Genomic DNA, 243,793 nt, shown 5'->3' with positions numbered 1-243,793 from the left:
TTACCATAAGAATGCAGGATCCAGGGGGATCACGGGAAGATGGCAGCGTGAGTAGTTCAGAGGAAATCTCCTCCCCAAAACATATATATTTATGAAAATACAATAAATACAACTATTTCTAAAAGAGACACCAGTGGATGCAGTACAACAGCCAGGATACATCTACATTTGTGAGAACTCAACATCACACGAAGGGGGTAAGATACAAGCCGTGGCCAGGCGGGACCGGAACACTCCCCCACCCCAAAACCCGGCAGGATGAAAGGACTCAGAACGGGTAGGGACTGAAAGCCCAGGACTGCTAAACAAACAGTTCTAAAAATCCACACCTGGAACGCAGACACAAGGTGCACGGGGTGCTGGATGTTAGAGAACGGAAAAGCAAAACCTGTGGGAAGTTCCCCGCAACTGGCATCCCTGAGACAAAAGAAAAGCGAGTGCTTTCTGCAAGTCTTAAAGAGAAAGGGACCCCATAGCTGGACAAAGTTGTCCTGGCAAAATTAGCCAGCAGCTGGGAATCCTGGGGAAACTTAGATGCCCTAAAGCCTGGGGAGGCAGTGCAGCTCTGAAGCCCCTCATGGAACTAAGCAGCCTGCCAGTCATTCCTCCAGCTGGGAAGGACCCCGACACACTGGCCCAGTAGCGGGAGAGTGGCAGCGCGTGCCAGGGACGGCGGCACCAGAAATGACAGGGAGTAGAACCGTGCGCCAAGGACACCAGGAGAGGCTTGTGCAAGCCTGCAGCAGGGCAACCGAACAGCCTAGACGAGGCTCATGCGCACAGGCGGCAGAGGAGACAGAAGAGCCCAGTAGAGGCCCATGTGCACCTGCAACAGAGCCAGAGGGAGCAGGTGCGCTCCCAGCAGCTGCCCGGCCAGACCCAAAGGCATCTGCTGGCACACAGATGCCTGGCAGGGGTGCCGCTGACACAGAGGAGTGCACCTGGTGTGCCTGCCACTCCCCGCAGGGCTCTGTGCTCCTATGACGGAGACCGCGCCAACAGAATCTTAGGGGACTAACTAAGTGGCTGCTTCAGGAGTGCAGGTAACCGCAACAGGCGGCAGAGAAGGGCAAGGCATCCAGCAAGCAGTAAAGGACTTTCTTCTCCCAGCTGACACATCTGCAAACTGCCTACAGCCACCACTATCACCATGAAAAGGCAAAAAATTTAGTCCAGTCCAAGATAGTTCAGACAACACCTGAGAAAGGATCTGCAGAGGCAGACCTAACCAGTCTCCCTGAAAAATAATTCAAAATAAAAATCATAAACATGCTGACAGAGGTGTAGAGAAATATACAAGACCTAAGGGATGAAGTCCGGAGGGAGATTACAGACATCCAGAGGGAGATTACCAAAGTGAATCAAACTCTGGAAGGATTTATAAGCAGAATGGATGAGACACAAGAGGCCATTGATGGAATAGAAACCAGAGAAGAGGAATGCATAGAAGCTGATGCAGAGAGAGATAAAAGGATCTCCAGGAATGAAACAACATTAAGAAAACTGTGTGACCAATCCAAAAGGAACAATATCCGCATTATAGGGGTACGAGAGGAAGAAGAGATAGAAAAAGGGATAGAAAGTGTCTTTGAAGAAATAATTGCTGAGAACTTCCCGAAACGGGTGAGGAAATAGTTGCTCAGACTACGGAGGCACACAGAACTCCCGAGAGACGGGACCCAAAGAGGACAACACCAAGAAGCATAATAATTAAAATGGCAAAGATCAAGGAGAAGGACAGAGTATTAAAGGCAGCCAGAGAGAGTAAAAAGGTCACCTACAAAGGAAAACCCATCACGCTATTATCAGACTTCTCAACAGAAACCTTACAGGCCAGAAGAGAATGGCATGATATATTTAATACAATGAAACAGAAGGGCCTTGAACCAAGGGTACTGTATCCAGCATGATTATCATTTAAGTATGATGGAGGGATTAAACAATTCCCAAAAAAGCAAAAGTTGAGGGAAATTTCCTCCCACAAACCACCTCTACAGGGTATCTTAGAGGGACTGCTCTAGATGGGAGCAATCCAAAAAAGAGCACAGAACAAAACACCCAACATATGAGGAATGGAGGAGGACGAAAAAGAACAGAAACAAATAAACATCAGACTGTATTTATAACAGCTCAGTAAGCGAGTTAATTCAGACAGTAAGGTAGTAAACAAGCTATCCTTGAACCTTTGGTAACCACGAATTTAAAGCCTGCAATGGCAATAAGTACATATCTTTCAACAATCACCCTAAATGTAAATGGACTGAATGCACCAATCAAAAGGCACAGAGTAATAGAATGGATAAAAAAGCAAGACCCATCTATATGCTGCTTACAAGAGACTCACCTCAAACCCAAAGACATGCACATATTAAAAGTCAAGGGATGGAGAAAGATATATCATGCAAACAACAGAGCAAAAAAAGGAGGTGTAGCAATACTAGTACCAGACAAAGTAGACTTCAAAACAACGAAAGTAACAAGAGAAAAGGGGGACATTACATAATGATAAAGGGCTCAGTCCAACAAGAGGATATAACCATTATAAACATATATGCACCCAATACAGGAGCACAAAAATGTGTAAAACAAATACTGACCGAATTAAAGGAGGAAATAGAATGCAATGCATTCATTCTGGGAGACTTTAACACACCACTCACTCCAAAGGACAGATCCACCAGACAGAAAATATGTAAGGCCACAGAGGCACTGAACAACACACTAGAACACTAGAACACATAGAACAATAGACATCTATAGAACTCTACATACAAAAGCAACAGGATACACATTCTTCTCAAGTGCACATGGAATATTCTCCAGAATAGACCACATACTAGGCCACAAAAAAGCCTCAGTAAATTCCAAAAGATTGAAATCCTACAAACCAACTTCTCAGACCACAAAGGCATAAAACTAGAAATAAATTGCACAAATAAACAAAAAGGCTCACAAATACATGAAACCTTAAAAAAATGCTCCTAAATAATCAATGGAACAACCAAATTAAAATGGAGATCCAGCAATATATGGAAACATATGACAACAATAACACAAAGCCCCAACTTCTGTGGGATGCAGCAAAAGCCATCTTAAGAGGAAAGTATATAGCAATCCAGTCATTTTTAAAGAAGGAAGAACAATCCCAAATGAATAGTCTAATGTCACAATTATTGATATTGGAAAAAGAAGAACAAATGAGGCCTATGGTCAGCAGACGGAGGGAATTAATAAAGATCAGAGAAGAAATAAATAAAATTGAGAAGAATAAAACAATAGAAAAAATCAATGAAACCAAGACCTGGTTCTTCGAGAAAATAAACAAAATAGATAATCCTCTAGCCAGACTTATTAAGAGGAAAAGAGAGTCAACACACAACAACAGAATCAGAAATTAGAAAGGAAAAATCACGACGGACCCCACAGAAATACAAAGAATTATTAGAGACTACTATGAAAACCTTTATGCTAACAAGCTGGGAAACCTAGGAGAAATAGACAACTTCCAAGAAAAATAAAACCTTCCAAGGCTGACCGAGAAAGAAACAGAAAATCTAAACAGACCAACTACCAGCAACGAAATAGAGTTGGTAATCAAAAAACTACCCAAGAACAAAACCCCCATGCCAGATGGATTTACTTCAGAATTTTATCAGACATATAGAGAAGACATAACAACCATTCTCCTTAACGTTTTCCAAAAAATAGAAGAGGAGGGAATACTCACAAACTCTTTCTATGAAGCCAAAATCACCCTAATACCAAAACCAGGCAAAGACCCCACCAAAAAAGAAAACTACAGACCAATATCCCTGATGAACGTAGATGCAAAAATACTCAACAAAGTATTAGCAAACTGAATTGAAAAATATATCAAAAGGATCATACACCACGATCAGGTGGGATTCATCCCAGGGATGCAAGGATGGTACAACATTCGAAAATCCATCAACATCATTCACCGCATCAACAAAAAGAAGGACAAAAACCACATGATCATCTCCATAGATGCTGAAAAAGCATTCGACAAAATTCAACATCCATTCATGATAAAAACTATCAACAAAATGTGTATAGAGGGCAAGTATCTCAACATAATAAAGGCCATATATGATAAACCCACAGCTAACATCATACTGAACAGCAAGAGGCTGAAAGCTTTTACTCTGAGATCGGGAAAAAGACAGGGATTTCCCCCCCCCCACCCTCAACTGTTCTTCAATGTGGTACTGGAGGTACTAGCCACGGCAAGCAGACAAAACAAAGAAATACAAGGAATCCAGATTGGTAAAGAAGAAGTCAAACTGTCACTATTTGCAGATGACATGATATTGTACATAAAAAACCCTAAAGAGTCCACTGCAAAACTACTGTAACTAATATCAGAATTCAGCAAAGTTGCAGGATACAAAATTAACACACAGAAATCTGTAGCTTTCCTATACACTAACAATGAACTAATAGAAAGAGAAAACAGGAAAACAATTACATTCACAAAAGAATCAAAAAGTATAAAATACCTAGGGATAAACCTAACCAAGGAATTGAAAGACCTATACCCTGAAAACTAAAAGACACTCTTAAGAGAAGTTAAAGAGGTCAATAACAAATGGAAACTCATCCCATGCTCCTGGCTGGGAAGAATTAATATCATCAAAATGGCCATCCTGCCTAAAGCAATATACAGATTCAAAGCAATCCCTATCAAATCACCAACAGCATTCTTCAATGAATTGGAACAAATAGTACAGAAATTCATATGGAGGGGGCAGAGCGAAGATGGCAGCATGAGTAGGACAGTGGGATTCTCCTTGCAAAAACATATGTATTTTTGAAAATACAACAAATACAACTATCCCTAAAAGAGAGACTAGAAGACACAGGACAACAACCAGACTACATCCACACCTGGGAGAACCCAGCGCCTGGTGAAAGGGGTAAGATACAAGCCACAGCCCAGCGGGACTTGAGGCCCCTTACCCCAGCTCCCAGCGGGAGGAGAGGAGTAGGAGCCGGGAGGGAGAGAGAGCCCAGGACTGCTAAACACCCAGCCCTAGCCATCCGCACCAGAGCGCAGACACACAGTGCATATGTGGGGTGCTGGAAACTAGGGAAGCAGGACAGTAAGACCTGTGAGCGGGTCCTGCAGCCAGCGCCACTGGGACAAAGAAAAGTGAGTGCTTTTTGAATGTCTTACAGGGACAGGGACCCCACAACTGGATGGAAGCATCCCGGGTCACAGTCCAGCAGCTGGAAATTCCAGGGAACTCCAGGTGCACTAACCCCCTGGGCAACAGCTCTGAGACCCCTCACTGAGGTAAACAGCCAAACAGCCCACTGTCCATTACCCCTCCTGGGCCCTGCCATAGCAGAGCAGCAGCCTGAGTCTGGCCACACCCACAGCAAGGGAGCTTCCTCCACACCGGGCGGGAAAGATACAGAGACACAGTCTACACACAATTGCCCAACAAAAGCCACTAGGTGTCACAGTTGTCCCAGTAAAGAAAGGCCAGGAGCAAGTGGAAAAAGTCTAGGCTCTCCAAGCTGGCAGACGTGTCAATAGCATACCACTGCACCTATCAAAATGAAAAGGCAAAAAAATTTGATCCAGACAAGACTAACCCAGACATCTTCGACATCTTCTACATCTTGGGATGAACCTGAGAAAGAACCTGGGGAGATAGATTTAAACAGTCTTCCTGAAAAAGGATTCAAAACAAAAGTCATAACCATGCTGATGGACTTGCAGAGAAATATGCAACAACTAAGGAGGGAGAATAGAGAAATAAAACAATCTCTGGAAGGATTTCAAATCAGAATGGATGAGATGCAAGAGACTACTAATGGACTAGAAAACAGAGAACAGGAACGCAGAGAAGCTGATGCAGAGAGAGATAAAAGGATGTCCAAGAATGAAAGAATATTAAGAGAACTGTGTGACAAATCCAAAAGGAACAATATCCATATTATAGGGGTACCAGAAGAAGAAGAGAGAGAAAAAGGGATAGAAAGTGTCTTTGAAGATATAATTGCTGAAAACTTCCCCAAACTAGGGGAGGAAATGGCATCTCAGACCACAGAGGTACAGAGAACTCCCATGACAAGGGATCCAAGGAGGGCAACAACAAGACACATAATAATTAAAATGGCAAAGATCAAAGACAAGGACAGAGTATTAAAGGCAGCCAGAGAGAAAAAAAAGGTCACCTACAAAGGAAAACCCATCAGGCTATCATCAGACTTCTCAACAGAAACCTTACAGGCCAGAAGAGAAAGGCATGATAAACTTCATGCAATGAAACAGAAGGGCCTTGAACCAAGAATACTGTATCCAGCATGATTATCATTTAAATATGAAAGAGGGATTAAATAATTCCCAGACAAGCAAAAGTTGAGGGAATTTGCCTCCCACAAACCTCCTCCACAGGGCATCTTACAGGGACTGCTGTAGATGGGAGCACTAATAAAAAGAGCACAGAACAACACACCCAAAATACGACGAATGGAGGAGGAGGAATAAGAAGGGAGAGAAATAAAGAATCATCAGACCGTGTTTATAATAGCTCAATAAGTGAGTTAAGCTACACAGTAAGATAGTAAAGAAGCTAACCTTGAACCTTTGGTAACCACAAACTTAAAGCCTGCAATGGTAATAAGTACATACTTTTCAATAATCACCCTAAATGTAAATGGCCTGAATGCACCAATCAAAAGACATAGAGTAATAGAATGGATAAAAAGCAAGACCTATCCATACGCTGCTTACAAGAGACTCACCTCAAACCCAAAGACACGCACAGACTTAAAGTCAAGGGATGCAGAAAGATATTTCATGCAAACAACAGAGAGAAAAAAGCAGGTGTTGCAATACTAGTATCAGACAAAATAGACTTCTAAATAAAGAAAGTAACAAAAGACAAAGAAGGACATTACATAATGATAAAGGGCTCAGTCCAACAAGAGGATATAACCATTATAAACATATATGCACCCAATACAGGAGCGACAAAATATGTGAAACAAATACTAACGGAATTATCGGAGGAAATAGAATGCAATGCATTCATTTTGGGAGACTTCAACACACCACTCACTCCAAAGGACAGATCCACCAGACAGAAAATAAGTAAGGACACAGAGGCACTGAACAACACACTAAAACAGATGGACCTAATAGACATCTACAGAACTCTACATCCAAAAGCAGCAGGATACACATTCTTCTCAAGTGCACATGGAATATTCTCCAGAATAGACCACATACTAGGCCACAAAAAGAGCCTCAGTAAATTCCAAAAGATTGAAATCCTACAAACCAACGTTTCAGGCCACAAAGGCATAAAACTAGAAATAAATTGTACAAAGAAAGCAAGAAAGCTCACAAACACATGGAGGCTTAACAACATGCTCCTAAATAATCAGTGAATCAATGACCAAATTAAAATGGAGATCCAGGAATATATGGAAACAAATGACAACAACAATACAAAGCCCCAACTTCTGTGGGATACAGCAAAAGCAGTCTTAAGAGGAAAGTATATAGCAGTCCAGGCATATTTAAAGAAGGAAGAACAATCCCAAATGAATGGTCTAATGTCACAATTATAGAAACTGGAAAAAAAAGAACAAATGAGGCCTAAGGTCAGCCGAAGGAGGGACATAATAAAGATCAGAGAAGAAATAAATAAAATTGAGAAGAATAAAACAATAGAAAAAATCAATGAAACCAAGACCTGGTTCTTCGAGACAATAAACAAAATAGATAAGCCTCTAGCCAGACTTATTTGGAGGAAAAGAGAGTCAACACACATGAACAGAATAAGAAATGAGAAAGGAAAAATTCACGACGGACCCCACAGAAATACAAAGAATTATTAGAGAATACTATGAAAACCTATATGCTAACAAGCTGGAAAACCTAGGAGAAATGGAAAACTTTCTAGAAAAATACAACCTTCCACGACTGACCCAAAAAGAAACAGAAAATCTAAACAGACCAATTACCAGCAACGAAATTGAAGCGGTAATCAAAAAACTACCAAAGAACAAAACCCCCGGGCGAGATGGATTTACCTCGGAATTTTATCAGACATACAGGGAAGACATAATACCCATTCTCCTTAAAGTTTTCCAAGAAATAGAAGAGGAGGGGATACTCCCAAACTCATTCTATGAAGCTAACATCACCCTAATACCAAAACCAGGCAAAGACACCACCAAAAAAGAAAACTACAGACCAATATCCCTGATGAACGTAGATGCAAAAATACTCAATAAAATACTAGCAAACCAAATTCAAAAATATATCAAAACGATCATACACCATGACCAAGTGGGATTCACCCCAGGTATGCAGGGATGGTACAACATTCAAAAATCCATCAACATCATCCACCACATCAAAAAAAAGAAGGACAAAAACCACATGATCATCTCCATAGATGCTGAGAAAGCATTCGACAAAATTCAACATCCATTCATGATAAAAACTCTCAACAAAATGGATATAGAGGGCAAGTACCTCAACATAATAAAGGCCATATATGATAAACCCACAGCCAACATCATACTGGACAACAAGAAGGTGAAAGCTTTTCCTCCGTGATCGGGAACAAGACAGGGATGACCACTCTCCCCACTGTTATTCAACATAGCACTGGAGGCCCTAGCCACGGCAATTGACAAAACAAAGAAATACAAGGAATCCAGATTGGTAAAGAAGAAGTTAAACTGTCACTATAATGCAGATGACATGATATTGTACATAAAAAACCCTAAAGACTCCACTCCGAAACTACTAGAGCTAATATCAGAATTCAGCAACGTTGCAGGATACAAAATTAACACACAGAAATCTGTGGCTTTCCTATACACTAACAATAAACTAATAGGAAGAGAAATCAGGAAGACAATTCCATTCAAAATAGCATCAAAAACAACAAAATACCTAGGAATAAACCTAACCAAGGAAGTTAAATACCTACACTCTGAAAACTATAAGACACTCTTAAGAGAAAATAAAGAGGTCAGTAACAAATGGAAACTCATCCCATGCTCCTGGCTAGGAAGAATTAATATTATCAAAATGGTCATCCTGCCCAAACCAATATACAGATTCGATGCAATCCCTATCAAATTACCAACAGCATTCTTCAATGAACTGGAACAAACAATTCAAAAATTCATACGGAAACACCAAAGACCCCGAATAGCTAAAGCAATCCTGAGAAGCAAGAATAAAGTGGGGGGGATCCCACTCCCCAACTTCACGCTCTACTACAAAGCCATTGTAATCAAGACAATTTGGTACTGGCACAAGAACAGACCCACCGACCAGTGGAACACAACAGAGACCCCAGATATTAATCCAAACATATATGGTCTTCTAATATTCGATAAAGGGTCCATGGACATACAATGGGGAAATGACAGTCTCTTCAACAGATGGTGCTGGCAAAACTGGACAGCTACATGTAAGAGAATGAAACTGGATCACTGTCTAACCCCATACACAAAAGTAAACTCCAAATGGATCAAAGACTTGAATGTAAGTCATGAAACCATAAAACTCTAAGAAAAAAACATAGGCAAAAATCTCTTAGATATAAACATGAGTGACCGCTTCTTGAACATATCTCCCCGGGCAAGGGAAACAAAAGCAAAATGAACAAATGGGTCTATATTAAGTGGAAAAGCTTCTGTATAGCAAAGGACACCATCAATAGAACAAAAAGGTATCCTACAGTATGGTAGAATATATTCATAAATGACAGATCCGACAAAGGGTTGACATCCAAAATATATAAAGAGCTCACGCACCTCAACAAACAAAAAGCAAATAATCCAATTATAAAATGGGCAGAGGAACTGAATAGACAGTTCTCTAAAGAAGAAATTCAGATGGCAAACAAACACATGAAAAGATGCTCCACATGGCTTGTCATGAGAGAAATGCAAATTAAAACCTAAATGAGATATAATCTCACACCAGTAAGGACGGCTACCATCCAAAAGACAAACAACAACAAATATTGGAGAGGTTGTGGAGAAAGGGGCACCCTCCTACACTGCTGGTGGGAGTGTAAATTAGTTCAACCATTGTGGAAAGCAGTATGAAGGTTTCTCAGAATGCTCAAAATAGAAATACTATTTAACCCAGGAATTCCACTTCTAGGAATTTACCCTAAGAATGCAGCACTCCAGTTTGAAAAAGACAGATGCACCCCTATGTTTATCACTGCACTATTTACAATAGCCAAGATATGGAAGCAACCTAAGTGTCCATCAGTAGATGAATGGATAAAGAATATGTGGTACATATATACAATGGAATATTACTCAGCCATAAGAAAAAAACAGATCCTACCATTCGCAACAACATGGATGGAGCTAGAGGGTATTATGCTCAGTGAAATAAGCCAGGTGGAGAAAGACAAGTACCAAATGATTTCACTCACACGTGGAGTATATGAACAAGAGAAAACTGAAGGAACAAAACAGCAGCAGAAGCACAGAACCCAAGAATGGACTAACAGATACCAAAGGGAAAGGGACTGGGGACGACAGGTGAGAAGGGAGGGATAAGGGCGGGATAAAAGAAAGGGGGCATTACGATTAACATGTATAGTGTGTGTGGAGGCATGGGGAGGGCTGTGCAACACAGAGAAGACAAGTAGTGATTTTGTAGCATCTTACTTTGTTGACGGACAGTGACTGTGAACGGGTATGTGGGGCGGGACTTGGTGATGGAGGGAGCCTAGGCCTAGTGTACATAATGTCCTTCATGTAATTGTAGAGTAATGATACCAAAATAAAATTTTAAAAAATTCATGTGGAACCGTCAAAGACCCTGAATAGTGAAAGCAATTCTGAGAATGAAGAATAAAGTGGGGGGGATCTCGCTCCCCAACTTCAAGCTCTACTACAAAGCCTCAGTAATCAAGACAATTTGGTACTGGCACAAGAACAGAGCCACAGACCAGTGGAACAGAATAGAGACTCCAGACATTAACCCAAACATACATGGCCAATTAATATACGATAAAGGAGCCATGGACATACAATGGGGAAATGACAGTCTCTTCAATAGATGGTGCTGGCAAAACTGGACAGCTACATGTAAGAGAATGAAACTGGACCACTGTCTAACCCCATACAGAAAAGTAAACTCCAGATGGATCAGAGACCTGAATGTAAGTCATGGAACCATAAAACTCTTAGAGAAAAATATAGGCAAAAATCTCATGGACATAAACATGAGTGACTTCTTCATGAACATATGTCCCCTGGCAAGGGAAACAAACCAAAAATGAACAAGTGGGACTATATCAAGCTAAAAAACTTCTGTACAGCAAAGGACACCATCAATAGAACAAAAAGTTATCCTACAGTGTGGGAGAACATATTCATAAATGAGAGATCCGATAAAGGATTGACATCTAAAATATACAAAGAGCTCACGTGTCCCAACAAACAAAAAGCAAATAATCCCATTAAAAATGGGCATTGGAGCTGAATAGACAGTTCTCTAAAGAAATCCAGATGGCCAACAGGCACATGAAAAGATGCTCCACATTGCTAAACATCAGAGAAATGCAAATTAAAACCACAATGAGATATCACCTCACACCAGTAAGGATTGTCATCATCGAAAAGACAAACAACAACAAATGTTGGCGAGGTTGTGGAGAAAGTGGAACCCTCATACACTGTTGGTGGGAATGTAAATTAGTTCAACCATTGTGGAAAGCAGTATGAAGGTTCCTCAGAATGCTCAAAATAGAAATACCATTTGACCCAGGAATTCCACTTCTAGGAATTTACCCTAAGAATGCAGCACTCCAGTTTGGAAAAGACAGATGCACCCGTATGTTTATCGCTGCACTATTTACAATAGCCAAGATATGGAAGCAACCTAAATGTCCATCAGCAGATGAATGGATAAGGAAGATGTGGTACATATACACAATGGAATATTACTCAGCCATAAGAAAAAAACAGATCCTACCATTCGCAACAACATGGATGGAGCTAGAGGGTATTATGCTCAGTGAAATAATCCAGGTGGATAAAGACAAGTACCAAATGATTTTACTCATATGTGGAGTGTAAGAACAAAGGAAAACTGAAGGAACAAAACAGCAGCAGAATCACAGAACCCACGAATGGACTAATAGTTACCAAAGGGAAAGGGACTGGGGAAGATTGGAGGGAAGGGAAAGATAAGGGCGGGGGAAAAAGAAAGAGGGCATTACAATTAGCATGTGTAGTTCGTGGGGGGCACGGGAGGGCTGTGGAACACAGAGAAGACAAGTAGTGATTTTACAGCATCTTACTACGCAGATGGACAGTGACTGTGAAGGGGTATGTCGGGGGGACTTGGTGAATGGGGGAGCCTAGTAAACATAATGTTCTTTATGTAACTGTAGATTAATGATACCAAAATAAATAAATTAATTAATTAAGAAAAAAGAATGCAGGATCCCATATTCAAAGAGACACATGCCCCCCTATGTTTATCACAGTATTATTTACAATAGCCAAGAAATGGAAGCAACGTAAGTGTCCATCAGTAAATGAATGGATATAGAAGGAGTGGTACATATACACAATGGGATAGTATTCAGCCATAAAAAAACAAATCTTACTATTTGCAACAACATGGATGGAGCTAGAGGGTATTATGCCCAGTGAATTAAGTGAGGTGGAGAAAGACAACTACCGCATTATTTTAGTCATTTGTGGAGTGTAACAACGAAGCAAAACTGAAGGAACAAAACAGCAGCATACTCCCAGACTCCAAGTAAGGTGTAGTGTTTAACAAAGTGGAGGGGTCAGGGAGGGTGGGAGAAGGAGATTGAGGGGTGTTATGATTGGCACACATGGTATAGAGGAATCATGGGGAAAACGGTAGCACAGTGAAAACAAATAGTGACTCTGTGGCATCTTACTAAACTGATGGACAGTGACTTCCATAGGGTATTGGGGGGGTCTTGATAATATGGGTGAATGTACTAACCACAATCTTTTTCATGTGAAACCTTCATAAGAGTGTATATCAATGATCCCTAAATTAAAGAAGTGTAGTATTCAACTTCTTTTTGCAAATATTTTCCAATGTGCATTTTTACATGTTGATCCTTTTATCTACAGTGTTCTTGTTAATTCAGCGAACTTTTATATACCTGCAAAGTGTCCCTGAAATCTTCTTGGACAGTAGGAAGCCGTTTCTGAGGCACTGTCTTAGCTTTATTTTTTCACTTACCAACAGGTATCTGTGTGTTTACTGGAGCTTGTGTTCCGCCTGTTGACTTGCAAGCTTGTCTCCCGCAGTGGCTGGCAATTTCTCACAGCAGAGACCCTTTTTCCATCATTATATCCCCAGGGCCTAAGCCACCAATTACTTAGGAAACTGGTGTGCACACATACATTTTCTTTTTTAGAACAGTGGGACCCTTTAAGAAAACGAAATGGTAAGAGGATTCCTAGGGAATATTCTAGAATGTCTGAGAAAACCAGCGCCATCTTGAAGCATGTGTGGGGCGTTCCATTCATTCATCCTTTTCTCCCACACCACCCTCAGGAAACTCCTGTAACGTGTGCATGGAAATCATTGAACTGTGTCTGAACTGCACTCAATTGAAACAGTTGGGTCAAAAAGGAGTTCACTGGCAGCTGGGAAATTGACAGAAGCTTTACGGAGGAAGGACGACAGAGAGACCAACCAAGGGACTGAGGATAGAACGCGGGAGGAAGGGGACACTGGAGGGAGCAAGGTTCAACTCCCTAAGCCTGTGTCCTCACTTGGGGATAATAACAGCCTCCCTTACAGGGTGAAGACTCGGCGACACTGTGAGACCGTAGTCCGCTGGTGGTGCTCAAAGAACAGGAGCCTCTGTGAGTACGCCGCCTCCACCCTGACCGAAGCCCGTCCCCACCACCACCTATTTATTTTGCAGTTTGCAGAGTTCACTTCTTCTCATAGGAGGAGAAGGCTGGGGAGGAGGAGTGTGTGTGTGTGTCTGTGTGTGGTGGGGGATGATTAACTCCCATCTCGCCCGGGGGAGGGAAAAGGCTGGGAAGGGTCTCGCCCTAGTCAAAATGGAACCAAGAGACCGCCTCGCCTAAGATGGCGGCTTATAGTCCTCGGCTTCAATTGGGTAGCTAGAGAGCACGAGCGGGTCCAAAGAGTAGCCGAGTCTCGGCCCCCTTTTCTCAAGGTGGTGCTCCGCCTCTGCTGGCGTCACGCGGGTGCCAGCGGCCTCCGTCCCCCGCCTCTGCCGCGGTTGCTTCGCGCGCCCGGCCCTCATAAGATGGCGGTCGGGTCGCCTCGCCGCGGCGGAGCCGCCACACTCAACATGGGAGCTGTTTACGCCGTATCTCTCCTCCCGTCTCCTCCTCAACTTCCTCGTTGTTTTGAATAAACTTTATTGACTATACGAATTGCATAACACCGCCACCGGGCTTTCCCTGGCTACTTTGCGGGTCGTTTCTCTCCGACCCGGCCGCCGGTGCATCTCCTTTCTCGTTGGTTTGCTCGTGGCCATCTCCTGCCGGCCCAGGGACGCCGCCGCTTGCCGGTTCGCCGGGCGGCTGCCAGACTAGGCCCGAGCCGTGGGCTCCTGGAGGCCCGAAGGGCCAGACGCAGGCCAGAGCTGTAGAGAAAACTGCCTTGAAGGAAAGCAGGGCGTCCAGGGCCGTGTGACCCAGCGGGTGATTCCAGGGTAAGGCGAGCAAAGTTCGCAGCGTCGCCCAGTCGATCCCAGAATTCGGTGCGCGACGCCGGTGGGGCCGGAACTGCTGGCTGAGCCTCCGGTGCGCGAGGCGCCGAGCCTCCCCGGAGCAAGCCTGGCCGCCGTTGCTTCGGTGGCACTGAACTCCGCGGGCGTGAGGAATCCCTGCAGCTTTGCGGATGAGGAGGTCCTTGTAGGGTTCGGGACCGAAGACGTTCTTGTCACGTTTGGGGTCTGAGGAGGTTCCTGTCAGTTTGGGAGGCGTGAAGAGATTCTCGTAAGTTTCGGGGGCTGCAAGGAAACCCCTGTCAGTTTTGGGAGACAGAGAGTCCCAGTCACAATTAGGACGCTGTGAGGAAATGCCTGCCAGTTTCTGAGCGGTGGGGGAAAAGAATCCTCCTTCAGTTGCACGAGCGTGAGGGCGTTCTGGTCAGCTTCAGGGGATTCAGGGAGATCCTTTTTAGTTTCAGGGGTGCAACAGAACCCTGTTGTCTTTGAAGTAGAGGACCATATGATCAATTTTGAAATTGAGATTGATTTCAGTTGTTGGGGTGATGAGACTCCTGACTGATCGGGGCTGGAATGATTTTGAGACTGTGGATCATTTAAACTCTCAGAACAGGACCCCAGAACTGTGATTTGAGTTGGGCGCCTAGTTCTTGACCGCCTTGTTCCTGAGGCATCGTAATTTTCGAGTAATTTGTGCCGACTTCCAAGGTCTCCCTCAGCTCTCCCTTGTTGTCCCTATTTTGGGAGGGAGGAGGGACTTTTCCCGAGGTACCCCCAGCCTCCTCCTTTGGGCTGTGGTTTGCGTCATAATAAAGACATCTCAGGGAAGCAAGGTTACAAGCCAGGAGAGAGTGCAATGAGGAATGAAGGAAGCTCCCTGAAAAGGCGTCAGATACTTCCCTGCAACCCGGAAAGAAGTTATCAGTGACTCTGGGGGCCGAAGGAGGTAGGGAGAAAAAAAAAAGCCTTCCGACGGCAGAGCGCCTTTCTTTATTTGTTCAAGGAATTCTGGAGGCCTGTGGGCTTTCTCCGATTGCCCCCTACAGCCATACCAGCTGTGTTGCATCCCTGCAGCCCTAACTGCCATTTGTGAACTAAGGGTTGGTATTATGGGGGAACTGATTCACTCTGTAAAAAGTGTTGTTTGTACCCAGCCATCGTCCAGAGAGGACGCGCCTGCTGCCGCCTTCAGCTCCCTCCCCTGAGACGCTTACGAACCTGGCCTGCCAGAGTGCTCCAAGGCCAGGCGAAGATGGCCTCGGTGCCCGTGTATTGCCTCTGCCGGCTTCCTTACGATGTGACCCGCTTCATGATTGAGTGTGACATGTGCCAGGACTGGTTTCACGGCAGGTAAGGAGGGCAGGCCAGGCTGGACAGCGTGCAGTGGCCAGGTGCTTGCTGCCTACCTACTTTCTCAGCTCTGTCTTAGGTTCCTGCTCAGAAACTTTCCCCTCATCTCCCCAAGAATTAGCTCCAACTTAACTCCCAGACCCAGGTTCTTCCGTCCTTTCTTGCTGCACTAGGGCCTAGCTGATACTGGCCTCTCTTTTCTCTTTATTTTATGTCCCATATGTATTTCTTCTTTGCACCCCGTTTGATTATTTTTTTAAGAAAGTATTCCCTAGACACAAAGAAAGTATCATTTTTATATTCCGGTAACTTTGTTTTGCCTCACGATGGCTTTGGAGGAGACAGTACCGCATTTTTTTTGTGTGTGTGTGATACTTGAGTTCAACAAACATGGGTTTGAGTTGTGGCTTTGCAACTTACTATCAGTGTTGTTGGGCAAGTTGCTTTGCCTCTCTGAGCCTCATTTTCTTCACTTATAAATTGTATCTAATACATCCTTCCTGATTACTTAAAGCATTTTGCATGCACTCAGTAAATGAAGGCAGAAATGCAATTATTTCATTTCTACCGTATTTATCTGAAGAACCATTCAACTAAATTCAATTAAGCAGAAGAGATATTGGGTACAACTGCAGGAGTGAAACCAGTAATGAGTTCTCTCCAGTTTGCCATGTGTGCACAGAAACACCTGTCACCCAGGATTCCAGAGAGGTTAGTGGGTGAAGTAAAACAATAATATTATCCCATTATTGGTACGTAAATCCCACTATGGAAATAAAACTGTAAGAGAGATTTGTACACTGGAGTACAACAAAATGGATTTATGGCACCCTCTTCCTGTTGCGTGTTAGATTTTAGAATTTTCTGTTGCCACTAGTCCCTTCCAAAGGAGCAGTTCCTATTATCACACCTAAGACCAAACTGAAGGTGCTGGTGCTGCTAAAATTCTGCTCTTAGCAGGGACTGCCCCATGCAGGATATCCAAATTCATATTCAGCAGATCTTTATTGAGTATTTATTGTGTGCCAGGTACATAGTTCTGCTTACAGCTTCATGTTATTTTATTTAAGAGGGGACCTAGAGGATCGGGCCTTTACGTTTTCCCTGGAAATAAATGAGGATTAAGATGTCTTTCAGGATTTCTGGTATATTTGCTAGTGCTGATCAAGTCACTCCTCTGCTTAAAATTCTTTCAGTAGATCCCCTACAGAATAAAATTCAGTCTCCTTTGTGTGACAGACAAGACCTTTTGTGATCTACTTGTTCAGTCTCGTTTCCCGCCACTCCTCCTCCCTTGTTCTTTATGTCCCAGCAAGACTGAACTACTTAAAGTTCTGGGAGAATTTTATACTCTTTTATGCCTCTTTGTCTTTGTGCATGCTAGTCCCACAAATGTCTCCTTTTTACAACTCACAGAATACCTCCTCTGTAAAAGGCCTCCTTCCTCTGGGTTCCCATTGCACTTTATGTACATCCTTATTGAAAGTAAATATTTCATTATATCATAGTTAGAAATACATCTGTGTCACTCATTAGCCAGAGCTACAGAGGGCAGAGGTGTCATCTTTTCATTTTTGGTATCCCTAGAGCCTAGTTCATTGCTAAATATGTAATAGATGCTGAGCATGTTTTTTTTAAATTTTGGTATCATTAATCTACAAAAACATGAAGAACATTATGTTTACTAGGCTTCTCCCTTCACCAAGTCCCCCCCATGTACCCCTTCACAGTCGCTGTCCATCTGCGTAGTAAGATGCTGTAAAATCACTATTTGTCTTCTCTGTGTTGCACAGCCCTCCCCGTGCTCCCCACACACTATACATGTTAATTGTAATGCCCTCTTTCTTTTTCCCCACCCTTATCCCTCCCTTCCCACCCATCCTCCCCAGTCCCTTTCCCTTTGGTAACTATTAGTCCATTCGTGGGTTCTGTGATTCTGCTGCTGCTTTGTTCCTTCAGTTTTCCTTTGTTTTTATACTCCACATATGAGTGAAATCATTTGGTACTTGTCTTTCTCCGCCTGGCTTATTTCACTGAGCATAATACCCTCTAGCTCCATCCATGTTGTTGCGAATGGTAGGATCTGTTTTTTTCTTATGGCTGAGTAATATTCCATTGTATATATGTACCACATATTCTTTATCCATTCATCTACTGATGGACACTTAGGTTGCTTCCATATCTTGGCTATTGTAAATAGTGCAGTGATAAACATAGGGGTGCATCTGTCTTTTTCAAACTGGAGTGCTGCATTCTTAGGGTAAATTCCTAGAAGTGGAATTCCTGGGTCAAATGGTATTTCTATTTTGAGCATTCTGAGGAACCTTCATACTGCTTTCTACAATGGTTGAACTAATTTACATTCCCACCAGCAGTGTAGGGGGTTCCCCTTTCTCCACAACCTCGCCAACATTTGTTGTTGTTTGTCTTTTCGATGATGGCGATCCTTACTGGTGTGAGGTAATACCTCACGGAGGTTTTAATTTGCATTTCTCTGATGATTAGCTATGTGGAGCATCTTTTCATGTGCCTGTTGGCCATCTGAATTTCTTCTTTAGAGAACTGTCTATTCAGCTCCTCTGCCCATTTTTTAATTGGATTATTTGATTTTTGTTTGTTGAGGTGTGTGAGCTCTTTATATATTTCGGATGTCAATCCTTTATCGGATTTGTGATTTATGAATATATTCTCCCATACTGTAGGATTCCTTTTTGTTCTATTGATTGTGTCCTTTGCTGTACAGAAGCTTTTTAGCTTGATATAGTCCCACTTGTGCATTTTTGCCTTTGTTTCCCTTGCCCGGGGAGATATGTTCATGAAGAAGTCACTCATGTTTATGTCCATGAGATTTTTGCCTATGTTTATTTCTAAGAGTTTTATGGTTTCGTGATTTAGATTCAGGTCTTTGATCCATTTCAAATTTACTTCTGTGTATGGGGTTAGACAGTGATCCAGTTTCATTCTCTTACATGTAGCTATCGAGTTTTGCCAGCACCATCTGTTGAAGAGACTGTCATTTCCCCATTGTATGTCCATGGCCCCTTTATCATATATTAATTGGCCATATATGTTTGGGTTAATGTCTGGAGTCTCTATTCTGTTCCACTGGTCTGTGGCTCTGTTCTTGTGCCAGTACCAAATTGTCTTGATTACTGTGCTTTGTAATAGAGCTTGAAGTTGGGGAGCGAGATCCCCCCCACTTTATTCTTCCTTCTCAGGATTGCTTCGGTTCTTCGGGGTCTTTGGCGGTTCCATATGAATTTTTGAACTATTTGTTCCAGATCATTGAAGAATGCTGTTGATAATTTGATAGGGATTGCATCGAATCTGTATATTGCTTTGGGCGGGATGGCCATTTTGACGATATTAATTCTTCCTAGCCAGGAGCATGGAATGAGTTTCCATTTGTTAGTGACCTCTATAATTTCCCTTAAGAGTGTCCTGTAGTTTTCAGGGTATAGGTCTTTCACTTCCTTGTTTAGGTTTATTCCTAGGTATTTTATTCTTTTTGATGCTATTACGAATGGAATTGTTTTCCTGATTTCTCTTTGTATTAGTTCATTGTTAGTGTATAGGAATGCTCCAGATCTCTGTGTGTTAATTTTGTATCCTGCAACTTTGCTGAATTCGGATATTAATTCTAGCAGTTTTGCAGTGGAGTCTTTAGGGTTTTTTATGTACAATATCATGTCATCTGCAGAGAGTGACAGTTTGACTTCTTTACCAATCTGGATTTCATGTATTTCTTTGTTTTGTCTGATTGCCATGGCTAGGACCTCCAGTACTATGTTAAATAGCAGTGGGGAGAGTGGGCATTCCTGTCTTGTTCCTGATCTCAGAGGAAAAGTCTATAGCCTCTCCTGTTCAGTATGATGTTAGCTGTGGGTTTATCATATATGGCCTTTATTATGTTGAGGTACTTGCCCTCTATGCCCATTTTGTTGAGAGTTTTTATCATGAATGGGTGTTGAATTTTGTCAAATGCTTTTTCAGCATCTATGGAGATGATCATGTGGTTTTTGTCCTTTTTGTTGATGTGGATGATGTTGATGGATTTTCAAATGTTGTACCATCCTTGCATCCCTGGGATGAATCCCACTTGGTCATGGTGTGTGATCCTCTTGATGTATTTTTGCATTCGGTTTGCTAATGTTTTGTTTGGTATTTTTGCATCTATGTTCATCAGGGATATTGGTCTGTAGTTTTATTTTTGGTGGGGTCTTTGCCTGGTTTTCGTATTAGGGTGATGTTGGCTTCATAGAATGAGTTTGGGAGTATTCCCTCCTCTTCTATTATTTGGAAAACTTTAAGGAGAATGGGTATTATGTCTTCTCTGTATGTCTGATAAAATTCCGAGGAAAATCCATCTCTCCCGGGGGTTTTGTTCTTCGGTGGTTTTTTGATTACTGATTCAATTTCGTTGCTGGTAATTGGTCTGTTTAAATTTTCTATTTCTTTCTGGGTCAGTCTTGAAAGGTTGTATTTTTCTGGGAAGTTGTCCATTTCTCCTAGGTTTTCCAGCTTGTTAGCATATAGGTTTTCATAGTAGTCTCTAATAATTCTTTGTATTTCTGTGGGGTCCGCGTGATTTTTCCTTTCTCGTTTCTGATTCTGTTGATGTGTGTTGACTCTCTTTTTCTCTTAATAATTCTGGCTAGAGGCTTATTTATTTTGTTTATTTTCTCGAAGAACCAGCTCTTGGTTTCACTGATTTTTTTCTATTGTTTTATTCTTCTCAATTCTATTTATTTCTTCTCTGATCTTTATTATGTCCCTCCATCTGCTGACCTTAGGCCTCATTTGTTCTTCTTTTTCCAATGTCGATAATTGTGACATTAGAGTGTTCATTTGGGATTGTTCTTCCTTCTTTAAATATGCCTGGATTGCTATATACTTTCCTTTTAAGACGGCTTTTGCTGCATCCCACAGAAGTTGGGGCTTTGTGTTGTTGTTGTCATTTGTTTCCATATATTGCTATATCTCCATTTTAATTTGGTTGTTGAACCATTGATTATTTAGGAGCATTTTGTTAAGCCTCCATGTGTTTGTAAGCCTTTTTGCTTTCCGTGTACAATTTATTTCTAGTTTTATACCTTTGTGGTCTGAAAAGTTGGTTTGTAGGATTTCAATCTTTTGGAATTTACTGAGGCTCTTTTTGTGGCCTAGTATGTGGTCTATTCTGGAGAATGTTCCATGTGCACTTGAGAAGAGTGTGTATCCTGTTGCTTTTGAATGTAGAGTTCTATAGATGTCTATTAGGTCCATGTGTTCTAGTGTGTTGTTCAGTGCCTCTGTGTTCTTACTCATTTTCTGTCTGGTAGATCTGTCCTTTGGAGTGATTGGTGTGTTAATGTCTCCCAAAATAAATGCATTGCATTCTATTTCCTCCTTTAATTCTGTTAGTATTTGTTTCACATATATTGGTGCTCCTGTATTGGGTGCATATATGTTTATAATGGTTATATCCTCTTGTTGGACTGATCCCTTTATCATTATGTAATGTCCTTCTATATCTCTTGTTACTTTCTTTATTTTGAAATCTATTTTGTCTGATACTAGTATTGCAACACCTGCTTTTTTCTCTGTGTTGTTTGCATGAAATATCTTTCTCCATCCCTTGACTTTTAATCTGTGCATGTCTTTGGGTTTGACGTGAGTCTCTTGTATGCAGCATATTGGTGGGTCTTGCTTTTTTATCCATTCTATTACTCTATGTCTTTTGATTGGTGCATTCTGTCCATGTACATTTAGGGTGGTTATTGAAAGACATGTACTTATTGCCATTGCTGGCTTTAGATTTGTGGTAATAAAGGTTCAAGGTTAGCTTGTTTACTACCTTACTGTCTGACTTAACTCGCTTATTGAGGTGTTATAAACACAATCTGATGATTTTTTCTTTCCCTTCTTATTCCTCCTCCTCCATTCTTCATATGTTGGGTGTTTTGTTCTGTGCTCTTTTTTGGATTGCTCCCATCTAGAGCAGTCCCTCTAAAATACCCTGTAGAGGTGGTTTGTGGGGGGAAAATTCCCTCAACTTTTGCTTGTCTGGGAATTGTTTAATCCCTCCTTCATGTTTAAATGATAATCGTGTGGATACAGTATCCTTGTTTCAAGGCCCTTCTGTTTCATTGCATTAAATATATCATGCCATTCTCTTCTGGCCGGTAAGGTTTCTGTTGAGAAGTCTGATGATAGCCTGATGGGTTTTCCTTTGTAGGTGACCTTTTTTTTCTCTCTGGATGCCTTTAGCACTCTGTGCTTGTCCTTGTTCTTTGCCATTTTAATTATTATGTGTCCTGGTGTTGACCTCTTTTGATCCCGTCTGTCGGGAGTTCTGTGTATTTCTCCGTGATTTGTTCGATTATTTCCTCCCCCAGTTTTGGGAAGTTTTCAGCAATTATTTCTTCAAATACACTTTCTATCCCTTTTTCTCTCTCTTCTTCTTCTGGTACCCCTATAATATGGATATTGTTCCTTTTGGATTGGTCACACAGTTCTCTTAATATTGTTTCATTCCTGGAGATCCTTGTATCTCTCTCTGCTTCAGCTTCTATGTGTTCCTGTTCTCTGGTTTCTACTCCATCAGTGGTCTCTTGCATCTTATCCATTCTGCTTATAAATCCTTCCAGAATTTGTTTCACGTCTGTAATCTCCCTCCGGACATCTGTAGTCTCCCTCCGTACTTTATCCCATAGCTCTTGCATATTTCTCTGCATCTCTGTCTGCATGTTTATGATTTTTATTTTGAATTCTTTTTCAGGGAGACTGGTTTGGTCTTTCTCTGCCGATCCTCTGTCAGGTGTTGTCTTAACTATCTTGGACTGGACTAAAATTTTTTGCCTTTTCATGGTGATAGCGGTGGCTGTAGGCATGTTGTGGGTGTGTCAGCTGGGAGAAGGAAGTCCTTTCCTGCTTGCTGGATGCCTTGCCGTTCTCCGCTGCCTGTGCCAGTTCCTCACACTCGTGGAGCAACCACTGGTTTAGTCCTCTAAGCTGCTGTGGGCGGGGTCTCCGTCAGTGCAGCACGGAGCCCTGCGGGGAATTGCAGGCATGCCAGTTGTGCTACTCTGTGTTAGCGGCGCCCCTGCCGGGCAGCTGTTTACCAGCAGTGGCCTTTGGGTCTGGTCCAGGCTGTAGTGCGTTGGGCTGGGATTCCCGTTGGCTGCTGGGGGCACGCCTGCTCCCTCTGGCTCCACTGAAGGCACGTGCAGGTCTCTCCCATGCGGGCCTCTACGGGGCTCCTCTGGCTCCACTGCCGCCCGTGCACGTGAGCCGCGCCAGGGCTGTTCTGTCGTGCCGCTGCAGGCTTGCACAAGCCTCTCCTGGTCCCCTCCTGCGCCATTGGTGCACGCAATCTGCTCATGGTCCCTTCCGGCGCCGCTGTCCCCAGCACGCGCTGCCACTCTCCCAGTACTGGGCCAGTGTGTCTGCGTCCGCGCCTGTTGGAGGAACAACTGGCAGGCTGCTTAGTGCCGTGACAGGCTTCAGTGCTGCACTGCCTCCCCAGTGTTTAGGACACCTAAGTTTCCCCGGAATTCCCAGCTGCTGGATAAGTGTGCCGGGACAACTTTGTCCAGCTATAGGGTCCCTGTCTCTTTAAGACTTGCAGAAGGCACTCGCTTTTCTTTTGTCTCAGAGGCGCTGGTTGCGGGGACCTGCCCACAGGTTTTGCTTTTCCATTTCTCTAATATCCAGCACCCCATACACCTTGTGTCCACGTTCCAGGTGCGGATTTCTAGAGCTGGTTGTTTAGCTGTCCTGGGCTTTCACTCCCTCCCCATTCCGACTCCTTTCTTCCCGCCAGGTTCTGTGGTGGGGGAGTGTTTGGGTCCCTCCTGGCCACGGCTTGTATCTTACCCCCTTTGTGTGATGTTGAGTTCTCACAGGTGTAGATGTATCCTGGCTGTTGTACTGCATCCACTGGTGTCTCTTTTAGGAATAGTTGTATTTATTGTATTTTCGTAAATATATATGTTTTGGGGAGGAGATTTCCTCTGAAATACTCATGCCGCCATCTTCCCATGATCCCCTGAGAATGTTTTTGAATGAGCAAATGAATGGGTCTTGAAAAAAGCTCTTGCTTGTGTAACTTGCTTTGGAGTGTTTGGGAAGTATATAGGTTCAGACCTGGAAAGTGAACTCCTGTCATGGGTACAGTGACCCTAACTCCACAATGTAGAAACAGAAAATAGAAACAAATGCTTATTGAGTGCATACTACATGCTAGGCCCCATTATGGGACTTTGTATAAATTATCTCAATCCACACCCAACCTTGAAAGTTAGATATTTCTTTTTTAAATAATTTTTTCCTGATTATATAGGTGGGACATGCTCATTTTAGAAAATACAGAAAAATAAAGGAAATAAAAGTCACCAATGAGTGTACTGTTGAGCACAATCCACTGTTAAATTTTTTGTTGCACTATCTCCCATCTTAGAATATGACTTAGAATATAAACATGTGTTTTTACAACATGGGAAAATAAATACCATTTTGTGTACTGACTTTTATTCCTACTTAACATTATAATGTTTTTTGCCAGGTTGTTATATACTCATATAAGCCTCATTTCTTATATCCCACCATGTATGTATCATCAGTTACTTGGCCATTTCCTGTGTGGTTAGATACTTATGTTATTTCTATTTTTTATATTATAAATAATACTGTGATATGAGGGAAACTTTCGGGGTTTTGGAAATGTTTTGCATTTTGATATGGTTGTTGGCTAAAACAAAAACATTGTGGTGAACATGTTTATACAGTAGAGACTTGACATTTATAAGGAACACCACTGAGGCCTTTAAGAATTCTAAATTTACAAATATGGAAATGGATTTATGGGCCAGGCCCCTCCTTAATGACATTTCTGTGATGAGTCTTGTGTTCTTGTGCATCCCCTGACATAAGTTAACTGCCTTAATTTTTTTTTCTATGGAAGAGACCAAGTTTTTGTTTCTTCTCATGCTTCTCTCTATGGCCTGCCAGAGCGTAAGGAAGCCGGCTGAGGATCAGTTCCTTGGTGGGTGGCTGCTCTTGCTTACCCAGTGCACTCTGTCTCTCTGCCTGTAACACTCACACAAACCACATTCACAGAGTGCTCCATTTAAATTTGTACTTCAGCACAATTCAAAGTTACAAAATATGTGGACTTTTCATGATTGCTCACAATAGTTAAGCCCATAAATGCCTATAGGTGATACAAATCTTTGATGACTTCCATAGTCTAAACTTCTTAAAATCCAGTTAGGGATTACTAATGCCAAGTTACTCTAAACTCTAGAGAAAATGGCACTACCTTCAAATCTGGGTTCAAATTCTGGCTCTGTTACTTTTTTTTAATCATTAATCTACAATTACATGAAGATCATTATGTTTACTAGGCTCTGCCCTACCCCAAGTCCCCCCCACAAACCCCATTACAGTCACTGTCCATCAGCATAGTAAGATGTTGTAGAATCAATACTTGTCTTCTCTGTGTTGCACAGCCCCCCACTTTCCCCCACCCCCCACATTATACATGCTAATCATAATACCCCCTTTCTTCTTCCCCACCCGTATCCCTCCCTACCCTCCCATTCTCCCCAGTCTCTTTCCCTTTGGTAACTGTTAGTCCATTCTTGGGTTCTGTGATTCTGCTGCTGTTTTGTTCCTTCAGTTTTTCCTTTGTTATTATACTCCACAGATGAGTGAAATCATTTGGTATTTGTCTTTCTCCGCTTGGCTTATTTCACTGAGCAAAATACCCTCTAGCTCCATCCATGTTGTAAATTGTAGGATTTGTTTTCATCTTATGGCTGAATAATATTCCATTGTGTAAATGTACTACTTCTTCTTTATCCATTCATATACTGATGGACACTTAGGTTGCTTCCATTTCTTGGCTATTGTAAATAGTGCTGCGATAAATATAGGGGTGCATCTGTCTTTTTCAAACTGGAGTGCTGCATTCTTAGGGTAAATTCCTAGAAGTGGGATTCCTGGGTCAAATGGTAAGTCCACTTTGAGTATTTTGAGGAACCTCCATACTGCTTTCCACAATGGCTGAACTAATTTACATTCCCACCAGCAGTGTAGGAGGGTTCCCCTTTCTCCACAACCTCGCCACATTTGTTATTGTTTGTCTTTTGGATGCTAGCCATCCTTACTGGTGTGAGGTGATACCTCATTGTGGTTTTAATTTGCATTTCTCTGATAACTAGTGATGTGGAGCATCTTTTCATGTGTCTGTTGGCCATCTGAATTTCTTCTTTGGAGAACTGTCTGTTCAGCTCCTCTGCCTATTTTTTAATTGGATTATTTGCTTTTTGTTTGTTGAGGTGCGTGAGCTCTTTATATATTTTGGATGTCAACCCTTTATCGGATCTGTCATTTACGAATATATTCTCCCATACTGTAGGGTACCTTTTAGTTCTATTGATGGTGTCCTTTGCTGTACAGAAGCTTTTCAGCTTGATACAGTCCCACTTGTTCATTTTTGCTATTGTTTTCCTTGCCTGGGGAGATATGTTCATGAAGAAGTCGCTAATGTTTATGTCCATGAGATTTTTGCCTATGCTTTTTCTAAGACTTTTATGATTTCATGACTTACATTCAGGTCTTTGATCCATTTTGAATTTACTTTTGTCTATGGGGTTAGACAGTGATCCAGTTTCATTCTCTTACATGTAGCTGTCCAGTTTTGCCAGCACCATCTGCTGAAGAGACTTTCATTTCACCATTGTATGTCCATGGCTCCTTCATCAAATATTAATTGACCATATATGTTTGGGTTAATGTCTGGAGTCTCTAATCTGTTCCACTGGTCTGTGCCTCTGTTCTTGTGACAGTACCAAATTGTCTTGATTACTGAGGCTTTGTAGTAGAGCTTGAAGTTTGGGAGTGAGATCCCCCCCACTTTATTTTTCTTTCTTAGGATTGCTTTGGCTATTCGGGGTCTTTGGTGTTTCCATATGAATTTTTGAACTATTTGTTCCAGTTCGTTGAAGAATGTTGTTGGTTATTTGATAGGGATTGCATCAAGTCTGTGTATCACTTTGGGCAGGATGGCCATTTTTACTATATTAATTCGTCCTAGCCATGGCTCTGTTACTTTTTAGCGAAAGATTTCTTCTCTGCAGTTTCAGTTTACCCAAGAGTAGTTGTGATGATAATTGAAATAAAATGGTAATGGACTTTGTTTATTGATCCAGTTATTATCCTAAGTCCTTTGCCTAATTATCTTTTTTTAAATTGAAGTATAGTTGAAAGACAGTGTTATATTGGTTTTTAAATACAGCATCATGATTCGACAAGTTACGTACATTATTAGATGCTCACCCCAGCTAGTGTAGTTACTGTTAACATAAAAAGATGTTACAGATTTATTAACTCTATGCTATACTTTCACCCTGTGACTAATTTATATTATGATTGAGTTTTTTTGCCTCTTTATTCCCTTTGTCTATTTCACCCACCTACCGGAACCCCTCCCCGTGGTAACCACCAGTCACTTCTCAGTGTCTATGAGTCTTGACTGTTTTGTTCATTTTGTTTTTTAGATTCCACATGTAAGTGAATTGTATGGTATTTGTCTTTCTCTGCCTGGCTGTCCACCTGTGTTGTTGCAAATGGCAAGATTTATTTCTTTTTATGGCTGAATAATATCCAATTGCATATATGTACCACATCTTCTTTATCCATTTGTCTATTGATGGATGCTTCGGTTACTTACATATCTTGGCTATTGTAAATAATGTAGCAGTAAACATAGGAATATATATATCTTTTCAAATCAGGGATTTTGTTTTCTTCAGGTAAATGACTAGATGTGTAATGGCATTTCTATTTTAGCTTTTTGAGGACTCTCTATACTGCTTTCCATAGTGGCTGTACCAGTTTACATTCCCACCAACAGTGTAGGAGGGTTCCCTTTTCTCCACATCCTCTCCATCACCAATTAATCTTTGTTTGGAGTTAAATTATGAATTCAATTTACTTAGTAGCTATAGGCTATTGAAATTGTTTTATATTGGGTATGTTGTGGTAGTTTGTGCTTTCCAATGAATTGATCCATTTCATCTAAGTGGTCAATTTTAAGTGTGTATAGAGTTGTTCATAGCATTACCTTATTATCCTTTTGATATCTGCAGATTAGCTCTGTGGTGATATCTCATTTTTTTTTTACTTTTTTTCTCACTGCAGTTTTGTTTTTCTTTTTCAGACCTGCTAGTGGTATGTCAGTTTCATTGGTCTTTTGGAAGAACAAGCTTTTTGTTTCATTGGCTTTATTGTCTTTCTGTTTTAAATTTCATTTATCTCTGCAGTTTATTCTTTCCTTCCTTCCACTTGCTTTGGGTTTATTTTGCTCCTCTTTACCTAATTTCTTGAGGTGGGAGCTTAGGTTATTGATTTGAGATTTTTCCTGTCTTCTAATGTAAGCATTTAGTGCTATCTTTTTCCTTCTTAGTACTGATTTAGCTGTGTTGCACAGGTTTTGATGTTTTCCTTTTCATAAACTTAAGTGTAATTTTTAATTTCCTTAGATACTTCCTGTTTGACCTGTAAATCATATAGAAGTGTGTTCTTTAGTTTTCAATTGTTTGTAGATTTTCCTGTTACAATTCTGTTACTCATTTCTGGTTTGGTTCCATAGTGGCCAGAGAATATGCTCTGTCTGAATTTAATTCCTTTAAATGTATTGAGGTTTGTTTTACGGCCCTGGATAAAAATGTTCCATGGTCACTTGAAAAGAATGTTTATCCTGATGGTGTTGCTGAATTCTTCTCTTTCCTTGCTGATTTTCTATCTAGTTCAGTCTGCTGTTGAGAAGGAGGTGTTGAAGTATTCAGCTTTAACTGTCGATTTGTCTATTTCTCTTTTCAGTTCTATTATTTGTTGTGTCACATTTTGCAGCTTTCTTGTTTGATGTATATTCATTTAGGATTGCTATGTGTTGGTGGATTTACCCTTTTACTATTATGTAATGTCATTCTCTGTTTCTAGTAATTTTCTTTGCATGGAAGTCTATTTTATATGATATTAATGTAGTCTCTCATTTCTTTTGACTAAATTAAAGGTTGCATGGTATATCTTTTTCTATCCTTTTAGTTTTAACTTTTTTCATTATATGTGAAGCAAGTTTCTTGTGGACTACCTATAGTTTGGTATTATTTTTATCCTCTATGCCAATCACTTTTACTTAGACCTGTTATACTAAAGGTAATTATTGACATGTTAAGGCTTGAGCCTGTCGTTTTTGTTTTCTGTTTTCTCCCTTTGTTGTTTTGTTTTCTTTCTCCTCCCTTACTGTGGTTACTTATACCTTTTCTAGAATTCCATTTCGATTTATCTTAGTGTTTTTGAGTGCATCTCTTTATTTAATTTTTTCAGTGCTTGCTCTAGGTAGTCACATAGTATATGTACATAACTTACAGCAATCAACTGGTATTGACATTTTGCCAGTTTGAGTGAAGAGTACAAACTTACTTCTCTTCAAATTCCTTTACCTTCCCCATTTATAATATAATTTATCTTATATATTTCCTCTATGTACATTGAGAACAACATCAAACAGTGTTATAACTTTTGCTTCAACTGCCAAACATGATTTAGAAAACTCAAGAAGAGAAGGAAAGTATATTATATTTACCCATATTTTTACTCTTCCCTTATTCTCTCTTACTTCCTGACCTTCTCAAAGATTCCTTCTTTTATCATTTCCTTTCTGTCTAGAGAGTTTCATTTAGCAATTCTTTTAGATAAGTCTGCTGGCAGCAAATACTCTTAGTTTTCCTTTATATTATAATATATTGATTTCCCTTGAATTCCTGAAGGGTCTTTTCATTTGATTATCAGATTCTGGGTTTTCATTTCTTTTCTTTCAGCACTTGAAAACTATTGTGCTGTTTCTTTTTGGCCTCCATGGTTTCTAATGAGAGATCTCCTGTCATTTGAATTTTTCTCCTTTAGGTAATGTATCATTTTTCTCATTGCTTTCAAGATTTTTCCAATGTCTTTTGTGTTCAGGAGTTTGATTATACTATTTCTCAGTGTGGATTTCTTTGGGTTTGTCTTTTGTTTTAGTCTTATGGGTCACTGAAGTTCTGTTCATTTCTGTTTTCTTTTTCTTTTTCAATCTGTTTTCTTTTTTTCTTTCAGTTTTCTTGAGATGTAATTGATGTAAAGCACCATATAAGTTTAAGGTATACAGTATAATGACATATATATTGCAAAAATGATTACCACGGTAAATTTAGTTAATATCCATCACCTCATACAGATACAGAAAAAAAAGAAAAGAAAAAGTAAAAAAGGTTTTTTTTCGTCTGTGATGAAAACTTTTAGGATTCACTCTCTTAGAAACAGTCAAATATACCATTCAGCATGGTTACCTATAGGCATCATGTTGTACATTACATCCCTAGTACTTGTAACTGGAAGTTTGTACCTTTTGACCACCTTCACCCAACCCCTCCTACCTCTGGTAACCACAAATCACTTCCTCTATGATTTTGGTTTTTTTTTAATATATGTAAGTGAGATCATACAGTATTTGTCTTTCTCTCTGACTTCACTTAGCATAACGCCCGCCAGGTCTATCCATGTTGGCACAAACAGCAGGATTTTCTTTTTTTATGGCCACGGATAGTATTGCATTGTGTTTGTGTGTGTATGTGTGTCCCTCTCTCCCTCTCCCCCCTTTTCTCTTTTTCTCTCCCTCCCCTCCCTTCCTCTCTCTCCATATTATATATAAATATATTCTTACCTCTTTTTATCTTTCTCTGTATATATATTTCTTCATCCATTCATCTTTTGATGGATATTTAGGTTGTTTCCATTTCCACTGGTTATTGTAATTAATGCTGCAATAATGTCATGGCAGATAAATCTTCAACGTAGTGACTTTGTTTCCCTTGGATATATACCCAGAAGTGAAATTGCTGGATCATATGGCAGTTTTATTTTTAATTTTTTGAGGAGCCTCCATACTTTTTTCCATAGTGGCTGTACTAATTTACAATCCCATCAAGAGTGTACAAGGGTCCCTTGCATGGACATTTTAATAATATTAATTCTTTCAATTCATGAACACTAGATATCCTTCCATTTATTTGTGGCTTCTTCAGTTTCTTTCACTGATACCTTGTAGTCAGTGTAGAAATCTTTCACCTTCTTGGTTATTTTTATTTCTAAGTATGTTAAGTTTTTGATGCTGTTATAATTGGAATTGTTTTATTTCTTTTTCAGGTGATTTTTTGTTAGTGTTATCGAAATGCTATTGATTTTTTTTGGTATCCTTAATCTACAATTACATGGGGAACATTATGTTTACTAGACTCCCCCCTTCACCAAGTCCCCCCCACAAACCCCACTACAGTAACTGTCCATCAGCATAGTAAGATGCTGTAGAATCACTACTTGTCTTCTCTGTGTTGCACAGCCCTCCCTGTGCCTCTCCCCAGACGATGCATGCTAATCGTAATGCCCCCTTTCTTCTTCCCCACCCTTATCCCTCCCTTCCCACTGATCCTCCCCAGTCCTTTTCCCTTTGGTAACTGTTAGTCCATTCTTGGGTTCTGTGATTCTGCTGCTGTTTTGTTCCTTCAGTTTTTTCTTTGTTCTTATACTCCATATATGAGTGAAATCATTTGGTACTTGTCTTTCTCCGCCTGGCTTATTTCACTGAGCATAATACCCTCTAGCTCCATCCATGTTGTTGCGAATGGTAGGATCTGTTTTTTTCTTATGGCTGAGTAATATTCCATTGTATATATGTACCACATATTCTTTATCCATTCATCTACTGATGGACACTTAGGTTGCTTCCATATCTTGGCTATTGTAAATAGTGCAGTGATAAACATAGGGGTGCATCTGTCTTTTTCAAACTGGAGTGCTGCATTCTTAGGGTAAATTCCTAGAAGTGGAATTCCTGGGTCAAATGGTATTTCTATTTTGAGCATTCTGAGGAACCTTCATACTGCTTTCTACAATGGTTGAACTAATTTACATTCCCACCAGCAGTGTAGGGGGTTCCCCTTTCTCCACAACCTCGCCAACATTTGTTGTTGTTTGTTTTTCGATGATGGCGATCCTTACTGGTGTGAGGTAATACCTCACGGAGGTTTTAATTTGCATTTCTCTGATGATTAGCTATGTGGAGCATCTTTTCATGTGCCTGTTGGCCATCTGAATTTCTTCTTTAGAGAACTGTCTATTCAGCTCCTCTGCCCATTTTTTAATTGGATTATTTGCTTTATGTTTGTTGGGGTATGTGAGCTCTTTATATGTTTTGGATGTCAACCCTTTATCGGATCTGTCATTTAAGAATATATTCTCCCATACTGTAGGATGCCTTTTTGTTCTGTTGATGGTGTCCTTTGCTGTACAAAAGCTTTTCAGCTTGATATAGTCCCACTTGTTCATTTTTGCTTTTGTTTTCCTTGCCTGGGGAGATATGTTCATGAAGAAGTCACTCATGTTTATGTCCAAGAGATTTTTGCCTATGTTTTTTTCTAAGACTTTTATGGTTTCATGACTTAACATTCAGGTCTTTGATCCATTTCGAATTTACTTTTGTGTATGGGTTAGACAGTGATCCAGTTTCATTCTCTTACATGTAGCTGTCGAGTTTTGCCAACACCAGCTGTTGAAGAGGCTGTCGTTTCCTCATTGTATGTCCATGGCTTCTTGATTGTATATTGATTGAGCATATATGTTTGGAAATGCTATTGATTTTTGTATGTTAATTTTGTATCTTGCAACTTTACTGTATTCATTGATTAGATTTAAAAGGTTTTGTTAGTGTCTTTAGGATTTTCTTTATATAAAATTATGTCCTCTGCAAAAAGGGTTTTACTTCTTCCTTTCCAACTCTGTTGCCTTTTGTTTCTCTTTCTTGCCTGATTGCTCTGCCTAGGACTTCCAGTACTATGTTGAATAGGAGTGGTGAGAGTGGAAGTCCTTATCTTGTTCATGATCTTAGAAGAAAAGTTTTCAACCTTTTACCATTGAGTATGATGTTAGGTGTGGGCTTATCATATGTGGCCATGATTATGTTGAGGTACATTTCTGTACCCCAGTTTTTGAGTTTTTATCATGAATGGGTTTTGCATTTTGCTAGATGCTTTTTCTGCATCTTTTGAAATGATCATATGATTATTTTCTTTCTGCATCTTTTGAAATTATCATATGATTATTTTCTTTCATTCTATTAATGTGAGGTATCACCTTTATTGATTTGCTTGTGTTGGACTATCCTTACATTCCACAGATAAATCCCACTTGACTGTGGTAAATCTTCCTTTTAATGTGCTGCTGAATTTGGTTTGCTAGTATTTTATTGAGAATTTTTTCATCTATATTTATCAGGGATATTGGCCTCTAGTGTTCTTTTCTTTTAGTATTTTGTTGTGTCCTTATCTGATTTTGGTATCAGGGTGGCCTCATAAAAAGAGTTTGGGAGTATTCCCTCCTCTGATTTTTTTTGAAGAGCTTGGGAAGAGTGGGTGTTAATTCTTCATTAAATATTTGGTAAAATTTACTAAAGAAGCCTGGAATTTTCTGCACTGGGAGGTTTTAAATTACTGATTCAATCTCTTTGCGCATAATTGGTCCGTTCAGATTTTCTATTTCTTCCTGACTCAATTTTGGTAGGTTGTATGTTTCTAAGAATTTATCCATTTTTTTTCTAGGTTGTCCAGTTCATTGGCATATAGTTGTTCATAGTTTAACCTATTTTCTTTCTGTTGTTCAGACTGGGTCATTTGTACTGTTCTGCCTTCAAGTTCACTGTATTTTTTCCTCTTGTCTCCATTCTGCTTTTCAGCCCATCTAATGAGTTTTCATTTAAGTTATTGTAGTGTTCAATTCTAGAAGTGCCATATTTGTTCTTTTATATCTTGTTTTTCTTTGTGGAGACTCTTTTTTGGCTTATACTTTCTATTTATTCATTTTAGGCATGTTTATAATTGTTCATTGAAGCATTTTATTCTCCTTTAAAATCCTTGTCAGATAATTTCAACATCTGTGTCATCTCAGTGTTGAGATAATTGATTTTCTTTCCTCATTCAAGCTCTGATTTCCTTGTTCTTGATATAATGAGTGGTTGTTTTCATTATATCCTAGATATTTCAGGTATTATGTTATGAGATTCTGGACATTATTATTATTATTTTTTTTTTTTGAGAGGGCATCTCTCATATTTATTGATCAAATGATTGTTAACAACAATAAAATTCTGTATAGGGGAGTCAATGTTCAATGCACAATCATTAATCCACCCCCAGCCTAATTCTCGTCAGTCTCCAATCTTCTGAAGCATAATGAACAAGTTCTTACATGGTGAACAAATTCTGACATAGTGAGTAAGTTCTTACATGGTGAACAGTACAAGGGCAGTCATCACAAAAACTTTCGGTTTTGATCACTCATTATGAACTATAAACAATCAGGTCAAATATGAATATCCGTTTGATTTTTATACTTGATTTATATGTGAATCCCACATTTCTCCCTTTATTATTATTATTATTATTTTTTAACAAAATGCTGAAGTGGTAGGTAGATGCAACATAAAGGTAGAAAACATAATTTAATGTTGTAAGAGAGCAAATGTAGGTGATCAGGTGTGTGCCTGTAGACTATGTGTTAATCCAAGCTAGACAAGGGCAATAATACATCCACGGATGCAGAAGATTTCTCTCAGAACAGTGGGGGTGAGGTTCTAAGCCTCACCTCTGTTGATCCCAATTTCTCACCTGATGGCCCCCCTGTGACTGTGCCTGTCTTAGGTTGTTCCTCCCTTGAGGAATCTTACCCGTCTCTGGCTAACCAGTCATCTTCCGGGGCCATACAGGGAAATGTAAAGTTGGTAAGTGAGAGAGAAGCAATATTGTTTGAAAAGGTTAGCTTTTTACTTCTTTGCAGATTTATGCCCTGTGGCTCTATGCCCAGCATTTGTCTTGAGGTATCTTTACCACTTGGAAGAATTATGATACTCGGTAATTTTCGATATGAGGCACGAATTCTACTAAAGGGTTGTAATTAGGAAGGAAGAAGAAAAGCTATAGAGGTAGCAGATGGAAGAAAACATGGGAAGATTGATTATTTCTTTGACGTATATTCTTGTAGAGTAACATAAGCATGTATAGGTTTTAAACTACTAATTAAATTGCGCACACACATTAACATAATAGGAATACAGTTACATAACCAAAGCAGATCTATAATTACCAGCCATCTCCAGTGAAGCCAAGAAAACCAGTTAGGCACCCTAGGCATTTGTGAAATCTATGATATAATGTATATTGTCCAACTGTGCTTGAAGAGTCTGAGAGAAATCAGACAAATTAAAACAACCCATTCCTGGGAACTGTTCACATCCCATATGTTTTTTTAACAGTAGATAGTCTGTAGTTGTAAGATTTTGCAGCACTACAACTTGCACTTCTCCTAATTCTTGGTTGAGTTCCAACAGTATAGATCCAGTCAAATTTGTTGTTTTACTGTATGCACAGGCCAGCTTAGATATCTCCTTCTTCATTCCAATGGCAAGTCCAGGAACCGGTGGGATGAATGCAGCTACAACTGCAGCATCGCCTGGATCTTTGTTGAGGTTTTTTGATGATCATCTGCTGGTATGTCTCTTCCAGAGGTGCTGATGTTGGAAGTTCTTCTTCATATCGTATCTTAGTTCATTTTCTGGGTAGCCAAATTAGGCTTTGATCCTCTGTATAAACACAAACAGACCCTTTGCCCACACTTTGATATGCCCTTTATACCATTGTGTAGAACTCATTGGAGGTCACCACACAGGAACTGCTTTTTTTTTTCCTTTTTTTTTAAGAGAGAGGAATATTATCAGAAAAGTGTACATCCATTGCCGATCATCTGACACCCTTTAAGTGTTCAAAATTAAGGATATTTAAAGCATGCATTAATCGTTGATTTACAGTTAGTTTTATCCTATCAGGGAGTAATCCCCCTTCTCTTTCTTTCTTTTTTTTGTTATCTTTAATCTACACTAACATGAAGAATATTATGTTTACTAGGCTCTCCCCTATACCAGGTCCCCCCAATAAACCCCTTTACAGTCAGTGTCCATCAGCATAGCAAAATGTTGTAGAATCACTACTTGTTTTCTCTGTCTTGTACAGCCCTCCCCTTTCTCCCAACCCCCGCATGCACGCTAATCTTAATACCCCTCTTCTTCTTCCCCCACCCTTATCCCTCCCTACCCACCCATCCTCCCCAGTCCCTTTCCCTTTGGTACCTGTTAGTCCATTCTTGGGTTCTCTGTTTCTGCTGCTGTTTTGTTCCTTCAGTTTTTCCTTTGTTCTTATACTCCATAGATGAGTGAAATCATTTGGTATTTCTCTTTCTCCACTTGGCTTATTTCACTGAGCATAAAACCCTCCAGGTCCATCCATGTTGCTTCAAATGGTAGGATTTGCCCTCTTCTTATGGCTGAGTAGTATTCCATTGTGTATATGTACCACATCTTCTTTATCCATTCATCTACCGATGGACATTTAGGTTGCTTCCAATTCTTGGCTATTGTAAATAGTGCTGCGATAAACATAGGGGTGCATCTGTCTTTCTCAAACTTGATTGCTTCGTTCTTAGGGTAAATTCCTAGGAGTGGAATTCCTGAGTCAAATGGTAAGTCTGTTTTGAGCACTTTGATGAACCTCCATACTGCCTTCCACAATGGTTGAACTAATTTACTTTTCCCACCAGCAGTGTAGGAGGGTTCCCCTTTCTCCACAACCTCGCCAACATTTGTTGTTGTTTGTCTTTTGGATGGTAGCCATCCTTACTGGTGTGAGATGATACCTCATTGTAGTTTTAATTTGCATTTCTCTGATAATTAGTGATGTGGAGCATTTTTTCATGTGTCTGTTGGCCATCCGTATTTCTTTTTTGGAGAACTGTCTGTTCAGTTCCTCTGCCCATTTTATAATTGGATTATTTGATTTTTGTTTGTTGAGGCGTGTGAGCTCTTTATATATTTTGGACGTCAAGCCTTTATCGGATCTGTCATTTACAAATATATTCTCTCATACTGTAGGGTTCCTTTTTGTTCTATTGATGGTTTCTTTTGCTGTACAGAAGCTTTTCAGCTTAATATAGTCCCACTTGTTCATTTTTGCTATTGTTTTCCTTGCCCGGGGAGATATTTTGAAGAAGAGGTCACTCATGTTTATGTCTAAGAGGTTTTTGCCTATGTTTTTTTTCAAGAGTTTTATGGTTTCATGACTTACATTCAGGTCTTTGATCCATCTTGAATTTACTTTTGCATATGGAGTAGACAATGGTCCAGTTTCATTCTCCTACTTGTAGCTGTCCAGTTTTGCCAGCACCATCTGTTGAAAATACTGTCATTTCGCCATTGTATGTCCATGGCTCCTTTATCAAATATTAATTCACCATATATGTTTGGGTTAATGTCTGGAGTCTCTAGTCTGTTCCACTGGTCTGTGGCTCTGTTCTTGTGGCAGTACCAAATTGTCTTGATTACTATTGCTTTATAGTAGAGCTTGAAGTTGGGGAGTGAGATCCCCCCTACTTTATTCTTCCTTCTCAGGATTGCTTTGGCTATTCGGGGTCTTTGGTGTTTCCATATGAATTTTTGAATTATTTGTTCCAGTTCATTGAAGAATGTTGCTGGTAATTTGGTAGGGATTGCATCAAATCTGTATATTGCTTTGGGCAGGATGACCATTTTTATGATATTGATTCTTCCTAGCCACGAGCATAGTGTGATTTTCCATTTGTTAGTGTCCCCTTTAATTTCTCTTAAGAGTGGCTTGTAGTTTTCAGAGTATAGGTCATTCACTTCTTTGGTTACATTTATTCCTAGGTATTTTATTGTTTTTGATGCAATTGTGAATGAAATTGTTTTCCTGATTTCTCTTTCTATTGGTTCATTGTTAGTGTATAGGAAAGCTACAGATTTCTGTGTGTTAATTTTGTATCCTGCAACTTTGCTGTATTCTGATAACAGTTCTAGTAGTTTTGGGGTGGAGTCTTTAGGGATTTTTATGTACAATATCATGTCATCTGCAAATAGTGACAGTTTAACTTCTTCTTTACCAATCTGGATTCCTTGTATTTCTTTGTTTTGTCTGATTGCCATGGCTAGAACCTCCAGTACTATGTTAAATAGCAGTGGGGAGAGTGAGCATCCCTGTGTAGTTCCCGATCTCAGAGGAAAAGCTTTCAGCTTCTCACTGTTTAGTATAATGTTGGCTGTGGGTTTATGATATATGGCCTTTATTATATTGAGGGACTTGCCTTCTATTCCCATTTTGCTGAGAGATTTTATCATGAATGGATGTTGAATTTTGTCAAATGCTTTTTCAGCATCTATGGAGATGATCATGTGGTTTTTGTCTTTCTTTTTGTTGATGTGGTGGATGATGTTGATGGATTTTCGAATGTTGTACCATCCGTGCATCCCTGGGATGAATCCCACTTGGTCATGGTGTATGATCCTTTTGACATACTTTTGAATTCGGTTTGCTAATATTTTATTGCATATTTTTGCATCTACATTCATCAGGGATATTGGTCTGTAATTTTCTTTTTTGGTGGGGTCTTTGCCTGGTTTTGGTATTAGGGTGATGTTGGCTTCATAGAATGAGTTTGGGGGTATTCCCTCCTCTTCTATTTTTTGGAAAACTTTAAGGAGAATGGGTATTATGTCTTCTCTGTGTGTCTGATGAAATTCCGAGGTAAATCCATCTGGCCCGGGTGCTTTGTTCTTGGGTAGTTTTTTATTACCGTTTCAATTTCTTTGCTCGTAATTGGTTTGTTTAACTTTTGTGTTTCTTCCTTGGTCAGTCTTGGAAGGATGTATTTTTCTAGGAAGTTGTCCATTTCTTCTAGGTTTTCCAGCTTGTTGGCATATAGGTTTTCATAGTAGTCTTTAATAATTCTTTGTATTTCTATGGGGTCCATCGTGATTTTTCCTTTCTCGTTTCTGATTCTGTTGATGTGTGTTGACTCTCTTTTTCTCTTAATAAGTCTGGTTAGAGCCTTATCTATTTTGTTTATTTTCTCAAAGAACCAGGTCTTGGTTTTATTGATTTTTGCTATTGTTTTATTCTTCTCAATTTTGTTTATTTCTTCTCTGATCTTTATTATGTACCTTCTTCTGCTGACTTTAGGCCTCATTTGTTCTTCTTTTTCCAATTTCGATAATTGTGATGTTAGACTATTCATTTGGGTTTGTTCTTCCTTCTTCAAGTGTGCCTGGATCGCTATATACTTTCCTCTTCGGACTGCTTTTACTGTGTCCCACAGAAGTTGGGGCTTTGTGTTGTTGTTGTCATTTGTTTCTATATATTCCTTGATCTCTATTTTAATTTGTTCGTTGATCCATTGATTATTTAGGAGCATGTTGTTAAGCCTCCATGTGTTTGTGAGCCTTTTTGTTTTCTTTGTAGAATTTATTTCTACTTTTATACCTTTGTGGTCTGAAAAATTGGTTGGTAGAATTTCAATATTTTGGATTTTGCTGAGGCTCTTTTTGTGGGCTAGTATGTGGTCTGTTCTGGAGAATGTTCCATGTGCACTTGATAAGAATGTATATCCTGTTGCTTTTGGATGTAGAGTTCTATAGATGTTTATTAAGTTCATCTGCTCTACTGTGTTGTTCAGTGCTTCCGTGTTCTTACTTATTTTCCGCCCGGTGGATCTGTCTTTTGGGGTGAGTGGTTTGTTGAAGTCTCCTAAAATGAATGCATTGCAGTCTATTTCCCCCTTTAGTTCTGTTAGTATTTGTTTCACATATGCTGGTGCTCCTGTGTTGGGTGCGTATATATTTATTATGGTTATATCCTCTTGTTGGACTGAGCCCTTTATCATTATGTAGTGTCCTTCTTTATTTCTTGTTACTTTCTTTGTTTTGAAGTCTATTTTGTCTGATATTAGTACTGCAGGCCCTGCTTTCTACTCGCTGTTGTTTGCCTGAAATATGTTTTTCCATCCCTTGACTTCGTGTCTGTACATGTCTTTGGGTTTGAGGTGAGTTTCTTGTAAGCAGCATATAGATGGGTCTTGCTTTTTTATTCATTCTATTACTCTGTGTCTTTTGATTCGTGTATTCAGTTCATTTACATTTACGGTGACTATTGACAGATATGTACTTATTGCCATTGCAGGCCTTAAATTCGTGGTTACCAATGGTTCAAGGTTAGCCTCTTTAGTATCTTACTGCCTAACTTAGCTCGCTTATTGAGCTGTTATATACACTGTCTGGGGATTCTTTTCTTCTCTCCCTTCTTATTCCTACTCCTCCATTCTTCATATGTTGGGTGCTTTGTTCTGTGCTCTTTCTAGGAGTGCTCCCATCTAGAGCAGTCCCTGTAAGATGCCCTATAGAGGCGGTTTGTGTGAAGCAAATTCCCTCAGCTTTTGCTTGTCTGGGAATTGTTTAATCCCTTCATCATATTTAAATGATAGTCGTGCTGGATACAGTATCCTTGGTTCAAGGCCCTTCTGTTTTATTGCATCAAATATATCATGCCATTCTCTTCTGGCTTGTAGGGTTTCTGTCGAGAAGTCTGATGTTAGCCTGATGGGTTTTCCTTTATAGGTGACCTTTTCCTCTCTAGCTGCCTTTAAAACTCTTTCCTTGTCCTTGATCTTTGCCATTTTAATTATTATGTGTCTTGGTGTTGTCCTCCTTGGATCCTTTCTTTTGGGGTTCTGTGTATTTCCGTGGTCTGTTCGATTATTTCCTCCCGCAGTTTGGGGAAGTTTTCAGCAATTATTTCTTCCAAGATACTTTCCGTCCCTTTCCCTCTCTCTTCTTCTTCTGGTACCCCTATAATACGGATATTGTTCCTTTTGGATTGGTCACACAGTTCTCTTAATATTGTTTCATTCCTGGAGAGCCTTTTATCTCTCTCTTTGTCAGCTTCTATGTGTTCCTGTTCTCTGGTTTCAATTCCATCAAGGGCCTCTTGCATCTTATCCATTCTGCTTATAAACCCTTCCAGAGTTTGTTTCATTTCCGTGATCTCCTTTCTGGCATCTGTGATCTCCCTCTGGACTTCATCCCATTTCTCTTGCGTGTTTCTCTGCATCTCTGTCAGCATGTTTATGATTTTTATTTTGAATTATTTGTCAGGAAGACTGGTTAGTTCTGTCTCCTTCTCTGGTGTCTCTGTGATCTTGGTTTTCCTGTAATTTTGTCTTTTCATGGTGATAGGAGTAGTTTGCAGAGCTGCGACTAGTGACGGCTGGAAGAACTTCCCTTCTTGTTGGTTTGTGGCCTTCCTCTCCTGGGAGAACAGTGACCTCTAGTGGCTTTTGCTGGGTAGCTGCGCTCAGACTGGGCTTCTGCTTCCTGCTGGGATGCTATGGAGTTTATCTGGGCTGTTGCTGTGGGTGTGGCCTGGCTCGGGCCGCTAATCCAAAGTGGTGAAGTTGCTTTGGAGGGGAAGTGGCTGGGAGGCTATTTGTCTCCCTAAGGGGCCTCCTTGCTCCCTGCAGCCCATGGGATTAGAGTGCCCAGAGATCCCGGGATTCCCTACCTCTGGACTAAGTGTCCTGCCCTGCCCCTTTAAAACTTCCAAAAGCACCCGCCAAAACAAAACAATGACCACACACAAAAAAAAACAAAAGAAAAAAAGAAAAAAGGGTGGTCGCTCGCGTTTCTTTTGTTCTCTGGCGCCGGTCTCCGATACCCGCTCACCGGTCTTGCTGCCCTGTTTCCCTAGTATTGGGGTCCATGTCCCTTTAAGACTTCCAAAAAGCACTCATCACAACAAAACAACAACAACAACAACAAAATAGATGGCCACTCGCTTTTCTTTTGTCCTCTGGCGCCGGCCTCCGGTACCCGCTCACTGTTCTTGCTGCCCTGTTTCCCTAGTATCCAGGGCCCTGCGCATGCACTGTGTCTGCGCTCTGGTCCGGATGGCTGGGGCTGGGTGTTCAGAAGTCCTGGGCCCCTTCTCCCTCCCGCTCAGACCTCTCTCCTCCCGCCGGGAGCTGGGGGGAGGGGCGCTCGGGACCCTCCCGGCCGGGGCTTGTATCTTACCCCCTTTGCAAGGCGCTGGGTTCTTGCAGGTGTGGATGTGGTCTGGATGTTGTCCTGTGTCCTCTGGTCTCTATTTTAGGAAGAGTTGTCTTTGTTATATTTTCATAGATATATGTGGTTTTGGGAGGAGATTTCCGCTGCTCTACTCACGCCGCCATCCTGGCTCCGCCCTCCTGGATATTATTTTATTTTCTCTTTTGGCAGACCTCTTCAGGCACTGCACTTCAGTGGTGGGGGAAAGGATATACCACTTAATTACTGCAAGGAGGGTGTGGAAGTCCGATCCCCACTTGGTCTCTGTAGAAACCCACTATCTCAGGTTCTACTATTCCCCAGTCAGGCTGTCTGTTCTCCATCTTCCAGAGTTATTTCACATTTTTTTTTGGCTTGTGATTGCCCAGATTTTTAGCTGTACTTAGTAGGAGGAATAGGGAAAAGTATGTCTCCTCCATGTTGCTCCAGAACCAGGAGTAACCAATTAATCTCTATAATAGCTTTTTGGAGCTATTATTTTCTCCCATGGGGTTAAATTACTTAACCAAAACTACACAACCAGTTAGTTGCTTGACCATGAGTCATACCTGGGTCTCTTGGGCCCTTGCTATAAGATATGATGCTATAGATAGTATAAAGCACTTTTCAGGTCAAGCTATTTTCCAGACGTGGGAAACAGAGAAAATTAGGCTTATAAACTCACACATACCCCACATTTATGTTTGAAGTGAAGTCAGGTTAAAGTGAATACCACTTTTTTTGAAGCAGGACTAGGGTAATCCACAGTTTTAGTAGTGTGTGACAAAGAGAAGACAAGCCCCAACATTCATATTCAGGATTTACTAGGTATAATATATGAGCTCCAGAATCCCTGCCCTGGAGAAGGTCTTATAGGATGTGGAGTTAGAAGGAGCAAAAGGAGGACCTGCTTGTCAGAGCTCATAGGATGTCTCTTGAAGTGGCATAATTTTTTAGTAAATTCTTATTTCTAAATAATTACAGTTTCAAAAACTGTTGCAAAAAAATGTATGAGGAGGGCCTATGTACCCTTACCCAGTTTCCCCCATGGTGACATATTAAGTAACTACTATAGTACAATATCAAAACAGAAAACTGACATTAGTGTAATCCACCAGTCTTATTCCAATTTCACCGGTTTTGCATGCACTCATTTCTAAGTGTGTCTATCTATTTAGTTCTATATAATTTTTCACATTTGTAGATTTGTATAACCACCACAATCAAAATGCAGAACTATTCCTTCACCACTGCGGTAACCACCACTGGAAGGAGTTTGGGATGGCAAACATGTATTAAAGGGTAGGAGGTCAGTGTTTCCAAGAGGAGTGTCATGAAAATTCAGGATACAATGGAAGGTCTGATAGGCATGATGTCCAGGACTGAGTTATGGGAGCTAAGTGAAAATTTCCTTTGGAAATGGGGGTATAACAGTAAAAGCATGGCTTGGGAGTCAGGGGAACCTGGCTTGGAATCCTAGCTCTTCCATTTACCAGCTCTGTTGCTTTGGGCAGGTCATTTCACCTCTGTAAGCCTTTGCTGTCTTAGCTTTAAAAGAGAGGGAATCCATATTTCATATGGTTGTTGTGAGGATTAGTGAGAGAATGTCTATAAAGCATTTAGCACAGTCTCTCTTGCACATAGTAGATACTCAATTCTGGCTATCACCTAGAACATTCATGCAATAAATATTAATATTTACTGTTAACCAAAGAGTGAGCTAAGAACTGTGGGAAATGGAGATGAAGAAGACATAGGCTGTGACTTCTAGATTATCTCAGATGAGGAAATAGGATTCATCATTTATTTACTCATTTATGCACTCACTTATTCAGTACTTGTGTGCTGTGTGCCAAGCGTTGCTATAGACACTGGAAAGATGGGATACAGCAGTGAACATGAGACAGTAAACAGGTAAATACATAGTGTGTCAAGTGGTATAGAGATAAAGAAGGATGAACAGGAGAGGGAGTGCCACTTCCAGGGCTTGAGTCATGGTTATTTTATATATACAGTACTTAGGAATGGGTAACATGAGCAGAGGCCTGAAGGAGAGTGAGGGAGGGAACCATGCTGGTAAGTAGGGGTAGAGTGTTCCAGGTAGAGGAAATGAAGGACCTGAGTGGGGAGCACACCTGGCATGTTACCATTCCATTCACAGCAGAGAGGCAATATTATTGGACAAATGAGTGAGGGGAGAGTAGTAGAAGCTGATGATAGGAACTGGGGATGCCGATCATGTAGGGCAGTGATTCTCCAAGTGTAGTCTCTGGACTAGCAGGATCAGCATTACCTGGGAACTGGCTAGGCAAGATCTTGTCTCCCACTCCAAATCTACCAAATCAGAAACTCTTGAGGTGGTGCCCCAAAATCTATGGCTTAGCAAGCCTTCCAGGTGATTCTGATGCATGCTAAAGTTTGAGAACCACAGGTATAGAGCCCTGTGGGCCATTGTAAGAACTTGGTTTTCACTCTACGTGGGATGGGAGCCACCAGAGGGTTTTGAGCAAAGGAGAGTGGTGATCCGGTTTAGGCCTTGGCTGTTGTGAGGACAGATTGAAGGTGAGGAGCAAGGGTGGAAGTGAGGAGAGTTTTGGGGGGTTGCTGTGAATCATTATTCCTTAAAGTGTGATCCCTGGACCAAAAAGCATTAGTATTACCTAGGAGCTTGTTAGAAATGCACATTTATGGGCCCCACCCCAGACCTACTGGATCAGGATCTCTAGGAATGAGGCCCAGAAATCTGTGTCTTAACAAGTCCACGAGGTGTTTTTTATGTTCCCTGAATTTGAGAAACACTGGTCTAATTAGGCAGTGCTGGCTTGGACCAGAGTCAGTGGTGATGACAAGTGGTTGATTTTGAATATATATTGATTTAGCATTTGCTGACAGATTGGATTGCGGTTGTGAAAGAAAGGACTCAAGGATGACTCCATTTTGAGGGCTTTTGGTATGCAGGGGAACAGTAATGGCGCAGTGACTGAAGGGGTCCAAGAGGATTTGCTGTTTTGTTGGGTTTTTTGGAGATAGAGATTACACTTTGATTGTGTGCATGTCAGTGTATATGCAGTGATTCTGTTAGTGCAGGTGGAATTTAGATGCTTGTTATTGGCAACCTTATGTGCCAGGGACTGGGTAGATCAAAATGAAACTTCCCTAGTACACTGAAACTTGCTCAGTGTCCTTTGTATTTCTCCAAGTCCTGTGTGCCTAGAGGTAGGGGGGCCACTGATGGGAATGGTGGGTGCTTTGGCTTCTAAGGATGGTCCATTCCTATTTTTTATAGAGTGTGCTCAGCCTGGTCAAGGTTGCTGCAGAAGACCAAAAATTGACTTGTTTTTTTTCTGATATTTCTTGAATAATGAAGAAAGGTAAAGTATACTCTCTTTCCTGTTTATTTATGAATGAAGATATTGTCTTCCAAGGACACAGGTAGTGACAGGATCTGCTCTTTGCACACCCTCAGAGAGCAGAGGTTGAGCAGATAAAAAGCCAGACAGGATCCTGAGCTACCTTGTCACCTCTCAAGTTTCTCTCTCTCTCAGGCCCCCATTTAGTCCCATATCCCTGGAAGAACTGAGTGTCCACTTTTGTGTTCTCTTAGCACCTGACTCTACTAACAACCCCACATGATATTCTAGTTACATATTGTAGTGGTATCACCCAGGTCTAGATTTTTATCCTGCTCTGCCACTTAATAGTAGTAGTTTTGTAATGGCCAGCAAATTACTTAATCACTCAGATTTCTTACTGTTAAATTAGAATAATATTAATGATGACGATAGCTAATACTTATCATATGCCAGGTACTCGGAGTTCTTTACCTATTTGAGCTCATCTAATCCTCATAACAACTCTATGAGGTGAGGGGGACTATTAATACTCTCATTTAATAGATGTAGAAACTGAGGCACAGCAAGGTTAAGTAACTTGCCAAGGTTCACACAGCTAGTAAGTGGCAGAGGGGAGAGAGTCAAATCCAGGCAGTTTGGCTCCCAAGTCTGTACTTTGAATTTCTGTGTTATGGTGTCTCTGAATACTGTACAGAATGCCCTGATTTGTTGTGGAGGTTACATATGATAATATATGTATAATTCATAGCTCAGTTTTCTCAATTCCTTTTCTGTTGGCTTCACATTCACCCATTCACTCACTATCCACTTACCCTGCTTTATTAACTTGATGGCACTTACGAAACTTTGGGCACCATCTGTCTCCCTCTCGAGACTGTCTGCTCCATGAGGGCAGTGTGACTGTTCTCAATCAATATTTACTGAATTGATGGACTTACTTAGCAAATATTGAGGGCCTACCATGTGCCAGGCTCTGTATAATTCATCTTAATCTTGAGACCTAATGCAAGTGTCCTTTTCACTAAATCAGCAAAGTAGCATTCAGGACCCATGGTCACAGGTGATAGTTACTGAGATGGTGCAGCCAGAAGCCTGATTTTCATCTTTCTGCCTTCCTGATGTGAGGAGTCACCTAGCTAAATGAATGTTTGTTGAATTGGGTCGAATAATAAAGTAAGACTGGGAGATGGATTAGGTGAGGCCTAATGGTGAACAAGATAGATGCTGTCAAAAAAAAAAAAAAGATAGATGCTGTCTACTAAATGTAGTAGGGGCAGATATGTTGAATGTAGTGGGGGTAGATAGCAAGTAAATGGGCAGTTGCAAGTCTGTGTTGTGAGTGCTGAAATAGGGATGGTGTGTCGTGGGTGGGGGGTGCCTGAGCAGCAGGGAAGAGGAAGAACCAAGGATGTAGTAGGCCCAGGGAGCCATGTGTGCTGAGACCACGAGACTGGAAAGAACATCGCACTCAAGAGTCCAGCTGGCTCTTTAGAGCAGGGCTAGCTTCATGGGCATGTGACCACTATAGTCACACAACCTCATATCTGGAAGGAGGCCCCATGCTTGAGGTTTAATGCCCTGTGGTGGTTTTGACATTCTTAATTTTATCTTTGAATTTCTGTTTTTTTTTTTTTTATTGAAGGGTAGTTGACAACAGTATTACATTACATTAGTTTCAGGTGTACAACACAGTGATTCAACATTTATATACATGATAATTCTAGGTACCAGCTATCACCATACCAAGTTGTTACAATATTTCGACTATATTCCTTATGCTATACATTACATCCCGGTTACTTATTTATTTTACAATTGGAAGTGTGTTTATATATATATATATATATATATATATATATATATATATTTGTGAGGGCATCTCTCATATTTATTGATCAAATAGTTGTTAACAACAATAAATTTCTGTATAGGGGGGTCAATACTCAATGCACAATCATTAATCCACCCCAAGCCTAATTTTCGTCAGTCTCCAATCTTCTGATGCATAACAAACAAATTCTTACATGGAGTACAAATTCTTACATAGTGAATAAGTTACATGGTGAACAGTGCAAGGGCAGTCATCACAGAAGCTTTCGGTTTTGTTCATGCATTATGAACTATACACAGTCAGTTCAAATATGAATATTCATTTGATTTTTAAACTTGATTTATATGTGGATACCACATTTCTCTATTATTATTATTTTTAATAAAATGCTGAAGTGGTAGGTAGATACCAGATAAAGGTAGAAAACAGAGTTTAGTGTTGTAAGAGAGCAAATGTAGATGATCAGGTGTGTGCCTGTAGACTATGTGTTAATCCGAGCTAGACGAGGGCAGTAAACATCCATGTATGTAGAAGATTTCTCTCAGAACATGAGGGGGGAGGTTCTAAGCCTCACCTCTGCTGCTCCCTATTTTCTCACCAGATGGCCCCCTGCGACTGTGCCTGTCTTAGGTTGTTCCTTCCTTGAGGAATCTTACCCGTCTCTGGCTAACCAGTCATCTTCCGGGGCCATACAGGGAAATGTTAAGTTGGTAAGTGAGAGAGAAGCCTTATTGTTTGAAAAGGTTAGCTTTTTACTTCTTTGCATATTTATGCCCTGTGGCTTCTATGCCCAGCATTTGTCTTGAGGTGTCTTTACCACTTGGAAGAATTATGATACTCGGTAAATTCGACATGTGGCACGAGTTCTATTTAAAGGTTGTGATTAGGTAGGAAGAAGAAAAGCTATAGAAGTAGCAGGCAGAAGAAAACCTGGGAAGATTGATTATTTCTTTGACATATCTTCTTGTAGAGTAACTTCAGCATGTATAGGTTTTAAACTACTAATTAAATTGTGCACACACATTAACATAATAGGAATATAGTTACCTAACCAAAGCATACCTGTAATTACCAGCCATCTGCAGTGAAACCAAGAAAACCAGTTAGGCACCTTAGGCATTTGTGAAAACTTATCTATGATATGGTGGATATTGTCCGACTGAACTTAAACAGTCTGAGAGAATTCAGATAAACTAGAACACCCCATTCCTGGGGACTGTTCATATCCCATATGTTCTTTTAACAATAAATAGTCTGTGGTTGTAAGATTTTGGAGTGCTACAATTTGCACTTCTCCTAATTCTTAGTTTAGTTCCAACAGTATAGATCCAGTCAAATTTGTTGTTTTACTGTATGCACAGGCCAGCTTAGATATCTCCTTCTTCATTCCCATGGCAAGTCCAGGAACTGGTGGGATGAGTGCATCTACAGCTGTAGCAGTGCGTGGATCTTTGTTGGAGTTTTTTTTTTTTGCTGATCATCTTCTGTCATGAGTCTTCCCGACAGTGCTGATGTTGGAAGTTCTTTTTCATATCGTATCTTAGTTCATTTTTGGGGTAGCCAAATTAGGCTTTGATCCTCTGTATAAACACAAAGAGACCCTTTGCCTACACTTTTATATGCCCTTTATATCATTGTGTAGAACTCATTAGAGGTCACCACATAGGAACTGCTTTTTTTTTTTTTAATCATTAATCTACACTTACATGACAAATACTTTGTTTACTAGGCTCTCCCCTATACCAGGTCCCCCCTATATACTCCTTTACAGTCACTGTCCATCAGCGTAGCAAACTGTTGTAGAATCACTACTTGTCTTCTCTGTGTTGTACAGCCCTCCCCTTTCTCCCACCCCGCTATGGATGCTAATCTTAATACCCCTCTTTTTCTGCCTCCCCTTATCCCTCCCTACCCACCCATCCTCCCCAGTCCCTTTCCCTTTGGTACCTGTTAGTCCATTCTTGAGTTCTGTGATTCTGTTGCTGTTTTGTTCCTTCAGTTTTTCCTTTGTTCTTATATTCCACAGATGAGTGAAATCATTTGGTATTTCTCTTTCTCTGCTTGGCTTGTTTCACTGAGCATAATACCCTCCAGCTCCATCCATGTTGCTGCAAATGGTTGGATTTGCCCTTTTCTTATGGCTGAGTAGTATTCCATTGTGTATATGTACCACATCTTCTTTATCCATTCATCTATCGATGGACATTTAGGTTGCTTCCAATTCTTGGCTATTGTAAATAGTGTTGCGATAAACATAGGGGTGCACTGATCTTTCTCATACTTGATTGCTGCATTCTTAGGGTAAATTCCTAGGAGTGCAATTCCTGGGTCAAATGGTATGTCTGTTTTGAGCATTTTGATGTACCTCCATACTGCTTTCCACAATGGTTGAACAAGTTTACATTCCCACCAGCAGTGTAGGAGGGTTCCCCTTTCTCCACAGCCTCGCCAACATTTGTTGTTGTTTGTCTTTTGGATGGCAGCCATCCTTACTGGTGTGAGGTGGTACCTCATTGTAGTTTTAATTTGCATTTCTCTGATAATTAGCGATGTGGAGCATCTTTTCATGTGTCTGTTGGCCATCTGTATTTCTTTTTTGGAGAACCGTCTGTTCAGTTCCTTTGCCCATTTTTTAATTGGGTTATTTGTTTTTTGTTTGTTGAGGCATGTGAGCTCTTTATATATTCTGGACGTCAAGCCTTTATCGGATGTGTCATTTTCAAATATATTCTCCCATACTGTAGGGTTCCTTTTTGTTCTATTGATGGTGTCTTTTGCTGTACAGAAGCTTTTCAGCTTAATATAGTCCCACTTGTTCATTTTTGCTGTTGTTTTCCTTGCCCGGGGAGATATGTTCAAGAAGAGGTCACTCATGTTTATGTCTAAGATGTTTTTGCCTATGTTTTTCATGACTTACATTCAGGTCTTTGATCCATTTTGAGTTTACTTTTGTATATGGGGTTAGACAGTGGTCCAGTTTCATTCTCCTACATGTAGCTGTCCAGTTTTATCAGCACCATCTGTTGAAGAGACTGTCATTTCGCCATTGTATGTCCATGGCTCCTTTATCAAATATTAATTGACCATATATGTCTGGGTTAATGTCTGGATTGTCTAGTCTGTTCCATTGGTGAATTTCTGTTTTGTATGCCAAGTCCAGTGGGGCAATGGAGAGTGTCCTGAGGCTTTAGTGGTCCTACCTCCCACTGACTCGCTACCTCCCCACACAGGTTCTCGGCTGGCTGCCTGGGGCACTGTGTGTGGGTGCAGGACAGTCAGGATCAGGTGTATGCACCCTGTGTCCTGAGTTACAGGTTGTGTCCCCTGGGTGCCTGTGAGGCCCAAGTGAGTATTAGAGTAAAGAGCATATAAGCCCCAAGACACGTTAAGAGAGAGACCATGAAAGAAAGGAAAAAACTTTTTTTCCCTCCTGTTATGTGAACAGGGGGCCTCTGGTTGACATTTGCACCAGGCCTCACAAAGTATATTCCCAACCCTGTGTGTGAGGGGCAAGAAGTGAGACCAGAGAGTCAAGGCCTTTCAGGCCTTGGTAAATTTGTGCTTTACCTTAAGAAAAATAGGAAGTCTTTGAGAGGTTTTGAGCAAGGGCTGATAGGATCAAATTTGTGTTTTTAAAACAATCACTTTGGCTGTACTGTGAAGGGCCAGCTGGGTCAGGACATGGTAGAGACCAGAGCCTAGTTAGGAAAGCAAGGTGGCCTAGATTAGGGCACTGAGGGTGACAGAAGGGCATATGTGATAGCTTATCAGGAGATAGAACTGATAGGACATGGTGATGACTCGCATGGTAATAACACCATACAAAGGACTTCAAATATACCAGTCACTATTCCAGAACACTTTATATAAATTAATTAATTTAATTTTGATAACTTTGTGATGGATGTACAGTTTTTATTCCTACCTTAGAGATAAGGAAACTGAGAGATAAATGGATTAATAACTTGCCCAAGAACCCATAGCTAGTAAGTGGCAGGCATAGCCAATATGGCCCTAAAGTCTAAGTTCTTGGCATTTGAATGCCTACTCAAGGTGTAGTGGAGGGAGAAGGTGAGAGGCAAGTCATCAGTGTCTGCCAGGTTTCTGGCATAAACTCCTGGTGAGGTTATGGTGCCAATTGCTATGAAGGGAAGCAGGTTTAGGGAGCCGGCAGGGGGAAAGATTGAATGTGGACATGTTAAATTTGAAGTATGTAATGGTCTATCCAGTGGAAATACCCAGGAGGCATCTCAAGGGAGGGGCGGAAACTCAGCAGAGAGATCTGGCTTGCAGTTATGAGTGCGTAGAGGGCACATGGAGCCCTGGGAGTGCAGGAGATCACCAAGGGAAAGTGAGGAGAGAAGAGTGCCCAGACAATAGGGCCTGGGAAACATAAACATTAAAGGAATGGGAAAGAGAAAAAGAGTGCACTGGGAAACAGAATAAGCTGCCTTTGAGACATAGGATCACATCACATCCCTACTTGTAGTCCTCCTGTGGATTTCACTCAGCTCTTCATTCAGGAAAGGCTAGCATCCTTTACAATGGCCTATAAGACCCTACTACATGAGCCAATTACCTTTCTGACCTATTATCATCCCCCTTGCTCTCTCTATTCTAGAATACTGTTCTCCTCTCTGTTACTTTAATAATCTAGGCATACTCCTTCCACAGGGCTTTTGTACTTGCTGTTCTCTATAAATGGGGTGCTTTTCCCCCATATTCATATGGCTTGCTCCCTTACTCCCATCAGGGCTTTATTCAAGTCATTTTGTCAGTGAGTTCTTCCCTGGCTTCCCTAACTAAAGTTTCAATATTATTGCTATTCCCCTAACCCCCTAACGTGTGTGTGTAGTTATATACACATACACATATGTATTCCCCTACCTGCTTTATTTTTTCTACTTAGCTCTTCTCACTAATATAAAATGTATTTCACTGATTACACTGATGTATATTGTTTCTTGTCTCTTTCCCCCACTAGAATGTCAGCTTCACAAGGGAAGGATTTTTGTATGTTTCATTCTGTGTCTTTGTCTCCCTAGCACCTAGTCAGGCCTGGCAGATGCTCACTAAATGTTAGCTAAAGGAATGGACACCAGGCAAATGGAGTGTTATGGAAAGCAACGGTAGAGAGCTTGTCAAGCAGAGAGAGCATAGGGTCAGCACTGTGGTAATGCTGCAAAGAGGTCAAGTGAGATAAAGGAGAGAAGAACTTACTGCATGTATCAATAAGGTCAGGACATTGATGAGATCTGTTTTAAGAAGGTGGGGACTAAAATCAAACCACAGCAATAGATGAGAAAGTGTACATAGAAAATCTAAAAAAATTTTTATAGGTTTGGTTCTGATAGAACTTCTCTGAATACTACCAGGTAGGTAAAATAGGGAGACTTTTCACTGTTTATACTTCTGTACCTTTTAAGTTTTCTACCATGTATAACAGATACCTATTCAAATAAAAGTCATTATGAAGCTGTATAGGTTTAAACAGAAGATATTTGTCTTTAAAGTGGCAGACGGGCAAACAGGAAGGAGGGTAGGTCTTACCTTTTCTTATTTGTAAAGATTGGTAAGCTTGTTTAAATGCTATTGTAAAGGAAAAGGCAAAGGGAGAGGTTGAAGATACTGCAGAAAGAAGGGATAATTGATTAAGAAGGTTAAAAACAATGATGTGATTTTAGAAAGAAGGAATGATAGTTCTTTTATTGTAACAGGAGGGAAGGATGGGTGTGCAGAAGGCCATTCATTTGATGTCACAAGTTGAGGTAGTTCCCATCTGATTGCATCATTTTGTCTAAGTAAGGGGTATGCTCATTTGCTAAGAGTGAAGAGGGAGGTAGTGGGTTAGAGATTTGAATAGCCACTGGGTAATGGAAGAGAGAACTAAGTAGGAAAATATAGGAGGATTATCAGGCAGTGTTATCTGATATATTTTTAATAGACTTTATTTTTAGAGCAATTTTAGGTTCACAAATTGATTGGAAGGTACAGAGATTTCCCATATGCCTCTTCCTCCTACATGTATAGCCTCCTCTATTATCAACGTCCCCCACCAGAGTGGTGCATTTGTTACCATTGACAAACCTACATTGACACATCATCACCCAAAGTCCATAGTTTACATCAAGATTTACTCTTGTTGTTGTACTCTGTGGATCTGGACAAATGTATGATGACATGTAGCCACCATTATAGCATTTTAGTATCAGACAGAATAGTATCACTGCCCTAAAAATCCTCTGTGCTCTACCTGTTCATCTTTCTCTTCTCCCATAACCCCTGGCAACCACTGATCTTTTTATGTCCCCATAATTCTGCCTTTTCTAGAATTTCGTATAGTTGGAATCACATACAGCCTTTTCAAATTGGCTTCTTTCACTTTGTAATATGCATTTAAGTTTCCTCTGTGTCTTTTCATGGCTTGATACCCCATTTCTTTTTAGCACTGAATAATATTCCATTGTCTATATCTACTACAGTTTATTTGTCCATTGTTATTATGTCTTACTGAAGGACACCTTAATTGCTTCCAAATATTGGCAGTTATGAATAAAGCTGCCATAAACATCCATGTGTAGGTTTTTGTGTGGACCTAGTTTTCATTTCTTTTAAGTAAATGCCAGGAAGCTTGATTGCTGGATCATATGGTAAGAGTTTAGTTTTGTAAGAAACCGTCAAACTGTCTTCAAAGTGGCTGTACCGTTTTGCATTTCCACCTGCAAAGAATGCGAGCTCCTGTTGCTCCACTTCCTTACCAGCATTTGATGTTGTCAGTGTTCTGGATTTTCTGGTAGGTATATAGTGATACCTCGTTTTAATTTGTATTTCCTAAAGAGATATGATGTGGTGCACCTTTTCATGTGCTTATTTGCCATCTGTATATCTTCTTTCATGAGGTGTCCGATCTTTTGCCTGTTTTTCAGTTGCGTTGTCTGTTTTCTTATTGTTGAGTTTTAAAGAGCTCTTTGTACATTTTGGATAATAGTCCTTTATCAGATACATCTTTTGCAAATATTTACTCCCAGTCTTCAGCTTGTCTTTTCCTTCTCTTGGCAGTGTCTTTCACAGAACAGATTTTTAATTTCAATGAAGTCCAGTTTATCAATTCTTTCTTCCATGGATTGTGCTTTTGGTGTTGCATTTAAAAAGTCATTGCCAAACTCAAAATTAGGAGTGTTATAGCCTTGCATTTTACACTTAGGTCTGTAATCCATTTTGAGCTCATTTTTGTGAAGGGTATAATATTTGTGTCTAGATTAATTTGTTTGTATCTGTGTGTCCAGTTATCCCAGTACCACTCGTTGAAAAGGCTGTCTCTGCTCTATTGTATTATTTTTATTCCTTTGTCAAAGATCAGTGGACTGTATTTATATGTGTCTGTTTTTGGGCTCTCTGTTCTGTTTCACTGATACGTATGTGTTTTCTTTCGTCAATATCACACTCTTGATTACTTTATAGTAAGTCTTGAAGTTGGGTGGCAACTTTGTCCTCCAACTTTATTTTTATTCAGTATTGTAGAGATGATCTCAAAGTCTTACTGGAGAGTGAGGGGGACATCTACCCCAGCCTATCCTTCAGTGATAAGGGTATGGGAAAATGTACAGCTTCTATCAGACAGGACTCTAGCACAGTGCTTCTTAGACTTTCTGTAGCAAAAGACCAGGGAGTTTGTTTGTTTAAATTTCTGATCGATAATGGACCAGTCCTTTTGTAAAATAGAAAATAAATTACCAGAAAAATGTTACGGACAGAGAAGTTATACAAACTGTAAGCACTGTTTTTGTTTATTTTGGTATCATTAATCTATAGTTACGTGAGGAACATTATGTTTACTAGACTCTCCCCATCACCAAGTCCCCCCAATGTACCCCATTACAGTCACTGTCCATCAGTATAGTAAGATGCTGTAGAATCACTACTTGTCTTCTCTGTGTTGTACAGCCCTCCCCGTGTCACTGCCCACATTATACATGCTAATCGTAAGGCCTCCTTTCTTCTAACCCCCCTCCCTCCCTTCCCACCCATCCTCCCCAGTCTCTTCTTTCCCTTTGGTAACTGTTAGTCCATTCTTGGGTTCTGTGATTCTGCTGCTGTTTTGTTCCTTCAGTTTTTCCTTTGTTCTTACATTCCACATATGAGTGAAATCATTTGGTACTTGTCTCTCTCCCCCTGGCTTATTTCACTGAGCATAATACCCTCTAGCTCCATCCATGTTGTTGCAAATGGTAGGATTTGTTTTCTTCTTATGGCTGAATAATATTCCATTGTGTATATGTACCACATCTTCTTTATCCATTCATCTACTGATGGACACTTAGGTTACTTCCATTTCTTGGCTATTGTGAATAGTGCTGCGATAAACACAGGGGTGTATCTGTCTTTTTCAAACTGGGCTCCTGCATTCTTAGGGTAAATTCCTAGAAGTGGAATTCCTGGGTGAAATGGTATTTCTATTTTGAGTTTTTTGAGGAATCTCCGTACTGCTTTCTACAATGGTTGAACTAATTTACATTCCCACCAGCAGTGTAGGAGGGTCCCCCTTTCTCCACATCCTTGCCAGTATTTGTTGTTGTTTGTCTTTTGGATGGTGGCGATCCTTACTGGTGTGAGGTGATATCTCATTGTGGTTTTAATTTGCATTTCTCTGAGGACTAGTGATGTGGAGCATCTTTTCATGTGTCTTTTGGCCATCTGAATTTCTTCTTTGAAGAACTGTCTGTTCAGTTCCTCTGCCCATTTTCTAACTGGATTATTTGCTTTTTGTTTGTTGAGGTGTGTGAACTCTTTATATATTTTGGATGTCAACCCTTTATTGGATCTGTCATTTATGAATATATTCTCCCATACTGTAGGATGCCTTTTTGTTCTAGTGGTGGTGTCCTTTGCTGTACAGAAGCTTTTCAGTTTGATGTTGTCGCACTTGTTCGTTTTTGCTTTTGTTTCCCTTGCCGGGGGACATATGTTCATGAAGAAGTCAGTCATGTTTATGTCCAGGAGATTTTTGCCTATGGTTTTTTCTAAGAGTTTTATGGTTTCATGTCTTACATTCAGGTCTTTGATCCATTTGGAGTTTACTTTTGTGTATGGGGTTAGACAGTGATCCAGTTTCATTCTCTTACATGTAGCTGTCCAGTTTTGCCAGCACTATCTGTTGAAGAGACTTTCATTTCCCCATTGTATGTCCATGGCTCCTTTATCAAATATTAATTTGCCATATATGTTTGGGTTAATGTCTGGAGTCTCTATTCTGTTCCACTGGTCTGTGGCTCTGTTCTTGTGCCAGTACCAAATTATCTTGATTACTGTGTCTTTGTAGTACACCTTGAAGTTGGGAAGCGAGATCCCCCCTGCTGTATTCTTCCTTCTCAGAATTGCTTTGGCTATTCGGCGTCTTTTGTGGTTCCATATGAATTTTTGAACTATTTGTTCCAGTTCTTTGAAGAATGCTGTTGGTATTTTGATAGGGATTGTATTTAATCTGTAGATTGCTTTGGGGAGGATGGCCATTTTGACTATATTAATTCATCCTAGCCAAGAGCATGGGATGAGTTTCCATTTTTTGTATCTTCTTTAATTTCCTTAAGAGTGTCCTGTAGTTTTCAGGGTTTAAGTCTTTTACTTCCTTGGTTAGGATTATTCCTAGGTATTTTATTCTTTTTGATGCCATTGTGAATGGAATTGTTTTCCTGATTTCTCTTTCTGTTAGTTCATTGTTAATGTAAAGGAAAGCAACAGATTTCTGTGTATTAATTTTGTATCCTGCATGTTTGCCGAGTTCCGATATTAGTTCTAGTAGTTTTGGAGTGGAATCTTTAGTGTTTTTTATGTATAATATCATGTCATCTTCAAATAGTGACAGTTTAACTTCTTCTTCACCCATCTGGATTCCTTGTATTTCTTTGTTTTGTCTTATTTCTGTGGCTAGGACCTCCAGTACTATGTTGAATACAGTGGGGAGAGTGGGCATCCCTGTCTTGTTCCCGATGTCAGAGGAAAAGCTATCAGCTTCTCGCTGTTCAGTATGATGTTGGCTGTGGGTTTTTCATATATGGCCTTTATTGTGTTGAGGTACTTGCCCTGTATACCCATTTTTTTAGAGTTTTTATCATGAATGGATGTTGAATTTTGTCGAATGCTTTTTCAGCATCTGTGGTGATGATCATGTGGTTTTTCTCCTTTTTGTTTATGTGATGGATGATGTGGATGGATTTTTGAATGTTGTACCATCCTTGCATCCCTGAGATGAATCCCACTTGATCATGGTGTATGATCCTTTTGATGTATTTTTGAATTCTGTTTGCTAATATTTTGTTGAGTATTTTTGCATCTATGTTCATCAGGGATATTGGTCTGTAATTTTCTTTTTTGGTGGGGTATTTGGTTTTGGTATTAGGGTGATGCTGGCTTCATAGAATGAGTTTGGAAGTATTCCCTCCTCTTCTATTTTTTGGAAAACTTTAAGAAGAATGGGTATTATGTCTTCTCTGTATATCTGATAAAATTCCGAGGTAAATCAATCTGGTCCCAGGGTTTTGTTCTTGGGTAGTTTTTTGATTACTGATTCAATTTTGTTGCTGTTAATTGGTCTGTTTAGACTTTCTGTTTCTTTCTGGGTCAGTCTTGGAAGGTTGTATTTTTCTAGGAAATTGTCCTTTCCTTCTAGGTTTTCCTGCTTGTTAGTATATAGGTTTTCATAGTGTTCTCTAATATTTGTTTGTATTTCTGTGGTGTCTGTCGTGATTTTTCCTTTCTCGTTTCTGTTTCTGTTGATGTGTGTTGATTCTCTTTCTCTTTTAATACGTCTGGCTAGAGGCTTATCTATTTTTTTTCATTTTCTCAAAGAACCAGGTTTTGGTTTCATTGATTTTTTTTCTGTTGTTTTATTCTCAATTTTATTTATTTCTTCTCTAATCTTTATTATGTCCCTCCTTCTGCAGACTTTAGGCTTCCTTTGTTCTTCTTTTTCCAATCTCGATAATTTTGACTTTAGACTATTCATTTGGGATTGTTCTTCCTTCTTTAAATATGCCTGGATTGCTGTATACTTTCCTGTTAAGACTGTTTTTGCTGCGTCCCACTGAAGTTGGGGCTTTGTGTTGTTGTTGTTATTTTTTTTCCTTTTATTGCTTGATCTCTATTTTAATGTGGTCATTGATCCATTGATTATTTAGGAGTATGTTGTTAAGCTTCCATGTTAAGCCTCCATTTAGGAGCTTGTGTTAAGTAGTGTGTTGATGTCTCCTGAAATGAATGCATTGCATTCTATTTCCTCCTTTAATTCTGTTAGTATTTGTTTCACATATGGTGGTGCTCCTATTCTGGGTGCATTTATATTTATAATGGTTATATCCTTTTGTTGGATGGACCCCTTTATCATTATGTGAGCCTTTTTGTTTTCTTTCAACAATTTATTTGTAGTTTTATACATTTGTGGTCTGAAAAGTTGCTTGGTTGAATTTTAATCTTTTTGAATTTACTGAGGCTGTTTTTGTGGTCCAGTTTGTGGTCTTTTCTGCAGAATGTTCCATGTGCACTTGAGAAGAATGTGTAGCCTGCTGCTTTTGGACGTAGAGTTTTGTAGATGTCTATTAGGTCCACCTGTTCTAGTGTGTTGTTCAGTGCCTCTGTGTCCTTACTTATTTTCTGCCTGGTGGATCTATCCTTTGGAGTGAGTGGTGTGTTGAAGTCTCCTAAAATGAATGCATTGCATTCTATTTTCTCCTTTAATTCTGTTAGTATTTGTTTCACATATGCTGGTGCTCCTGTATTGGGTGCATATATATTTATAGTGGTTATATCCTCTTTGTTGGACTGACCCCTTTATCATTATGTAATATCCTTCTTTATGTCTTGTTACTTTCTTTATTTTGAAGTGTATTTTGTCTGATACTAGTACTGCAACACCTGCTTTTTTCTCCCTGTTGTTTGCATGAAATATCTTTTTCCATCCCTTGACTTTTAGTGTGTGCTTGTCTTTGGGTTTGAGGTGAGTCTCTTGTAAGCAGCATATAGTTGGGTCTTGCTTTTTTATACAGTCTTTTGTTCTGTGTCTTTTCATTGGTGCATTCAGTCCATTTACATTTAGGGTGATTATTGAAAGGTAAGTACCTATTGCCATTGCAGGCTTTAGATTTGTGGTTACCAAAGCTTCATGGTTATCTTCTTTACTATCTTACTGTCTAACTTAACTCGCTTATTGAGCTCTTATAAGCACTGTCTGATGTTTATTTATTTCTCTCCCTTCTTATTCCTCCTCCTCCATTGTTTATATGTTATGTGTTTTATTCTGTGCTCTTTTGTGTTTCCTTTGATTCATTTTGTGCGTAGTTGATTTTATTTTTTACCTCTTTTTAGTATTTAGTTGGTCTGCTTTCTATCCTGTGATTTTATTTTCTCTGGTGATATCTATTCAGCCTGAGGAGTTCTTTGCTTTAGAGCAGTCCCTCTAAAATACCCTGTAGAGGTGGTTTGTGGGAGGCAAATTCCCTCAACTTTTACTTGTCTGGGTATTGTTTAATCCCTCCTTCATATTTAAATGATAATTGTGCTGGATACAGCATTCTTGGTTCAAGGCCCTTCTGTTTCATTGCATTGAATATATCATGCCATTCTCTTCTGGCCTGTAAGGTTTCTGTTGAAAAGTCTGATGATAGCTTGATGGGTTTTCCTTTGTAGGTGACCTTTTTTCTCTGTCTAGCTGCCATTTAAACTCTGTCCTTGTCCTTGATCTTTGCCATTTTGATTATTATGTGTCTTGGTGTTGTCCTCCTTTGGTCCCTTTTTTTGTGAGTTCTGTGTACTTTTGTGGTCTGAGAGACTATTTGCTCCCCCAGTTTGGGGAAGTTTTCAGCAGTTATTTCTTCATATATACTCTCTGTCCCTTTTTCTTTCTGTTCTTCTTCTGGTACCCCTGTAATGCGGGTATTGTTCCTTTTGAATTGGTCACCCAGTTCTCTTAATATTGTTTCATTTCTGGAGATCCTTTTATCTCTCTCTGCGTCAGCTTCTGTATGTTCCTTTTCTCTGGTTTCTATTCCATTAATGGCCTCTTGTATCTCATCCATTCTGTTTTTAAGTTCTTCCAGGGATTCTTTGATGTCTGTAGTCTCCATCCCTACTTTGTCGGTTAGTGCTTGCATTTTTCTCTGCAGCTGCATCAGCATGGTTATGACCTTTATTTTGAATTCTTTTTCAGGAAGATTGGTTAGGTCTACATCCCCAGGTTCCTTCTCAGGGGAAGGTATCTGTGTGATTCTGATCTGGATCAAATTCTTCTGCCTTTTCATGATGATAGAGGTAGTTGTAGGGAGTTGGCATGTGTATCTGCTGGGAGAATGTCCCTTCTTTCTAGTTTGTGGCTTTCCTCTCCTGGGAGAACGGCTACCCCTAGTGGCTTTTTCTGGGCAGCTGCATGCAGACGGTGCCTCTGATTCTTGCCTGTCCACCGTGGAGGAAGCTCTGCCTTGTTGCTGTGGGTGTGGCTGCTTTCATGCTGCTGCTCAGCTATGGTGCGGCTGTGACCGAGGGGGAACGGGCAGGAGGCTGTTTATCTCTGTGAGGGTCCTCTGAGCTGCCCTGTCACTCAGGGGGTTAGGGATCCTGGAGTTCCCTGGGGTTCCCAGCTCCTGGGCTTAGTATGCTGGGATTCTTCCGTCCAGTTGTAAGGCCCCTGTCCCTTTAATTATTTCAAAAAGAACTCGCTTTTCTTTTGTCCCAGGGGCGCCGGCTGTGGAGACCTGCTCGCAGGTTTTCCTTTCCTGTTTCCCTAGTATCCAGCACACCATGCACTGTGTGTCTACGCTCCCGGTGAGGATGGCTAGGGCTGGGTATTTAGCAGTCCTGGGCTCCCTCTCCCTCCCTGCTCCCACTCCTCTCTTCCCGCCCGGGTGCTGGGGTGAGAGGCACCCATGGGTCCCGCTGGGCCACAGCTTGTATCTTACCCCCTTTGTGAGGCACTGGGTTCTCGCAGGTGTAGATGTTGTCTGGCTTTTGTACTATATCTTCTGGTCTCTCTTTTAGAAATAGTTGTATTTGTTGTATTTTCAAAAATATATATGGTTTTGGGAGGAGATTTCCTCTGCTCTTCTCATGCCGCCATCTTGGCTTCTCCCTTTAAGACTTTTAAAGTGCCTGCTTTTCTATTGTCCCAGGGGATCTGGCTTTGAGGACCCGCTTGCAGTCTCCATCTTGGATTTTACTTTTCCATTTCTCTAATATTCAGTACACCATGACATTTGTGTCTGTGCTCCTGGTGCAGATTACTAGGGCTGGTTATTTAGCAGTCTTGTGCTTCCACTCCATCCCCAGTCTGATTATTTTTCTTCCACCAGTGAGTTTGGGTGGGGGGAGTGCTCGGGTCCCGCTGGGCCGCAGCTTGTATCTTACCCTTTCGTGAGATGCTGAGTTCTCGCAGATGTAGATGTAGCCTGGCTGTTGTAGTGTATCTTCTGGTCTCTCTTTTCGAAGTAGTTGTATTTGCTGTATTTCCAAAAATATATATGGTTTTGGGAGGAGATTTCTGCCGCCCTACTCATGCTGCCATCTTGAGTGCCTCTCTCTCTTTTTACATTTTTAATGTGGTTGTTAGAACATCTTAAATTAAATTTTGCACTCAAATTACATTTCTGTTTGGCAGTATTGCTTTGGAATCTCTTATAGCATTGACCATTCTGAGTCTTAATGAAGCTTTACTGTCTATACATTTTTAGCTGTTTCATGATTGTTTCAGAGCAGTGTGGTCCAATAGAACTTTTTGCATTGATGAAAATGTTTGGTAATCTCCCCAATATGGTCTCCTCTAGCCACGTGTGGCTACTGAGCACTTGAAATGTAGCTAGTGTGATGAAAGAACTACATTTAAAATTGTACTTAATTTGAATTTATTTAAATGTAAATTTAAATGTTAAGTATGTGACCTGGACAGCACAGTTCTGGATCTCATGAAAAATTAAATTTCAATAAACTTTGGCTGGTTTTCTCTTTTTTAGTTGTGTTGGTGTTGAAGAGGAGAAAGCTGCTGACATTGACCTGTACCACTGTCCCAACTGTGAGGTGTTACATGGGCCCTCCATTAGTAAGTAGACCTTGCAGTTTCCAAGATAATGTAGTCCAGAGGAGAGAGAAAACAAAAGAAGGGTGGAAGGGAGATTGCCTTTACCTGCTTCAGATTCATCTCCCTTGGGAAATAGCAGAAGCCTGTGTAGGCTTGCAGGCCAGAAGCTGCCCCAGTGAGAGGGCAAAAGTGTAGAGTTTCATCCCTCTCTCTTCCTAGGGATTCCCCAGAGAAAGCACCTGTCCTCACCAGGGACTCTCCTGAGTCTTTGAAGACCTCACTGACTCCAAATGCTCCATGGGGTTGTTAGATTGGAAGAGAAGCAGGATATGCCAAGGTCTTTGCTGTTGGAACCATAGCTCATGGCCATCTGACTGATGCTCTCATCTTTTTCTGGCTTAGTGAAAAAACGCCGTGTATCTTCAAAAGGGCATGATTCACACAAAGGGAAGCCAGTGAAGACTGGAAGCCCAACATTCATTCGAGAGCTTCGGAGTAGGACCTTTGACAGGTGAGGACCCTTACCCTGAGATCAGGTGATCACCAGGATTCTGGGAGGTGGGACCCATGTCTTTCCACCTTTCCCACTGGCTGTCCCATTAGGTGCCTACCCCATTTGGGGGTGTCTTCAGGGCTCTGTGAGTCCCCTCTGATGAGGGATCTTCTGGTATAGATAGTTTGTGGGAAGCATTGCTAGAGTTTCATTTGATGTGCATAGTACATTTAGATCCATTTGTAGAAACTTTTGGTAGATAGGTAGGCAGTTTTCTCCTGTCAGGGGAGGATGTTATGTATCTAAGTAATGCTACAACTAGAAGGAGTCTTAAAGATCAAAACGATTAATTCTCTCATTGTAGAGAAGAGGAAACAGTTTTTTGAATTTTGTTTGTTAAGGTATCATTGATATATAATCTTATGAAGATTTCACATGAGCAACGTTGTGGTTATTACATTCACCCATATTACCATGTCACCCTCACCCATCTCATTGCAGTCACTGTATGTCAGCGCAGTAAGATGCTATAGAGTCACTACTTGTCTTCTCTGCGCTATACTGCCTGCCCCATGACTGCCCTACATTATGTGTGCTAATCACAATGCCCCTTAATTCCCTTCTCCCTCCCTCCCTACCTGCCCCTCTACCCACTTCCCATTGGTAACCATTACTCCCTTCCTCGAGCCTGTGAGTCTGCTGCAGTTTTGCTCCCTCAGTTTTACTTCATTATACTCCACAAATGAGTGATATCATTTGGTACTTGTCTTTCTCGGCCTGGCTTATTTCACTGAGCATAATACCCTCCAGCTCCATCCATGTTGTTGCAAATGGTAGGATTTGTTACTTTCTTATGACTGAGTAGTATTCCATTGTGTATATGTACTACATCTTTTTTATCCATTCATGTACTGATGGACACTTAGGTTGCTTCCATATCTTCGCTATTGTAAATAACACTGCAGTAAGCATAGGGGTTTGCAGTCACTGTCTATCAACATACCAAGATGTTACCCAGTCATTAATTGTACCCTGTGCTACATATATATTTTTGAATCTGAGATTGGGTTTTCTTTGGGTAAATTCCTAGGAGTGGAATTCCTGGGTCAAATGGTATTTCTATTTTTAGCATTTTGAAGACCATCCATACTGCTTTCCACAAAGGTTGAATTCATTTACATTCCCACCAATAGTATAGGAGGGTTGCCCTTTCTCTGCATCCTCGCCAGCATTTGTTTTCCTGGTCTTTTGGATGTTAGCCATCCTAACTGGTGTGAAGTGATAACTCATTGTGGTTTTAATTTGAATTTCTCTGATAATTACTGATGTGGAGTATCTTTTCATGCTGTTGGCCATCTGAATTTCTTCTTTGGAGAAGTGTCTGTTCGGGTCCTCCGCCCATTTTTTAATATGGTTGTTTGCTTTTTGGGTGTTGAGGCGTGTAAGTTTTTTGTATATTTTGGATGTTAAACCCTTGTGGGATAAGTTGTTTATGAATCTATTCTCCCATATTATAGGATGCCTTTTTGTTCTACTGATGGTGTTCTTTTCTGTACAGAAGCTATTTAGTTTGATATGGTCCCATTTGTTCATTTTTGCTTTTGTTTCCCTTGCCCAAAGATATGTGTTGAGGAAAAAATTGCTCATACTTATACTTTAAAAAAGGAGATTTTTGCCTGTGTTGTCTTCTAAGAGTTTTGTGGTTTCATGACTTACATTCAGCTCTTTGATCCATTTCAAGTTGACTTTTGTGAATGGAGTAAGACAGTAATCCAGTTTCATTCTCTTACATGTAGCTGTCCTGTTTTTGCCAACACCAGTTGTTGAAGAGGCTGTCATTTCTCCATTGTATATCCATGTCTTCTTTATCATGTGTTACTTGACCATATATGGTTGGGTTTATATCAGGGCTCTCTAGTCTGTTCCATTGGTCTATGCATCTGTTCTTATGCCAGTACCAAATTGTTTTGATTACTGTGGCTTTGTAGTAGAGCTTGAAGTTGGGAAGTGAAATTACCCCTGCTTTATTCTTCCTTCTCAGGATTGCTTAGGTAATTTGGGGTCTTTCGTGCTTCCATATGAGTTTTAAAATGATTTTCTCTAGTTCATTGAAGAATGCTGTTGGTATTTTGATAGGAATTGCACTGAATCTGTAGATCACTTTAGGCAGGATGGCCATTTTGACAATATTAATTTTTCCTGTCCATGAGCATGGGACGTACTTCCATTTATTGGTATCTTCAATTTTTCTCGTGAGTGTCATGTAGTTTTCAGGGTATAGGTCTTTCACCTCCTTGGTTAGGTTTATTCCTAGGTATTAATACAATTTTGAATGGAGTTGTTTTCCTGATTTCTCTTTCTGCTAGTGCATCATTAATATATAGGAATGCAACAGATTTCTGTGTATTAATTTTGTATCCTGCAACTTTGCTGAATTATTAGTACTAGTAGTTTTTTTGGTTGATTCCTTAGGGTACAATATCACGTCATCTGCAAACAGTGATAGTTTAACTTCTTCCTTATTAATCTGTGTGCCTTTTATTCTTTGTGTTGTGTGATTCCCATTGCTAGGACCTCCAGAGCTATGTTGAATAGAAGTGGGGAGAGTGGGCATTGTTGTCTTCTTCCCGATCTTAGAGGAAAAGCTTTTAGCTTTTTGCTTTGAAGTATGATGTTGGCTCTGGGTTTGTCGTATATGGCGTTTATTATGTTGAGGTTGTTACCCTCTATACCCATTTTGTTGAGAGTTTTTATTGTAAATGGATGCTGAATTTTGTCGAATGCTTTTTCAGCATGTATGGAGATGATCATGTGGTTTTTGTCCTTTTTGTTGATGTGGTGGATGATGTTGATGGATTTTTGAATATTGTACCATCCTTGCATCCCTGAAATAAATCCTACTTGATCATGATGGATGATCTTTTTGATGTATTTTTGAATTCGGTTTGCTAATATTTTGTTGAGTATTTTTGCATCTATGTTCGTCAGGGATATTGGTCTGTAAATTTCTTTTTTGGGGTGTCTTTGCCTATTTTTGGTATTAGAGTGATGCTGGCCTCATACAATGAGTTTGGGAGTATTCCCTCCTTGTCTACTTTTTGGAAAACTTAAGGAGTATTAGGTCTTATATAAATTTTTGATAAAATTCAGTGGTGAGGCCATCTGGTCCAGGGATATTGTTCTTCAGTGCTTTTTTGATTAACAGTTTAATTTCATTTCTGGCAGTTGGTCTGTTCAGATTTTCTGTTTCTTTCTGGGTCATTCTTGGAAAGTTGTATTTTCCGGAAAGTTGTCCATTTCTTCTACATTATCCAGTTTGTTAACATATAATTTTTCATAGTATTCTCTAATATTTCTTTGTATTCCTGTGGTGTCCATACTGAATTTTCCTTTCTCATTTCTGCTTCTGTTTAAGGAACTGTCTTTAAAATTAAAATTTTTGAATGGTCATGTAGTTCTTTTACAAATAAGAAAAAGATTGGTTTCTTTTTAAAAAATTAAAGTGGGCTTATTAAAAATAAATTGCTTGGAATTACCATTTAACCCAGGAATTCCACTTCTAGGAATTTACCCTAAGAATGCAGCAGCCCATTTTGAAAAAGACATATTCACCGCTATGTTTATCGCAGCACTATTTACAATAGCCAAGAAATGGAAGCAACCTAAGTGTCCATCAGTAGATGAATGGATAAAGAAGGTGTGGTACCTATACACAATGGAATGTTTTTCAGCCATAAGAAGAAAACAAATCCTACCATTTGCAACAACATGGATGGAGCTAGAGGGTATTATGCTCAGTGAAATAAGCCAGGCAGAGAAAGACAAGTATCAAATGATTTCACTTACCTGTGGAGTATAAGAACAAAGCAAAAACTGAAAGAACAAAGCAGCAGCAGACTTACAGAACCCAAGAATGGACTAATAGTTACCAAGGGAAGAGACTGAGGAGGGTGGGTGGGAAGGGAGGGATAAGGGGGAAAATGGGGCATTATGATTAGCAGGCATAATCTAGGAGGGGGACATGGGAAAGGCAGTATATACAGAGAAGATAAGTAATGATTCTATAGCATCTTACTACACTGATGGACAGTGACTGTAAGGGGGTATGTGGGGGGGACTTGATAATAGGGAGAGTGTAGTAACCATAATGTTGTTCAAGTAATTGTACATTATTGATATCAAAATAAAAATAAAAATTTTTAATGTAAATAAAAATAAATTGCTTGAGTTGGGCAAAAATAATGAGAAAATATAGAAAAATTAATGAATAAAGCAGTCTTTTGCTTAGTTTTTAATTCATTTGACCATGCTCAGCTATCGTGGAATTAAAGTTTTCTTTAGAATTGTGTTTCTTCAACGTAATATTTTTGTTGTATTTGTTAATTTAAAAGCTTTAAGTCTCCTTTCTATCCCAGATCCTTCAGGTCCCTTCCTCAAGGCAAGCAACTTTTTGTGCATTTTTTAAGGAATAGTTTTTGCTTATATAGACATATATGTGTGTGTCTTCCCTTCCTTAAAAAAAAAAACAAATAGATACACTCTATAATTTTATGCATCTTGCTTTTTTTAAAGTCTAAATTATTTATCTTGGAAATCAGACTATAACAGCACATATATATGTTCTTTACTTTTCTCATGGATGTTTAGTGTTCCATTGTATAGATACATACTTTTTAATCAATCCTCTATTGATGAACATTTAAATTGATCTTAAAGAAAGAAGTCCTATGTATATACTTCCTATTGTAGACTCATTTCCAATCTAAAGACATACACAAGTAAAAGTGAAGGGATGGAAGAAGATATTTCATGCAAACAACAGGTAGAACAAAGCTGGAGTAGCAGTGCTTATATCAGACAAAATAGATTTCAGAACAAAGAAAGTAACAAGAGACAAAGAAGAACAATACATAATGATAAAGGCATCAGTCCAATAAGAGACTATAACCATTATCCACTATCTATGCACCCAAGGTAGGTGCACCTAAATGTGTAATACAAATGCTAACTAAACTAAAGGGGGAAATAGATTACAACACATTCATTGTAGTAGACGTTAACACACCACTCACATGAGAAGACAGATCAACCAGACAGAAAACAAATAAGGAAACAGAGACACTGAACCATACATTCGATCAGATTAACTTAGCAGACATCTACAGAGCACTGCACCCAAAAGTAGCAGGATACACATTTTACTCAAGTATACATGGAATGTTCTCCAGAATACATCACATACTAGGCCACAAAAAAGCCTCAACAAATTAAAAAATATTGAAATTGTACCAAGCGACTTCTCAGATCACAATGGTATGAAACTAGTAATAAATTATACAAAGAAAACAAAAAAGCCTACAAACATGTGGAGGCTAAACAACATGCTTCTAAATAATCAGTTGATCAATGAACAAGTTAAAACAAATCAAGCAATAACATAGAGAGAAATGAAAATAAAAAATGCAATAGTCCAGTATCTGTGGGATGCTGAAAAGGCTGTTTTAAGAGGGAGGTACATAGTTGTACCTCAGGAAACAAGAACAATTCCAAATAAACAGTCTAAACTCATAGTTAAAAGAACTACAGAAACTCAAAGGTAGTGGAAGGAGGGGCATAGTAAAGAGCATAAATAAATAATATAGAGAAGAATGAAACAGTGGGAAAAGTTAGTGAATCTAAGAGCTGGTTCTTTGAGAAAATAAGCAAAATAGATAACATAACCCCCTAGCCAGACTTACCAAGAAAAGTGTACACACATAAACAAAATAAAAAATGAAGGAATACTCACAACAGATACCACAGTAATACAAATAATTATTTGAGGATACTATGAAAAATTATATGCCAATTAATTGGACAACCTAAAAGAAATGGACAAATTCTGAGAAAAATAAAACCTTCCAAGACTGACTCAGGAAAAAACAGAAATTCTGAACAGACCAATCAACCATATTCAAATTGAATTGATAATCAAAAATACCAGTAAACAGAAGTACAGGACTAGATGGCTTCATAGCTGAATTCTATCCAACATTTAAAGAATAGCTAATACCATCCTTAAAGTATTCCAAAAAGTAGAAGAGGGAATGCTTCCAAACTGATTCTATGAGGCCAGCATCACTCTAACACCAAAACCAGGGAAAGACTCTACAGAGAAAGAAACTTACAGATCAATATTCCTGATGAACATAGATGTAAAAATCCTCAGCAGAGTATTACCAAACAGAATTCAGAAATATCTCAGAAGGATCATCCATCATGACCAAGTGGGATTTATCATCCATCATGACCAAGTGGGATGCAAGGATGGTATAATATTTGTAAATCAATCAAAATATACCACATTAACAAAAAGAATGATGAAAACCACAAGATCATCTTGATGCTGGGAAAGCATTTGACAGTATTCAACGTCCATTCATGATAAAAACACTCAACTAAATGGGCATAGAGGGCACATACCTCAACGTAATAAAGGCCATATATGACAGGCCCACAAGTAACATACTTAATGGTGAAAAGCTGAAAACTCTTCCTCTAAGATCCAAAACAAGACAAGGATGCCCACTTTCACCACTTTTATTCAACATAGTATGGGAGGTCCTAGCCACAGCAATCAGACAAAACAAAAAGATAAAAGACATCCAAATTGGTAAGGAAGAAGTTAAACTGTCACTGTTTGTAGATGACTTGATATTATACATAGAAAACTCTAAAGACTCCACCAAAACACTATTAGAACTAATAAATGGATTCAGCAAATTTGCAGGATACAAAATTAATACACAGAAATCTGTTGTGTCTTATATATTAACAACGAACTAGCAGAAAGAAAAATCAGGAAAACAATTCCATTTACAATTGCCTCAAAAATAATAAAATACCAAGGAATAAACCTAACCAAGGAAATGAAAGAACTATACTCTGAAAACTACAAGACACTGATAAGAAATTAAAGAAGACACAAATAAGTGGAAATCTATCCCATGCTCTTGGATAGGAAGAATTAATATTGTCAAAATGACCATCCTGCCCAAAGCAATTTACAGAGTCAATGCAATCCTTACCAAAGCTTCAACAGCATTTTTCACTGAACTAGAAGAAATAGTTCTAAAATTCATATGGAACCACAAAGTACCCCAAATAGCCAAAGCAATCCTAAGAAAGAAGAACAAAGATGGGGGGATTATATTCCTTGGCTTGAAGGTCTACTACAAAGCCACAGTAATCAAAACAATTTGGTACTGACACAAGAACAGACCCATGGATCAGTGGAATAGAATAGAGAGCCCAGATATAAATCCACGCATATATGGTTAACTAATATATGATAAAGGAGCCATGAATATATACTGGGGAAAAGACAGCTTCTTTAATTAACAACTGGTGTTGGAAAAACTGGATGGCTATATGCCAGAGAATGAAACTGCATTACTGCCTATCTCCATACACATACATAAACTTGAAATGGATCAAAGAGCTGAATGTAAGTCATGAAACCATAAAACTCTTAGAAGAAAACACAGGCAAAAATCTCTTTTTTTAAACGTGTAAGTATGAGCAACTTTTTCCTGGACACATTTCCTTGGGCAAGGGAAACAAAATAAAAAATGAAAAAGTCAGACTACATCAAACTAAAACCTTCTGTAGAACAAAGAACACCATATGCAGAACCAAAAAGCACCCTACAATATGGGAGAATATATTTGTAAATGACTCATTTGATAAGGAGTTAACATCCAAGGTATATAAAGAGCTCATATGCCTCAATACCCTAAAAAAAATAACCCCATTAAGAAATGGGTGGAGGACCTGAATAGACATTTCTCCAAAGAAGAGATATAGTTGGCCAACAGGCACATGAAAAGATGCTCCACGTGCCTAATCATCAGGGATATCACAAAAGAGATATCACCCCACACAAATTAGAACTGCCCCTATCCAGAAGACAAGAAAAAACAAGTTTTGGTGAGGATGTGGGGACATGGGAACCCTCATACACTGTTGGTGGGAATGTAAATTGGTGCAGCCACTGTGGAATGCAGTATGGAGGTTTCCCAAAAAACTAAAAATACACCATTTGACCCAGTAATTCCATTTCTAGGAATTTACCTGAAGAAAACAAAATCCCTGATCTGAAAAGTTGTATGCACCCCTATGTTTATTGCTGCATTATTTACAATAGTGAATTTATGGAACCAACCTAAGTGTCCCGTCAGTAGATGAAGGTATAATGAAGATGTACATATATACAATGGAATAATATTCAGCCATAAAACAAAAAGAAATCCTGCCATTTGCAACAACATTGATGGATCTAGAGGGTAGTATCCTCAGTGAAATAAGCTAGGTTTAGAAATACGAATACTATAGGATTTCACTTATTTGTGGAATATAAGTACAAAGCTAAATAGAATGAATAAAACATCAGTAGACTCAAAGACACTGAGAAGGGGCTCATGGTTACCATGTGGGGTGGGTATTGGGTTTGGGGGGATGGTGAGGAGGAAAAAGGGGCGCAAAAATTCTCAATCATATTGTAGGTTAGTCACAGCGATGGTAGTACTGCATGGAGAATATAACCAATGATTGTGTAACATCTTCCTATGTGACTGACAGTTGCTGTATTAGTGGGGGGTGAGGATTTAATAATATGGGTAATTGTTGAACCACTGTGCTGTATACTTGAAACTAAAAAAGACTATATCAATAAAAATGAGTGAATAAGAAAACAACTTGAAGGGAACTTAGCAAAGAGATAAGTACATCTGTACATTCAATAAATTAAATACCTTGACATTCTTCAATAAATAGATAGATCCAAGTATTTTGCTATTAGAAAAAAGTGCTGTAGTGAGTGTCTTTGTACTTAAGTTTCTGGATATGTAGGGGGAGAATATGTGTAAATTTACTACCTTAAAGTAAAATTGCTAGATTAAAGAGTATGTACTTTAAAAATATTTATAAATATTGCTAAATTATTTCCACAGTGGCTATACCATTTCACGCTCCCAGTAGGCAATGTATGAGGGTGCCTTTTTCACTATATCCTGGCTAACACTGTTTATAATCGTACTTACTGCCTTTCTGATAAGATAAAGAAATGAAATGTTATTTACACTTGAATTTCTTTAATTATGAAGCACGTATGTATATGTTTATGTATTTATAAGTCATCTTTATATCTTTCTTAACCAAGTGCTTAATGTTGTATTGGGTTACTGCCTGTTTCTTACTGATTTGTAATTGTTTTCCTTGCAGAAAATTTTACATTTTATGTAGTTAAACTTACTTATTACTATTTTTAATGACTACTGGGCCTTGTTTCTTCCATGTTTTTCCTACTACTATATGGCTTTATTTTTTTCATTGTTATCTTTGATCCATTTAGAATTATGTAGACAATGAAATGTACATTAAGTTTAGTATTTTTCCAAATGCTTGTCCTAACACACCTTGTCAAATAGTCCATCTTTTCTCCAGCATGATTTTCTTCTAGAAAAAACTCCTGTTTTCAAGTTAACTGTGTCAAGAAAATGATTGTAAAAATTGTGTTTTTAATCAGTCTTTTCTCTTTATTTTTCAATATTTTAGATAGGGTGATGCTGCGCTGGGTTAGAGTAAATCAGCTAAACTTTTCTTCCTGGGTAGGGTATTGACTAATTTCTTTCTCTCTCATCCAGAGAAGAGGAGCCTATTGATAGGATATCCTGGGTTCAGCTCCCCACCTCTGCCAGTGAACTGGCTTCTGGAGAGATCATTTCTTCCTAGGCACATGAGGTTTATGCAACTGGTTTCTAGTCTACTTTAGGTCCCCTCAGGAAGGTTCCACCCCTTGGGTGAGTGGCAACATCCAGTGAAGTCTTCAGTGGCAGGACCTTTGGAGCTCATGCTTTCTCTCATGTGCCCACAGCTCAGATGAAGTGATTCTGAAGCCCACTGGAAGTCAGTTGACCGTGGAATTCTTGGAAGAGAATAGCTTCAGTGTGCCCATCCTCGTCTTGAAGAAGGATGGCTTGGGGATGACTCTGCCCTCAGCATCATTCACTGTGAGGGATGTGGAACACTATGTTGGTAAGTACCACAGACCCTCTTAACTGTGACATTGTTCACTCCCATCAAGACCTGTCACCCTTCCCCTCCTATCTACCTTTTGCATTTCCTTTCTAGGCATTTTGAGAGTCTGAGGTGAAGTGCCTTGCCCAGAGTTGTTCTTTGGCAAAGTTAGAACCCAACTTCTGCTGTTCTCTTCCTTTTCCTACTAATAGACTAAAAAACCCCAGGCTGAACCTCATTTTTTACCTGGAGGATTCCGGGGATAGTAGTGGTCTCTCTGTCCTCTGTTGAGAAGAAAAGCCTTTGTCTTTTGCCCTCACTAAGGTCTGTTGTCTTCTGGGCATAAGTTTTAGAGGATAGGAAGAGAAGAAGAAAAGAAACAGGGTGGATTGTACTGTGAGTGAGGCTGTGGGTCAGGCAGTTCCGTCTCCCTAGCAGGCCTGGACCCTGCACGTAAATCTAAGGACAGTCTGAGGGATTCCTACCCCATTTCCCAAACATGCACATACAATGTTGAGGAAAGAAGTGTTGAGTGTAAGGCCATTCTAGGGACTGGTGAGGAGAGAAGAGAGAGTCTTCTCTGGTCTCTGAAACCACTTGTTGCAGAGCCCATTTCTTTACTCCAGGTTCTGACAAAGAGATTGATGTGATTGATGTGACTCGTCAGGCTGACTGCAAGATGAAGCTCGGTGATTTTGTGAAATATTATTACAGTGGGAAGAGGGAGAAAGTCCTCAATGTCATTAGTTTGGAATTCTCCGATACCAGGTAGGAGGAGTAAGAAGCCTGACAAAAAGTGCCTGGCACTTGTGATATGCTGAGTATGTCTTGGTGTTCCTTTCCCTTCTTCCTCCTGGTAGTTTCTTCCTTTGGGATGGGGAGTTGGTTTTGGTTTATACTTTTTAGGGTAACTACTCACATTATAACAACTGAATCATATTTCTCCTCTACAGTTTCTGTCATTGGATAGCTTATACAGTATCTAATCTAGTTAATTTTTGTCTCTTTCAAGACCTAGGACAGCTTTCTTAGACCTTTTTCTGATACTTAGATTGTGACATGGTCCCTGTTTAACTCACAGGATAGGTCCTCTGTCCCTGGAAACAGATTTACTAACATTACCCCCAAGTAGTTTCTCTAATGATAAGGTTTCTTAGAGTTAAAAAAAAAAAGAAAAAATGCTTAGAACTTTTTAAATGATTCTGTCTAGCCTCACTCACTCAGTAGATAACATGTAATCTTCACTGTACTCAGAACTGTGGGAGATCCCAAAAAGTCATAACATATCTCTTTGCACTTAGGCTTACTGTCTGATTATTTACTTTTTTAACTTTTAGTTTTGACGTAATTATAGATTCACAGGAAGTCGCAAAAAAAGTATGTACAGGGAGGTCTTGTGTATCTTTCAGCCAGTTTTCCTCAAAGGCAGCATCTTACGTAACTATAGTATAATCTTAAAACTCTTACTTTTGGTTTTAACATGCAAAGTTAAACAACCCAAGGGTGTTTAAGAAAACTGTTTGTTTATACATACCTCACTTCATTTCGAAAGACTGAAGTAGCTCATAGAGATGCAGAGAGGAAAAAAAAATTTGAACAAAGGGAAAATTAAGGTGATGAAATAGGATGCATCTTGTGGGTAATCTGCACACAAAACACATATATGAATGTCTGGATAGTTGCTGGAGGAGAACTGTAGAGTTTTCACTGAATTTCCTGAAGATCAGAACAAAGAATTGAGTGTAATATTATAAGACTTGTGGTTTTACATAGGCTAAAAACAGCCATATGTTTAGGAGAAACACTTCTTTACCTGGAACTGAGCTTTGAGAGGTTTTTCTAATGGTTCCTCATAAAGAAGACACTATGAGGTAGGGATAGTACAATAACTAATAAACCAAGTGCCAAGTAAGTGGGCCTGGGTCAGAGGAGTATGAGCACATAGTGGAGGAAATGATCACCTTTGACTGGGGAAGGCTGTGGGGCTGGGACTTGAGACTTCTAGTGCTGAGGGGAGTGAGGATGCTGACCAGACTTATGGAAATGTATCCAGTGTTCCCTTGGGGATTTTGTAGAGAGAATTTGTTTGTCTTGTCTGACTTTCACGGGGATGGGGGCATTTTATTTAGGCTTCAACATTCAATTCCCAATCAGCTGACATCTGCTCTCCACCCCTTCCCTGCTAGGCTTTCTAACCTTGTGGAGACACCCAAGATTGTTCGGAAGCTTTCATGGGTGGAGAACTTGTGGCCGGAGGAGTGTATTTTTGAGAGGCCCAATGTGCAGAAGTACTGCCTTATGAGTGTGCGGGATAGCTATACTGACTTTCACATTGACTTTGGCGGCACCTCAGTCTGGTACCATGTGCTCAAGGTAGGAATGGATATGGCTTCTGGAGGCAGCCCAGCCTTGAGCCTCCCTGTTTGTTTTAGGTTGGCAGCACAAAACAGACTGCTGTGGCCTACCTGCCTTCCAGATTCTATTTTGGTGAGATTTCCATGTAACTGTTCTGTCAGGGTTAGGCACTTAGTAGATATGCCACATAAACTGTCTCTACTTTACAGTTTTGATGCTCAAATATTTTTTTTAAATAACCGCAGATGCCTACCTTTTTTTTTTTTACTGTTACCTTCTTAATTGAGCCAGTCTGTACACCTACCATAAATATGGAAATGCCCATATTTACTACAGAAATTCCTGATAACAGGATAAATTTCCCCTCCTCTCCAACCTTACTGGGGTATAATTTTTTTACCTTAAAACAACACAAATTTATTATTATTATTATTATTTAATTTTTTATTAAGGTATGATTGATATACACTCTTGTGAAGGTTTCACATGAAAAAACAATGTGGTTACTACATTTACCCATATTATCAAGTCCCCACCCATACCCCAATGCAGTCATTGTCCATCAGTGTAGTAAGATGCCACAGATCCACTATGTGTCTTCTCTGTGCTACACTGTCTTCCCCGTGATCCCCCACACCATGTGTACTAAACATAATACCTCTCAATCCCCTTATCCCTCCCTCCCCACCTGCCCTCCCACACCCCTCCCCTTTGGTAACCACTAGTTGAGGTATAATTTATATAAAATAAAATTAATCTATTTTAGGTGTATAGCTTGATGAGTTTTGACACTTGTATATAGTCACATAACTGCCACCACCAGTAAGGTAGAAGATATGTGAGTTTTTTTAAATTAAAGTATTGTTGATATACAATCTTATGTTGGTTTCAAATGTACAACACAGTGGTTCAACAGTTACCCACATTGTCAAATCCATGTGAGTTTTTTAGTGTCAGCCTTCCTGTAGATAGTTTTCCTTTTGTTAGTTGTTATAATTTTAGAATTAACATATTGATCATCTGTGATTATAAAAGGTTTTTGAGGCCTGGAAAACAAATTTCTTAAGTAATTTTGATTGTTTTCTACCACTTTTCATACTATTTAGTGTTCTTAACAGAAATGCCAAGGGAAGAGCTAAAAATTTGGGTATGGCTTTTGTCCAGATGACCACAAAACCTTAATCTAGTTGTTTTCATTGGTTTATCAGGAATAAATTAGGGTGTGTAAATGAAAGTGCTATCATGCAAATGTTAAATTTAATTTTACTTCTAAATAATTTTTCTAGAAAAATTGCAAAAATAATAGGAAGAATTCCTGTGTACCCTTCATTCATATTCTACAAATGTTACCATTTTATTATATTCTCTCTGTGATGCAAACATAGTAAAATGGTTTATACATTTTTTTCTGTAACATTTAAGAGTAATTGGAGACATGGTGTCCCTTTTTCTTGTAATAATTCAGTGTGTATTTCTTAAAAGCAAGGGTGTTCCCTTATATAACACCAGTATGGTTATCCAAATCAGGAAATTGATATTGATACAATATTATATCTAGTCTATAGATCTGGTTCATATTTCTTCAGTTATACAATAGAATTTCTGGTAGTGTTGCTTTGAAATTTATTATCATGAAGTTTGGTTAAACTAATAAAGCTGTGGGTTGGGGATATTTTTGTGCTGGTGGGTTTTTGCTTCTTTTCTGCCAGATTATCTGTATGGTGATTATCCAGGTAAATATAATTAGGAAATAAAATTTTCTTCTAACAGATAATCACCTAAAATATAATCTTCCAGAAGTCCTTGGGCAATTGATTAACTTTTAAACTTTTATTAGCTTTGATTGCAGGTGTGAGAAGGAATATTCTCTGTAAATGACATTTAAAGACACATTCAATTTTCTTTTCTTCAGTAATGTGGACTTAAATTCTCCTATGGCTGGTTGTATTGATCTATGAATCTATGGAGGCCATTTTTCATTTGGTATTACATCTAAAATAGGAGACTTTGGTGTACATTTGTTCTAACTTGAACAGTTTTGTTTGAAATGCCCTTTCCAAATTGTTTCTGTCAATCTTTTTAAAGCCAAAAAGTGCACAGTGCAGAAGGACCTTTTGAAGTTTTCCAGATCCACGTAAAAAAAAATGTAGGATGGATTTGGGAAAGAATTCTGGCATATTATGTGGTCTTGGAGCATGGGAAAGAGAATATCCTTTTGGAGACCCCCTGGAGGTCTTTTCTGGAAATGCTTGTTATTTTTGGTATTTAAACCTCTGTTTCAGGGTGAGAAGATCTTCTACTTGATTCGTCCAACAAATGCCAACCTGACTCTCTTTGAGTGCTGGAGCAGCTCCTCTAACCAGAATGAGATGTTCTTTGGGGACCAGGTGGACAAGTGCTACAAGTGTTCTGTGAAGCAAGGACAGACACTTTTCATTCCTACAGGTCTTCCCTGGGCCCCTCTGCGAGGGTTTAAGGAGGGTGGGCAGAAGAAGAGGGCGTGTGGCACCAGAATCAACCCCTTCCCTTAATGTGTAGATTTGATTATGTGAGATGTCACTCTAATATCACATGAAGGCTCAGAACTGGTTCTCAAAGAAATTTTCATGGTGGCCAGTTGGCAGGCAGCATGGTCACCTTTGGGGGTGGGGGCAGCTACAGGTGGGAAGATTCAGGAGGAGGTTGAAGGACTCCTTTGCACTGAGCTGATGTTAACTCTGTAAGAGTACAGGTCTCTGAGCACCATGATTCTAGGAATAGTGACTGGGAGACTAGCTTTGAAGTCTGTAAATCAGAATGACCTGGGATGGGGGTTGGGCTTTTTTCCCTAAACAATTCATGCCCAGGCTTCACTCCTAGAATTATGTATTCATAGGTCTGGGTGGGATCTGAGAGGCTGTACTTTGAAAAAGTCCTTCCAGTCATCTCAACTTGGGGAATGTTGACATCTTTACTATGTTTAGTCTTCCATAAACACAGTATGTCTCTCCATTTATTTAGATTTTCTTTGATTTCTTAATTCTTTGACTTCATAATTAGTTTTTAAGTGGAATTCTCTAGTGCAGTCATATGGACCTGGAGATTTCTTTTTTATGAAGTTTTTAATTAACATTCCATTTCCTTAAACTCAATTAGGCTATTCAAAGTATTTCATAGTGGGTGAATTGTGATAGCTTGTACTTTTTAAGGAATTGGTTCATTTTATTTGTCAAATTTATGTGTGTATAGTTGTTCATAGTTCTTTCTTATTCTCCTTTTGATGTCTTCCATATCTCTAGTGATACCATCTGTTTCATTTCTGATTTTAGTTGTGTCTTCCTTTTTATTCTGTGTTAGTCTTGATGGAGTTTTGTTAACATTATTGAACTTTTGAAAGAACCACTTTTTGTTCCATCATTTTTCTCTGCTGTCTTTGTTTTCAGTTTCATTGATTTCTGCTTTTACCTTTGTTTTTCCTTCCTTCTGCTTGATTTGGGTTTATTTTGCTCTCTTTTTTTCCAGTCTCAGGAAAGGAGCTTGGGTTACTGATTTCAGACTTTATCTCTTTTCTAATATGTGTTTAGTGTTGTAAATTTCCTTCTCAGCACTGACTTAGCTGTGTCTCATATTTTGATATGTTGTATTTTCATTTTCATTTAGTTAAATTAAAAAAAATTGAGGTATAATTCATATACCAAGAAACTTACCATGTTAAAAGGAGCTCAGTTAAAAAAAATATTCACACGGTTGTGCACAGTGCAGAAGGACCTTTTGAAGGACCTTCTAATACCAGAAAATTTTTGTCACTTCAAATAGAAACCCTACACCCATTAGTAGTCACTCTCCATCTTCCCTCCCCCAACGTGTCACTTTTGTACTTTTTATTATATATGGATTTGCCTATTCTGAATCTTTCATATAAATGGAATCATGCAATATGTGGTCTTTTGTGTCTGACTTCTTTCATTCAGCATATTTTCAAGGTTTATCCATGTTATAGCATTTATCAATAGTTCATGGCTGAATAATATTCCATTGTGTGATTATACCACATTTTGTTTATCCATTCATTATTTTATAGACATGTAGGTTCTTTTTACTTTTTGGCTATTATGAATAATACTGCACAAGTTACTGTGTTAACATATATTTTCAGTTCTCTTGCACATATACCTAGGAGAGGAATTGCTGAGTTATATTCTGTGTTTAACTTCTTGAGTAATTGCCAAACTCTTTTATAAAGCAACATTTTACTGTATCACTAGCAATTCATTAGGGTCTCAATTTTTCTACATCCTCCCCAACACTGGTTCTTGTCTGTCTTTATGATTATAGCCATCCTGTGCATATGAAGTGGTATCTCATTGAGATTTTAATTTGTGTTTCCCTAATAACTGTTGATGTTGAGCATCTTTTCCATGTGCTTGTTGGGTAGTTGTGTATCTCTTGGAGAAATGTCTATCCAAAACATTTGCCCATTTTTTATTAGATAATTTGTCTCTTTATTATTGAGTTGTAAGAATTGTTTATGTATTTTGGATATTAGATCTTTATCAGGTACATGATTTGCCAAATTCTGGGGGTTGTCTTTTCACTTTCTTTATCATATACTATAAAGTGCAAAAGTCCAGTTTTGTTTGTTTGTTTACTTGTGTTTTCATTGTCATATCTAAGAGGTCATTGCCTAATTCAAGGTTATGAAGATTTGCACCTATGTTTTCTTCTAAGTGTTTTATAGTTTTAGCTCTTACACTTAGGTCTTTCATCTATTTCAAGTTAATTTTTGTATATGGTGAGTTGAGGGTACAGTTTCATTCTTTTGCATGTAGATGTTTTTCCAGAAACATTTGAAAGGACTAGTCATTCCCCATTCAATTGTCTTGACACCTTTGTCAAAAATCAATTGGTCATAGATGTATTGGTTTATTTCTGCACTTTGAGATCTGTTCTGTTGCTCTGTATCTCTATCCTTATGACAGTACTACACTGTCTCAATTACTGTATATTTGTAGCAAGTCTTGAAATTGGGGTATGTCAGACCTCCAATTCTGTTTTTCTTTTTTAAAATTATTATGCCTATCCTGGTCCTTTGAATTTATATGTGAATTTTTAGCTCCAGGTTCTGTGTAGGTTTTTTAGTAGATGCTCTAGTTTTATATATGTAAACTAGATAAACTATATATATCTTATCACTGCCTACTGGTATTGGCATTTTAATTGACATTTTACCAGTTTCAGGGAAGGGTTGAAACCTTACCTTTTCATATCCCTTTACTCTTCCCATTTATAATATATTTGTCTTAAATATTTCCTCTGCATTCATTGAAAACCACATCACATAGTCTTTTAAGTTTTGTTTCAACTGTCAAATATAATTTATAATACCTAACAGAAAGAAAGTCTGTTGTATTTACCCATATTTTTATTCTTTTGTTGTTCTGTCTTCCTTCCTTGTGTTTGAAGATTCCTTTTTAAAATCATTTCCTCTCTGTTTAACGTTTCACAGCAGGACTGCTGACAACAGATTCTCTTTATTTTCCTCCATCTGATACTGTACTGATTTCCCTTTTGTCTCTGAAGAAGATTTTTTTGCTGGGTATAGAATTCTGAGTTGATAGTTATTTCCTTTCAGCACTTGAAGGATGTTGTACTGCTTCCTTTTGGCCTCCATAGTTTCTGGTGATATTTTGGCTTCCATTCAAATTGTTTTTCCCCTATATGTCATTTCAGTGTTTTCTTTTTTCTTTAGTTTTCAGCTATTTGTCTGTAATATGTCTAGGCATGGGTATTTTGGGTTTATACTGCATCTGTTCACTGAGCTTCTTGATTGTGTAAGTTTATGTCTTCTGCCATATTAGTGTTAATATTAACTATTATTTCCTTGAAAACTTTTTCAGTCCCACTCTTTAACTTCTCTTCTTTTGGGTCTCTGATTATACGAATGTTACACAATTTTCTGTACTTCCACTGGTCCCTACCTGTGACAATTTTTCTCTTAGTCTGTTTCCTCTCGTTCATATTAGGTACTTTCTATTGTTCTGTCTTCAAGTTCTCTGATTCTTTTCTCCATTGTATCCATTCTTCTACTGAGTCCATCTGTTTCATTATTTTTGGTACAGTATTTTTCAGTAATAAAATTTCTATTTTCTTATTTATATCTTCTCTATTTCTTTTTTCATTTCAAGCATGTTTGTAATTGTTCATTAAAGCATTTCTTCCTCTTGTTTGTTTTAATATTTGTATCTTTAAATGAACTTTTTCTATTTAAATTGTATAATTTATTGACTTAAAATTGTTCATAATATCCCTTTATAACTTGTTAAACAACTGTAGAATATGTAGAGATGTCTTTTCTTCTGTCCCTGCTTTGGGTAATTTGTGTTTTCCCTCCTTTTTTAATTAAAATATCATTGATATACAATCTTATGTTGGTTTCAAATACACACTATAGTGACTCAACATTCACCTGTATTATCAAGTCCTCAGCCCGTCCATTGCAGTCACTGTCTATCAATATACCAAGATGTTACCAAGTCATTAATTGTACCCTCTGTGCTGTACTACCATCCCCATGACCTACCTGTTTTGTGATTGCAAACTACTATTCCCGTTAATCCCATTCTGCTTCCCTGCCCCAACCTCCTCAATCCCTCTGTCCACATCCCCTCCCCTTTGGTAACCAGTAGTCTCTTCTTGGTTTCAATGAGACTACTGTTTTTGTTCTTCTGTTTTACTTTGTTTTTATACTACACAAATGGGAGAAATCATTTGCTTTTGTCTTTCTGCACATGGCTTATTTCACTGAGCATAATACCTTCTAGATCCATCCATGTTGTTGCAAATGGCAGGATTTCTTTTCTGTTTATGGCTGAATACTATTCCATTGTGTATATGTGCCACTTCTTCTTTATCCATTCATCCATTGATGGGCACTTAGGTTGCTTCCATATCTTGACTGTTGTAAATAGTGCTATGATAAACAGAGCGGTGCATATGTCTTTTTAAAATTTAATTTAATTTAATTTTTTACTTTGGTATCATTAATCTACAATTACATGAGGAACATTATGTTTACTAGACTCCTCCCATCACTAAGGCCCCCCACAAACCACATTACAGTCACTGTCTATCAGCGTAGGAAGATGCTGTAGAATCACTACATGTCTTCTCTGTGTTGCACAGCCCTCTCCGTGCCCCCCCACATTCTACATGCTAATCATGGTGACCCCTTTCCCCCCATAATCCCTCCCTTCCCACCCGTCCTCCCCAGTCCCTTTCCCTTTGGTAACTGTTAGTCCATACTTGGGTTCTTTGATTCTGCTGCTGTTTTGTTCCTTCAGTTTTTCTTTGTTCATATACTGCCCATATGGGTGAAATCATTTGGTACTTGTCTTTCTCAGCCTGGCTTATTACACTCAGTATAATACCCTCTTGCTCCATCCATGTTGGATTTATTTTCTACTTATGGCTGAATAATATTCCATTGTGTATATGTACCACATCTTCTTTATCCATTCATCTACTGAAGGACACTTAGGTTGCTTCCATTTCTTGGCTATTGTAAATAGTGCTGCGATAAACATAGGGGTGCATATATCTTTTTCAAACTGGGCTGCTGCATTCTTAGGGTAAATTCCTAGAAGTGGAATTCCTGGGTGAAATGGTATTTCTATTTTGAGCTTTTTGAGGAACCTCCATACTGCTTTCCACAATGGTTGAACTAGTTTACATTCCCACCAACAGTGTAGGAGGGTTCCCCTTTCTCCACAATCTCACCAACATTTGTTGTTGTTTGTCTTTTGGATGGTAGCAATCCTTACTGGTGTGAGGTGATATCTCATTGTGATTTTAATTTGCATTTCCCTGATAATTAGTGATGTGGAGCATCTTTTCATGTGTCTGTTGGCCATCTGAATTTCTTCTTTGGAGAACTGTCTGTTCAGCTACTCTGCCCATTTTTTAATTGGATTATTTGCTTTTTGTTTGTTGAGGTGTGTGAGCTCTTTATATATTTTGGATGTCAACTCTTTATCGGATCTGTCATTTCTGAATATATTCTCCCATACTGTAAGATGATTTTTTGTTCTATTGTGGTGTCCTTTGCTCTACAGAAGCTTTTCAGCTTGATATAGTCCCACTTGTTCATTTTTGCTTTTGTTTCCTTTGCCTGGGGAGATATGTTCATGAAGAGGTTGCTCATGTTTATGTCCAAGAGATTTTTGCCTATGTTTTTTTCTAAGACTTTTATGGTTTCATGACTTACATTCAGGTGTTTGATCCATTTTGAATTTACTTTTGTGTATGGGGTTAGACAGTGATCCAGTTTCATTCTCTTACATGTAGCTGCCCAGTTTTGCCAACACTAGCTGTTGTAGATGCTGTCATTTCTCTATTGTATGTCTATGGCTCCTTTATCATATATTAATTGACCATATATGTTTGGGTTAATATCTGGACTCTCTATCCTGTTCCACTGGTCTGTGGCTCTGTACTTATGCCAGTACCAAATTTTCTTGACTACTGTGGCTTCATAGTAGAGCTTGAATTTGGAAAGCAAGATCCCTCTGCTTTATTCTTCCTTCTCAGGATTGCTTTGGCTGTTCGGGGTCTTTGGTGGTACCATATGAATTTTAGAACAATTTTTCCAGTTCGTTGAGGAATCCTGTTGGTATTTTGATAGGGATTGCATTGAATCTGTAGATTGCTTTAGGCAGGATGGTCATTTTGACAATATGAATTCTTCCTAGCCAAGAGCATGGGATGAGTTTCCATGTGTTAGTGTCCTCTTTAATTTCTCTCATGAGTGCCTTGTAGTTTTCAGGGCATAGGACTTTCACTTCCTTGGTTAGGTTTATTCCTAAGTATTTTATTCTTTTTGATGCAATTGTGAATGGAATTGTTTTCCTGATTTCTCTTTCTGCTAGTTCATCGTTAGTGTATAGGAAAGCAACAAATTTCTGTGTATTAATTTTGTATCCTGCAACTTTGCCGAATTCAGTTATTAGTTCTAATAGTTTTGGAGTGGAGTCTTTAGGGATTTTTATGTACAATATCATGTCTTCTGTAACTAGTAACAGTTTAACTTCTTCTTTACTGCTCTGGATTCCTTGTATTTCATTGTTTTGTCTAATTGTCATGTGTAGGACCTCCAGTACTATGTTAAATAACAGTGGGGAGAGTGGGCATCCCTGTGTTGTTCCCAATCTTAGAGGAAAAGCTCTCAGCTTCTCTCTGTTCAGTATGTTGTTGGTTGTGGGTTTTTCATATATAGCCTTTATTATGTTGAGGTACTTGCCCTCTATACCCATTTTGTTGAAAGTTTTTATTATGAATGGATGTTGAATTTAGTCGAATGCTTTTTCAGCGTCTGTGGAGACAATCATGTGTTTTTCGCCCTTTTTGTTGTTGATGTTCTTTTTCTCTTCGTAAGTCTCACTAGGTGTTTATCTGTTTTGTTTATTTTCTCAAATAAACACTTGATTTCATTAATTTTTTTCTATTGTTTTATTCTTCTCAATTTTATTTATTACTTATGTGATCTTTATTATGTCCCTCCTGCTACTGACTTTGGGCATCATTTGTTCTTCTTTTTCCAGTTTCAGTAATTGTGAATTTAGACTATTTATTTGGGATTGTTCTTCCCTCTTTAAAAAGGCCTGTAGTGCTGTGGTTTCCTCTTAGAACTGCCTTCACTGCGTCCCACCAAAGTTAGGGCATTATGCTTTTGTTTTCATTTGTCTCCATACATAGCTTGATCTGTGTTTTAATTTAGTCATTGATCCATTGATTATTTAGAAGCATGTTAATTCTCCATGTGTTTGTGAGCCTTTTTGTGTTCTTTGTACAATTTATTTCTAGTTTCTTATGTTTGTGTTCTGAGGAGTTGGTTGTTACAATTTCAATCTTTTTGAATTTGCTAAGGCTGTTTTTGTGGCCTAGTATGTGATCTATTCTTGATAATGTTCCGTGTGCACCTGAGAAGAATGTGTAACCTGCTGATTTTGGGTGGAGTGTTCTGTAGATCTCTGTTAGGACCACCTGTTCTAATGTGTTATTTAATGCCTCTGTCTCCTTACTTATTTTCTGTCTGGTTGGTCTGTCCTTTGGAGTAAGTAGAATGTTGAAGTCTCCTAAAATGAATGCATTGCATTCTATTTCCTCCTTGAATTTTGTTAGTATTTGTTTCACATATGTAGGTGCTCCTGTGTTGGGTGCACAGATATTTACAAAGGTTATGTCCTCTTGTTGGACTGACTCCTTTAACGTTATGTAATGTCCTTCTTTGTCTCTTGTGACTTTCTTTTTTTTTAAGTCTATTTTGTCTGATAGAAGTTCTGCAACGGCTCCTTTTTTCTCTATCAGTTGCATGAAATATCTTTTACAATGTCTTTTGGTTTGTCGTGAGTCTCTTCTAGTCAGCATATAAATGGGTCTTGTTTTTATTTATTAATTGATTTATTTATTATTTTGGTATCATTAATCTACAATTACAGAAAGAACATTATGTTTACTAGGTTCCCCCCTTCACCAAGTCCCCCCCACATACCCCTTCACAGTCACTGTCCATCTGTGTAGTAAGATGCTGTAAAATCACTACTTGTCTGTGTTGCGCAGATCTCCCCGTGTCACCCATGCATTATACATGCTAATCGTAATGCCCTCTTTCTTTTTCCCCGCCCTTATTCCTCCCTTCCCACCCATTGTCCCCAGTCCCTTTCCCTTTGGTAACTATTAGTCCATTCTTGGGTTCTGTGATTCTGCTGCTGTTTTGTTCCTTCAGTTTTCCTTTGTTCTTATACTCCACATATGAGTGAAATACTTTGGTTACTTGTCCTTCTCCGCCTGGCTTATTTCACTGAGCATAATACCCTCTAGCTCCATCCATGTTGTTGCGATGGTAGGACCTGTTTTTTTCTTATGGCTGTGTAATATTCCATTGTGTATATGTACCACCTCTTTATCCATTCATCTACTGATGGACATTTAGGTTGCTTCCATATCTTGGCTATTGTAAACAGTGCAGCGATAAACATAGGGGTGCATCTGTCTTTCACAAACTGGAGTGCTGCATTCTTAGGGTAAATTCCTAGAAGTGGAATTCCTGGGTCAAATCGTATTTCTATTTTGAGCATTCTGAGGAACCTCCATACTGCTTTCCACAATGGTTGAACTAGTTTCCATTCCCACCAGCAGTGCAGGAGGGTTCCCCTTTCTCCACAACCTCGCCAACATTGTTTGTCTTTTCGATGATAGTGGTCCTTACTGGTGTGAGGTGATATCTCATTGTGGTTTTAATTTGCATTTCTCTGATGATTATCTATGTGGAGCATCTTTTCATGTGCCTGTTGGCCAGCTGGATTTCTTCTTTAGAGAACTGTCTGTTCAGCTCCTCTGCCCATTTTTTAATTGGATTATTTGATTTTTGTTTGTTGAGGTGTGTGAGCCCTTCATATATTTTGGATGTCAATCCTTTATCGGATCTGTCACTTATGAATATGTTCTCCCATACTGTAGGATGCCTTTTTGTTCTGTTGATGGTGTCCTTTGCTGTACAGAAGCTTTTAAGCTTGATATAGTTCCACTTGTTCATTTTTGCCTTTGTTTCCCTTGTCCGGGGAGATATGTTCATGAAGAAGTCACTCATGTTTATGTCCATGAGATTTTTGCCTGTTTTTTTCTAAGAGTTTTATGGTTTTATTACTTACATTCAGGTATTTGATCCATTTGGAGTTCACTTTTGTGTATAGGGTTAGACAGTGATCCAGTTTCATTCTCTTACATGTAGCTGTCCAGTTTTGCCAGCACCATCTGTTGAAGAGACTGTCATTTCCCCATTGTATGTCCGTGGCTCCTTTATCAAATATTAATTGGCAATATATGTTTGGGTTAATGTCTGGAGTCTCTATTCTCTTCCACTGGTCTGTGGCTCTTTTCTTGTGGCAGTACCAAATTGTCTTGATTACTGTGGCTTTGTAATAGAGCTTGAAGTTGGGGAGTGAGATCCCTCTCACTTTATTCTATCTTCTCAGGATTGCTTTATCTATTCGTGGTCTTTGGTGTTTCCATAAGAATTTTTGAAGTATTTGTTCCAGTTCATTCAAGAATGCTATTGGTAATTTGATAGGGATTGCATCGAATCTGTATATTGCTTTGGGAAGGGTGGCCTTTTTGACGATATTAATTCTTCCTAGCCAGGAGGATGGGATGAGTTTCCATTTGTTAGTGACCTCTTTAATTTCTCTTAAGAGTGTCTTATAGTTTTCAGGGTATAGGTCTTTCACTTCTTTGGTTAGGTTTATTCCTAGGTATTTTATTCTTTTTGATGCAATTGTGAATGGAATTGTTTTCCTGATTTCTCTTTCTATTGGTTCATTGTTAGTGTATAGGAAAGCTACAGCTTTCTGTGTGTTCATTTTGTATCCTGTAAGTTTGCTGAATTCCGATATTAGTTCTAGTAGTTTTGCAGTGGAGTCTTTAGGGTTTTTTATGTACAATATCATGTCATCTGCAAATAGTGACAGTTTGACTTCTTCTTTACCAATCTGGATTCCTTCTATTTCTTTGTTTTATCTGATTGCCATGGCTAGGACCTCCAGTACCATGTTGAATAACAGTGTGGAGAGTGAGTATCACTGTCTTGTTTCCGATCTCAGAGGAAAAGCTGTCAGCCTCTCGCTGTTCAGTATGATGTTCGCTGTGGGTTTATCATATATCGCCTTTATTATGTTGAGGTACTTGCCCTCTATGCCCATTTTGTTGAGAGTTTTTATCATAAATGGATGTTGAATTTTGTCGAAGGCTTTTTTCAGCATCTGTGGAGATGATCATGTGGTTTTTTTCCTTTTTGTTGATGTGGTGGATGATGTTGATGGATTTTCGAATGTTGTACCACCCTTGCATCCCTGGGATGAATCCCACTTGGTCATGGTGTATGATCCTCTTGATGTATTTTTGAATTCGGTTTGGTAATATTTTGTTGAGTATTTTTCCATCCACGTTCATCAGGGATATTGGTCTGTAGTTTTCTTTTTTGGTGGGGTCCTTACCTGGTTTTGGTATTAGGGTTATGTTGGCTTCATAGAATGAGTTTGGGAGTATTCCCTCCTCTTCTACTTTTTGGAAAACGTTTAGGAGAATAGGTGTTATGTCTTCTGTGTATGTTTGTTAAAATTCCGAGGTAAATCCATCTGGCCTGGGGGTTTTGTTCTTGGGTAATTTTTTGATTACAGATTCAATTTTGTTGCTGGTAATTGGTCTGTTTAGATTTTCTATTTCTTTCTGGTTCAGTCTTGGATGGTTGTATTTTTCTAAGAAGTTGTCCATTTCTCCTAGGTTTTCCAGCTTGTTAGCATATAGGTTTTCATAGTATTCTCTAATAATTCTTTGTATTTCTGTGGGGTCCGTCGTGATTTTTCCTTTCTCCTTTCTGATTCTGTTGATGTGTGTTGCCTCTCTTTTTCTCTTAGTAAGTCTGGCTAGAGGCTTATCTATTTTGTTTTTTTTCTCGAAGAACCAGCTCTTGGTTTCATTGATTTTTTTCTATTTTATTCTTCTCAATTTTATTTATTTCTTCTTTGTTCTTTATTATGTCCCTCTGTCTGCTGACCTTAGGCCTCATTTGTTCTTCTTTTCCCAGTTTCGATAACTGTGACATTAGACTATTCATTTGGGATTGTTATTCCTTCTTTAAATATGCCTGGATTGCTATATACTTTCTTTTTTAGCTTAAGACTGCTTTCGCTGCGTCCCACAGAAGTTGCGGCTTTGTGTTATTGTTGTCATTTGTTTCCATATATTGATGCATCTCCATTTTAATTTGGTAATTGATCCATTGATTATTTAGGAGCATGTTGTTAAGCCTCCATATGTTTGTGAGCATTTTTGCTTTCTTTGTACAATTTATTTCTTGTTTTATACCTTTGAGGTCTGAAAATTTGGTTGGTAGGATTTCAATCTTTTGGAATTTACTGAGGTTCTTTTTGTGGCCTAGTATGTGGTCTATTCTGGAGAATGTTCCATGTGCACTTGAGAAGAATGTGTATCCTGTTGCTTTTGGATGTAGAGTTCTATAGATGTCTATTAGGTCCATCTCTTCTAGCGTGTTGTTTACTGCCTCTTTGTCCTTACTTATTTTCTGTCTGGTGGATCTGTCCTTTGGGGTGAGTGGTGTGTTAAAGTCTCCCAAAATGAATGCATTGCATTATATTTCCTCGTTTAATTCTGTTAGTATTTGTTTCACATATGTTGGTGCTCCTGTATTGGGTGCATATATGTTTAGAATGGTTATATCCTCTTGTTGGACTGAGCCCTTTATCATAATGTAATGTCCTTCTTTATCTATAGTTACTTTCTTTATTTTGAGGTCTATTTTGTCTGATACTCGTCTTGCAACACCTGCTTTTTTCTCTCTGTTGTTTGCATGAAATATCTTTCTCCAACCCTTGACTTTTAATCTGTGCATGTCTTTGGGTTTGAGGTGAGTCTCTTGTAAGCGGCATATAGAAGGTTCTTGCTTTTTTATCCATTCTATTACTCTGTGTCTTTTGATTGGTGCATTCAGTCCATTTACATTTAGGGTGATTACTGAAATATATGTACTTATTGCCATTGCAGGCTTTAGATTTGTGGTTATCAAAGGTTCAAGGTTAGCTTGTTTACTACCTTACTGTTTGACCTCACTCATTTACCGGGCTGTTATAAATATAGTTTGATGATTATTTCTTTCCCTTCTTTTTCCTTCTCCTCCATTCTTCATATGTTGGGTGTTTTGTTCTTTGCTCTTTTTAGGAGTGCTCCCATCTAGAGCAGTCCCTCTACGATACCCTGTAGAGGTGGTTTATGGGAGGCAAATTCCCTCAACTTTTGCTTGTCTGGGAATTGTTTAATCCCTCCTTCATATTTAACTGATAATCGTGCTGGATACAGTATCCTTGGTTCAAGGCCCTTCTGTTTCATTGCATTAAATATATCATGCCATTCTCTTCTGGCCTGTAAGGTTTCTGTTGAGAGGTCTGATGATAGCCTGATGGGTTTTCCTTTGTAGGTGACCTTTTTTCTATCTCTGGCTGCCTTTAATACTCTGTCCTTGTCCTTGATCTTTGCCATTTTAATTATTATGTGTCTTGGTGTTGACCTCTTTGCGTCCCATCTCTTGGGAGGTCTGTGTGCCTCCGTAGTCTGAGCAACTATTTCCTCCCCCAGTTTGGGGATGTTCTCATCAATTATTTTTTCAAAGACACTTTGTGTCCCTTTTTCTATCTCTTCTTCCTCTAGTACCCCTATAATGCGGATATTGTTCCTTTTGGTTTGGTCACACAGTTCTCTTAATATTGTTTCATTCCTGGAGATCATTTTATCTCTCTCTGCATCAGCTTCTATGCGTTCCTGTTCTCTGATTTCTATTCCATCGATGGCCTCTTGCATCTTATCCATTCTGCTTATAAATCCTTCCAGGGTTTTTTTCACTTCTGTAATCTCTCTCCAGACATCTGTGATCTCCCTCCGGATGTCTGTAATCTCCCTCCGGACTTCATCCCTTTGCTCTTGCATATTTCTCAGCAGCTCTTTCAGCATTTTATTTTGAATTCTTTTTCAGGGAGACTGGTTAGGTCTGCCTCTGCAGATCCTTTCTCAGGTGTAAGTATCGTGGTCTGGACCAGATTTTTTTACCTTTTCATGGTGATTGCAGTGGCTATAGGCAGGTTGCTGGTGTGTCAGCTGTGAGAAGAAAGTCCTTTACTGCTTACTGGATGCCTTGCCCTTCTCTGCTGCCTGTGACGGCTACCTGCACTCCTGGAGCAGCCACCCACCGGTTTAATCTCCTGAGCTGCTTTTTTGCGGGGTGTCCGTCGGAGCAGCGCGGAGCCCTGTAGTGAGTGGCAGGTACGCCAGGTGCGCTCCTCCGTGCTAGCGGCGACCCTGCCAGGCAGCTGTGTGGCATCAACGGCCTTTGGGTCTGGCCCGGGTGGCTGTATGTTGGGTTGGGATTCCAGTCGGGTTCTGGGAGCGCGCGTGCTCCCTCTGGTTCCACTGCTGGTGCGCACGGGGCTTTTCCGCCTAGGCTTCTACTGGGCTCTGGCTTCACTGTCGCCGGTGCATGCGAGCCGTGCCTGGGCTATTCGGTCTTGCTGCTGTGAGCTAGCCCTGCGGCGCATGGATCTGCTCTCGGTTCCTTCTAGCGCTTCTGCCCCCCGGCATGCACTCCCACTCTCATGCTACTGGGCTGGTGTGTCATGGTCCGCGCCAGTTGGAGGAACAACTGGCAGTCTGCCTAGTCCTGTGAGGGGCTTCAGAGATGCACTGCCTCCATTTAGGGCGCCTAAGTTTCCCCGGTATTTCCAGCTGCCGGGACACCTTCGTCCAGCTATGGGGTCCCTGTCTGTTTAAGACTTGCAAAATGCACTCGCTTTTCTTTTGTCTCAGGGGCGTCGGTTGCGGGGACCTGCCAACAGGTTTTGCTTTTCCGTTTCTCTAATATCCAGCACCCCGTGCACCTTGTGTCTGCATTCCGGGTGCGGATTTCTGGAGCTGGTTGTTTAGCAGTCCTGGGCTTTCACTCCCTCCCTGTTCTGACTCCTTTATTCCCACCGGGTTTTGGGGTGGGGGAGCGTTCGGGTCCCACCTGGCCACGGCTTGTATCTTACCCCCTTCGTGTGATGCTGAGTTCTCGCAGATGTAGATGTATCCTGGCTGTTGTACTGCATCCACTGTTGTCTCTTTTAGGAATAGTTGTATTTATTGTATTTTCATTAATATATATGTTTTGGGGAGGAGATTTCCTCTGAACTACTCACACCGCCATCTTCCCATGATCCTGGTTCTTGTTTTTTTATCCATTCAGTGACTCTATGTCTTTTGATTGGTGCATTCAGATTATTTCCATTTAGGGTGATTATTGATAGGTATGGACTTATTACCATTGCAGGCTTTATATATGTGGTAGTAAACGTTCAAGAGAAATTTCTTTACTATCTAACAGTCTTAGTATGCTATTATAAACACAGTCTTTAGATTATCTAACATAACTCACTTAGTATGCTATTATTTAATATAACTCGGTTAGTATGCTATTACAAACACAAGCCAAAGTTTTTTTTTTTGCATTTTTCTTCCTCTTCCATACTTTATTTTTTAGGTATCATATTCAGTACTCTTTATCTATCTCTTGACTGACTTTGGGGATAGTTTATTTGATTGTGCATCTGCTTATTAATTTGTCTGCTTTCTTTACTGTGGTTTTATTTCCTCTGGTGACAGCTATTTAGCCTTAGAAACACTTCCTTCTAAAGCAGTCCCTCCAGAATACACTGTACAGATGGTTTGTGGGAAGTAAACTCTCTCAGCTTTTGCTTATCTGGACATTGTTTAGTCCCTCCTTCAAATTTAAATGATCATCTTCCTGGGTATGGTATTCTTGCTTCAAGGCCCTTCTGCTTCATTGCATTAAATATATCATGCCACTCCCTTTTATTTTTTTATTAATGTAATGTTGATATACACTCTTACGAAAGTTTCACATGAAAAAGCAATGTGTTTACTTCATTTGCCCATATTATCAAGTCCCCACTCATACCTCAATGTAGTCACTGTCCATCAGTGTAGTAAGATGCCACAGATTCACTATTTGTCTTCTCTGTGCTACACTGTTTTCCCCATGATCCCCCACACCATCTGTACTAAACATAATACCCCTCAATCCCCTCCTCCCTGCCTCCCCACCCACCCTTCCACACCCCTCCCCTTTGGTAACCACTAGTTACTTCTTGGAGTCTCTGAGTCTGCTCTTATTTTGTTCCTTCAGTTTTGCTTCATTTTTATACTCCACAAATGAGGGAAATCATTTGGCACTTGCCTTTCTCCGCCTGGCTTATTTCACTGAGCATATGTTCTTCAACTCCGTCCATGTTGTTGCAAATGGTACGATTTGTTTCTTATGCATGCCAATCCCTTTTGGTCTATAAGGTTTCTGTTGAGAAGTCTGATTTGAGCCTGATGGGTTTTCCTTTGTATGTGATCTTTTTTCTCTCTCTGGCTGCTCTAATACTCTTTCATTATTCTTGATCTTTGCCATTTTAATTATTATATGTCTTGGTGTTGTTTTCCTTTGGTCCCTTGTGTTGGGAGATCTGTGCACCTCCATGGCCTGAGAGACTATCTCCTTCCCCAGATTGGGAAGGTTTTCAGCAATTACCTCCTCAAAAATAATTTCTATCCCTTTTTCTCTCTCTTCTCCTGGTACTCCTATAATGCGAATATTGTTGTGTTTTGATGGGTCACACAGTTTTCTCAGTGTTCTTTCATTACTACAGATCCATTTTTATCTCTGTGCCTCAGCTTGTTTGTATTTCTCTTTTGTATTTTCTGTTTCATTTACCATCTCCTGTACTTTAGCTAATTTGCTTTTCAACCCCTCCATATTGTTTCTTTTCAGATACTGCATTCTTCAATGTTTGTATCTCGTTGAATTCCTCCGTGAGTTCTTGAATATTTCTTTGTATCTCTGTGAGTATGTTTATGATTTTTATTTTTAAATCTGTTTCAGGAAGATTGATGAGTTTGTTTTCACTTGTTCTTCTTTCTGGTGTTTGTGTGATTTTGGTTTTAACCAGTTACCTTTGACATTTCATATTTGTAGAAGGCGCCCTTTAGTGCTAAGAAGGTGTACTCTCTGGAGCTGCTCAGCCCCTGGATCGATGGCAGAGGTCACAGGCAAGCAGCACCAGTGTCTCTTGGGAGGAATGAGGTCTTTTCTGATTCTTGGCTGCAGTGCCTGTCTCCACTGCCAGGTCCTGGGCTGAGCACACACTTATATCTGCCATATGCAGTGCTGCCCTCTGACTGGCCTGGCGCAGTGGCAGGTGCAGCCCGGTTTGGGAGCTGGTGCTGCCCGGGAGGAAGGCACACCAGGCTGTATATCGCTGGGGGGCAGGCCTCTGAGCTGCCTAGCTAGCCAGGCAGATGGAACACCTGAAGCTCCTGAAAGTTCCCATCCTTCTGGGTAGAGTGTGCCTGGACCATTTAGTCCACCTGTCCTCTTTCTCCTGAGCAGCAAGCTCTGTGCAATCCTTTCCCCTTTAGCAGCCCTCTTGCTGTTAGGAACTCTCTCATACTGCCTGCCTTTCTTTTGTCCCAGAGCAGCCAGTTGTGTACACCTGTTTTCCACAAGTTTCTGGAATCTCAGCCTCTCTAAGTGTTCTGCCTTTCTTAGTTTTCCAACCCCACTAATCTGCAGAGCACCATGTAATGTAGGTTCATGCTCCCAGAGCATATCTCCAGGGCTGTGTGTTCAGTAGTCCTAGGCCTCCACCCCGTCTCCACTCCATTTTTCTTCCTTCCTGTGGTGAGCTGGAGAGGGGAAAGCTTGGATGCTGTCCTTCTTTGTCTCTTGTTACTTTTTTTGTTTTGAAATCTGTTTTGTCTGATATAAGTACTACTACTCCTGCTTTCTCCCTAATATTTGTGTGAACTATCTTTTTCCATCCCTTTACTTTTAGTGTGTTTATGTCCTTGGGTTTGAGATGAGTCTCTTGTAGGCAGCATATAGATGGGTGTTTTTTTAATCCATTTTGCCACCGTTAAAGCGTGTTTATGATGACTCCTTAAAATTTATGTTATGTAATTCTAACATCTTTATCTAACATTATATTGTGTAATTCTGGATTTTCTCTTTTGTTGCCCAGATGTGTTTGTCTGTTCTTATATCAATGTCATATTCATTAGATTACATTAGTTTTGTAGAATGTTTAATATGTTAGGCAAGTGACCACCACTTTCCCCCCGTCCCATGCCTGTGTGCTTTTCTTGTTTATTGTATTATATTCCCAAGCATTTATTCACCCATCTTTGAATTCTTGGCCAGGTTTTGGATAATGCCTTCTTTTTGAAGTATTGTTGATATACAATCTTATTTGATTTCAAATATACAACACAGTGGTTCAACAGTTACCTATATTATTAAATCCTCACCCCCTCTAATGCAGTTACTATCTATCAGGGTAGTAAGGTGTTACTGAATCATTGACTACATACTCCATGCTGTACTACCAACCCCATTACCAACTTATGTTGTGATTGTGATTGTGAGTTATTGTGTCCCTTTATCTCCCTCCCTATCTCCCCAGCCCACCCCATCCCCTCTCCCTTCATAACCACTAGTTTCTCAGTGTCTACGAGTCTACTGCTCTTTTGTTCCTTCTGTTTTGCTTTGTTTTTATATTCCACAAATAAGTGAAATCATACTTTGTCTCCACCTGGCTTATTTCACTGAGCATAAAGATTCATCCATGTCTTTGCAAATGGCAGGATTTCTTTTCTTTTTATGGCAGAATACTATTCCATTGTGTGTATGTACCAGCTCTTTGTACATTCATCTATTGATGAACACTTAGGTTGCTTATATATCTTGGCTATTACAAATAGTGCGGCAGTAAACATAAGGGTGCATATATCTTTTTGAAACAGGGATTTTATTTTCTTCAGGTAAGTTCCTAGGAGTGGAATTACTGGGTCAAATGATATTTCTATTTTTAGTTTTTTGAGGAAACTCCATACTGCTTTCCACAGCATTTGCACCAATTTACATTCCCACCAGCAGTGTAGGAGGGTTCCTCTTTTTGTACAACCTCTCTAGAATTTTTTATTTCTTTTCTTTTGGATCGCGGCCATTCTAACATGTGTAGTGATATGTCACTGTGGTTTTAATGTGCATTTCCCTGATGCTTAGCAGTGTGGAACATTGTTTCTTGTGCCTGCTGGCCATCTGTATTTCTTCTTTGGAGAAATGTCTGCTCCGTCCTCTACCCATTTTTTAATCAGGTTATTTGTTTCTTGGGTGTTAAGGCATAGACGTTCTTTATGTATTTTAGATGTTCGCCCCTTATCAGATGAGTCGTTTACGAATATATTCTCCCATACTGTAGGATGCCTTTTTGTTCAGTTGATGATGTCCCATAATGCATTTTCTACACTGGGTATTTAGTAACTGTTTGGGGAATTGGATTTGCCTATCAGAAATTTGAGTTGGGTTAATTTGCATCTTGGCAGAATTTCCCCCAAACTGGGTGCAATCTACTTAGTTCCACAACCATTGCATGTGTGCCATCTGCTTCAGCATTTGGCTATTTCAATGTAATGTTCTAAAAGTCACAACAGAGGTATTCACTACAAGTTTTGGGAGCACGTAGAAGTGCACTTAGTCTGGCCAGAGGTTTGTGAAAGTCTTCTCAGAAGAGCAACAACTGAGGGTATGTGAGCAGTGACTGACCAAGGAAAGAAAGGCAAGAAAGACCTCTTAGATACAGGAAAAGGCAGGAAGCATAGCAAGGCCATGTGAAGCAGTTTATGGATACTGGAGCCTAAAGATCAAGGGCAGGGAGCAGATGAAGCTGAAAAGGTAGAGAGGCTGAACTTAAACCAGAGGTGACTGGAGACCATTAAAGGTTTTTTTTTTGTTTGTTTGTTTAATTTCTAATGAACTATTCCAGATGTAGCAAAAGATACAAAGAATAATGAAATTAGTATATAATAATAATGTGTTCATAGTCAACTAAAAATAGAAAACATTACAGATGTATTTGAAACCTCCTGTATAGTTCTAAATTACATTCCCATTCTTCCCTCTCAGAGCTACCTCTTGTGCTGAACTGGTGATTATCATCTTCATGCATTTTTATCCCTTTATTATATAGATAATGACTTACTGAGCAATATATAGTACTGTTTTACATGTTCTTGAATGTTATATAAATGGAATCATATTACATGTATTCTCAACTTACGTTCTTCTCTGAACATTTGCATTGTGAGATCTCTATTGATACATGTAGCTGTTGTTCATTTTACTTACTTTCCATTGTTGTATGTGAGTATATGGCAGTTTATCCATTCTTGCATGGATGTACATTTCATTGAAGAGTTTCCAGCAGTGGATTACATAGGCAGATTTCTATTTTATATATATCACTTTGGGTTGGAATGTGGAGGATAGACTTAAGAGGTTGAGATTGGTATAGAGCAGTGGTTTGCAAACACTTTGGACTCAGGACCTCTTTATACTCTTAAATATTATTGAGGACCCAAAAGAGCTTTTGTTTATGTGGCTTATATTTATCAGTTTTTACCATGTTAGAAATTAAAACTGGAAAAATTTAAAAATATTTATGATTAATTTATTGATAAATAACAATAATAAACCCATTACATGTTAGCATAAGTAACAATTTTCATGAGAAATAACATTTCAAGCCAAAAAATCTTAGTGAGAAGAGTGATATTTACATTTTGCAAATCTTTTTAATGTCTGAGTTAATAGAAAAAACTGGATCCACAATTCTGCTTTTGCATATTGTGCTATGTCCTGTACTCTCTGGAAAAGTACACTGTTCATGTGTGAGAGAGTGAGAGTGAAAAAGGCAAGTAATATCTTAGTGTTGTCATGAGCGTTGTTTTGACCTTGCATATGCTCTGAGTGAGTCTCAGGGAGTCTCAGGCTTCCCTGGACTATAACTTGAGAACCACTGTGGTAGAGGTGTCAGTTTGTGTAGCCTAGGTGAGAAGTAATGAGGGGTCTGAGACAAGGCATTGCTAGGATGCATGGAGTATATATGCATATGAGAGAGATTCAAGAAGAAAAAATCTGGAGGTCCCAGAAGGTGGTGTAGCTTTGAATGCAAGGAGAATAATTGCATTCCAACTAGGTACTTGCTTCGCAACCAACCTGTGATGTGAATATTTAGCTAGAATTTGAACTCAGGTCTGTCCAACACAAAGCTCTTTGTTTTACCTAGGGCAGAGTTTAAAAGGGTAATCTTGCTAAGGAGGTGCTTCTTGGAGATAGGAGAGAGAAGGGGTGATGCAACAGGGAGATCCTGAAGTGAAGAGCAGGGAAGTAGAAGGAGTTCATTAACCCCATAGGTTGGTCCATTTCAGGGTTATAATGATGGCAGACTTGGCCAGGCTGGGTGTTGGGAGAATGGAGGAACCTAAAATGTTCTGAGTCATTGCCAGGCTGGTTGCCCTAAGGAGTTGCATTTGAGCTGAGTGGGCAGGGGAGATGTCCAGAGGAAGAAAGGCCCTCTTCCAGCCATGATTTTGCATTGTTACACTGCAGGATGGATCCATGCTGTGCTCACCCCCGTGGACTGCCTTGCCTTTGGAGGGAACTTTTTACACAGCCTTAACATCGAAATGCAGCTCAAGTGAGTCCTGAAGTTGAGGTGATCCTGGGTAGGCCATTTCCATCTGCTAGAGTCCTTGGGTTCTCCCCTGTAGTGAGGTGTGTGCCATAGAAGGAGGAGAGATGATCATAAAAGAATGGATACTGGTTCCTCATGATTTTCAGTGTGAGGATGAATACCTCTTCCTCACTTAGTAGTTACGGGACTTTGGGAAGGTCACATAACCTTTGAGTCCAAGTCCTAACCCATAAAGTAGGGTCCTACTGGGTAGTTGTGGGAACTGGAGATACTAGATATAAAACATCCAGAACAATACCTGATACATAGTAGGGGCTCAGTAAATAGGATCCTTGTAGTCACTGTTGTTGTGCCTACTTCCTCCAGAGCCTATGAGATTGAGAAGCGGCTGAGCACAGCAGACCTCTTCAAGTTCCCCAACTTTGAGACCATCTGTTGGTATGTGGGAAAGCACATCCTGGATATCTTTCGAGGTATGGAGCCAACTGTTTCTTTTGCCCTGCTCCCCTGAGTGTGTGTGCCTGCATGCATGTAACCATCACCTCAATCAAGATCTAGTACTACTCCATCACCACAAAGATCTCTCTAGTGCTACCCCTTTATAGGTTCATCTACTTTTTCCTCCTGCACTATCCATAACATCTGGAAACTACTAATTTGTTTTCCATCTCCATAATTTTGTCATTTCAAGAGTTCTATAAAATGCAATCATGCAGTATATGATCTTTTAAGATTGGCTTTTTTACTAAGCATAATATAGTTTAGATCATGGATTTTAACTTTTTTATTTAGCAAAGATGGCTGTGAAAATTGGATCATAGTGAAATTATCCATATTTCCTGCCAATTAAAGTTAAAAACTCAATCTGGATAGTCCCAGAGTTACCAGGAAGTGCCTCCCATAGGGACAAGGCCCAGTCCTGACCATCCTCACATCATTGTGCTGGTTCCTGGGTATCAGCCCAGGTGGAAGCTAACTTGCTGAGTGTCCTCCTTCCAGTCAACTCTGAAGTAGAACAGCTCCCTTGTTCAGACCTGAGATTTTTCAAGGTGAGTTGGCCAGGTGAAATAAGTATTTCAGAGTTACAAGGAACTCCAGAGGCCATTGAGTACAGTCTTCTACCCAATACCTCAAGCCTTTATTCTACCACCTAGGCAGGCTGTCACTTAAGTGTTTAGTCATCCAGACTCTTTTTGAACACTTATTACCTGTCTGAACAGCTCAGTTCAGTAGAAAATTCTTTATTAAGCCTAAATCTGTTTTTTTGGTCGTAACTTCCTGGAGTAATTCAGAACAAGGGTATTAATGGTCCTTCTGATCTATGTAGGTGGCAGTCATGGTCCTCCTGAGTGTTCACACTTTGAAATTCAAGAGGCAAAGTAGTGTGGTGGAAAGGAGCACAGCCCTCAGATTTATATGGACGTGGTTTCAGCCTTGGCTTTGGCACTTACTAGGTGTGTGCCTTTGGTTAAGTCTCTTTTCCTCTCTGAGCCTCAGTTTTCCTGAACAAAAATGGAGATGATGATACCTGGCTTACAGGGTGGGTATAAGGATTAAATGAGATAGTTGAGGTCAAATGCCTGGCATATAGTAGGTACTTGTTAAATGACCACTGTTACAAAAACTCAGATCTGGAGTTATGTTAAGAACCTTGAGGATTTTCTCTGATTTCCTGAAAAATTAACAAGTCCTTCATTTCTCTGCATGGCTTTGTTGACACTCTGTCTTCCTCTTTCCCCTTTTAGGTTTGCGAGAGAACAGGAGACACCCTGCCTCCTACCTGGTCCATGGTGGCAAAGCCCTGAACTTGGCCTTTAGAGCCTGGACAAGGAAAGAAGTAAATAAAAAACTTACTTCTTGACCTCCTCTAGAATTCTGTCCTCCATAGGGATTGGCTTTAGGGAGATACTTTGGGGACATGGAGGAGACCAGGGAGGCTTGTGGGCTCATGAGGTTAGAGTAGAGGACTTGGGCTGGGACTCCTTGGATTATACTTTTAAGCCTTTCTTTCTGATCATAAAAAGTAATACATGCTTACTCTAGAGCATTAGAAAAGTACAGAGGAGTATAAAGAAAGAAAAATATCCCCTGGAATTTTAACATTCAGAGGAAATTAGCATTAACATTTGAGAACTAACATTAACTTTTCTTCTTGTCTTTTCTATATGCATTTTAAAAATATAATTGCTATCACCATGTACATACAATTTTCCTGCATTACCGTAGTTCTCCATAAACATTTACTAGTTACATGATATTCTTTTTCAGAGATGTGCCATCTTTACGTAACCACTTGTTTATTGTTGCTTCCTTTCTATTTATTTGATGGGTAGTTCCGGAGAATCATGCAGTGACTCTCTGTTTGCATGAGTCTTTGTCCCTCATCTGATTGTTTCCTCAGGATAGATTCCTAGAAGAGCAATTAGTGAATTGAAAAAACATAAGGCTCTTGATGTATACTGCCAAAATGGCCTTTTAGAAATATACCAATATTCATCTATCCAATTGAACGCTAAACAGCTATAAAAGAGATTAAGAAAGCTCTCTGTTGTACTGGTTTGGAAAGATATCCAGAATTTTTCAAGTAAAGGTGTAGAACCATGTGTATAATGTGCTACCTTAGGTGTAAAAAGGGAGAAAATAAGAATTATATTTGTATGTGCTTGTATTTGCTTGAAGACACAATCTGGAGGGATGCAGAAGAAACCAATTAAAGTGGTTACCTGCAGGGGTGGGCTAATGGGGCAGATGACAGGGATATACAGATAATGGAATTTTCCAGTATATATCTTTTTGTATTGTTTGATTTTTGATCTGTGTGAATGGATTGATCACTTAAAATGTTGTATTTTTTTTCCAAAACCAATTTTAAGAAATGCAAAAATTAGAAGAAGAAATAACATATTTTCTTATACTTTTGATATGCTGCAGACTCCTTCCGCTGCATACAGTGGCCTAAGGAGACCTTTCAGCTCCTGCAGATTCAACTGGCACAATCTCCCCATTTTCTGTTGCCAGCCTTCCCCTCAGATATCCTTGGACTTCATGTTTTGGGCCTTCTTTTGCTCCCTGGACTCACCACCACCTGAGCCTTGCCTGCTTTTCTTTCTCCACACCTCAGGTGTGGCTACCTCAGGTTTTACCTCTGATCCCACACCACCCCACCCCCATCTATGAAGTAAACTTCAAAGTGATTCTGTTTCAGGAACACCAAGAGCAAGGGAAGTGAGTGGGCCCTAAGCACTCATGCACTGGGCCATTAGGGCCCCAGGGACCAAGGGATATCTGCAAACAGGATGACCAAGGGGGAGCTGTAGGAGAGTAGGATACAGATCTGAGTAGTCCATGCTCATGGAAAAAGTCTTTTGTGAAATGCAGATGACTTCTGTGGGAGGCACTTGTTCCCTCACCTTTCCAGAGCCCCTGGGCTGAGAGAAGGGTACAATTAATATTAAGGTTATCCAGCTGATTCACATGAGTTCTTGGCCCCATCCCTGCCCAGCCACCAAAATAAATTTCAAGTGGACTGAAAAAATTAAAGGAAAAAAAAGAACCAAACCATGGGAAACAAGAAGGAAATGATGAGCACTTTTTATATCATCCTCTGGATGCAGAAGTGAAGTGAAAACTGGTGGAAGAAATCGCAAAGGAAAAGCTTGAGAGATCTGTCTGCTCAAAGATGTATATCTTGAGAACTCAGAAGGATTACACAAAATTAAGGCAGAGACAGCCAACAGGTCTCTTCCTAGGTTACTGTTGTAAGCTAGCTGTGAGCCTTCTGCACTGCGTTCTGTCCTTACACATAGAGAGGCCAGGTTGTCCCCAGGGATCTCCCTAAAGTCCTTGACTTTTTGAGGGATGTGGCCCAAGCCCATAACTGAGTTCTTCACTCCTCTCAACACTGTCCTTTATCAGATATATGTTTTGCAAATATTTTCTCACAGTCTGTGGTTTGTCTTAACTTTTTCCAAGAGAAGTTTTTGTTTTTAATAAAATCCAATATATCAGTTTTTTCTCTTATGGTTCATACTTTTTGTGTCCTGAGAAATCTTTGCCTAACCCAGGGTCACAAAGATTTTCCCCTCTGTTTTCTTCTAAAGGGTTTATAGTTTTAGATTTTACATTTAGATCCATTTTGAGCTTGTGTGTGTCTATGTATATAGTACAAGTATAGATTGAAGTTCTTTTTTTTTTTTTTTGCATATGGATATCCAGTTAGTCCAGTACTATTTGCTAGAGTCTATCTTTTTGCATTGAATTGCCTTGGTACCTTTGTTGAAAATCAGTTGTCTGTTTATACATGGGCCTATTTCTCATGCCTTTTTTTTAACAGGCTCTGCCAGACCATGAGGATGAGATCCCAGAGACAGTGCAGACTGTACAGCTCATTAAAGATCTGGCTAGGGAGATCCGCCTGGTGGAAGTAAGAAGCAAGGGAGCAGGGGAGGCATTTGGGAAGGACTCAAGTGGAAGGTCAGGCTTCTGCAATTGGCATGAGAGCTCAGGGGAAGGGTTGGGAAGACTCCACCAAAGACCTTATTCATTCATTCATTCATTTATTCACTCATTCAGATAATTATTATGTACCTCAAGTGTGCATTGGCTAGGTGCTTAGAATGCATAAATAATACAATGCCTGCCCACAAAGAATTCACAGTCTAGTAGAGGACTTTAGACATAGTCTACTTGTTCTGAGCCTCAGTTTTCTTCTCTAAGGTGGGGATAATCATACCTACTCAGGGGTTGTTAAAAGATTAAGTTAATTCAGGTTGAGCAATTACAGTGTTTGGCACACAGTAGGTGCTCAATAAATTCTGATGGTGGGTCATGGTGGTGGTGGGTGGTGGAGGTCATAGTAGTAGTTGTTTTTTGTTGTTATTAATATTTTGACTCAGTCTCTGCATTCTACAAAATGACAGTTCTTCTGTGTTGAAGATGATTACAAAGCCATGTTTCAACAGGTGGCATATACCACGAGGCAGTAAGGTGTAGTGGTAAGAGACTCAGAGAAACTTGGATTCTGGTTCTTGCTCTGTCACTTACAAGCCTTTCAGAGCCTCAGTATCCTTATCCGTAAAGTGGGGACAGCACCACCATCTCAGAGTTTTGTGGGGATTAAGAGCTAATGTATGTAGAGCCCCTCGCACAGTGCCTGGCAGAGTAAGTACTCAATAAATGTGAGCCTTTGTTATTAACAGACTTTGCAGCAAAGAGAGAATTCAGTGTGGGCTGGTGAAGTAGCAGAGGCACCAGAGAAGAATTGGACTTGAGGAAGTTTAGACTTTGCTTTAGCTCAGAAGCTATAAAGTTAATTTTAGTGCCCAGGGTATAGGCACTAAATTCATGCTGAAGGGTGGTCAAAGAGTGAGCTACGGGGAAGTTGGGCTTCTAGCCTCACTGTTGGCAGTATTTTTCCCTGCCTACATGGTAGCTTACATTGTCTGTCTACCTCCTACCCTATTTTCCTCTGCTCCTATTTGTCAGAATCCTTCAGGGTTTAGTTAAAAGGCTTACTTTCCAGCTCTTCCCACCTAAACCAGTTCTGTATACACAGAACTTTGGAATAGTTGAAAGAGGACTGAGAGATGGATCATATCTGGCCCCATTGGCTTTCAAATGTCTTAAAGCAGTGGAATTCTTTTTTTCAAATGAGATCTTACATGGAAGCCAATATATACAACCAATCAAAGCATAGTTGCTGTGACTAAGATGAAGGTGGGAGGCTTAGAGCTCTGCTTGTTCCTCTTGTTTGCCCTCCACCTCCCTCCTGTCCCCTGGGATCCTCTCAGGAAACTCAAAGGAGCCACAGATCATCTTGGAAAATTACCTTTCTAATCTCATTCTTTAATTTAACAGCTGAGCAAACAGCCCCAGAGTGGTTAGATTACTTACTTGAGGTCACAGATTAGGTTGCAGAATTAGGACCATATCCTATCTTCTCTCAGATCCTACAGTGCTTTAGAGTTGGAACCACACAGTTTAGCACTCAGTTTTTCTGTCTCATATCATCTGCTCTTGGAGTCTTTTCTCTCTGGTTTTGACAGTAGTGCTGGGCTTTTCCTCTGCTCGTCTTCTCTGTACTCATCAATGGCTAGATAAAGAAATGCCACCCAGTAAATTCTTGATAACTCATTGTGCAAAAAACTAGGGTGTGCATATGTGGAGCATCTGTAAGCAACTTCCCTGGAAGTCTGCCCGTGCCCTGAACAAACCTCTGCTCTTAGCACAGAGAGAACCCTTGAGTAAGCTCTAATCCCCTCGTGTACTAACGCTCTTGTAGGATATCTTCCAACAGAACGTTGGGAAGACGAGCAGTATCTTTGGGCTGCAGAGGATCTTCCCAGCCGGCTCCATTCCCTTAACCAGGCCAGCCCATTCCACTTCAGTGTCCATGTCCAGGCTGTCACTGCCTTCCAAAAATGGTTCAAAGAAGAAAGGCATGAAGCCCAAGGATCTCTTCAAGAAGGCAGAGCGAAAGGGCAAGGAGAGTTCAGCCTTGGGGCCTGCTTGCCAGTTGAGCTATAATCTCATGGACACGTATAATCATCAGGCACTGAAGACAGGCTCTTCCCAGAAAGCAAAGGTGGGTGCTGGGCCATGGGTTCAGCCCAACACTTTTGGGTCCCTTGGAGGAGCAGGATATCAGAAGGATAGTCTGTCCTCCCACCTCCCTTATGTCCCCTGGTGTTTGGCTACCAGTCCCACTCATTTAACAGACATTTATTGAGGCCTTGTCTATGCTGGGCACTGTGATAGGTGCTGTTGATATAACCCTCAAGAGGCTGACAGGCTAGTGAGAAAAATAGGCATAAAAACAAATAAGTGCAGTGAAGTGTTGTGGGTGCCACAATCAAGGGTTTGTGTGGGACCTTGAGACACAGAGGGGAGATGATTCTATCTGGGTAGGGGTGATGGTCAGGAGCTATTTTCAGAAAATATGACACTTGAACTGAATCTTGAAATGCTGGGATGGGAATGACATGGTATATGAATCTCAGGTTGGAATCTTGAACAATCCTTGAGAAAAGTTCCTCTCCAGAGCTCCACCTTGCTTCAAGATGTGGTGCCTTCCATGGGCATGTGAAAATGCTCCCTCCTTTTTTTGGGAACATGTTCTACAAGATTGTTAGGTTTCCCCTGAGCCAGCCATACACTCTCAACCTTCTGTTCTGTGAATATTTGGGGTGGGGGTGGGGGACAGTATAGTAGAAGGCCTTGGTTCTGGTGGTTTTGACAGTGAACTCAACCAGTGAAACCAGAGGGCTATCCTGATTTACATGGGAGTCCCAGACAGGTGACAACTGAGCCTCCTCCTTCCCGCAGTTCAATGTCACTGGTACCTGCTTGAATGACACTGATGATGAGTCGCCAGACTTGGATCTTGATGGGAATGAGGGCCCGCTGGCACTGTTGATGTCTAATGGCAGGTAAGGTCAGAAGAAGAAGCACAGTGATACTGGGACAATCTGTGGCATCATGCCACCAAAATGGTACTGAATTGGGACCTGGGGCTGGGACATGGTTTGGGGAGGAACTGTACTTGGGGAAATAACCAGATATTATCAGGTATCAGAGAATCCTGGTAGTGTTGTGGGGTGGTATGGAGAGAGAGGTTTGGAATCTAATTGGCAATTCTGAGAAAAATCTTGTGTAAGTTCTAGAAATTTCAGCAAGTCAGTGGGTCAGAACTGCTGGAAGGGATAAATAGTAGTATATCATGCTGGTTAAAGCTTTAGATTTATAAACCTTTTGTGACTTGGTGTATAGGAATTTATACACCAAGTGTATAAATATGCAGAAATAGCACAGGTGTGTAAAGAGATATGGTCAGTGCTCACTGCACCATTCCAATAGTAATTGGAAATGTTCTTTAAGGGTTGAATAAATAAAGTGTGGTACATCTGTAGAATACCATGTAGCTGTTAAAAAGAATGAGTTTAGTATCTGTTTCATAGAAAGATGTCCAACATACATTCCCAAATGAAAAAAATCAGGTTACAATGTTACACATAGGAATAGTCCTATTTTAATTTTTTAAATCATTAGACCTGTATAGTTTATTCTAGTATCAAGTGGGACAAGTCCCCACTCTTTGTTCTTAATTTTAAAAAATTTCTTTGTTATTTTTGTACATTTTCTCTTTCAGATAAATATTAAAACCACCTTTGTCACTTCCCATTTAAAATGTGATTTTGAGTGGGTGGTGATATTTTAATTTTTTAAAAACGGGTGTGCAAACGTATGTGTATGCATGCTTCTTTTTTGGTATCATTAATCTACAATTACATGAGGAACATTATGTTTACTAGACTCCCCGCATCACCAAGTCCCCCCCATATAACCAATTAAAGTCACTGTCCATCAGTGTAGGAAGATGCTGTAGAATCACTACTTGTCTTCTGTGTTGTACTGCCTTCCTTGTGCACCACTCCCACATTATACATGCTAATCATAATGCCCCCTTTCTTTTCATGTCCCCTTAACCATCCCTTCCCACCCATCCTACCCAGTCCCTATCCCTTCGGTAACTGTTAGTCCATTCTTAGGTTCTGTGAGTGTGCTGCTGTTTTGCTCCTTCAGTTTTTGCTTTGTTCTTATACTCCACAGATGAGTGAAATCATTTGATACTTATCTTTCTCCGCCTGGCTTATTTCACTGAGCATAATACCCTCTAGCACCATCCATGTTGTTGCAAATGGAAGGATTTGTTTTCTTCTTATGGCTGAATAATGTTCCATTGTGTATATGTACCACTTCTTTATCCATTCATCTACTGATGGACACTTAGGTTGCTTCCATTTCTTGGCTATTGTAAATATTACTGCGATAAACATAGGGGTGTATCTGTCTTTTTCAAACTGGGCTGCTGCCTTAATAGGGTAAATTCTTGGGAGTGGAATTTCTGGGTCAAATGGTATTTCTATTTTGAGCATTTTGAGAAACATCCATAATACTTTCCACAAAGGTTGAACTAATTTACATTCCCACCAGCAGTGTAGGAGGGTTCCCCTTTCTTTACAACCTCGCCAACGTTGTTGTTTGTCTCTTGGATGGTGGCAATCCTTACTGGTGTGAGGTAATATCTCATTGTGGTTTTAATTTGCATTTCTCTGATAACTAGAGATGTAGAGCTTCTTTTCATGTGTCTGTTGGCCATCTGAATTTCTTCTTTGGAGAACTGTCTATTCAGCTCCTCTGCCCATTTTTTTTATTAGTTTTATTTTGGTATCATTAATCTACAATTACATGAAGGACATTATGTTTACTAGGCTTCCGCCTTCACCAAGTCCCCCCCACATACCCGTTCCTCTGCCATTTTTTAATTGGATTATTTGCTTTTTGTTTGTTAAGGTACATGGGCTCTTTATATATTTTGGATGGCAACCCATTGTTGGATCTGTCACTTATGAATATATTTTCCCATACTGTAGGATGCCTTTTTGTTCTGTTGATGGTGTCCTTTGCTGTACAGAAGCTTTTCAGCTTGATATAGTCCCACTTACTCATTTTTGCTTTTGTTTCCCTTGCCCGGGGAGATATGTTCATGAAGAAATCACTCATGTTTATGTCTAAGAGATTTTTACCTATGTTTTTTTCTAAGAGTTTTATGGTTTCATGACTTACATTCAGGTCTTTGATCCATTTCGAATTTACTTTTGTGTATGGGTTTGCACAGTGATCCAGCTTCATTCTCTTACAGTTTTTGCCATCACCATCTATTGAAGAGACTGTCATTTCCCCATTGTATGTCCATGGCTCCTTTATCAAATATTAATTGACTATATATGTTTGGGTTAATGTTTGGAGTCTCTATTCTGTTCCAATGGTCTGTGGGTCTGTTCTTGTGCCAGTACCAAATTGTCTTGATTACTCTGGCTTTGTTGTAGAGCTTGAAGTTGGGGAGCGAGATCCACCCACTTTATTCTTCCTTCTCAGGATTGCTTTGGCTATCTGGGGTCTTTGGTGGTTCCATATGAATATTTGAACTATTTTTTCCAGTTCGTTAAAGAATGCTATTGGTAATTTGATAGGGATTGCATTAAATCTGTAGATTGCTTTGGGCAGGATGAGCATTTTGACAATATTAATTCTTCCTAGCCAAGAGCATAGGATGAGTTTCCATTTGTTAGTGACCTCTTTAATTTCTCTTAAGAGTGTCTTATAGTTTTCAGGGTATAGGTCTTTCACTTCCTTGGTTAGGGTTCTTCCTAGATATTTTATTCTTTTTGATGCTATTGTGAATGGAATTGTCTTCCTGATTTCTCTTTCTATTAGTTTACTGTTAGTGTATAGGAAAGCCACAGATTTCTGTGTGTTAATTTTGTATCCTGCAACTTTGCTGAATTCCGATATTAGCTCCAGTAGTTTCAGAGTGGAGTCTTTAGGGTTTTTTATGTACAATATCATGTCATCTGCAAATAGTGACAGTTTAACTTCTTCTTTACCAGTCTGGATTCCTTGTATTTCTTTGTTTTGTCTAATTGCCGTGGCTAGGACCTCCAGTACTATGTTGAATAACAGTGGGGAGAGTGGGCATCCCTGTTTTGTTCCCGATCTCAGAGGAAAAGCTTTCAGCTTCTCACTGTTCAGTATGATGTTGGCTGTGGGTCTATCATATATGGCCTTTATTATGTTGAGGTACTTGCCCTCTATACCCATTTTGTTGAGAGTTTTTATCATGAATGGATGTTGAATTTTGTTGAATGCTTTTTCAGCATCTATGGAAATGGTCGTGTGGTTTTTGTCTTTCTTTTTGTTGAAGTGGTGGATGATGTTGATGGGTTTTCGAATGTTGTACCACCATCCTTGCATCCCTGGGATGAATCCCACTTGGTCATGGTGTATGATCCTTTTGATGTATTTTTTAGCTTTGTGTGCTAATATTTTGTTGAGTATTTTTGCATCTACGTTAGTCAGTGCTATTGGTCTGTAATTTTCCTTTTTGGTGGGGTCTTTGCCTGGTTTTGGTATTAGGGTGATGTTGGCTTCATAGAATGAGTTTGGGAGTATTCCCTCCTCTTCTAATTTTTGGAAAACTTTAAGAAGAATGAGTATTATGTCTTCTCTGTATATCTGATAAAATTCTGAGGTAAATCCATCTCGTCCAGGGGTTTTGTTCTTGGGTAGTTTTTTGATTACCGATTCAATTTCTTTGCTGGTAATTGGTTTGTTTAGATTTTCTGTTTCTTCCTTGGTCAGTCTTGGAGGGTTGTATTTTTCTAGGAAGTTGTCCATTTCTTCTAGGTATTCCAGCTTGTTAGCATATAGGTTTTCATAGAATTCTCTAATAATTCGTTGTATTTCTGTGGGGTCTGTCGTGATTTTTCCTTTCTCGTTTGTGATTCTGTTGATGTGTGTTGATTCTCTTTTTCTCTTAGTAAGTCTGGCTAGAGGCTCATCTATTTTGTTTATTTTCTCGAAGAACGAGCTGTCGGTTTCATTGATTTTTTCTGTTGTTTTATTTGTCTCAATTTTATTTACTTCTTCTCTGATCTTCATTATGTCCCGCGTTCTGCTGACTTTAGGCTTCATTTGTTCTTCTTTTTCCAATTTCGATAATTGTGACATTAGGGCTATTCATTTTGGATTGTTCTTCCTTGTTTCAATATGCCTGGATTGCTATATACTTTCCTCTTAAGACTGCTTTCACTGCGTCCCACAGAAGTTGCGGCTTTGTGTTGTTGTTGTCATTTGTTTCCATATATTGCTTGATCTCTATTTTAATCTGGTCATTGACCTATTGATTATTTAGGAGCATGTTGTTAAGCTCCCATGTGTTTGTGAGCCCTTTTGCTTTCTTTCTATAATTCATTTCTAGTTTTATACCTTTGTGGTCATAAAAGTTGGTTGGTAGATTTTCAATCTTTTTGAATTTACTGAGGCTCTTTTTCTGGCCCAGTATGTGGTGTATTCTTGAGAATGTTCCATGTGCACTTGAGAAGAATGTGTATCCTGTTGCTTTTGGATGTGGAGTTCTATAGATGTCTATTAGGTCCATCTGTTCTAGTGTGTTGTTCAGTGCCTCTGTGTCCTTACTTATTTTCTGTCTGGTGGATCTGTCTTTTGGAGTGAGTGGTGTGTTGAAGTGTCATAAAATGAATGCATTGCATTCTATTTCCTCCTTTAGTTCTGTTAGTATTTGTTTCAAATATGCCGGTGCTCCTGTGTTGGGGGCATAGACATTTATAATGGTTATATCCTCTTGTTCGACTGACCCCCTTATCATTATGTAATGTCGTTCTTTATCTCTTGTTACGTTCTTTGTTTTCAAGTCTATTTTGTCTCATGCTAGTATTGCAACACCTGCTTTTCTCTCTCTGTTGTTTGCATGAAATATGTTTCTCCATCCCTTGACTTTTAATCTGTGCATGTCTTTGGGTTTGAGGTGAGTCTCTTGTAGGCAACATATGATGGGTCTTGCTTTTTTATCCATTCTTTTACTTTGTGTCTTTTTATTGGTACATTTAGTCCATTTCCATTTAGGGTGATTATTGAAAGATATGTACTTATTGCCATTGCAGGCTTTAGATTCGTGTTTACCGAAGGTTCAAGGTTAGTTTCTTTAATATCATCCTGTCTAACGTAACTCACTTATTGAGCTATTATAAACACTGTCTGATGATTCTTTATTTCTCTCCCTTCTTATTCCTCCTCCTCCATTCTTTGTTTGTTGGTTGTTTTATTTTGTGCTCTTTTGTGTTTTCTTTGGCTGCTATTGTGGGTAGTTGATTTTTTTTTGAGAGGGAATCTCTCATATTTATTGATCAAATGGTTGTTAACAACAATAAAATTCTGTATAGGGGACTCAATGCACAGTCATTAATCAACCCCAAGCCTTTATCTCAACAGTCTCCAATCTTCTGAAGCATAACAAACAAGTTCTTACATGGTGAACAAGGTCTTACATAGTGAATAAGTTCTTACATGGTTAACAGTGCAAGGACAGTCATATCACAGAAACTTTTGGTTTTGAGCACACATCATGAACTATCAACAATCAAGTGAGGTATGATTATTCATTTGATTTTTATACTTGATTTATGTGTGGATCCTATATTTCTCCCTTATTTTTTTGAATAAAATGCTGAAGTGGTAGGAAGATGCAAGATAAAGGTAGAAAACATACTTTAGTGCTGTAAGAGGGCAAATGTAGATGATCAGGTCTGTGCTTATAGACTAAGTATTAATCCAAGCTAGACAAGGGCAACAAAACATCCACGGATTCAGAAGATTTCTCTCAAAAGACGTGGGGTGAGGATCTAAGCCTCCCCTCTGTTGGTCCCCAATTTCACTCCTGATGGCCCCCCTGCAACTGTGCCTGTCTTAGGTTGTTCCTCCCTTGAGGAATCTTACCCATCTCTCGCTAACCAGTCATCTTCCGGGGCCATACAGGGAAATGTAAAGTTGGTAAGTGAGAGAGAAGCAATATTGTTTGAAAAGGTTAGCTTTTTACTTCTTTGCAGATTTATGCCCTGTGGCTTCTATGCCCAGCATTTGTCTTGAGGTATCTTTACCACTTGGAAGAATTACGATAGTCGGTAATTTTTGATATAAGACAGTAATTCTTCTAAAGGGTTGTAATTAGGAAAGAAGAAGTAAAGCTATAGAAGTAGCAGATGGAAGAAAACATGGGAAGATTATTTCTTTGACATATCTTCTTGTAGAGTAACATAAGCATGTATAGGTTTTAAACTACTAATTAAATTGCGCACATACATTAACATAATAGGAATACAGCTACATAACAAAAGCAGACCTACAATTACCAGCCATATGCAGTGAAACTAAGAAAACCAGTTAGGTACCCTAGGCATTTGTGAAAACTTATCAATGATATGAAGGATATTGTCTAACTGAATTTGAATAGTTTGAGAAAAATCAGACAAATTAAAACAACACATTCCTGGGAACTGTTCACATCCCATGTGTTCTTTTAACAGTAGATAGTCTATAGTTGCAAGATTTTGGAGCGCTGCAACTTGCACTTCTCCTAATTCTTGGTTGAGTTCGGAAAGTATAGATCCAGTCAAATTTGTTGTTTTACTGTATGCACAGGCCAGCTTAGACATCTCCTTCTTCATTCCAATGGCAGGGCCAGGAACCGGTGGGATGACTGCAGCTACAACTGCAGCAGCGCCAGGATCTTTGTTGAAGTGTTTTGATGTTCATCTTCTGGAATGACTCTTCCAGAGGATGTTGGTGTTGGAAGTTCTTCTTCATATCGTATCTTAATTTGTTTTCTGTGTAGCCAAATTAGGCTTTGATCCTCTGTATAAACACAAACAAACCCTTTGCCCACACTTTGATATGACCTTTATACCATTGTGAGGAACCTGTTGGAGATCCCAACACAGGAACTGCTATTTTTTTTAACAGAAAGGAATATTATCAGAAAAATGTACTTCCATAGCTGATCATCTGACACACTTTGAAAGATCAAAATTAAAGATATATAAAGCATGCATTAATCGTTGATTTGCAGTTAGTTTTATCCTATCAGGGAGTAATCCCCATTTTCTTTCTCTTTTTTTTTTTGTTATCATTAATCTACAATTGCATGAAGAATATTATGTTTACTAGGCTCTCCCCTATACCAAGTCCCCCCCACAAACCCCATTACAGTCACTGTCCATCAGCATAGCAAAATGTTGTAGAATTTGTCTTCTCTCTGTTGCCGATCCCTCCCCTTTCTCCCACCCCCCACATTATGCATGCTAATCATAATACCCCCTTTCTTCTTTCCCCCCCTTATCCCTCCCTACCCACCCATCCTCCCCAGTCCCTTTCCCTTTGGTACCTGTTAGTCCATTCTTGGGTTCTGTGATTCTGCTGCTGTTTTGTTCCTTCAGTTTTTCCTTTGTTCTTATACTCCACAGATAAGTGAAATGATTTGGTATTTCTCTTTCTCCGCTTGGCTTATTTCACTGAGCATTATACCCTCTAACTCCATCCATGTTGTTGCAAATGGTAGGATTTGTTTTCTTCTTATGGCTGAATAATGTTCCATTGTGTATATGTACCCCATCTTCTTGATCCATTCATCTACTGATGGACACTTAGGTTGCTCCCAATTCTTGGCTATTGTAAATAGTGGTGTGATAAAAGTAGGGGTGCATCTGTCTTTTTCAAACTGGAGTGCTGCATTCTTAGGGTAAATTCCTAGGAGTGGAATTCCTGGATCAAATGGTAAGTATATTTTGAGCATTTTGAGGAACCTCCATCCTGCTTTCCACAATGGTTGAACTAATTTACATTCCCACCAGCAGTGTAGGAGGCTTCCCCTTTCTCCACAACCTCGCCAGCATTTGTTGTTGTTTGTCTTTAGGATGATGGCGATCCTTACTGGTGTGAGGTGATATCTCATTGTGGTTTTAATTTGTATTTCTGTGATGATTAGCAATGTGGAGCATCTTTTCATGTGCCTGTTGGCCATCTGGATTTCTTCTTTAGAGAACTGTCTATTCAGCTCCTCTGCCCATTTTTTAATTGGATTATTTCCTTTTTGTTTGTTGAGGTATGTGTCCTCTCTATATATTTTGAATGTCAAGCTTTTATCAGATCTCTCATTTATGAATACATTCTCCCATACTGCAGGATATCTTTTTGTTCTATTTATGGTGTACTTTGCTGTACAGAAGCTTTTCAGCTTGATATAGTCCCACTTGTTCATTTTTGCCTTTGTTTCCCTTGCCTGGGGAGAAATGTTCATGAAGAAGTTGCTTATGCTTATGTCCAAGAGATTTTTGCCTATGTTTTTTTCTAAGAGTTTTATGCTTTTATGACTTACATTCAGGTCTTTGTTCCATTATGAATTTACTTTTGTCTGTGGGGTTAGACAGTGATCCAGTTTCATTCTCTTAACATGTAGCTGTCCAGTTTTGCCAGCACCATCTGTTGAATAGACTGTCATTTCCCCATTGTATGTCCATGGCTCATTTATCAAATATTAGTTGGCAATATATGTTTGGGTTAATGTCTGGAGTCTCTAATCTGTTCCACTGGTCTGTGGCTCTGTTCTTGTGTCAGTACCAAACTGTCTTGATTACTATGGCTTTATAGTAGAGCTTGAAGTTGGGGAGTGAGATCCAGCCACTTTATTCTTCCTTTTCAGCATTGCTTTGGCTATTCAGGGTCTTTGGTGTTTCCATATGAATTTTTGAATTATTTGTTCCAGTTCATTGAAGAATGTTGCTGGTAGTTTCATAGGGATTGCATCAAATCCGTATATTGCTTTGGGCAGGATGGCCATTTTGACGATATTAATTCTTCCTATCCAAGAGCATGGGATGAGTTTCCATTTGTTAGTGTCCCCTTTAATTTCTCTTAAGAGTGTCTTGTAGTTTTCAGGGTATAGGTCTTTCACTTACTTGGTTAAGTTTCTTCCTAGGTATGTTACTCTTTTTGATGCAATTGTGAATGGAGTTGTTTTCCTGATTTCTCTTTGTATTGGCTCATCGTCAGTGTGTAGCAAAGCCACCGATTTCTGTGTGTTAATTTTGTATCCTACAACTTTGCTGTATTCCGATATCAGTTCTAGTAGTTTTGGAGTGGAGTCTTTAGGGTTTTTTATGTACAATATCATGTCACCTGCAAATAGTGACAGTTTAACTTCTTCTTTACCAATCTGGATTCCTTGTATTAGTTTGTTTTGTCTAATTGCTGTGGCTAGGACTTTCAGTACTATGTTGAATAACAGTGGGGAGAGTGGGCATCCCTGTCTTGTTTCTGATCTCAGAGGAAATGCTTTCAGCTTCTCGCTGTTCAGTATGATGTTGGCTGTGGGTCTATCATATATGGCCTTTATTATGTTGAGGTACTTGCCCTCTATACCCATTTTGTTGAGAGTTTTTATCATGAATTGATGTTGAATTTTGTCGAAGGCTTTTTCAGAATCTATGGAGTTGATCATGTGGTTTTTGTCCTTTTTGTTGATGTGGTGGATGATGTTGATGGATTTTTGAATGTTGTACCATCCTTGCATCCCTGGGACGAATCCCACATAGTGTATGATCCTCTTGATGTATTTTTGAATTCGGTTTGCTAATATTTTGTTGAGTGTTTTTGCATCTACGTTCATCAGGGATATTGGTCTGTAGTTTTCTTTTTTGGTGGGGTGTTTGCCTTGTTTTGTTGTTAGGGTGATGTTGGCTTCATAGAATGAGTTTGGGAGTATTCCCTCCTCTTCTATTTTTTGGAAAACTTTAAGGAGAATAGATATTATGTCTTCTCTGTATGTCTGATAAATTCCGAGGTAAATCCATCTGGTCCAGGGGTTTTGTTTTTGGGTAGTGTTTTGATTACCGATTCAATTTCTTTGCTCGTAATTGGTTTGTTTAACTGTTGTGTTTCTTCCTTTGTCAGTCTTGGAAGGTTGTATTTTTCTCGGAAGTTGTCCATTTATTCTAGGTTTTCCCACTTGTTAGCATATAGGTTTTAATTATATTCTCTAATAATTCTTTGTATTTCTGTGGGGTCCATCGTGATTTTTCCTTTCTCGTTTCTGATTCTGTTGATGTGTGTTGACTCTCTTTTTCTCTTAATAAGTCTAGCTAGAGCCTTATCTATTTTGTTTATTTTCTCAAAGAACCAGCTCTTGGTTTCATTGATTTTTTTTCTATTGTTTTATTCTTCTCAATTTTGTTTATTTCTCGTCTAATCTTTATTATGTCCCTCCTTCTGGTGACTTTAGGCCTCATCTGTTCTTCTTTTTCCAGTTTCGATAAGTGTGATGTTTGACTATTCATTTGGGATTGTTCTTTCTTCTTTAAGTGTGCCTGGATTGCTATATACCTTCCTCTTAAGACTGATTTCGCTGCATTCCACAGAAGTTGGGGCTTTGTGTTGTTGTTGTCATTTGTTTCTATATATTCCTTGATCTCTATTTTAATTTGTTCGTTGATGCATTGATTATTTAGGAGCATGTTGTTAAGCTTCCATGTGTTTATGAGCCGTTTTGTTTTCTTTGTAGAATTTATTTCTAGTTTTATACCTTTGTTTTCTGAAAAGTTGGTTTGTAGAATTTCAAGCTTTTTTGATTTACTGAGGCTCTTTTTTTGAGCTAGTATGTGGTCTATTCTGGAGAATGTTCCATGTGAACTTGAGAAGAATGTGTATCCTGTTTCTTTTTCATGTAGAATTCTATAGATGTCTGTTAGGGCCATGTGTTCTAGTGTGTTTTTCAGTGCCTCCGTGTCCTTACTTATTTTCTGCCCAGTGGATCTATCCTTTGGGGTAAGTGGTGTGTTGAAGTCTCCTGAAATGAATGCATTGCATTCTATTTCCTCTTTTAGTTGTGTTAGTATTTGTTTCACATATGCTGGTGCTCCTGTGTTGCGTGCATATATATTTATAATGGTTATATCCTCTTGTTGGACTGAGCCCTGTATCATTATGTAATGTCCTTCTTTATCTCTTTTTACTTTCTTTGTTTTGAAGTCTATTTTGTCTAATACTAATACTGCAACCCCTGCTTTCTTCTCTCTGTTGTTTGCCTGAAATATGTTTTTCTGTCCCTTGACTTTTAGTCTGTACATGTCTTTGGGTTTGAGGTGAGTTTCTTTTAAGCAGCATATAGATGGGTCTTGCTTTTTTTTTATCCATTCTGTTACTCTGTGTCTTTTGATTGGTGCATTCAGTCCATTTACATTTCGGGTGACTATTGAAAGATATGTACTTATTGCCACTGCAGGCTTTAGACTCGTGGTTACCAAAGGTTCAACGTTAGCTTCTTTAGTATCTTACTGCCTAACTTAGCTCGCTTATTGCGCTGTTATATACACTGTCTGGAGATTCTTTTCTTCTCTCCCTTCTTATTACTCCTCCTCCATTCTTTATATGTTGGTTGTTTTATTTTGTGGTCTTTCGTGTTTCCTTTAACTGCTCTTAGTGGGTAGTTGATTTTATTTTTTGCCTTTATTTAGTATTTGGTTCGTCTGCTTTCTTTGCTGTGATTTAATTTCTCTGGTGACATCTGTTTAGTCTTAGGAGTGCTCCGGTCTAGAACAGTCCCTCTAAAATATCCTGTAGAGGTGGTTTGTAGGAAGCAAATTTCCTCAACTTTTGCTTGTCTGGGGAGTGTTTAAAACCTCCTTCATATTTAAATGATAATCGTGCTGGATACAGTATCCTTGCTTCAAGGCCCTTCTGTTTCATTGCATTAAATATATCATGCCATTCTCTTCTGGCCTTTAAGGTTTCTGTTGAGCAGTCTGATGATAACCTGATGGGTTTTCCTTTATATGTGTCCTTTTTCTCTCTAGCTGCCTTTAAAACTCTTTCCTTGTCCTTTATCTTTGCCCTTTTAATTATTATGTGTCTTGGTATTGTCTTGGTATTGTCCTCCTTTCTGTTGGGAATTCTGTGTATTTCCGTGGTCTGTTCGATTATTTCTTCCCGCAGTTTGGGAAAGTTTTCAGCAATTATTTTTTCAAAGACACTTAATACCCTTATTTCTCTTTCTTCTTCTTCTCGTACCCCTATAATGTGGATATTGTTCCTTTTGGATTGGTAACACAGTTCTCTTAATATTGTTTCATACCTGGAGATCCTTTTATCTCTCTCTGTGTCAGTTTCTGTGCGTTCCTGTTCTCTGGTTTCTATTCCATCAATGTCCTCTTGCATCTTATGCAGTGTCTTTGTAAATCCTTCCAGAGTTTGTTTCACTTTTGTAATCTCCTTCCTGGTATCTGTAATCTCCCTCCAGACTTCATCCCTTAGCTCTTGTATATTTCTCTGCATCTCCCTCAGCATGTTGATGATTTTTATTTTGAATTATTTTTCAGGAAGACTGGTTAGGTCTGTCTCCTTCTCTGGTGTTGACTCTGTGATCTTGGTGTGCCTGTAATTTTACCTTTCCATGGTGATAGAGATAGTTTGCAGAGCTGGCACGAGTGGCGGCTGGAATAACTTTCCTTCTTGTTGGTTTGCGGCCTTCCTCTCCTGGGAGAACAGCGACCTCTAGTGGCTTGTGCTGGGCAGCTGCACGCAGAAAGGGCTTCTGATTCCTCCCTGGCTGCTGTGGAGTTTATCGCCACAGTTCCTGTGGGCGTGGCCTGCCTCGGGCTGCTGGTCCAATATGGTGGAGCTGTGTTGGAGGGGGAACGGCCGGGAGGCTATTTATCTCCTTGAGAGGCCTTTGTGCTCCATGCTGCCCAGGGGTTTAGAGTGCCCAGAGATCCCCAGATTCCCTGCTGCTAGACTAAGTGTCCCAGGACGCTTCCGTCCAGCCGTGTGGTCCCTGTCCCTTTAAGACTTCCAGAAAGCACTCGCTTTTCTTTGTCCCAGGTGCAACGTCTGCAGGTTCCCAGTCACAGGTCTTACTGTCCTTTTTCCCTAGTTTCTAGCACCTCATGCATGCACTGTGTCTGCGCTCTGGTGCAGTTGGCTGTGGCTGGTTATTTAGCAGTCCTGGGCTCCCTCTCCCTCCCCACTCCATTTCCTCTCCTCCCACTGGGAGCTGGGGTGTGGGGCGTTCGGGTCCCGCCAGTCCAGGGCTTGTATCTTACCCCTTTCACGAGGCACTGGGTTCTCACAGGTGTGGATGTAGTGTGGCTGTTGTCCTGTGTCTTCTGGTCTCTCTTTTAGGAAGAGTTGTATTTGTTGTATTTTCAAAAATATATGTGGTTTTGGGAGGAGATTTCTGCTGCTCTACTCACGCTGCCATCTTGGCTCTGCCCCCTCTGTGGATAGTTTATTTTATTTTTTGCCTTTAGTTAATATTTGTTTGATCTGCTTTCTTTGCTGTGATTTTATTTTCTCTGGTGACATCTGTTTAGTCTTAGGAGTGCTCCCATCTAGAGAAGTCCTTCTAACTTACCCTGTTGAGGTGGTTTGTGTGAGCCAAATTCCCTCAACTTTTGCTTGTCTGGGAATTGTTTATTCCCTCCTTCATATTTAAATGATAATCGTGCTGAATATAGTATTCTTGGTTCAAGGCCCTTCTGTTCCATTGCATTAAATATATCATGTCATTCTCTTCTGGCCTGTAAGGTTTCTGTTGAGATGTCTGATGATAGCCTGATGGGTTTTCCTTTGTACGTGACATTTTTTCTCTCTCTGGCTGCCTTTAATACTTTATCCTTTTCCTTGATCTTTGCCATTTTAATTATTATGTGTCTTGGTGTTGTCCTCTTTGGGTCCCTTCTGTTGGGAGTTCTGTGTGCTTCCGTACTCTGAGCAACTATTTCCTCCCCCAGTTTGGGGAAGTTCTCAGCAATTATTTCTTCAAAGATACTTTCTATCCCTTTTTCTCTCTCTTTTTTTTCTTGTACCCCTAAAATGCGGATATTGTTCCTTTTGGATTGGTTACACAATTCTCTTAATATTGTTTCATTCCTGGAGATCCTTTTATGTTTCTCTGCTTCAGCTTTTATGCATTCTTGTTCTCTGGTTTCTATTCCATCAATGGCCTCTTACATCTTTTCCATTCTGCTTATGTGTCCTTCCCGAGATTTTTTTATTTCTGTAATCTCCCTCCGGACGTCATCCCTTAGCTCTTGTATATTTCTCTGCAGCTCTGTCAGCATGGTTATGATTTTTATTTTGAATTCGTTTTCGGGAAGACTGGTTAGGTCTATCACCTTCTCAGGGTTTGTGATTTTGGTCTGTATCAAATTCTTCTGCCTTTTCATGGCGATAGAGATAGTTTGCGGAGCTAGCGCATGTGATTGCTGGGAGAACATCCCTTCTTGTTGGTTTGTGGCCTTCCTCTCCTGGGAGAACAGCGACCTCTAGCAGCTTGTGCTGGGCAGCTTCACACAGCCGGGGCTTTTGATTCTTGCCCAGCCACTGTGGAGTTTAGCTCTGTGGTTGCTGTGTGCATGGCCTACCTCGGTCTGCTTCTCCGATATGGCCGAGCTACATCAGTGGGTAAACGGCCGGGAAGGCTCTTTATCTCTGTGAGGGGCCTCTGAGGTGTGCTGCTGCCCAGGTGGTTAGGGTGCCCGTAGTTCCCCGGGATTCCCAGCTGCTTGGCTAAGTTTCCCAGGATGCTTCTGTCCGGCTGTGGGATCCCTGTCCGTTTAAGACTTTCAGAAAGCACTTACTTTTCTTTTTCCTTGGGTCGCTGGCTGCAGGGACCTGCTCACAGGTCTTACTGTCCTGTTTCCCTAGTTTCCAGCACCCCACGCATGCTAATGTCTGCACTCTGGTGCAGATGGCTAGGGCTGGGTGTTTAGCAGTCCTGGGCTCCCTCTCCCCAGTCTGACTCCTCTCCTTCTCCTGGGAGCTGAGGTGAGGGTCCCTTGGTCCCGCCAGGCTGCGGCTTCTATCTTACCCCCTTCACGAGACGCTGGGTTCTCGCTGGTGTGGAAGTAGTCTGTCTCTTGTCCTGTGTCTTCTGGTCTCTCTTTTAGGAAGAGTTGTATTTGTTGTATTTTCAAAAATATATGTGGTTTTGGGAGGAGATATCTGCTGCTCTACTCATGCTGCTATCTTGGCTTCCCTCTTTCACTTGTTCATTTTTGCTTCAGTTTCCCTTCTGCAGGGAGATATGTTCATGAAGAAGTTTCTCATCTTTATGTCCAAGAGATATTTACGCATGTTTTTTTCTAAGAGTTTTATGGTTTCATGACTTACATCCAGGTCTTTGATCCATTTTGAATTTACTTTTGTATATGGGATTAGGCAGTGATCCAGTTTTATTCTCTTACATGTATCTTTCCAGTTTTGCCAACACCAGCTGTTGAAGATGCTGTCATTTCCCTATTGTCTGTCCATGGCTCCTTTATCATATATTAATGGACCGTATATGTTTGGGTTAATATCTGGACTCTCTGTTCTGTTCCACTTGTCTGTGGGTCTGTTCTTGTGTTAGTACCAAATTTTCTTAATTACTGTGGCTTTGTAGTAGAGCTTGAAGTTGGGATGCGACATCCCCCCTGCTTTATTCTTTCTTCTCAGGATTGCTTTGGCTATTCGGGGTCTTTTATGGTTCCATAGGAATTTTGAATCCATTTGTTCCAGTTCAGTGATGAATGCTCTTGGTGTTTTGATAGGTGTTGCATTGAATCTGTAAATACTTTAGGTGGGATGGCTATTTTGACAATATTAATTCTTCCTAGCCAAGAGCATGGGATGAGTTTCCATTTGTTAGTGTCCTCTTTAATTTCTCTCATGAGTGCCTTGTAGTTTTCAGGGTATTGAGTTTCACTTCCTTGGTTAGGTTTATTCCTAAGTATTTTATTTTTTTTGATGCAATTGTGAATGGAATTATTTTCCTGATTTCTCTTTCTGTTAGTTCATTGTTAGTGTATAGGAAAGCCACAAATTTCTGTGTGTTAATTTTGTATCCTCCAACTTTGCTGAATTCCAATATTAGATTTTGTTGTTTTGGATTGGATTCTTTATGGTTTTGATGTATAATATCATGTCATCCTCAAACTGGGACTCTTCAGCTTCTTCCTTTCCAATCGGGATACCTTTTATTTCTTTGTGTTGTTTGATTCCCATGGCTAGGACCTCCAGTACTATGTTGAATACAAGTTGGGAAAATAGGCGTCCTTGTCTTATTCCCAATCTTAAAGGAAAAGTTTTCAGCTTCTCGCTGTTAAGTCTGATGTTGGGTGTGGGTTTTTCATAAATGGCCTTTATTATGTTGAGGTACTTGCCCTGTATACCCATTTCGTTGAGAGTTTTTATCATGAATGGATGTTGAATTTTTGTTGAATGGTTTTTCAGCGCCTATGGAGATGATCATGTGGTTTCTGTCCTTCTTTTTGTTGATGTAGTGGATAATGTTGATGGGTTTTCGAATGTTGTACCATCCTTGCATCCCTGGAATAAATCCTACTTTATCATGATGGATGATCTTTTTGATGTATTTTTGAATTCAATTTGCTAATGATTTGTTGAGTATTTTTGCATCTTTGTTCATCAGGGATATGGGTCTGTAATTTCCTTTTTTTGTTATGTCTTTACCTGGTTTTGGTATTAGAGTTATGCTTGCCTTATAGTATGAGTTTGGAAGTATTCTGTCTTCTTCTACTCTTTGGAAAACTTTAAGGACTATGGGTATTCGGTATGCACTAAATGTTTGGTAAAATTCAGTGGTGAAGACATCTGGTTCTGGAGTTTTTTTCTTTGGTAGTTTTTTGACTTCCAGTTCGATTTTGTCACTGGTAATTGGTCTGTTCAAATTTTGTGTTTCTTTCTGGGTCAGCCTTGGAAGGTTGTATTTTTCTAGAAAGTTGTCCATTTCTTCTGGGTTATCCAGTTTGTTAGAATATAATTTTTCATAGTATCCTCTGATAATTCTTTGTATTTCTGTGGTGTCCATAGTGATTTTCCCTTTCTTATTTCTAATTCTGTTTATGTGTGTAGAGTGTCTTTTTTTCTTCATATGTCTGGCTAGGGGTTTATCTCTTTTGTTTATTTTCTCGAAGAACCAGCTCTTGCTTTCATTGATTCTTTCTGTTGTTTTATTCTTTTCAATTTTATTTATTTCTCCTATAATCTTTATTATGTTCCTCCTTCTGCTGACTTTCTGCCTTATTTGTTCTTCTTTTTCTCATTTCATTAATTGTGAGTACTGCTTATATGTGGTTGTTCTTCTTTCTTGAGGTAGGCCTCTATTGCAATATAGTTTCCTCTTAGCATGTCCGTGACTGCATCCCACAGATTTTGCGGTGTTGCGTTATTGTTGTCATTTGTCTCCATATATTGCTTGATCTCTGTTTTTATTTGGTCATTGGTCCATTGGTCATTTAGGAGCATATTGTTAAGCCTCCATGTGTTTGTGGGAATTTTCATTTTCTTTGTGTAGTTTATTTCTAGTTTCATACCTTTGTGGTCTGAGAAACTGGTTGGTAGAATTTCCATCTTTTTAAAATTACTGAGGCTCTTTTTCTGGCCTTGTATATGATCTATTCTTGAAAATGTTCTATGTGCACTTGTGTAGAATGTGTATTCTGCTGCTTTAGGGGGTAGAGTTCTGTACATATCTGTTAGGTCCATCTGTTCTAATGTGTTGTTTAGTGCCTCTGTGTCCTTAGTTATTTTCTGTCTGGTTGATCTGTCCTTTGGAGTGAGTGGAGTGTTGAAGTCTCCTAGAATGAATGCATTGCATTCTGTTTTGCCTTTTAATTTAGTTAGTATTTGTTTCACGTATGAAGGTGTTCCTGTGTTGGGAGCACAGATATTTATAATGGTTATATCTTCTTGTTGGATTCACCCCTTTATCATTATGTAATATCCTTCTTTGTCTCTTGTGACTTTCTTTGTTTTGATGTCTGGTTTGTCTGATACAAGTACTGGAAGTCTTGCTTTTTTCTTTCTATTAGTTGCATGAAATATCTTTTTTCCATCCCTTCTGTTTTAGTTTGTGTGTGTCTTTGTGTTTAAAGTGAGTCTCTTGTAGGCAGCATATAGTTGGGTCTTGTTTTTTTATCAATTCAGTGACTCTATGTCTTTTGATTGATAGTTTCTGTCCATTTACATTTAGGGTGTTTATGGATAGGTATGTACTTACTGCTATTGCAGACTTTAGATTCATGGTTACCAAAGGTTCTAGGTTAACTTCCTTACTATGTAAGAGTCTAACTTAACTCACTTAATATGCTATTACAAACACAGTCTGTAGGTTCTTTTCTTTTTATTCTCCTTTTTCTTCCTCCTCCATTCTTTATTTATTAGGTATCATATTCTGTGCTCTTTGCCTATCCCTTGATTGCCTTTGGGGATAGTTTATTTAATTTTACATTTGCTTAGTAATTAGCTGCTTTACTTTCTTTACTGTGGTTTTATTCTGTCTGGTGACAGCTATTGAACCTTAGGAACACTTCCATCTATAGCAGTCCCTCTAAAATAGACTGTAGAGATGGTTTGTTGGAGCTAAATTCTCTTAGCTTTTGCTTCTCTGGAAATTGTTTAATCCCTCCTTCAAATTTAAATGATAATCTTGGCAGATAATGTAATGTTGGTTGTAGGCCCTTCTGCTTCATTGCATTAAATTCATCATGTCACTCCCTTCTGGCCTGTAATGTTTCTGCTGAGAAGTCTGATGATAGCCTGATGGGTTTTCCTTTGTATGTGATCTTATTTCTGTCTCTGGCTGCTTTTAACAGTCTGTCCTTATCCTTGATCTTTTCCGTTTTAATTACTATGTGTCTTGGTGTTGTCTTCCTTGGTTCCCTGGTGTTGGGAGGTCTGTGGATCTCCATGGCCTGAGAGACTATCTCCTTCCCCAGATTGGGGACATTTTCAGCAATCACCTCCTCAAAGTCACTTTCTATCCCCTTTTCTGTCTCTTCTTCTTCTGGTTCCCCTATAATGCGAATATTTTTCTGTTTGTACTGGTCACACAGTTCTCTCGATATTCTTTCTTTGTTAGAGATCCTTTTTTCTCTCTGTGCCTCAGCTTCTTTGTATTCCTCTTCTCTAGTTTCTATTTCATTCATTGTCTCCTCCACTGTATCTAATCTGCTTTTTGTACCCTCCATTGTGCTCTTCAATGATTGGATCTCCAACCGGAATTCATTCCTGAGTTGTTGAATATGTTTCCGTACCTCCATGAGCATGTTAGTAATTTTTATTTTCAGCTCCCTTTCAGGAAGAGGCATGAGGTCCATGTCAGGTTTCTCCAGAGTTATATTAATTTCACTCTGAACCAGGTTCCTTTGGTGTTTCATATTTGTATATGGCGCCCTCTTGTGTCCAGAAGCTCTACTCTCTGGAACTGCTCAGCCCCTGAAGCAATGTCAGGGGTGCCAGGGGAGTGGTATTGGTGCCTGGGGGGAGGAAAGAGGTGTTTCCTGCTTCCTGGCTGCTATGCCTGTCTCCACTGCCTGAACTAGTGTGCCAAGCACACAGGTATAAGCCTCTATGCTTTGCGTTTGTAGTTGCTGTAGACAGATCTTTCCTCTGGCTTGCCTAATGCCAGGGTAGGGTTTGCTGGTTTGTGAGTCAGGTGGGGCTGACATGGAGAAAGATGCAATAGGCTGCCTATCATGGAGGGGGTCCTTGGAGCTGTGCAGCCAGCCAGGGAGCTTGAGCACCTGGAAATCGTGAAAGCTCCCAACCTGCTGGGCAGAGTGCACCTGGACAATTTTGTCTACCTGTCCTTTCTCCTGAGCAGTTAGCTCTGTGCAATCCTTCCCCCTTTAGCAGCCTTCTTCCTAAGGGCTTCCTTGTTCGTAAGTCTCTCAGACTGCCTGCCTTTCTTTTGTCCCAGAGCAGTCAGATATGGATCCATGCTTTCTACAAGTGGCTGGAATGTCAGTCTCTCCAGGACTTCTGCCTGTCTTAGCTTTCCAAACCCGAGAGTATCATGAAAGCACCATGAAATGTAGGTTTGTGCTCCCAGAGCAGATGTCCGGAGTTAGGTATTCAGCAGTCCAAGGCCTCCACTTCCTCCCCGCTCCATTTCTCTTCCTCACACTCCATTTCTCTTCCTCCCACTCCATTTCTCTTCCTCCTGTACCTTCCTTGGTACGTTCCCCTGTTACGTGAGGTCTGCTCTTTTCTCCAAGTGTATGCTGTCTAGCGCAGTCCTCTTTCCTGTTGCTCTTCCAGGATTAGTTGTATTATATTTTTGTAGTATATGCGATTTTAGGAGGAAGCCTCTGTCTCACCTCTCACGCCGCCATCTTTAATCCTCTCTTCCTTTATTTTTAATATAGCTTTTTTCCCAAGGTTCAAATTTTAATTTATACAATTTAAAATTCAAAAAGTGTGAAAGAATACACAGTGAAAAAGTTTTGCTCTCATTCCTCCCTGCTCCCCAGTTCCCCTGTCCATGAACAACCAATGTCAACAATTTCCTTCCAGAGATACTCATACATGTTCACACAAATAAATACATTTGTATTGTATTTTATACTTGTCACACCAAACTTATAACATTATTTATCTCTGGAAAGTAGGATAAGGAAGGCAGGGGAGGAAGTTTTCACTTCATTTGCATTTGAATTGTAAAAGGGGCTTGTATTGCTTTTCTTAAAAGAACATTTTCTAAAAGAATGAAAAGCTGTTTGCATCAAAAAAGCATGGGCTTGGGAATCAGACAATCCTGAGTTTGAATCCAGCTCTGACATGTATTTGTTGTGTGACCTTGACAGGTTAATTAACCTATCTGTACCTCAGTGTCCTCATTATATGTGTTCTATAGATGAAACTTACATTAGGGTCTTTGAAGGACTAAATGAGATCATGTATGTAAAATGCTTTTTGGAGGCCTGATACATAGTAAGTGCTTAATAATTGGTAGCTCTTAAAAATAAAATGATCAAGTTGAAGATGAAAGATGATGGTGATGGTGGTAGTAATGATGATGTGGTTATGTCCAGAAGCTAAGTAGGTCATCAGGAACCCTGAAGCACCTCGGGAGGCAGAGGAAGACAGTAAGAGTTATCATCTGTATGCTCAGAACAACAGACAGCAGCAGTTAAGAGCCAAGTACAGAATATGAACAGTATAGGAACAAAAGCAACAAAGATGTTCTAACAGCCTTTTTCTAGGAAAAGGTGGTATTCAGATCCCAAAGGTGAGTGAGCATCTGGCTGGGAAGGGAAAAAGTAGTGTGATTCAGGAAAAGGAGTAGGGCGGATTCTGAAAGTAGCAGAGCTATCCTTTGGACTTGAGAACCTAGTTACTAAAGAGTAAGATTAAAGAGACTCTTGAGCATTGCCTTTGTCCAGAACCCATGTTCAGACTCCTGGGGAAGAGCAAATTGAGAGTTCTAAGTGTCCGGTCTGTAGTGGCTATTGAAGACACAATGGGACTATTTTCTCCTTCTCCACCAGTCTTTTTTGTGCTGTGTCTGTTACCTCCTGCAGCTTCCAGAAGCTGCTTTTAAGTGAACCTAGAGAATCAAGGTACAGAAATATTTACAGACAATATGATACTGTGTCTGAGCTTTCAAAATAATCCAGTGTTTTGTGGGGACTGAGGTGTAGATGAAACAAGATTGGCTATGTTTTGATAATTGCTGAAACTTAGCTGGATGAAAAGTACATGGGAGTTTGTTACACTTTTATATATTTGTATATGTTTGGCATTTTTCATAATTAGATGTTAATAAAAAGATCAGGATATATGGCTACCATTCATTGAGTTCCTGCTCTGTGTCAGACTATCATAACTGTTGATGTATATTATTTTATTTAGTCCTCACAACAACCCTGGAGGTAAGTGTTGTTATCCCCATTTTACTAATGTGGAAACTGAGGCCCGTAGAACTTAATTATATGATTAGCTACCATTGGGCACTTGCCACGTGTCAGTCTCTGCATTAGTTCATTTATTTCCCCCCCAACCCTATGAAGAAGAAAACAGGTCAGTTTAGTGACAGCCAGTTCAGTGTAAACCAGTTCACCAAATGACTCTGCTGAATGTATCAAGTATACTGATTTACCAAAAACTTCTTTGTTTTTAACTATAAGGTCATTTCAGCAGTTTAGACTGCTTAATGTTGTTTACCATCTATAACAGGATTATTTAAGCCATTTTTTAATTCTTTCCACTTCCATTCTATATTTTTAACAGCTCTTTTGAGGTATGATTTATATATCATACAATTAATCTGTTTTACATGCACAATTAAATGACTCAATAAATTTAAAGGATGTGCAACCATTGCCACAATCCACTTTTATCTCATTTCTGTCACCCCAGAAAGATCCTTCATGCCCCCTTTGAGTCAGTCCTCGCTCTCTTCCCCAGGCCCAAGCAAACTACTAACCTACCTTCTATATAGATTCGCATATATGGCACACAGTATGTGGTCTTTTGTGTCTCACTTCTTTCACTTAGCATAATATTTTTGAGATTCATCCATGATGCAGTATGTATCATTAATTGCTTCCTTTTTATTGCTGAGTAGTATCCCATTATGCAGATATACCACATTTTGTTTATTGATTCACTAGTTGATGGTCGTTTAGATGGATTCCACTTTGGCTATTATGAATAGTGGTGCTGTGAGCATTTGAGTACAAGTTTTTGTGTGGACATGTTTTCATTTCTCACTTAGTAAAATTGTAGGTCATGTTTAATTTTTTAAGAAATTGCCAAAATTTATTCCGAAGTGTCTGTGCCATATTACATTCCCACCAGCAATTACAATTTTCTCCATATACTGGCTAATAGTTGTTATTGTGTCTTTTTGATTACATCCATTCTGATGGATGTAAAGTGGTATCTTGTTGTAGTTTGGTTTGCATTTCCCTAATGACTAATGATGTTGAGCATCTTCTCAGATTATTGCCCATTTGTATATTATCTTTAGAGGAATGTTTATTCAAAACTTTTGCTGATTTTTTAATTGTCTTCTTATTGAGTTCTAAGAGTTATTTAAATATCTTGGATACAGATCCTTTCCCAGATAAATGATTTTAAGATATTTCCTCCCAGTCTATGGCTTGTCTTTTTATTTTCTTAATGGTGTCTTTCGAAGCACAAACATTTTGAATTTTATCTAATCCCAGATGAAGAAGATATTTTCCTCTAGATGTTTTATAGCTTTTACATTTAGATCTATGATCCATTTTGGGTTAATTTTTTGTATAATGTGAGATAAGAGTCCACATTTATTTCTTTGCATGTGCTACCAAGTTATCTCAGCACCATTTGTTGAAAAGACCATCCAATCCCCACTGAATTGCCTCTGTAGCTTTGTCGGATATCAATCGGTCAGAAATTTAAGGATTTAGTTCTAGAAGCACAGCTCTCTTCCATTGATGTATATATCTTTCCTCATGCTAATATCACACTATCTTGATTACTGTAGCTTTATAGTAGTAAAATTTGAAACTGCATAGTGTAAGTCCTCCAACTTCATCTTTTTCAAAATCATTTTGGCCATGCATGCCCAAGTCCTATGTATGCCCAAATACATTTTATTATCAGCATATTAAGTTCTACAAAAAAGCTAGCTGGATTTTGATAGGGATTGCATTGAAACTTTAGATCAGTTTTGGGAAAAGTGCCATCTTATCAATATTGAGTGTGACTGTTTTTATGTTCTCATTCTCTTTCTCTCCAGTACCAAGAGGGTAAAAAACTTACCCAGGTCTCGGCGAGCCAAGATTGCAAAAAAGGCAGACAAGGCTAGGCAGGTGGCAGACCAGGTGCTGGAGGATGGATTTGACTTGGATTCAGATGATGAGCTGCAGATTGATGAGAGATTGGGGAAGGAGAAGGCAACCCTGATGATAAGACCAAGTGTGTATCTGTTTTCTTTCCCTTTCCTACCCTTCCCATTTTGCATTTGTTTTGGTTCTCTTGGTAGAGTCAAGACCTTAGTCTTAAGCTTGTTGACATTGATTCACCAGCTCTTTACGCCTCTATGTATCCTTTGCTCCAGAGATTCATTTATAAGCTAATTCCTAATCTCCCTAAATGAGTCATCTGTGGTCATTACTTTCAGGAAAATAGTAGTTTTATTTTCTTTCCCTTGGGTGTTTGGCTCACATGCTAATCTTAGCTCCATGATAAGTGCATTCTGTTGTTTTCTAGAATTTCCCCGAAAGTTGCCCCGTGCGAAGCCTTGCTCTGACCCCAACCGAGTTCGTGAACCAGGAGAAGTTGAGTTTGACATTGAGGTAGGAGCCTGTCCTGTATCCAGTCTTCTGTACATTCAGGTTACAGAGAAAGAAGACAGATTGTCATTCCAGTTGGGGGAAAAAATACCCTGTGCATTCAGTTACTAAAATATATATTAAGGGAAAAATTGTGTGCTAAATGCTGCTGAGCATGTAAATTGAAGATTATAATTTAGTTGAAATATTTAAAAAGTCCTTTAATATAGAGTAGAATAAAAGGCAGTGTGATATAGCAGAAAGGGTATCTGATTTGGAATGTGACTGTGACATTGCACAAATTATTTAACTTCATTGAGCCTTGGTTTCCTTATCTGTAAAATGGGAGTTTTAATACCTACCTCACAAACATGCTGTAGAGATTAAGATGAAAGAATGAATATTCTGTTTAGAACGTGGTCTGTACTTGGTGGTCAGAAGATATTAGTATCAGGAGTGAGCCTGTCAACCCTGTACTGGGGCCTTACCATACCAACCCTGGGCAGTTGAGGTGATATCCTCTTTCCTAACAGGAGGACTATACAACAGATGAGGACATGATAGAAGAGGTTGAAGGCAAGCTTGGGAATGGGAGTGGAGCTGGTGGAATTCTTGATCTGCTCAAGGCCAGCAGGCAGGTGGGGGGACCTGACTATGCAGCTCTCACGTAAGTATTAGCTTTCATCTCCCCTTTCCAAGATAATCAGACAGTACCCCCACCCCCACCCCCACCCAAATGTCAGCAGATATTTATAAAGCCATTTGTCAGGGGGCAAAGAATTAGCCAGGCCATTTGGGCTACAAGAATAAAGTAGACATGAAATCTTTTCTGAGGAACTTAAGATCTGACAGAAAGAAGATGTATAGCCTTCAAGGGGAATCAGTTTTGGGTTCTTTGGGAGTTGGAAGAGGCATGGAAGAACTGGGCCTTTGCTGGGCCTTATTAAAAAAAAAGGAAAGAATGCAGCATGGATGAACAGGGAGGTAGGTGCTTCCCTCTTGTTGCCATCTTTCCTGCTGCCTTGAGACTTGAAGCAAGAAGGATTGGCCTTTCATGAAAAGATAATACTATCATAATCCTTTAGTTTGATTTCCAATTTTTCACCTGGGATGGTTCTCTCTTCCTTCCTCCCTCCCTGACCTCCGCAACTGTTGTCCCTCCTCCCTGACTATTCTGATGACTGATTTCCACTGACAACTTGGGAAATTCCCCTACATTTCTCATCTGTTCCTTGCAGCGAGGCCCCTGCCTCTCCCAGCACTCAGGAGGCCATCCAGGGCATGCTGTGTATGGCCAACCTGCAGTCCTCATTGTCCTCACCGGCTACCTCTAGCCTGCAGGCCTGGTGGACCGGAGCACAGGATCGAAGCAGTGGGAGCTCCAGCAGTGGGCTGGGCACAGTGTCTAGCAGTCCTGCTTCTTCCCAGCGCACCCCAGGGAAGCGGCCCATCAAGCGGCCGGCATATTGGAGAACAGAGAGTGAAGAGGAGGAAGAGAACGCCAGTCTGGATGAACAGGACAGCTTGGGAGCGTGCTTCAAGGATGCAGAGTATAGTAAGTGCAGCTGAGTAATTGGGTCCAGGCCAGCAGGGCTCTACCCAGCTCCAGTCTCAATCCCGGTCCCTATCCTGGACAGCCGGTAATGAGCAAAGGCCAGGCCTTACACCTGATACTTGGTTTCTCTGAGCCATATTTTCTTAATCTGTAAAATGGGGATATCTCACAGTTTGATGAAAGAATTAGAGATGATGCTTGTGTTGAGCATCTGGCACTGTGTTTTGCTCATGGAAGGCCCTCAAAAATGGTAGCCATTATAATTACCTATCATCCATTTTTAGCATGGTCCAACCTTTAGTGCTGGTTAACTTTTTTTCCCTCTTGCCTCTTTTACTTCATTACCTGTGTCATTTGTGTTCTGTGTTGTTCAGTTCATCCCTTACAAAGGTGTATGATGATGTTTCAGTGGGCTTTCTACATTTAAGAAATGACACCTTTTTTTAACTTAAGATTTATTGAGTACTACAATATATAGAGCACTTTTTTGTATAGTCTATCTGACTTTAATGTGGGTTTTTAATATTATTTTTTAAAAAAATAATGCTAATAGACCAAAATTAGAGCAAGATAAAAGAAGCAAAAATTCCCTTTGACATTTCTCCTCTGTGGAAGGTTACCCAAAGGTAGACTTTGTTATCAGTTTGATGTATACCTTTCATTTTCTTGTGTTTACACCTATATGCAGACATAAATACAGGTACAGTTTTGTTTATAGTGTGTGTGGTTCTACCACTTGCTTGGATATCTTTGAACATCACTATGTAGAGGTCTACTTCCTCAATACACTAAGATCTACCTGCTGCAGAGTAGTCTCTCACATAGATCATATGTTTGGCCATTTCCTACTGATTAACATTTAGGTTGTTTCTGATGTTTTAGTGTTACTAAAAATGCTGCAATGAAAACTCTTATAAATAACCCTTTGTGCCCAAGTACCAATTAACATTTCTCTAGGGTAGCTAGCCCTGCTGGGTTGCAGGGTATGTACAAAATCAATGTTAACAGTGCCAAATTCCTCTCCAAAAGGGCTGGTGTTATGAATAGTGTATGAGAAATGCCTGTTTCCCCATAGCCTTGCCAATAGTGGATGTTATGAGCCTTTTAAATTTTTTCCAATCCTATGGCAGAAAATGGTGTCTTTCTTTGTTTGTTTGCTCTTTTTTATTGGTTTTCTGGGAATTATTTATTTAGTCTTTAACCCATTTTTCTATTAGGATGCTTGTTTTTCTTAATGTTTTATAGGAGTTCATTATACATTCTAGATTGGTTGGAGTGTTTTTGTATATTCTGGAGATGTTGAAAAATATTTTCTTTTAGTCTGGTGCTTTTATTTTAATTTTATTTATGGTGTCTTTTGGCATATAGAAGATGTCAATTTTTCCATAGTCATCTTTGTCAGTGTTTTTGTATTTTTTGTCTATTATAAGAAAACTTTCTTATATTTTTACTTAAAGCATGTATACAAGTAAAAATTTTAGCTCTTTTTCTGGAATTGAGTTTTGTGGATTAGGGGAGGTAAGAATCTAACTTTATTATTTTCCATATGGATAGTCACTTGCCCTAACACCATTTATTGAGTAGTTCATCATCCTCCTGATTTGATGTTCCACTTTTGTTATAAACTAAATTCTCATATATATGCAGATTTGTTTTTCTACTCTATTCCCAGTTCTGTCCCTTAATAGTTATGTGACCTTGGGAAGCTAGTGAATCTCTCTGTGCCTCTTTGTGATAATAGTACCTACCTCATAGATTGTTGTGAGGATGAAATTAATTAATATGCATAAAGTACTTAAAACATTGCCCAGCACATGGTAGGTGCTGTGTGTTAGATATTATTAATATTATTCTGTTCCATGAAATCAGTTTTGCCCATTCCTGGGGCAGTAGCACAAGTTTTATTCTATAATAGGTTAGTTCTGTAAGGCTTGTGTCTGGTAAGGCAAATCCTCTCCGCAGAAGTTGGCTTTGGACCTGAGGAGAGCACAGATGCTCAACAAGCCTCATTTCTGGGCTGAGCTGTGTGACTAGTTTTAGGGGTATGCCAGGTTCCGCTGGTCTCCCACCCTACCTCCAACAGTCACATCAATCTACAGCCAAGACATCCAGACCTAGTTGAACTAGTCCCCTCAGAATAAACAGCTCACTCAGCCTCTGCTTCCCCCTCCTTGCTTTGCCTAGCAACATTAGGAAGGTAATTTAACAACAAGCTACCAGCCTACTTGTTCTTATTTTTCCAGAATTTCTGGGCCATTACTGAGATTTTTCTATTCCAGGTGGATTTTAGAATCAGCGTGTCAAATTTCATGAAAAATCTTATTAGGATCTCATTACATTTGTAGATTAATTTATAGAGACTGACATCTTTCATCAGATGCCTTTCTACTATAATGGGATGTACACATTCCTAAAAAACTTCATGTACTGAAAATTTGTACACAAAAATAATAGGACTTAGGAGAAAAAAGAGAATTAGGGGCACTTCCCTCAAATCTCTATAGCTCTGACGCCAAGACACTGACCCAGATAATTACAGTCCTAATAGTCCTTGCCCAGTAAGAGCCCACTGCATTTGCACCCAGCATCATAGGATCCTTTGTAGCCTTAATCCCTGGTCTCAGGCTTCTTCTTTCCAAATGTAGGGCATTTTCTTAAGATGGATACCAGATTCAGCAAATTAAATCAGATGCACAGCCTAGTCTTCCATCTTTTTTCTTTGGAAACAGAGAGAAGTGTCTTCAAAACTTCTTCATCTGCTCTCTCATCCATCCTTGGTGTCTCATTTAACAGCTCTCCATGTAAACTCAGGACACAATGATATTTTCCTCTTTTTTCATCCAAAATTTTATGGTTTTAGGTTTTATATTTTTGTACATAATCCATTTTGATGAAATTTTTGTGTAAGGTGTGATGTTCACGTTGAGATCACCCCTCTTTTTTTCCCCGTATTGATGTCTGATTGTTCTAACATCATTTCTTGAAAAGACTATCTTTCCATTGATTTGCTTTTGCATCTTTGTCAAAAATCAAATGGCTATATTTGTGTGAGTCTGTTTCTGAATTGTTTTTTCTTTTCCATTGATTTATATATCTCTCCCTTTACCAGTACCTCCCTGTCTTGATTATTGTAGCTTTATAGTAAGTCTTAAAAACAAGTACTATGATTTCTTCAATTTTGCCTTTCCATGTAATTTTAGAAACAGTTTGTCTGAATCCACAAAAATTTCTGCTGGGATTTTGATTGGAGTTGTGTTAAATCTATAGATCAGTTTGGGGAGAATTGATACCTTTATATTTTGTTGAGCTGAAATTCACATAACATAATTAACCATTTTAAAGTGTACAATTCAGTGACTTTTATTGTATTCACAGTGTTGTGCAAACATCACCTGTCTTTGTTTCCAAGACATTTTAATCACCCCAGAAAAATACCCCATATCCATTAATTGTTCCCATACTGCCTTCCCTTCATCCACTGGTAACCACTAACCTGCTTTCTGTCTGTATGCATTTGCCTATTATGGATATTTCATATAAAAGTAGTCATATAATTTGTGACCTTTAATGTCTGGCTTCTTTCTTTTAACATAATGTTTTCAAGGTTCACCCAAGTTGTAGCATGTTAGTGTTTTGTTCCTTTTTATGGCAGAATAGTATTCCATTGTATGGATATACCACATTTGTTTCTCCATTCGTGTGCTTGGGAATTTGGATGAATTCCACCTTTTGGCTGTCATGAATAATGATGATACAGACATTTGGGTGGTTGTTTCTGTGTGGACATTTGTTTTCATTTCTCCTGGGCATATACCTAAAAGTAGAATTGCTGGGTCATGTGGTAATTCTGTGTTTAAGTCTTTGAGGAGCCACCAGACTGTTTTCCACAATGACTGCAAAAGAATAAGCATCTTAGATACATCGAATCTTAAGCTGTGTACGTTATGTCCCTCCATAGTCTTTTTTTAATTTCTTTCATCAGTGTTTTATAGTTTTCAGCATATAGATTCTGCACATGATTTGCTAGGTTTATCCCTAAGTTTGTTTTTTTAGACATTTTGTAAATGGTACTTAAAAAAAATTGATGTTGAGGTACATACAATAAAATGCACAAATCTTAGTGTACAGCTTGGTGATTTTTGGCATTTATATACACTCATGTAACCTAACCATCACCCAGATCAAGATATCAAACATTCTCACTAAATTTTTCCCTTCACCTATTTCACCCATCTCTCCAACCCCCAACCCCAGGGCAATCACTTCTGTTCTCTAGAAGTCTATTTATGTTTTTTTGTTTGTTTAGTTGGTTTTTGGAAAACAGTATGGAGGTTTCACAAAAAACTAAAATTAGAAATACTGTATGACCTAGCAAAAAAAAATCGCACTTCTGGGAATTTACCTGTAAAAACGAAAATCACTAATTTGTAAAGATACATGCACCCCTATGTTCATTGAAGCATTACTTATAATAGTCAAAACATGGAAGCAGCCTAAATGTCCATTCATAGATGAATGGGTAAAGAAGCTGTGGTACTTATATGCAATGGAATACTACTCAGTCATAAAAAAGAACAAAATGTGTGACATGGATGGACCTAGAGGATATTGTGAAATAAGTCAGAGAAAGAGAGATACTATATGATTTCACTTATATGTGGAATCTAAAAAACAAAATAAGTGAACAAATAAATGGTACTTTTAAGAAAATCTTTGGTTTCTGATTGTTGCTAGTATATATAATACTGATTTTTGTGTATCGGCCTTGTATTCTGCAACCTTGGTAAACTCATTAATTCTAGGAGGTTTTAGTTTATATATTATTGGAGATTTTTTTGTATATATGATCACATCATGTACAAATTAGGGACAGTTTTATCCCTTGACAGTCTGCATGCCTTTCTTCTTGCCTTTTAGCTCTGGCTAGGACTTACAGACACAGTGTGGTGAGAGTGATCACCTGTGCCTTGTTCCCATCTAAGGGGGGAAGCATTCATTCTTTCTATTATGATGTTAGCTGTAGATTAGCAGATTAAGGAAGTTCACTTCTATTCATATTTTGCTAAGAGCTGTTTTTATGAATGGGTATTGAATTTTACCCAATGTTTTTATATCAATGGATATGGTCATGTGGATTTTCTTCTGTAACGTGTTAATATGGTAGGTTGCATTGATTGATTTTCAAATACTGAGCCAGACTTGAAATTGCATTATACATATTACTTGACTATGGTGTATTATTATTTTTATATATTACTAAATTTGATTTGCCATATTTCACTCATGATCTTTGTGTCTATGTTCTTGAGAGATAATTGGTCTGTAATTTCTGTTTTTGTACTCTGTCTTTAGTTTTGGTATCAGGGCAGTGCTGGCCTGAAAGAATGAGTTGGGAATGTTCTGTTCTGTTCTCTTTTCTTGAAGAGGTCTGTAAAATGAGTGACTTTTTTTTTCATTTTAAAATGTCTAGTAAAATATGTGAGTGAAACCACCTGGGACTAGAGATTTCTCATTCAGGTTTTAACTATGAACTTATTTTCTTTAGTAGATAGAGGATTATTCATATTACTCATTTTATTTTGCCTGAGTTTTGATAGATTTTGTCATTCAAGGAATTGGTCCATTTCAGGGAAGTTGCGGAATTAATGGGTATAGAATTATTTTTAGCATTTCCTTATGATCCTTTTAATGTCTGCAGGGTCTTTAGTGATATCTCCCTTTTTGTTCTTGATATTAGTAACTTGTGTCTTTTCTTTTTTTTCCTTTGTCATTCTTGCTGACATTTTATCAATTTATCAAAGGACTAGCTTTTGGTTTCATTTAAAATTTATTAGGATTTATTTTATTACCTGGGTTTGAGTCTATCTTGATAATTTTGTGTTGTGAACCTGAGAAGAATGTGTACTCTGATATTGGTTGGGTTGAGGGTTCTATAAATTTCAATTACATCCACTTGATTGATGGTGATGTTCCATATCCTTGCTGATTTTCTGTCTACTTCTTTCATTGATTACTGAAGAGGTGTGTTGAAGTGCACAAGTACAGTATAATTGAGGATTTGTCTATTTCCCTTTTCAGTTCCATCAGTTTTTGCTTCATACAGTTGAAAGCTATGTTGTTAGGTATGTCCACATCTAAGATCGTTATATCTTCCTGTTGAGTCATCTTCATGTCATTATATTATATCCCTTTTTTTGGTATCATTAATATACACTTACATTAACAACATTATGGTTACTAGATTACCCCCATTATCAAGCCCACCATATAACCCATTACAGTCACTGTCCATCAGCGTAGTAAGATGCTATAGAATTACTACTTGTCTTCTCTGTGCTATACTGCCTTCCCCGGGCCCCCCAACTACATTATGTGTGCTAATCATAATGCCTCATTTTCCCCTTATCCCTCCCTTCCCACCCATCCTCCCCAGTCCCTTTCCCTTTGGTAACTGTTAGTCCATTCTTGGGTTCTGTGATTCTGCTGCTGTTTTGTTCCATCAGTTTTTTCTTTGTTCTTATACTCCACAGATGAGTGAAATCATTTCGTACTTGTCTTTCTCCACCTGGCTTATTTCACTGAGCATAATACCCTCTACCTCCATCCATGTTGTTGCAAATGGTAGGATTTGTTTTCTTTTTATGGCTGAATAATATTCCATTGTGTATATGTACCCATCTTATTTATCCATTCATCTACCAATGGACACTTAACGTTGCTTCTGTTTCTTGGCTATTGTAAATAGTGCTGCGATAAACATAGGGGTGAATATGTCTTTTTCAAACTGGGCACCTGCATTCTTAGGGTAAATTCCTAGGAGTGGAATTCCTAGGTCAAATGGTATTTCTATTTTTAGTTTTTTGAAGAACCTCCATACTGCTTTCCACAAAGGTTGAACTAATTTACATTCCCCCCAGTAGTGTAGTATGGTTCCCCTTTCTCCACATCCTCGCCAGCATTTGTTGTTGTTTGTCTTTTGGATGTTGACCATTGCAACTGGTGTGAGGTGCTGTCTCATTGTGGTTTTAATTTGTGTTTCTCTGATGATTAGTGATGTGGACCATCTTTTCATGTGCCTGTTGGCCATCTGAATTTCTTCTTTGGAGAAGTGTCTGTTTCGATCCACTGCCCATTTTCTAATTGGGTTATTTGCTTTTTGTTTGTTGAGATACATGAGCTCTTTGTATATTTTGGATGTCAACCCCATATTGGATATGTCATTTATGAATATATTCTCACATACTATAGGAGGCCTTTTTGTTCTACTGATGTTGTCTTTTGCAGTACAGAAGCTTTTACTTTGATATAGTCTGACTTGTTCATTTTTGCTTTTGTTTCCCTTGCCCGTGGAGATATGTTCATGAAGAAGTTCCTCATGTTTATATTCAAGAGAGTTTTCCCTATGTTATCTTCTAAGAGTTTAACTGTTTCATAATTTACATTCAGGTCTTAGATCTATTTCGAGTTTACTTTTGTGTATGGAGTTAGATAGTAATCCAGTTACTTTCTCTTACATGTACCTGTCCAGTTTTGCCAACACCAGCTGTTGAAGAGGCTGTCATTTCCCCATTGTATATCCATGGCTCCTTTATTGTATATTAATTGACCATATATGTTTGGATTAGTATCTGGACTTTATTCTGTTCCACTGGTCTGTGGGTCTGTTCTTGTGCCAGTACCAAATTGTGTTGATTATTGTGGCTTTGTAGTAGAGTTTGAAGTTGGGAAGCGACATCCCCCCTGCTTTATTCTTCCTTCTCAGGATTGCTTTGGCTATTCGGGGTCTTTTGTGGTTCCATATGAATATTAGAACTATTTCTTCCAGTTCATTGAAGAATGCTGTTGGTATTTAGGTAGGGATTGCACTGAATCTGTAGATTGCTTTAGGCAGGATGGCCATTTTGACAATATTAATTCTTCCTACCCAAGAGCATGGGATGAATTTCCATTTATTAGTATCCTCTTTAATTTCTCTTAGGAGTGTTTTGTAGTTTTCAGGGTATAGGTCTTTCACTTCCTTGGTTAGGTTTATTCCTAGGTATTTTATTCTTTTTGATGCAATTGTGAATGGAATTGTTTTCCTGATTTCTCTTTCTGCTAATTCATCATTAGTGTATAGGAATGCAACAGATTTCTGTGTATTAATTTTGTATTCTGCAACTTTGCTGAGTTCAGATATTAGTTCTAGTAGTTTTGGAGTGGATTCTTTAGGGTTTCTTATGTATAGAATCATGTCATCTGCAAACAGTGACAGTTTGACTTCTTCCTTACCAATCTGGATGCCTTTTATTTCTTTGTGTTGTCTGATTGCCATGGCTAGGACCTCCAGTACTATGTTGAATAAAAGCTGGGAGAGTTTGCATACTTGTCTTGTTCCTCATCTTAAAGGAAATGCTTTCAGCTTCTCACTTTAAAGTGTAATGTTGGCTGTGGATTTGTCATATATGGCCTTTATTATGTTTAGGTACTTGTCCTCTATACCCATTATGTTGAGTTTTTATCATGAATGGATGTTGAATTTTGTCGAATGCTTTTTCAGCGTTTATGGAAATGATCATGTGGTTTTTGTCCTTCTTTTTGTTGATGTGGTAGATGATGTTGATGGGTTTTCGAACATTGTACCATCCTTGCATCCCTGGAATGAATCCCACTTGATCATGGTATATGATCCTCTTGATGTATTTTTGAATTCGGTTTGCTGATATTTTACTGAGTATTTTTGCATCTATGTTCATCAGGGATATTGGTCTGTAATTTTCTTTTTTGGTGGGGTCTTTGCCTGGTTTTGGTGTTAAGGTGATGCTGCCTTCATAGAATGAATTTGGGAGTATTCCCTCTTTTTCTATTTTTTGGAAAACTTTAAGGATCATGGGTATTATGTCTTCTCTAAATGTCTGATAAATCTCAGCAGTGAATCCATCTGGCCCGGTGGTTTTGTTCTTGGATATATTTTTGATTACTGATTCAATTTTGTTGCTGGTGATTTGGCTGTTTAGATTTTCTGTTTCTTCCTGGGTCAGTCATAGAAGGTTGTATTTTTCAAGAAAGTTGTCCATTCTAGGTTATCCAGTTTGTTAGTATATAGGTTTTCATAGTATTCTGTAATAATTCTTTGTATTTCTGTGGTGTCCATAGTGATATTTCCTTTCTCATTTCTGATTCTGTTTATGTGTGTAGACTCTCTTTTTTTCTTGATAAGTCTGGCTAGGGGTTTATCTGTTTTGTTTTTTTCTCAGTGAACCAGCTCTTGGTTAATTAATTTTTTTCTATTGTTTTTTTCTCAATTTCATTTATTTCTTCTCTGATCTTTATTATGTTCCTCCTTTTGCTGACTTTGGTCTTCATTTGTTCTTCTTTTTCCAGTTTCAGTAATTGTGAGTTTAGACTATTCATTTGGGATTGTTCTTCCTTCTTTAAATATGCCTGGATTGCTATATACTTCCCTCTTAGAACTGCTTTAGTTACGTCCCACATAAGTTGGGGCTTTGTGCTGTTGTTTTCATTTGTCTCCAGATATTGCTTGATTTCTGTTTTAGTTTGTTCATTAATCCCTTGATTATTTAGGAGCATGTTGTTAAGCCTCCATGTGTTTGTGAGCCTTTTTGTTTTCTTTGTACATTTTATTTCTTGTTTCATACACTTGTGATCTGAGAAGATGGTTGGTACAATTTCAATGTTTTTGAATTTACTGAGGCTCTTTTTGTGGCCTAGTATGTTGTCTGTTCTGGAAAATGTTTCGTGTGCACTTGAAAAAAATGTGTGTCCTGCTTCTTTTGGGTGGATGGTTCTGTAGATGTCTGTTAGTTCCATCTGTTCTAATGTGTCGTTCAATGGCTTCGTCTCCTTACTTATTTTCTCACTGGTTGATCTGTCCTTTGGATTGAGTGGAGTGTTGAAGTCTCCTAGAATGAATGCATTACATTCTATTTCCCCTTTATTTCTGTTAGTATTTGTTTCACATATGTACATGCTCCTGTGTTGGGAACATCGATATTTATAATGGTTATATCTTCTTGTTGGACTCACCCCTTTATCATTATGTAATGTCCTTCTTTGTCTCTTGTGACTTTCTTTGTTTTGAAGTCTAATTTGTCTGGTACAGGTACTGCAACACCTGCTTTTTGCTCCCTATTAGTTGCATGAAATATCTTTTCCATCCCTTCACTTTTAGTCTGTGTATGTGTTTGGGTTTGAAGTGAGTCTCTTGTAGGCAGCATATAGTTGGGTCTTGTTTTTTTATCCATTCAGTGACTATGTCTTCTGATTGTTGCGTTCAGTCCATTTACATTTAGGGTGTTTATGGATATGTATGTACTTACTGCCATTGCAAGCTTTAGATTCATGGTTACCAAAGGTTCAAGGGTAACTTCTTTACTATCTAAGAGACTAACCTAACTCACTTTGTATGTTATTACAAGCACAATCTAAAGGTTCTTTTTTTCCCCTCCTTTTCTTCCTCCTCCATTCTTTGTATATTAGGTATCATATTCTGTACTCTTTGTCTATCTGTTTATATTACCTCTGGTGACAGCTATTTAACCTTTGGAACACTTCCATCTATAGCAGTCCCTCCAAAATACACTGTAGAGATGGTTTGTTGGAGCTAAATTCTCTTATCTTTTGCTTCTCTGGAAATTGTTTAATCCCTCCTTCAAATTTAAATGATATTCTTGCTGGATGAAGTATTCTTGTTTGAAGGCCCTTCTGCTTCATTGCATTAAATATATCATGCCACTCCCTTCTGGCCTGTAAGGTTTCTGCTGAGAAGTCTGATGATAGCCTGATGGGTTTTCCTTTGTATGTGATCTTATTTCTCTCTCTGGCTGCTTTTAATAGTCTGTCCTTATCCTTGATCTTTGCTATTTTAAGTATTATGTCTTGGTGTTTTCCTCCTTGGTTCCCTTGTGTTGGCAGATCTGTGCACCTCCATGGCCTGAGAGACTGTCTCCTTCCCAAGACTGGGGATGTTTTCAGCAATTACTTCCTCAAAGACACTTTCTATCTCTTTTTCTCTCTCTTCTTCTTCTGGTACCCATTTAATATGAATATTGTTCTGTTTGGATTGGTCACACAGTTTTCTCAGTGTTCTTTCATTCCTAGATATCCTTTTTTCTCTCTGTGCCTCAGCTTCTTTGTATTCCTCTTCCCTAATTTCTATTTCATTTATTGTCTCCTCCACAGTATCTAATCTACTTTTAATATCCTCCATTGTGTTTTTCAATGATTGTATCTCCATCCTAAATTTGTTCCTGAGTTCTTGAATATTTTTGTGTACCTCCATGAGCATGTTAATGATTTTTATTCTGAACTCTCTTACAGGCAGATTCATGAGGTCGACTTCATTTAAATTTTTCTCAGGTGTATTCATAATTTTGCTTTGAACCAAGTTCCTTTGACATTTTATTATTTGTCTGTGGTGCCTTGTAGTGCCCAGAAGCTCTATTCTCTGGAGCTGCTTAGCCCCTGGAGCAATGTGTGGGTTCTCAAGGGAGCGGTGTTGGTGCTTGGGGGTAGAAAAGAGCTGTTTCCTGCGTCCCAGCTGCTATGCCTGTCTCAACTGCCATAACCAGTGGCCCGAACACACAGGCGTAAGCCTCTATGCTTTTTGTATGTAGCTGCCATAGGCAGGGCTTCCCTCTGGTTAGCCTGACACCAGGGCAGAGGTTGCCAGTTTGTGAGCCTGAGCCAGGTGCAGGCTAGCCAGGAGGAAGACACAGCAGGCCGCGTATCACAGTGGGGGGCCTTGGAGCTGCATAGCCAGCCAGGGGGATCGAGCACCTGAAGATTGTTTAAGCTCCCAACCTCCTGGGTAGAGTGTACCTGGACAATTTTGTCTACCTGTCCTTTCTCCTGAGCAGTAAGCTCTGTGCAATCCTTGCCCCTTTAGCAGCCCTCTCACTGCTGTTTGGAAGTCTCTCAGACTGCCCATACAGAATAGCCAGATATGAATCCCTGTTTTCCACAAGCAGCTGGAATCTCCATCTCTCCAGGTATTCCACCTGTCTTAGCTTTCCAGTCACACTAAATCACCAGAGCACCATGCAATGTGGGTTCATGCTCCCAGGGCAGATCTCCAGGGCTAGGTGTTCAGCAGTCCCAGGCCTCCACTCGCTCCCTGCTCTGATTCTCTTCCTCCCAACAGTGAGCTTGGGCGTGGGAAGGGCTTGGGCCCCGCTGGGTCACAGCTTTGGTACATTACACTGTTCCGGGAGGTCTGCTCTTTTCTCCAGGTGTATGCAGTCTCGTGCAGCCTTGTTTACTGTTGCTCTTTCAATATTAGTTCTATTAAATTATATTTTTGTATTATATGTGGTTTTAGGAGATCTATGTCTCATCTCTCACACCGCCATCTTTAATGTGCCCACTTCTCATTGGCTGGGCTGTTTTGGAGTTGGAAGGTGGAAGCCTTCTTTTTCCTGCTGGGTGGTAAAGTAGCCGCTGTATTATATCCCTTTTTATCCCTGGTCATCTTCCTTGGTCTGAAGTTACTTTGTGTTATAATACATACCCAATCCAGCTTTCTTTAATTGATGTTGAGAAGGTATGTATTTCTCTAGACTTTTATTTTTTTTTTTTTATTTTTTTAGACTTTTATTTTTAACCTACCTGTATAATTATCTATACTTTTGAAAAGATGATTACTTATCTACCTACATTTACATTTAAAGTGGGTTTCTTCTACCCAGCATTTAGTTGAGCCTTGTGGTTTTTAAAAAATGTTTATTGATAATTTCTGTCCTTTAATTGGTGCCTCTAGACCATTTCAATGTAATTAATGATATGTTCAGTAAAGGTTTGTCATTTTAATGTTTCTTTTTTCTTTGTTCCTTCTGCTTTTTGTTCCTCTGTTTCTTATTTCCTATCCTCATTTGGATTATTTGAATAATTCTTAGTGTTCCATTTTAATTTATCATGAGTTTTTTACTATTTCTCTTTGTATAATACCCATTCTTAAAGGGATTATCCTTTCCCCATTGAATAGTCTTATAGTCTTATCATTGTCAAATAACAATTGGCTGTAGATGTATTGGTTTCTTTCTGTACTCTTCAATTCCATTCCGTTGATCTCTATGTATGCCAAAATTAGAATGTGTGGATTACTGAAGCCCTGCAGTAAGTTTTAAAACTGGGAAATGTGAATCCTCCCATTCTTTTCTTTTTCAAGATTGTTTTGGCTATTCTGAGTACCCTGTAATTCCATTTGAATTTTGGGATCAACTTTTCCATTTCTGCAAAAAAGGCCATTGGTATTTTGATAGGAACTGCGTTGAATCTGTAGAATGCTTTGGTTAGTATTTCCATCTTAGTTATCCAATCTATAAACATCAGATGTCTTTCCGTTTATTAAGGTCGTCGCTAATTTATTTCAGCAATGTTTTGTAGTTTTCAGTATACAAGTCTTCCACCTCTGTGGTTAAATTTATTCCTAATTACTTTATTCTTTTTGACACTATTGTAAATGTGTTTTCTTAATTCAGAAATAATTGAGATAAAGCATTGTATAAATTCAGAAATAATTGAGATAAAGCACTGTATAAATTTTAAATGTACAGCATAATGACTTGACATAAACATATTGTAAAATTATTACCACAATAAGCTTAGTTAACACCATCATCTCATATAGGTATAAGAAAAGAAATGCATTTTTCTTTGTGATGAGAATTTTTAGGATCTATTCTCTTAGCAACTTTCAGATATACCATATAGCATGTTAACTATATGCATCATATTGTACATTACATCTCTAGTACTTATTTGTCTTATAGCTGTCAGTTTATACGTTTTAACTACCTTCATCAGCTTACTCCTCACCCTGAGCTCACCTCTGGTAACCACACATCTGATCTCCTTTATGAGTTTTTTTTTGTTTTTTGGATTTCCCATTATGAGATCATATGAAAAAGTACTTACTTTTCTCTGATATATTTCACTTAGCATAATGCCCTCAGGTCTGCTCATGCTGCCACAAATGGAAGAATTTTCTTTTTTATGACTGAACAGTATCCATTATGTATACCACATTCTTTGTCTATTCATCTGTTAATGGACACTTACATTGTTTGATTGATTTTCTTAATTTGAACCACTCTCTTGCATTCCTGAGATAAATTCCTCTTGGTCATCGTGTAGAATCTTTGTAATAGGCTGCTGAATTTGGCTTGCTAGTATTTCATTGAGGATTTTTTCATCAATATTCGCAAAGCATATTGGTGTGTGTAGTTTTCTTTTACTGCAGTATCTTTTTCTGGCTTTGGTGTCAGGGCCTCATAGAATGAGTTAGAATCTTTTCCCTCTTCTATTATTTGGAAAAGTTTAACAAGGGTTGCTGTTAATTCTTTAAATGCTTGGTAGAAGTCACCAGTAAAGCCATCTGGTCCTCAACGTTCCTTTGTTGGAAGCTTTTTGACTAGTGATTTGATCTTTGTACATGTTATAGGTCACTCAGGATATTCTATTTCTTAAGTCAGTTTAGGTGATTTGTGTATTTTCCATTAGGAAATTTTAAGAATTTTTCCATTTTATATAGTTTATCTAATTTGTTGGTATAAAATTATTCATAATATGCTTTTATAATCCTTTTTATTTCCCCACTTTCATTTTTCACTTTAGATATTTGTGTCTTCTCACTTTTCTTTGTCAGTGTGGCTAAATATTTGTCTACTTTTTTATCTTTTTCAAAGAATCAACTTTTTGTTGTTGATTCTCTCCACTGTTTTTGTATTCTTTATTTCATTTATCTCTGCTCAGGTCTTTATTTTTTCCTTCCTTCTGTTACTTTTGGGTTTTGTTCTTTTTACGGTATCTTAGAAGTTAGGTTACTGACTTGAGAGCTTTCTTTTGAGTAGTATAGGTATTTACAGAAGTTAGGTTATTGATTTGAGAGCTTTCTTTTGAGTAATATAGGTATTTACAGGTATAAATTTCTCTCTTGAGCACTCCTTTTCCTGTATCCCGTAAGTTTTGGTATGTTGTGTTTTCGTTATCATTCATCTCAGTTTTTCTGATCACACTTGTTATTTATTCTTTGACCTATTGGTTGTTACTGAGTATGTTGTTTAATTTCCACCTATTTATGAATTTTCTCGTTATCCTTCTGATACTGATTTCTGCTGGGGTTGAAGAACATACTTTACATGATTTCAGTCCTTTTAAATTTGTTCAGACTTGTTTTATAGTGTTCTGGAGAATATTCTGTGTGTACTTGAGAAAAATGTATATTCTTCTGTTTTTGGAGTTTGGGTGGAATATTCTGTATATGTCTGTTAGGTCTGGTTGGTTTATAGTGTTGTTCAAGTCTTCCATTTCTTTATTGATCTTCTGCCTGGATGTTCTATCTACTGTTGAAAGTGAAGTATTGAAGTCTCTTGCTATTATTGTGCAACTGTTGTTCCCTTCAATTCTGTCAGTGTTTGCTTCATGTATTTTGAAGCTCTGTTTTTGGGTGTGTATATATTTATAATTATTATTGGTCTTGATTGATGGACCCTTTTATTAATACGTAATGCCATTCTTTGCCTCCTTTTTTTTTAGAAAAGCTACCTCATTCCTTCTTCCTCATGTATTTCTCTTTTACTTTAACATTCTATCACACTCACAACACTTTTGGCACCAGATATGTGGGAGTTTCCCCACCAAGCAATTCTCCATGACACCAACTGGGTGTCCTGCAATTCAGCACAATTCTGACACTGTCTACGTGGAAATAGCATCAGATCCTACACACTGAGGACTCAGTCCCACAAGACTGCTCCCTCCCCACTTCAAGTGCCTCCTGCGAGTCCAGGTTGTCACTTGTGCTTCCGATCAATAGGTTATAAGTCTGAGGTTTCCAAGATCCCTCCTCGGGTTTGGTGAATTTGCTACAGTGGTCCACAGAATGCAGGAAATCAGTTTACTTTCTGTTTTCCAGATTATTTATTTGTTTGTTTTGTTTTTATTTATTTAATTTTTTTATTAAGGTATCGGTGATATACACTCTTATGAAGGTTTCACATGAAAAACATTGTGGTTACTACATTCACCCATATTATCAAATGCCCCCCCACATACCCCATTGAAGTCACTGTCCATCAGTGTAGTAAGATGCCACAGAGTCACTACTTCTCTGTGCAACACTGTCTTCCCCGTGACCCCACACACACACACCATGTGTACTAATCATAATACCCCTCAATCTCCTTCTCCCTTCCACCCCTCCCATTTGGTAAATTCTAGTCTCTTCTTAGAGTCTTTGAGTCTGCTGCTGGTTTGTTCCTTCAGTTTTGCTTCATTCTTACAGTCTACAAATAAGGGAAATCATTTGGTACTTGTCTTTCTCCACATGGCTTATTTCACTGAGCATAATATGCTCTAGCTCCATCAATGTTGTTGCAGATGGTAGGGTTTGTTTACTTCTTATGGTGGAATAGTATTCCATTGTGTATATGTATGTCTTCTTTATCCATTCATCTACTGATAGACACTTAGTTTGCTTCCATATCTTGGCTGTTGTAAATAGTGCTGTGATAAACATAGGGGTGCATGTGTATTTTTGAATCTGAGAACATGTTTCCTTTGGTTAAAATCCTAGGAGTGGAATTTCTGGGTCAAATAGTATTTCTATTTTTAGTATTTTGAGGAACCTCCATGTAGCTTTCCACAATGGTTGAACTAATTTACATTCCAGCCAGCAGTGTAGGAGGGTTCCCCTTTCTCTGCATCAACTTGCCAGCATTTGTTGATCTTAGTGTTTTCAATGCTGGCCATCCTTACTGGTGTGAGGTGATATCTCATTGTGGTTTTAATTTGCATTTCCCTGATAATTAGTGATGAGGAGCATCTTTTCATGTGCCTGTTGGCCATCTGAATTTCTTCTTTGGAATTGTCTGTTCATATCCTCTGTCCATTTTTTAATTGAGTTATTTGCTTTTTGGGTGTTGAGGCGTGTGAGTTCTTTATATATTTTGAATGTTAATCCCTCGTCGGATATGCCATTTACAAATATATTCTCCCATACTGTAGGATGCCTTTTTATTCTACTGGTGGTGTCCTTTGTTGTACAGAAGCTTTTAGCTTGATGTAGTCCCATTTGTGCATTTTTGCTTTTGTTTCCCTTGCCCAAGGAAAAAGTTGCTCATGTTAATGTTGAAGAGATTTTTGCCCATGTTTTTTTCTAAGTTTTATGGTTTCATGACTTATATTCAGGTGTTTCATCCATTTTGAGTTTACTTTTGTGTATATAGTTAGATAGTAATCCAGATTCATTTTCTTACATGTAGCTGTCCAGTTTTGCCAGCACTAGTTGAAGAGGCTGGCATTTCCCCATTGTATATCCATGGCTCCTTTGTCGTATATTAATTGACAATATATGCTTTGGTTTATGTCTGGCTCTCTATTCTGTTCATTGATCTATGGGTCTGTTCTTGTGCCAGTACCAAATTGTCTTGATTACTGTGGCTTTCTAGTAGAGCTTGAAGTCAGGGAGCATAATCCTTCCCTTTATTCTTCCTTCTCAGGATTGCTTTGGCTATTTGGGGTCTTCTGTGGTTCCATATGAATTTTAGAATGATTGGCTCTAGTTTGTTGAAGAATGCTGTTGGTATTTTGATAGGGGTTGCATTGAATCTATAAATTCCTTTAGGCAGGAGGACCGTTTTGGCAATATTAATTGTTCCTATCCATGAGCATGAATGTATTTCCATTTATTGCTATCTTCTTTAATTTCTGTCCTGTCTTGTAGTTTTCAGAGTATAAGTCTTTCTTTCACTTCCTTGGTTAAGTTTATTCCTAGGTATTTTATTCTTTTATATGCAAAATTATGAATGGAATTGTTTTCTTGATTTCTCTTTCTGCTTGTTCATCATTAGTGTATATGAATGTAACAGATTTCTGTGTATTAAATTTGCATCCTGCAAATTTGCCGAATTCAGTTATTCTAGTAGTTTGGGGTTGGATTCTTTAGGGTGTTTTATATACAATATCAGATCATCTGCAAACAGTGACAGTTTAATACCTTCCTTACCAATTTGAATGCCTTTTATTTCCTTGTGTTGTCTGTTTGCCATGGCTAGGACCTCCAGTACTATGTTGAATAAAAGTGGGGGGACTGGACCTCCTTGTCTTGTTCCCAGTCTTAACGTAAAAGCTTTTAGCTTTTTGCTGTTAAATAGGATGTTGACTGTGGGTTTGTCATGTATGGCCTTTAGTATGTTGAGGTACTTGCCCTTTATACCCATCTTGTTGAGACTTTTTGTCATGAATGGATGTTGAGTTGTGTTGAATGATTTTTCAGCATCTATGGAGATGATCATGTGGTTTTTTCCTTCTTTGGTCGATACAGTATATGGTGTTGATGGATTTTCAAATAGTGTACCATCCTTCCATCCCTGGAATAAATTCAATTTGATAATGATGGGTGATCTTTTGGATGTATATTTGAATTTGATTTGCTAATATTTTGTTGAGTATTTTTGCATCTATGTTCATCAGGGATATTGGTCTGTAATTTTCTTTTTTTGTGATTTCTTATTCTGGTTTAGTATTACAGTGATGCTGGCCTCATAGAATGATTTTGGAAGTATTCCCTCCTCTTCTACATTTTGGAAAACTTTAAGGTGGATGGGTATTAGGTCTTCACAAAATGTTTGATAAAATTCAGCGGTGAAGCCATCTGGTCCAGGAGTTTTGTTCTTAGGTAGTTTTTTCATTACCAATTTAATTTCATTGCTGGTAATTGGTCTGTTCAGATTTTCTTTTTCTTCCTGGTTCAGCCTTGGGAGGTTGTATTTTTCTAGAAAGTTGTCCATTTCTTGTAGGTTATCCAGTTTGTTAGCATATAATTTTTCATAGTATTCTCTAATAATTCTTTGTATTCCTATGGTGTCTGTAGTGATTTTTCCTTTCTCATTTCTGATTATGTTTATTTTTGATTCTATTTTTTTCTTGATAAAGCTTTCTAGGGGTTTATCTATTTTATTTATTTTCTTGAAGAACCAGCTCCTGCTTTCATTGATTCTTTCTGTTGTTTTATTCTTTTCAATTTTATTTATTTCTGCTCTAATCTTTATTATGTCCCTCCTTCTACTGACTGTGGGCCTAATTTGTTCTTCTTTTTCTTGTTTCATTAATTGTGAGTTAGGACTGTTCATATGGGATTGTTCTTTCCTGAGGTAGGCCTGTATTGCAATATACTTCCCTCTCAGCATGGCTTTCGCTGCATCCCACAGATTTTGTGGTGTTGAGTTATTGTAATTTGTCTCCATGTATTGCTTGATCTCTGTTTTTATTTGGTCATTGATCCACTGATTATTTAGGAGTATGTTGTTAAGCCTCCATGTGTTTGTGTGCTTCTTTGTTTTCTTTGCGTAATTTATTCCTAGTTTCATGCCTTTGTGGTCTGAGAAGCTGCTTGGTACAATTTCAGTCTTTTTGAATTTACTGAGGCTCTTTTTGTGGCCTACTATATGATTTATTCTTTAAAGTGTTCCGTTTGTACTTTGAGAAGAATGTGTATCATGCTGCTTTTGGGTGGAGTGTCCTGTAGATGTCTGTTAGGTCCATCTGTTTTAATGTGTTGTTCAGTGTGTCTCCTTACTTATTTTCTGTCTGGTTGATGTGTCCTTTGGAGTGAGTGGTGTGTTGAAGTCTCCTAGAATGAATGCATTGTATTCTGTTTCCCCTTTTAATTCTGTTAGTGTTTGTTTCACATTTGTAGGTGCTCCTGTGTTGGGTGCATAGATATTTATAATGGTTATATCCTCTTGTTGGAGTGAACCCTTTACCGTTATGTAATGTCCTTCTTTGTCTCTTGTTACTTTCTTTGTTTTGAAGCCTATTTTGTCTGATACAAGTTCTGCAACACTTGGTTTTTGCTCCCTATTAGTTGCATGAAATACCTTTTTCCATCTCTTTGTTTTTAGTCTGTGTTTGTCTTTTGGTTTGAAGTGAGTCTCTGGTAGCATATGGACAGGTCTTGTTTTTTCTTCCATTCAGTGACTCTGTGTCTTTTGATTGGTTCATTAGGCCATTTACGTTTAGGTTGATTATCAATAGGTATGTATTTATTGGCATCGCACACTTTAGATTCATGGTTACCAAAGGTTCAAGGGTAACTTCTTTACTATCTCACTGTCTAATTATCTCACTTAGTATGCTATTATAAACACAATCTAAAGGTTCTTTTTTTCCCTCTTTTTTCTTCCTCTTCCCTTCTTTATATATTAGGTATCACATTCTGTACTCTTTGTCTGTCCCTTGACTGACACTGGGGGTAGTTGATTTGAATTTTCATCTGCTCAGTAATTAATTGGTCTATTTTCTTTATTCTGGTTTTATTTCCTCTAGTGACAGCTCTTTAGACTTAGGAGAACTTCCATCTATAGTAGTCCCTCTAAAATACACTGTAGAGATGGTTTGAGGGAGGTAAATTCTCTCAGCTTTTGCTTCTCTGGAAATTGTTTAATTCCTCCTTCAAACTTAAATCATAATCTTTCTGGGTAGAGTATTCTTGGTTCAAGGCCCTTCTGCTTCATTGCATTAAATATTTCATGTCACTCCCTTCTTGCCGTAAGGTTTCTGTTGAGAAGTCTGATGATAGTCTTGTGGGTTTTCCTTTGTATGTGATCTTTTTTCTCTCTCTGGCTACATTTAATCATCTGTCCTTATCCTTGATCTTTGTCATTTTAATTATTATATGTCTTGGTGTTGTCCTTAGGTCCCTTGTGTTGCGAGATCTGTGGGCTTCCATGGTCTGAGAGACTTTTTCTTCCTGATATTGGGGAAGTTTTAATCAATTATTTCTTCAAAGACACTTTCTATCCCCTTTTCTCTCTCTTATTCTTCTGGTACCCCTATCATGCAAATATTGTTCCATTTGGATTGGTCACACAGTTCTCTTAATATTATTTCATTCCTTGAGATCCTTTTTTCTCTCTGTGCCTCTCCTTCTTTGTATTCCTGTCCTCTAATTTCTATTTCATTTATTGTCTCCTCTACTTCATTTAATCTGCTTTTAAATCGCTCCATTGTGTGCTTTATTACAGATAGTGCATTCTTCAACATTGTATCTCATTGTTGAATTCCTCCCTGAGTTCTTGAATGTTTTTCTGTATCTCCACAAGCATGTTTATGATTTTTCTTTTGAAATGTCTTTCAGGAAGATTAATGAGTTCATTTTTACTTGGGCCTATTTCTGGTGTTTGTGGGATTTTGTTTTGAACCATGTTCCTTTGAGGTTTCATATTTGTAAGTGGCGCTTTCTATTGCCCATAAGGTCTACTCTCTGGAGGTTGTCAGCCTATGGAGCGATGGAGTGTTTTGCAGGTGTGTGGCGCTGGTGCCTGTCTGGAGGAAAGAGGTCTTTCCTGCTTCCCGGTTGCCGTACCTGTCTCCACTGCCAGTGCCAGTGGGCTGAGCACTCAGAGAAGTGGTTTGCACTTGTAGCTGCTGCAGGTGGGGCGGCACTCTGGCTGGCCTGGTGCAATGGCTGGGGTAGCCAGTTTGCAAGCTGGTGCCAGCCGGGAGGAAGGCACAGCAGGCTGTGTATCCCTTGACTGGCATTGGGGGTAGTTGATTTGAATTTTCATCTGCTCAGTAATTAGTTGGTCTATTTTCTTTATTCTGGTTTTATTTCCTCTGGTGACAGCTATTTAGACTTAGGAGAACTTCCATCCATAGTAGTCCCTCTAAAATACACTGTAGAGATGGTTTGAGGGAGGTAAATTCTCTCAGCTTTGGAGCCTTGGAGCTGTATAGCCAGTTAGTGGGATCGAGCGCCTGAAGCTCCTGAAATTTCCCAACCTGCTGGGCAGAATGCACCTGGACAGTTTTGTCTACGTGTCGTTTGTCCTGAGCAGCCATCTCTGTGCAATCCTTGCCCCTTTAGCTACCCTCTCACTGGTAGGAATTCTCTCAGACTCCCCGCCTCTCTTTTGTGCCAGAACTGCTGGATGTGGATTCCTTTTTTCCACAAACATCTGGAATCTCAGTGTCTCCGTGTATGTACTCTTTCTTAGCTTTCCAACCACACTAATCTCCAGATCTCCATGTAATGCAGGTACATGCTCCCAGAGCAGATCTCTAGGGCTGGGATATTCATCAGTCCTAGGCCTCCACCTCCTCCCTGCTCCATTTCTCGTCCTCCCTGTGGTGAGCTGGAGTGGGGGAAGGCCTTGGGTCCCTCCGCATCTCGGCTTTGGTACTTTACTTTTGTTCTTGAGGTCTGCTTGTTTCCACTGCTGTAGGCAGTTTGCTGCAGCCTTCCTTCCTGTTGTTCATTCAGGATTTGCTGTATTTGCTGTATTTTCATATTATATGTGGTTTTGGGAGGATGTTTCTGTCTCACCTCTCATGCTGCCATCTTTAATCCTTTTACCAGTTTATTATAAAAGGATACCAATGAATATCTAAATGAAAGAGATGTATAGTCCAGGGTGTGTGGAAAGGTATATGGAGCTTCCATGCTCTCTCTGAGTACACCACAGTCTTAGCAACTCAATGTGTTCACAAATCCAGAAGCTCCCTTAACCCTGTAACTTTTCTATTTTTTTTGCGGCTTCCTCATTGTAGACATGATCAATTATAAACTCTATTTCCAGCTCCTCTCCTCCCTGTGGCAGATGTAGGGGCTGGGGTTGAAAATTCTAAGCTTCTAGTCATGTCTTGGGCTTTCTGGTCACCATTCCCCATTCAGGAGCTGTTCATGAGTTGTTGGGTGTATATATATTTCTAAATATTATATGTTCTTGATTGAGGCTTTTACTAATATATAGTGCCTTGTTTGCCTCCTGCAACGTTTGTTTACTTAAAATCTGTTTTGTCAGATATTAGTATAGCTATTCCTGCTCTGTTTTTGGTTCCTTTTTGCATGGAATATCATTTTCCATGCTGTCACTGTCAACATAGTTGTTTCTTTGGATCTGAAGTAAGTTTCTTTTCTACAGTTCAATCATGTTCTTAATCCATTCTACAAGTCTTTGCCTTTTAAGTGGTGAATTTAATTCATTTTCTTTTAAAAGTGATTACGAACAAGGAAGGACTTGTTTCTGCTGTTTTGCTGTTTGTTTTCTGTGTTCTGCCTTTTTTTTCCACGATTCCTCTGTTGCTGCTTTCTTTTGTGTTTGATTTCTTTTGTAGTGTACCAGTTTTATTCATTCCTTATTTCCTTTTTTATGTTTCTTATTTATTTCCAGAGTGTTTACCATGGGGATTACAACTAACATCCTAACTTTGTAACAATCTAGTTTGTATCAATACCATTTAGCTTCCATAGCATACAATGACTCTGCTCCTATACAGCTCTCCACCCTGTGTGTATTATTTGTGTTACAAACTACGTCTTCATACATTGTGTTCTTATTTTCATAGATTTATAGCTATTGTTTTATGCATTGGGATTTTAAATCCTATAGGACACAAAAAGAGGAGTCGGAAAACAAATACAACAATATTTGTTTTCATATTTACCTCTATAGTTACTTTTACTGGTGTTTGTTTCTTCATATAGCTTTGAGTTACTCTCTGATGTCCTTTCATTTCAGTCTGAAAAACTCTCTAGCATTTCTTAAAGGGCAGGTTTTCTAATGATCAACTCTCCTAGCTTTTGTTTATTTGAGAATGTCTTAATGTACCTTCATTTTTGAAGGGTAGTTTTGCCAAATATGTTCTTCTTCATTCACAGTTTTTCCTTTCAGCACTTTAATATACAATCTCATTGCTTTCTGGCTTCCATTTCTTCTGATGAGAAATTGATTGTTAATCTTATTGTGGATCCTTTGTAATGACAAGTTGCTCCAATCTTGTGCTTTCAAGATTCTCTCATCTTTGTTGACAGTTTGAGTACAATAAGTCTTAGTGAATCTCTGAGTTTATCCTACTTGGAATTCTTTGAGCTTCTTAGATACACATCTTGAAGTATTTCATAACATTTGAAAAGTTTTTGGCCATAGTGATTTTTTTTTTGTATATATATATATATATATATATCTTATTCTCTCTCTTCTCCTTCTGAGACTCCAATATGAATATGTTGGTAAGCCTGATAGTGTCCCATAAGTCCCTTTGCCTCTGTCCATTTTTCATTCTTCAGGCTCATCAGACTGGGTAATTCCAATTAAGCTTTCTTCAGATTTGCTGATGTTTTCTTCTGCCTGCTCAAAACCAAAGGCCATTGTATTTTGTAGCTTTAGAGTTCTTGTTGGTTCCCTTTATATTTTCTATCTCCTTATTAATATTCTTTTTTTAGTTGAGACACGGTTCTCTTTGGTCATATTAAAGGCAGTTGATTTAAAGTATTTGTATAGTAAGTCCAAGTTCTACGCTTCCTCAGACAGTTTTTATCAGTTTCTGTTTTACTCCTGTAAATGAGACATTCTTTCCTGTTCCTTAGTATGCCTCATTATGCCTCATAATGAAATCTGGACATTCTTAATATTATAATGTGGTAACTCTAGAAGTCCTACTTTGCTTCCCAGAGTTGGTTGTGAGCTATAATAATCTATTTATTTAGTGATTTTCCAAAGCACTTTTTGCAAAGGCTTTATATTCCTTGTTGTGTGTGGTTACTGATGTATCCATTCCATTGCCTCACCAGTCAGCTGAGATTTCCTGACACAGATTTCCTGAAATGCCTAAATTAAGCAATTCTTTTCTTTGTGAAGCATTCCCCTTGTTATGAATTTTTCATTTAATTCCCGGATCTCATAAAAGTTGATTCTTTCTTTTGCCGGCTTAATGGTTGCTTCAGTGGAGGGACAGATCATTGTAGATCCCAACTCAACCATTTTTGGGAGCAGCACTCTTTCTATCCTTATATATATATTGGTATCATTAATCTACAGTTACATAAAGAACATTATGTTTACTAGGCTCCCCTGTTCACCAAGTCCCCCCCACATACCCCTTCACGGTCACTGTCCATCAGCATAGTAAGATGCTGTAAAATCACTACTTGTCTTCTTTGTGTTACACAGCTCTCCCCGTGCCCCCCCCCACACTAAACATGCTAATCGTAATGCCCTCTTTCTTTTTCCCATCCTTATCCCTCCCTTCCCACCTATCCTCCCCAGTCCCTTTTCCTTTGGAAAGTGTTAGTCCATTCTTGGGTTCTGTGATTCTGCTGCTGTTTTGTTCCTTCAGTTTTCCTTTGTTCTTATACTCCACATATGAGTGAAATCATTTGGTACTTGTCTTTCTCTGCCTGGCTGATCTCACTGAGCATAATAACCTCTAGCTCCATCCATGTTGTTGTGAATGGTAGGATCTGTTTTTTTCTCATGTCTGAGTAATACTCCATTGTGTACATATACTACATCTTCTTTATCCACTCATCTACTGATGGACATTTAGGTTGCTTCCATATCTTGGCTATTGTAAATAGTGCAGCAATAAACATAGGGGTGCATCTGTCTTTCTCAAACTGGAGTGCTGCATTCTAAGGGTAAATTCCTAGAAGTGGAATTCCTGGGTCAAATGGTATTTCTATTTTGAGCATTCTGAGGAACCTCCATACTGCTTTCCAAAATGGTTGAACTAGTTTACATTCCCACCAGCAGTGTAGGAGGGTTCCCCTTTCTCCACAACCTCGCCAACATTTGTTGTTGTTTGTCTTTTCGATGATGGCGATTCTTACTGGTGTGAGGTGATATCTCATTGTGGATTTAATTTGCATTTCTCTGATCATTAGCGATGTGGAGCATCTTTTCACTGCCTGTTGGCCATCTGGATTTCTTCTTTAGAGAACTGTCTATTCAACTCCTCTGCCCATTTTTTAATTGGATTATTTGCTATTTGTATGTTGAGGCGTGTGAGCTCTTTATATATTTTGTATGTCAATCCTTTATCGGATCTGTCATTTATGAATATGTTCTCCCATACTGTAGGATGCCTTTTTGTTCTACTGATGGTGTCCTTTGCTGTACAGAAGCTTTTTAGCTTGATATAGTCCCACTTGTTCATTTTTGCCTTTGTTTCCCTTGCCTGGGGAGATATGTTCATGAAGAAGTCACTCATGTTTATGTCCATGAGATTTTTGCCTATGTTTTTTCTAAGAGTTTTATGGTTTCATGACTTACATTCAGGTCTTTGATCCATTTGGAGTTTACTTTTCTGTATGGGGTTAGACAGTGATCCAGTTTCATTCTCTTACATGTAGCTGTCCAGTTTTGCCAGCACCATCTGTTGAAGAGACTGTCATTTCCCCATTGTATGTCCATGGCTCCTTTATCAAATATTAATTGGCCATATATGTTTGGATTAATGTCTGGAGTCTCTATTCTGTTCCACTGGACTGCGGCTCTGTTCTTGTGCCAGTACAAATTGTCCTGATTACTGTGGCTTTGTAGTAGAGCTTGAAGTTAAGGAGCGAGATACCTCACTTTATTCTTCCTTCTCAGGATTGAGTTGGCTATTCGGGGTCTTTGATGGTTCCATATGAAGTTTTGAACTATTTGTTCCAGTTCATTGAAGAATGCTGTTGGTAATTTGATACGGATTGCATCGAATCTGTATATTGCTTTGAGCAGGATGACCATTTTGATGATATTAATTCTTCCTAGCCAGGAGCATGGGATGAGTTTCCATTTGTTAGCATCCTCTTTAATTTCTCTTAAGGGTGTCTTGTAGTTTTCAGGGTATAGGTATTTCACTTCCTTGGTTAGGTTTATTCCTAGGTATTTTATTGATTTGATGCTATTTTGAATGGAATTGTTTTCTGGATTTCTCTTTCTATTAGTTTATTGTTAGTGTATAGGAAAGCCACAGATTTCTGTGTGTTAATTTTGTATCCTGCAACTTTGCTGAATTCCGATATTAGTTCTAGTAGTTTTGGAGTGGAGTCTTTAGGATTTTTTATTTAAAATATCATGTCATCTGCAAATAGTGACAGTGTGACTTGTTCTTTACAAATCTGGGTTCTTGTATTTCTTTGTTTTGTCTAATTGCCATGGCTAGGACCTCCAGTACTATGTTAAAAAACAGTGGGAAGAGTGGGCATCTCTGTCTTGTTCCCCATCTCAGAGGAATAGCTTTCAGCCTCTCACTGTTTAGTATGATGTTAGCTGTGGGTTTATCATATATGGCTTTTATTATGTTGAGGTACTTGCCCTCTATACCCATTTTGCTGAGAGTTTTTATCGTGAATGGATGTTGAATTTTGTCAAATGCTTTTTCAGCATCTATGAAGATGATCATGTGGTTTTTGTCCTTCTTTTTGTTGATGTGGTGGATGATGTTGATGGATTTTAGAATGTTGTACCATCCTTGCATCCCATGGATGAATCACATTTGGTCATGGTGTGTGATCCTCTTGATGTATTTTTCAAATCGGTTTGCTAATGTTTTGTTGAGTATTTTTGTATCTATGTTCATCATGGATATTGGTCTGTAATTTTCTTTTTCGGTGGGGTCTTTGCCTGGTTTTGGTATTAGGGTGATGTTGGCTTCATAGAATGAGTTTGGGAGTGTTCCCTCCTCTTCTATTTTTAGAAAACTTTAAGGAGAATGGGTATTATGTCTTCTCTGTATGTCTGATAAAATTCTGAGGTAAATCCATCTGGCCCGGGGGTTTTGTTCTTGGGTAGTTTTTTGATTACTGATTCAATTTCTTTGCTGGTAATTGGTCTGTTTAGATTTTCTATTTCTTTCTGGGTCAGTCTTGGAAGGTTGTATTTTTCTAGGAAGTTGTCCATTTCTTCTAGGTTTTCCAGCTTGTTAGCATATAGGTTTTCATAGTATTCTCTAATAATTCTTTGTATTTCTGTGGGGTCCGTCGTGATTTTTCCTTTCTCATTTCTGATTCTGTTGATGTGTGTTGATTCTCTTTTTCTCTTAATAAGTCTGGCTAGAGGCTTATCTATTTTGTTTATTTTCTCAAAGAACCAGCACTTGGTTTCATTGATTTTTTTCTATTGTTTTATTCTTCTCCATTTTGTTTATTTCTTCTCTGATCTTTATTATGTCCCTCCTTCTGCTGACCTTAGGCCTCATTTGTTCTTCTTTTTCCAATTTCAATAATTGTGACATTACACTGTTCATTTGGGATTGTTCTTCCTTCTTTATATATGCCTGGATTGCTATGTACTTTCCTCTTAGGACTGCTTTTGCTACGTCCCACAGACGTTGGGGCTTTGTGTTGTTGTTATTTGTTTCCATTTTAATTTGGTCATTGATCCATTGATTATTTAGGAGCATGTTGTTAAGCCTCCATGTGTTTGTGAGCCTTTTTGCTTTCTTTGTACAGTTTATTTCTAGTTTTATACCTTTGTGGTCTGAAAAGTTGGTTGGTAGAATTTCAATCTTTGGAATTTACTGAGTCTCTTTTTGTGGCCTAGTATGTGGTCTATTCTGGAGAATGTTCCATGTGCACTTGAGAAGAATGTGTATCCTATTGCTTTTGGATGTAGAGTTCTATAGATGTCTATTAGGTTCATCTGTTCTAGTGTGTTGTTCAGTGCCTCTGTGTCCTTACTTATTTTCTGTCTGGTGGATCTGTCCTTTGGAGTGAGTGGTGTGTTAAAGTCCCCCAAAATGAATACATTGCATTCTATTTCCTCCTTTAATTCTGTTAGTATTTGTTTCACATATATTGGTGCTCCTGTATTGGGTGCATATATGTTTATAATGGTTATATCCTCTTGTTGGACTGACCCCTTTATCATTATGTAATGTCCTTCTTTATCTCTTGTGAGTTTCTTTGTTTTGAAGTCTATTTTTTCTGGTACTAGTACTGCAGCACCTGCTTTTTTCGCCCTCTTGTTTGCATGAAATATCTTTTTCCATCCATTGACTTTTAATCTGTGCATGTCTTTGGGTTTGAGGTGAATCTCTTGTAAGCAGCATATAGATGGGTCTTGCTTTTTTATCCATTCTATTCCTCCGTGTCTTTTGATTGGTGCATTCAGTCCATTTACATTTAGGGTGATTATTGAAAGATATGTACTTATTGCTATTGCAGGCGTTATATTCGTGGTTACCAAAGGTTCATGGTTAGCTTCTTTACTACCTTACTGTCTGACTTAACTTGCTTATTGAGCTATTATAAACACAGTCTGATGATTATTTCTCTCCCTTCTTATTCCTCCTCTATTCTTCATATGTTTAGTGTTTTGTTCTGTGCTCTTTTTAGGAGTGCTCCCATCTAGATCAGTCCCTCTAAGATACCCTGTAGAGGTGGTTTGTGGGAGGCAAATTCCCTCAACTTTTGTTTGTCTGGGAATTGTTTAATCCCTCCTTCATATTTAACTGATAATCGTGCTGGATACAGTATCCTTGGTTCAAGGCCCTTCTGTTTCATTGCATTAAATATATCATGCCAGTCTCTTCTTGCCTGTAAGGTTTCTGTTGAGAAGTCTGATGATAGCCTGAGGGATTTTCCTTTGTGGGTGACCTTTTTTCTCTCTCTGGCTGCCTTTAATACTCTGTCCTTGTCCTTGATCTTTGCCATTTTAATTATTATGCATCTTGGTGTTGTCCTCTTTGGATCCCGTCTCTCGGGAGTTCTGTGTGCCTCCATAGTCTGAGCAACTATTTCCTCCCCTAGTTTGGGGAAGTTCTCAGTAATTATTTCTTCAAAGACATTTTCTGTGTCTTTTTCTCTCTCTTCTTCTTCTGGGTCCCCTATAATGCGGATATTGTTCCATTTGGATTGGTCACACAGTTCTCTTAGTATTGTTTCATTCCTGGAGATCCTTTTATCTCTCTCTGCGTCAGCTTCTATGCGTTCCTGTTCTCTGGTTTCTATTCCATCAATGGCCTCTTGCATCTTATCCATTCTGCTTATAAATCCTTCCAGAGATTGTTTCACTTTTGTAATCTCCCTCCAGATGTCATCACTTAGCTCTTATATATTTCCCTGCAGCTCTGTCAGCATGTTTAGGATTTTTATTTTGAATTCTTTTTCCGGGAGACTGGTTAGGTCTGTCTCTGCAGATCCTCTCTTAGGTGTTGTCTGAACTGTCTTGGACTGGATTAAATTTTTTTGCCATTTCATGTTGATAGCTGAGGCTGTAGGCAGGTTGCAGGTGTGTCAGCTGGGAGAAGAAAGTCCTTTCCTGCTTACTGGATGCCTTGCCCTTCTCCATTGCCTTTGTCGGTTTCCCACACTCCTGGAGCAGCCACTGGATTAATCCCCTACGCTGCTGTGGGTCTGGTCTCCATCAGAGCAGCACGGAGCCCTGCGTGGTATGGCAGGTATGCTAGGTGCGCTCCTCCGCAATTTTGGCGCCCCTGCTGGGCAGGTGTGTGCCAGCAGCAGCCTTTGGGTCTGGCCCGGGTGGCTGTGCGTCGGGCTGGGATTCTGTTCGGTTGCTAGGAGCGCTGCTGCTCCCTCTGGCACCGCTGCAGGTGTGCACGGACCTCTTCCGCGCTCCTCTGGCGCCACTGCTGCCGGCTCGCGCGGGCCATACCTGGGCTGTTCGGTCACTGCTGCGGCGGGCTCGCATGAGCCGCTCCCATTCCCCTCTAGCGCCGCCGGCGCACGCCATCCGCTACTGGTCCCCTCCAGCCCCACCACCCCAGGCTTGCTGTGCCACTCTCCCACTACTGGGCCGGTGTGTCGAGGTCCGCACCAGTTGGAGGAATGACTGGCAGGCTGCTTAGTGCTGTGAGGAGCTTCAGAGCTGCGCTGCCACCCCTGGGTTTAGGGTGCCTAACATTCCCCGGGATTCCCAGCTGCTGTCTAAGTGTGCCAGGATGACTTCGTCCAGCTGTGCGGTTCCTGTCTCTTTAAGACTTGCAGAAAGCACTCGCTTTTCTTTTGTCTCGGGCGCCGGTTCCGGGACCTGCCTGCAGGTTTTGCTTTTCCGTTTCTCTAATATCCAGCACCTTGTGCTCCTTGTGTCTGTGTTCCGGGTGCGGATTTCTAGAGCTGGTTGTTTAGCAGTCCTGGACTTTCACTCCCTCCCCATTCTGACTCCTTTCTTTCCGCCGGGTTCTGGGGTGGGGAAGCGTTCGGGTCCCGCCTGTCCGCGGCTTTTATCTTACCCCCTTCATGTGATGTTGAGTTCTCACAGATGTAGGTGTATCCTGGCTGTTGTACTGCATCCACTGGTTTCTCTTTTAGGAATAGTTGTATTTATTGTATTTTCATAAATATATATGTTTTGGGGAGGAGATTTCCACTGAACTTCTCATGCTGCCATCTTCCCGTGAACCTATCCTCATATTTTTAATATGCATATTTTAACTTATATGTTCTTTAAATATGTTATTTATTATTATCTACATCTTATACCGTCTTGAATAAGACATGAACCTTAGAATGAAATTCCTTTTGCATATTCCATAATGCATAGTTTCTCACAGTCCTCACAACTTCTGCATGGCACGTGGTATCTATTATTTCAATTTTATGGGTGAAAGTAGTGAGATTTAGAAGAGATTCTCCTATGCCACAAAACTGGTGGATGAGTCTAGGCTTTAAAAGTAATTGTCTGTTCCCAAGTCTCAGGGTTTTTCTACTGTACCACACTTCTTTCCTTGAAATAGAAAAACCTTTCAGAGCCCACAGAATAACACTTTGACAACCATAGGGCTAGTAGGGATGGGTCGTTTCTGAAACAGCTGTTATCAGTAGTCATTTCTTCCTTGGGACAGTGACCCCTTTTTCGAAAAAATGTACTTCCTTTAGCAAGGAGATGGGTTTTACTTCATTATTCAAGGATGAAGACCTGAAAAATGTATTAATTTTCCTACAAAGAAGCCCTTTCTGGAAGGAAGTGGGAGACTGGATTTCTCTGATGAAGTAGAATTCTAGAGAAATTTGAAGATGGTCATTAGGAGGAATTGGAGTAGAGTTATTAGGAAAAAGTTCTCAATGTCACTTTGCTTCTCTTTTAAATTTATCAGCATCAGCAGGAGAGTTTGACCTTGTCAGTAGGACCTTTGCAGACCGTCTTCCCATTAAATCCCATAGGTGTTGCATGTGGATTATGAAAGGAGTGGCATAAAACTGGATGTTTGTGTGTATTTGTATAGGATGAGATACTTGTATATCTGTATTTTGTCATTCATATCATTCAGTTCTAGTAATCTTGTTCCCATTTCAGCCTAGGTGGTCTTTTTATTCCCTTTGTGTGAATAATATGTGTACCATTTCTTTTTCCATTACTTCAGCATATACTTACTAAGCACCTAGTCTGCATTGTGTTAGTCTCCCTAGTTTGAAGTCAAATAATACATATTCCTGCCCTCATGGTAAATTGGGAGTTGACAGATTTGTTAATCAGCTCTGAAGTGATATATAACAGCTCTAGTAGCAGTATCTACAGGATACTTAATGGAGAGTAGAGGAGACATCTGAATCAGAACAAGAGAAGGTTTCCTGAGGAAGTAAATCTAGAGATGAATTTTGCAGGGTCAGTAAAGTAACTCATGAAGTTACTTATTAAAAGGGTGTTGGGTAAGTGAATAAGAATTAGATGACACTGGGAGAACGACATTTACAGCAGTGGTGGAAAGGTAGAAAGACATGAAAATTATGTGGTGCATTCAGGGACTCCTGCAGTTGAGAATGCAGTTGAGTAAATGGTCCACTTGTAGGGGAGTGGGAGAAGGTGAGTTAGGTATAATTCTGTCTTTACCTTTCTGGATGATATCTCAGTTTATCCTGCTTTTCCATCCCACTGCAGTTTACCCTTCCCTGGAATCTGATGATGATGACCCTGCTTTGAAATCTCGACCCAAGAAAAAGAAGAATTCAGATGATGCTCCTTGGAGTCCTAAAGGTTATCCAGTATTCTTTTCTAAACACTGTGGAAGTGATGAGGGGAAAAACAGACTGGGGGTGCTTGGGATATTTAATAGAGGAAGACATGATTTATCACTATTTCTTTATTCATCAAACATTTGTTTAGTGCCTGTTGTGTTCTAGGCACCATGTTAGGTACTAGAGTGAAAACAATCAGTAAGACACAGAGTTCATGCACTTAGTTCAGCAAAGCCAGAGGTAATGGTGCACGTTGCTTTTAATGTTGTATGGCTTGAGTTCAAAAGAGGAAGATACTGAACAGATTTCAGCAAGTAACCTAAAGGCTTCTGAGAACATTCTGCTACCATCATCTCAGCCCTTTGATAATATTATTATCAGAGTAGGGAAATGATCCTAACTGTTGAAGTCTGCAAGGCTCAAGACTCCTTAGACTGTCACCTGTACTGGCTGAGAGGCTATCTCTAAGGAAAAAAGAATGATGATGAGTTAAACATGGAATTTAGAGGATATAAAATCATTTTATTTATCTCATTGGCTGGGTGGTTTTCACATTGGAGGTTGTGTCAGTTAGCTTTTGCTGCTTACCAGACTGTCTAAAACAGTGGCTTATAACAACATTTGATCATTTTTCATGATTCCAGAGGCTGGCTGAGCTGTTCTTGTCTGGACTAGCTTGGCTGAGGCTGGGTGGTCTAAAAAGATCTCCCTCAGGTGTCTGGGATCTAATCTGGGGGGACTGGGCCTCTTAACATGTGATCTCTCTCGGACCACAAGAATGCCAGCCCAAGCTTTTTCACAAGGTAGCAGAAGGGTATCCAGTAGAAAGGACAAGCTGCAGTGTGCAAGCACTTTTGAAGCCTTTGCTTGTATCATATGTTTTATTGTTCCATTGGCCACAGCAAGTTATGTGGCCAAGCCTTGATTGCTGGGGTAGAAAAATAGATTCCATTTCTTGAGGGGAGAGCTGCAAAATCCTTCTGTTCATACAAGGAGATGTGAGCAAATTGAGTGCCATTATTGTAGCAGTCTGCCACAGAGGGTATTAGGATCTGAGTACCTGTGGTTCCCCAGGAAATAGAAGGCCTGCCTTATTTGGCCTCTTTGGTATTTGCTTGGAATTGGAGGAATAGGGTGGCAGGGCTCTCTTTGAAAGTGTTCTTTTAGTGAGTCAATCAGGAAAAGATTGTTTTTACATTCTTCAGGCCTATTTAAAAATTTTTATTTTTCCTGTAGTTTCTGACTGATAACCTAATAGAAAATTTGGAAGATAGAGAAAATAGAGGAAAGTAAAAAGAAGAAGCCACCCATGATTCTGCTGCCCAAAAGCAATCACTGTTAATGTTTTGACATGTTTCCATCTAGTCTTTTTTTCCTATGCATTTTTCTTCTTATGGTCAAAATCACACTGTGTCTGCAATGATAGATCCTATTTTAATTTTTTTTGCCTTTTAATCTAAATAATGTGTATATCTGGTAGCAAATCCAATAGTACCAAGGAGTTTAGGATGAAATGCAATGGTCTACTGCCTCTACTTTCCCCACCTCCGAACCCATGCCTAAGAAGCAACCTCATAGTTTTCATTTTTCTGGTAGTTAACTCTAAAACACAAGATAATATGGCTTATGCCACCATTTACTGATTTAGTAACTTCTGTTTATCCTTCCATTAGCTTCTGTCAGTCTCTCTTGAATACCCACTTTGTAAGATATGGGCATTAGTGTTGCTGTTCGTTCTTCCTTCCTCCAACTTTCTGAGCCATACTTTTTCATTTACATTGTCAAGCTTGTTAACATTTACATTGTCTTGTGATTTACACTCTACATTGACTAAAGGTTGACTATAAAAATTGGAAACCAATAAATATATCTGACTTTTTGAATTAATATTATGTTATAAGCATGTCCCTGTACCATCGTTTATAACTAATATATATATGTACTTTTGTTTTATTTTGGTATCATTATTATACAGTTACATGAGCAACATTATGGTTATTAGATTGCCCCCATTATCAAGTCCCCATCACATACCCCATTACAATCACTGCCCATCAGAGTAGTAAGATGCTATAGAATCACTATTTGTCTTCTCTGTGCTATTCTGCATTCCCTGTGCTACCCCCCACATTATGTGTGCTAATCATAATGCCCCTTTTTTCCCCTTATCCCTCCCTTCCCACACATCCTGCCCAGTCCCTTTCCCTTTGGTAACTGTTAGTCCATTCTTGGGTTCTGTGAGTCTGCTGCTGTTTTGTTCCTTCAGTTTTTGTTTTGTTCTTATACTCCACAGATGAGTGAAATCATTTGATACTTGTCTTTCTCTGCCTGGCTTATTTCACTGAGCATAATACCCTCTAGCTCCATCCATGTTGTTGCAAATGGTACAATTTGTTTTCTTCTTATGGCTGAATAATATTCATTGTGTATATGTACCACTTCTTCTTTATCCATTCATCTACTGACGAACACTTAGGTTGGTTCCATTTCTTGGCTATTGTAAATAGTGCTGTGATAAACATAGGGGTGCATATGTCTTTTTCAAACTGGGCTGCTGCATTCTTAGGGTAAATTCCTAGGAGTGGAATTCCTGCGTCAAATGGTATTTCTTTTTTGAGTTTTTTGAGGAATCTCCATACTGCTTTCACAATGGTTGAACTAATTTACATTCCCACCAGCAGTGTAGGAGGGTTCCCCTTTCTCCACATCCTCACCAACATTTGTTGTTGTTTGTCTTTTAGATGGTGGCCATCCTAACTGGTGTGAGGTGGTATCTCATTGTGGTTTTAATTTGCATTTCTCTGATGATAAGTGATGTGGAGCATCTTTTCATGTGTCTGTTGGCCATCTGCATTTCTTCTTTCGAAGTTTCTGTTCAGATCCTCTAACCGTTTTTTAACTGGATTATTTGCTTTCTGTTTGTTGAGGTGCGTGAGGTCTTTATATATTTTGGATGTCAACCCCATATCGGATATGTCATTTATGAATATATTCTCCCATACTGTAGAATGCTTTTTGTTCCACTGATGATGTACTTTGCTGTACTTGTTAGTTTGATATTGTCCCACTTGTTCATTTCTGCTTTTGTTTCCCTTCCCCAGGGAGATATGTTCATGAAGAAGTTGCTCGTATTTATGTCCAAGAGAGTTTTGCCTATGTATTCTTCTAACAGTTTTATGGTTCCATGACTTACATTCAGGTCTTTGAGCCATTTGGAGTTTGCTTTTGTGTATGGAGTTAGGCAGTAATCCAGTTTCATTCTCTTACATGTAGCTGTCCAGTTTGCCAACACCAGCTGTTGAAGAGGCTGTCATTTCCCCATTGTATATCCATGTCTCCTTTGCCGTATATTAATTCACAATATATGCTTGGGTTTATATCTGGGCTCTCTATTCTGTTCCATTGATCTGTGGGCGTGTTATTGTGCCATTACCAAATTGTCTTGATTACTGTGGCTTTGTAGTAGAGCTTGAAGTTAGGAAGTGACATCCCCCCTGCTTTATTCTTCTCAGGATTGCGTTGGCTATTCGGGGTCTTTGACGGTTCCATATGAATTTTTGAACTATTTATTCCAGTTCATTGAAGAATGCTGTTGGTATTTGGATAGGGATTGCATCGAATCTGTATATTGCTTTGGGCAGGATGGCCATTTTGATGATATGAGTTCTTCCTAGCCAGGAGCATGGGATGAGTTTCCATTTGTTATTGACCTCTTTAATTTCTCTTAAGAGTGCCTTGTAGTTTTCAGGGTATAGGTCTTTCACTTCCTTGGTTAGGTTTATTCCTAGGTATTTTATGCTTTTTGATGCAATTGTGAATGGGATTGTTTTCCTGATTTCTCTTTCTATTAGTTCATTGTTAGTGTTTAGGAAAGCTACAGATTTCTGTGTGTTAATTTTGTATCCTGCAACTTTGCTGAATTCCGATATTAGTTCTAGTAGTTTTTGAGTGGAGTCTTTAGGGTTTTTTATGTACAATATCATGTCATCTGCAAACAGTGACAGTTTGACTTCTTCCCTACCAATCTGGATGCCTTTTATTTCTTTGTCTTGTCTGATTGCCATGGCTAGGACCTCCAGTACTATGTTGAATAAAAGTAGGGAGAGTTGTCATCCTTGTCTTGTTCCCAATCTTAGGTGAAAAGCTTTCAATTTATCACTGTTAAGTATGATGTTGGCTGTGGGTTTGTCATATATGGCCTTTATTATGTTGAGGTACTTGCCTTCTCTACCCATTTTGTTGAGAGTTTTTATCATGAATGGATGTTGAATTTTGTCGAATGCTTTTTCAGCATCTGTGGAGATGATCATGTGGTTTTTGTCCTCTTTTTTTGATGTGGTGGATGATGTTGATGGATTTTTGAATGTTGTACCATCCTTGCATCCCTGAGATGAATCCCACTTGGTCATGGTGTGTGATCCTCTTGCTGTATTTTTGATTTTGGTTTGCTAATATTTTGTTGACTATTTTTGCATCTATGTTCATCAGGGATATTGGTCTGTAGTTTTCTATTTTTGTGTTGTCTTTGCCTGGTTTTGGTATTAGAGTGATGCTGGCTTCATAGAATGATTTTGGAAGTATTCCTTCCTCTTCTATTTTTTGGAAGACTTTTAAGGAGAATGGGAATTATGTCTTCTCTAAATGTCTGGTGAAATTCAGTAGTGAATCCATCTGGTATGGGAGTTTTGTTCTTGGGTAGTTTTTTCTTTACTGATTGAATTTTGTTGCTGGTAATGTCTTTTATTTTCTGTTTCTTCCTTGGTCAGTTTTGGAAGGTTGTATTTTTTCTAGAAAGTTGTCCATTTCTTCTAGGTTATCTAGATTGTTAGCATATCTTTTTTCATTGTATTCTCTAATAATTCTTTGTACTTCTGTGGTGTCTGTTGTGATTTTTCCTTTCTCATTTCTGATTCTGTGTATGTGTTCAGATTCTCTTTTTCTCTTAATAAGTCTGGCTAGGGGTTTATCTCGTTTATTTTCTCACAGATCCATCTCTTGGTTTCATTTATTTTTATCTATTTTTTCATTCTTCACAATTTTGTTTATTTCTTCTGTGATCTTTATTATGTCCCTTCTTCTGATGACTTTGGGCCTCATCTGTTGTTCTTTTTCCAGTTTCAATAACTGTGACATTAGACTATTCATTTGGGATTGTTCTTCCTTCTTTAAATAGGCTTGGATTGCTATATACTTCCCTCTTAGAACTGCCTAAGCTGAGTCCCACATAACTTGGGGCATTGTGCTGTTGTTTTCCTTTGTCTCTATATATTTCTTGATCTCTGTTTTAGTCATTGATCCATTGATTATTTAGGAGCATGTTGTTAAGCCTACATGTGTTTGTGTGCCTTTTTTATTCTTTGTACAATTTATTTCTAATTTTATACCTTTGTGATCTTAGAAATTGGCTGATACAATTTCAATCTTTTTTAATTTACTGAGGCTCTTTTTGTGGCCTAGTATGTGGTCTATTATGAAAAATGTTCCATGTGCCCTTGAGAAGAAAGTGCATCCTGATGCTTTTGGGTGTAGAGTTCTGTAGATGTCTGTTAGGTCCATCTGTTCTAATGTGTTGTTTAGTGCCTCTGTGTGCTTACTTATTTTATGTCTGATTGATCTATTGATTTGACTAGTATGTTAATATCTCCTAAAATGAATGCATTGCATTCTGCTTCCTCCTTTAATTCTGTTAGTATTTCTTTCACATATGTAGATGCTCCTGTGTTGGGTGCATAGATATTTATAATGGTTATATCCTCTTGTTGGAGTGAACCCTTTATCATTATGTAATATCCTTTTTTGTCTCTTATGACTTTCTTTGTTTTGAAGTCTATTTTGTCTGATACAAGTACTGCAACACCTGCTTTTTTGTCCCTATTGTTTGCATGAAATGTCTTTTTTCATCCCTTCTCTTTTTGTCTGTGTATGTGTTTGGGTTTGAAATGAGTCTCTTCTAGGCAGCATATAGATGGGTCTTGCTTTTTGATCCATTCTGTTAATCTGTGTCTTTTGATTGGTACATTCAGTCTATTTACATTTAAGGTGATTATCAATAGATGTGTACTTATTGCCATTGTAAGCTTTAGTTTCATGGTTACCAAAGTTTCAAGGGTAGCTTCTTTATTATCTAACCATCTAACTTAAGTCACTTTTTACACTGGTGTAAACACAGTCTGATGATTCTTTATCTCCCTTATTTTTCTTCCTCCTTCATTCTTTATACATTAGGTGTTTTATTCTGTACTCTTTTTTGTTCCCCTTGACTGATTTTTTTGGATAGCTGATTTTATGTTGCATTTAGTTAGTATTTGGTTGGTCTATTTTCTTTGCTGTGGTTTTATTTTCTCTGGTGACATCTGTTTAGCCTTAGGAGCACTTCCATCTAGAGCATTCCCTTTAAGATACACTGTAGAGTTGGTTTGTAGGAGGTAACTTCCCTCCACTTTTGCTTATCTGGGAATTGTTTTATCCCTCCTTCAATTTTAAATGAAAATCTTGCTGGATACAGTATTCTTAGTTCGAGAGCCTTCTGATTTATTGTATTGAATATATCATGCCTTTCCCTTCTGGCGTTTAAGGTTTCTGCTGAGAAGTCTGATCATAGCCTTATGGGTTTTCCTTTGTAGATGATCTTTTTTCTGTGTCTGGCTGCTTTTAATAGTCTGTGCTTGTCTTTGATCTTTGCCATTTTAATTATTATATGTCTTGATGTTGTCCTGCTTGTTTCCCTTGTATTGGGAGATCTATGGGCTTCCATGGTCTGGGTGGGTATTTCTTTCCCCAGCTTGGGGAAGTTTTCAACAATTATTTCTTCAAAGACACTGTTCATCCCTATTTCTGTCTCTTTTACTGGTACCCCTATAGTGCAAATATTGTTATGTTTGGATTAGTCACAGAGTTCTCTTAATATTCTTTCATTCCTAGAGATCCCTTTATCTCTCTCTGACTCAGCTTCTCTGTATTTCTGTTTTCTGATTTCTATTCCATTAACAGTCTCTTGCACCTCATCCAGTCTGCTTTTACATCTTTGCATTGCTTGTTTCATTTCTGTTATCTCCTACCATAATTCATCTCTTAGCTCTTGCATATTTTTCTGTAGCTCCATCAGCATGCTTATGACTTTTATTTTGAATTCTTTTTCAGAGAGATTGGTGATTTTGGTCTCACCAGGCCCTCTCTGGTGTTTGAGGGATTTTGGACTGAACAAGGTTCTTCTGCATTTTCATTGTGATGGGAGTGGTCACTGGCAAGTGGTGCGTGTGTCAACTGGCAGAACAAAGTCCCTTCCTCCTTGCTGGTCGCCTTGCCTGTCTTTGCTGCCTGTGCTGGTAAATCGCACAAAGGGAGCAGCCTCTGGGTTTATCCCCTGAGGTGCTGTAGAGGGGGTGGCCCTCTGGATGGCCTAGGGCACTGGCAGGGTTTGCAAGTGAGTGACGTGTGTTCTGCTACGAGAATGGAGCCCCGTCGTGCTTTCCAGACTCTGCACCAGTCTCTGCTGTCAGTGCTGGTCAACCACGCACACTTTGCAGCCTCTGAGTTAATCCCGTGAGCTGCCATGATCAGGGCAGCCCTCGGGTTGTCATAGGGCAGTTGCAGTGGTTGTATGCCCGTAGTGTGTGTTCACCACAAGAGCAGAGCCTATTTGTCCTTCCCGGACTCTGTGCCTGTCTCCGCTGTCTGTGCTGGTCACCTGTGCACAGGGGGCAGCCTCTGGGTCTGTGCCAGTTAGCCACACATAGGGCGAAGCCTCTGTGTGGTTGCTGTGGGCTGCTCCCTGGCTGTTCCTCAGCAATGGCGGATTGTCCGGTTTGCTTGCAGTGCTGGTGGGGGGAAATGAACAGCAGGCTGTTTAGCGTCTTGAGGGGCTTTGGAGCTTCATTGCTATCCAGGGGGTTAGGGTACCTGAAGTTCCTTAAAGTTCCCAGCCTGCTGGGCTGAGTATGCCAGGATGATTTTGTCCACCTCTTAAACTCTTGTTCCTTTAAAACTTTTAAAGCACCTGCTTTTCTTTTGTCCCAGGGTATCCGGCTTTGGGAAACTCTTCGTAGTCTTAGTCTCAGATTTTACTTTTTTTTTCATTCCTCTAATATCACGTACACCATCCAATGTGTGTCTGTGCTCCTGGTGCAGATTACTAGGGCTGGTTATTTAGCATTCCTGTGCATCCACTCCCTCCCCACTCTGATTCTTTTCCTCCTGCCAGTGAGCTGCAGTTGGGGGAATGCTCAGGTCCCACTGACTCACAGCTTTGTATCTTACTCTTTTCATGAGATGTTGAGTTCTTGCAGATATAGATGTAGCCTGGCTGTTGTACTGTATTTCTGATCACTCTTTTAGGAATATTTGTATTTGTTGTATTTTCAAAATATGTATGGTTTTGGGAGGAGATTTCTGCCACTGTACTCACACTGCCATCTTGAGAATCCCCCATAAATAATATTTTAATGTCTACAAATATTCTATTCCATGGATATACCTAATTTACCTAACTTCTTTAATGTGGGTCATTTAGTATATTGCTAAATTTTCACAATTAGTTATAACATTTGCAATGAACATCTTTATATGTACGTGTTTCTATCTCTGATTATTTACTTAGAATGGATCCCCATGAAACTCCTGAAGAGCCAAAGTATATGAGTGTATATAGTGAAATATCTCCCTCGCATTCTGTTCCACAGTCTTCTAATTCCCCACTTGGAGTCAGCCACTATTATCAGTTTTATGTTTATCCTTTCAGAGGTTGTTTATGCATATACAAGTAAATACATGTATGTACTTTCTTTCCCTTTGTTTTTTGACTCAATTGGAAGCATACTTTTTTAGACTGTTGGGTGCTTTACTTTTCTTACTTAACAATTACATCTTTATAGATTGTTTACACTCCCCAAGCAATGCACAAGAATACCTATTTCCCTACACCCTTCTAATACAATTTGTTAATATGAACATTTTAAAAGCTCTTGCTATATATTGCCAAATGGCTTTCCAGAAGAGTTATACTAGTTAACACTCCCATGAGCCACATGCGAGGACTTGTTTATAAATCCTCATAGGCATTGAGCATATCACTTAGGAATAGTTTTTGCCTATGAGTAACAGGAACCTTTCAAGTATCCTTATTAGTGAGTGCTTTTCCTCTCAGGGTCACAATATGGCTGCTTTACCTCCAGCAGAGGGATCTGAGTTGCAATCAGGAAGAAGAAGAGCAAAAGGGAAAATGAACAGGTCTACTTGAACACCTCTTCCCAAGGAGTTTTCGGTTTCACATTTTTTTATATCTCTTTAGTTGAAATTGGGTCACATGGCCAAGATTACCTTCCAGAGAGGCCAGGACATACAGTTTTTAGCTAGGTACGTTGCTGTCCCACAAAGTCATGGTTTTTTTAGTAAGCAGGCAAGGTAGAAGGATACAGGGTTGCAAACAAGCAGTCTCCACCATGATATTTTTTCATCTTTGGTGATTCACAAGAAAACAGTAGTATTTCATTGATTTAATTTGCATTTATTTGAGTAAACATTCCCTGTATATTTGTATTAGCCATTAGCATTTCTTCTTTTGTAAATTTTATTTCCGACCTTTGCATAGTTATCCATGTGGGTCTTCAGGCTTTTCAAATTACCCTTCTTATATAGTAAGGAAATAGTCATCCTTTATGTGTGTGTGTGAGTGTGTGTATAATTTGTTTATTGTACTTTTTCCTTATTCTATACAAAACATCTGAGTATTTCTGTATCAAAATTTGATCTTACCCATTGTTTTTCTATTAGCAGTTAATTAGCCCCCTTGTATTTTTATGTAAATGTATGCACATATATTTCTCTAGAGAGAATGCTAGTAATTTTTATCACACTTTCAAAGTAGATTCTTAACCCAAAAAAGATTGAGGCATTCTACTAAAGATATTCCCATTAAAATCAGGAATAAGACAATTATTCACATCATCACTGTTATTATTTAATATTCTAGAAGTTCTAGACAGCATAGTTAGGAGTGAAGCAGTAATAAGAACTGTAACTATTTGGAATTAAGAGACCAAATTAAACCTTATATGAGGAATCCTGTTTATTTTTGTCCATCATTATATCTGTAGCATCTTCCATAGTGCCTGGCACATAGAGATGTTTAATAAGCATTTGACTAGTGAAAGAAATATGATTGTATAATTAGAAAATGCATGAGAATCAACTGAAAAATTGTTAAAACTAATAAGAAAATTCAATAAATTGGGTAATCATTGGATATAAACCAGATATCCAAAAATCAAGAATGGTCATATATCAATTGTAACCATAATATACTGAGGGAAAAACATCCTATTGGCAATGACAACAATTATATAAAATACCCAAGAATAATCTTAATTAGGTATGTGTGGAACCTACATGAAGAAAACTTCAAAACTTTACTCAAGAGCATAAAAATAGGCCTGCATAAATAGAGATGTACCATGAGCCTGGTTACAAAAACTGAGTGTTGTAAAGGGTCATTTAATTAGTGTTAATGTTTAACACTATCCCAAATCAAAATCCTAAAGGAATTTTGTGGAGAACTTAATTCTAAAATTAATTTAAAAGAATAAAAAGTTATAATTAGTTGGGAATAAGAAAAAGTAAATGAAAAGAAGTTAGTCTTATATTTAAATACACTCTAGTGCTATAGTAATCTAATGTGTTTAAAAGCACAAGAATAATCTCAGTAAATATTATTCCTTTTTATGTTTAAAAATCTTGTTAAGAAAATTTTAAATATATGCAAAATCAGAGAGGTTAATACTATGAACACCTATATATTTATCACCCAGATTTAATACTGAACATTTTCTGGTATTTGCTTTCATCCTTTTTTTTCCCAAGGCATTTTAAGGGAAATTTCAGACTTCATGACATCCCTATTTCCTTCCTGATTTTCTAATTTTCCTATCCATTATAGAAAGTGGTTGTTGAAGTCTCCAATTATTATTATTGAATTATCTTTTTCTCCTTTCAATTCAGCTTTTCCTTCATGTATTTTGGGGCTCTGTTGTTAGGTGTATATATGTTTATAATTGTATCATTTTGATGGATTGACCCTTTTATCATATTAAATGTCCTTCTTTATCTCTAATTAAACAATTTTTGTCTTAAAATCTATTTTGTCTGGTACTAGTATAGACATTCCATTTCTCATTTGGGTTCTGTCTTCACAGTATGTCTTTTTCCATCCTTTTATTTTCAGTCTGTTTGTGTCTTGATTCTAAAGTATATGTCTTGTAGACAGCATATAGTAGGATTATTGTTTATTATCCATTCTGCCAAACTCTTTTAATTGTGGAATTTAATCCATTTATACTTAATTCAATAACTGACAAAGTAGAGTTTACATTGTCCATTTATGTTTTCTCTGTTTTCTTTTTTGATCTTCAGTTCTTCTATTACTGCCTTTTCTATTTATTAGCTATTTTCTAGTATCCCATTTCAATTCCATTCTTTTCTACATATATTTGAATTATTTTCTTAGTGATTGTCACTAAGATTATAAATCTGGGGATTAACATTAGCAATGTAATAAATACCATTCTAATTTAGAGTATCAACTTAATTTCAATAGTATATAAAAACTTCACTCCTATATAGTCCCATTCCCTTCTTCCTTTGTGCTATTTATCACAAATACATCTTTTACATTGTTTGCCAATGAACATAGAGTTATTATTATTCTTTTCTCCAGCTATCTTTTTAATTAGGAGAAAAACTGAAATAAAAGATATGTTTATAATTTCTTTTATATTTATCTGTATATGGTTACCTTTACTAGTGCTTTTTATTTATGTGAATTTGATGTGCTGTATAGTGTCCTTTTGTTTTAATCTGAAGAGTTACCCTTAGCATTTGTTATAGGGCAGGTCTGCTAGCATTGAATTCTCTGTTTTTGTTTATCTGGAAGTATCTTGATTTCTCTTTTATTGAAAAATAGTTTTACTAGATTTAGAATTCTTGGTTTACATTGTTTTTCTTTCAACACTTTTGTTAGGGGGCGGTTGTTTATTTTCCTCAGTTGTTGTCCCCACTGCAACAAAGAATTAAAGGGCAGAGACACAGTAGTGAAGCAGAGTAAAAAGTTTTATTTAAAGTTAATGTACTTAAAAGAGAAAGTGCAGGCATCCTCAGAGAGGAGGAGGCACCCTGAAAGATTGAAAAGTTTATTTAAAGTTGTTGGGAGGAATTTATTTTGGAGATGCAGGGAAGTCAGAGTACAAGGTGAGGAAGGAAATCATTAAAGTGAGAGTGTCAGGGAATGACAGAACAGTGTGATATAGGAAGGTCATTGAACTGCTACTCAGCATAGGGCACATCCCCTGCTAACTCCTTAAACCAGTGTCACCTGGTGTCCAGTGTCTGCTTGGATCTGCACGGATTGGGAACTGAGTCCCTACCACCCCAGGATATGGGGGAGCTGCAGAGCACTGGATGTAGTGAAATTATGTTCTGCGAACTTCCTGGAGTCAAAGGAAGGAGACTTTCAAGCAGGCTACTAAAGAGCATGACCGTATAGCTACGGTCCGTCCAGGTCACCCAGGCGATGGTAATTTGCAAGCTCAGACCTGAGCTCTCAGAAGTCCCTCCCTACTTATCTGAAATAGGACAGAGAGAGTGAAGATTTGAGGTTAAATCCAGAGGATTAGAATGATATACCAAAATAGCAAAGACACTTACTACTAGAAAAGTGCAGAGACAAAACTTTGTAAGTTGACCAGTGAGAAGTTTACTTAAGGCAAAAAGGTGCACACACGGAGAAAGGGGAGTGTGGGCAACCCCAGAGAAGAGGCGCTGTGAAGGTTTAGGTTTTATTTAAAGAGAAAGTGTGGGCGACCTCAGAGAGGAGGTGCTCTCAATGGTTGGGGAAAAGTGCGGGCATTCTCAGAGAAGAGGCAAGCTGAAAGATTGGGGGTTCTCCCTTTTAAGGATTTTTTTCAGGAATGTGACAAAAGGCTTGGGGTTGTAGACTTGTTAAGTGGTCTCAAGATGTTTATCTTCGGTTTGCAACATTACATCTTTTCTCTTCTATTATCAGTCCCTCAGGTAATTCTGCAAAATTAATTTAACACAAGAAATTTACTGATCTGGTTCCTCCCCAGGATAGCAGCTTCTCTCTGGGAACATATCAATCAAGACCGCCTGCCCTGCCCTCAAGGTGGGCTGAGTTATTGTCTGTTTGCTAAAGAGTATGTTAAGAATCTTACTTCTTAACTTCCTGGCTTTTAAAATGCAATCTTAGCTTTAAGATGGAATCCTTCCTGTTTTTACTATGCTGTTTATATCTGGGCTTGTTTGGAAAATTAATCATGATGCTTGTCTCCTGCCCAGGTTGCAAAAATTACTTGATTAGGGGCTGGAAGAGGAAAAACAGCATATAGATTAACTTAAAGAATAAGCTGGGCCTTTTAGCAGGCTAAAGTAAATCTTACAATGGCATGATATAACTGGCACAGTGAAGACATGGGCTGTGCTGGGATACTTTTCTTTATCTGGACATTCCAAGCCAAGTTGCTCCTGGCCTTTGGAGCTTCAACTGATTAATTGATTAACTCTGGCTCTCTAGTTTTATCTGGTTAACTCTTTGAGTCCATTTTAGTGGGCTTTACTGGCCTTACTCTCTTTCCACCCTGCTCATATCTATTCTTCTTCCTAACACTTTGAATATGTCATCCCACTGTCTTTTATTGTCCATGGTTTCTGATGATACATAAGCTGTCAATCTTGAGAATCCCATGTATTATGTTTTCAGTTGCTCTCTCAGACTGATTTCAAGATCCTCCCTTTGTCTTTGGTTTTGGTTATGATGTGTAGTCTCTTTGAGTTTCTCCAACTTGGAGCTTTCTAAATTTCTTGGATATGTAGATTAATGTTTTTCACCAAATTTGGAAAAGTTTTAGCCATTATTTATTCAAATAATCTTTTTCCCCCTCTCATGCTCTTCTTTTGGGACTCCCATATGCATATGCTGGTAAATTTGATGGCATCCTACATGTTCCTTTGGCTCTGATTATTTCCCTCATTTTTTTTCCTGCTCATCAGACTAGATAATCTCAATTGATCTATCTTCAATGTAAGTAATTCTTGTTTCTGCCTGCTCAAATCTGCTGTTGGAACCCTCTAGTGAAATTTTCATTTCTGTTATTTTACATTTCAACTGTAAAACATCTGTCTGGTTCCTTTTAGTAATTTCTATCTATTGGCATTCTCTATTTGGTGATACTTCATTCTCATACTTTGCTTTAGTTCTTTAAACATTTAGCTCTTTGAACATGTTTTTAAAATAGCTGGTATAAAGTCCTTGTCTAGTAGGTTCAACTTTGTTTTGAAAGTCAGGGACAGTTTTTGTTGGTTACTTTTTTCATCTGTATGGCTACACTTCCTTGTTTCTTTGCATATCTTGTGAATTTTTGTTGAAAACATTTTAAATAATGTGTCAACTCTGGAAATCAGATACTCCCCACTCTACTCCACAGGTTTAGTTTTATTGCTACTTGTTATTTGTTTGTTTACAGAATAAGTTCAGAAAATCACTGAAGTATGTATTCTTTTTGTCTGTGGTCTCTGGAGTCTATTCAGTTAGCTTAGTGGTCAGGTAATGATAAGACAGAGATTTTCTTAAATGCCTGGAACAAGTAAATCTCCCAGTGCTTGGTGGGCGCTATATATGCATATTATGAAATGCCTTCAATATTCAGGCAGGTAATTTACAACTCTGTCTAAGGCTTCACTTTCTGCAGAACCTCAAAGTCAGTCAGAGGTGAGTGTTCAGGGCTTTCTCAAGTCTTTCCTGATCATGCACACAGCCCCTCTGCATGCATATGGCCTTCTAGATTCCCAGAAATATGTAGGAGCTTTTCTAATCCCCAATGGATATCTCTTCAGTTTTCCCTTTGAAGCTTTAGGGTTAGTCTATTGTTTGCCACAACTGTTAACATCACCTTAAGCAGCTGTGACATTAACCACTTGCCTTTAAATATTTTTAATGACCCCAGGGCAAAGCTTTAAGCACTAGGCCTTAAAAGGAAGCTCCAGCTCCTTTCTGCTCTCTACATTACTGGGGATGTGGACTGTTATTTTTCAAGGCTACTACTGAGTTAGGGAGAATTAGATGGGTCTAGAGCAAGTAGAAATTACAGAAAGTTCACTGTTCTTACTGAGATTCAGCTCTTTTTCTTAAATAAATGTTATCCAGGTTGCTTAAGCCTTTGGTTAATTTCCAGAGTTCCAAAAAAGTTCATTATGACAATTTTTTGTTACCATTGTCCAGTGTTTTTGTTGTTTTAATTCAGGAGTGAATTTTTAGAGGTCCTTAACTCTGCCATTTTTGCTGATATCATCTATCATGACATACTACATAGTTTAGTATGTATCTCTATGAAAATGACATTTTCTTCTATAACCATAATGATGCTGGGGTTCTTGTTTGCAGAGCCGAAGAATGAGCTTCACAAACAGTCAAGGTAGGAGAGCAAGGTACAGGCTTTTATTTAGAGATAAAGTGAAAGGACAGAGCTCCCGGCTCACGCCAGGAGGGGACAAGAGAGCCTGTAGTGGTGCGTTGTCTAGGGGGTTTTATAGGCAGTTGAGGATTTTTCGAGAACATGAAAAAAACTTAGGGGTGTGGACTTGTTAAGTGGTCCCTGAATATTTAGAATTAACTTAACACAAGCAACTTCCTCTGATGATTTCTCCGATACCAGCATCTTGATCTGGGAGCATATGAAACAAGGCTACCTGCTCAGCTCCCAAGGTGGGCTGAGGTATTGTTTGCTAAAGAGTAAGTTAAGAATTTCTAACGTCTTAACTTCTTGGGTATTAAAATGCAATCTTATCTTTAAGGTGGAATCTTTCTTGCCTTTTACTGTGTTGTTTATGCCTGGTTATACTGTGTTGTTATGCTAAATTAGTTGTCCAGTTTGCAAAATTACTTCATCAGATCTGAAGGAGGAAAGACAGCACATAGGCCTGGGCCTTTTAGTATGCTAAAGTGAACCTTACACGTGATTATAAATGGTTAGCATAATAAAACATGTGCTACTCTTCTTTATCTGGGGAACATTAACTGATTTCACTGAAGAATGATTCTAGAGCTCAATGTTTAACACAGAGTTTTAGCAGGGGGGTTTCCTTGCATGTAGTTACATTGCTCTGACTGCAAATATCCCACCCTGCCCCCTCCAGAGGCCCTCACCCTACTCTGACTATATCCACGGTCCCTGTCTCAATAGTACCATTATATGACACCTAAGTAAAGTAACATTTACTTTCTAATATCATTTAATACCAATCCTTATTCAAATTTCTCCCAGTTATACCAGATACATCTTTTATAATTTGTTTATTCAAACCAGGACCTATTCAAGGACTGCACATTTCATTTGGTTATTATAGTCTCTTAGTCTCATTCATTATTTAACATTTTCTATTTTGATAATTTTCAAACATACATAAATACAGAAGGATAGTACATAAACACCCATATTCTCCATACTGAGGTCCTGCAGTTGTAATATTTTGCTAGATTTGCTTTATCCATTTATCTATATCTAAAGTTTTTGCTATAGTGTACAGCCATTGTAACATGGTGTTTTACCCCGTAATACGTCAGTATCTCTTAGAAGTCAGGACACCCTCCTCTGTAACCACACTTCCTTTGTTGCATTAACAGTTAATAATTCCCTAAGATCTAATACTCAGACCATAATAAAATTTTCTCAACTGTCCCCCAAAAATGTCTTTAGAGGTTTTTTTTCCAGCTTAAAACCACAACACGTTCATGTATTAATACAAGTTAGGAAATTTGGAAAAGTCACTGTGGGGACAGCTTGTCTCCATTCCATGTCTGGGGCCTCAGCTGGGAAAATTTGAAGACTTGGGATGGGGGTGGGTCACTTGATGACCAAGAATTTGAATCATGTGAAGTCTCATTAGCTCACATTTCTGGTGCCTGGGCTGGGAGTACTCATGAAGTATCAAACAGAGTGCTGACATTTGGCCTCTTCCATCGAGCAAACTTCGTCACTGCCTGGTTGTCTCAGGGCGATCAGACTTCTTAAGTGGCTGCTCAGGGCTCTTAAGTGAGTGTTCCAGCAAACAATGCAGAAACTGAAATTGTCTTTTCTGATCTAGCCTCAGAATTCATGCAGTGTCATTTTCACCACATTCTGTGGTCTACAAGTAAGCCTGCTCAAATTCACCTGGAGGGAACATAGACCCTACTTATCAATAGGAAAGTATCAAAGAATTAGGGGTCTGGTTTTAAAACCACTACATGTACAAAACTATAGAGAACAATATATAAAATAAACCCAAGAATCCATGACCAGAAATTGTGCTTTAACATTTTTGCTGGATTTGCTTCAGATCTTTTTTTAAACAAATAAAACGTCTAATGTTTAAAGAAAGGACTTAAGCCTCCTGAACTGCTTATTCTAGATCTGCTTACTGTTTATACAGAGTCTCCTTTATGATAGTAACAATAGCAGACAACCAAGGAATCTTTAAATCTAGGTCAGTCCTCTACTATCTCCTTTTTTCTGTGACATTGACTTTTTTCTTTAATTAGAATCAGTAGTACAATGAATTCCCATATGACCACCACTGAAAATCAACAGCTATTTGATTCATCTATCACTTTCTTCTTTTTTTCAAAATTATCAATAGTTTAAAGCAAATCCCAGTTATTGTGTCATTCTCCCCACCCCATCTACTTCACTATGATCTCTTAAAAAAATGGACATTTTCTCATATAACCACAATTCTGTTACCACATAACAAAATCAGTAATTTGGTAATTCCTTTATGTTACCTAATAGTAAGTATATGATCAAATTTCCCCAATTGTATAAGCAAAAGTATTTTTACAGTGGATTTGTTTTAAGTCAGGTTCTAAACAGGATCCATATTGCATTTAGCGGCCATGCCTTTTGAGTCTCTCTTAATCTAGAATAGTCCCCTCTTTTTGTTTTATGCTACTGATTTGTTGTAAAAGCCAGTATAATTGTCCTGTAGCATATCCTACCTTCTAGATTTGTTTGCTTCCTTGTGACATTGTCTTTTTAATGAAACCAGACCAGTTATTTTGCTGAGTGTCTGATTGTTTTCTCATGGTATCATTTAACTTGCTCTTTTATCTCTGTGTTTCCTGGAAACCAGAAGTAATATGAACTGCTTACTTGATTTTATATCTTTGGCAAAATTATTTCCCAGGTGATGCTGTGAATTTCCCATTGCATTGCATCGGGAGGTGCATGAAGTTGGCTGTCTCACGATTAGTGACAATGAGGTTAATAATTAGTTAAGGGGGTTAATTCCTCATCTCACCATTGTAAAGTTAATTTTTTCTTCTTGAGATTAGCAAGTAATCTGTAAGGCAATACTTGGGTACTGTGTGAGTATCCAATTCCCTAGAATCAGTTGTTTCATTAGGGCCTACAAACCTTTGCTTTTCTAATTCTGTCATTCCTTTTACAGTTACTAGCTGGCATTCTTCTGTAAAACTGAGCTTTTCCCTTATCATCAGGGGCTGTCTGGTTATCCTGAAATACACTTCCTATGTAAAATGTAGGATGGGTAACTATTCTTTGATTCAAGATTGTTACTGCATTATTAAAAGAGTCAGAAAAGATGGCGATCTTCTTCAGGAACTCATAGCCTTGTTAGTAGACAAAATAACACTATAACATTAGGGAATGAGACAATTGGTATTTGCTATGTATTAAGTGACTTGTACATATGAAAAGTTCAGGGAGAGGAGAAGCTAATGTAAGCTAGAGAGGTCCTAGAGGTTTTGTGTAGAAGGTTGATTTCAACTTATCTTTGGAGGATGGGCACGTTTTGAAAAGGCAGACAAAAGGAAAGAAGGTCCTTTAAGGCAGTGTGGATGGTGAGAATGAAGGCACAGGGAGAGAGGATGAGCTGTGCATATTCTGGAGGTATAATAAGGAAACCATTCTGTCTGGAGAAGTGAAAATATGGGTGTAGAAATAAGGTCAGGGAGGGAGGTAGGCCAGGAGCAGAACATGGACAACCTTAAATGCCAGCTCAGGGAGGTGAATGTTTATTCTTTAATTAGTGTGTGCTTTGCATACTTTGGGCATATATGAACTAGCTTCATACCTGACAGGAAGCAAAATCTGGCTTTGTAAAAAGCTAGAAGCACGAAGACCATGAGACCACCTTTGGAGAGCTCAGAGGTAAGGTATATGGTTGGCATACAGATAAATGTCCTTATCCTGTTTCCTCTGCAGCCCGTGTGACCCCAACTCTACCAAAGCAGGACCGTCCTGTGCGTGAGGGGACCCGGGTAGCTTCCATTGAGACAGGATTGGCTGCAGCAGCTGCAAAGCTGGCCCAGCAGGTCGGTGCTCATATCCAGGCAGTGGCCCTGCTCCTGATCCCAGTTTGACTTTGAGCCTCAAACCTCAGACCTTCAGACTAATAGGATTCCCTTGTTGTCTCACTGAGGAGTGGGTAACCTTTGGTCTTTATCCATGGTAGTATTCTAGCCCCCTCCTATGTCCTTCACATCCAGCTCAATGTCAAGCTACTTCCACAAGTCTCCCATAGTTGACATGATTTAGGATGAAAGGAAAATAAGGACCAGAGAAAAGCCCTTGCTGATACCACTTGCCTTCTAGTTATGTAAAATCCTCTCGGATGGGAAGGACCAGTACTGAGAGCATTTGTGAAAGCATTTGTCTTCCTTCAGATTTAGCCCCAAGGAAGTGACTCAGTTGAGTACCTCAAGTTCTCAACCACCCTCCAGTATTGGAATTTGATTTCTGGGGAGAGGCTTTTCTTGTCCTCTCTACCAAATACTATTGTCTTGATTACTGCTTACTGCTTCCCAAGGAAACTTCACCCACTAATTTTTGTCCTAAAGAGTCACTTCACTAAAATAAAGTTGACCTCTTAGCATGTTATAGTTTGTAAAGTTCTTTAGTGTGTATAACATGCTCAGCAACGCTGGGAGCAATTGGAGGTGAATCTTCTGGTTCTCTCCTTATCAACATCCCTTAGCTCCTCCTGCCACATCCTATGGCTTAGAGCATTTTATTAAGCATCTGCTTTATGTTAGGTGCCTTTGTGTACAATGTCTCATGTAGTCTGCTGAATAGCCCTATTGAATAGGTGATATTTTCATCATTTTACAGGTGAAGAAAATGAGGCTCTTTAAATGACTAGTCCAGGATAATACAGCCAGTAAATGGAGGAGACAAGATTCAAACTTATATTCTCTAACTTCCAATTTCATGTTACTTACAATTTAAATAAGATGAACTTGTTAAGTGTTCATGTAATTTAGTAATCATATCCTATTTAAACAAAATTGCATAGAATGCTGTTTTTAATATGTTCTGTGGAGCTCTAGAGTTGCTTAGAGATGTCTTGGAGGCTATTATTGAGAGCCAGCAGAGACCACACAGGCCGACCTTTCTTTGACGAGAACTTCTCTCTGATATGTATATCTTGGAGTCATATAAGATGTAATTTGGAAAAAAAGGGGTTCTACTGCTCTAAATAAACAGATAAAGTTGTGAAAACTACTTTTAATGCCTCCTAAGTATCTCACTTCTGTTTGAGCTGATCGGGGATTATTTCAACAGAGAGGTTTTGAAATTGGGGAGGTGTTTTGCAGGCTAAGCTTTTAAAGGAGACAGAGAGGCATTCCAGGAAAAAGGAACTCCTTGGTACAACACACAAGGCCCTCTTGATTTGGTCACCTTTCCTTCCTTACCTTCTGCCAGCCTCTCATGCACATGCCCTTTATTGTGTATTGCACGGCAGCCATACTATTGTACCATGATACTCAGAGTTCACTCAATATATCAGATTGTCTCATGTCTCTGTGCCTTTGCACAAGCTGTTCCCTGTACCCATTGGGAATCATGCCTTCTCAGATACCTTACCTAACACCCCTTCATACCACCTACCACTAATTTATTTCAGTGGCTTTCTGTGCTTCCATAGCATTCTCTCATGGTACTTATTAAATGCTAAATGCCTCAAGGGTGGAGCTATATCTAGTTGAACTTGGTATCCCCACTATGCTAAGCATGTGTTTAGTCAGTATTGGGTGAGTGAAAGAATGAGTGAATGGATAAATGGATGAGCAGATCTTTCTGGATTGAAGGCTTCATGTCGAAGAATGGGTTAAGATAAAGAGAAGCTACAAAATAGATTCTGGAGCCAGCCTGCTTGAGTTTAGAAGCCTCACTCTACCACTTAAACAAGTTACTTAATTTCTCTGTGCCTTAGTTTCCTCATCGTCTTTGAGGATCACATGAGGTAAATATATGTAGAAGCTCTTTGAGAATAGCACTTGCCACCAGAGTAAGTACTATAGGCATGTTAGCCTTTCATCATTATCATTATGGGTTGGCTAGGTATAAAGTGGCCAGACCATGGAAGATTATGAATATCAGCAGGAAGTTTGAACTTGGGTAGGGACCTGTTAATGGCTTTTTGAGCAAAGGAATTGGCAAAGTGAAAGTGGCTCCATCATAAGACAGTCTTATCTTCCATGGGGAAATCTGGATGAATTAATTGTATGAGAAGAAGATTGGCAGAAAAGGTAGAGAAATTTAGGCTATCTAATCTAGGTGTGAAGAGATACTTTCTGGATTTGGATGAGAGCAATGGGAGCCCAAGTGCAGTTCCTGGTATGGGTGGAATAGCAGTGTGGTTGAGAAGAGAGATTGTGAAGCCAGATGGCTTGGGTCTGAATCCCAGTTGACCACTTACTGGTCCTGTAACCTTGGGAAAAAGGAAAATGACTTAACCTCTCAGCCACAGTGTCTTCTCCTAAAAATGGGATTATAATTCTTTCCTCTCTTACTTCTTATGAGCATTAAATGAGTTAAATTATAGAACAGTGCTTGGCATGTATTACTAATATTATTATTATTGTCCCTCAGAAATTTCTATAGTAGCCACAGGCCTGTCACATCTTCTGAAGGCAGGAGTAGGCCAAGAGAAAGCAAACAAATATAATCACTGAGTTGATCTGTGTGGCCATATAGCATTTCAGAAGTCATTCACATGCTCTCAGCACCACTTTTCCAAGTTCTCAGGGCACCAGATGCCCACTACACAGGTATCCACTACACAGTGGGTATTAGATCCACAGAGCAATGGATGGCTGAAACCAAGATACTGGGAGAAGTGCTACAATTCCTTATTTATCCCTCCCTTCCAAAATTGAGGTTTTTAAGACCCAGTGACCCAGAAGATTGTCAAGTCCTCTGTTAAAAGAAAAAGACCAGCAAGAGGAAGAGAAACCATTGTAAGTGATGAAGATAGAACAATAGTTTACCACTTATTGAGTCCTACTATGTGCTACATGTTTTTATGTCAGAATTTTATTTACTCTTAGAACCCTGAAGAACAGATATATTGTCCATTTTACATATGAAGGAATTGAGATTCATAAAGGTTAGTAACTTGAACAAGGTCATCCAGCTTAGGGAACACAGGCCTAGACTTGAACCCAAGTTTATTTCATTCTAAAGCTACTACTCTTTCACTCTCAGATGTCCCATTTTGAGAAGTGTGCAGGATGGGTGTTCAGATAGACGTGGCTGAATCCTGGATCCAACAGCTCTCAGCTTGAGGCTTTGGGCTCAAGTTATTTAATATTCCTGCTCCTCAGCTCATCTGTGAACTGAGAGGTTTTCCTTCTGTGGGCTGCTCTGAGGATTAAATGAGATAAAGTATATAAAGTGCCTCAGTTGCTGGCATAAATTTAGCTATTATTAGAAATGTCCATGGCAACTTCATAAGTGGCCCAGGTCTCTGTGACCAAAACCCAAGTCACTGAACTCATTTACCCTTCTGTTTCCACGGCACTGAGTAGTGGCAATAATGACTTAACGATGGATAGTACCAAAGAGATGACCTCAGATATTGGCAGGCCTGTGTGTTGTGTGTACATAATCCAGACTAGATGGGTGGGGGCAGGTTGCAGAACCACACTGACCAGTGTCTAGTTTCCTTTCTGGGAAATTCTCTTCTCTTTTCTCCACTCTTAAAGTCTTCCTTCCCACTTGGTTTGTTTCAGGAGCTACAGAAAGCCCAAAAGAAGAAATACATCAAGAAGAAGCCTTTGTCGAAGGAGGTAGAACAGCCTCACCCTCAGGAGTTCAACCTCAACATGGCAGCACCAGCCCCAACTCTGGCCACTGCACCCCAGCTTCTCACCTCCTCCTCACTCCTGCCTCCTCCTGAGACTAAACAAGAGGCTCTCTCAGGAAGTCTTGCTGACCACGAGTATACTGCTCGTCCCAATGCCTTTGGCGTGGCCCAGGCAAACCGCAGCACCACACCTATGGCCCCTGGTGTCTTCTTGACCCAGCGGCGCCCTTCAGTTGGCTCCCAGAGCAACCAAGCAGGACAAGGTATGACTGCCACGTGGCTGTAGAACTAAGAAGGGTTTTAAGGCCACTGACTTCAAAGCCTAAGCACTCTGGTAGGTGAGAACACCTTGGAGGGATCCTGAGAGCCAACCAAAGATGCGTGGACTTGATCTCTCATAGGCTATGAAGAGACACTGACTGGTATTAAGCAGAGATAAGCTCAGATGTGGGTTTAAAAAGACCCTTCTGGTGGCCAGAATGGAGGGTAGGCTAAAGGTAAGGAAGTCTAGGGAGGAGGTGCATACAAAGGTCGAGGCTGAGGTTCTGACAGAGGGAATGGAAAGGAAGGGATAAGTTGATGAATATGGAGGAGGTCACATGAGACATGGGAAGTGATTCAGTGGAGGAAGAGGAAGAGAGATGAGGAGGACTCATCCTCCCTTTCCTCACTTTGGCCCTCAAAGCCCAGTCCATAGAGTACGCATGGATAGTAAATTTAGTATGGCGTTGGGTGATGAGAATGGGGGTTTCTAATGAAACTAGCCCTAGGGCTTACAACTTCAGGGTTGCTGAGCTATAATTACTAACCAGGCCCTTATCCAGTCCTGGTGGGCTGGATAAGAGGATGAAGAGGCATAATCACCTCCCTGCAGAATTTAGGAATAAAAATAATTGGGACCAAAGAAATCAGTGGGGAAAAGGAACAAGACAGACTAGCCAGGGAGTCTAGCTGCTGCAGGAGGTTCATATGATGAAGAGCCGAGGTATGTGGTGCTGGATGGAAGTAGTTAAGGAGGGCTTCTTGCCCATGATGGGTCTGGAGCCAGGCATAATGACAGGGAGGCTGTGGGCAGGCACATGAACAGGTGGGGGGTCATGGCCCAAGGACAGACAGACAGTGCTAAAGTTGCTGCTGGAGCCTTTGCCATAGCCTTTGCTTACCTCTCCCTTCCCTCACAGGAAAGCGCCCAAAGAAGGGCCTGGCCACAGCCAAGCAGAGACTCGGCCGTATCCTGAAAATCCACAGAAATGGCAAATTACTTCTGTGAGACCCCTGTGACCTGCCTCTCACCCCTTCACCCCCATTGCCTTCTCCATTGTCAACTCTCGGGGCACTCCTGGATCCTATCTGCCCCAGACAAGGTGCTGAGGCGCATTGTCCTGCTTTCTTGGAACTGACCAAAGCATGGACTCCCCCACAGTCCCTTCACTGACTCCCCCAGCTTCCTCCCCTACTTCCACTAGAGCATCCTGCCTTCCTTCTCCATACCTCTGAGTGAGAGGTGAATGGGAGAGGTTTCCAGCTGACTGGAACCCTCTTTTCTGCTTTTCCAACCCATTTTCCTTTCCCTGGCCTTGTCTGCCCTATATTCTCATCCCCATCTAGAGCTGGAAGGCAGGAAAAGGAAAGCCTGAGCCCCTTGGTATTTCCCTGATCATGAAGCAGAAGGCCCAGTACTGAACCTTCTGCAACTCCAGCCCTGAGTCCAGAAGCCTGCCCACCTCTGCCCATTCTTCCTTCCCCTTCCTCCCCCCTGCCCAGTGGACATGCCCCACTCCAGACTTTTCCTGAGAAAGGGATCTGGCCTCCGTATCTTCTTGCCAAATGCTTCACAGAAATAAGAATGAGAGCCCAGAGTCTTCTTACTGCCCCATTGTGGGCCATTTCCAGAGGCGTCCTAGGAAGTCCATGGGCTTCACTCATCCTTGGGAAGAAGAGAGATTCCTGTCACTTCTCAAGGTGGGCAGAGGACCAATGCCCAAGTCTCTGACCATGACTTTGTAGTCCATTGGAAGTAGCTACTTTTGGGAGACTACAGATGAAGGGCCCCTGTCCCAGGGTGAGCTCCAGGGATTTGCCTGAATTTTTGAGGACCTGCAAAACATTATCCACATGGCTATGGCTGGGACCCAGCAGCTGAAAAACCATCTCCTTAAAGGTCTGAAGGCACCTGCCACTGAAGCAGATAACCCTGTCCCTACATCCTGTTCCCTTCATCTGTACTACAGAACACAGTCTGGACCTTCTGGAGAGGATGTGACTGGACAGCTCATCCCTGGGTTCTCCATCAGGAGCCTCCATGCTTCTTTTTCCATGTGAGATTTTGGTATGGAGAAGACCTCAGAACTCACATCTTCACTCCTGGGCCTTTGTGCTTCCGGATGTCATGTCAATGCTCAGAGTACACATGGGCCACTGGGAGCCCAAGCCTAGGAGAGGGGATACCCCACCCATCTGTAAAGGGGCAGATCATCTGATTCTCCCCTTCCCCTCTTCCCTTTGTGGACATGTCTGCTGTCCAGACAGTGCCCACCTTTCACCCAATCTCCCACCCCCAGCTCCTTCCTCCTTGGCCTCTCTTACCACCCTGGCAACATGGACTGGATGGCAAATGCCTGCCTCTCTTCATTTTGGACTGCCCAAGTGGAGTGCATCCTTGCCTTCTACCCCTGACTCCAACCTCACCCCAGTTTGCCCAGTGCTTCTGGGAACTTAACAGCTACCATGCAGGCCACAGGGAGTATGTGAGGCTTCCCTTGTTGTATTTGTCTCCAGTATGTCTTTCCTTGCAGCCCCACATCTCTTCTTCCTTGGAATCAGGGGGTCCCTTGGCCCTATTTGCTTTTTCTATCTTGGGGACCCTAGGGGCCATGCAGTCCTTCATCTAGTCACACCAAAGGCAAAAAGCCTGGCTACCTCCCCCCTAGCACATGAGGTCCCTACTCCCCTCCCCTCTGTTACTGCCCAGTTTGGATTTTCTTGGGGATTTCAAGGCAGCAGAGGGTAGTGAGGGGGAGGGGAAGGGGGCAGCCTGTGTCCCTGTATAGATAACTGCCTGACTAGGCCCTGACTGCTGTAACCAAGACCAGGATTCTCGCCCTTCATCCCTTTAACACACCCCCACCCCTTGATCTTTCAAAGGCAGCTAACTGCTAGCAAATCCCCCTGGTTCCGGGCCTCTTTCCCCTCTCTTGCTTTGTTAGAAGTTTCTGTGGAGCTGAAGCCCAACCTCCAGTTGACTGGGTTTCCATTTAGTTTAATTGGGCTCTCAGAGCCTCCTGTTTGTTGTTTTGTGTTTTGAATGAAAAGCAGGTTTACCCTCAGAGTTATGCTTTTCCAAAGAGGCTAGTGTGTTTTTTTTTTTTTTGTGTGTGTGTGTTTTTTTTTTAATGTTTCAGGTTCTAAGTGAAGTGAGTTAGGGAGGGGTTGGGAGTGGTAGTAACCAAGCAAGGTTTGGAACATGGTGAAAGAGTTTCCTTTGGTCTCCAATCCCCCAGCACAGAGCTGGGGTTTGGATAGGGGGCAGGGAGAGAGGATTTCTATTCACCTTTAATATATTTTTACAAAAAAAGCGAACAATTTAAAAACAAGCCCACCGCTTCTGTACATGTCTAAATATATTTTTAGAAGTGGGTAGTATTGTGAATTTCTGATGCAGGACCTTTTTATAAACAGGTTAGAATAGCATCATACAAACTTCTCTGTTTTTTTTCCTGTTTTTTTTCTTATGTTGTGTTACTAATGTAATTTATATTTTTTTTAGATCCTCCGTTTCCTATAGAGATAAAAGTGATTTATCTTGGCAATTGCTTTGCTTGGCATTCTTCTTTTTTGGTGGTGGTGGTGGTTGTTGTGGGGTGGTGGGGTCTAGGAGTGCCGCCTTCTCTTCATATTCTCTGTCTCTCCCTCCCATTAACTCAGCACTTCCCTGGTACCCAACTTTGTGCCTGAGTTGGGAAGAGGACAGGATCCTTGCCCTCAAAAGAGACACAGTTCATACACCAGAAACAGATGATCAGAAATACAGTGACCAGAAAAGAAAGGGGACAACAATTCAAAGGGGCCTGATAAATTTGTTAGGATGGCTTTTCCATAGTTTCTATAGGCTGTTTTTAGTGGCTACACCTATATCCTCTTAATGAATTAATGTGAAGTTTTTGGGGGGGGTTTCTTCTCTCTCTCTCTCTGACATGCTTTTCCAGACTGAACTTGATTACTGTACTTAGGGCCAGGGCAAGGGATAGAATAAATTATTAGAGCTACATCATGCTCATTTCCTTGTGCCAGAAACTGTTTAGTGTTCTATGTATATTGATTCATTTCATCCTCAGCAACATCCTCATCCTACTGATGAGGAAACAGGCAAAGGAACCTTCCAGCATCACACATCATAAGTGGTGGGGCCACCTGTTTCCAGACTCTCTGTTCTTATCACTCGGTTCTACCACTTCTCACTGATAACTGCTGCCATTTATTAAGTGCCTTTTCTGCAGCAGGCCTTGGGCTAGGGGTTTTACTTAGGATATCTCATTTAATCCTCACTGGCAACCCTGGGATATAGTTATTAGTCCTATTTTGCAGTGAAGGTGACTGAAGCTTACTGATGGTCTTCCACAGCAGGATGTCTGACTCCAAAACTCACGTTTTTTTCCCTCACCGTGTTAGAAAATGACCCGACAGATGTTTATTGAGCACTTGTGTAAAATGTGGCAAAATGTGGCATTGAGAATCGTGTCCTGAGAAGAGCCTATGCAGGGATATCAGGATCCTCAATTCCAAATTCACCACCACCCTGTGTGACCCAGGGCAGGCTGCTTACTATCTGGTCACTGTGAAAGGAGTTTGAACCAATCAAGAAATCTTCATACTGGAGATTCAGTTTCTGTGGGTCTGGGGTGAGGCTGTCTGGATTTGGCATCTACTGGTGAAATGACCTCCTCCAGCTCTGCAAATCTTAATCTTGGTGTTAGGCAGGATTTGGATAGAGAAGATTCTTGTCTGGGGCATGGGGAACTGTGTCGCCTGGTAGAAAGGCAACAGGAAAGAGGAGGGATTTCAGAGACCTCACAGGAATGGTGTGCTGGGTTCTCTTTGTCACCAGCGGCCACCCTCCTCAGTGAGGGGCCAAAGCACTGTTGCCAGCCTCAAGTTAGAGGATAAGCTAGAGTCTTGGTCATCTTACTGCTCATCCAGGCAGGAAGTAGCAGCAGCATCAGAGGATTATGTGTCAAAATTGGAAGAACAAGGTCACCCAACTTCAGTCTTCCCTCTTTCTAAGATAGGGTGGAAGAAGGCATAGGACTTGTTACTAAGAGCCTGCCTTCTCCATAACTGAGTAATTTGGGGGAGGTTGCTCATCTGAGTTTCAGTTTCTACATTTGCCAGATGGAATTTTGGCAACTATGAAGCATGGTCAACCCCAAACTTTCTAGATACTGTTGACTCCCAGACCAAACCCTCTAGTCCTAAACTGTTCTGAGTACAGATCCCCAATTCTGCTTGTTCATGTTGTTTTCCCTACCTTGAATATACAGGACCCTCCCTTTCCATCAGGACCCTGTTAACCCTAATTTGACTGAAATGGCACTCTGCTTCCAGTAAGCTGAGTGAAAGAGAAAAACACCATATGGTACAGTGTTGAGATGAGCATGAGATGCTGCTCAGGGAGTCTGTCCCAGGAAAGCAGAGAGTTCAGGTAAGGCTTCCTGTCAGAGGTGATGCTTGAGCTGAAGGATGAAAAGTAATCAGCCAGTCAGGCAGAGAACAGTGGTAAAGAGTATTCCAAGCCAAGGCAATAGCATGAATAAAAACAAGCTGGGGGCTGGCAGGGGAACGCTGTGCATACAGAGAACAATCAATTTAGTATAATATAGCTGTGAATTTCACCTGGGGGAACATAGGCAGAATTGCCAGAAGGGAATGTGTAGTTTGAGAAGGCATATGATCAAAATTGATAGTTTTTAGGCATAATATTTATTGTAAAACCTCAAATAATGGAGTATATGAAATTTTTATATTTATTGAAAGACACAATTATTCCATGAATGACAGAAAACCATTAAAGGGTTTTAAGCAGAAAATGGTGTGAGCCAACTTGCTTTTAAAAAAGATTCTGTTGTCAGTCATAGGAATGGATTAGGAGGGAGAAAGATAAAGCCAAGGAGACCAGTGAGGGAGTTACTGAAGGAGGGGTGGGAGCACCATCTCGTCTTCTAATGCCCCATTGAATGCCACTTCCCCAAGAAAATCTTCAACTTCCTAGTCAATTCTGACCTTTTTCTGGACTTAGACATCTCATGAAGGGTAGAAATTCCAGGCCATTTCCAGGAGGCAGAAACAGCAGAAACTTGGAGTCAGCCACTCATTCAACCCAACAAACAGAAATTGAACTCTATCACCTTTTTAGTTTCTTAACTCTCAAAATAGCTCGCCTTTCCAGGCTCTCTCTTTCCCCATAGGGCCACAACCTAATGCCAGGACTTGCCAATAAATATGCTAAGAGAGATTAAATACCATTTTATATTTTCCTTCTCAGGAGCCCAACAAGCCTCCCCGACGTTCCATTCTATAATACACAGTGTCTCAAGGTTATCTTCCAAAAATCCTATTATCCCCAACATCCCCTCCTGCCTGAGAATTTCTGTGGCTTCCCACTGCTTGTTATGCCTTCTGGGCTTTAAGGCTTTTTCCAGAACATGGCCCAGCATGGAGACAATGGGCTGTGGTGGAAAGAGGATGTGTCTGGGAGTTGAGAAGACCAATGATTCCATTCTACCTCTGTCACCTGTGTGATCTTGAGCTGGCTACTTTGTATTTCCTTAATTTCATCATTATAAAATGGAGATATAATCCCTAACTCACAGGGTTTTGGGGAGGAATTATAGTAGCTACTGTCTTTAAAGAACTTAATTTCTGGCACTCAGGTGATCAGTGAATCCAGTTTAATTTTTCCCAGTTAAAATTTGCCCACCAAGGCTTATAATCTTATAATCACTACAGAGAAAGTAAGCTTTTAAAGGAATTGGAAAGAGTATTTCAACCTGGGGCAGGATAATCAAGTTGACCTCATGAGGAAAATGTTTGAAGGGCATAGAGAGATGGCTGAGTCAATAGGTATGGTGAGCATTACACTCCTATAGAAGAGATAAAACTGAATCTGACACAAAATTGCTGGAAGGTGCCAAAATATCCATGCCAGTTCAGAATCACTGGTTCAGTTCTACAGTGGATTATCAAAGCATCTTTTGTATCAGGCCTGTGCATGCCATTGGAGGGCTTGATTCTCAAGGAGCATGTGATTCAGTATCCAAAGTACAGCATACTGGGATAAACACTGTATTTCAAATGAGTATGGGATGTTATGGGAGCACCAGGAAAGGGAAACAACCCAGTCAGCAGAACAGGAAAGACCTCTAAGAAGAAGCAACACCTGAGTTGAATATTGAAGGCCATTCACTAGGAAAGGGAAGGCAGAATGTTGAGTTACAATAGAGTTTCCAAGCAAAAGGAACAGTATGAGCAAAAGAAAGTCAAAGCAACCTGGTGTGTGGTTGGAACCACAAGCCCTTGAGTTGTGCTGGTGAACAGGCTGGATTAAGATAGCAAGTGTTGACAGATGAAGCTGAAAAGGTTGGCAGGGACCCGATCGTAGATGTCCGATTTATATTTCAGAATGTTTTCTCTGGCGATCCTTGGGGTGGGAGAAACAGAAGCAGATTAGTGTGGAGGCCAGTGTAAAGGTGGTTGAAGTATCCCAGTTAAGATGCAGTGAGGTCTAAACCAAGGCAGTGGTTGTATCAGAAATGTTAACCCACACCCTGACATTTTACTATGAACATTTTCAAACATTCAGAAAGTCAAAGTAATTGTACTGTAAACACCCACATATCCACCATCCAGAGTCTACAATTAGCATTTTACTACACTTGCTTTGTCATACATATCTGTTCCTCTGTCCATCAACCATCTTATTTTTTATGGATTTCAAAATTAGACATCTGTACACATCTCCATTAACACTTATGCATGCATGCAGTTAACTGGAGTTCAATATGTAATTCTTTTTTTAGCTAAAATATCCATACAGTGAAATGCACATATCTTGAGTATAACTTCATCTTTTGATAAATGCATATATACATATATAATCCACCCCCTATTAATATACAAAACATCACAATCAACCCAGAAAGTTTCCATGGGCCCCTTCCTAGATCACACCTTTTCCCCCTTTAGTAGACCTTGAGTTTGAAAGGGTAGGGTTTAGAATGTGAAAATAGATGATCCAAGTGGAGAGAGCCTGGATGGCTCCCTCTCCAGCAAAGTCATAAAGGCAGGTAACCATGGGGGATACACAAGCATTGTAAAAGTGCTTGGATGGATGCTTTTCTGCCTCCCTCCTCTCCCCTACTGAGCCTTATCTTTATGAAACTAAAGTAGAGGAGTCAAGGGACTGCTGGGCGCTCAGGAAGATAGAAACCTTGCAAGAAGGCAGAAACTGTTACAATTCAGTGTAACAAATGTTACATTGCACCAAGGGTCAGTGCTATAACAGGAAAGAATAAAAAATGAGGTAAAACAACACAAAAGTGCCACAAGAGTTTTGGGGGAGTGTGTGCACACACGCAGGGGTGAAGGTAGGAAGGGAGAGAGAGAGAGAGAGAGAGAGCAAAAAGGGAGAAGGGAGAGAAAAGGTAAGTAACTCAGACTCCTGGGACTGGAGAAGCTCAAAGGAAAAAGGGAGAAAGAACATTTAGCAGCCATGAAAAATTTCCTGGAGATGAGAGAAGTTAAGTCTTAAAGAAGGCTCTTTGATAATAAGTATGGTAGACCTAAAGATGTTTTAAGTTACAAATAACAAAATGCAAGTCAAGTATGGGACATTGACTCATGAATTGAAAAACCCAGAAGGATGTGGATTTTAGGCACAGTTTAATCAGATCTTTGCTTCTGATTATCTCAGTTCTGCCCTCTTTTGCGTGTGTTAGCTTTGTCTTCAAGATACTTGTTCATTTTTATAAGGTGGCTGCACACAGCACAATGCTTCTACTTGTGCTTATTTGCCATCTATACATGCTCTTTGGTGAAGTGCCTGTTCAAGTCTTTTGATATTTTTAATTGGATTGTTTGTTTTCTTACAATTGAGCTTTTGAAAGCTTTTTACATATTTAGGGTACAAATTAATTGTTGGATATGTAATTTGCAAATATTTCCTCCCATTCTGCAGCTTGTCTTTTTATTATCAGTATTTTTCACAGAGCAAGTTTTTAATTTTGATAAATTCCAATTTATCAATTTATTTTTTTTAATGGATTATCATGTTTAAGAATTCTTTGACAACCCTAGGTCATGACATTTTTCTCCTTATTTTCAAGAAGTTTTGTAGTTTTATATCTTATATTTAGATCTGTGGTCCCTTTTTGTATACTATAAAGGCTTAGGCTGAGGTTCTTTTTTTGCATATGAAATGTCCAATTGTACCAACATCACCTGTTGAGAAAACTGTCCTTTCAGCCCAGAAATAAACCCATTCTTTTATGGTCCATTAATATATGACATAAAAGGCAAGAATATACAATGGGGGAAATGACAGTCTCTTCAATAATTGGTGTTAAGAAAACTGGACAACTTCATACAAAAGAATGAAACTGAATCACTATCTTACCCATACACAAACCTGAAGTGGGTTAAACACCTAAATATAAGAACTGAAACCATAAGGCTCCTAGAAAAAAGACATAGGCTGCAAACTCTTGAACATCAGCATGAGTCATTTTTTTCTGGATGTCTACCCAGGCCAGAGAAAAGCAAAAATAAACAAGTAGGACTACATCAAACCAAAAAGCTTCAGCACAGCAAAGGAAATTACCAGCAAAACAAAAAGACTACCTACTGAATGGGAGAATATATTTGCAAGAGTTGACAAGGATGTGTAAAATAGGGAATCCCCCTACACTGTTGGTGGTAATGTAATTTGGTGGAGCCACTATGGGAAGCAATATGGAGGTTTCTCAAAAAACTTAAATTAGAAATACCATAATTCCACTAGACCCAGTAATTCCACTTCTGGAAATTTACCCAAAGAAAACAAAATCACTAATTTGAAAAGATACATGCACTCCTATGTTTATTGCAGCATTATTTACAATAAAAATATGGAAGTAACCTAAGTGTCTACTGATAGATAAATGGATAAAGATGTGGTACACAGAGGCAATTGAATATTACTCAGCTATAGGAAAGAATGAAATATTGCCATTTGTGAAAACATGGATGAACTTAAGGGTATCATGCTAAGTGAACTAAGCCAGGCAGAGAAAGACAAATACCATATGATTTCACTTATATGTGAAATCTAAAAAAAAAAAAAAAGAAGTAGATTCATTAGACACAGAGAACAGACTGGTGGTTGCCTTAGGGGAGGGGGTGGAGGGATGGGTGAAATTGATGAAGGGAACAAAAATTAGTGATAATATTTGATATCTTGATCAGGGTGATAGTTACCTGAGTGAATACACATGTCAAAATTCATCAAGCTCTACACTAAGATTTGTGCATTTTATTGTATGTACTTCAGTAAAAAAAGAAAAGAAAAAATTGTCCTTTATTGAATTGCCTTTGCCCCTTTGTCAAAAATCAGGTAGCTGTACTTGTATGGGTCTATTTCTAGAATCTCTGTTCTGTTCCATTGATCTTATGTTTCTGTCCTTCCACCAATACCACACTGTTTTGATTACTATAGCTATATAATAATCCTTAATATCAAATGGAGTGATTCCTCCCATTCTATTCTTTTGAAGATTGTGTAGCTATTCTAGGGCATGTCTTTTCATACAAATTTTAGAATTGACTTTTCTGTGCCGATGCATACCTTGCTGATACTTTGAAAGGAATTGCATTAAATCTATAGATCAGTCTGGAGAGAATTGATATATTGTTGAGGATTTAAAAATATTATAGATTTTTATGTAATTTTAGTTGAAGTAAAATATACAGAGGGCACAAACTCTAAATGTACAGATTGCAGAATTGTCACAAAATGAACACATCAATGTAATCATTACCCAGTTCACGAACTATAATGTGTAGCACCTAGGAGATTAAGTTTTAATACAGAAGAGATGTATAAACTCATGGGCCCACTTGAGATGAGGAGGCCGTTAAAGAGCTAGCTAGCTATACCCTCAGGGAAAGGGACAGAATATGGCTTTCCTACTCACATAGGGACACAATGAGACAGCTTGTCTATTTTGGCCTGGGCTTTGAATGTGGGACAAATTTTTCTCCTTTATAAATTCTTAACCATGTAACTGCTTCACATAGGGTTTGTAGTTGAAGCCTATACAACTATATGCTCCCAGAACCTAGACTTTGTTAAATGAACAGGAAAATTTGTCTCTCTGGGCATCTGGTAAAAGTGAACACCAACCCTCTCAGTGTAAACATGACTGCAAGTCAGGCTGAACAGGATTTTCATAGATATAACCCAGTTGGACATGAACAAGATAATCCACAGTAAGCAAGAGTCAGCAAACACAACAGAATTAAACCTCTATTAATTTCAGAATCTAGTAGAGTTAGTAAAATAAGTTTCTTAAAAGCATGTCCTTAATAAAGACATTAAAGAAGAAATAAAAACAACAAAACACTATTGAAAAAAAGAACAGGCAGATTTGTGAAAAGTACGAAAGCAGAATTCTAGAATGAAAATGCAGTAATTGAAATTAATTCAATGAATGAGTTAAACAGAGATTAGACACTGTTTAAGAGCTAACTTAACTGTAAGAATGGAAATCTTAGGAGATTACTTGGCAAATAGCATATAAAGTTAGAGAGGAAAAAGATAAGAGGCCAGGATATGTGGATGACAGGATAAAGTCTGACAAATGGGTAATCAAGAGTTGCAGATGGAATAGATGGGGGAAAGTAGTATACAACTGTCTACTCAACATTTTCACTTGGAAATATATCCAAAATGTAACTCCTGATCTTCCCTCCCCAAACCTGCCTCTCCCCTTGGCCTCCTTCATATCAGTAGATGGTAACTTCATCCTTCCAGTTGCTCAGGCCAAAAACCCTGGGTAATCATTCATCTCTTTCTCTCACATCCTATATCCAAGCTGTAGGCAAATACTGTTGGCTTTCCATAAAAATATTTCCAGATTCTGACTACTATTCATCATCTCCACTGCTACCCTCTTGGCTAGAACCATAATTTATAACCTGGAAAACTAAGCCTCCTAACCCATCTCACTGTTTCTTTCAAGGCTTCCCTACAGTTTAATCTCAACACAGCATCAAGAGGGATCTTTTTAAAAATATAAGTCAGCGACTTCCACTTCAGAAAAGATAGATAAGACATACTTTTTCTGTTTTGTCCACTAAGTACAACTAAAACACCTGGATATTACATATAAAAGAACCACAAGACTTTAAAGGGTAGAGAAAAGACAGATCAGCTAATGGCACTGGGAACTGACAAACAACACAGTGGTAAGTTCCTTAGTTTTCTTTTTGCCTCATACATTCTAGACTGGATACTGGAGGAACCAACAACCCACAAATACTAACAGATGCAGAAAAAAAAAGCTCTAAGAAAAGTCTGATTTCTCTAGTTAAAGGACCAATAAAGGAATAACCTACCAACACAGAGAACTTCCAGACAATGACTGTTTTATTCCAGCTAACCACAGAAAAACTATGGTTCCACCCCCATCCTCACCAACAAAGACTGAATGAAAAGCCTAGACTCATTCCAGCCTGTGATCAGAGGCTCCAGCCTCCTTTCACCCACCACCAAGGTCCTGACAGAGAAAGCCAAGTGGAGAACCTGGATTTCCACCCACAACTGGCAGTAATGAGATAGCACCATACCTTCCCCTGCCAGAGCCTTCTCAGAAGAGGATAGCTCAAACTGAAGATTTAACTAAGATCCAGGGTCTCATGACATAATACCTAAAATGTCCAGGTATTAATTAAAATATCACTCATTGTACTAAGAACTAGGGAAACTGAATGAGTTAAAAACAACAGATGTTAACACAAAGATGACAAAATGATAGAATCATCTGACATGTAAAGGAGCCATCATAAAAATGTTTCAACAATAAATTACAAACTGTTGGATTAAAAATGGTGGTGTGAGGTCTTAGTCATGGAAATCAGACAAAACAAAGAAATACAAGGCATCCAGACTGGTAAAGAAGAAGTCAAACTGTCTCTATTTGCAGATGACATGATATTGTACATAATAAACCTTAAAGACTCCACTCTATAACTACGAGAACTGATATCTGAATTCAGCAAAGTTGCAGGATACAAAATAAATACACAGAAATCTGTTGCTTTCCTATACACTAACAATGAACTAGCAGAAAGAGAAATCAGGAAAACAATTCCATTCACAATTGCATCAAAAAGAAAAAAATACCTGGGAAAAAACCTAACCAAGGAGGTGAAAGACCTATACCCTGAAAACTACAAAACACTCTTAAGAGAAATTATAGAGGACACTGAAAAATGGAAACTCATCCCATGCTCTTGGCTAGGAAGAATTAATATTGTCAAAATGGCTATCCCACCTAAATCAATCTACAGATTCAATGTAATCCCTCTCAAAATACCAACAGCATTCTTCAATGAACTGGAACAAATAGTTGTAAAATTCATATGGAACCGCAAAAGACCCCAAAGAGCCAAAGCAATCCTGAGAAGGAAGACTAAAGCAGGGAGGGATCTTGCTTCCCAACTTCAAGCTCTCCTACAAAGCCACAGTAATCAAGATAATTTGGTACTGGTGCAAGAACAGACCCACAGACCAGTGGAACAGAATAGAGAGTCCAGATATTAACCCAAACATATACGGTCAACTACTGTATGATAAAGGAGCCATGGACATAAAATGGGGAAATCGTGGCCTCTTCAACAGCTGGTGTTGGCAAAACTGGACACCTACATGTAAGAGAATGAAACTGGATCACTGTCTAACCCCATACACAAAAGTAAATTCGAAATGGATCAAAGACCTGAATGTAAGTCATGAAACCGTAAAACTCTTAGAAAAGAACATAGGCAAAAATCTCTTGGACATAAACATGAGCAACTTCTTCATGAATATATCTCCCCGGGCAAGGGGAAAAAAAGCAAAGATGAACAAGTGGGACTATATCAAGCTGAAAATCCTCTGTACAGCAAAGGACATCATCAATAGAACAAAAAGGCATCCTGCAGTATGGGAGAATATATTCATAAATGACATCCCATTTAGGGTTGACAGCCAAAATATATAAAGAGCTCATGCACCTCAACAAGCAAAAGTCAAATAATCCAATTAAAAAATGGGCGGAGGATCTCAGCAGACACTTCTCCAAAGAAATTCACATGGGCAACAGGCACATGAAAAAGATGCTCCACATCGCTAGTCATCAGAGTAATGCAAATTATAACCACAATGAGATAGCACCTCACACCAGTAAGGATGGCCACCATCCAAAAGACAAACAACAAATGTTGGTGTGGATGTGGAGAAAGGGGGACCTTCCTACACTGCTGGTGGGAATGTAAATTAGTTCAACCATTGTGGAAAGCAGTATGGAGGTTCCTCAAAAAGCTCAAAAAAGAAATACCATTTGACCCAGGAATTCTACTCCTAGAAATTTACTCTAAAAATGCAGCAGCCCAGTTTGAAAAAGACATATGCACCCCTATGTTTATCGCAGCACTATTTACAATAGCCAAGAAATGGAAGCAACCTAAGTGTCCATCAGTATATGAATGGATAAAGAAGAAGTGGTACATATACACAATGGAATATTATTCAGCCATAAGAAGAAAACAAATCCTACTATTTGCAACAACATGGATTGACCTAGAGGGTATTATGCTCAGTGAAATAAGCCAGGCTGTAAAAGACAAGTATCAAATGATTTGACTCATATGTGGAGTATAAGAACAAAGAAAAAAACTTAAGGAACAAAATAGCAGACTCACAGAACCCAAGAATGGACTAACAGTTACCAAAGGGAAAGGGACAGGGGAGGATGGGTGTGAAAGGAGGGACAAGGGGGGAAAATGGGCATTATGATTAGCAGACATAATGTAGAGGGGCACACAGGGAGGGCTATGCAACACAGAGAAGACAAGTAGTGATTCTACAGCATCTTACTACACTGATGGACAGTGACTGTAATGAGGTATGTGGTGGGGACTTGATGATGGGTGGAGTCTAGTAACCATAGTGTTGTTCATGTAATTGTAGATTAATGATACCAAAAAAAATGGTGTGAGGGGTAAGACAGAGACCTTCTCCCCAAACCACATATAGTATGAAAATATAATTAATGCATCTAATCCTGAAAAAGCAACAGGAAAGAAGGCTGCACCAGAATGAATATACCTGGAGAGGAGAACAGATGTCACAGAACAGGGTAACATACCAAAGCCAGGATCCAGTGGAACCCAAGCCCTTCCCCCACACCAGCTCACTGGCAGGAGGAAGAGAAATGGTGTGGGAAGGGAGTGTAGGCCTAGGACTGCTGAACACCCAGCCCTGGAGATCTGCTCTGGGAGCATGAACCTATGTTGCATGGTGCTCTGGAGATTAGTGGGGTTGGAAGGCTGACAGGCAGAATGCCTGGAGAGACTAAGATTCCAGTGGCTTGTGGAAAACAGGGATCCACATCTGGCTGCTCTGGGACAAAAGAAAGGTGGGCAGTCTGGGAGACTTCCTAACAGCGAGAGGGCTGCTAATGGGCAAGGATTGCACAGAGCTTACTGCTCAGGAGAAAGGACAGGCAGACACATTATCTGGGTGCACTCTGCCCAGCAGGTTGGGAACTTTCAGGAGCTTCAGCACTCCATCACCATGGCTGGCTATGCAGCTCTGAGGCCCCCATCATGACACACAGCCTGATGTGCCTTCCTCCCAACCACCCTGCACCAACTCACAAACTGGCATCAGGCCAGCCAGAGGGAAGCCCCACCTATGACAGCTACAAACACAAAACAAAGAGCCTTATACCTGTGTGTGGTGGTATGGCAGTGGAGGTAGGCATAGCAGCCGAAAAGCAGTAAACAGGTCTTTCCTCCCCCCAGGCACCAGCGCCACTCCCTCATGACCCCTGACATCACTCCAGGGGCAGAGCATCTCCAGAGAGTAGAGCTTCTGGACACTAGAGGGTGCCACATACAAATATAAAATGTCAAATGAACCTGGTTCAAACCAAAATCTCACAAACACCAGAAAAACGTTCAAGTGAAACAACTCATCAATCTTCCTGAAAGAGATTTCAAAATAAAAATCATAAACATACTCATGGAAGTACATAAAAATATTAAAAAACTCGGTGAAGAATTCTGGATGGAGATTCAATCATGGAATACAGTATCAGAAATGAAACTTACATTGGAGGGATTTAAAAGCAGATTAGATATGCTGGAGGAGATGGTAAATGGAATACAAATTAGAGAAGAGAAATACAAAGAAGCTGAGGTACAGAGAGATAAAAGGATCTCTAGGAATGAAAGAATATTCAGAGAAGTATGTGACCAATCCAAACGGACCAATAGTCCCATTATAGAGGTACCAGAAGAAGAAGAGAGAGAAAAAAGGATAGAAAGTGTCTTTGAGGAAGTAATTGCTGAAAACGTCCCCAATCTGGGGAAGGAGACAGTCTCTCATGCCATGGAGGTGCACAGATTTCCCAACACAAGGGACCAAGGAAGGCAACACCAAGACATATAATACTTAAAATGGCAAAGATCAATGATAAGGACAGACTATTAAAAGCAGCCAGACAGAGAAATAAGATCACATACAAAGGAAAACCCATCAGGCTATCATCATACTTCTCAGCAGAAACCTTACAGGCCATAGGGGAGTGGCATGATATATTTAATGCAATGAAGCAGAAAGGCCTTCAACCAAGAATATTTTATCTGGCAAGATTATCATTTAAACTTGAAGGAGGGATTAAGCAATTTCCAGATAAGCAAAAGCTGAGAGAATTTAGCTCCCACAAACCATCTCTACAGTGTATTTTGGAGGGACTGCTATAGATGGAAGTGTTCCTAAGGTTAAACAGCTGTCACCAGAGGTAATAAAAAGGGATAGACAAAGAGTACAGAATATAATACCTAAGATATAAAGAGTGGAGGAGGAAAAAAAAGAGGGGAAAATATAAAAGAATATTTAGATTGTGAGGTAAGTTAGACTGTTAGATAGTAAGCAAGTTACCCTTGAACCTTTGGGTTCACGAATCTAAAGACTGCAATGGCAATAAGTACATACCTATTGATAGTCACCCTAGATGTAAAAGGTCTAAATGCACCAATGAAAACACATAGAGTCACTGAATGGAAAAAAAAAAAAGACCCGTCTATATGCTGCCTACAAGAGACTCACTTCAAACCCAAAAACATACACAGACTGAAAGTGAAGGGTTGGAAAAAGATATTTCATGCAACTAATAGGGAGAAAAAAGCAGGTGTTGCAGTACTCGTATCAGACAAAATATATTTCAAAACAGAGAAAGTCACAAAAGACAAAGAAGAACATTATATAATGATAAGGGGGTCAGTCCAACAAGAGGATTTAACCATTACAAATATCTATGCACCCAATACCGTAGCACCTACATATGTGAAACAAATACTAACAGAATTAAAGGGGGAGATATAATGCAGTGCATTCATTTTAGGAGACTTCAACACTCCACTCACTCCAAAGGACAGATCAACCAGACAGAAAATAAGTAAGGAGACAGAGGCACTGAAGAATACATTAGAACAGATGGACCTAACAGATATCTACAGAACACTCCCCTCAAAAGAGCAGGATGCACATTCTTCTCAAGTGCACATGGAACGTTTTCAAGAATAGATAATATACTTAGCCACAAAAGAGTCTCAGTAAATTGAAAAAGACTGAAATTGTGCCAACCAGCTTCTCAGAACACAAAGGTATGAAACTATAAATAAATTATGCAAAGAAAACAACAAAGCCCATGAACACATGGAGGCTTAACAACATGCTACTAAATAACCAATGGATCAGTGACAAAATACAAACAGATCAAGCAATATATGGAGACAAATGAGAAGAATAATTCAACACCGCAAAAATCTGTGGGACACTGTGAAGCCGTGCTAAGAGGAAAGTATGTTGCAATACAGGCCTACCACAGGAAAGAACAATCCCATATGAACAGTCTAAACTCACAATTAAACTAGAAAAAGAAGAATAAATGAGACCCAAAATCATTAGAAGGAGGTACATAATAAGGAAAAGAGCAGAAATAAATAGAGAAGACTAACAATAGAAAGAATCTATGAAAGCAGGAACTGGTTCTTTGAGAAAATAAACAAAATAGATAAACCCCTCACAAGACTTATCAAGAAAAACAGAGAGTCTACACACATAAGCAAAATCAGAAATGAGAAAGGAAAAATCACTATGGACACCACAGAAATACAAAGAATTACTAGAGAATACTAGTGAAAATTTATATGCTAACAAACTGGATAACCTACAAGAAATGGACAACTTTCTATAAAAATACAACCTTCTGAGGCTGACCCAGGAAGATACAGAAAATCTGAACAGACCAATTACTGGCAACAAAATTGAATTGCAAATGAAGAATCTACTAAGAACAAAGCTACTGGACCTGTTGGCTTCACTGCTGAATTTTATCAAACATTTAGTGAAGACATAATACCCATCCTCCTTAAAGTTTTCCAAAAAGTAGAAGAGGAAGGAATACTTCCAAACACATTCCATGAGGCCAGCATCACTCTACCTAAACTAGGCAAAGACACCACAAAAAAATTAAGAAAATTACAGACCAATATCCCTCATGAACATAGATGCAAAAATACTCACCAAAATATTACCAAACTAAATTCAAAAATACACCCAAAACATCATCCATCATGATCCAGTAGGATTTATTCCAGGGATGCAAGCATGGTACAATAATAGAAAATCCATCAACATCATCCACCTCATCAACAAATGGAAGGACAAAAAGCACATGTTCATCTCTATAGATGCTGAAAAAGTATTTGACAAAATTCAACATCCATTCATGATAAAAACTCTCAACAAAATGGGTATAGACGGCAAATACCTCAACATAATAAAGGCCATATATGACAAACCCACAGCCAACATCATACTTAACAGTGAAAAGCTGAATGCTTTTTCCTTTAAGATCAGGAACAAGACAGGGATGCCCACTCTCCCGACTTTTATTCAACGTAATACTGGAAGTCCTAGCCATGGCAATCAGACAGCAAAACGAAATAAAAGGCATCCAGATTGGTACAGAAGAAGTTAAACTGTCACTGTTTGCAGATGATATTATATTGTACATTAAAAACCCTAAAGAATCCACTCTAAAACTACTAGATCTAGTATTTGAATTCAGCAAAGTTGCAGAATACATAATCAATACACAGAAATCTGTTGCATTCCTATACACTAATGATGAACTAGCAGAAAGAGAAATCAGGAAAACAATTCCATTCACAATTGCATCAAAAAGAATAAAATACCTAGGAATAAACTTAACCAAGGAGGTGAAAGACCTATACCCTGAAAACTACAAGACACTCATGAGAGAAATTAAAGAAAATACCAATAAATGGAAATACAACCTGTGCTCATGGATAGAAAGAATTATTATAGTCAAAATGGCCATCTTACTTAAAGCAATATACAGATTCAATGCAATTCCTATCAAAATACCAAAAGCATTCTTCAATGAACTAGAGCAAATAGTTCTAAAATTCATATGGAACCACAAAAGACCCCGAATAGCCAAAGCAATCCTGAGAAGGAAGAATAAAGCAGAGGGTATCTTGCTTCCCAACTTCAAACTCTACTACACAGTCACAGTTATGAAGACAATTTGGTACTGGCACAAGAGCAGACCCACAGGCCAGTGGAACAGAATAGAGATTCCACATATTAACCCTAGCATATATTATCAATTAATATACAATAAAGGAGCCATGGACATACAATGGGGAAATGACAGCTTCTTCAGCAACTGGTATTGGCAAAACTGAACAAATACATGCAAGTGAATGAAACTGGATTATTGTCTAACCTCATACACAAAAGTAAACTCGAAATGGATCAAAGACCTAAATGTAAGTCATGAAACCATAAAACTCTTAGAAGATAACATAGGCAAAAACCTGCTGAATGTAAACACAAGCATCTTTTTCCTGAACACATCTCCTTGGGCAAGGGAAACAAAAGCAAATATGAATACATGGGACTACATCAAACTAAAAAGCTTCCATACAGCAAAGGACACCATCAGCAGAACCAAAAGGCATCCTACAGTATGGGAGAATATATTTGTAAATGACATATAGGGGTTAACATCCAAAATATATAAAGAACTCACATGCCTCAACACCCAAAAAGCAAATAAGCTGATTAAAAAATGGGCGGAGGATATGAACAGACACTTCTCCAAAGAAGAAATTCAGATGGCCAACAGATGCATGAAAAGATGCTCCACATCACTAATCATCAGGGAAATGCAAATTAAAACCACAATGAGATATCACCTCACAGCAGTGAGGATGGCCAATATCGAAAAGACTAGGAACAAGTGCTGGTGAAGATGTGGAGAAAGGGGACTATACTGCTGGTGGGAACGTAAATTAGTATAACCATTGTGGAAAGCAATATGGAGATTCCTCAAAAACTAAAAATAGAAATACTGTTTGATCCAGTAATCCCACTCCTAGGAATTTACCTGAAGAAAACAAGATCCCTGATTCGAAAAGATATATGTACTCCTATGTTTATCACCGCACTATTTGCAATAGCCAAGATATGGAAGCAACCCAAGTGTCCATCAATAGATATATTGATAAAGAAGCGATACATATACACAATGGAATATTATTCATCCAGAAAAATGAAATCCTGCCATTTGCAACTATATGGATGGATCTAGAGGTGTTATGCTAGTCAAATAAGCCAGGTAGAGAAAGACAAGTACCAAATGATTTCACTTATTTGTGGAATATAAAAACAAAGCAAAACAGAAGGAATAAAACAACAGTAGACTCGTAGACACTGACAAGTGACTAATGGTTACCAAGGGGTGGGTCGTCAGAGTAGGTGACTGGGATAAAGGGGCATGATTATTCGCAATAACAATATAATTTGGTCATGAGGACAGTAGTACAGCATGGAGAATATGGTCAATGATTCTGTAACATCTTTCTACGTTGAAAGATAGTAACTGCACTAGAAGGTGTGATGATTTAATAATATGGGTAACTGTTGAATCACTGTGTTGTATATTTGAAACCAATGTAAGATTGTATATCAACAGTACTTCAATTAAAAAAACAAAAAGGTAAACTAGCATATAGGCGATTATATTTGCAAATTATGTATCTAATAAGGGGCTAGTGTATAAAATACACAAAGAACTCATACAACTCAAAACCAAAAAGGAATTGGATTAAAAAATGGGCAGAGGACCTCAATAAAGATTTTTCCAGTGAAGACACACAGATGGACAATACACACATGGAAAAATGTTCAACATCATGAATCATCAGGGAAATGCAAATCAAAACCAAAATAAGATATCACTTCAGTTCAGTCAGAATGGTTAATGTTAATGAGATAAGAAATAACAAGTGTTAAGGATATGAAGAAAAGGCAACCCTAATATGCTTTTGGTGGGAATGTAAGTTGGTGCAGCCATTGTGGAAACCACTATAGAGGGTTCTTATAAAACTAAAAATAGACATACCATGCAACCCCAAATCTCCACTTCTGGGAATTTACCTGAAAAAACAAAACCACCAATACGAAAAATATATATGCTATGCATATATTTATTGCAGCATTATTTATAAGAGCCAGGCTATGGAAGCAACCTAAGTGTCCATGAAAACATGAATGGATTAAAAAGATAAAGGGTTTTATATATAACCTTGTAACATATATAAAAGGTAATATTACTCTGTCACTATAAAGAATGAACTCTTGCCATTTGCAAAAACATGAATGGACCTAGAGGGTATCATGCTAAGTGAAATATGTCAGTCAAAGACAAATACTATATAATTTTACTTATATGTGGACTCTAAAAACAAAAGAAATGAACAAATAAAACAAATGTCTCAGACGCAGAACAGACTGGTGGTTGTTATAGTGGAGAGAAGGGGCATAAGTAAAATAGGTGAAGGGAGAAAAAATTAGTGATAATGTTTGATATCTGGATCTGGATGATGGTTACACACGTGTCAAAATTCATTGAGCTGTATGCTAAGATTTGTGTGTTTTTTATGTACCTCATTATCAAAAATATAGATAAGATTTTTAGACATGTACATATATACAATGGAATATTCCTCAGCCATAATGAGAATGAAATATTGCCTTTTGTGACATGTGTGGACCTAGAGGGTATTATGCTAAATGAAATAAGTCATAAAAAGACAAATACCATATGATTTCACTTATATGTGGAATCTAACAAAACAAAACAAATGAACAAAGAAAAAAGAAATAGACTCATAGACATAGAGAACAGACTGGTTGTTGCCAGGAGGGATAGGGGAAGGATGCGTGAAATAGGTGAAGGAGGAAAATTTAGTAAGAACGCAAAATATCTTCATCTGGGTGATGGTTACATGAAGGTATACACATGTCAAAATTCATCAAACTGTACACCAAGATTTGTGGATTTTATTGTACATTCCTGCACTAAAAGTCATTTAAATGGAAATGGTCTAAATGCATCAATTAAAAGACAGATTCAAAGACATGATAAATAACACAGCCCAACTGTATGCTGTCTATATATATATATATATATATGAATCTCACTTCAAACATAATGTGATATGTAGGGTGCAAAATATTGGAAAATGATATAATCTGAAAAAATAATTAAAAGAAAGCAGGAGTGGCTATATTAACATCAGATAGTCTTCTGAGCAAAGAAAGTTATTGAGGATAAAAAAATAGAGGTTACATACTGTTAAAGAGTTAATCTGCCAAGATGTAGCAATCTTAAATGGGGGTGCACCAAACAACAGAGCTTCAAAATACATGAGGTAAAAACACATAAAGCTGAAAATGGAAGTAGATAAATCTGCAGTTTCAGTTGGTGTCTTCAACATTCCCCTCTCAACAATTGATAGAACCACTAGGCAGAAAATTAGTAAAGATATAGAAAATCTCAACACCATCATCAACTAACAGGATCTAATGAGCATTAAAAGGAATACTCAACAATAGCAAAACACACTCTTGTTTCAGGTGTGAATGGAAAATTCACCAATATAGATCCTATCTTGATTCATAAAACAAATATTAACAAATATAAAGAATCCAAATCACATGAAAGCCTTAAAAAGTACAGAAATCTTGTCACATGTTACAGCATAGATGAATCTTGAGGAGTTTATGCTAAGTGAAATAATCCAGGCACAAAAAGACAAATACTATATGATTCCACTTACATGAGGTATCTAAAGTAGTAAAATCCATATAAAGAGAAAGTAGAATGGAGGTTACCAGGGCCTGGTGGGAAGAGGTAATGGGGAGTTGTTTAATGGGTATGGATTTTTGATTTTGCAAGGTGAAAAATTTCAGGAGATTCCTTTCACAAAGTAAATATAGTTAACACTATTGAAGTGTACACTTAAAATTGTTAAGATTGTGTTTAAAAAATCACAGGAAATATGTGTTCTGAGTATAGTAGAACCAAACTATAAATTAATAGCAGATAAACAGGAAAGTCTCCAAATATTTGGAAATCAACAGCACAGTTCCAAATAACTTGTGGTTCGAAGAGGAAGCATCAAAGAAAAAATTGTTAAACACATAGAACTTAATTAAAAGCATAACTTATCAAAATTTCTGGACCCAACTGAAACAATGCTGAGAGTGAGAGTTATAGCTTTGTGTTGCCTACATCAGAAAAGAGAAAAAGATACCAAATCAAAAATCCAAGTTCCTACTTCAAGAAAACAGAAAACAGAATAAACTGAAAGCAAGTAGAAGGAAGGAAATAATAAACAGAAGACAGGAAATCAATATAATTGCAACAATAAAAACAATAGAGAAACTAGTGTAACAAAAACCTGGTAGTAACTACACAAGTGGGGGTTAGGATTTAATAATATGGATAACTGCTGAACCACTGTGTTGTATACATGAAACCAATATTGAAGATTGTACATCAATAATACTTCAATTTTAAAAATCTGGTTTTTTAAATAAATCCATAAAATTCATAAAACTCTAGCAAGATTGATATAGACACAAAGGAAATAGCTATGTCACAAATATCAGGAATGAAATGGACATGATAACACATCCTGTAGCTATTAAAAATATAGTAAAAAGAACAGAGTTGGAGGTCTCACATTTCCTGACTTCCAAATGTATTACAAAGCTACACTAATCAAAATAGTGTGGTAGTGCATAAAGACAGAAATATAGACCAATGCATGGAATAGACCAGAAATAAACACGTGCATATATGGTCAAATGATTTTTGACTAGGGTACCAACACTACATAATGAAGAAAGGATAGTCTTTTAAGAATTGGTGATAGGAAAACGAGATAGTCATACACAAATGAATGATGTTGAACCCTTATCTTACACCACTACACAAAAATTAACTCAAAATGGACCAAAAACAGAAACATAAACATATCAAAGACTTAACTCTTTGAAGAAAACATGGGGAAAAACTCTCTGACATTGAATTAGATCAAAATTAAAACCTTCTGTGTATCAAAGGACACAATTAATAGAGTTAAAAGACAACCAACAGGATGGGATAATATATTTTCAAATACTGTATCTTGTAAAGGGTTATGTATTATTTTGCCAAGACTACCATACCAAAACACTGGAGACTGGTTATGTCTTAGTTTTTGCAGACTGCATAACAAAATTGTATTAATTGCATGGTTTTAACATCAGAAATTGATTTTAGAGGCTGAAATTCTGGAGGCTGGAAAACTGAGATCACGGTGCCAGCATGGTTGGATTCTAGTGAGAACTCTCCACCTGGCTTGCAGACTTTTCACTGTGTTTTCACATGGCCTTTCCTCAGTGTTTGCACATGAAGAAAGGGAGATCTCCCTCTATTCCTTTTCTTTAAAGGCCACCAATACTATCAGATTAAGACCCAATCTTATGACCTCATTTAAACTTATTTATCTCTGAGTCCTATCTCCAAATGCAGTCACACTGGGGGTTAGGACCTAAACATATTAACTTTGCCGGGAATATAATTCATCCCATAGCTGGGTGGCTTAAATAACACTAACTTATTTTCTCACAGTTCTGGAGGATGTAAGTCCAAGATCAGGATGCCAACAGGATTGTGGTATTCTAAAGTCTCTCTAATTGTATTGCAGATGGCCACCCTCTTTGGGTCTCTTCACGTGGTTGTTCTGTGCCCATGCACTACTGTGTCTTTGCATGTCCAAATTAACTTGTCTTATAAGGACACCAGTCAGATTGGATTAGGAACAACCCTAATGGCCTCACTTAAATTAATCACCTCTTTAAAGACCATATCTCTGAATACAGTCAGTCATATTCTAAGATATGGGAGATAGAATTTCAACATGAATTCTGGGGGACCCATTCCTATGACACATTATATTCAGAATATAAAAAGAGCTCCTACAACTCAACAACAAAAACAACCTGATTTTAGATGGACTAGAACAAACATTTCTCCAAAGAAGAAATACATATGCCCAACAATCACATGAAAAGATGCACGTCTCTAGTAACTAGAGAAATGCACTTCAAAACCATAATGAGCTACCACTTCATAGCCACTAGAACAATTGCTATTTTGAAGGAAAAAAAACCCCAGAAAATAACAAGATTTGTAAGGATTTGAAGGATTTGGAATCATGTACACTGTGGTGGGAATGTAAAATAGTGCAGCCTCTATGGAAACAGTATGGTGTGGTGGATCCTCCAAAACTGAAAAATAGAAATACCATATGATTCAACAACTCCATTTCTAGTATATATTCAAAACAATTGAAATCAAGGTCTCAAGGAGATATTTGTACCCATCTTCATTGCAGTATTTCCCACAATAACCAAAATGTGGAAGCAACCCAAGTGTCCATAAATGGATGAATGGATAAACAAAAGGTGGCATAGTCACACAGTGGAATATTATTCAACCTTAAAATGGAAAGAAACTCTGATCTATGCTATAAAGTGGATGAACTTTGAGGAGATTAAGCTAGGTGAAATATGCCAGTCACAAAGACAAATACTGTATGATTTCAATTACATGATGTATCTAGAGTAGTTAAATTCATAGAGACATAAAATGGAATGGTGGTTGGCAGGGTCTGGGGATAGTGGGCAATGAGCAATTTAATGGGTATAGAGTTTCAGTTTTGCAGGATGAAACAAGTTCTTGAATTGGTTATACTACACTGTGTGTTTACTTAATAATACTGAACTGTAAACTTAGGAATAGCTAAGAGAGTATCTTTTATGTTATGTATATTTTACAATTATAAAAAATTCAATGGAGGAGGGCAAAGGTGGAGGGTTAGGAATGCAAGGTGGAAACCTCCTCCCCCACACACACCAAGAAAGCAACAGAAGTAAATACAACTGATCCTGGAAATGACCTGAAGACTGCAGAACATACCACCTCCATCTGGTGAAGAAGAGAGGACCATACATATAAGGGTAAAGTAGCAGAGCCATGATCAATCAGGACCCTAGCCATCCCCCAAGCCCAACCCACAAGTGGAATGGAATGTGGTAGGAATGAGCACTTAGGGACTCTGAACACCTGGCCCTGGAGATCTCCTCTGGGATCATGAATCCATATTGCACCTGGCATTGTTGACTAGCAGGGCTGGACAGCAGGGAGAACTAGAGCACTCCCAGAGTGCTCCTGAGACTCCTGCCACTTGTGGAGGACAGACATGCTCCAGCAGTACTGCTAAGACCCCAAACAGAGTCACCAGTTTGAAAGATTTACCAGCAGTGGGAAGGGTGCCAGAGGGGTGAGGGTTGGACAGAGCACTCTCTACAGAAGAAAGGGCATGTGGGTGACACTTCTGAGCCCTCCCTCAGCCCAAACAGGTTGAACACATGAGAGCCCAAAATGCTCCAAACACGTCACTGATGGCTCACCCCTGAGGTGCTTTCCTGTACAGCACCTACCTACTCAGCCCAGCAGTGTTGGACTTTGCTTGCAGGCAGAGGGAGACTTTGCTGCCTGGAAGGCAAAATAAGGCTTTCCCAGATTTATCAGCCCTATCTCAGCCCAACTGGAGCTAGCTCTGAGCATTTCTTTCCACCCCACAGGTGGCTCAGTCCAATGCATTGTATCCACACACACTACCACTGCCATGCAACCACAAGCCCTCACATCCTGCAACCATACACACATGTGGCCCACAGCAGCACACCAAGTAGTGGCAAACCTGCATACCCCAGCACCACATAACCACTCTGCATACCCTGTTAGCCCAGTAGAACCACCATTGCTGAAGGGAAGGCAGGAGGAGGACTCACCCACAACAATCCCAGCAGAAGTGCTGTTGCTTGACTCACAAAGTGCTGGCTAAGGCAAATTTCTATCCATGGTGGACTGAGTTCCTCCACTGATGACAGAAAGGAGGTCCCGCCTATAGCCCACCAACTCAAATATGGCCCCACCACAAAGGAAAACCAGGCACTGGAGAGTAAAGAGTCTTCAGCTTCTGGGCACCAGAGGATGCCTTCTTCATAAAGCCATTACTCTCTAGACCAGGAAGCATAGAGAACCTACCTAACACAAAATAAGGAACATAGAAACCCTAACAAAATGAGCAGGCAGAGGAATATGTTCTAAACAAATCTACAGGATGACACAAGAAACAGAGATAAATGAAACAGCAATAACAAATCTTCTTGATAAAGATTTCAAAGGAACAGTCATAAATATGCTTACTGATCTGCAGAAAAGTATTGATGACTCAGGGAGGAGTTCAACAAAGAGATAGAAGAGTTGAAAAAGAGCCACTCATACCCGAAAAATATAATAACTGAAATGAAATATACAATGAAGGGAGTGAATAATAGATTGCTGCAAGTAGAGGAGACAATAAATGAGATGGAGATAAGGGAATAGGAATACAATGAAGCTGAGGAACAGAAAGAAAGAATCTCTAGAAATGAGAGTATACAAAGAGAGCTGTGAGAGAACTCCAAACAAAACAGTATTTGCATAATAAGGGTACAAGTAGGAGAAGAGAGAGAAAATGGATAGAAAGTCCAGCAGTTACTTCCACAACATGGGAAAGTACATAGACACAAAGGTTCTAGAAGAACAGTGGGCCCATAATAAAAGGAACCCCAGGAAGACAAGACCAAGGCAAATAATACTGAAAATGACAAAGATTAATGAGAATAAGAGAGTATTGAAAACAGCCAGAAAGAGAAAAAAGATCACTTGTAAGAAAAACCCCATCATGGTTCAGCAGATTTCTCAGCAGAAACACTACAGGCCAAAAGGGAGTGGCATGAAACATTTCCTGTATTGAAATAGAAGGACCATCAACCAAGAATCCTCTATCCAGAAAGAGTGTCATTCAAATTTACAGGTAGATTAAACATTTCCCAGATAAACAAAGCCTGAAGGAATTTATAACTACTAAACCAGCATTATAAAATATGTTAAAGGGGGTAGAAGCCAAGATGGTGGCATGAGTAGGGCAGTGGAAATCTCTTCCCAAAACCATATATATTTTTGAAAATACAACAAATACAACTATTCCTAAAAGAGAGACCAGAGAATACAGTAAAACAACCAGGCTATATCTACTTCTGTGAGAACTCAGCATCTCAAAAAGGGGGTAAGATACAAGCCACGAACCAGTGGGACATGAGCATTTCCCCCACCCCAGCTCACCAGCACAAGGAAAGGAGTCAGAGCAGGGAGGGAGTGGAAGCACAGGACTGCTAAATAACCAGCCCTAGTAACCCGCACTGGAAGCACAGACACACATTGCATGGTGTGCTGGATATTAGGGAAGCAGAAAAGTAAAATCTGCAAGAGGGTCCCCACAGCTGGCTTTCCTGGGACAAAAAAACAATTGAGTGCTTTTTGAAAGTCTTAAAGGGACAGGAGCCTCACAACTGGACAGAATTGTCCTGGCACACACAGCCCAGCAGGCTTGGAATCCTGAGGAACTTCAGGTGCCCTAACCCCCTGGGTGGCAATGCAGCTCTGAAGCCCCTCACAGTAATAAATGGCATGCTGTTCATTCCACCTTGGGCATGGCCCAGTCATAGCAGCTGAGCAGCTGGAGAGCAACTACACCCACAGCAGCTGCCCAGAGTCTCTTTCCAGTGTGTAGCTGACTGGGCCAGACCCAGAGGTTGCTGCCAGTGTGTGGCTGGCTGGCGCAGGCAGAGGAAGCCAGGCCAGGGCGTGAAGGGGCGCCATTCTCATAGGGGAGCACACCTGGTGTGCCTGCCACTCCCTGCAGGGCTCTGGGCTGCCCCGACTGTGGTGGTTCAGGGGATTAACTTGGACACTGCTGCCGGTGTGTGGGTAACCGACACAGGCAGCGGAGAGGGCAGGGTGACCAGCAAACAGGAAGGGAATTTGTCCTCCCAGCTGATGCACATGCCACCTGCCTATGACTACCTCTATCACAATGAAAAGGCAGAAGAATTTGGTCCAGTCCAGAATTACCCAGACAAACCTGAGAGAGGGCCTGGGGAGACAGATATAACCAATCTTCCTGCAAAAGAATTCAAAATAAAGGTCATAACCATGCTGATGGACCTGCAGAGAAATATGCAAGAGCTAAAGGGTCAAGTTAGGAGGGAGAATACAGAAATAAAATAATGTCTGAAAGGACTTAAGAGCAGACTGGATGAGCTGCAAGAGACCATTAATATAATAGAAATCAAGGATGAGGAATACAGAGAAGCTGAGGCAGAGAGAGATAAAAGGATATCCAGGAATGAAAAAATATTAAAAGAACTGTGTGAACAATCCAAATGGAACAATATTCACATTATAGGGGGACCAGAAGAAAAAGAGAGAGAAAAAGGTATACAAAGTGTCTTTGAAGAAATAATTCCTGAAAACTTCCCAAAACTGGGGAAAGAAATAGTCTCTCAGACCATGGAACCCCACAGATCTCCCAACAGAAGGGAGCCAAAAAGGACAACAACAAGACAAACAATAAATAAAATGGAAAAATCAAAGACAAGGACAGAGTATTCAAGGCAGCCAGAGAGATTAAAAAGGTCACCTACAAAGGAAAACCCATCAGGTATCATCAGACTTCTCAACAGAAACCTTACAGGCTAGAAGAGAATGGCATGATATTTTGATGCAATGAAATAGGGCCTTGAACCAAGAATACTGTATCCAGCACGATTATCATTTAAATACAGGGATTAAACAATTCCCAGAGAAGCAAAAGATAAGGGAATTTGCCTCCCACAAACCACCTCTACAGGGTATTTTAGAGGGACCACTCTAGATGGAAGCACTCCTAAGGTGAAATAGATGGCAACAGAGAAAATACAATCACAGCAAAGAAAGCAGACCAACCAAATACTAACTAAAGGCAAAAAATAAAATCAGCTTCTCACAAAAGAAATCAAAGGAAACACAAAAGAACACAGAATAAAACACCTAATATATAAAGAATGGAGGAGGAGGAATAAGAAGGGAGAGAAATAAAGAATCATCAGACTGTGTTTATAATAGCTCAACAGGTGAGCTAAGTTAGAGTGTTAGATAGTAAAGAAGCTACCCTTGAACCTTTGGTAACCACGAAACTAAAGCCTGCAGTGGCAATAAGTACATACTTTTCAATAATCACCCTAAATGTAAATGGACTGAATGCACCAATCAAGAGACACAGAGTAACAGAATAGATAAAAAGCAAGACCCATGTGCATGCTGCTTACAAGGGACTCACCTCAAACCCAAAGACATACACACACTAAAAGTCTAGGGATGGAAAAATATATTTCATGCAAGAAATAGGGAGAAAAAAGCAGGTGTTGCAGAACTAGTATCAGAGAAAATAGACTTCAAAACAAAGAAAGCCACAAGAGACAAAGAAGGACATTACATAATGATAAAGGGTCAGTCCAACAAGAGGATATAACTATTATAAATATATATGCACCCAATACAGGAGCACCAACATATGTGAAAAAAATACTAACAGAATTAAGGGAGGAAATAGAATGCAATGCATACGTTCTAGGAGACTTCAACACATCACTCACTCCAAAGGACAGATCCACCAGACAGAAAATAAGTAAGGACACAGAGGAACTGAACAACACACTAGAACAATGGATCTAACAGACATCTACAGAACTCTACACCCAAAAGCAGCAGGATACACATTCCTCTCAAGTGCACATGGAACATTCTCCAGAATAGACCACATACTAGGCCACATAAAGAGCCTCAGTAAATTAAAAAAGACTGAAATTCTACCAACAAACTTCACAGACCACATAGGTATAAAATTAGAAAAAAATTGTACAAAGAAAAGAAAAAGGCTCACAAACACATGGAGGGTTAACAACATGCTCCTAAATAATCAATGGATCAATGAGCAAATTAAAATAGAGATCAAACAATATATGGAGACAAATGACAACAACAGCACAAAACTCCAACTTCTGTGGGATGCAGAAAAGGCAGTTCTAGGAGGAAAGTGTATAGCAACCCAGGCCTATTTAAAGAAGGAAGAACAATCCCAAATGAATAGTCTAAAGTAACAATTATTGAAATTGGAAAAAGAAGAACAAATGAGGCGAAACATCAGCAGAAGGAGGGACATAATAAAGATCAGAGAAGAAATAAAATTGAGAAGAATAAAACAACAGAAAAAATTAGTGAAACTAAGAGCTGGTTCTTTGATAAAATAAGCAAAATAGATAAGCCCCTAGCCAGACTTATTAAGTGAAAAAGAGAATCTACACATAACAACAGAATCAGAAATGAGAAAGGAAAAATCATGACATACCCCACAGTCATACAAAGAATTATTAGAAAATCCTATGAAAATCTATATGCTAACAAGCTGGAAAACCTAGGAGAAATGGACAACTTCCTAGAAAAATACAAACTTCCAAGACTGACCGAGGAAGAAACAGAAAATCTGAACAGACTAATTACCAGCAATGAAATTGAATCAGAAATTTTAAAAACTACCCAATAAGAAACTCACTGGCCTGATGGGTTCACTGCTGAATTTTATCAGACGTATAGAAAAGACATAATGCCCATTCTCCTTAAAGTTTTCCCAAAAATAGAAGAGGAGGGAACACTTCCGAACTTATTCTATGAAGCCAACGTCACTCTAATACCAAAACCAGGCAAAGACCCCACCAAAATAGAAAATTACAGACCAATATGCCTGACGAACATAGTTGTCCAAATACTCAACAAATTATTAGCAACCGAATTCAAAAATACATCGAGGATAATACACCATAATCAAGTGGGATTCATCTCAGCGATGCAAGGATGGTACAACATTCAAAAAATCCATCAACATAATCAACCACATAAATAAAAAGGACAAAAACCACGTGATCATCTCCATAGATGCTGAAAAAACATTCAACAAAACTCATCATCCTTTCATGATAAAAACTCTCAACAAAATGGGCATAGAGGGCAAGTACCTCAACATAATAAAGGCCATATATGACAAACCCACAGCCAACATCATACTTAACAGCAAGAAGCTGAAAGCTTTTCATCTAAGATTGGGAACAGGGCAGTGATGCCCACTCTCCCCACAGTTACTAAACATAGTACTGGAGGTCCTAGCCATGGCAATCATGCAGAACAAAGAAATACAAGGCAACCAGATTGGTAAAGAAGAAGTCAAACTGTCACTATTTGCAGATCACATGATATTATACATAAAAAACCTAAACAGTCCACTCCAAAACTCCTAGAACAAGTATCTGAATTCAGCAGTTGCACAATACAAAATTAATACACAGAAATCTGTTTCTTTCCTATATACTAATGATGAAGTAGCAGAAAAAGAAATCAGAAAAACAATTCCATTCACAATTGCATCAAAAAGAATAAAATACCTAGGAATAAACCTAACCAAGGAAGTGAAAGACCTATATCCCGAAAACTACAAGACACACTTAAGAGAAATTAAAGAGGACACTAACAAATGGAAACTCTTCCCATGCACTTGGCTAGGAAGAATTAATATTGTCAAAATGGCCATCCTGCTAAAGCAATCTACAGATTCAATGCAATCCGTGTTAAAATACAAGCAGCGTTCTTCAAGGAAGTGGGACAAACAGTTCTAAAATTCATATGGAACTGAAAAGACCCTGAATAGCCAAAGCAATCCTGAGAAGGAAGAATTAAGCAGGGGTGATATCACTTCCCAACTTCAAGCTCTACTACAAAGGCACAGTAATTAAGACAATTTTGTACTGGCACAAGAACAGAACCGCAGACCAGTGGAATGGAATAGAGAGTCCAGATATTAACCCAAACATATATGGTCAATTAATATATAATAAAGGAGCCATGGGCATACAATGGGGAAATGACAGTCTCTTCAACAGATGGTGTTGCCAAACTGGACAGCTACATGTAAGCGAATGAAACTGGATCACTGTCTAACCCCATACACAAAAGTAAACTTGAAATGGATCAAAGACCTGAATGTAAGTCATGAAACCATAAAACTCTTAGAAAAAAATATACGCAAAAATCTCTTGGACATAAACATGAGCAAATTCTTCATGAGCATATCCTCCCAGGCAAGGTAAACAAAAGCAAAATTGAACAAGTGGGATTATATCAAGCTAAAAAACTTCTGTACAACAAAGGACACCACCAACAGAACAAAAAGGCATCCTACAGTATGGGAGAATATATACATAAATGTCAGATCAGATAAAGGGTTGACATCCAAAGTATATAAAGAGCTCAACCACCTCAACAAACAAAAAGTAAATAATCCAATTAAAATATGGTCAGAGAAGCTGAGCAGACAGTTCTCCAAAGAAGTTCAGAAAGCCAAGAGACATATGAAAAGATGCTCCACATCACTAGTCATCAGAGAAATGCAAATTAAAACCACAGTGAGATATCACCTCACACAAGTAAGGATCACCACCATCCAAAAGACAAACAACAACAAATGTTGGTGATGTTGTTGAGAAAGTGGAACCTTCCTACACTGCAGGTGGGAATGTAAATTAGTTCAACCATTGTGGAAAGCAGTATGGAGGTTCCTCAAAAAACTCAAAATAGAAATACCATTAGATCCAGGAATTCCACTCCTAGGAATTTACCCTAAGAATGCAGCAGCCCAGTTTGAAAAAGACACATGCACCCCACCCCTATGTTTATTGCAGCACTATTTATAACAGTCAAGAAATGGAAGCAACCTAACTGTCCATCAGTAGATGAATGGATAAAGAAGATGTGGTACATATTCACAATGGAATATTATTCAGCCATGAGAAGAAAACAAATCCTATCACGGGAAGATGGCGGCATGAGTAGTTCAGAGGAAATTTCCTCCCCAAAACATATATATTTATGAAAATACAGTAAATACAACTGTTCCTAAAAGAGACACCAGTGGATGCAGTACAACAGCCAGGATACATCTACATCTGCAAGAACTCAGCATCACATGAAGGGGGTAAGATAAAAGCCACGGCCAGGTGGGACCCGAACGCTCCCCCACCCCAAAACCCAGTGGGAATAAAGGAGTCAGAATGGGGAGGGAGAGAAAGCCCAGGACTGCTAAACAACCAGCTCTAGAAATCCGCACCCGGAATGCAGACACAAGGTGCACGGGGTGTTGGATATTAGAGAAACGGAAAAGCAAAACCTATGGGCAGGTCCCGCAACTGGCGTCCCTGAGACAAAAGGAAAGCGAGTGCTTTTTGCAAGTCTTAAAGAGACAGGGACCCCATAGGTGGATAAAGTAGTCCCGGCAGCTGGGAATACCAGGGAAACTTAGGCACCCTAAATGGAGGCAGTGCAGCTCTGGAGCCCCTCACAGGACTAGGCAGTCTGCCAGTCGTTCTACCAACTGGTGTGGACCCCGACACACAGGCCCAGTAGCAGGAGAGTGGGAGTGGGTGCCGGGGGTGTAAGTGCTAGAAGGAACTGAGAGCAGATCCGTGCACTGCAGAGCTAGCCTGCAGCGGCGCAACCAAAGAGCCCAGCTTGGCTTGCACGCACCAGCAGCAGTGAAGCCAGAGACTGGTAGAAGCCTGTGCAGAAAAGTCCCGGCGCACCGGCAGCACAGCCAGAGGGAGCAGGTGCGCTCCCAGGCGCTGACCAGAATCCCAACCCAACACACAGCTGCCCGGGCCAGATCCAAAGGCCGCTGCTGCCACACAGCTGCCAGGCAGGGTCACCGCTAGAAAGGTGGAGCGCACCTGGCATGCCTGTCACTCCCTGCAGGGCTCTGCGCTGCTCTGACGGACACCCCGCCCATAGCAACATAGGAGATTAATCTGTTGGCTGCTCCAGGAGTGCAGGTAGCCATCACAGGCAGCGGAGAAGGGCAAGGCATCCAGCAAGGAGGAAAGGACTTTCTTCTCCCAGCTGACAAACCCGCAACCTGCCTACAGCCACTGCAATCACCATGAGAAGGCAAAAAAATCTGGTCCAGTCCAAGATAGTTACACCTGAGAAAGGATCTGCAGAGGCAGACCTAACCAGTCTTCTTGAAAAAGAATTCAAAATAAAAATCATAAACATGCTGACAAGGCTGCAGAGAAATATGCAGGAGCAAAGGGATGAACTCCGGAGTGAGATTACAGACGTCCGGAGGGAGATTACAGAAGTGAAACAAACTCTGGAAGGATTTATAAGCAGAATGGATAAGATGCAAGCGGCCATTGATGGAATAGAAACCAGAGAACAGGAATGCATAGTAGCTGATGCAGAGAGAGATAAAAGGATCTCCAGGAATGAAACAATACTAAGAGAACTGTGTGACCAATCCAAAAGGAACAATATGTGAATTACAGGGGTACCAGAGGAAGGAGAGATATAAAAAGGGATAGAAAGTATATTTGAAGAAATAATTGCTGAGAACTTCCCCAAACTGGGGGAGGAAATAGTTGCTCAGACTACGGAGGCACACAGAACCCCCAAGAGATGGTATCCAAACAGGACAACACCAAGACACTTAAAAATTAAAATGACAAAGATCAAGGAAAAGGACAGAGTATTAAAGGCAGCCAGAGAGAGTAAAAAGGTCACCTACAAAGGAAAACCCATCAGGCTATCATCAGACTTCTGAACAGAAACCTTACAGGCCAGAAGAGAATGGCATGATATATTTAATGCAATGAAACAGAAGGGCCTTGAACCAAGGATACTGTACCAGCATGATTATCACTTAAATATGAAGGAGGGATTAAACAATTCCCAGACAAAAAAAAGTTGAGGGAATTTGCCTCCCACAAACCACCTCTACAGGGTATCTTAGAGGGACTTCTCTAGATTGGAGCACTCCTAAAAAGAGCACAGAACAAAACACCCAACATATGAAGAATGGAGGAGGAGGAAAAAGAAGGGAAAGAAATAATCATCAGACTGTGTTTATAACAGCTCAATAAGCAAGTGGGGTCAGACAGTAAGGTAGTAAACAAGCTAACCTTGAACCTTTGGTAACCACAAACTTAAAGCCTGCAATGGCAATAAGTACATATCTTTCAAAAATCACCCTAAATGTAAATGGACTGAATGCACCAATCAAAAGACACAGAGTAATAGAATGGATAAAAAAGCAAGACCCATCTATATGCTGCTTACAAGAGACTCACCTCAAACCCAAAGACACGCACAGACTTAAAGTCGAGGGATGGAAAAAGATATTTCATGCAAACAACAGAGAGAAAAAAGCAGGTATTGCAATACTAGTATCAGGCAAAATAGACTTCAAAATAAAGAAAGTAAGAAGAGATAAAGAAGGACATTACATAATGATAAAGGGCTCAGTCCAGCAAGAGGATATAACCATTATAAATATATATGCACCCAATACAGGAGCACCAATATATGTGAAACAAATAGTAACAAAACTAAAGGAGGAAATAGAATGCAGTGCATTCCTTTTTGGAGACTTTAACGCACCACTCACCCCAAAGGACAGATCCACCAGACAGAAAATAATTAAGGACACAGAGGCACTAAACAACACAGTAGAACAGATGGACCTAATAGACATCTATAGAACTCTACATCCAAAAGCAACAGAATACACATCCTTCTCAAGTGCACAGTGAACATTCTCCAGACTAGACCACATACTAGGCAACAAAAAAAACCTCAGTAAATTCCAAAATACTGAAATCCTAACAACCAACTTTTCAGACCAGAAAGGTATAAAACTAGAAATAAATTATACAAAGAAAACAAAAAGGCTCACAAACACATGGAGGCTTAACAACATGCTCCTAAATAATCAATGGATCAATGACCAAATTAAAATGGAGATCCAGCAATATATGGAAACAAATGACAACAACAACACAAAGCCCCAACCTCTGTGGGATGCCGTGAAAGCAGTCTTAAGAGGAAAGTATATAGCAATGCAGGCATATTTAAAGAAGGAAGAACAATCCCAAATGAGTAGTCTAATGTCACAATTATCGAAATTGGAAAAAGAAGAACAAACGAGACCTAAGGTCAGCAGAAGGAGGGACATAATAAAGATCAGAGAAAAAATAAATAAAATTGACAAGAATAAAACAATAGAAAAAAATCAATGAAACCAAGAGCTGGTTCTTCCAGAGAATAAGCAAAATAGATAAGCCTCTAGCCAGACTTATAAGAGAAAAAGAGAATCAACACACATCAACAGAATCAGAAATGAGAAAGGAAAAATCAAGACAGACCCCACAGAAATACAAAGAATTATTAGACAATACTGTGAAAACCTATATGCTAACAAGCTGGAAAACCTAGGAGAAATGGAGAACTTTCTGGAAAAATACAACTTTCCAAGACTGACCCAGAAAGAAACAGAAAATCTAAACAGACCAATTACCAGCAAGGAAATTGAAGTGGTAATCAAAAACTACCCAAGAAGAAAACCTCTGGGCCAGATGGATTTATCTCGGAATTTTATGAGACATACAGAGAAGATATAATACCCATTCTTCTTCAAGTTTTCCAAAAAATAGATGAGGAGGGAATACTCCCAAACTCATTCTATGAAGCTAACATCACCCTAATACCAAAACCAGGCAAAGACCCCACCAAAAATGGAAACTACAGACCAGTATCCCTGATGAACGTAGATGCAAAAATACTCAACGAAATATTAGCAAACCGAATTCAAAAATACATCAAGAGGATTATACACCATCACCATGTGGGATTCATCCCAGGGATGCAAGGATGGTACAACATTCAAAAATCCATCAACATCATCCACCACATCAACAAAAAGAAGGACAAAAACCACATGATCATCTCCATAGATGCTGAGAAAGCATTCGACAAAATTCAACATCCATTCATGATAAAAACTCTCAACAAAATGGACATAGACGGCAAGTATCTCAACATAATAAAGGCCATATATGATAAACCCACAGCTAACATCATACTGAACAGCGAGAGGCTGAAAGCTTTTCCTCTGAGATCGGGAACAAGACAGGGATGCCCACTCTTCCCACTGTTATTCAACGTGGTACTGGAGGTCCTAGCCACGGCAATCAGATAAAACAAAGAAATAGAAGGAATCCAGATTGGTAAAGAAGAAGTCAAACTGTCACTGTTTGCAGATGACATGATATTGTACATAAAAAAACCTAAAGACTTCACTCCAAAACTACTAGAAGTAATATCGTAATTTAGCCAAGTTGCAGGATAGAAAATTAACACACAGAAATCTGTAGTTTTCCTATACACTAACAATGAACTAATAGTAAGAGAAATCAGGAAAGCAATTCCATTCACAATAGCGTCAAAAAGAATAAAATACCTAGGAATAAACATAACCAAAGAGTTGAAAGACCTATACCCTGAAAACTACAAGACACTCTTAAGAGAAATTAAAGAGGTCACTAACAAATGGAAACTCATCCCATCCTCCTGGCTAGGAAGAATTAATATAGTCAAAATGGCCATCCTGCCCAAAGCCATATACAGATTCGATGCAATCCCTATCAAATTACCAACAGCATTCTTCAATGAACTGGAACAAATAGTTCAAAAATTCATATGGAACCGTCAAAGACCCCGAATAGCCAACTCAATCCTGAGAAGGAAGAATAAAGTGGGGTATCTCGCTCCCTAACTTCAAGCTGTACTACAAAGCCACAGTAATCAGGACAATTTGTACTGGCCCAAGAACAGACCCACAGTCCAGTGGAACAGAATAGAGACTCCAGACATTAACCCAAACATATATGGCCAATTAATATTTGATAAAGGAGCCATGGACATACAATGGAGAAATGACAGTCTCTTCAACAGATGGTGCTGGCAAAACTGGACAGCTACATGTAAAAGAATGAAACTGGGCCAATGTCTAACCCCATACCCAAAAGTAAACTCCAAATGGATCAAAGACCTGAATGTAAGTCATGAAACCATAAAACTCTTAGAAAAATACATAGGCAAAAATCTCATGGACATAAACATGAGTGACTTCTTCATGAACATATCTCCCCGGGCAAGGGAAACAAAGGCAAAAATGAACAAGTGGAACTATATCAAGCTAAAAAGCTTCTGTACAGCAAAGGACACCATCAGTAGAACAAAAAGGCATCCTACAGTATGGGAGAACATATTCATAAATGACAGATCCGATAAAGGATTGACATACAAAATATATAAAGAGCTCACACGCCTCAACATACAAATAGCAAATAATTCAATTAAAAAATGGGCAGAGGAGTTGAATAGACAGTTTTCTAAAGAAGAAATCCATATGGCCAACAGGCATATGAAAAAATGCTCCACATGGCTAATCATCAGAGGAATGCAAATTAAATCCACAATGAGATATCACCTCACACCAGTAAGAATCGCCATGATCGAAAAGACAACTACAAATGCTGGCAAGGTTGTGGAGAAAGGGGAACCCTCCTACACTGATGATGGGAATGTAAACTAGTTTAGCCATTGTGGTAAGCAGTATGGAGGTTCCTCAGAATGCTCAGAATAGAAATACCATTTGACCCAGGAATTCCACTTCTAGGAATTTACCCTAAGAATGCAGCACTCCAGTTTGAAAAAAACAAATGCACCCCTATGGTTATCACTGCACTGTTTACAATATCTAAGATATAGAAGCAACCTAAATGTCCATCAGTAGATGAATGGATAAAGAAGATGTGGTACATATACACAATGGAATTTTATGCAGCCATAAGAAAAAAAAGAGATCCTACCATTCGCAACAACATGGATGGAGCTAGAGGTTATTATGCTCAGTCAAATAAGCCAGGCAGAGAAGGACAAGTACCGAATGATTTCACTCATATGTGGAGTATAAGAACAGGGGAAAACTGAAGGAACAAAACAGCAGCAGATTCACAGATCCCAACAATGGACTGATAGTTACCAAAGGGAAAGGGACTGGGGAGGATGGGTGGGGAGGGAGGGAGAAGGGCGGGGAAAAAGAAAGAGGGAATTACAATTATCATGTATAGTGCGTGGGGGGCACAGAGAGGGCTGCGCAACACAGAGAAGACAATTAGTGATTTTGCGGCATCTTGCTACACAGATAGACAGTGGCTGTGAAGGGGTATGTGGGGGTGACTTGATGAAGGGGGGTACCTGGTAAACCTAATGTTCTTTCTCTAATTGTAGATTAATGATTCCAAAAGAAAAAAATAGAAATAAAAATAAATAAATAAAAATATAAAATAAAACATACAATTTCTACCATTTGCAACAACATGGATGTTGCTACATGGTATTATGCTCAGTGAAATAAGCCAGGCGGAGAAAGACAAGTATCAAATGATTTCACTCATATGTTGAGTATAAGAACAAAGAAAAAAACTGAAGGAACAAAATCGTAGGAGACTCACAGAACCGAAGAATGGACTATCAGTTCCCAAGGGAAAGGGACTGGCAAGGATGGGTTGGAAGGGAGGGATAAGGTGTGGGGAAAACTGGGGTGGCATTATGATTTGCATGTATAATGTGGAGGGGGAGGATGGGGAGGGCTGTACAACAGAGTGAAGACATGTAGTGATTCTACAGCATCTTACTACGCTGGTGGACATTGTCTGTAATGGGGGACGTGGGGGGGACTCGGTGATGGGGGGAGTAGTAAACATAATGTTCCTCATGTAATTGTACATTAATGATACCAAAAAAGTAAGGGTAAATGTAGTAACCACACGCACACACACAAAAAAACATATGCTAGACAGGTCCTGTAGATGGAATGTTCCTAAGCCTAAATAGTTTTCAGCAGTGAAAATAAATCCACAGTAAATGTAGCCGACCAATGATTGACCAAATGAGTATGAAATTCAAACAAAATAATAGTAGTAAAATCAATGATGCACAAAATCAGTGAAGGAATACACAAAAAGTGCAGATTATGACATCCAATACATAAAGTGTGGAGGATGAAGAAGAAAAAAGAAGTACTTTTAGATTGTGTTTGAAGTAGAGCAATCACCAACTTAATATAGACTGTTATAGAGGCAGAAAGCTATCCTGGACCTTATGTTAACCACAAACCTAAAGGCTATAATAGATACCAAAAAATTAAGAGAGAAATCCAATGAGAATCCTATAGAAAATCACCAAATACCAAGAAAAGTGTATAAGGGAGGAAGAAAGGAACAGAGAGGAACTACAAAAACACCCAGGAAACAATGAATAAAATGGCAGTAAGTACATACTTATGAATAATTATCTTAAATTAAATGGCTGAACGCACTAATCAAAAGATTTAGGGTGACAGAATGGATAAGGAAACAAGACCCCTCTAGATGCTGCCTACAAGAGACTCATTTCAGACCCAAAGACATACACAGACTGAATATGAAGGGATGGGAAAAGATATTTCATGCCACTAATAGTGAGAAAAAACCAGGTGTTGCAGAACTTGTATCAGACAAAATAGACTTCAAAACAGAGAAAGTCACAAGAGACAAAGAAGGACATTACATAATGATAAAGGGGTCAATCCAACAAGAAGATATAACCATTATATATATCTATGCACCCAACACAGGAGCACCAACTTGTAAAACTAATACTAACATAATTAAAGGAGGAAATAGAATGCAATGCACTCATTTTAGGAAACTTCACCCCTCCACTCACTGCAAAGGACAGATCCTCCAGACAGAAAATAAGTAAGGACACAGAGGCACTGAGCAACATACTAGAACAGATGGACTTAACAGACATCTACAGAACACTCTACCTAAAAGCAGCAGGATACACATTTTTCTCACGTGTACATGGAATGTTCTCTGGAATACATCATACACTAGGCCACAAAAAGAACCTAAATAAATAAAAATATATTTAAATTGTATCAAGCAACTTCACAGACCACAATGTTATGAAACTAGAAATAACTTAAACTCAGAAAACAAAGAGTCCACAATATGCTTCTGAATAGTCAATGGGTCAATGAGCAAATGGAATGAGAAATCAAGCAATATGTGGAGACAAATGAAAACTAAAATACAACAGTCCAAAATTTGTGGGATGCTGCAAAAGTGTTTCTAAGAGGGAAGTGCATAGCAATAGAGTAGCTCAAGAAAGAAGAACGATCTCAAATAAAGAGTCTAAACTCACAATTAAAGAAACCAAAAGAACCAATGAAACACAAAGTTAGTAGAAGAAGGGACATTATAAAGATCAGAGCAGAAATAAATAAAATAGAGAAGAAGAAAACCAAAAAACCAAAAGCTGGTTCTTTGAGGAGATGAACAAAATAGACAAATCTATAGTCAGAGTTATCAAGAGAAAAAGAGAGAGAACACAAATAAAGAATCAGAAATGAGAAAGGAATAGTGGTAACGGATACCACAAAAATATGAAGAGTTATTAGAGTATTCTATGAAAAACTATATGCCAATAAATTGGACAACCTAGAGGAAATGGGCAAATTTTTAGAAAATTACAACCTTCCAATACTGTCCAGGAGGAAACAGAAATTTGAACAAACCGATTACCAGTACTAACTTGAATTTGTAATTTAAAAAACTCCCAGCAAACAAAATTCCAGGACCAGATGACTTCACAGCTGAATCCTATCTAACATATAAAAAAAGAGCTAATGCCCATCCTTCTTAAAGTATTCCAAAACGTAGAAGAGGAGGGAATGCTTCCAAACTCATTCTATGAGGCTAGCATCACTCTAATACCAAAACAGGACAAAGACACTAGAAAAAAGAAAACTATAGACCAGTATCCCTGAGGAACATATATGGAAAAATTGTGAACAAAATATTAGCAAATCGAGTTAAAAATACATACATAAAAGAGATCATCCATCAGGACCAAGAGGGATTTATTCCAGGGATTCAAGGATGGTACAGCATTTGAAAATCCATAAACATCATCCACCACATCAACAAAAAGAAGGACAAAACCACATGATCATCTCCATAGATGCTGAAAAAGCATTTGATAAAATTCACATCCATACATGATAAAAACTCAACATAATGGGTATAGAGGGCACATACCTCAACACAGTAATGGCCATGTACAACAAACCAACAGCTAACATATGCTCCATGGCAAAAAGCTGAAAGCTTTTCCTCTAAGATCAGGAACAAGACAAGGATGTTCACTTTCACCACTTTTTTTTTCATTATAGTATTGTAGGTCCTACAAAGAGCAATTAGGAAAGATAAAGAGATAAAGGATATCCATTGGTAAGGAAGCAGTTAAGCTGTTACCATTTACAGATGACATGATATTGAACATACAAAGCTAGAGTTTTCTCCTAGACTACACCAAAATAAGTTAGAATGAATAACTGGATTGAGCAATGTTGCAGGTTACAAAATTAATACACAGAAATCTATTGTGTTCCTATATACTAACAAAAAACTAACAGAAATAAAAATCAGGAAAACAATTCCATTTATAATTAAATTAGAAAGAATAAAATAGGAGAGAGGGAGCCAAGATGGTGACATGAGTAGAGCAGCGGAAATCTCCTCCCAAAACCACATATATTTTTGAAAATACAACAAAGAAAAACTCTTCCTAAAAGAGAGACCAGAAGACACAGGACAACAGCCAGACTACATCCACACCTGTGAGAACCCAGTGCCTCATGAAGGGGGTAAGATACAACCCGCAGCCCGTTGGGACCCGAGCCCCTCACACCCCAGCTCCTGGTGGGAGGAGAGGAGTTGGATTGGGGAGGGAGAGGGAGCCCAGGACTGCTAAATAGCCAGCCCTAGCCATCCGCACTGGACAGCAGACACAGTGCATGCATGGGGTGCTGAAAACTAGGGAAACAGGACAGTAAGACCTGTGAGCGGGTCCCCACAGCCGGTGCCCCAGGGACAAAGAAAAGCGAGTGCTTTTTGGAAGTCTTAAAGGGACAGGGACCCCACTGCCTGACGGAAGCATCCCAGGACATTTTAGCCCAGCAGCAGGGAATCACGGGGAACTTCAGGCACCCTAAACCCCTGGATAACAGGGAAGCTCAGAGGCCCCTCACAGAGATAAACAGCCTCCCGGCCATTTCCCTTCCAACGTGGCTCCGCCATATCGGAGCACCAGCCTGAGGCAGGCTATGCCCACAGCAACAGTGGAGATGAACTCCATAGCAGCGAGGAAAGAATCAGAAGCCCCATCTGCATGCAGCTGCCCAGGACAAGCCACTAGAAGTCGCTGTTCTCCCAGGAGAGGAAGGCCACAAACCAACAAAAAGGGACGTTCTCCCAGCCGTCACTCGTGCCAGCTCCACAAACTATCTCTATTGCCATGAAAAGGCAAAATTTGAGGCAAAGATCACAGAGACAAAACCTGAAAAGGAGACAGACCTAACCAGTCTTCCTGAAAAAAAAATTAAGATAAACATCATAAACATGCTGACGGAGATGCAGAAAAATATACAAGAGCTAAGGGATAACATCTGGAGGGAGATTACAGATGTCCGGAGGGAGATTACAGAAGTGAAACAAACTCTGGAAGGATTTATAAGCAGAATGGATAAGATGCAAGAGGCCATTGATGTAATAGAAACCAGAGAACAGGAACGCATAGAAGCTGACCCAGAGAGAGATAAAGGGATCTCCAGGAATGAAACAATATTAAGAGAACTGTGTACCAGAAGAAGAAGAGATAGAAAAAGGGATAGAAAGTGTCTTTGAAGAAATAATTGCTGAGAATCTCCCCAAACTGGGAGAGGAAATAATCGATCAGACCACGGAAATACACAGAACTCCCAACAGAAAGGACCCAAGGAGGACAACACCAAGACATAAAATAATTAAAATGGCAAAGATCAAGGACAAGGACAGAGTTTTAAAGGCAGCTAAAGAGAAGAAAAATGTCACCTATAAAGGAAAACCCATCAGGCTATCATCAGACTTCTCAACAGAAACCTTACAGGCCACAAGAGAATGTCATGATTTATTTAATGCAATGAAACAGAAGGACCTTGAACCAAGAACACTGTATCCAGCACGATTATCATTTAAATATGGAGGAGGGATTAAACAATTCCCAGAAAAGCTAAAGTTGAGGGAATTTGCCTCCCACAGATCACGTCTACAGGGTATTTTAGAGGGACTATTCTAGACGGGAGCACTCCTAAGACTAAACAAATGTCACCAGAGAAAATAAAATCACAGCAAAGAAAGCAAACCAACCAAATACTAACTAAAGGCAAAAAATAAAATCAACTACCCACAAAAAGCAGTTAAAGAAAACACGAAAGAGCACAGAATAAAATAACCAACATATAAAGAATGGAGGAAGAGGAATAAGAAGGGAGAGAAGAAAAGAATCTTCAGACAGTGTATATAACAGCTCAATAAGCGAGCTAAGTTAGGTAGTAAGATACTAAAGAAGCTAACCTTGAACCTTTGTCAACCACGAATCTAAAGCCTGCAATGGCAATAAGTACATATCTTTCAATAGTCACCCTAAATGTAAATGGACTGAATGCACCAATCAAAAGACACAGAGTAAGAGAATGGATAAAACAGCAACACCCATCTAGATGCTGCTTATAAGAAACTCACCTCAAATCCAAAGACATGCACACACTAAAAGTCAAGGGATGGAAAAACATATTTCAGGCAAACAACAAAGAGAAGAAAGCAGGGGTTGCACTACTTGTATCAGACAAAATAGACTTCAAAACAAAGAAAGTAACAAGAGATAAAGAAGGATATTACATAATGATAAAGGTCTCAGTCCAACAAGAGGATATAACCATTATAAATATATATGCACCCAAAACAGGAGTACCAATATATGTGAAACAAATACTAACAGAACTAAAGGAGGAAAAAGAATGCAATGCATTCATTTTAGGAGACTTCAACAAACCATCCACCCCAAAGGATAGACCCACCGGACAGAAAATCAGTAAGGACATGGAGGCACTGAACAACACACTAGAACAGATGGACCTAATAGACATCTACAGAAATCTACATCCCAAAGCAATAGGATACACATTCTTCTCAAGTGCACATGGAACATTCTCCACAATAGACCACATACCAGGTAACAAAAAGAGCTTCAGTAAATTCCAAAAGACTGAAATTCTACCAACCAACTTTTCAGACCACAAAGGTATGAAACTAGAAATAAATAGTACAAAGAAAACAAAAAGGCTCACAAACACATGGAGGCTTAACAACATGCTCCTAAATAATCAATGGATCAACGAACAAATTAAAATAGAGATCCAGCAATATAGGGAAAAAAATGACAACCACAACACAAAGCCCCAACTTCTGTGGGATGCAGCGAAAGCAGTCTTAAGAGGAAAGTATATAGCAATCCAGGTACACTTAAAGAAGGAAGAACAATTCCAAATGAATAGCCTACAATCACAATTATCGAAACTGGAAAAAGAAGAACAAATGAGGCCTAAAGTCAGCAGACAGAGGGACATAATAAAGATCAGAGAAGAAATAAACAAAATTGAGAAGAATAAAACACTAGAAAAAATCAATGAAACCAAGAGCTGGTGATTCTCTGAGAAAATAAACAAAATAGATAACCCTCTATCCAAATTTATTAAGAGAAAAAGAGAATCAACACACATCAACAGAAACAGAAATGAGAATGGAAAAATCACGACAGACTCCACAGAAATACAAAGAATTTTTAAAGACTATTATGAAAACCGATATGCTAACAAGCTGGAAAACCTAGACGAAATGGACAACTGCCGAGAAAAATATAACCTTTCCAAGACTGACCAAGGAAGAAACACAAAAGTTAAACAAACCAATTACAAGCAAAGAAATTGAAGCGGTAATCAAAAAATTACCCAAGAACAAAACCCCCGGGCCAGGCAGATTTACCTCAGAATTTTATCAGACATACAGAGAAGACATAATACCCATTCTCCTAAACGTTTTCCAAAAAATAGAAGAGGAGGGAATACTCCCAAACTCATTCTATGAAGCCAACATCACCCTAATACCAAAACCAGGCAAAGACCCCACCAAAAAGAAAATTACAGACCAATATTCCTGATGAAGTTAGATGCAAAAATACTCAATAAAATACTAGCAAACCAAATTCAAAAATATATCAAAACGATCATACACCATGACCAAGTGGGATCCACCCCAGGTATGCAGGGATGGTACAACATTCAAAAATCCATCAACATCATCCACCACATCAACAAAAAGAAGGACAAAAACCACATGATCATCTCCATAGATGCTGAGAAAGCATTCGACAAAATTCAACATCCATTCATGATAAAAACTCTCAACAAAATGGACATAGAGGGCAAGTATCTCAACATAATAAAGGCCATATATGATAAACACACAGCTAACATCATACTGAACAGCGAGAGGCTGAAAGCTTTTCCTCTGAGATCGGGAACAAGACAGGGATGCCCACTCTTCCCACTGTTATTCAACGTGGTACTGGAGGTCCTAGCCACGGCAATCAGATAAAACAAAGAAATAGAAGGAATCCAGATTGGTAAAGAAGAAGTCAAACTGTCACTGTTTGCAGATGACATGATATTGTACATAAAAAAACCTAAAGACTTCACTCCAAAACTACTAGAAGTAATATCGTAATTTAGCCAAGTTGCAGGATAGAAAATTAACACACAGAAATCTGTAGCTTTCCTACACACTAACAATGAACTAATAGTAAGAGAAATCAGGAAAACAATTCCATTCACAATAGCATCAAAAAGAATAAAATACCTAGGAATAAACCTAACCAAAGAAGTGAAAGACCTATACCCTGAAAACTACAAGACACTCTTAAGAGAAATTAAAGAGGTCACTAACAAATGGAAACTCATCCCATCCTCCTGGCTAGGAAGAATTAATATAGTCAAAATGGCCATCCTGCCCAAAGCCATATACAGACTCGATGCAATCCCTATCAAATTACCAACAGCATTCTTCAATGAACTGGAACAAATAGTTCAAAAATTCATATGGAACCGTCAAAGACCCCGAATAGCCAACTCAATCCTGAGAAGGAAGAATAAAATGGGGTATCTCGCTCCCTAACTTCAAGCTGTACTACAAAGCCACAGTAATCAGGACAATTTGTACTGGCCCAAGAACAGATCCACAGTCCAGTGGAACAGAATAGAGACTCCAGACATTAACCCAAACATATATGGCCAATTAATATTTGATAAAGGAGCCATGGACATACAATGGGGAAATGACAGTCTCTTCAACAGATGGTGCCTGCAAAACTGGACAGCTACATGTAGGAGAATGAAACTGGACCATTGTCTAACCCCATATACAAAAGTAAACTCAAATGGATCAAAGACTTGAATGTAAGTCATGAAACCATTAAACTCTTGGAAGAAAACATAGGCAAAAACCTCTTAGACATAAACATGAGTGATCTCTTCTTGAACATATCTCCTCGGGCAAGGAAAACAACAGCAGAAATGAACAAGTGGGACTATATTAAGCTGAAAAGCTTCTGTACAGCAAAAGGCACCATCAATAGAACAAAAAGGAACCCTACAATATGGGAGAATATATTTGAAAATGACACATCCAATAAAGGCTTGAAGTCCAGAATATATAAAGAGCTCACACGCCTCAACAAACAAAAAACAAATAACGCAATTAAAAAATGGGCTGAGGAACTGAACAGACAGTTCTCCAAAAAAGAAATACAGATGGCCAACAGACACATGAAAAGATGCTCCACATCGCTAATTATCAGAGAAATGCAAATTAAAACTACAATGAGGTATCACCTCACACCAGTAAGGATGGCTGCCATCCAAAAGACAAACAACAACAAATGTTGGCGAGGCTGTGGAGAAAGGGGAACCCTCCTACACTGCTGGTGGGAATGTAAGTTAGTTCAACCATTGTGGAAAGCAGTATGGAGGTACATCAAAATGCTCAAAACAGACTTACCATTTGACCCAGAAATTGCACTCCTAGGAATTTACCCTAAGAATGCAGCAATCAAGTATGAGAAAGATCAGTGCACCCCTATGTTTATCGCAGCACTATTTACAATAGCCAGGAATTGGAAGCAACCTAAATGTCCATCAGTAGATGAATGGATAAAGAAGATGTGGTACATATACACAATGGAATACTACTCAGCCATAAGAAAAAGGCAAATCCTACCATTTGCAGCAACATGGATGGAGCTGGAGGGTATTATGCTCAGTGAAATAAGCCAAGCGGTGAAAGAGAAATACCAAATGATTTCACTCATCTGTGGAGTATAAGAACAAAGGAAAAACTAAGGAACAAAACAGCAGCAGAATCACATAACTCAAGAATGGACTAACAGGTACCAAAGGGAAAGGGACTGGTGAGGATGGGTGGGTAGGGAGGGATAAGGGGGGGAGAGGTAGGGGGGTATTAAGATTAGCATGCATGGGGGGGTGGGAGAAAGGGGAGGGCTGTACAACACAGAGAAGGCAAGTAGTGATTCTACAACATTTTGCTATGCTGATGGACAGTGACTGTAAAGGGGTTTATAGTGGGGATCTGGTATAGGGGAGAGCCTAGTAAACATAATATTCATCATGTAAGTGTAGATTAGTGATACAAAAAAAAGGCAGTTCCTGTGTGGTAACCTCCAACGAGTTCTACACAAGGGTATAAAGGGCATATAAAAGTATAGGCAAAGGGTCTGTTTGTGTTTATACAGAGGATCAAAGCCTAATTGGGCTACCCCGAAAATGAACTAAGATACGATATGAAAAAGAACTTCCAACATCAGCACTCTCTGGAAGACTCATGCCAGAAGATGATCATCAAAAAACCCCAACAAAGATCCACGCACTGCTACAGCTGTAGATGCACTCATCCCACCAGTTCCTGGACTTGCCATGGGAATGAGGAAGGAGATATCTAAGCTGGCCTGTGCATACAGTAAAACAACAAATTTGACTGGATCTATACTGTTGGAACTCAACCAAGAATTAGGAGAAGTGCAAATTGTAGCACTCCAAAATCTTACAACTACAGACTATTTACTGTTAAAGAACATATGGGATGTGAACAGTCCCCAGGAATGGGTTGTTTTAATTTGTCTGATTTCTCTCAGACTGTTCAAGTTCAGTTGGACAATATCCACCATATCATAGATAAGTTTTCACAAATGCCTAAGGTGCCTAACTGGTTTTCTTGGTTTCACTGGAGATGGCTGGTAATTACAGGTATGCTTTGGTTATGTAACTATACTCCTATTATGTTAATGTGTGTGCACAATTTAAGTAGTAGCTTAAAACCTATACATGCTGAAGTTACTCTACAAGAAGATATGTCAAAGAAATAATCAATCTTCCCATGTTTTCTTCTGCCTGCTACTTCTATAGCTTTTCTTCTTCCTTCCTAATTACAACCCTTAAATAGAATTCGTGTCTCATATCAAATTTACCGAGTATCATAATTCTTCCAAGTGGTAAAGATACCTCAAGACAAATGCTGGGCATAGAAGCCACAGGGCAGAAATATGCAAAGAAGTAAAAAGCTAACCGTTTCAAGCAATAAGGCTTCTCTCTCACTTACCGACTTTGCATTTCCCTGTATGGCCCCGGAAGATGACTGATTAGCCAGAGACGGGTAAGATTCCTCAAGGGAGGAACAACCTAAGACAGGCACAGTCGCAGGGGGGTCATCAGGTGAGAAACTGTGGATCAACAGAGGTGAGGCTTAGAACCTCACTCCCCCTGTTCTGTGAGAAATCTTCTGCACATGTGGATGTTTTATTGCCCTTGTCTAGCTTGGATTAACACATAGTCTACAGGCACACACCTGATCATCTACATTTGCTCTCTTACAACACTAAACTATGTTCTCTACCTTTATCTTGTATTTACCTACCACTTTAGCATTTTATTAAAAATAATAATAATAAAGAGAGAAATGTGGTATCCACATATAAATCAAGTATAAAAATCAAATGAGTATTCATATTTGAACTGACTGTTTATAGTTCATAATGCATGAGCAAAACCGAAAGTTTCTGTGATGACTGCCCTTGTACTGTTCACCATGTAACTTATTCACTATGTAAGAATTTGTTCTCCATGTAAGAACTTGTTTGTTATGCTTCAGAAGATTGGAGACTGACAAAAATTAGGCTTGGGGTGGATTAATGATTGTGCATTGAGCATTGACTCCCTATACAGAATTTTATTGTTGTTAACAACCATTTGATCAATAAATATGAGAGATGCCCTCACAACAACAACAACAAAAAAGTACATACTTCCAATTGTAAAATAAGTAAGTAACCGGGATGTAATGTATAGCATAAGGAATATAGTCAAAATATTGTAACAACTTGGTATGGTGATAGCTGGTACCTAGAATTATCATGTATATAAATGTTGAATCACTGTGTTGTACACCTGAAACTAATGTAATGTAATACTGTGTGTCAACTACCTTTCAATAAAAAATTATTATCTAAAAACAAAAACAAAATAAAACCATATGCACCCCTATGTTCATTGCAAAACCATTTACAATAGCTAAGATATGGAAGCAACCTAAGTGTCCATCAGTAGATGAATGGATAAAGATGTGGTACATATACACAATGGAATACTATTCAGCCATAAGAAAGAAGCAAATTATACAATTTGCAACAACATGGATGGAGCTGGAGGATATTATGCTCAGTGAAATAAGGCAGGCAGAGAAAGACAAGTACAAAATGATTTCTCTCATTTGTGGAGTATAACCACGAAGTAAAACTGAAGGAACAAAACAGCAACAGACTCACAGACTCCAAGAAGGAACTAGTGGTTACCAAAGGGAAGAGGTGTGGGAAGGTGGGTGGGGAGGGATGGAGAAAGGGATTCAGAGGTATTACAATGGTACACATGATGTAGAGGAGATCAGGGGGAAGACAGTGTAGCACGGAGAAGGCAAATAGTGACTCTGTTGCATCTTAGTACACTGATGGGCAGTGACTGTAATTGGGTTTGGGGGGTCATAGTAACAGGGGTGAATGTAGAAACCACATTGTTTTTCATGTGAAACCTTCATAAGAATGTTTATCAATAATACCTTATTTAAAAACTAAAAAAATAAAAGATAATAAAAATAAATTTATATTCATTTAATTGGACAGAGAGCAAAAATGGACCAATGCCAAAACCCACAAACTACAAAAATGCAGCCAAGAAGATATAGCCAATCTGAAAATACATATAACCATTAAAGAAAGTGAATATGTATTAAAATTTCCCCCAAAGAGAACTTCAGGTCCAGATAATTACACTGGATAACTTGACCAAACATTCAAAAATAATAATACCAATTTTACATATACATGGAAGAAGCAGGAACATGTTCTTTTTTTGTAACTTTTTAAAAATTTTGGTATCATTAATGTACAGTTACTTGAACAACATTATGGTTACTAGACTACCCCTATTATCAAGTCCACCCCACATACCCCATTTCAGTCACTGTCCGTCACCATAGTAAGATCCTATAGAATCATTACTTGTCTTCTCTGTATGTACTGCCTTTCCCATGTTCCCCTCCACTACATTATGTATGCTAATCATAATGCCCCCTTTTCCCCTTATCCCTCCCTTCCCACCCATCCTCCCCAGTCCCTGATTGTCCATTCTTGGGTTCTGTGAGTCTGTTGCTGTTCTGTTCCTTCAGTTTTTCCTTTGTTCTTGTACTCCACAGATGAGTGAAATCATTTGGTACTTGTCTTTCCCTGCCTGGCTTATTTCAATGAGCATAATACCCTCTAGCTCCATCCATGTTGTTGTGAATGGTAGGATTTGTTTTCTTCTAATGGCTGAATAATATTCCATTGTGTATATGTACCACATCTTCTTCATCCATTCATCTACCTATCAGCACTTAGGTTGCTTCCATTTCTTGGCGATTGTAAATAGTGCTGTGATAAACATAGGGGTGCATATGTCTTTTTCAAACTGGGCTGCTGCATTCTTAGGGTAAATTCCTAGGAGTGGAATTCCTGGGTCAAATGGTATTTCTATTTTGAGTTTTTTTAGGAACCTCCACACTGCTTTCCACAATGGTTGAACTAATTTACATTCCCACCTGCAGTGTAGGAGGGTTCCCCTTTCTTCACAACCTCACCAACGTTTGTTGTTGTTTGTCTTTTGGATGGTAGCCATCCTTACTGGTGTGAGGTGATATCTCATTGTGGTTTTAATTTGCATTTTTTTAATGACTAGTGATGTGGAGCATCTTTTCATGTGTCTTTTGGCCATCTGAATTTCTTCTTTGGAGAACTGTGTTGAGATCCTGTGCCCATTTTTTAATTGGATTATTTGCTTTTTGTTGAGATGCATGAATGAGCTCTTTATTTATTTTGGATGTCAACCCTTTATCGGATCTGTCATTTATGAATATATTCTCCCATAGTGTAGGATGCCTTTTTGTTCTATTGATAGTGTCCTTTGCTGTACAGAAGCTTTTTAGCTTGATATAGTCCCACTTGTTCATTTTTGCTTTTATTTCCCTTGCCCGGGGAGATATGTTCATGAAGAAGTTGCTCATGTTTATGTCCAAGAGATTTTTGCCTATGTTTTTCTCTAAGAGTTTTATGGTTTCATGACTTGCATTCAGGTCTTTGATCCATTTCAAATTTACTTTTGTATATGGGGTTAGACAATGATCCAGTTTCATTCTCTTACATGTATGTACCACATCTTCTTTATCCATTCATCTACTGATGGACACTTAGGTTGAGAAGCAGGAACACTTTCAAACTCATTTTAGGATGTCAGAATTACCCTGGTACCAACCAAGACAAAGAATGCATACAAAAAAGAAAACTACAGACCAATATCCTTCCAAATTCAATAATGTAGAAAAAGAACAGTATGCTACAACCAAGTAGGCTTTACTGCAGGCATGCAAGTCTGGTTCAATGTTCAAAAATCAGTCAATGTGATCCAGTATATCAATAGGATAATGAAAAATAATATTTTTCTTATTTATCCTGTTGATATGTGGGATTGGGACATCAATTACACAGAAAAAGAACTCAACAAAATCCAACATCCATTCATGATTACAAGAAGAGAAAACTCACGTGAGAAACAGGGAGGAACTTCTTCAACCTGAAAAAAAATCTTGTAAAAAGAAAATCTGCAGGCAACATCATACTTAATGGTGTAAGTCTAAATGCTTTTCCTCTAAGATTGGGAACAAAGCAAGGACATCTATACTTATAATAGTACTGAAAAATCTAGTTAATGCAATAATTCAAGACAAAGAAAAGTATTACAAATCAGAAAAGAAGAAATTAAACTATTCACAGATGACATGACTGTGTATGTAGAGAATGTAAGGAATCCACAAAAAAAACCCTAGACTAACAAGTGAGTTCAGAAAGATGACACAAGATCAGCACACAAAAGTAATTTTCATTTCTAGATACTATCAACAAATGGAAAAGAAAACATAGAAAGGCAATGAAATACTTTGAAAAGAAAAGGAATACTTATATATAAATCTAACAAAAACTGTACAACATCTGCTTATCTGTATTATGAAAATTAGGCATTGATGATCAAAGGAATCAAAGAAGATCTAAATGCCAAGAGCTGGGGGGAGAACAATCCAGGCCAACCATCTCATCAACATTCAACTAACAAGAAGGGAGAAGGATAGAACCATGTTGCCACTCCCTTCCACATGAAAAAGAGCACACCACAAACTAGAGAATATTGACCAAAAGAGACCAATATTAAAACTTTTCTAGCAAAATTAATGAACCCTTATTTAAGGGTATTTAGGGAAAAAAAGAACTTGTGACTTACAAAGTTAAGAAATTTACATTATCATCAGTCTTTTCAACAGAAACATTTCATACCAGAAGAAAATGGGGTCACATATTTAATATAAAGAACAAAAATGTGAGTTCAGTATTTTATATCTATCAAAACTGATTTTCAGCTGGGAGGCGGAGCCAACATGGCGGCGTGAGTAGGACAGTGGGAATCTCCTCCCAAAAACATATGTACTTTTGAAAATACAACAAACACAACTAGCCCTAAAAGAGAGACCAGAAGACGCAGGACAGTGGCCAGACTGCAGCTACACCAGCGAGAACCCAGCGACTGGTGAAAGGGGTAAGATACAAGCCCCGGCCCTGCGGGACCCGAGCGCCCCTCCCCCCAGCTCCCGGCGGGAGAACAATAGGCAGAGCGGGAGGGAGACGGAGCCCAGGACTGCCGAACACCCAGCCCCAGCCATCCGGGCCAGAGCGCAGACACAGTATATGCCCAGGGGGCCCTGGATACTGGGAGAACAGGGGGTAAGACCTCAGAGCGGGTGCTGAAGCTGATGCCCCTGTGACAAAGAAAAGCGGGGGCTTTTTGAAAGTCTTAAAGGGACAGGGACTTAACAGCTTGACGGAAACAACCCAGGTCACAGTACAGCAGCTGGAAATTACAGGGAAAACCGGGTGCACTAACCCCCTGGGCAACAGCTCTGAGACCCCTCACGGAGGCAAACAGTCAAGCAGCCCCCCCATCCATCACCCCACCGGGCGCTGCAAAAGCAGAGAAGCAGCCTGAGACAAATTCTGCCCACAGAAAGGGAAATTTCTCCCTCCCGGCCAGGCAAGACACAAAGACCCACTCTACACGCAATTACCCAACACAAGCCACTAGGGGTCGCAGTTGCCCCAGTAAAGAAAGGCCAGTAGTAAGTGAAAATTTTGGCCCTCCCAGCTGACAGTCAATAGCAC

The 243,793-nt window shown here is 39.2% G+C and overlaps 1 protein-coding gene across 5 annotated transcripts; it reads left to right on the top strand.

Annotated features, from left to right (window-relative positions):
• The first annotated feature begins 13,722 nt into the window (after positions 1 to 13,722).
• On the top strand, positions 13,723 to 191,161 carry PHF8 (PHD finger protein 8). 5 transcript variants are annotated; one of them, XM_036930848.2, is made up of 22 exons: positions 13,723 to 13,896; positions 15,896 to 16,091; positions 62,316 to 62,401; positions 62,783 to 62,891; positions 72,787 to 72,947; positions 73,556 to 73,697; positions 75,116 to 75,302; positions 77,567 to 77,729; positions 98,371 to 98,458; positions 98,822 to 98,928; positions 100,201 to 100,292; positions 102,789 to 102,878; positions 104,736 to 105,038; positions 105,779 to 105,882; positions 129,432 to 129,610; positions 129,905 to 129,990; positions 130,500 to 130,633; positions 131,205 to 131,521; positions 164,125 to 164,220; positions 183,467 to 183,576; positions 187,279 to 187,615; positions 188,534 to 191,161. In XM_036930848.2, exons 2-22 carry the CDS (start codon positions 15,994 to 15,996, stop codon positions 188,620 to 188,622), a joined length of 3,078 nt encoding a protein of 1,025 aa, XP_036786743.2. In that variant the 5' UTR covers positions 13,723 to 13,896; positions 15,896 to 15,993; the 3' UTR covers positions 188,623 to 191,161. The 5 variants fall into 5 exon arrangements, with proteins under 5 accessions (XP_036786743.2, XP_057351970.1, XP_057351969.1 ...); XM_057495987.1 differs by lacking the exon at positions 13,723 to 13,896 and adding an exon at positions 14,099 to 14,723; XM_057495986.1 differs by lacking the exon at positions 13,723 to 13,896 and adding an exon at positions 14,101 to 15,009.
• Positions 191,162 to 243,793: the final 52,632 nt, after the last annotated feature.

This window comes from Manis pentadactyla, chromosome X, assembly GCF_030020395.1.
Source record: "Manis pentadactyla isolate mManPen7 chromosome X, mManPen7.hap1, whole genome shotgun sequence".
NCBI classification, from domain to species: domain Eukaryota; kingdom Metazoa; phylum Chordata; class Mammalia; order Pholidota; family Manidae; genus Manis; species Manis pentadactyla.
Note: the sequence above shows the minus strand (reverse complement) of the source record. Positions and strands in the feature narration are given on the sequence as shown.

Excerpts from the sequence above, each read along its gene's own strand:
- PHF8 (XM_036930848.2), top strand. The coding sequence starts at position 15,994 with ATGGCCTCGGTGCCCGTGTATTGCCTCTGCCGGCTTCCTTACGATGTG. Across the intron at positions 105,883-129,431 it reads CTGTTGATGTCTAATGGCAG|TACCAAGAGGGTAAAAAACT; the intron begins GTAAGGTCAGAA and ends CTTTCTCTCCAG. Across the intron at positions 187,616-188,533 it reads GAGCAACCAAGCAGGACAAG|GAAAGCGCCCAAAGAAGGGC; the intron begins GTATGACTGCCA and ends CTTCCCTCACAG.